The following is a 288,358-nucleotide window of genomic DNA, read 5'->3' as shown; positions in this document are numbered from 1 at the left end:
CATGGTACTGATGCACAAGAAGGTGGCAGGGGGATTGGAATTAGATGATCTTAAGGTCCTTTCCAACCCTAACTATTCTATGATTCTATGTACCTGTATGTGTTTGCTTTTCTGAAAAATTTCTAAAAAAAAGGAGTAACTACATGTCCTCAGGAAACATAGCTATTTCTTTCACTAACAATTGCAATGACGTTTCCAGCCTGCCTTATCCTATCTATACCAACAACTGATTTAAAGTTTCCATCCTAGTCCTGTAGTATATGGGCACCCACACTTTAATGCCCTGAAGTTCTTTTCTATTTTATGATACTTACAAAAGGATTTTTAATAGCAAAAGAATAAAAGAGTATTAAGAGTTGTTCAAAGTTATGGCTATGTTTAAAGAGTGCAATACTAATAGCATCTATTGAGAGTCACAACAGTTTACATAATAAATATATTCATTACTGCTGCGTTACATGAACCTCGGTAATGCTATTTGAAAAGCAGACTACAAGTGCATCTTGTACAAGTGGTTTGTGCATCTCTGGCTAGTGCAGAAGCAATAAGTTGTCATCATTATGGCAGGTACACAGTCTCAGGCTTCTGGGAATGGCCACTGGAAACAAGGCAAATCTCTGGAATAACAAGGAATCTAGACAATTCTTTTTCTTTTAATTTCTCTTTCCTTCAACCTAATTTATTCTAGTCTCATACTCTGAAGACACATGTGACTAGAATTCTATTCTGAAGTCTTCTATAACTTAATAAGCATTACATTTACTTTTGGAATCACTTAGAAATTTCCCACATAAAAATTTTGATTGTAAGATACAGACCAGTGAAGCTGGCTTTTCTTAGGTTTCTAGCATATTTCAAAATGAGATTTGGAATTCAGCTGCACTTTTGGAGCCTGAATCTGACCAACAACAGTCCCACTGGCTTAAACTGATTTCATTTCACTAACATGGCTTTACTTGTACTTGTGGCCATGACACAGCTGCTGTTTCTTATATATTACTTTGTACCTAGAAAGATTTTTTTTATCTTTCAGCCCACTTGTGCATTTCAGGCAGTATTCTCATGGAAATATAATGGTCAGCTTTAAAGTCTCTGGCAGTACGATTTCTACAAGATCATTCCAGGTTTTACAACCATGTCATTAACCCTTATTCAGTCTTCAGGCTTTTCTTCTTCAGGGGCCATTCAAGATTCACTAGCTGTCATCTGTCTTCAGATTCATAATAGCCATATTTCTCCCTCATGATTTTCACTTACCTTAGAAACCCTTTACTGGCATTTTCTGCTCATCTGTCATTGATATTGTTTGCCCTGCTTTGGAGCATTTTCTCTATGAGAGAGCAAAACTGTCAGCATCTTCCTTACTTAATCCCTAACTACTTTAAAACCAGCCTTTAAAACAGCCTTTTCTGACCCAACCAAATAACATAAACCATTGCTGATTTTCCCTCAGCTTCTCTGAGAAACCAAGTCAAGTAGCAGCTTCAGGTTCTCAGTTAGTTTGCTTGTGCTCTCATCAAATTCCATGACTGCAGCAGAGAGCTCATTTCTCTTTTGAACAGGAAAACTTGAGAGAGGAGGATCTGGTTGTAAGTTTGAAGAGAACTGGATAACTCAGTCCACAGTTCCCACGAACTGTGCCAGGACCAGCTGGTTTGGATGCTCTTGTGCTCACTTTGCCCATAGCTATTAGCTTCCAAAGCAGACTTGGCTGTGTCCAGATATATGCTGTGTCATCCCTGTGGCCCAGTAAAAGACGATTATTTTTGTATTCTTTTATTTGATTCAATTGCCTAAAATTGTGAAGGTTCTGCATTGTAGCCTGTAAAAATATTTGTGTAGGTTAACTGAATATTAAATGCCCCAGCTTTGAGGCAGGAGGGTGCACGTGAACACTGGACCAGATACAACATCATCTGAGGAAACCCTGGGCAGCAAGAGCCAAAGCTGCTGTGCACATGCCAAAGTATGTGCAGCACATTCAGCATCTTTGGAAGAACCCCCGAGCCTATGTAGTCAACTGTGCCCAGATTCCTATAGAGACTTTTAGCTGACTCACTTCAGAAGAGAACCCAGGGGGCAAATTAGACTGTGTAATGGCAAGTGAATAGGTCCTAGGAGCAAAACAAAGACAGATTTGACAGTGTAGAATAACACCCAACTTCGGATCTCCATAACCACACTATTAATAGTACTAACTGGAACACATATTGAACTCTAACACATAAGCCAAGAACCTAAACAAGCATAATAAAGAGATTGCATCCAACCTTTATGGTGAGTCAGGGTATAATATACTTCATATAATGCTTTAAATGTCATCAGGGGACTTTCGTCAGTCTAAGGGAAATGATTCACTCATTACAAAATAAAAGTCCAATCCAAACCTACATAAAGTTCCCATACAAACCTTTACAACTATAGGACTGAAACATATTTTGCAGTCCTATTGTGTTAAGGTGACTTTGTTATCACTGCAACTTATAGTCAATGAAAAAGTGAAATAATTGCTTTGGGTACTCAGTAGCTTCAAATCTAAAGCATTTCTGGCTTATTATTTATGAAGTTTTGCCATATGTAGGTAGAAACTACTTGCAAGAATAAAATGCTTACATCTCTAGTTTAAGGCAGTGGAATTATTTTTCTGGGTAAGGATACTGTTTGCTAGAACCAAAGGAGGAAACCTGATATTTTAGGTTTTTGACTCTATGAAGACCAATATTTTAAAGTAGGGATTATTTTTATGTCTGTTTTGTTTTTCAATTAGCCCCTTAACAAATTAGCTATATAGCCCAAAAGAAGGTATTTTCAAAGGGTACTTTCAGCTTTAAAGAATTGTCTTTGAGTACTTGAATTATACAAGAGTAACTTAACTACACATACAGTGACTCTGCAATCCCAGTCAGTTATGGTGTAAGAATACTCATGGCACAGTACTCCGATATACATTAGATATGTAGTTCCAGAGACCACATCTAAATTTTTAGCATTATCTTGCTTAGAAAAACCCAGCTGAAAGCTTGTTGCTGAAATATTACTACTTCAAGGACATTATCTATCTGGTATTGAAATAATAACATCTCCCCTTCAGAAACAGATAATAGCAAATCATCAAATAATGTGTTACGATTTACACATAAGGTGAAATTAAATATCTTTATAAAAATAGTGATTTCTTTCATAGCTTAGTGGTGTTCGTTTCCCATGTTTCTTAAGCATTATTAATATTACTTGATAGTAATGTGGTTTAAATATTAGATATCATTTGAATATTCACAGTACATCAGTATTCCTGTTATTTAAAGTCTTTAATAAATGACATGCTATTTGCTATAAATACCCTTTAAGAAGCAACGAGCTTGAGTTAACTTCAAATCTTTCTTAGCTTAATATCACTCTTATTTATTGGACACCACACTAACAGACAATAAATCCTCACAGTGGAAGCACTTATATCTGCAAATGAACAGCCTACCTCATAAGTCATGCAAACAACTCTTTTATTGTAGTTTCACCCCTAGCATTCATTGGATTTGACATATGAATAAGTTTTAAGTAGTTTTTAAGTCTGTTATTTGTTCATAGCTTTTAAAATTACAGTCAATTTCTTAACCAGTTCAAACAGTGTGTGTCAGTGAAAACACTCATGCGCATCAATGGATACTTGTGAATGCACAGCAAAATACAGCCATGGCAGGGTGTTTGAAACCAGTTTTTCTTTAAGGTCCCTTCCAATCCAAACTGCTCATGATTCTATGATCCTAAATACAGCTCAACAGAAAAACAATCCAAAAAACATCAGTTCTCTAACGAGGAGAATATGATGCACTGTGCTTTTAGTCACATTACCCAACCAACCAGTGACTAAGATAAATCAGCTGCGTGCCTCTTCTGAGGAACGACAAATGGAGCAGTTCTTTTCAAATCAATCTGTGGAACTGCCAACATCAATAGTGCTCCTGCTTTCATCTCTGGGTAAACAGGAGCTAACATTGTCCACTTTTTTCTGAACATAAAGTAAAAGGGACTTACAACACTGATACATGAGCTGTGATCTTCAGAAATGCTTGTGTTCAAAACTCACAGGAGCCAAAAACACTAGGCATCACTTGCCTACCACAGACAGAACAAATAAGTTTGAAGCTCTGCCTTGAATATCAGCTATATTGTTATGGTCTTACTACAAATGGGTCCTAAGACAGAGGGCTCTCTTCTCCATATTTCCAGATATAATACCTATGAACACAGATTCATACATAAGCCCACCACACTCAGATTTTTCTTGACTATTTTCAGCTACCATTTAGAATAGACATTCTGCATTGAAAGTCTTGGAGTTTCATTTTAAAGATTTTTGAGGTTTGATGACTTCAGCCTACAGTTTAGTGTAACAACAACTCTCTAAACTGAGAGAACAGGATGTTCTGACCACAGGTGTAACTTTTTAGTGACCCAGCACAACAAAATGAATATTCACTTTTAGCATAACCTGTTTAGTGTGTGCTACTAGAATGGAGCAGACATTTTTTACTCTGTACAATCATGGACAGAATTAGTTCAGAGCCTACAAAAGGCTAATATCTGGTAATATAACCAAACATAGGATTATCTTTTATGTTACAAAAAATGTTATCAATGGCTCAATTCTGATTCTAATTCTTTTTATTTGGTGTAAAGCCCATGAAAATCTAAGTTGACTAAGTACACATTCTGTAACTGCTGTATTTAAATTAATCTCCTCTAACTATTCTCTTATTTACACTAAAAAAAAGCATTTGCAACATCTCTGTTTTCTTTGGGAAAGATTTATGCTCTCTCACCTTGGAGTTTCACTGTATAATTTTGGATAAGATTTCCTTTTCAAAATGTGAACTTAAATGGTAAGAAAAGAAAGTAAATAGAATTTTAGCCGAATGAATTTTCCCACAATGATGATTTCCTCTACTGGATTTTCTTTAGCACATCCTATTATTATTATCTGCAAACCAGAAGCTTGTTCAGATGTGTTTTGATTTTGTCTCAGAATTGTCAACATAGCTGGAATAAATTTGGAGAGTAACTACAGGGGCAGTGTAATGCATTTTCAAAAGGTTTTGTAAACACCAGGTATCAGGAATAACTACCATAAGATTATGCGTTTAGTTCTTACACAGATTTTAGGTGAAAGAACATGGAAGTTTGCTTATTTTTCTAACTGAGATCATTTGCCTTGCAATATGTGATGCTCCTTGCATCAATTCCAGCCAAAGTAACTAACCTCAGTAGCCAGGTCTATTTGTGGCGTAGTTCCAGCTACCTGCTGGGGTGACTGAATTGGAAAGGATTGTCGAGAGATTAGAGTGTGCATGTACATCACAAACTTTCCATCTGACCTTGGACTGCACACAGAGATTGAGATTCTGCTTCTCAGAATTCTAAATCCTTGCATCTATTACTGTCCTAGCTAGTTTTAGCGGCACATAATTAATCTGAGCTAAGTGGTGTTTGTCTTTAACCTTCCTGTATTTCATTTTAGAAGCTGAGAATAACATTGTTACCAAATCTTACAGGTTGTTGTGAGGAGAGATATGAAAGATGATGACATGCTTGAATATCTGGATTGAGGAAAAGAATCTGAGACCAACAGGAAGACCATCAAAGTTTCAATCTCGAATGTTCGAAGATCTCTTACTACAGGGCATGTGGAGAAACTAAAAATATACAGTGTAAATTGCACATTTCTAACCATGTCAGGATTTCCAAGTATTAGGGAAAGAAAAATAGGGTGTCTTAATACCTTCCTTTCATTAACCCCTATTTCACAAGAACTTGTTTTCTCCTACAGTGTCACAGTAGAAGAAAATATGAAGGATAATAAGGCAGGAGGACTTAAACCACAGCAGGATGGGGCAGTGCTGTTGTGCCTGGAACATGGCAGCCAGCCCTATACTCAGGCTCCAGGCCCAAAGGTGCTGGTCTGCACCAAGGACAGCCTGCTACCCTGTGATGAAGTGACCTTCTATTTCAAGAAACATAATTCTTTGGGAGCAGAGGGCCTGTTCCTTTCTATATCCTACAAAGGAAGATGCTTTCTCCATATTCACATCAAGGCTTTCTCCTCCTCTATATGTGTAGCAGCAGAGATCAGGAAAGATAGTTGAATGTTTGATCAAAATCTTAATTAGAACATAAAGCCAAACTGATTTGCAGTTCTCAAATCTTTCTCTGCACTTCCTTCTTTGCAAATGATAATTGCTGAAGTGGCATTTCATAAGAGGATTCTGCCTGTGACATTCAGACATACTGGCATTTGAAAAAGACTAAAGATACACTAAGGCAACACAGCATCTCCCTGGAACAGTACAATCTGGTCATTTCATTATTTACCCTTGACTAGAAGCAGTGGAATAAAAATAACACTGATCTGAGGGGAAAAACTATTGTTTATGAAGATCCAATTGTCTCTTGAACTCCTTCCTGCCAAACGCTTAGGATGTATCAGTAATTCTATTAATTATGGGGTTTTAAGTCTGGGTATCATATGACAAAGCTGTTATGACAGAATAGGGAGGGTAACGAGAGACATGCAGTCCAACAGGTCATGGTAGTTTTTTATCATGTCTGAAAGAAAGATAGATGGACTATCTCAATAGGAATATGGTGACTGGGTGAACCAGGATCACAGATGCTTAAACCCAAGATCCTGTAAATATGTAAATAATGTACAGTTGAAAAGGTGTAATTTCTTTCTAAGGCTCTTTAAAATATTGTTTTCCAACAGATGGACATAGAGTATGATGAATTAATACTTCAACCTCCTAGAAATCCCATATTAAAATACTGATTCCACTAAGCGTACACCCATGATGTGGTAAAAATGAGTATAGCTCTATAAAACAGCTCCTTATGAAGATTAGAAAGGGGGGGAGGAAAACCAAACCAAGAAGCAAGGCAGTTAGACTTAGTAAAGCTATCCCCACTTAATTTCAATATAGAATTAAAATAAAAAAAAATACAGACAACAATCCATTTGCCTTTCTGTATCAGCCTCATTTTCAAAACCAATAAGAAAGTGAATTTAATCATATCTGACAATTAAAAGTTCAGATCATTTAAGGCAGTGGGATTAAGGAAAAACAAAAACAACACAAAACCAAAATAACAAACACCTACCATTGCATAGTACAAGGATCTGCAGTAGCTCTTACATTCTGTTCAAGTACATCCTGCTCAGCTATGCTAGATTTCAGAATCCAGTGCTGTCATTTTAAGAAGGAATGAAGTATATTCTTAGTCCTTACTATGCATCATCACTTTGTGTTAAAAAAAAAAGAGGGGGGTGAGGAGGGAGAAGGGCCCCCCTCCCCAGGAACCAGCAGAGAATTTAGAGCATAGATAGAAAGGGGGGTGCAGGGATGGGGAGAAGGATGCTTCCAACAGAATCTTTGAACTTTAGTGTGAATTGATCCTGTGATTTTTGAATCACATAAGAACATTAAAGTATCCTTTTTATTCACTTCAATGGACTTGGCTCAGACTCTTAGCCTTGTCAGATAATTAACGCTCTACAATGCAGCTAACAAAACTTTAGAAAGATATTAATATTTTCACCTTTACTCCTTTTTCTCAGTTGAAATAAAATCATATCACTATGTTGTTAAAACTTATAAATACAAACAAAGACACACATTATTTTGGATTATTTTTAAAGCAACCGTTTTGAAGCCAAATTTCTGTGGGTTGGTTCTTAGCACATTCTGAATAAAGTTAGATCCTCCCAAATTCAAAAGATTCCAGCTCAGCCAGGCAAAAATTGATTGCCTATCATTTTTAGCATCTTGTTTCTTGATACTGAAAAATAGGCAGGCAGCCTGCTAGGTAATTTGTATCTGAAAACTGGGTAAAATTTAGCCTGAAAAAATGTCTTTTTTTTTTTTTTTTACCATGGGAATTATTAGCAAGAGGTACTAACAAACTAGAAAACTGTTTTCTTAATTATACATTACTAAGAGCAACTTAATTGTAAAGCCGACAGAGGTTTTCCATTGGCTTTTAGTGAAAATATAAATCTAAACAACCAATTTGAAGCATTTACAGTATGTTATGATAGAATAAAATAGAAAACTTATATTTCCTGCTTTCCAGAGTTTTCAGATTTCTGTTGCATGCTCAACTAGCTTTTTATAGCTCGCTAGATGATACCGCATCCACTATTTTTTCCCTTGGCTCTTTTCTTGTGAAATATTGGAGAAGTCACAGTATTGTAATACTTAAAAAAATTTAACACTTACTATAACCTCATTCATTGTGCTTTAATTTAGTGCTAGTTCTGTACATTAGTGCAATTTAATACTGGAACCTTTTCCATCAGAGCGATAGATGTTAAATCATCAAGAGATGGGTTTTCCATTTTGATTTGTTTCTCCTTAACTCTTTAGTAGTTTGTCAGAAGCTATGTAGTGGGTCAAACCCAGTTGTGTGTTATCTGTATTCAGGGATATATGAATGCATCATTGAAACCATGTTGTACAAACAAACATATGAAATGAAATGAAATAACTATCCCTTGCTATGTCAGAACACACAAGGATGTTACACAGGGTCTAATTGAAATACTTGGGATTACAGAAGCATCAGAAACTTTTAAGTCTAGGAACTAACTCAATAAACCACTGCAAATATGGGTCATTTTTAGGTGATATGCAAGAATACTGAAGTACCATATAACATCTCTTTATCCATTAAAATGGATGGGTATGTAATAAAAAAAATAACATTAAATATGTCAGGGGTATGGCATTGTCAGAACATAGTACTTCAGCATAAGTTTTCATACAGGTGGAGTCTTGAACCTGGTTTTAGAAATGATAATAAGAAATTAGCCTAATTTTAAAATATCTGTTCTAGCAGCTCTGGAGAACTGAAAAAACAATTTCCACTGAAGGGATAAAATAGCAATGCATTTAAAGGCTACCAATCACTGAAATTGAAGACATCTACAGCTGCTCTTGACAATTTTAGCTAAATACTTGGCCAAATATGTCAGGGTTATGCTTATATCCTTTCAAGGAGATAATGTTCTGTAAATATTATGTCATTGGTGGCAGTTTCTGTTGATTTCAGGAGAGCTAATAAAACTGCCTAGCAGCCAGGGCTCAGCCTTCAAGATACTGCCTGTTAGAGTTTCCACATCTTATGTTTTTGCCTCTTTTCTTGGGTCTGCCCCAATAAAATATCCCACTGAGGTTCTATGTGATTTTGAATGTAAATTTTAAAAATTAGTATTATAATTCTTCTTTACATACAAGAATGCAACAACATTTGGAACAAAGCATAAGGTATTTTTTTGCAACCTTTTTCAGTTAGCTTTCATGTATGTGACATATTCATAAATTTTAACAGTAGAAATCAGGGTTTACAGAACAGAAAGAAAAAATACAGCCTATGACATGGCAAATATCAGAGATCCCAAGCTTACCTACTAAACAATAAGAAATTTACAATAGGCTGGCTAAATAGCAGAGGACATTCTAAAGGGCAGCAAATTGGACTAATGAAGTATTAGGACAGCGAAAAAGACATTTCAGATACAGGCATATCTAGGTCTGAAAAATTATTATGTATCTGCTGCTGGCTGAGTAGCAGATGAAGCAACACATGGAGAAACAGAAGCTAGACTTAATGATGAAAATTTCTATGGATGAAGCAACTAAGGTAAAATTATTAAAACAAATGCATGTTAGCATATTATTAACTACAAAACTAATTTGCAAATTATAAAATCCCACCAAAACAGCACTGCTTGATATTTAGCACTCAAAAGTCCAGGAAATCTCAACTTGCACTTTCTTTTTTCTCCTTTTTTCTTCTTTTCCCAGTTCAGAAAGATTATATAAACACAAGCATTTCTTACCTTCAGTACTAGTACTAAACCTTTCCACCCTGCATGTTTGTGTACATATAGAACACAGACGTATATGTACACAAATTCATTAAACACTTGTATAAAACGAATTAAATATAACCAAACATCTTGGAAAAACACAGAAACCAGAAAACAGACATTCCACTTTGAGAAACAAAACTACTAGAAAAGCTGAGGTCTCTTTTAACTGTTTTCAGAGTTAAGAAAACTGCTCTTGCAGTTTCTGTGTGTTTCTACCTCACTATTAAAACTTGGGCAGAGAAGCTCATTTAACCTGAAGACAGTTTAGAATCAATTTTGTTCTTTGCCAGCATCATGAATCACAGGCTATGTTGATTCAGCTCTGCTGGGTGTATTGGAGTATAAGCATAGACACTTGATGTACAGAAAAAACATAGATAATAATAAGGTCTCCAGATACTGGGATATCTCTACAGATGTCATTCAGAGATGTCTATGTTTTGACTTTCTGTGATTAATAATGGCACAATATTGTTAGTAGAACTAAGGAATTTTTTAGCATTTGTCTTTATATTCTTAATTGTAGCTGGACAGGAAAAAGAATGAACCAGGCGCGCTGGATCACTTGTAGACATCTCTGTTGCTCATTTCAGCTGTTTGCCAGTGCTAAAAGCTTCATGCTGGAGAATTTTATATAGTAGCATAATAAGTATTGTAGTGATTTATTATTTGTTTTCATAACAGAGACAAATATAATTATGCAAGTGAGATCATTCTTATGATGCAGAGCATAACTACAGTCCATTTTTACATTAATAGATTTACAAATCTATGTATATATTGCTGTGCCTCAGCACAAATGGTTTCAGCATGAAAACCCAATAGAGATAAAAATAAGTTTAAAAGTATGAATCTATGTATTTAAAATATACACACAGAGATATATATACACACATACAATATTTGCATGTACCATAGAAACAATACCCTTTAATCTAGGTATTTTAGATTGGCAATTGTGAAATGTGGGACTTGTTTTCTATGTGCTCGGTCTTGCAAAGAAAAATAACAGTTCATCCTAGTTGGTGGAAGAAAATTATTAGGTAAAGTGAAGCAGGCACATCATCTTTGGAGGTTATAGGAAATCCTAAATTCCTTTGATTTTTCTTCTTTCGAAGGACATGATTTTTGTAAGAACACACTTGTGTAAAACCTGCTGAACCTAACAATATTTTATTGTATCCCATTTTTTATTAGGGGTATTCACAAAATCATAGAACCATAGAATAGGATTTTGAGCAGCAGACGTCTTTTAGGAAGTTCAGTGATTATAGTTACAGACTTGTAGAACTAGTTACAGACTTTGCAGAACACAGAACAAATAAACTCTGCATTTTGTCATATTGAACATGGAATTTCTGCTACTTCTTTGTATGAGGGTTAAAGCTTTGGAGGGACTGCACGCTTCTGGAAGCTATAAACAATCTAATTGGTATTTTTCTGGAACTTACAATCTGTTTTGTATATAGTCATCATTAGTTTGAGAAAAAGCATTTTTCTTGGGTAGGAGGTTGATGTATGTTGATCAAGATTCCAAATAATTTAATTTATTTCCTGTCATACTTAGTTTTGTTTAAAGCCCAGATTTTACCAATGTATCAAAAGTAATTTCTTTAACTGAAACACTTGATTCAATAATTCATTAAATTAAGAACGTAAGTTGTTATGGAATCTTGTATAATAATCAGCTTCCATAAAATCAGCTAAAACATCTATTAACGCTTTAAAGAATTTTATGTTCTTAAACTTTTGAGAAACAATGAATTTTAGGTCAACTACTTTTCCCAGTATTTTACAGTTGTAATGATTACTCAATATGTTAGCATGGAAGAAAAAATGGTATCAGTAAAGTATGTTCCACTGGAGACTTAAACTGAAGTTTCTCTTCATGAAGGAGCAGGATAAGCAAAGCTTATACTAAAACTTTATCTCTAGATTTTAATTTCCTTAAATTATTTCTAAATATGGCGATTTTTCTAAAGCATAATTAATACACAAGGAGATAAAGATCTTAAAAAATGGTGATGGACTCCTACATGATTTTTTTTTCTTTTGAGAAGCTTTTTCCTCTACATAGAACCTACCAATTTTAATAAACTTATTATTCCAATTAATGCTCTTATCAAATATTGTTTAGAAATCACCTTGTAACATAGTTCAAAAACTGCAAAATTAGTAGAAACTGTTGAATCAAAAAGAACAAATAAACCTGCATTCTACAGTTTAAATAAACACATTTGAACAGCTTTGATTCAGGTTTAAAATTACACATTAATATAATTTTGCTAATAATTGTAGCTTTTCAACTGCTATATCTATAATTGATTTTCTTGGCATTCCAGTGGATGATTAACATGAGGAATATTGGCAATATGTCTATAAGAAATGTCAACAGAGGCAGCTTTAACAAAAGTCAAAAGCAAAGCTAATAAAACCTTATAAAAAAACAGCAACATTTCATATGCATATGATTCTGAGTGGAACTATGAGGAAAGGTCCAGACAAACACAACACACACAAAGAAAGGAAAAATACTACCTAAAAGAGTAGCAGAGAAGCACCACTTGCAATAGCTATGGGCAAAACAACCATATTGACACTACACTGCTTCTCTAGCATAAGTTTAAAGGAATTCATCAACAGAGCATGCTGGCAAAGCCTTCTGTGAAATAAGAGTTCCGTAGCAGCTCATTAGTTCAGTTGTTTTCTGCTGGATTACATAAAAGATTTCTAAAGAGCAATATCAGTAAGATAACACATTAGGAAAAGTGACAAAGTCAACCTCAGTGGAAACTTGGTCTTAGAAAGTGTCATCACAGGAAGTGTGCTAAAGGGTGAACTGGGACATAATGGGTGATGTTTCCTTGTTGTCTCCTATGATTTCTTCCTTTCTGATTTAACACCAATTTTGTGGTTTTTCTAAGTGCTGGTTTCGACCTTCGCTCACTAGACAACAGGTCTGAGGAGCGCAAAGGAGCCATTTCTTCTTGTCATTTGGTAGGAACAAAAGAAATAGCAAAAGATTTCATAAAGAAGGATTCATCTAAGACATTAGAAATTCTCTTTTAGTGGTACAGATGGTCTAAAGATCTCTCAGTGGGATTACCTGCAAGGCTGAACTTCCACCTGTTAATGGAGGCTATCATAGCAGCTTATGCAAGCATCTGTAAAAAATGGCACATCACAGTTAATGCCTGAAGGGAAGGGAAACAGGAAGTGAGACCTTTATGTGCTTGCCTTTGGTACAGAAACTGAATTGTGACTGAAGACACATATTCGGCTAAGCTTTGTGAGGAGTGGTGTGAGAGAAGGGAAGAAAATCCCTAAAGAATAATTAGTGCATGAGCTCTACTACAACATGCACAATATATACATACATTTGTAAAAGGACACAATTGTTAGTCCTAGGAACTAATCATGGCAGTCAGGTGAAGTTCCCAATGACTGGAAAGAGGGAAATATAACCCCATTTTCAAGAAGAGGAAAATGGATGACCCAGGGAATTACAGACCAGTCAGTCTCACCTCTGTGCCTGACAAAACCTTGGAGCAGATTCTCCTGGAAGGTATGCTAGGGCACATGAAAAACAACAAGGTGCTTGGTGACAGCCAGCAGGGCTTCACTAGGGGGAAATCCTGCCTGACCAATTTGGTGGCCTTCTATGAAGGGGCTACGGAACTCATGGAGAGGAGTAGAGCAGTTGGTGTCATCTACCTGGACTTGTGCAAAGTGTTCGACACTGTCCCACGCAACATCCTTGTCTCTAAATTGCAGAGACATCAATTTGATAGGTGGACCACTCGGTGGATAAATAACTGGCTGGATGGCCGCACGCAAAGAGTTGTGGTCAATGGTTCAATGTCCAGCTGGAGACCAGTAACGAGTGGTGTCCCTCAGGAATCAGTGTTGGGACCGGTCTTGTTCAACATCTTTGTCAGTGACATGGACAGTGGGATTGAGTGTGCCCTCAGCAAGTTTGCCAATGACACCAAGCTGTGTGGTTCGGTCAATACAGTGGAGGGAAGGAATGCCATCCAGAGGGACCTTGACACACTTGTGAGGTGGGCTGATGCCAACCTCATGAAGTTTAACCATGCCAATTGCAAGGTCCTATACCTGGGTGGGAGCAATCCCAGGCACAGCTACAGGTTGGACAAAAAGGAAACTCAGTGCAGCCCTGCAGAGAAGGACTTGGGGGTGTCGGTTGATGAGGAAATGAACATGAGCCAGCTTCAGTGTGCGCTTACAACCCAGAAAGCCAACTGTGTTCTGGCTGCATCAAAAGGAGCGTGACCAGCAGGTTGAAGGTGATCCTGTCCCTCTACTCTGCTCTTGTGAGGCCTCACTTGGAGTATTGTGTGCAGTTCTGGTGCCCTCAATATAAATAGGACATGGAACTGTTGGAACAAGTCCAGAGGAGGGCCACGAGGATAATCAGGGGCTGGAGCACCTCCCATATGAAGACAGGCTGAGAAAGTTGGAGCTGTTCAGCCTGGAGAAGAGAAGGCTGCGTGGAGACCTCATAGCAGCCTTCCAGTATCTGAAGGGGGCCTACAGGGATGCTCGTGAGGGTTCATTAGGGACCGTAGTGATAGGACAAGGGGTAATGGGTTGAAACTTAAACAGCTGAGGTTTAGATTGGATATAAGGAAGAAATTCTTTACTGTGAGGGTGGTGAGGCACTGGAATGTGTTGCCCAGAGAAGTTGTGAATGCTCCATCCCTGGCACTGTTCAAGGCCAGTTTGGATGAAGTCTTGGGTGATAGGGTTTAGTGTGAGGTCTCCCTGCCCATGGGACAGGGCAGGGACAATGCGCCTGCCCAGGGGGATTGGAAATGGATCATCTTGAGGTCCTTTCCAACCCTTAACTATTCTATGATTCTATGACTGCTGTGGTAAAGTCTCAAGAGATACATAGATATCAGGGTCACTTTTAAGTTACTTGTTATATCTTTAATTTCAGAAACCTGGCTAGAATGATTCACGAATGTCTTATGATTCTGAATATTTTCGTAGCATTGCCATGGCAACCTGATGTGATAGAAGCAGGGGATATAAAAGTCACAGATCTGACTAGAAGGATGTTGAGACTTATTTAAAGATGGGAAAAAATGGCAAAAATATAGAATATATAAAATACATAAAATACAAAATGTATACCTGGACTCTTAGATGTTGTGAGATAGCAGGAAAACTAGAACTTTCCATGTAGAAATTACACTCTTACTCTCTTCTCATGCTATTATTAAAATAAAATACTACATCACAAAAGTATCTCAAAAGGTAGAATATTTTGTGTCTTTATGACCTATCTCATTATAGAGTTGCAAAGGAAGCATGTTTTAGAAGTCATAGTGAGTACTGTATTTGTTGCGCTATCCCCACATGTGCACTGGAATACAGGAATGAAAGATTTTGGAGCACACTGATTTATAGATCAGCAACGACAGGCAGTGATCGAGAAGTTTCCACAGGAGAAAAGAGGTTTAGAGTGCTAGGTGACAGATATATCCTAACTCCTTGGTGTCACAGAAGGAAGAAGCCAAACAGGTACAAAACAACTACAGGTGTTATTTTGAAAATGGCAGCCTGTAATGCTACAGGGGTATGGCTAACTAGTTTGCTGCAGGCAAGATCCAGTCTAAATAAATAGAGACAAGACATGCATCTGTAATGCTGCAGCATCTAAAAGAGTTGGGGTAAAATGCAGATGCTCCCTCTATGGCCATGGCTTGCTTCGACCACTCCCAACATATCTAATGAGGAGGGTCATGGATGTTTAAGGAGTATTGAACCAATGTGCTCATATTAAATTGATTTCCACTGTAGGTGTAAACTTGGAGTCAGTGTAAACGTAAGATGCTGTAACTTGCACCCATCCATGCTAAGCATGGCAATTTTAATGAGCTATTGATTCATTGAACTCAGCCTGTTCTGGGATAATCCAATATTGCAGAATATATTCTAACAACATATTAGAGAAGATGTAAGCACTAGTTGGAACTATTTGCAATCCTTGGTATGGCAATACATCTAATATTTATGGGACATATTGTGTTTAATTAATAGCAATGGATATGAGTTTACCTATATGATCTTAAAACCAACCAAATATAAAGCATAAAAAGCACAAACCAAAACAAAACCCCTCCTATAAGTTTAACAGTGCTTGTTGCTTTGGAAACAAGACATCATTTTATAATTATACCTTTTGCAACTTTAAAACAATAGCAGCTTTGTAAAGGAAATGGCAATACAACTGTGCCAATTAAGACAGCCAAATAAACAGTAAAGCAGAGAGACCTTTTTAAACTTATACATGTATGAAAAAAAAACCCAAACAAAAACCAAAACCTAAAAGTGATGCTGACACAAATTCTTTACCACTGAAAGAAATACCATTGGGAATTTTATTAGAGCCTGACAGCTTCTGTAAAAAAAGGCCAACTACTTTGTTTTTTGTGATTTCTGAAACTGTCAGATTTTACTCACTGAAAGCACTGACTAGTTCACAGATAAAATGAACCTTACTCTTAGGTGTGCTTCCTTAAACTATAGCCTGTGAATAATGTGGTTATTATGAATTGTGGCAAGGCATTATAAGAGGGAAAAAGAAAGGTCTTTAGTGTTTCACAGTAAGTCCTGATCAAAATGTGATGAAGAATGTATGGTCCAAATTGAAAAAGCAACATTATTAAACACTTAGACTATAACCTAGACATTAAAATCCTCCTGTCCTGTTCAATAACTTGGTTACTGCCAGGAACCACATAATTCCATCAGCTATAAGTTCACTAGCTCTCTAGTAAGAAATTGTTTGCCTATTGCTGTAAAGAAATAACAAATGCGGAGGTCGGCATTCTCTAAACTGAAATTTTTATACCAGCCTTTAAAGTGCCATAAGGGAAGTGGTCTGTATAATGTCTGTTTAAAAAAAATTACTTATACACAATCAGCAAAAAAAATTATTTGTTAGTTCTTATATTTTCTAATAATTCTGGTTTTCTTTTTAGCCATTTGGAAGACAATTCCTGTTATTATTCTTACAAGGATAACAAATCACAACAGCAATTTAAACAAACAACTCCTCCTTGTTTTCCACAGAAGAATCCTCCTGTCTGCAGGTTTCCATTTCCCTAAAGATTACAAGGATAAAAGATTAATATACGTAATTCACTAGAACTTCAGTTGTGTGATTTTGTATTCTCCTTAGCTGAACTCCTAATTTGATAACAAATGAAATAAAGGATTGTGATGAATTTATGCTATATTTTTGGCTACTTAAATATTTGCATTTACATCTCAGCTGTTTTCCAGAGCACTAAGCCTCATGGCTGTGATAATGGACTGGAAAAGAAATATTTCATTTCTACATATGGATGATCTCCACCCATTTATGGAAGCTATGACACAGCAGTTTCAAGAGTCCTGCATCTCATTTTTTCTTCATATACTCGTTTCACAGTGAGTATATCTTCATTGCCTTTTTAAAGGGTAATCATTGAATGTTACTGATTTCAGTACCTCTTATTCATCATACAAAACATCTTGAGGGGAAAAAACAGATGTAAATAGGGCAAATAAATTATCTCTTGAAACCTTGCTTTCTCTGCCTGAGCACAGAGTCACATGTTTTTATTCCCTTTCTAACAATACTTTTATTAATAAAAAGAATCAAGAAAATGCTTACTAATAAAAAGAATCAAGTAAACTAGATCATGAAGTTAAGAATTAATGACATTAACATATAATTGCACTTGTTCTTTGAAAACATTTTAGAGTTATAGAGCAGAAAAGACTGAATTGTGCTTAAGTTTTTCACTTCACTGAGAGCTCATAAAAGTTTTAATAATGGGAATGTAGAAAACTCACATGAATATTTACCTACCTACACCTTTAGAAACACTTAAAAGACAACTTTGAAACTATATGTTTTTAATTAAAAGTCTATGATTTTATATGTAATGAGAGCAAATGAGAACATATTCTGGGGATATAGATAAAATGGAATACGTATCTAAACTAACATCTGGATGTTGCAAGTACAAAGTCTGAAGAATGAATTGCAAGAAAGCGATATAAACTAATAAGTTAAAAAAGGAAACTTTGAAGATTTTCATAGTGCTCAGTTATTTTTGATAGTTAAGGTCAAAACTGGAATACATGAACTGTAGCTGAAGTATTTGAGACATCAGAGTTCTGTTGACCAAATTTAAACACGTAACTTCATATGTCTTGAGTTCATCTCTTTTAATACTGCTGGAGTACAAAAAAAACCATCTTTTTATCCTATACTTTACAGTACGTACTGCATTAATATTTCTATCAATGAAATGATACCACACATAAAAATGGTTCTATGTTGATTTTTAATCAACTTCTGATAACCTGAATAAACTTTTCAATGGGAAGATATTTTAATACACTATATAGACAGCAAGGTCTTGCTGATAGCTCTCCTAATCTAGAAAAGTGAAATAACTAAGACTGAACAGTTGCTAATTTAAGACAGTATCTGGGCCAGTTGCACCATCTGGAAATTACCAATAAAATTTGGTAGAAAAGCAGAAAAGTTTTTTTCCTTTGGTAAACTTAGTCACTAGCAGCAGATTATGAGACATTCATATGCAGATAAGGAGAATTACAAGATACACCCAGATTTCAAACAGGGACTATCACTGCAATGTAAAGAAACAGCAGGGAAATAATTATAATATCACAATAGAATTGAGTTTTAGCAATCATCTGACCTAGAGGTTGCACAAATTATAGGAGGAGGATGTAAACCTCTGATCTGAAAGTTGTGGAGCTGAACTTGAACTAGGAATCTTCACAGAGTGCACAGAAGAAGCAGAATTTGAAAAAAAAGTGATATTTATGGCAAGTTATTAATTTATTCTTGCATCTGTTACTTTTCCATACTTTCACAAAAATTCAAATTTTGCTCAACAGTAATTAGTGCAGTTGAATGGATATTTAAAATTCTTTGGTAATTGTTATTTAATACTTTTTTATTTAGAATTCACTGTAGCAACTAGAGAAAAGGGAGCTATATGTTCGGTTCTGTTCTCTACTTAGGGGCACTAACATAATTAGATTTAAAATAGATTTTGTACTTTGAAAACGTTTTGTTACACATTTTACAGTTTCAGAAAATTATTTGGTGAATGAAGGTGAAAATTTGTTAAAAACTGATATTAAAAGAATTACTAAAGGATTTCTTTCTTAATTTACTCGGATTTTAAAGCAATTAGGTAAATTAACAACTACTATTATATGTAATTGCACCATAATGGAACTCAATAATATGGCATAACCAATAATCACATTCATGACTTTACAAAAGGGTCATTCAGCTGCTGTAAAATTCAGTACTATTAAAGTGCCACTGTTTTGTGTGCTTTAATAATGGAATACTAAAACTAAAGGAACATAATATGCAAAAAAAAAGAAAAAAATACAAAAAATATATTAATATTTTGTCAATTTTTTATTTCTTTTTAATTTAGCAGTATAGACAACACAGTAATTTTTGCAGTAAGAGGTAGTTCAAACACCCCCCCTCCCCTCAATATTTTCATTTATATCAATTGGACAAGATTCTTAAACAACTCCCAATAAGTATGTTTTTACTCATTTTTTTGCATTTTATTTTGATATATGCTGAAATGTAATAATCTGAGACTGCAAAAGCACTAGGGATGTATTCTATTACTGAATACAGCTGTCGAATTTACTTCTCAATACTGGTATTGATGCCAGATGGTTTCTGGTTTCAGATCACCATTAACAAAGAAGCCTTTACCTATCCTTCACTTTCCTCAGAATTATAAAATACTGATAAGTAATTTTAATAATTTGTCTTACTACTCAGCCCGTCTTAGGACTTCTTTCTTGCTCCTAAGGATTCATATTTGGTTTAGGATCTAAAGTTTCTCAGGGATGTCTCTTTAAACTTCACTATTTATAGAAAGTTGCCTAAGCTTTTTTGTTCTTCTCCTTTCTCTTGTATAATTACTTACTTTGGATGCAGATGCTGCAGAAAAACACGTGAGATTGAACACACCTATTAAAGGTGAATATTAAAGGCAGAATGTTTTCTTTAATGTCTTAATTGCTGTCTTCCAGCTACTTAATTTTGAATTTAAGCTGCCTCCAGTTAGCCAGTTGTGTAAGGAAGAGGCACCAAAAGTACTACTAATTAGATTTCAATTTATCTACTCCATCATTTTCTTTGATTTCCTTTGACTCAGATAAGATAGGCACTTTTAATTTTCAAATATACCTTATGACTTGGATCTGATAAGACCAATTATTCTATAGCTACTATGCCCTTCCATGCCCACCTAATTCTGTAGCATTTTTGTATCTGCTTACTTAGTTTCAGTTGTAAACCAACTTTTAGTTGGATCAGAGGACTAAGACAATCCAGGCAGGGAGACAAGACATTCCACTGCCTAGACAGCAAGAAACACAGTTCTGTTCTTTTTCCTGTGAGAAGAGTGGTAGTCAAAACAGGGAAGTAAAAGAATAGTAACAGTTTGGACCTCACAGCTCTCCTCCAGCTGCGCATCATAATGACAATAGAACTAGAAAGATGGTTCTGCTTCTGTATTAATCACCTAGCAGGTAGGTAAACTTGACTCTCCATTTCAATGATCAACCATTTAGAAATAAGTAATGCAGTGCCAAAATGTACTGAAGTGGTGGCATTACATAATGTTGACAAGCTTCTTATCTGCTGAAGACTTATCAGGGCAACTATGGAATTCCTTCAGGAGACAACTCCCTCATCTTTTTTCCAGATGGCTCTATATGTTCTCTAATATACCCTAGGGCTGCAGTGAATTAAATGCCAAAATATTATGCATAAGTTTGCTCAAGGAATTCCTCTTCTGTTCATCAGAGATGGTTAATTGACCAAGAAATTTCAGCTGTATATCAAAATTGCTCAGACTAAAAATACTTTAAGAATAATTTAACTAAAAATTTCCATAACAAAATAGTAATTTTTGGATTTTTTTTTCTTTTGGTTTACAAGGTTAGTCAACCTTTGGTTTGAAACAATCCTAAGTGCTTTAAAACTATAATCTGAGTTTACAAAAATTCTTCATTAAGATCATTAAAAGAACTCACAATGTACAGACTGATTTCTAAGAGATGTTTTTGGTAACAATCTATTTTTAATAAGCATGATATTATCATGTTATTACATAAACTTATGGGAGTCTTTGCTTTGGCAGCAGAAGGCTGTGATGAATCCCACTGAATTTATGGAAGCTTTCAAGATCACTCAGAGGAAGCAGGAAGTGCCTTAAAGATCTGCTTACTACTTTTGTATTTTTGGAGGGCATTATTTCATTTATCAGTTACCTTTACTGCCTTCAGAGCAGATACACTTACATACTATTGCATTTTCCTGTTCCCTCCTTCAAAAATCTCTTCTACTTTTGAACTGTTTGAACTGTAGCTAAGAGAAGCACCAACATATCCAGAACACTTCTTACATGTCATACTCTTGGAATTATGTTAAAGATTTCAGTTTTGCTGTAATTTAACTACCATTTATCTGGTTAAACACGTCACATCTAGAACATTTTCTAATATATCACAGCAGTCATCTTACTTTCTTATATGGCTCCATAAGGGAAGAGGGAGGAAAACACCTCTAGATGCAAGTGTAAGAAGCCAAAAGCAAATAAGTGTACATAGCCAGGAGCAGACATTGTTACAATGAGCTGCCTCTAGTAATGAAACTTTTCCAAACTTACTGTACTATGATATATTAATGAATTACTGCCTTCATGACCCTATTACACCACCTCCTTGAGGGTCACTGATGCTGTATCATTTTGATGTAGGTACTCAGCTTTAGCACAAGCCTTTCACTGTATCTCCTGCAGAACTGGCTGCTTAGTGTCAGTCTCAGACTTATCAGTATTACATAGCTCAAAGCAAAGTAGCTTTAACAGGTAGATCAAAGTAAAATGGCAGAACAGATTCTGGACAAGTACCCCAGTGCTTTCACTAAAGGGGTCCAGGAAATTTCCAGGCAGATGGAGGCAAATATACTTACCTTACAGCAATTCAATTTTCCTAATGAGGCTGCTGCAACAACATCTACACAGAGCAGCCCCGCTGGTTGCAATATCCCATTATCTATGATTAGAAACACACAAACACATTGCTCTTGGTCTGCAGACTCTCCTTCACTGTCATACAGCCTTCTAGGCTTACATAGTAAGAACAGCATATTGTCTCCAACATAACTACTGTAGTTTCATATTTTCTTTATTCCTCTTTACTCTTAAGTAAATAAATCCTGTACTGTAAGCTGAATTTTCCTTTTTAAAATCTAATTATATGAAAATTTTTAGAGAATATTGGCAAAGCTCTTTTCATAGAGTAGACTAAATCAATATTGTTCGTTCGTGCATTTTGATGAGGGGAATATTGCTACCATTAGTTGCACATGAACAGTTAGTGACTTAAATACGGGGGGAGGAGGGTTAGTGCATTGCTGTACATATATGTGACTAGGATTAGTGCATTGCTGTACATATATGTGACTGACAAGTTTGTTACTTCCTCCTCTTTAAAGTCTCAAGGAACCACTATTATTCCACCATAGCCTGTCATTCCCTCCAAGGCCCTCAGAAGAGCTCTGGGCATTTTTTATGAACCTGCCTTTAGCCTAGAATGAGAAGGATGAATATGAATTAAACACAGTATTTTCCTAAATTGCACTAAACACACTGTATCTGATGAATGGGTAGCAGACCTATCAGCTGGACATTTCACTGAAGTACTGTTATTAGATCCTCATAAAATAATTTTTATAGTAAATTAGCTCATTAGAGAGACATTCAGGAACCTTTTGTCAGTTTATTCCCATTTAATTTATTATTTATACTAGATTTATAAAATGTATAAACCATCTATAACCTGCATCTTTTATAATATATTGACATACTTTATAGCAAAATATTTAGGAGGTAAAATGCATTCTCTACATTATTCCTATGTATCAGTATTCCCCAACTTCATTAATCTCATTTTTTAACACTAATATAATGATAAAATAATACATAACTCTTCAGTTATAAGTATCTGGATGGATAGGTTTTTTTAAGCAAACTAGGTTTAGCCTAGGACTTCTAGGTTGCTACCAGAAGGTGGAGGGAGCACCGCTGTCCTTACATATGAACACACTGAATTCTCACTGTATGAGAATTTTCCAACCCCAGAAATCCCAAGCAGCTCAGGCTGATTACAGTTTGTTTGTTGTGCTTGACACTACAGGATAAATGAAAAGCTTTCTTGGAAGGATACCCATTCCCCCTGGCATAGCATTCATTTAATGATGTTCACAGTTATCTTTACAGCAAAGATACTGGCTTATTATGAGCTATCAGCGAGGATGTGGTGCCACATCTCTCGCAAGAAATTGCCAAAATTGATAGAGACTGCAATGAAAGCAAGCTGTGTAAATTAGCTGTGTAGGGAGTTGCATAAAAGTCACAGTGCATGTTAGGAATTAAGTTGGGGACACTCAGTCTGTTCTATATAGCACATATCAGTATGCAGTCACAGAGTAAAAAAAGAATATAGGGTTTTCACATAGATGTGTCCATGGCAACTATTTTCACTTGTCTCCAAAGATGTTTCCAGCACAAAGGACTCCACTCAGACAAAAATCATGCTTGGAAAGAAGACCAACCAAGAGCCTTTGTTCAACTTACATTCTGTTTTGACAGAGACATGGGACTTCTTTGTTTCACAAACCAATTACTAGTCCTTTTCATGGCAGAAGAAAATGAGGGGGAGTTTCCATATGCACAATGTATATAAAAAGAGTTTAAGATTATTGTAAAATCATATCACATTAGAATTGTAGCATTCTGTAACCATTTTCCACAGTGTTATGAGTTATGGGAGAATTACGAGAGATGGTTAAATATAATCTATGAACATCAAGAGCTGAAGTAATTAACAGGTACATTTTGGAACACTTAACTGGAGCACACACACAAAAATACCAGAGCACAAATGTGATGACTCAGAACCACACCAGTCTTTCCCTGTCTGACACAGCCCTAACATTACACCACTGTTGAAACAGGTCTCCCCAGAAGTGATAAGACATGGATCAAGAATGCAAGAATGCACACTCTGTAAAACTATGATCATTAGATTACAAGATAATTACATGTTTAATGACAGTATGAGGAATAAATCACACTGTTTACTTGTTCAATTAAGATGGTCACTGCACAGATTTGTTCTGTGGATCACAATATTAAAGGGAACTAAATATCTGTTTCTGAAACAGTACACCTGTAAGAAATTCCTACCATATCATGTACCATACCATGCAGTAACCATACCTTTCAGTCTTTAAAAAATAACCTTAATTTTTGCCCCAGTGTAGCAACTTTTCAGGACTCTTCTGAGTATTTGTTATCATGGAATGACCTGTCTCTTCTTCCATTTCAACACTGCTTCCATTGAAAAACAAGTATCACATTTTCCATTGAAGCTTGACATTATCTTTAATCTTTACTGCATGAATCTTTCATTATTTTTGTAAATTTACCAGAACATCTTTTGCCAGTTCTTACCTTTTTTTTTTCTCTAAGCTTTTTGACTTCTGAAGCTGATCGATCTGTCTCTCCATTCCCTACAGGCTCTCTGCATATTTGTAGTATCTTCTCTTGAGCAGCCATTCACCCAGTAGGTTTGAAACAATTTCCTGCAAGAAATTCAAAAGTTTGTAAAGTCAACTCTGGAAAGCTATACATTTTTAATTAATAACAAAAAAATTCAAAACCAACAGGCTTCATCGACACTGAAACTCTTGAGCTCTTCAGCACAGCTGAATTCTCTGACAAGCTCCCTTAATTTCTCAAAGCTTGCCCATTTGAAATAATTAAAAATGTAATTAATAACCCATTTGGTTTATGTTTCTATTAAACTTAAACTGAATTAAATCAGGGTCACTCATTTCCTATGATCAATTCTTAGTATCTCGTACTGTTCAGGCTGCAACATTATACGGCTTGGTTTTGGTTCAAGGGCTGGTCTTCTCTGTCAGTCTCTTCTGGCATAGTCAGATACTCATAGGCATACACCATACTAGTAATATTTTGTCTCTAAGGTATACAAAGGAAAATGAAGTGTCCCTCAGTGAAACAGCTGTGCTCAGAATCATATATATATATTTTTTTTTAGTAATGTTAAATCCATAACCAAAATCTAGTCCTGGGGCTTTATAATAGCAATATCTCAACAGAAAGCCTACAGCATGTCTCAGAATTTTATTATATAGTAAAATTGAGCTTGAGTTTACAGTTTTTCAGACACAGTCTACACTTTAGCATATTTCGTGTCAAAATGAGTGAAACGGTCTTGAATATTCTTGGTCACAAAATACAGCAAACAAAATATACCTGTGGAATTTCTTTTCTTGTTGTTGCTCTAGCTCATTTATAGTTAAATTGATCAAATGCATTCTGTCCTTGTAGGCCAGTGTTTGCCAGTTGTGATTTCTGAGTCATATTCTAGGGGGAAAATATTCAGCAGTAATCAGTAATTAACTGCCACCAAAGCAGAAACGTGGAACCTCCCATTCACTTGTTTAAGCAAACACTCATATTAAAGCAAAATTCTTTAATTTGAAATTCAGTGTAAGTAGATCACAATTCAATAAGCAAAATGAGAGAGAGAGAACAAAGATAACAATCTTTCTGCATATGTCAAGATATATACTTTTAAGGACAGCAAAACATGTAACCAGATATATCAGTGCTTCTGCAGCTTTGCTAGCAGCTAAGGATCTGTTCCATCTTCATTCATGAAACTGTCTCCAGCTACTAGTAGTAGTTTCCATGGGTCTTGGCAGGATCTTTTATTGTCACCAATGTGCTTTTGTACCAGTTACTCCAGGCAAAGGCATAGCAGATAACCAAGCAGTTAAGTGAATTATGAACTTTTGACATGTAAATTAACAGTCAAGGATTAATAAATACAAGAAAATAGTGAGGATTAATGAAGCTACACAACAGGAAAAATTCTTAGTTACAGAAAGATGGCACACTGCATCCAAAAATTTTAGAACAACAACTTTTCTTCCCCTGCAGAGAACATAGAATAACTTTCCATGGTACTAGAGTATTGTGCACGTCTGTCACTTAGAATCACAGTTCCTTTAAACTTACTATAAGTTTTTGAGAATCCAGTAGGAACATCAGCAAAAAAACTATATGTCCCTGAGCTACTTTTACTATATTTTATCTAGGAAATGAATAAAATTACTCTCCAAGTGAATCAAATACATTTTTCCTGTCATTCAGGGGAAACATGCAGACAAACTCACACACACTAACCTATTGTGTTTGGTACCCATGGACTAAAATAGTCTCTTGATATTTCAGAAAAACTTCCAAAGGTCTGGTGGAAATAAATTATCATCACTACTACACAGTTGCATAGCATTGCTTTGTACTTGTTCTCCAGCTCTTCCATACAATGTGCTAGGGCAAGTATTAGACTCTCTTATTTTCCTTGTTCATCAACTGAGTATTATTTCATATACTTACATGAAGATAAACACATCCTATGTCATGCTTATTGTCCTCTTCTTTCATGCTCTCCCTTATCCCAGATCAGGATCAGCAAACAGATTCACCAGGTAACTCACTCTGTTTCTGAAAGGAAACTACACTCCTGCAGCTGCAGGTGCAATTAGCTCTAATCTGTACTTCAAGATGGTGGGAGGAGCCTCTAAAGTGAGGAGCCAAAGTACTCAAGTCTCAAGCTTGGTTTAATACTTTAATGGGCAGTGATTCTTTGTGACTTTTAAGTTTAAACTCTAGGAAGTTTGAAAAATTAAGTAACAGCTCAGAATACAGGTGCTTAGTTAAGCATTCTCTTATTACACAGAATCAATACCTTATATACAACACATCAGTAGCAGACATATTGTATGTTTCCATACCATGTTGGTTTTACACAGGTTGAACATGAGAGGCTTGAACATTTTTCTAAACCTATTTAATGAAACCCATAAGGGGCTTTCAGATTTATTCAAACATTTACATTGCTTTGTACATTGTCTATTGACCTTTTATATGTTAAGTTTGTCATTTAGCACTCTCATCTTTTGTGAAAAAAGGTCTGTAGAGTTGGAGAAAAAGCACCAGAAGAATACCGAGGTTAAACCAAAATAAATAACCTTGCTGGGGCTTAGTATTTTCATGGTTGGGGAAAAAAAAGGAGAAGTGAAACATAATAATCCCCAAATATTACAACACCTACCATCAGCCTTGAAATCACAGGTTAAATTCACACAGAGCACACAAATCACACAAAGCAAAACCAAGGACTATTAACAACACTCTACAATATACAGCTCCAATATTGAACACAAAGTTGTGTCCTGTTTGTGTTTGAAAGGTTATAGGTGATTTTTCCTGGCTTCTTCTCAATGACTGAGGAAGTAGTTGATATGGGTAGAGGAAGTCACTGAGGCACAGAAATCTATTATTAGAAGTGACATGATGTTGTGGTTTAACCTCAGCAGGCAGCCAAGTACCACAGAGCTGCTAATTCACTTTCCCCACACTCCTGGTGGGATGAGGAGGAGAACCAGAAAAGGTAAAACCCATGGACTGAGATAAGAACAGTTTAATAATTGAAATAAAGTGAAATATAATACTAATAACAATAATAATGAAAAGATAAATAACCAAGAGAGATACAACTTAACAAAACCCCAAACAGTGATGCACAATACAATTGCTCACCCCACGCTGATCAATGCTCACCCAGTCTCTAAGAAGTGATTGGCTCCTTCCAGCTAACTCTCCCCAGTTTATATACTGAGCATGACATCATACAGTATGGAACATCCCCTTGGCCAGTTGGGGTCAGCTGTCATGGCTGTATCCCTTCCAACTTCATGGGCCCTTCAGCCTTCTTGCTGGCAGGGCATGAGAAGCTGAAAAGTCCTTGTATTAGTATAGGCACTACTTAGCAACAACTAAAAACATCAGTGTGGTATCCACATTATCTTCCTACTAAATTAAAAACACAGCACTGTACCAGCTACTAGGAACAAAATTACCTATCCCATTCAAAACCAGGACACATGTACATGGGTGTAGCTATTAGAAATCAGTTTACAAAACTTGCATGGCCCATATAAATCTCTGAATTTTTCTAAGCTTGTTACAAATTGCATTTTCACATATAAGAAAACAGAATTAGCCAACCTACATCCATTTAGCAGCTTGTCTACTGTTCATGAGTAGGAATTATTTCCTATTAATAGAATTAACTACTGTTCATTAGTCCTACCATTAGTGGAAAAAAAATCTTTCCTGAATCTCTGAGGCAATCACATGAGTTCTGAAATATGAGATCAGATTAGTATAATATAGTTTTAGCTTACAAAGCCATGAAATACCAGAAGTGGTTGAACTTAGTACAGAATATGATAAATTTTGTTAATCTTAAATTTTGAAAGTACTGTTAGAAGTTTGCTTTGTTCTAAATGGATAATCAGGAATCAGATGTGATAGAAACAGTAACTTTTGTTGCCTTTTCAAAACTCCTTTGGTACTTTTGAGAAGACCATTGTAAATCCCTGATTTAGTAAATACTCAACTTCAATCACATGGACAGTCTGATTTATCTTGAATGAGAATACACAAATGTTAAATGTACCAAGATGAGAAAGAATACAAAATCGTATTGGAAACCTTGAAACTTCTCAAGATAACACTTGTCCATGTGATAGAATTGCTAATGCAAGGCTTTCAGATGATTAATGAATATTAAAAGTATGTTTTATTTTCATCTAGTTCTCATTACTTTCATAATGAGAAATTTGCATATACATGCATTTGCGGGTACAATAATATGCTAGATTGCATGCCTTAAGGATAGATAAAAAGATTAAGGAAAAAATGAACTAAAGGAAATGGATAAACATGTCAGAGTGAGTGAAAGCACTAAAAAAAAAAAGACCAGTGGTAATATGAACAGTTATCTGTTTGTATGTCCAGGAACATAGTTGATTAAGACAGACAACAACTTAGTATATATTATTTGAAATGAGATTTAATTATTAAACACCACTTCACCCCCTGCAAGTCATTACTAAACAGCCTGTTGTGTAGCTTGTCTCCTCTGCCTTATTTAGGACTTAAGTTGTCTTTTTACACTGACTGTTTTTTATTGGATTGTCAGTATTATTCCGCTTTGCATACCCAAGCAGGGTCTTCTAAACCTATTTGCATTTAATTGTAAGAACACAAGTAAGTAAAGCTTAAATTTTTCTTAATTAAACTCCAAACAACAAATCATCATTAGTTAGACACCCTGCAGGGACAGAGATTAGAAGTACAGAGACAAACCTTAAAATCTGGTTTTGTGCCTGCAATGCAGTATTTACAGAACTATCAGAACAGTTCATGCATATGTTAAAGAGGCAAGAATATGTTAACAAATAATGTAGTAGTAAACACATTAAGCAGTTCCATGTTCACTTTCCCCAGGAAAAAAAAAAAGCCTTTCTGAAAGCAGCAGAAGCCACCAAAAGTTGTTATATTGCCTATGTTATGTTATATACATATATATTATATATTGCCAACATCACTAATGAGATCTGACCTTGAGTTCATCCTTCATTAAATCACAGATCATCAGCACAGTGTGGACTAATATAATGAAGAGAGAGGAATCATAGAATCATAGAATAGTTACAGTTGGAAAGGACCTTAAGATCATCTAGTTCCAGCCCCCTGCTATGGACAGGGACACCTCATACTAAACCATATCACCCAAGGCTTTATCCAACCTGGCCTTGAACACTGCCAGGGATGGAGCATTCACAACTTCCCTGGACAACCCATTCCAGCACCTCACCACCCTAACAGCAGAGAATTTCTTCCTTAGATCCAATCTAAACCTCCGCTGTTTAAGTTTTAACCCATTATCCCTTGTCCTGTCACTACAGTCCCTAAGGAATAGTCCCTCCCCAGCACCCCTATAGGCCCCCTTCAGATACTGGAAAGCTGCTATGAGGTCTCCACGCAGCCTTCTCTTCTCCAGGCTGAACAGCCCCAACTTTCTCAGCCTGTCTTCATATGGGAGGTGCTCCAGCCCCTGATCATCCTCGTGGCCTCCTCTGGACTTGTTCCAACAGTTCCATGCCCTTTTTATATTGAGGACACCAGAACTGCACACAATACTCCAAGTGAGTTCTCACAAGAACAGAGTAGAGGGGCAGGATCACCTCCTTCAACCTGCTGGTCACGCTTCTTTTGATGCACCCAGAATATGGTTGTTTTTCTGTGCTGTGGGCGCACACTGCTGGCTCATGTTCATTTTCTTATTGACCAACACTCCCAAGTCCTTCTCCGCAGGGCTGCTCTGAATCTCTTCTCTGCCCAACCTCTCAGCTCTGACTAGGATTGCTCTGCCCCAGGTGTAGGACCTTGCACTTGGCATGGTTAAAGTTCATGAGGTTGGCATCAGCCCACCTCACAAGCATATCAAGGTCCCTCTGGATGGCATTCTTTCCCTCCAGCATATTAACTGAACCACACAGTTTGGTGTCATCAGCAAACTTGCTGAGTGCACACTCAATCTCACTGTCCATGTTACTGACAAAACTGTTGAACAAGACCTTTCCCAACACTGATTCCTGAGGGACACCACTCGTTACTGGTCTCCAGCTGGGCATTGAGCCATTGACCACAACTCTTTGCATGCAGCCATCCAGCCAGTTCTTTATGCACTGAGTGGTCCACCTATCAAATTGATGTCTCTCCAATTTAGAGACAAGGATGTTGTGTGGGACAGTGTCAAACACTCTACACAAGTCCAGGTAGAGGACGTCAGCTGCTACACCCCTGTCCATGAGTTCCGTAGCCCCGTCAGACATACTCTGTAAGTACTCTATTTTTAAGTACTGCTTTGTTTTGCTAAAATGGTTAATCAAACTGAGGAGTACTTAACTTTTTTACTAATTTTAAGATACTGCAAGTTTATAACTTTTGACAGCTAGATGTCAAATGCCGTTCAAAGGCATCACAGCACCTCATGGGATTCTAAATTTAGGCTAGCTCTTCCCAACCTGTGTTCTTCTTTTAGTGCTTTAATTTGCAATCATTATTAAAAAAACCTATTATTGTCTTTCTATCACTAGTTATGAACTTTGTCTTACAAATATCTAATCAGCTAAGGATTTGTACTAAATCCCATTAATGATCTTAATTACTTTTGCAGTTAGGCATTTGAAAAATTGGACTATTTATTTGCAAAGATGAGGTGACTTTGAGCCAGAGCTGTTTTCCTCACCCTGTCCTAATATACAATGTCAACCTGAATGATGAATGCATATATTTATTAAGTTCCTAAACAATGCCACCTTTTGAAGGCCAAAAAACATATCAGAAGACAGGATTAGAACAAATTATTAAGAGATTAGTGGAAGCAATCTGTCATGCATAAATGCAAGTTCTCTATTTGTCAATAGACAGTGTCTTCAAAACAGGTTTTTGATCACAATATTATGCTTCTGACAAAGGCAAACACTGTGGGATATAGGAAAAGCAAAGTAATCAATTCACTCTATGTGGCACTCACAAGATTTCAGCTGCAGACTGTGTCCAATTTAAGCAGTAGGTAGACCAACTGGAGAAAATCCAACAAATGCAATGAGAATAATAAGTAACCTGCAAACATTAAACATAAGAATGGTTTGATGGAAACAGATTTGTTTAATCTAGGAAGAAGAGGTGCAGTATAAAATTTTATATACACAGCAATTACCTGAAAAAAAAGAGGAAAAATAAGCTGGATTTACTGTCAACATAAGAAAACACAAAAACCAAAGGTCTCTGGTTGGACGGGGAAGAAAACTGTGATTTTAAAGCACTGAAATAGGTGACCCAGGTAGGGTATGGAATCATTACTCCCAGCTAGCATGTCTGGGGTTTCAAAGTAAAACTAATGAGCAAAATTATATTTCTTCTTGGTATTCAGTGAAGTGAAAATAACGCTAAAAATGACACTGTTATAGTATGTTCTGACAGTAGAACATGATGCAAGTGTGTGTGTTTAGGTGTTTTTCCACTCAGAAATATAGGACAGAAGCTTCACAAGTTTTCCGCTGTGACTCCAGAGCACTGGAGTCTCTACCTAGCAGTTCTGAAGCAGAAACATTCATAACAAAGGAAAAGAGCACATAAATTTGTAGCCAGAAACCAAAGTATAAAAGATGTTTTATCAGTATTTATTATGAATAGATAGATATTAGCAGAACAGTCAAGCTGGACTGCAGTGACTAAATCATTATGTTTATGTAGTTTTCTACTTCTCTTTTTTATAGCCTTTATCCTGCTTGATGTCCATCAAGAGCCTTTGTATATAATGTAATAACCAATTATTTTTACAGATTCAGTATTATGATATAGCTAGAGAACATGAAAAAAAATCCCAAATGGCACTTAAAAAACCCTACACCTTTTTCTTACATCTAAAATTAAAGAGTCAAATACCTGATTAACTTCGGTTTTTCAAGAGAAATTTTGCAACAGTATCTTAATTATGCATTCATGAACTGCAGATTTTATTTCTGTCCTATAAGCCAACCCTTTACAGGTTGCTAGTTTTAATTTATATTGCTTTAAGACAAGGCTAGGTGATATTTGTTAAAGTGTATATATATATATTTATGTATATGTGTTAGGGTATATATACACACACAGAAAGCATATTTGCTTAAGCATCTATATACATTTTATACATACATTTAAGCTAAAGACATTATCATAGGATGAAGAATTAATTTTTCTAGCATTTGAACATGTCCTGCAAACATGAAGTATATGAAAGCAAAAGTTAGTTCCACATACTCAGCTCACTAGCTCAAGAAATGTCTTGACTCCCTCAGTAAAGATTTGATCTTTAAAGTTACTGAATCTTGCTCACCAAAGGGGGAGAATAGAGTGCCAGAAGAGTTAAGTTTGTCTCACCGAGTAGTTGGATCTACACTTATTAGCTACAAGGAAATGGATGATTACTGATGAAGGAGACTACAGGGAAATAGAATATTGGCATAATGGTGTCATATTAAATGTATCCCCCTAGCCAAAGGAGAGCAATATAGTAAGAACAGTTTAACAGATACCTGAGAAAACTGTTTGTCTGCAAAAGGTGGAGACAAGGTCATAAGACATATTAGCCATCTACCTAGTATGGAGCTGAATGCCTCAAGCAAAATTTGCTCAGCAGCCTTCCAGTCCCACCTGAAGGATTTTTGTTGCTGTTCTCCATTTCATTCAGTTCACAGTGCACTTACATTTTACACAGTTTCCTTTAAAACAGTCATCAGCCGGTTAGTTCTGACTCATGGCACAACCTTACAAGACTAAGATTTGGTTGTCTGACTTCTTTGCTCTCTGCTGGGAAATTATTGTACAAACTTAACGCTGAAGGTAACTTAGGAATGCTAGTGCTTGTACAGACCTGTTAACAACAAGAAGGAACAACAAACATGTCTTTATAGTAGATAGAAAAACTCACTGGAGAAAAGAATTATTATTACCTAAAGCTATAAACCCCAAACTTTTTACTGATGGATATCTGAAGGCAAGGGAGAGGAAGCAGTGAGAGGATTTAGATTTCTTTGCAGCACACTCCTCTTCCAACTTGCAAATGGAAGCAGAAAAGGCAAAGTTCCATTCTAAGGATCAGAAATGAATGCCTAATTGAAAAACTTACCCCAGATTAAACTGAACAAGGGCTCAGTAAGCTATACTGTTGTACTTTAAAATGTTTTAACAAAATGCAACTTAGAGAAAAGAAAATGCCCAAGTAAGGAAAAGAGGCTAATAGTAAATAATCAGCTTCCTTTTTCTCCAAGTGCAAAAATAGGAATGCTGCAGTTCTTTCCTTTTGCTAGGGTAACAAATAAAGCTTATAAAGTCTGAAGCTTTATGCTGGTTTTTAGTCAGACCACAAATAAGCCGCAGTTGACTTTCCAGTGCATATTGCCCACCAGCTCCTTTTCCAGATCTAAAGTGATCTCTCATCTTCAGCAGGAGTACCAGAGCATCCCACATCCCATATAAGGTTTTGTTGTTCAAGAAAGAATTGTTAAATAGAGTTAACTGATTTCAATTTTATAAAGAGGCATGTCATTTTTTAGTATCAGCTAAGGATTTCTTATTGATCAGGAATTTTTAGCTAGCTTTTACTTGAGTACCTGCTGAATTCTCCCTCCAAGATGCAGGAAATGGTATTTTATACCTTAGCTGATGGGAATATTATTTGATGTGATGTCTCAAATATTTTATCTTGTAAATGGCAGCAGTTTCTGTATACACATTGTGTCCTTATTTGTGTGCTTTCTACTAAGTACTACAAGATAATGAATACTGAAGAATCAAAGAGCATACGAAACAATTATTTAAAATAACATTCTTGCTCTCTTTCACTACTGAAATACAAAGACATTTGTCTATTTTTGGCCTCTTTGGCCTTCTGGGTAACAAGTTTTGCATTTCCTTGAGATGTAAATATAAATTATACTTGTCTGTTATACAATGAATTGACTAAATAATAATAAGACACTACAGGTCACTTACTTGTGAAATTGCCACAGGCAGTTGTCTGAAAAAATCACAGTCATTTTGGGATGTAAATAAAACAGAAAGGTATGAAAAAGAGAACTATGAATGGCTGGAAAGTCAAGCATCTTCCTATAAGAGTATGTGAATCGACAGACATTGCTTTATACATTATGATATTCCCATTATAGCTATTCAGGAAGGGTAGACTCTTATTTTCATGCCAAAGATGTAACTGTTAGAAACCTTAGATAATATGAGGGCATTGGTAGACATTCTCAGCACAGGCTTATATATTATTATAGGCTTTTTCTTCCAGACATTTTGTAGCCTTTTCATGCAACAAGGATAGTTTATTTTCCATTTATAAATGCAACTGCCTCCTTAATATTAGGTAGTAGGAAATAAAGGCATAGGCATAGAAATTAAGGCATAAGAAAGGCACAGGAAACAAAATGTACCATTTCAGGTCCAATCTATAAAAGGCTAGGACAGAAAAATGGTAAGTACATGATGTTTTCTATTTCACAGACTTACACCACTAAGATTGCTTGCATCAGTCAAAATGTTAAACACCATGTAAGAACATAGTCTGTTTCTCAAACAGGAAAAAAAGCAAACATAAGGAAATATATGTTCTTTCTACAACTGTAATGCAAGTCAGAGTGAGTGGCAAATACCTCTTGTTCACTTCCCAGATGTATGCTTAGCTCACTGGATTAGACTTCCTGATTGCACAGAGGACAAGACAATCCTTTTAAGAAAACATATTAAGAACATGCTTTTAGTAGGCACTGTTGCTCCTGAAAGAAAAAAAAGAACCAAACAAAACAAACCCTAAAAAAATTAAGGTTCACAAGCAGTTTCAGCCCACTGATAATCACCAGGCAATAAACATCATGTTCAAACATATGGAATCCTTAAGCACTTTCCAGTGAGTTGGGTAAAACCCTATTTGCTCAAGGTCACTGTTGTGATGGCATTTGTCATTCTTGACCTGTCACCAGTATAGGTCAAGTCAGTATAGAATAGTTTGGTACTTAGTTTTGGGCTTCTTTTAATCCATTATTATTCTGAACAGAAAAAAGAAACAACAACCCCTTTTCTGTGTTATCTAGAAAAAAATGAGCTCAGTAAGAAAAACAAAAATTAAGTTCACCTTTAAAATGCTTTTGGGTAATGGAAACTTTGATTCAAAGTGACAATTCTAATAATACTTTCCCATTTTATTTTGAGCTTTCTTCAGGCTGTGAAAAAACAAATTAAAAAGAACATAAAATTATTTGAGTGGATGGAAGATAAATCGTTAAATAAAAGGGCACAAAGCAGAGATTGCAACCCACAAACCAAGAAAAATTAGAAATTAATTATATTTTAGGTAAATTTAGTATTTAGTAACAGTACTTAAACCTGGTTAACTTTTTGTGTCATAGATTTTAAAGCTGTTGCTAACCACATTTATAGTTAAAATACTGTCATACACGAACAGACCGGCATTTTCAGAGACAAGGATCAAAGCAGATAGCATGCCAATAATTTTAAAGTTTGCCCAATTACCACATCATTTCCATGACATATTAAACAATATTTATATAATGCACATCAAATGAATAGAGTCAGAGGATTAAGCATGTTGAGAAAATAGTGTCTCATCTTGGTCTAGAAATTCGTCATAATGATAGCAAAAAGAATGTTACCTTTTACGTACTACAGATCAGACAGAGGTACTATCTTTCCTTGGAAAGTAAATTTGCACAGTAGCCATGAAGTCAAAAAACCACTGAGTTATTTTCTCTAAGGGGTAATTTCTTTAAGGAAACAACTGAGTAGGATAAGATTTTTGTCAAAAAAAAAAAAATAAAGAGAGAGCACTCTAACTTGACACCCTTTTATAATTCAAGTTGAATGCCCAAAGGAAAAAATAAAGAGATATTTCTCAAAGTATAGATGTATTTTCACAGAACAACGTGTGTTCAGTAAAAGTTAGAAATAAGTCCTAAAGGAGTAGGAAATTCATGGCTCTATTAGTCAAAGTGCTAGCTTTGTTGATTACTTTCAAACCTGATTTAAATGATTTATTATCCAATCTCCATATTTTATTATTTTGGCTTGCACATCTTTCAGTCACATTACTGACCATAATTCCCTGCAGTCATTCAAATAATAAAATAAGTCTGTTAGTTTGATTTCCTCCATAGATCATTTAATACTCATCACACCTGGATAACAGAAATTACTTATGTTGTAAAAGTGGAAGAAAGAAGCCTACAGCTCTGTTGAGAACAGAAATTTTTGGGTATTAACAGTGCCTTATTATATCTCTATTATGACAACTGACCCATTTGACTTCAGATCGTCTGTAGAAAATGAGCTTATGGCCCAACTAAAGAGCAAGAATTCTATATTGTATACATAAATTATAATACTAGCTGATCATAATGTGCTTTCTTTATGTAGGTCTGATTTCATGACAGTGACTTGATTAACATATGAATGGCAATGAAAAAGTATTCCATAAAGTTGAAAGAGTAGAATGAAATCCTACTTCCAAAGAATTTAATGATGCCAGGATATAATCCCTGTCTTTTGATTTTCTCAAGCAACCTCTTAAAAATATGTAAGATATTTAGGCCTGATGGAATGTTGGATCTGTTGTATGTACACAAAAGCCTATATAATACCTTGAAAAGATGTAGTTATGTTAAATTCAGACTATGAATCCATTTTATAAGAATGAAAATGTTTACTGATGAGAAAAGTTTTGTACTTAACATTCCTACTTAGACTTAATGATATATAGCAAGATAATAAAATGTATGGAAATAAAGGAGACAACAGTGGAGATATTGTGCAGGAAAAGATAATGTAAATCTAACAGTGGAAGGCTGAACCTTAAAGTAAGTTCAGAAAAAAAAACCCTGAAACAATAATATTTATTGGTGGACATCAATTTGAATATTGTAAATTTAAAATGTTCTTTAAATGCTGACTTTCTTCTTGGCGACTTTCTAATATTTGAACAAACATTAGTTGTGTTATTATTCACATAGCTGTAAAAAATAAGGTAAAACAAAGCACATCATCCAAGAATATAAGGATGCAGCTCTTGCATTAGTGGTCATAGATGTCTATTTCTGAAAAATAAGTTTCAGAAGTTCTTGTGTTTTCTCTTCATGGAGGGGATCCCACGTAAATACAAGAAATGTGCCTTTCATTTTCAATATAAAACATTTTTCTGGGCTATGACTTGGTTTTGATATGAAGTATTTTAGTAAATTAAGTTTCAGAATATACTTGTAATTATAGTTTTAAGCATGTATATATACATGTATATATATAAAACCCAACAAATTTAAGTATTTTCTCTTGCATGTCTGTAATAATAAAATCTGAGATTTGCCTTTTTAAATTCTTATATGCCTATCCTTTTAATTTGTGAATGAAGTTTACAAAGTAAGTTAGAGAAGTTATGTGTATACATTCATATTATGTATTTGCTAAACACATTTGTAATCAGTACCCTCTTGAGAACATAGTTTACATCTGGACTACTTCTCTATTACAATGATACATCATTATATTAGTAATTATGCCTCTTACCATAAAATGTGCTGACAAAGACAACCGGAAAGACTAGTATAGATTGAAATAGTGTCAACATGAACCATCATCAGCTGTATTTGAAATGCTGACAAAAAAAAAAAAAAATCAACAAAGCACAGCAAGCACATGGAAAAGCCAAGAATCCCTCTGTAATATCTTAACTACAAAATCATTCCTGATAACTAACGTGGTGTATAACTTAAAAGGGCCTTTAACTTTTTATTTGCCTATTGTTTGTTCTTAAAGATGGATATGGATAAAGATTCTAATAGTATGATCACTTTGAGTTAGCAACATTTATAAGGGTATCTTGACTACCACTGACCGTGAACTGAATCAGCATGCTGTGATTATATTCCAAAGCCTGTGGATTTTTTTGAGAATACTGACAATCCAGAGAGAGAGAAAAAAAAAGGAGTTAGGAGAGGCTGCCATCAAGCAGACAATTTTATCATATACTAAGAAAAAAATAGGATAAATCCCGGGGGTTCTCACTTCTGAGCTGTACTTCAAGTGAAAATTTTTCATTTCATACTAGCCAGAAATGCAGGTAGAGCACATGATCTTATCTTTTACTGTATGATTGAAATATTTGAAAGATATTCAAACACTAGGAGGATGAAAAGGAAGAGTAATAGCCTCATTTTTTTCTTCAGTATTATGTTCAGTATTTTGAGTACACACAACAACAGATTTCTGCAGAAAAAAAGGATCTATTTTACAGCTACGGAAATATTCCCTTCACCCAAGTGGATCCTTTCTTTTGTCATCTTCAGTGAAACAACCTGAGCTGCATGTAATTGTTGTAATTTATCTGGGAGTAAAGATACCTTTTCACTTCCATACATACACTTCCTGAAGCCTTTATTATAGCTCACTGTGTTTGCTTTAGAGAAACTACCTGGAAACAATGGAAAGCACTGATAAGGTATAAATCATACCAGATGACAAGAACGATTGGTGATGCAGAACTTTTTCATCCTCAGGTGCTTAGACAAGTGTATAAGTCAGTGGGAACACCTCACGGTAAGCTTTTGCATACACCATACATTTTCTAATTTATACAATGCTGTAAGCACTAAGAGTACTGAATATCTGAGATCTCAAAGAAATTAGGATTTAACACTATGTTTTTATGAGGTAATGTATTTAGCTTTGGCACTGTGTTGTAACTTGATATATGCATATAAATTGAGAGGCTAACAGTGTAAAAAGCCAAACACACCAACTTGGATATTGTTTTCAGATGCCAGCATTTCATCTACTGATATATAAAAGTGAACCACGGTTGCTAGGATTAAACTGTACACAAGCATATTCTCGGGTTGAGGGAGAAGAAAAGCCTTCAGAATCAAGCTGAGGAATTAAATTATTCCCCTCGCTTATTTGATCTATTTTTGAGAAAGTCATATAGAGGTGTAATGTAATCGTTGCTAACCCTGAGTAATTAAGGCAGAAACAACAGCAGGACCTGCATTCTGTCACTTCTAACTTGTCAGGACACTGTATTCTTTAATTTCAGATTTCATTTGAGAAATCTGTGTTCAACTGGATTAAGATTCAGTTGGACACACATATTTTGTCATTTATTATTTGGAAGGATACATCTCAATCAGAAATAACAATTTCTGTGGAGTCTCACAGTTTCTTAGTAAGAAAAGGCAGAAATCTTTGGCTCTCACTATACTATTTTGCCTCTCCCTGCAGTGACTCTGTTATACTGTAGCGCTTACCACAGCAGGCGTAGGTTTTAAAAGCCACACTACTAACCTGAAAAGTGAAGGACTCAGAAATTGGAATACGAGTTTTCTCATCAAGAATGTTGGACAATGCCATCATTTCTTAGAAAAAAAAAAGTGCAAGAACTAAACAAATTTACAATCTGTGGGTCATTTTTGTGAATTTACTACAATCATCAGTGATGAATTAAATAATATATGATGCATTAAATATTTATAAAAAATAGGAATTATGCTTTAAGTACCTGAATAACCAGGAAAATCCAGATTCCTGCATAGAACTTGAGAAATTTTGCTAGAAAAAAATCCTAGCGTGAGATCATACAGTTCCCAAGATCACTCCCTACAGTGCTGATCACTGTGGACTTTATTCATTAACCCTGCTGAATCAAAACACTCAGTTTATGCATCTCAGTTTAAAGGGGCATGATTTAAACCAATAGACATGGATGTCTGGATTCACTGATTTCTGTATGCAACTCTAAGGACAGAAAAAAATCATCTGTAAGAAATCACATCACTAGGTCCTAAGTATGTTTAATTGTTTACCAAAATGGATGAAAAAAAAAAACAAGTAAACAAACTCCTGTTAACATAGCACAGGATGTGATTTTACATAGAAAAAGATGGAGACTTTTTCTGTGGGAACAAAAATTTCAGACTCTTCATCCATGTGGTTAGGGAACAACTCATTAGTTGCTGAAAACTCATATAAATTTACAATTTGGAATTAGGACAGCAAAACTAACATCTCATTGTTAATTCTGAGGCCCGTAGAATAGGAGTATAAATAGATGAATGGTCATATGAAGAAATGCCATATTATGTGGTAAATGTAAACCCAAATGTTATGATTAATATTGCTGATCATTTCTAAGAGACATTTTGGTAAACATGACACAAAATGTGGTTTCTAAGTAAGAGTAATTTCAGTTTTAATCTTTAGTTCCATATGTAACATCCACTTTCACGGAGATTAATACCTGGGAAAACTAACAAATGCTGGGTTTGGTAGGTCTGATAGGAACCAGGAGTATTTATATGCAACTGTGAGAAGTACACACATATTACTTGAAACAGCTGCTTTCACTAACCTGATTTTTCCACTTTTATGTTCAAGTAGCCCTCACCCTAAAAACTGTTTCACCTTCCCCTAAATAGACCTCATCTTAGCTTAGTTATCCAAAATTTCCTGTTTTTTCTTTTGAAGTTATGGTCCAAGTACCTGAAACAAATTACTTTGAAAGCAAAGCCACAATTTGTTATGAACCTAGAAAAAAAATTAACTCTAAGTACCATTGTAACTGATTCACAAGAGAAGCTCTTCATGTTCAAGTATGCTCTTACTCTCCTCATAATCAACAAAGATAAGAAGGGGAAAATGGATGCTAATACTCAATAGTCAAAACAGGAAAAATGAAGCCTCAATGACTGAATCTTCTGGCTTTCTAGACAGACTGAATGGAAGGAGAGATGATGGCCATTAATTTTTCCTTTGTATAATAATAACATGCCTGAACTGGACCCCACTGCATAAAAGGCTGTTCGATGAACATTCCATTTGCCATGTCAAATTGGTGCAGCAATGGTGTCTTGCATGAAGCGTATTAGCAGCAACTGACAAACTTTCCCAGTTTCCCAGAGCAACTGCCCTTATCACCGGTGTAGTAAGACCTTTAAAACAAATTGGAAGTAACTCTTTATTTTGTACCTATTGGTAAATTACATGACATTTCTGCCAGAAAAAGCCTCACATACCAGCTGGAAATACTTCAGTTTAGTATAGCAAGTGCAACACTGAAGAGCTTTTATATATATGACTAATTCAGTTTAGCTTCATTGCAAATTAATGCATCGGGACAGCCAATAATAAAGCTATTAAAAGAATGAAATGGCTGTGGAATTGTCAAAATTTCTCCCTTAGCCTGCATTGAGGAAGACAATTTTAGCTACATGGGTCTCCAGTCAGTGGCAGAAACAGTCATACATTACATTCAAATGTGCATGAGGTTTTTGAGGAAAGGATTGGAGAAAAACTCTCACCCACTGAACAGCATTATGCACGCATATGAAATTTACTTTAGTTAACATGACAAAAGCGATAGAACTGCAATTAGACAAAGAAGGCCCCCTGTCAGGCAAAAGCCTGTCCAAACAGATGGGCTTTCCAATACACTTGAAGGTCAACAGATTATGAATTTGCCAAGCATGTCAGTAATCATGATACTTTACAGTCTTTTTCTGCTACAGCTACTGAATCTAACCTGTATATAAGTCTTTCTCTGCTACAGCTACTGGGTCTAACCTGTACATAACTCAGCAATTGAAAGACAAGGTCCATAAAGCAGCTATCTAACCAAACTAAAAGAGAAACTAGATCCTCTTATTTTTTCCACAACTGGAGAAGTTTATTAGGGAGATTTATTTTCACTGTGGATTTTGTCTGTAATCACAGAAAACCCAACCTAGAAACTACAGGGAGAATATATTCCTCAAAATTTCTTCTGTGGGACCTGCTTTGAAGTAAGGAAATTCATGAACAGAGTGCTGTGGAAGAAACACAACTCTATCCCAGCCAAAATCAGGACACAGAGGTAGTCCATCTTAATTATCAAAGGTTTTTTCTCTGTATTTGGCAATTACTTATTATTTGGTCAAATGGGTCTTAAGTGTATTTATAGTCCAGTACATAAGTGAAACTTAAAGGCATATACAAAATGCACTTCCACATGATATGGTTTAATGAATGCTTCAACTATATAGTCAAAGCAGGAAATTAATATTTAACATAATTTGGATAGAATGTTGGATTTGAAATTCTGAATCTCAGTGTTTGGTCAGATTGAATGGGGTCATTTAATGAGCTACATGTGGTCAATTTCACATGAAACAGTCTCATGAGAATAAATTCTCAAAGACACATCAAGGCTGTGAATATTTAACCCCAAATAACCCTGCCCTAATATTATTGTTTCAATAAACAAAGCAAAACACTATTTTCGTTGCACTAATACAAATCTCTCATAGCACTATTTAACAAATGACAGTACTCAAGTAAAGTTTTTACAGTGGATGTAAAGTTCTTCAGGACTAAACATACAAAGGATATAAAAAAATTCTGCTATTCTCCAAACTGTAGTTTTTGATAAACCCTCATTCTTCATGTACCCCTTTTTAATCTATATCTATCTTCAACTGAAGCTTCCTTGCTCCATTTGCTTTTTATTATCCCTGTCCCTTGGGTCTAAAAAGACTGCATTTAAACAAAAACTCCTACAGAACGCAATACTTAAATCTATTGTGTTCAGTGTTGTTTTCTTGTTACTTTTTCTATTCCTCTTGATTAATCTGTCTTTACTTTCAGCCCATTGTTCTCTCCTATCCTTATTCACATGTTCTTCCTTTGTTTTTCAAGGAAAAAAACCCTTCACTAAACCCCAGCCCAACCTCTCTGATAAATTACCATCATCTAAGACTCAAATGAAATTTGGGAGAAAATTCTAATTAACTGGGAGCACTCTCTCAGGGAAATCTCTTACCCTATTAATCAATCATCTCATCCTTTAAGTGTGGTTTGAAGAACATAAAAAGGGAGCTATTTCTATTTCTTAGCTGTCTGAAAGTGGGCTCTGCTTCATATCTATTTCTTCTCTCAATATCTTTCTGATTTTTTTTGTCACAGGGAAACTTTGGATATACCAAGCTTAACTGGGACACATTAAAGGATACACACACACATAACATACCAGTTGGAAAATATATAGGTAGTATTTAAACACTGATGATAGTATGACTCACTCAGTCTTCCCAGATATATACAATCCATGGTACCAAACATTCTCACTAGTAGACCTTATTTCCTGATTTCTTGCGCAAATCTCAAAGCTATAGTTTGTTTTGAGGAACTGAATGACTGTCATCAGCTTCCCTAATAGTACCTTATTCTGAGATTCAATTTACTGCACTAACCCACAGTAGTATTGCTGCTCTCTATTTCTTTGTAAACAAAAACTAAGGGGATTTATGTTTTAGAATAATGAAAGATGCATCTCTGCATACCCAGTATCATTTGAAGTCAGAATAAGGACTGATATTCTTTAAAAGAACCATCCCTTCTGCCAACTCAGTGAGAGTGTGCAGTGCAGCACAGGTTCTTTGTAAAATGAAAAGCCAGCTTTTTCATTTTAACAAAATGAATCAATTGTACAGAAAATGCTTTTGTACAGCAATAATCAGATATACTTTTTTTTACAAAAAATCTGAAGTATATAAAGACAAAATGAACTAGTTCTGACAGATGATAGATATTGTTAGTTTTCTTTTTTTTGTTTGTTTGTTTTTTTTTTAATGGAATCCGTAAACATAGTAAGAGAAATCCGTATTATATAGTGTATGTGGACTTCCAAACACTTCATACACTCTTTTGTCCTTTGAAGACAAAGGACAAAAAGACTTTGCCTTCCTTTATTTGCAAGAAAATGATTTTGTCTTGGAATAAAAATGAAGGTCATTTTGTTTAAGTGTTAAAGAAGAAAACAGTGGCAGAAATTAACTATAAGGTTGCACAATAGAGTTTAGTGGTAGTCTCAAAGGAAGGCATCCTGGACCTGCATTGCAAATCTGCATACGTGTGTATATATATATGTAGACACACACACAAACGCGCACACACACACACATATATGATCTGAAAATATGGTTGAACGTTGAAATGTCTGTGCTAAATGTTTCATAATGATCAAAAGCAAAACTTACTACAAAGAGCTTCAGAAAGATCTTACAAGGCAACACAATATGGCAATAGAATTGCAGCTGATAGTATGAATAAATATAAATTAATGCACAGAGGGAGAATAATCCCTAAGAATATATACATAGGCACAAGTTCTAAAATACAGCTAATGAAAATCCAAACCTAGGTACTGTGGGAAGATAAGCTCTTTCCTTAGCAGCAAGGAGAAGTTTAAAATATTAGAGAAATAAATGAAAGAACTGACCACAAAACAGAAAACATGTTTTCTAACTTTCAGTCAAATGAAAAAATACTATATAGCAAAAAGAAAAATAAAATTAGAGATCAGGCTGACAAGGAGCTGTGGAAAACTTACACAAGATGTTCTAGGAGACCATACAGCCAAACAGTAAATGAGTTGGAACTTACTCTGGTAGAAAAAAAAAAAACTGGTTAAAATCAATAGCAATAAAATGAATCAGTTCCACCATCAGATGCACCATATGGTCATACAAGCACCTGTGCCAAAACAGGTGATAAGGCAGCATGGGGACAGGGATTAAATGAATGAGGGAATACTGTGCTTGCACCTTTCAGGGGCAATGCTGGCTTTAAATGTTTGCCAAACACCAGACTAAGAGACTGCAACAATTCACCACAGAAAAAAAAGTCAAGTTTATATAAGAGTTATATAAAGATGGCATGACAAAAAATATTATAACTGAGCTCTAACTGTGCAAAAATCATGACTTCACAAATTTTTGCTTCACTTAATTCTTAAAAAACTGGTGGGTACTAATTTATAATTACCTGACAATCCCTTCTGTACAACACAAGTCATTCTTCAGGCATTATGTTAATTAAAATGTATTAATTAGGTTACTGAACTACTTATCAAATACAGAAAGTGTTTATATACATTTTCTTTCAGTCACACAGATGCTTTAAGGGAGATGAAATTACTTTCTTAATTTGATCACCTCAGTGACCAAGAGAGGAAAATGGTTTCAGGTTTTTTCTATTAAAATTTACTATTACTGGTAAATCTTTTGATCTACATCTTGCACTTCCACTTCTTTTCTCCCTTGCAAGATCATAGTAAGCAAAAACAGAAAAGGCAACTGTGAGAAATGAATGAAATAACAAACTGTAATGGACAAACTAAAATTTGTAATAGATACTATCAGCAAAATTCTTTCACATTCAAATGCTGACATCTTTCTTTTATCCTTCTTCTACACAGGTGTAGCTTACATTTAAAGTTCCATCCATAACCAATTCAGTAGAATACATAAAGGTGTTAAAACCTGAACATACTTGTGATGTCTACTAAAAGTCTGGAAAATACTGACTTGTTCTTTCTTTCATTTATCACAGTGCTTTGTTTAGTTACAGATGGTACTAGCAATGGGTCTTAGTATCATCCTCATCCTAGAACAGAGAAAAGACAGCATTTGAGTTTTTCAAAGGTCATTATGTCCCCAAAAACTTGAAGGAAAACAACATCTTCAAAGAAGAAACATATATTAGAAAGCAATTAATGATGAGCAATAGTTAAAAAACACTGATCCTCACAGAAGCTGACAATTAATGACAGTTCTAAATTTAGAACTGAGTCTTGAAAACCATTGTCTCTGTAATGTTCCAGGGACATTTTGCTCCTTGAGAGAAAATAAACTCATGGCCCATTTACAAGATAGCATATAACCTTGTGGCTCTCAAAGAACATAAAATAAACAACACCCGTTCTCCTTCAGGTTTTTATCTTTCTGACTTCATTAGAAAATTTGCCTCAAGTAAAAAAAGTTAATATCTGAGGTTTTTCAGTCTATGATGAATTATGTAACAGCTCAGGGAAACCCATATGGCAAAAGTTTCAGAGTTGAACCATAGTTAAATTTGAATCACCAGAGATCTCTTGAAATAAAATTAGTGAGAGAAAGACTATTAAGCATTTCAAAGGGCTATTTCTGTTTGGTATGATTCATGCTGGAAAACAACTAATTTTTTAATTAAATGAGGCCTAGCACAAAAGCAGATGACTTAGGCCACCATGCTGATGAAGGAAGGCTCCAGCTGGCTGATCTTGATGCACCTGTGTACCGCTATTAACATCTAAGCAGAAAAGGGAGAAGGTGAGCCTATGCATACTACATGTCACAGTCACAACAGACCCATTATACATTAAGGTTCTATTCTAAGGATTTTTCATGTAATTCCAGAGTGGCATAGTACAAACAAAGTTTTTGGGTTTAGACTTGTCTGGCAAGTCTTTAAAACCTGCTGTACTTGACGACCCAGAGGCAAGGATTGGCTAATATAGAAAAATGCCTGGATTAGCATTCAGAAGATCCAGTAGCAGAACAGTATGTGCAAAGCTATCACAAAAGAATTGGTTGACAGTAGGAACACTACTGTTTTTCTGGGATTCAGCAGACTTAAAACACATTATATCTTGATGGATCACCCCTTCACCTCTTACCCAGAGTCTCAGTCCAACATATAAAATTTTGGACATGGCTTACACTTGTGTAGACAGACCTGCATAGTTCTAGACAAAGAATGCAGCATGATGTTTGAATTTACTGTCTTGGTGCAGTGCCACACCTTTACCTATGCCAGAGTCAGTCCCTTGCACTGCAGATCTTAGTCCTAAACAAGATGCATACATGAGCTGAATAAACAAATCAAGAAAAAGCAATAGCAAAATGTTATAGGGTTGCTTTTTTGTTTCCTATGAAATCCTTAACAGAATGTTTCAAGCTTCAGTCTGTGTACAGTGAAAACAACTAAAGGAAATCAAAGTGTATTTTCTTTTCCAGGGTCACATTCAAAAAATCAGAAAAAATTAAAAAAAAAAATAAAGAAAAAAGGGGAAAAAAACCACAAACCCCAAAGGAGTCAGACTGTTACAGAGAAATCAGTGATAGAATCATGCTCATTTGTCACTTTATATGAACAATTTTCAGACAGTGCAAGTTATTATAAATGAACCATTTTTACTCTCCCTTGACCTGACCAGGGAATTTATTTTAATTTCTGTTGAAATGATAATTTGTATTAAAACATACAATCATTCTGTACACCACTTTAGCATCTCCACCTCCTACTTCATGTATCACACACCTACTCACACTGCCCCCTTCCTCTCAACCCCCCTCTTTTGAATGAAACACCCAGATCTTGAAATCTCTCTCAGAAATGCACACAAGAACATATTCCTTGGCAACATGACTCACTCCACTGTCTTAGCCTCATTAGTAAGCAAGGCAGATGCCCAGCTACCAATGCTGTCTGTAGCACATACACTTTTATATAACATCTCATTATTTATATATAAATGTATAAAGCCTTGTCTTGGGGATACAGCATCAAGTTTTGGCTGAACATTTAGTAAGATTCACTCATACTTACAAGCATCTTGTTTATTCTAGTTCACTTTGTGGTTTTCTTCTTTAAATTTTGTCATGAATTATGCTTACTTAGAAGAAAGTAAACCCCCTTTGGGAAATTTCCCCCTGAATGCATTGCATATTCCAAAATGTCAATGGCAGAATCTCTTATGGTGTGGCAGTTGACAGCCTGTATACTTTAATCAAGGCAGAAAGTTTTAATTATACTGCTAGAGGCATCCTATTAACATTTATTTTCTATAATAAGGACTCTACAAGAACTTAATAAAACAAAAATAGGTAGAGCCTGCAGTTCTTTGGAAAGAAAGAGGAGGGCACTCCTCCGTTTCTTTAAACAGGCAAATCTGAACATTATCACCATAAAACAACCATAGATTTGTTTAGATTGGAAAAGATCTTTAAGATCACTGACTCCAACCATTAACTCAGCACTGCCAGCTTTATGCCCAGCAAACAGTACACCCATCCAATCCATGAGCAGCCAATTCTATAACTCGTTTTCTTTTACAGCAAAGAAAAGAAAACCTTTTGTTTAAAACTGCTAATTATGCTTTTAGATACTCTAACTGTTCTAACAATAGCAGGACCTTTAAATAAAATTCTCCTCCCTACCTATTTCCCATTTTTGTGTCTTCTGGCATTTAGCACTGGGAGCAGGTAGCCCCATGCAGTTGAGTACTGTGCACCTGAACAAATACAGCTGTAAGAACAGCATGTGTCTTGCCCTATTTAAGCTCACCTTGAACAATGTCAAGGCAGGGGATTTTAGTTTGGGAAATGGAGCATCAAATACAAGGTCTCCTCAGATGTCTGCTTTGGGGAAGAAAGGCACCGTTACAAAATATCTGTTGGCCTTTGAAACAGATTAAACAAAAAAAGCATGAGGACTCTGCTGTCATCTTTTGAGAGAGATTTTCTCCCCATTTTATAAGAGTAGCAAAATGTCCACAGAAATTTATTTTAGATTTAAATGTTATACTATCATTGTCATTTAAGTCACAATTTCAGATACTGTTGAATAATGTTTTTTGATATTTCATTAAATATATGGAATTAATGATCTACTTTTGATGACCTGTACCTTCAGGCCTGAGTTAATAATTTGCTGTGGTTTTTATTTTTTATTCGAGGATGAGCTCATTAACTGCAGGGTTCCTGACTTCACTCCAAATCAGGTAGTTCTTTCTCTACAAATTCTCTTTAATCTTCTATTGGATACACTGTGTTTCTCTCCCTGGCCTGAAAATACTATTTATGTAGCATTACTGTTACAAGCATTCCCTTACTCTTTCTACGCCATAGGTGGCAGCACTGCCAGAGTGAGAAAAATAATCTATATGCCATCAGTAGTAGATGGGAAGTTACAGTCAGATGATAGATAGGACTATTAATATATGTTACTAGCAGAATAACACGCAGTTTGGCTGAAACTGCACTTAAATACAGCTCTATTCACAGCCTTCTTGTTTGACTGAGCAAATTAATACGGTTCATTTAAAATTGTATAATCACCCCCAAACAGGTAAGACACCACAGCTTGAAAAGGGACTTAAATGCCTGCCTAATAAATAAATTGCATGGAATTTAAACTCCCAGATGTAAAGGCATAACCTTGAAACTATGTCCTTGAATTATATAGACTCTAAGGAGCATGTAAACTGAAGAGGAAGTTCAGTATAGAATTTCTTTAGATAGAAAGATCTTAGCTATTCTAAATTGTAAGAAATAATTAAGTCCTGAAAGATTTAAGTGTCACGTACCTCACTGTAGATGGTAACATAAGCATCCCTCTGTCTACTCTTTGAAAGGTCTTTTGCCAGTAAGTTTTAAAGCATGCTGCAAATTCATCCCCTCTAAAAAAAAAATCTTTTTACTTCTTTAAAGTGGTTTTCAAACCTATGTATCTACCACCCAAAACAAAATGCACAGATGCAAAGACAGATAAGCTTTCAAGCTTCCTATGGAATCTGTGGTATTCTCCATATGAGAATTAAACAACTGCTTTTTGGGAGGTTAGGGAGTGAAGAAAGCTTGAGTTTTATTCTCTGGCCTATGAATTACAGCAGGCAATTGGAAAGATGGATTCCTAGGTTGACTTCCAGAATAAAACCACAAACATAACATATATCAGTTAGGCAGAAAACTGAGGGAAAAGGGATCTTTGTTTAAAAGTTGTCCATCTCTCTCCTGTTTCTGTTCGAATGTAACCAGCTCTCCAGCTTAGGCTGATTCCAGCAACAAGTACAGTACTGAGAGTGCAGTGACTGCTTATATAACAATGCATTTACAGCTGCTTCTATCTGGAACACAGGTGCCCCTTTGATATTTTTCTGGCTAGACAGACAGCATAATAATTTTCTGGAGAATCATCCACAGCCTTTTTATAAAGAGAATTGTACATCTTCACTAACACTAATTATAGTAATCATCTTCTTCCATAACAAGCCCAGGGCTTGCGCCAGAGCAACTAATTTTGCTTTTACTCCCGATTCCAAATTACTATTGCATTGTCCAACCTTCTCTCAATTAAAAGCAGTCTAAATGTTTAGTTGGACTTAGCAGATCAAGTAATAATATTTTCTTCAAGATACAGCTTGGTTTCTAGAAGTAGCTTGTTAAGCAACAATGGATTCAACTATGAAGCAGAATAAAGAATTACACTTGGAGGTGTTTCACAGGGGAGGAGGTGACACTTTGTAGTATCATGTTTACAAAAAAATAATTGGTTAAGTAGTACCTCAAAAATGTCAGTGATGAAATTTAAAGTGGCCCTTAATATTATCTCAGTTTTGATGGACAAAAAAGGAGGACTGAACAAGTTAGTCATGATGGTTTAATAAGGCATCAAAAATTGTAGTAATCTATTGGAAATTAATGCTCAATAGGCAAGTATGATAGCCAAAGAAATGAAACTGTAACAGTAAAGTGATGACAGATATATTTTGTAAAAATAATGAAATAATGACATTTTAAAACTTTCAACATTCAGAAAATTCTCAAAGCGAAGTTATGATTGACCTTACATTTAGCCATAACATTGAAAACTATAGTATATGTAGGAATATACAAAAAGTTGGATACTATTCAAAGAAATTAAAATAACAATAATATAAAATATAACATAATTATTATCTCAACTTCCTCATGCAATTTCCTGTCTTTTAAGAAGAAAGGTATTTAGTCTGTCCTGTATCATAACCAAAGTTATGTCAACTTAATTCTTTTCCATACTTTACCAATTAAAAATACCTTGTGATTTTAAAACTATTTGTACCTATGCAAATAAGACATTTTCAAGTAGTACTGAATTTATTGCCTCAGCATAGAATATGACAAAAGGCTGAATTCTCTGTAGGCTGCTTGTGCTACATTTCTCTGTTAACTGGGCTAGGAATTTGATTTTTCTGCTCAGCAATTCTTAGACACACAGTGTTGAACTGATCTGGCTTAACTCAGACATCTAAATGCTAAATGTGTAAAGCTTGAGTCAGTCACTCCCAATCCCTTCAATAACTGAAGAGCAGGCATCTTTAACTGTTAATAATCAGATCAGATAAACTGCATCTCTTTCCCTTCCCTCCCTCCCCCAACTCTTTACAAATAAAGGAATTATCCTTGAAAAATAAACGTGATTGCCTTAAAATTATTAAAATTTTCCATGTCACTATTTTACAGTGTTTTGTTCACAGTACAAGTTGAGAAAGTGCAATGAAAGAGATAGTTTGTTGCATGATAGTACAAGGTCTCCATATATTTTCTGTACTCTTCACTGCAAATGCCAAATGTCAAAAAGTTGAACTTACTAGCTTGTAATGGAACTTCAGTTGTCATTCTCTGTTTCTTCATAGCCTTAGTGTCCTTAGGTGTTCTTAAGAGATTAGGATAACCTTGAGAACAAAACAAAAAGCAGAAGTAATTTATTGCAAGCAGTACAACTGCAGAGGGTATTATGTTGATAAGGGAATAGCCCTGGAACATGACAAAAGCAAATAAAGCAGGCAGCAATGTACTGCATGTTTAAGAAGAACTTATATAATAGGTAAGTACTGAGGACACAATTTAATATCCAGCATGGTAGCTTTTGATATGTTTTATGAACATAAAAATCCCATTCTTGGAGATGAACTACTGCTTCTCAATCCTCCCTTCCCTCAATACAGACATACATACACATTTGTAAACATTATTAAGAAGAACAAGTAGAAACAAATGAAATATACTATTTTATATATTCTAAAGGGTGTATGTGTATAGGATCAATTTTAAGTAAGACAGCCAGCTCAAAGTATGCTTCAGTATATATATATCATAGTTTAATAATCATAGTTTAAAGAGACAATAACAGTTTAAAAGCGACAACATATTTTCAAGATAATTCTTCTAGTCATTAAAAAGGTAAGTATTAGAACAACACAAGTATAGGTTAGTAGCTTTAAAAACATTTAAAAAACAATTTCCTGCAAATTTTATGAAGTTATATAGTTAGAGGGGGAAAAGATAAACATGTGGTAGCTTAGAGTTTTGCTCCGGGAATGATTCTTTTCTTTTTTCAGGCCTTGAAAGCATTTCAGATCCTTCAAGACTGCAGCACAACATTTCTAGGTGTTCATGTAGCTAATGGACAAATGGATTCTAGTTCATTGAAAGTTAAGTAAGCAGGAATTAACAGTCATGAACTCTAGTAATTTTTTATCTTTTTACTCAAAGATCAGATCTCCTTTTGCCTCTGGCTGCCTGTTTCATTGAGGTATAATGGTCTCTGTCCTGTCAAATGTTTTGACAACCAGGGAAACAATATTCTCCAAAAAGACTTAGAGTTCCCACTGTTTTTCCTGTTACAAAAATCTTCAGATTGGCAAATAACTTCCACAGTGCACTTTTGTCTTGAAACTTTCTAAATCTAAAAGGTTATTAATTTTCCCTTGCTCATCAGGAGAGGTATGTCACTGAAGAACAAGTACATGTAAAGGTACCACATTATTTTGCCACTTCTTCAAGTGAGCTAACCAACAAATAAAAATTCAAAAGGTAGAACATACAGAAAAGTACATTTTAGATAGGTTATGAGTGAAGATGGAGAGTCATCAAAGCCAAATATGTGAAGAAATCTTATCAGAACTTAAATGTTTCACTCACATGATAAATATGTCACGGAAGAAACATGTATTTGAATTTCTACATCTGTCAGTGATGCTTCCACAGTGACATCTGAACATCTCACCCACGTTGGTTATCTGAAACTCATGACTCTATAAATGCAAATGCAGGAAGAGAATGGACATGAATGTTTTATAAAGAGAAACCAAGGAAACAAAAAATTATGGATCTTGTATTTGAACATACTGAAGACTAATTGCTCCAGAAGTTTGCTTGAGCTGATGAGATAAGTATTCTTCAAAAAAAGAAATCAGTTTTCCAGGACCTTGTACACAGGAAGTTATATCTCTTCTGTAGCTATCCCACATCTATTCTGAAGTCAGTCTAGTGTATCCCATATTATAAGCTGGTACTCTCAGATCCACAGTTAGGTTACGAACATTTCCCAGAAGATAAGAATGGAATCTTTGATCCTTGGAATAGCAAAATCTCTGCTCCAGGTGCCAAAGAGTTGGTTTCTACTTCCTGAGGAGTAAGAATTTCAAAACATTTTCATATCCCTGTCTCTATTACTCAAATTGTATTTTCTGATTTTTTTTTTGTATTAATGTTGCCTTTTGAAATTGAGTTCAGCCTTTACATCAGAGTAAAATCACTTTTTTAAACTTTCCACTATGTATAACAAATAGACTGTTCTCTCTTCAGATATTCATAGTATTTCTTTCTAATGAATCTAATGGAATTTTGTACAGTATATAAAGATATTGCTGTCTATGTTTCTCCCTTATTTATGAGGAAGTTTTCTTGCAATACATAAATCAACAGTTTAAAAACTTCATTGCTATAGAGTTGCTACAAGGCACTAATATACAAAGCATTCAGTGCATAAAGTATATAAGAAAAATTTACTGTTTTTCTCTCCTATTCCCTAATGCAATTCACTATGTAAATCTTTGCTGTATGGCTATTGATTTCCAAGTACAAGAAGATAGAATCTTTCTTTTCTCCTTTTTCTTAACACAAAAGCATTTTTATCCACCTTATGAGAGTTTTTGGCTGCAATCCACATACTAACTTGGACGTAGGGAAACTCTAGAAGCCTTTCATGTGGCTGGTTGAAGAGTAGAATATTCACTGAAACCAAATAAATTTAACACCCTCGTACTGCAGTTTCCCCTGTTTTGATACTGTTGGGCTTTTAGCTGTATTGCTGCTTGTTTTCACAGATTGTTTGCAGTGAGGGTGTATGTGCTGTTTTTGAGGCTTAAGGTATTGAGGGGAAGGGACATGGAGCCCTGGAAACCACTGCTGAAAACACAAAAACTTGAACTTATCTGTTTAATTCCTCTTTCTGCTGAGGTGAAAAGGCTGGCACTCTTTAAATTATTATTTTGGCAGGTGTGCAGTGTCTTAAACAATTTTCTTCATTCCAGTGAAACATATTTCTATACTCAAACCTCTGTGTAAGAAAGCTCATGTTGAACAAACTGTGGCTATTGGTATTTGTATTCCACACACAGTGAGAGCACCCACACTATCTACCTAGCTCATTACTGAATATTGCTTTAGAATGCCTTCAATATGAAAGGTATTATTATAGTATCAAATTCTATTCTAGTCTGCATTTCAAATTCTTGATTAAAACAGTATTTTGGGCTAACAGGTTCTCTATTAACATCTCACCTATATATTTTATCCTGAATAACTCTAAATAATTGGTTACAGCTAAGGAAGGTTAAGGCTACTTAGAATAATAGTCTGCCGCTACTGCTTCAAATAAGATGTTTATTACAACACTGGATTCGGTATTATATTATATTCAATCAACTACTGCCAGTGATAGAAGCACCTAAACTTCTGTGGTGAAGGAGGGCTATAATACTGGGGCTAGCATCAAACACTGGTATTGTAAGTATGCAATCTTTGAACATAAAAGAGAACAGTAGATTGAGAATCAATCTTTTCATTCATAGCAGAATGAAATAAATTACTGGTTACACTAAATAATACTTTGCAGTAAGTATTATACCTACTTACAGTTGCAAGAGTATGGATAGTATCAGGATCTCCTTTTTTACTTTTGGGAATTTAATCAGATGCACAGCCTTAACATACATGTCTCCATAAAGTCAATTACAAACATGTACCTAGAAGAAATTAAAACAAGATGTTTTGGACACAGAAAAATTAGGTTTGTTTGTGCATTATTTTGCTTGGTTTAACATCATTGACTAGCATTCTGTGGACTAGCAACAACTAAATACTCTCAAGGAAACAGTGTCAGAGTCTGCATTTGTTGAGTTCCCTTGTTAAAAACCAAACTTCAAGTCTAGAATCCCTGAAACCCTGAACACTTCTGTATCCCAACCCTAAAGATCAAGCTGGGCTTGCAAGCCTGGAAGACCAGGCTGCCGGGAGACCATCTGTGAGGAAGAGATGGGGGAACCCTCCCTGTTCCATTGCCCCAGGCTGTGGAGCTGGTTTTAGCTCAAGCCATCAGCAATGACCCCACTCACCCACCCAGCAGCAGTCCCTTGTGCCGCCCCCTGAAGAGCTTCTCTTTCTACCTCTGCTGCGCCGGGTTCTCCTCCCAAGGCATCAGAAGAGACAGGCTAACTCCCCCCAGGCTGTATGGGACATCACAAGGTCAGTGCCCTCTAATGGCGCCCGATCCATGGGCCATTTTCTGGCATAAAGTGCCTCCTACGTGCAAAAGGTGGCCCCAGTATCACAGGACAACACAAAGCCTTTTACTTCCAGGTGAAAGCAAATTGCTGGCACAGCCCCGGCTCTAGGATGCACCTCACAGAATTCCTTTCCTCTGCACACGTGTAGCTGTAAGAAAATATGAAAGGACAATTGTAGAGTGGTGTTTGATAGCTTCTAGTGAGTTGTGGCTCAAGAATTCCTTCAATCATAGAATCATAGAATAGTTAGGGTTGGAAAGGACCTTAAGATTGTCAAGTTCCAACCCCCCTGCCATGAGCAGGGACACCTCACCATATCATCCAAGACCCTGTCCAACCCAGCCTTGAACACTGCCAGGGATAGAGCACTCACAGCTTCATTGGGCAACCTGTGCCACAGCCTCACCACTCTCACATTAAAGAGCTTAAAGAGCCTAACCTAAACTTCCCCTGTTTAAATACCTCATTATATTTAAGATTGGATCTGCTTCATAAACAGAGAGGCCTACATCCTGAAAAGCAGAAGTATAAAAGCACTAAATTTGAAAGGTTTAATGCGCAATACAGTAGTGAGCATGCTGAAAGACACCTTCAGAAGTCATTTAAGAACCTAGGTCAGGCCTAGTTGAGATCAGGTTATGTTAATCCATTAAGCAACTTAAATATGCATGTAAACTGCTTTATCAAAGTACTTTCCTGACATACTTGCACACAGGAAAGTATCTTTCTACTACTCATATAGTCAATTTTCAAATCAAAGATTAATTCTAAAAATCAAATATGTGAATTTTAAAGGAGATTCCTTCTCCAGAACAGGTGTCCCAGGGAAAAATTAACGAAACCTGCAGGCAGATTTGCAGGGACAGCTGATAGACAAGAAATTGCAGCCCGAGGGATGGTCAATAGTGGGAAGATCATGGAATTGCAACTGCACAGGTAAATGTCAGATACCTCAGGAGCAGACCTAGAGAAAGAAAATCAGACATACATTTAGCCTTGTAACATCTTAGATCTTAGAAACTAGAAGTTAGAAATACATCAGAAACATTTTCATCTGCATCTGCAAAAAAAAATTACACTGATGCTTGAAAAACTGGTATAATTTATGGGAGTTCCTAATATTCTAAAATTAATCCTTACATATCTTGGATGATATTTACATTTTCAGGAGACTTTTTGAATTAATTACTCATTTTTATAAGTTCATAGCCTCTGGAGAACTGTGTAAATATTTTTTTGCTGCATATCTATGGCAAGGAGAACGGTTTGTTTCAGGGTTAACTGAGCAGTTTACAGAAAGTGGGAGAAAGAAACTGAGGCGCAAGATTTTTATTTAATAATAGCAAAAGTTATCCATGAAAGTCATAGCTTTCAGTGAAGTACAAACAATAAAACCAATTAGGATACAGCCAGAAAGGAAATTCTGATTTTAAAACAGTGCTGTCTATTCTGTCACTTGTTCCTTCCATGACAAATAAAAAGTTTGAAATCATGGTTTCCACCAGGATAGCCAAGTAACTCTAGGCTATAACGTTTCTTTTATCAATGTATAGAGCAAGATACTTTAAATGCTGAAGACAAAAAAAGCTTGCAAAAATTTTTACAAACTCAGCCTCAGTTCTGATGACCTTGCTCTAAGCACCTCACAGACTTTGAAATGGAGAACACAAGTTCAAAGGAACTATTAATAAGCTGAGTCTGTTGAGGTTCAAAGTTTAAAAATTTGTATCTTTCAATGCAAGATAAAACTTTGAAATTTACTTGGTTTTGCATTATGTTGCCACTCATTCACAGTAATGGATTTTCTAGCAGAGACCTTCACTACAGTGAATTGAATCAGAAGCAAGCAAAATATGTTCAAACCATAATTCAGACCAATCAAATCTACTTTATCTTTCATTTTCAAATGCTAAGATATTTTTCATCTCTCCCTAAGTACATCATAGCAGCTAAAATCCCAATGATTGCTCTTCCCCAAGCAGGCACCATATCCCTGAGTGCTGACCAATCTTGCACTGAGTTTTCACTAAGTCTTGGGTCTAACTTGGTCTGAGTTAAAATCCAGTGTAGTTGTGTACTGAAGGAAGCAAGACCAGCTGCTCATTGTGTATCCTACATATAAGATATACTCAAAGACAGATCAAAGGAATCAACGTTACTGAAGTAAGAAAGCAGGAGGAACTAAGAGTGAAATGTGGAGATAGAGGGGGATGTGCTGTGACCTGAAGCCAGCAGGAAAAGAAAAATGATACATCGCACATAAGCCTCCAAGGAAATTATAATCAAGTAGTAAGAAGAAAAGACAAATCGATGGGCTGACCAGACCACAGCCTGAACAATGAGTCTACGAAGGAGTCAATAAGCTGTAGAAAGAGAGCCTGTAAGTATGTAGGTGAAGAAAATGAAGCAAGATAAGCTGAGGTAGAGAATATATTAATCTAACATTGGAATAAGAAGGACGAAGCAGACAAGAAGATTGGCAAGGGCAAGCAGGAAAGTCTTTGGCTGTGAGAGGAAACTCTTTGGAGTCCTCACCTTAACTTAATGGAGAGCATAGGTAAGATTGCAGAAATAGAAGGACTGTATTTAATTCCTTAACAAAGCATCAATTTGAAACCTCAAATGAAAAAGACACATTCACAGCAGGAGATACAGAACACAGTAATCTTGGAGATAACTATGGGGATGTGCTACAACAGTCTGTCACAAATTTCCTGTTTGTCCACAGGATTATCCCTGTGTCAGTGGACCCTCAGAGCTAAGCCTACAGCTGATGAAATTACTTTGCTATGAAACTTACCTCCTAGATCACACTGAGGAACACACCTGGGTAACCTAGAATAGCCCTATGTGGCGTATCACAGCACGGACTCAAGTTGATGAAGAGACTCAAATCCAGCTTTATTACAATCAAGCCCTTTTTATGCCCTTGTTTGGTACTTTCCCAACCTGTGCAAGCATGCCATGTTCAATCTCATTGGCCCCAGTAAAAATCCCCAGGTAAATAATCCAATCACAATGCTGAGCACATGTTGTCCACACAGCAACAGCTCCACCCTGTCATCTCAGACCCTCTCACAACCCCCACATTGTCTGGCTCCAACTGAGACTCCTGCCACAACATCCTGGATCACCCACCCAAGGCTTGTTTTTTGGCCTTTCCTGTCTCCAATTTATCACCCCAGGGCTTGTTAAGCATTAACACCTGAGAGCTCATTCCCTAACTGTTTTTCATGCAGATCTTATCACCTTCACCCCCCACAACCCTACATTTTAGAATGCAGTCAAGAGTCAATTTTTTTGTGTCTGGCCTTGTGGTCTCCCATTCTTATATGCCTTTGTGACATCATTTTACATTTGTTAGCAGAGACAAGACTGAACCCCCTTGCACTGACAGGCAGCCCAATATCACATATCATAAGAGTAAATGGGATGGGTAAGATGCCTGCACTGAAACTAAGTCCAAGGTGATTCAAAACAATATGAATGCAAGAAATTGAGTAAGATCTATTTCAGGTTAAACGTTTACTTGTAATCATTCCTTCAAAACCAGATTGTATTATTTTTCTCACCTAATGAATGATCTCTAATCTCTTAAAACTTCAAAACCATTTGAAGTCTATCAAAGAGTGTTTCATCCTAATCTGTGTTAGTCTTGTGATCGATATATATGATGCAGGCATTAGGAACAAAACTATTATCAAGTACCAATATAAATTTTTTTTTTTTGAGTGAACTCTGAAAAGGGAACAGCTGACGACTACACTGTGCAAAAAGGAGCTAGGCAACAATTGTATTGCTACAGACTTCTGAGATTTCAGGATATTCCCACCATATATTGCAACAAACTAAAGCACTCCCAAAGCTTTTCATGACAAAGAGGGGTGAGGAGGAAAAAAGACCAAAGTTACATCTATACCTATTATTTGGATGCTCAGAATCAATCTTTTCCTGAATCAGAAGTTACCTTCAGGACAGGAAAAGGATCTTTGGGGGGGAAAAAAAAAGAAAGAAAAAGAAAGAACGTGTATTCTAGTAGAAATTTTCAGGTTTTATAAGTTTTTTTATGTGTCTTGATGAAAAAAAAATATAAGGAGAAAATTCCTACTCACCTCTAAGAGAAAAAATCCTTTATTAATTCTTTTGTTTCAGTTGCAAGCTTTGTCACTATAATTAAATGATTTGTTTCACAAGATAAAGTTTTTCTAGAAACTAGTATTGTATTTGCATTTCTATTAATTATTCTGTTTGCATTTTATCTTGAAAAACACAGTGCTTAAATTACAGACTTTACTATTTTGTACTGTTCATTTTGAAGGCATAAGATTTTCTCTGAACAGATATCTATGGAACTTTTACTAAGTAATTCAGATGTTTGGTTTTTAAACGAAACTCATTGATTCTCAATTCAATTTAGAATTCAGCATTTGCTCATTTCTCTGATTCAATGTTCAGAATTAATTTTTTTCTAACCATGAACTCAAAATTCACAGTTCTCAGGACCAAACACAAGTAATCCAGATGGCAAAATATGATGCATCTTAGTTACCTTTACATTAGAATAGCAAAAGATGTGAAAACAAATAAGTAAACACAGTTATGTAAATCTCTTAACATCTAGAGTTGCTAAACTTGCAAGAATCAATTGGATCAAAAGCATTAACCAGCATTTTAATGAGAGTAACTGTCATGGTTTAAAGTGGCATAGAATCAGTGACATCCTGATATTCATCCTTCTGCTGTAGAAGATGCCCTCTCCCTGCAAAGTGAGCACAGAATGTGTGCCCAGCCCTCAGCCTTTGAATTAAAACACACATTTATCTGTAACTTTAATTAAAAGTCCAGAAATTGTCTAGAAATGATTGAAACAAATAGAATTTTACTGACCGTGTCAAGATGCCAGTCACTTCTGACATAATGGGCAATAACAAAGCATGTGCAAACTTCTTTCTGTTTTTTTTTTTTTAAGTATTTGTCTGTGCTCATGAAAGATGAATACTTGACTCATTTAAAATAAGCTCGATTTTTAAAATCCTCATGTTATTTTATGAGCGGAGGTCAAAACATACACAATGTCTGTCTTGCACATTTCATTTCACAAAGCCATATTTACATCAAACTCTAAACAGGGAACAAAAGCTTAAGAGCTGCTATTGCAGCTCTCTGGGAGCATGGTACCAGACCAAACAGTTGGCTGCCCTGCTTGGAAGAATGCAACACACATCACTGTTACTAAGAGAAATCAAGAATGTAGTGGAAAAATGGAGAATAGATTTGTTAGCTCTGTGTATTGGAAAAACTGCAAAACTTTAAAGAGAACACACTCACATAATCCCTTTGTTGAAAGAAGGATATTGTCTCTCCGGGATTATTTCTTGATAGTTTCTTCATTTCATTTTATTTAGTACGTTAAAGCTTGGATCTCCCATATCAGCACTGAAAAGTTCTAGAAAATAAATTGAGGGCTTTACAGAGTTGTCTGAATCTGGTGACTTTCCTTGTTCTAAACTTTTCGAAACTGTGTTTGTTTTGAAGAGAAAGGCTTGGACAAGCTTGCATAAAAATAGTACCTGCTATTTATTCCCTGTGTGTTAAACATTAGATTACTCTGGTTTTAGTAATTAGTTCTTGAACTACTACCAAGTAAAAAATATGGCAGAGCATATGCCTCTAGTACTGTTAAAAAGCCTTTTATTTTCATGGCTTCATATTTTATTACATTTCAAAGAGCAGGTGAGAGAAGCCTGCACAATAATATCGTGGCAATGGTGTCTCTTAAGATACAAGTGTTTGTTTTGTTGGCTCATTATAACAGGAAAAGATAAAAAAAAATCTTTCCTAAATAAAATGAAGTCAGCTGAAGCAATCCATTTTTGTAACTAAAAATACCTCCCATCTCAATTCCACACAGTTTGATTTTTAAGAACTGATATTTATACTATTTTCTTTAGAAAATTCAGCATAATGGAAAATTGAGGCACATGAGAGAAGAGGAGGAGATATTTTCACTTTAATTCTGGCAATGTAAATTAAATATTTTTGGCATCATTGTTTACTATTTCCTGAGAAAAGTAAAGCAAACAAGATTTTTCTTTCTTTTTCAGTTTATGAAAATCTATGAAAAATTCTAAATGGTTATTAAGAAAGTTACTTAAACTAATTGAAATATTAGTGAGGTAAGATTGCCTAGATATAATAGCAGAGATAATGCTATTCAGGTAAGTTACTGGAATATTTATTCTTTTAGAATGTAAGCAGAACTTCAGATATTCAGATTATTACTTAATGTTGAGATATGAACATTGCTATATTCTCTTTCTAAACGTTTCTCTTTAGCCATTCAGATACTTACACATTACTCTTCATTTTAACAAAACCTTAATTTTGTTCCATTGATTTTCAGGAATTGTTGTCTTTTTTGAAAATACTGAGTTATTTGCTAAATATATGTGCAGAGTGCGCTCTCCACTATTCTAATAAAGATTAGAGTGAAACAGAGCTCCTGTGATTAAATTTGCTTGTAAGAGGATAAATCAGAAGCAATAATGGTCTGTTACAATTAAAAGGCAAGAATTAAATGACCACTTTATGACAAAACATTTCATAAACCCTGAAAAGTAATTTAATTGAGAAGTATGAAAAAAGGAAAGAGTAAAAAAGTACAGTTGTCTATGCCAATGGTTTCACGCAATTTTGAAGTCAATATATAAAAGCAACTACAAAAATGGACTTTCAAGCCAAGTCAAACATTCCAAGGGATGTGTTGTCATGGATTAACACAAATTGTATTAATTCCCATTGTCAAATATAAATTTAATGTCAATAATCAGCTAAGTCTTATGTTAATATGTGAACTCAATGCATGTGCCTCAAAACACTCCATAAAAAACAACCCCAAATCAAATCAGTTTAGCTTCATTCCAAATAATAAAAAGAGCAGATAAGACATCAGTTCTGTAAATTGGTGTAAACTGTCTGCAGGATATGAGATCACACTATCACACATTTGAAGATGTGGCCTTTGCTTATTTTCTTTAGGAAATATGCGTGATATACCTATTTATTATAAATAGCACATAGCTCTTGTGTTTTCTGCTTGGCAGAAACTATCTAGAGTTCCAGAACTAAGTCAGAGAAAACTCTTTGTGAGAAAGCAAAAAAAGCAAAAGAAGTAAGACAATTATAAAGATAAAGCCTTCACACTGAAGAAAGACCTTTCATAAATGCATGTATAATTAATTACTAGTTCTGTTATGGGCAGCATGACTGACAAAGTTTTCTCTCCTTAAAGCTAAGACATTCTAAGAGAGTAAAACTTTTGAATCTGTGATAAGCTGGTAGTGATGAAAGAGAGCAGGAGGGTAATTGGGAGTTCACAGGGCTGAGAGAAGTCATCCTGACTCTTCTGTGCAGGGGAATGTACTCTGATACTCTCCTCTCCAATTTTAGTCCTTTCACATAATCTTTTCTGTAGAGAAAAAAGAAAAAAAGGCTATGTTTGATTTGAAAAAGTTTTTGAATCCTTTTGGATCAGGTATAGTCACAGGCTCCTGAAAGAAAAGATTAATAATTGCTGAATTTATTTGGTCATGCTGTGTTTAACATAGCTTGGATATGGAAGACAAGTTCCACTCTGTATTTAATGCAGAGCTACTAGGCTTCAGAAAATAAATTCTGTTTATATATTGTCGACCAGGATTTATAAGTTATCTACCAGGGTAATTGCTCTGCTTTGCAACAATACCAAGTTATTGGTGTAATAAAATAGCTTGGTGTAAAATAAATCTCTCAATTCAAGGTCCAGTCATAAATAGCATAACTCGCAGTATAAATAAACTGGGCCTAATTTTCCCTCTCTCTAAATCATTTTTTCCTTTAGATTTAAATAGTGTCATTTTTCTCTATAATACATTCTAACTTCTTTGTGTTCACTTGAGTAATTTTTTCCTTTATTGTCAGTTTAAGTGAGATCTTAGTGCTCTACAGATCCTCCTGAGTCTCCAGGTGAAGATTATGATAACTGCCAAAAGCTCTTTCTGAGGTTTTAGTAGCAGCAATAATATCAGCAGCAAATCAAAGCTAATCCAGGAAATTCTTCTCAAGGATCTGTTCTCCCTGAAGATTTTGTGGAAAAGGTAGTATTTAGGGCAGTGTCTTCTTGTCTCATATATCATTTTAACTGGATATCTTAACTTTTGTTAAGTTTAGAAGTTGTTAGCTTAGTCAGATCGATTCAGCTGAATTCAATTTTGTTTAATTTAGCTTTATCTTATGGCCTCCATACAATGCATCTTGAAGTGCTTTAGATTTGAAGATAAGAAATGGGAATAAATCTAGTACAGTTACCCTCATACAAATAGAGAGATGATTTTTGAAGATTGACTAGAGCCTGAAGAATGGGAGTAGTAATTGAGCACAGCAGGAAACAAAAGCCAAAGATCTGAGAAAAGCTTTCAAAACATATATGTGGGAATTTATGTGCTAATACCTGTGCATTCTCCACTTGGAAATACACAACTGCCAGCGCTATTAACAACTCATAATTAACAATTCATATTGGTACTGAAAATTAAGTACTAGTTAGCAAAATTACATTGATGTGGCCATACATATGCTCCTTCAATCTAATGCACATTTCTGGATATTTTCTTTTCAATAGAGTTTAGAAGATAAAGCAGAAGGAGCAAGGACAAATAGCAATATTTTCTTCAAAATTGTGCCTTTTGTTGAACTAGCTTCCACAATTCACTATCCTATTGGTATCCAATTAATGTCATTTGGAAATTCTGTCAGAATTTTTGCGAAGAATGAAACTCAGTAAGGAAAAAAGAAAGAAAACCCAAGAACAATTCACCAGATGTGGAAGCAAAAATGATTTTTTTTTTCTTAGTGTCCAAAGATAAATACTAAAAATAACATAAGAAAATGAAACATTTTCTGGAAAAAAATCTGTGGAGAAAACATCCTTTGGAAATTGATTGGGTCATGAATGTTAAAGATAAAAAGAGCTAGGATTCTGAAACTGTGTGAACAGAGGCAAAGCTTATCCTCATTATTCTGAGAGAGATCAGAAAATCAGAGAGGAAGGATTCGGAATTTCTGTAATAGATATTGCAATCATTAAAGGTGATTTTACAAAGGATATGAATGTACATTGCCAATGTGACAGTCTCTAAAGCATAATTAATTCTCCTTGTGCAATTCATATTCAAGAAATTAGTTCAGAACCTTGTTAATACCTTCAAGTATTTTGTACCAGAAATCATTAATATTTCCTTTCTTGTAGTTCAGTACCCAGCAATAAAACAAAGCTGAGAAAGAGCCCCAGGATATGCCCATTTGTTTTGCAAAATGTAACTCTTCAGAAAGACGATTCTGAATCAAGTCCCAGCTCTATGCTTCTCTAAGACTTCATTTGCTTCATCTTAAAAATAAGAAGAAATACAGGATACAGCAAGAAGAGGTAACGCTTGTATAGGCGAAGAACGTGTTAATACTTTAAGAATACTGTTGTCTTCCTTTTCTATATTATTTACCAGATGTATCTCAATGCTTTCTGAATTTAACAGGTCTTTACAGTAACTTTGAAATGTGAGTTTATGTTAAACAAAAGTAAACCTCAATCCTCAGCCAATGAAAATTCATTATCTGTCAGCACTGAGTACCTCAAAACTAGATTATGTGTTTTTTCTGAGAGGGATGTATGTTATCCATACAAGATGAAAGAAATAGAAGCCCATGAAGAAAATGCTTTATTATTTGAAGACTTACTGCAAATAGTTATTCATGGGAATTGCCTTTGTTGCCCTATCTATTCTCATCACTTTATTTAAGGAAATGCACCCTAATTAAATGTGTTTCCAAAAGCTCTATAATTTTTTCCCATTTAAAAATATGAATAATAAATACAATAATAATAAGTGCTTGTTCTGGAAGATTCTGTATATTCGTTAATATTAGAGATGCTAAGTAACGTAAGTATGAAATGTAATGCAGGCAGCTCAGAGCCAGCATAAAGGATGAAATATAGGTAAATGTTCTAGAAAATATATTAAATAGTAACCAAAGCTAAAGTGCCCACCAATTCTTAGATACATTATGAACTAGATAGAAGATCACTTTGTAGAAAATTGCCAGTAAAGATACCAATAAAAAATGTCAATGTTAAATGGCTAAATCTGAAGTTAGGTTTATAATTTAAACTTCAGAAATACCATAATCTTTCTGAGAAAATATGCAGTAAAGCAGTTGCTGTTGCCAGCAGGTGTCTGTATTATTTCTTGGATCCTCAAGATAAAAGATTCATTCATAAATTATTGTTTGAACAATTCTTGAATGAATGTACTTTGAAGAGGATTAATTTGTCACAAAGAGAACATGTGGAATTAACAAGATAATACTATTTAAAGAGCATGACTTAATACTACTTGAAAGCATAGCCATCCCTCATATACATAGAATGCCATTTTTTACATTATAGATTCCATTTTGGGTGTAATAGAATCAAGATGATCAGGAAGTGACAAAACAGCTGTGATGCTAACTGCTCCTTGGGTATGGAAAGAACATTATTTTAAAATTAAGCTCTAACTTCCTGTGAAAGAAGAATTGAGCCAAAACATGTAGTGCAACAAAGGATTTGTTAGGAAAGCATGTCAAAATCTTTCTGAACAGATAATTGGTTCTAATTGTTAAAAGAAAAGGAACTGGGAAGTTATTTCACTTGAAGTGAAATGTAAGTGAAATTGGTGACAAGCTTTTACCTTTGGTGCATGGCTAAAAAAAGACCTTTTTTAATTGTCTTCCAACCTTACAAGAAAAACTGTGAGAAATGTTATATAAAGCATTTTTCTTCATCTTCCTTCCTGTTTTCACTGATCAGGAAATGTTTATGTTTTCTTTTTCAACACCTCTCAAGCACCTTTCTTTCATTTCAGTAATTCCTATCAGTCTCACTTCTTGCAGGTTCCACACATGTAAACTCCTTTTCCAGCCCTTACACACATACCTACTTGTTTCTCTTATCCCATCATTTAGTACTTTTCGGTATTCTCAGTATTTGTCTCAGCAGCAAATTCAGCAAAAACTTGACTGACTGTAGTAAATCACGTCAGATGGCATGGCAGGAGACAATGCAAAGAAAAAAAGAGAAAAATGGTCCTGTGCAACTTAGATTCATCTCTTTAGATTATCAAGCCATGAATTCTAAAGTATCATTTGTCTTATGTAATTTTTTAATAAATTCAGTGTTATTTTTGCTGTTATTTTGGTAAGACAACCTCAAATGGATTTTCATTGTATAGTTGTGTCTCTTCAATGAAGCAAACTGGGAATTTATCAAAAAAAACCCCACACAACTTGCTAAAAAAGGATCACTGATGTTAGAAAACTTAAACAGTAATTTGAAAGGAATGTTTTCTGCATTCACATCAATGAGCAATTTGGAACAATAGTGGCAGACCAACAGGAAAAAAAAATTGATGCTGATGCCTTAGCTTTTACATTAGATATTGTGTGAGTTTTATTTTAGACAAGATTCAGTCTGGCCCTCAGGACCACGTATCTCCACCAGTATATGGCTCAAAATGCTCTAAATCCACATTGTTGTTCTAAAATAAAAACTGATTTACTCACATCTTGGCAGTCTTACCACCACACCTTCCCCCTCCCTCAAAAAAGGTGCTGGTGGGGAAGGTGATCTTTTCCCTTTCCTCCTACTGAAATATTTACAGAATGATTAAATACTTATGCTTGTAAACCAAGCACCTGTGCAAATGTTTGTCTCATGACCTCCCCTGTGGTCCTGTAAACCCACGCAGCATTGTCATGGCAGAAGGCCTATAATAACGCCTGAAGAAACATTTGCAGAAATGGGCATAATTTTTTGGAGGTTAACATTTGTTGTACACACACAGTATGCACAAAGTAAATGTGAACAGATACATCTCTACAAAAAGCCAAGATGTTTATAGGTACTCCAAGAACAGAAGATTGTCATAGTTGTTTATCATGGTTAGCTTTAGAAACGATTCAAAAAGATTTCAGTGTGCCTGAGACAGAAGCAGCTAAAACTGACAAAACAGGATTTTTTTAAACTGTACTATTCAAGTGTCAAGATTACTGCATACCTTGCATATGTAAAGGATTTGTACATACCTATGACAGAGTGATGCTCTTCAGCTTCCAGGCTTTATGTAAACTTAGAAGAAAATAAGTAAACAAAAAGTATTTGTGTATTATGAATATAACACAATGGCGTGTTTCCCAAAAGATTCTAGGGGCTTTTGACAAGTCCACAGGAAACATGAAGAGTTGTTAGCTGCCCAGATATTTGGGTCTGAGAGCTGGCAAGTCTTGTTTCTGTTACAAAATATATGCAGAAATGGTGACATTTCAAATTTTCATCTTTTTCCCACCTCTACAGCTTAAAAGGACTGCTCATGAAGTGAAAATGGAGACGCTTTCTCCCAGCATAGTTTTCAAGGTATATTAAAAAAGCTATCCCCTGCCTACATCTTCATCTTATATAAATCAGGTTAGCTTACTGACTTCAGTGCAAATACAGTTTAGAGGAGTTCTCTCAAACATACCAGGAAGATCAGAAATCACAGCTGTAAATGCTCAGACAACTATCTTTTTTTTCTCACCTGAGATGATAACGTGAAGACTTTGGTAACTGACTGTGCTAAAATCTTATTTCTGTAGAAACTTCTTATTTTCTATCAATATAACCATATAACACATGTTACTGAATTAAAACCCTGTAACATTCTTAGCAATTTTTCTTTCTGTCTTCAGTGACAAATTCTATTTTTAAACCCTGAAATCTCTGAATGTGTTCATAACATTTTTTTTCTTTTTCAGATGCAATGAAAGAATGTCACAGATTATGTATGAGTTATATATTATTATGGCTATTATATATAGCCATATTATCCCACCGTAGCTTCAGCAAACAAGGTTTTTAACGTGTTAAGACATTATCAGTAGTTTCCTTAAAAGCAAAACTGTCTTAATGGTCTGGATGAAAGATGGTGTTTCCTTCTAGGGAGACATTGAAAAGTGGGCTGGTGGAATTGAGGCTTTTCTGAAATAAGGGCATTCAACAAACAATGTTACTACTATTCCAATATGAAATGAAAGAAGTGGATGGATCAACATGCACGGAGAAGTTGTTCGACACTTTGGCAAATGTGCAATTTGATACAGTTTCAACTACTCTGGCTGCCTGTACAGGCTGAACAAATCATAAAACCAAGTCCCATCCCTAGCAATAAACCATACCTGTGACTATAAAAATCCTCATCAATAGTCAACCACTCCTCTAACTAGCAAGAAAAACATTGAAACACACCAAAGAAATTCGCTGAAAAGCAAAAATAAGCATATTATTTTACTACTGAAGAAATAGGGTGAAATTAAAAAAAAAAAAAAACCACAAGAAAATGGTTAATGTTATGAATATGCAGAAAACCCATTAAATTATCTCCTCCTGTCCTGTCCCTCAAAGACAATCTTCTGGTCAATCACTGTCATTGCAAAACATTTCTGCAAATGTTTTTGCAGAAATCCAGAATTAGAAGATTTCAACTTAAAGGCTCCCTGGGAAGGGAATATCTGAATTTCTAAGTACAAAAGGTACAAATTTTATCTGGTTAAAACAGGGTGTTTAGAGTACTCAGAACAGTATTAAAAACCTTACACATAAAGACTTTCTATCTGGATGTTTTTTTCACTAACCCAAAATCTTGATGAGGACACACAGATATTTGCAGATAGCTGCTCTCTGCTAGAGGTCTCACTTATATTCAAAGTTGACCCCACAAGAAGATGTTGAAAATAATCAACTTGAAAATTACTTCAAAGTACATGTTCTAACACTGAAACATGACTATGGTCTGCCTCTTCCCAAACTTAAATGTAGTACAGCCTTTTAGAATGACTAGACAATCATCGCCACAGCAAAACTGAATTTACTGCTGGTTCTACAGTACTGATACGAAACCTCAGGATGTTTTTCCATAGCAGTTAAGTTTGATCTGTATCAGTACTGCCATAATTCTGTCTTGCTCTGGCTGTACATCCCTGATTCTTCCTGGATGCCAGCAGTCATAATTGATGAATTGCGAGCTGGAGAAATTCAGAAGATAAATGGCGGTGGGATATTTCCTAGCAATTTTAATTCTTATCTGGTACAATATACAGACAACACAAAGGGAAGGACTGCTTGCCCAGAGACAGGGATATATGGCAGAACTTCAGTAACACTGACTTACAGTCTTACAGAGCTGCACGCTTAGTCTGCACCCTTGCTCTTTAGAACCTTAAAACCACATGTATGCAATCAGCTAAAGAATCGGGTATAAAACAATATATGTAGCTCCTTATGACTGCTAGCCATAGAAGGAATCAAGCAATTTGGCATGGCAAAAAGTTTAGGGTTAGGTTTAACGTATCTCAGCAATCCTGTAATGTACCAGCAACGTATTTGATACCTCTAAAAACATATAGGAAAGCTACTGGACATGGTGTCAGAAGTGTTCAGCTGTCTCAGATTAAGTTGAAAGAGATATATGACAGAATAGTGCAGGAAAAAGTTGAGGATGCAATGGAATTGGGTTCATGGTCTAGAAAAGGGCTTTAACTCTCTGTAATTAATTACAGACATCTAAATCAGCTGACTACAGAGAAGAGGCACATGTTCCTGGCTTTGGTTATCACTGCGTTCTGGTACAATGTTTTGATTATTACAACAAAAATTAGGGAATTGCCAAGCTGGGCAGAGCACAGTCTATCTCAATATCCTCCTAAACACTGGCAGCAGATGGAAGGAGAAAAAAATCCCTCAACATAAAATATTAAACATTACATAGCAGGATCTTGGATAGCCAGAGCCTTAAGGTGGGTCTGCCCTGCATTTCTTCACAATAAATATGCTCCCTAATCTGAATTCCAGTCTCTGAAGGCAGGTTTTACTGTAACAACACGAACCAGAATAAAATAATTTTTCAAATAACCAAGTGTTGTGATGGGCTGGATGTGACTGACTTTGGGAGAACCAATCTGCCGTTTCCTGTGTCCTCATAGGACAACTACTTTCCTCTATACTTTAGTGGCTTTGAGAGTTGAACGAACCCTACCTGGTCTCTGCTGGTCCCTGGCAATGTCCCTCCCTCACCTTGGGTGGTTTGGTTGTGTATTTGCCCCCTTCTTGCTGCCAGAAACCCTGCAGCTACTTCCCTTGCAGCATCCTCTCCCAGTTTGCTTTGTAAAATGTCTTGAAAGCAGAGCATGTTCTGCTTCTCTAAAATAAAATGCCACCTCCACCTTCCCTCCTTACTAGAATAGATAAGCCATAATAAGACAACCAGGATATCCTGCACAGCATCATCTACTCTCCTCATTCTTACCCAGCTGAGTACTTTGCCTGTGTGCTGCACCATACTTGCTCCAGAAATGCTGCACAAGCTGATGGAACACATATTCTCCATCACAGTGTACGCAAAAGGCCTATAACCTGTTTTTGTTCTAATAGAAGATTCACCTGGAAGGAAATCTATTTTTTAAATTAGGGGTTAATGATGTGAGTAAAGTTTCATTAAAAGAAAAAAAAAAAAAACAAGAAAGAAAAAACCCCAAAGCAAAAATGAAAATATAAACTACTTTAAAGAAAATCTGTCAGCCTTTCACTACAGGATGCCATGTGAATCTCTGACATTTTACCACCGTATTTGATTCTGTGTTGATATGTTTACATTTGATGTTGCCAGGAGAAGGCAGTTTCCTTATTCTAAGCAAAAAGTAACTAAATCAATTTTCTTGTAGCATATCAAATGCAAAATTTACTATCCTTTAAGGGTAATGGACAAATGTGAAAAAGAGGGGTTAAAATGAACCCTTCTGCCCTTCTGCTTGGGATTTGTCCTCCAGCCAAGTGTCCATTTTTAATAGCTAGTTAAAGTCTTCCCACTGCTGCTTATGCCTGGGCCACCTGTTCCCATAATGCACTCAGATCAGCAGGTTTTGGCACTTACATTAGATAGTTCATAACAATACTAGTTCAACATTAGGCATTTAGGGTGGGCAGTCTGCACCATGTGACCTGAGTGCTATTCCATTTCCATGAAAAAAAAAAAAAAAGTTAGGAAAGAATGAAAAATATAGAATAAATCTGATTGTAGGACAAGTTGGTGGATGTGAAGGAGAAGGGACATGGAAGAAATGCCTGAAGTGTATTTGCAGCATAAATGTTTAAGGAAGGGAGAAAGGGATAGTGAGGTAGAAGGAATGCAGATCATAATTAGTGGAGCTGAAGTACTGTGAATGATGTTGAATGAAGAGAAGCAAGAGGCAACTTGTCCATTGATAGATAAGAATAGGAAGAGCAGGTGATAAATCATTTCATACAAAGAGGCAAAGGAGTAGTGTATAAAAGAACAGAGTCAAGGGGGAAGGAGAAGATAAAATGATAGATGGCTAGCAGATAGAATAGGCAATAAGCAGGTTAGATAAATAATTCTTGAGTGCAAGTTTTAAAAGCTCTCTGAATTATAAATTTTAAACCAACCTTCACATCTGGCCTTTGACGAAACTTTGTTATCCATAGGTATATATTTACAACTGGAAGAAAATATTCTGAAACACAGCCATTTATACTTAGATCATGAGAAAGCTGGAGCTTTCTTGTCTGTTTTCTTTAGCTTCCTCTCATTGCTCCAGACATTAGACTTTTTCTAACAGCTCATATTTCAGGCAGTAAGTTAGTATTGCCATTCCAGAAACTGAGAAGAAAGAGGAGCTCCTCTTCTTTATGGAAGGAAGAGCTTTTAATTCAGTCCAGTTGCAACAGCAGGCTTAGATCTCTATGACTTTTTCATGGAGAAAAGACTTTATTTCACCTAGTGCAATGGCACTATAGTGATCTTTGACATTCAGTCCACATGGGGACTATCCCACACTTAATATCACACTATGAATGAATCCCAACCTTTTAAATAAACAATACTAGATCTCAAATATTTCATCCATTAAATCTGAAAAGATTTTGATTGTATTTTCACAACTTGAAACTGAGTGTACAAACTGATTAGGTCTGTGTCCCCTCTGTATTTTCTAGTAAAGTGAAAGGCATGCTTGGATAGAGGTAGCTTTCTCTAAAAAGAACATGATACTAAGTTGAGAGATATGTCAGTTCTGGAACTTAAAGAGGGGTTGAGAGATGGGTTTAAAAGGCAATTCTTTGTATGAAATAGTTCAGAAAGGTAGAAAAAATAATCATGAAAAAGAATAAGGCTTTTTGTGAGACATCTTGTACGTACAGGGGCTGGTACAAATCCAGAGCCAATGAAGCCCAACTATCCCCTTGCTCATTTACTCCTGTGCATCTGCTTGGAGACTTATGAGCAAAAAGTAGGTCCCTTACACTGGGTATGAACAAAGCTGGCTCAGATCCATGAAGCTTAACAGATTCACAATATACTTAATGGTTTCTTCATATACTTTGAAAGCTTTTGTAGCTCAAATGTTTCATTATCTGTGGCAACCCGCAATCCAGAGGACTAGTAAGAGTTAAAAAAATAAGCTGTAAGAGTTATGAAAAAAAAATCTTTTTATCCTAGTCAAAGCAGAAATCTAAGTTTTCAGAAAAGATACAAGGGAACAAACACAACATGAACCTAAGTATTACAGTAATATACCTCTTACTTCAAATACACACCTTCCTTCAGGATTCTGCTTATGTAAATACAATCCCACTTTCTCTTTTAGATTTTGCCATGCATGTGAAGTGGATATAAAGAGACATTTCTGAATTTAAGACAAATTATTGAAATAAAATTAGATTTTCTTAATACCTAAAACTCACTGAAGTATGAGTCCTCTGTTTCTTTGTCATGCAGGACTGAGCCCTTCAGAAAAGCACCTTTGCAGTGACTTACCACTTAGCAAACATCAGTTACATTTCTGTTAAGAAAATACACTAAATTGCACTGCTTGTTAGGATGTTGGATCTGTCAATTTATATTTCCTTCTGGGAACAAGGATTAACCGAGTCAGTCTTCAGAGAGCTACATTCATTGTGTTATTGTCATTTCTTGATAAAGATAGAAGAACTATAATACTGTCATATTTGACTGTGGCCCAGCTGACATGCAGTCATTTGTTTGCCCCACCATAGAGGAGTTGGGACTTCTGACCCTCTGTTTCCCTTGGTTCATATCCCTCCACTAATACTGAACACGTACATATTTCCTACACTTTTTGACATCATCAAGCTGGCAACTGTCTCATCCAATTTACTGGAGCAAACCAAGGTGCTGGCATGGCTTTCTTGAATGGTAAATATCATCACTGAGTGTGTAACAGCTGAGAATGTTGCCTCTAGCATCTGCCCACATGCTGCAGGACTATCTGGCACATCCACAATCTGTCTGCTAGAAGGAACACAAAAATCCAACCCACAACACACACGCAAATACAGCTCTAACTGAAGTTAACTCTTTCTTTAACAAAGGCAGAAATATCACCATATACTCTTCAAAAAGTGAGGTTGACAATGATAAAATCACTTATGCTACCCACACTCTGCCTCCTCCAATGCTGCAAACATGATACAGTTACGGGGGAAGAAATTCTGTCAAATTTCATGTGGTTACTGTTGCTTGGGAAACCACTTCCTTGGTAACTACAATGCATTCTCAGCACGTCTCAGTATCAATTTCTCTTAGGCTCTGAGACACTCAAACCTGCAGTATGGTATGAAGAGAGAAGAACAAAAAATTAATAACAACAAAATGAACCTGAAGGAAAAAGGAGAGAATGAGCAAAAGATTTGATGTTGCTGTCATTTCAAGTAAGACTAAATGAAAAATAAAGTAATTGAAAATGTATCTAAAGTTATTTTTACCACTGTTTGGAGGAGAAATTGTTGATATATGTCAATAAGTGTGTTTTGAATCATAAGCATGAAGCTGGAGATAAATGTCTTTGTAGCTCTGGAGTACTGGCACTGAGTCTGGTACAGGAAGTTGTCTATCACTGGTATTTTCTCTTCTCAGCTCCAGTTTGTCAGGGTATTTGTTGCTGAATCCACACTATGCTTTAGAATTCGGCTTCAGAAAACATCTGTTAAAAATAACTCATCAGTATTTTAAAAATAATTTCTAAAGAAAATCATTATAAAAGGAAGAGATTATAAACCACAGAGTCCTTTCACAGATGGCTCCAGAAGGGCAGCTCTGAGAAGCTGTGACACCATGAGATACTGCTGCTAAGTCAGTGACAGTTTCATCCTCAGTAAAAGCACACTGATCTTCTCTTTCAGAAATATGTATTTGAGCTCTTTGCATAGGATACAAAACTTGGTTGATTCACTGTTTCATATCAAAAACCTTGCCTTCTGCTTACCTGGACCTCTGATTTCTCTCTAAAAGCAGGGCCATGCAGGCAGCTCAGTATAGTTTTTGTCATGGAACACATACAGGAAATACAATTTTTATAGCAAACAAATGGAAGGAGTGATCTAGTGGTAGATTCAGCTCTTTTTTTTTTCCCCCCCAGTTTTGCTTTTTCTAGGCCTTCTATCAGAATCATTAATGTGCCATTTCAGCAGCCCAAATCAGCTAATAAGGAGAAAGAGAAAAGGAAGTGCTGAGAAGTAGTGAAACATTGACTGTCCTGTGCACTATTCTTACAAGGCAAAGCAGATTCAACAGCCTGTAGAGTTTATAAACATGTGTGCAAAGGAGGTTTCCTATTACAGAGCTAGAAACTATTAGGATGGCAAACAAGAGGCCGAAGGATCTCTCTCCTGCTCCCACTTGTATTAACTAGCTTAGGACTGAGAGTACCCCTAAGCAAGCATGGAAAAATAAATAAGTATGCTACAGAAATAATTGAAAACACCCCTGTGATTTAATAATAATTAATAAAATAATTTAAATAACCCCTGTTCTCAATATAATGAACTATCCTTTCTCCACGTGTCTGTATAAACATACAGATACGTATCTGTTCAGAGAGACATACACACTCCTGCCTTTTCAAGTACACTAATAAGTCCTTTTGTTACTTTTTTGCAGACAAAATAATTAACTGGCTGAAGTTATTTTGTTCTCATAGGAGGAGCATCATCCAAAACCATTAATAGTGTCATTTTAACACTTTTAGTTCAAGCATGCCTTCCACCCACACTCCAAATGGTGGAGGATATATGCAAACCACATCTCTTCCAAGAATTCAGTAACTTACTGAGTCAATGGAAACATTGGTGCTAAACTGCAATAATATACTCACTCCTTCCCTGGTGCTGTTTCTGGGGTTAAACAGAGGAACAAATTAAGAAATCTGAAAATGGAAGACTAGACTTTAAAGATTGTCTCTGGGAATACTGCAGTTTGCATGGTATCTGCAATATAATACGGGAGAGAGCAGGAGGATTACTCCTATTCTGATTACTAGAAAAGAGATGATGGAAGATGCAAATATATCTGTGTAACTGTAATGGAAAAGGTAGTATGTCTTCCTGTGATGGCTACCTGTGTCAGCACTAATTTCTTATGAAGTAGTGTCTTAATTTAGAAAAATAAATAAGAATGTACAGAGCAGCTGAGCTGATAGTATATTGTGCTACTATTCCCAGGTGGTTGAAATACTTCTTCAGCATATGTTTATGGTACTTTGAGAATGAAAAATTGCAGTGGGAAATGCCAAGTCTTCCACGTTGCTGAGATAGCATTTAAAATGTTTTGGCAGTACTCCTTCCCCTCCCTGTGAAGTTTAATCACTCTATCCAAAAGAACTAGCTATTAGGATCAACATTATTCAAATACTGACGCCATGAAAGCCCTAGCATTGAATGTGAAGTTGTAGGTCTTTTGGTGAATAATTATTTTTATCAAATTATTCTTTGATGAAAATCATGAAGTTACATATATATATATATAAAAGGCAACCCAAAACAAAACCAAAACCACAAAGGAAATGGGAATAACTAAGGGTTTCTTTCTTTTTTGTAAGATGTTTTCAAGAGTTAAATTGAATATTCCAGAAATGCACATGTAATGGAGTCTTCATTCCTCTCCTGTCAGCACTAATGTAGGTTGAATTTAAATACTGCAGTCAGACTCCTTCTTTGGGTTGAATGAAAGAAAAATGCTTGAGTATATCAAGTTTATTTGTTAAAGTTTATCACTGTGATTTCATCCACAAATTTGTGTCTTGTGTAATAATGATATATTCTTGAGTACTATAATACTGTATGAATATATAATTTAATATATGGCATAGGCTTTCCTAAGCATTTAAAACCTCTCTGTCTAGAGTTTATTGAATATTTTACCACTGAAAATAAAAAAAATAAACTAAGGCCAGTATCAAACACATGTGAAAATAAGCATCCAGTGTCACAGCATATTAGACTTGCACCTTGCATGTGGCCTTTTTCAGTGAGCACCATGTAAACCAAATAAAATCTAAGGAGACTTTAGTATTTCACATTATCAGTTCTTAATTCACATAATAAAGACCTGTGGGTTACTACAAAATCAAGGTTCTGAGTGCTGCTGAGCCACTGTCGACAGAATGATTTTGGGGAGAGCAACTATTACAGCCTACTTTGTGGGTTGTGAAATGAAGTGACAGCAAATATATACTCATGTAATAATCATGCCTTGTACTGACTGGTACTTAAGTGATTGCATATGTCAGTTTGCAGTGATTTGAAAATCTATGTTTAGAGAAGTATTTAATCATACCTTCTGTTTGTAGTTTCTTATGTCGTTCAGTATGGTACTTAAATGAAAATGAAAAATTTGTGTCCTCCAGACTGCAAAAATTCAGAAAGGATGAACTGATTCAAGATTGTGTCTTTGAAGTCTCTGTACACTGACATTTAACTTTCCCTGTCTCCAAATATCAGCTAAATGGGAAACTGCCATTTTCATTTGGCCTGTGTTTTGATCTTCTCACAGTGCACACTGAGTAACATCTTACTTCAAGATAAGCCCACCTAGTCATGGTGGGACAACTTATGGGAAATGTTTTAGGGAAAGAAAAATTTGGAAAAATACGGAGGCTTGATCTAAAAAAAAATTAAAAAAAAAAATCACTTGTACTATCTTATAGGGTCAGATTCCCTTCCTGTTTCTTGCATATTGCTGCTTGATTCAAGCAAATCCATCCAGTTTTTTAGAAACCAGTGTCTGTATATTTAATTTCTCAGAAGATACAGTTATGTCTACAGTCCATGGAATTGAATTGAAATCATTATTCTTGCCTTCCAAACATGCATTTGCAAGCACATCAGCTTTTTTGTGTTTTTTCTTTTTAAATATATTTGCCATAAATCTGAGGAAGGAATTCTTTTGACATTGAATGAATAATAAACTACCATTTATCTTTTAATATGCTGCAAATCAAGATATTAATTTATCTTACCCCAGTGTGCAAAAGGCACTGCATTTCTTTGAGATGAGGCACAGTGTCATAAAACTCATTTCCAATACAGTTTCACTAACAGAATGTTGTCTTTCTATTGAAACATTCAGTGTCTCTCTGTGAAGCATTCCAAAGCATTCAGAGGAAGCTATATTGCTCTTCAATATTAGAATACACTGATAAATTTTCAAAAGAAATGTTTTTAATATATGAAGATCCTCTGAAGCATTTTTGCACAGAGATATATAATTAAGAAGAGTTATTCAGAACAAAACTACACTGAAATAGTGGGGACTTCTAGTCAGAGCAAGGATTTACATAGAACAGGGACAAATATCCATCTCTTTTGTACCTGTGATTGAAGTCCTAATTGCTGGGATATTGGTATTCTGTGCCATTTCTCATACTTCTTTAAATATTCATTAAATTAGTGAAGGGTGATTTGGAGCATTGCCCATGACGTAAACGAATCGGGAAGAACAACATCTTGAATCTCGGACTCCCAGCAGCTATTCCATTGTTGATCTCTCTGATGTTTTCACAAACTTAATTTGCATAGTCTCAATTTGTTTCAATGCAGAATAAAGAACAAATGTCAAACCCCTGAAATTTAAACAGAGTTTCTATTTTTCAGGCAACCTTCCCTACCACTTCTAAAGACTTTTCCTTTGGCCCAGAGGAGTCACATTGTGAGAGACAAGGCCCAGGCACAGCTCCATGGAGTACAGGTTTCCTCCAACTAGGATAAACAAGCAAGCAACTTGTCTAAACACTAGTTAAACTTTTCTCTGTAGATGCAGGGAGCTCAAACAAGATCAGCTCCAGGCAAGAAATGACTTGCAGATGAGCACAATGGGCCATCTGGGCCAAACCAAGACCCTGTATTTCCAAAAAAGCCTTCTAAACCCCAGCCAAGGAGCTAGAGATGTCGCCTTCAATGCATTAAGAATGGTAATGGAGAAAGTCTGGAGAATGTCACTGGCCAGGGGAAACAACTATTACAGTGGCAAAGCAGGGCTCTTCCCAGAAAAGTCCACAGAGTTTCAGCCCATGACCTCACCTCTTTTGACACTTACCCTTCACCACCACACCACAGCTGCTTCTCTCAAGTCTCTCCAGTAAAAGGAATTCTTGGATTGTCTCTACTCTGTCACCTTTTGATTTCCTTACATTTGCTTTCCTCTGAGAGTGTATATTTTCTCTCCCTCACTGGTAAGTTTAAGGCAGGGAAAGTGCAGTTGCTATCATTCTGCCCCTTTCTCTTACGGTTTTCATCCTCTCCTCCATTCGTTATCATAAACCCCATGCTTATTAGTACTAAGTAGAAGTAAGTAGTTACTCTTCTGTGTTAACTCAAGTGCAGCTGAACTGGTGGCACGTCTAGGATGCAGGTTTTCAAAAAAATAGTTGTAATAAATTAGCTGAAAGCATTTCATACAAAATTGTTTCTCCTTCAAGTCAAAATTGCCACCCCAGTTGGAACAGCACAGACTGGACTTAGCCATCTAGCTATTTCTGTCCTCTCTGTCTTAATTATCAGTATTTTCACATGCCCATAGTTTCTTCAGTGCTTATTTGTATCAACAGAATTTCATATGAATGGTGACTCACACCATCAAATATTATCAAATCACTTTCTAAAGCAAATACTTTAAAGCTAACACAAATAAAGCTGCTGCTAAATATTAAGTCTACCACTAGGTTATTTGCTTTATGTTTTCAGCTTCCTAAATATTAGCCCTATTAAGACTCTCATAACTGAAAGCTTTTATTATACTTCCGTCACACTTCTAACACATCCAAATACTTGATGTACAGCAGAGAGTCAGTGATCTTTTCTCTTGTACTTTAAAACTTCACTGGCATCATTAGCCCAGTGGGATAGACACATGAAAGAGAGTTATAATAGAGATCTATAAACTTGTGTGTGCTAGGGAAAAGCTTAAAAGCAACATTCATTGTTTGCTGTAATAAAATGGCTAGGGGCCAAATTCAAACCAAAAGGAGAAACAACTTCACACGAACTGAACTATAGGCATTATAGCTAATGCATGGCATAGATTCAGAAGTTTATATGGTTTCAAAAAGTACATATACTAATTTATGGAAGGAGAATCCTCTAGGTCTCTTAAGAAGAGAATACCATCTTTGATTGAAGGAACTCCTGAGCCACAACTCAAGAAGCTAGCAAATATCACTCTACAATTGCCCTTTTATATTTTCCCTGACATCTGCTCATGGCACCTACCAGAGGCAGAATAAAACACCCCTCCACTGAGACAGCTTTTGTTAACACCACACTTGTAGAGGGCAGAGATGTTGTTGCTGGCATAGCAGTGCCAGCTTGATAATAGCCTCCAATCACCTTTTGTGAAGCTGCTGAGTAGTCTGTTCCATTTATATGAGGTTAGAGTCAGGTCCCTGCAGCTGCTGCAGCTCCAGCTTTAGGTCAGTGCACTGTGCTGGCTCCTGTAGGGGTCATCTCCCTGTGCCCCAGGCTGCCTCTACTTCTAACCCTAGAAGATCAATTCGGGTGCCAAAACTTCACCTGTAGACTCAACCTCAGAGGATCCAGGGATAGGGAGACCATGGCAAATGGAGCCCTCAGATTGTATCAGTGCTTTTTAGGACTGAGGTTCACATGTAAGCCAGTAACACCCTGTTTTGTGTCCCCATTTTTTACCACCTACACAAGCTTCATTATCTAACTTCACCTTATGAATAGCTATGGTGATCAGATAGCACAATTCTATGCTGTTTCTTGTGTAACATTTTTTATCAAAACATTTACTGACATATGCAAAAAAGCCCTAAGCAAGCCAACTGAAACACAAATGAGAAAACAGGCTGTCATAGTATATCTGTATAGTAATACAAATAAACCTTTTCTTTCCATCCTAAAAATTGTAGGGCTTAAATTGAAAACTGGGAGTAGTACAGTCTGTACTGTCCTTAAAAAGTAACAACTATATGACATAATATTGCTGGACAAGGGACCTGAGAGGTACTTAAAGCAGCAGCTATTAAGATGCAGAACAGCATCTGACTGACAAAACAATGGATTCTTACATGCAGCTTTTGCCAAAAAAATGGCAAACCACATGGCAGTATGTTGCTTGTAAGAAAAAGGCTACCTTGAATTTTAAAACCAAAAAAAATCCCAGGAAACATACACTGCTTAAGGATCTGAATCGCACTTTTGCAGTAAGTAGGCTGTGGTTTCGTGTGATGGAACTAAATGCTTTTTCCTTAAATGTGGCTTACTGCTTCAAGTAATATGAATTCTTCTAGATACTTAATTTTCTTAACATTGAGCTTACATTCATTTTAGATTTCCACAAAGATGAGTAAAAAGATAGCCTGGTAAAAAAAGAAAAGTTTTTCCTTTTTATTATTCCTCCAATTACACCACAGTAATGTGACACTGTAAATATAGAACATACTCTGAATTTTGGGAAGTACTTGTATGAACAAGAACTTAATTATGATGCATACATTGCACTCAAAGTAAACGCAGTTCCACTGAATTTTCTATACTATTTTCAATGAAATGAAAAAAGGATAAATGAGGCAAAATGAACAACTTGCCTTTGGAGTAACAATCTGTGAACAGATTACATTCTCTTTTTTTAAGATTACTTTTTGACCCACATGTGTTATTTACACACTGCCATCATATGTCAAGAGAAACTTTTCCCTTTAGCTGCTGGCTGTAGTCTTGTTAATAGTGCCCAACATAGAGTTAGCCTCATTGTTGCAAGAGCACACTACAGACCTGCAGTCAGCTGATTGTCCCCACAGTCTCCCAGGGCCTCTTCTGAGAATCGGATGCTTTCTGATGGTAGAAAACTACTACTAACAGCAAAAGGATCTTGGTAAACCTGTTTCCATATTCTTATCCCCTTTTACAGTATTGATAGTTATGAAGGCTGAAAAAAACCCCTTTTTAGCATTCTTCTGGATTATTTTAAGTACCTCCTATATATCATCAGATCTGTAATCATCAGATCTAGCCAAGAAATGCCGGTACTTTTGAGTTGACAAGGCTCCTCATTAAATTGTTGAACTATTTTCCTACCCAGGAGTAGCCCAAACAAGGAAGCAAAATGGTACTACATTTCCAGTTGTCTTCATAGATCAGTAATTACATTAACCTTTTTCCATTCAAAAGCTGGTCTATGAAAACTCTGTTTCTTCATTAAAAATCAGCTTAAAACAAAAAAAGCAAACCAACCTTTTTCATTATTTATGAACCTTCAGGTTATGTATGAACTTTCCGGATGTCCAGCTGATCAAGAGGAGCTTATTAGCTTCCAGACTTCACACAGCCTGCAAAGAACGGTTCAAATTTTGAGTCCAACTTTTTGCCCCAAACTGTTGACATTTTCACTACCTTCATTTGAAATAGTGATATTTTTAATTTCCATTTCTCTGAGTCGCATCTGGGTATATCTTCTCAGTGCAACACTCTAAGGCCAAAAGAAAGTTGCAAACACTTGCACATAAATAGGGGTATTTTTATGCACAGAAAGACATGTTTAGCAAATTGCTTAAGGAAAGTATCTGTTCCAGAATTTAGTTTGGTATGTATTTAGTACCCCTTCAAATCTTCAGATGACCTAACTTTATTTAGACTTTCCATTTTGAAAATGTCCTTAAAGTGTTGCAAGTTTAATTGGGGTGCAGCTTTTTCTGTGCATTGTTGGTAACAGATGCACCTAACTTAAGTCTATTTAAAAAATAAGGGGATTGGACCCACGATTTTGTAAAAAGATCAGGATAACCATTCTGAGATTGAAATTTTAAATAAAGACATTGAGATAGTCAAGGTTCACCTCTGCACTCTTTTGAATGGCCAAAGAGAAGAAGCATTCAGAGAGTGAGGTTACTTCCCCTTGGGTTTCTTAAGTAACTCCCCAGTCCTCTTCTGTTCTAGAGAGAGGAATATTTTCTTAAGAAAGACTTCCAAGAAAGAAGGGGTAGGCACAGCCACAGCTTAATATTTACTATTGCAAAGACATTCACTATTACATAATTCCAGTCAAACATTCTGTTCATCATAACATGTGGTGCCAAGACATGTACAGGAAAAAGACATACTTTCATACCTCATCTATGCCTGTCGAAGAGTGGAATTTAAGCTTATGGTCCAGAAAAGTCCATTATCACTGTACATCCCTTCAGTACCACAGTTTTTGGGTCCAGTGGACACTGTGCTATTTTCTTAGGACAAAAACTATAATAGAGTGAAGCAGAATAGAGCAGAATGGAGCAAAATATTTCAGTTGGGAGGAACCTACAACGTTCATCTAGTCTGACTGCCTAGATCGTGTGAAATCACTTATGAACAAGGAGATGTTTCTTGCCTGAAAGGAACATAACTGCTGGTGACCATTTTTGACCATCTTAAGATGATTTAGGAAAAAAAAAAACAACCAACCAACCAAAAATCTTTTCAATATTTACTTGCTCTCTTCTTCCCCTAGGTTCACTTATAAATGTCTACTCAGTGGAATATATTATCCTCTATTTAACCATGACAGGAAACCAATTAATTAGTAGACTAACAGTCTTGCTATATATTTTTCTTATTATACACTAATGCTTTTTGGCAGGATTCCTGTGGATGTACTTCTTCATGGTGATTTATGGTATACAGTATCCTGGAGGCATTTCAAGCTTAAGCCTTTTCTCTTTCTCTCCCCTAAGAAGGAGAAGGAGAACTCAAATACAGAATCAGAGAGTTATGCTTTGTTTTTAAAATTTTGTTAAAAACAGGCTGGAATTTGAAAGATTCTTATTTGCATGTACAAGAAAAAAAACCAAACCCAAAGCTTTTAAAACTGTCTCATAGGACATTCTGAAACCAACAAGTGAACTGCCATTATCTATCTGTTAGTGTAAGCTGTGCTTCACAATCTTTACTTGCTGTGCCAAATGCTTAGGAACAGAAGAACCATAAGCTCCAGGAGCCAACCTGCCAGTGTTATCTGTTTATGTAGTCTGATAGATTTTACATGGGCTGGCAGACAAAATTGCCCTTTGCATGCTTTGTCTCTAGGGGAATTTGGAAGTATGTGCAAGATTTATAAAATAATTATAATCACACTATACACCAAGCACAAATAACAGAGTGTCCAAGGGCTTTTTCTGAGCAAGTTTAAACCGTGGACAAACAGAAAATAATGGGTAATACTTAAAAGAAAAAGCAACCAATTTATGCATCAAAGTTAAAGTGGGTCACACTGCAATGTAAAGCACATTTTTAGCAGATATAAATTTAGCAGCTCTCTGCAGCACTATGCATGACAGCAGTCTTGTGATATTTCAAGTACAGAACAGGTCCCTGGAGACAGCATGTAATTTACAATGGACTAACCATAATAAACTGCAGCAGTCAGAAAAGGAGCTGGTTCCAATGAAATAAGGTATGTTGGTCTATTTGTCTCAATAGGAATGTCCTGCTGAAGAACTACCTTATCTGAGATCAGATAGAAACAGGGAAGTTGGCTGGTTGGTAAAAAAATGGTATGCCAAAATGGAAGCTCTCCTTCCTTGCCTGAGAGCAAGAAATTAAAAGAAAGAAAACAAATACAAAGGATAGCAGCACACTTCCGCAGCTGACTAATAACTAGCAACCCTTTAAGTGCACAGCAAGTGCTTGGTTTTGTGCTAGTAATGGTTTATCGCAATGGGTGCAGTGAGAAAATCCAGTGATATCTGCAGGGCCATGAGCACTGCCTTCCTCAGCTTTGAAGCAAATTAATCACTTGGTGACTACAAAGACACTCCTTATTTTTGATATATCTGTTACTTCATTGTTTCACACTGCTTGCAGGCAGACTGTGGGTGTCTGTTTGCTCTGTTCATAGCTACCGAGGACTGATACCTAAAAACAAGCACAGAAATGTGAGGAATGATAAGCAGACTAAATATGTGTCTTTTCAAAACACAGGTGTATTTAGCATGTCCACCCAGTGCAGGGATCTATGCACTCTGCATTCAATGAAAAAATTAGGTTAATCCATTGCTATTTAAGGCCCGTAATCTTTAATTCTAAATCCTAAATTCTTACAGGCCTTTGACGACCTAAGAACCTATAAAGGACATTATTAGCTTGGATGTCTGAAGAGAAAGCATCATTTAACGTTCTCCCTTTCTGTCACATCTAAGTAACAGTAGTTGAGAGGCAAAGGGTCACAGTAAATCTTGTAGGACCTTTCTGTTGTAAACTGTTAGGAGGTGTCAGTGACCTAAGCACTGCTATGTCCTCAGCATGTGACTACGCAGTTTGCTGCCTTCACTGTGCCACAAAACACCCAACCATTCTGAGACAGAAGAGGGGCACCTGTCTCTCCAAGAGGAGGGAGGATGACACATGGAATGCAAACCTGAAACAAATCGCTGTCTGACAGTCGGCTTATTGTCTATGTGACAAATGTTTTTAGACATTCCAAAGCACCATCTAAATTCAAAATATGCAAAAGCTATGGTAATCTGAATTTAATTCCTTGAAGCAAAATGACATGAGTGCAACAAACAAAGTGCAAATCAATCAACTGTTTCATAGACATACATATTCATGGGTCCTACCTGTTACAGCAAGCAGAGTTGAGGAGGCCAAGTCTGCAGAGACATCACCATGCAGGAACCTCATATTCCCAGTTTCTCAGGTCAGTCTCAGAGCTATACCTTCAACACACCTCATGTGAGAATTGTAAGCTTTTAAATGACACATTAGCTAAATCAATCATAAATTGTTTATAACCAATCAAAATTTTAAAGGTATGATCATCAAAGCATGCAAGCTTTGAAAGCCTAAAAATCTGTCAATTCAATCCTAAGGTTTACTTGTCCTACAATCCTACTTCCTCCTCATGCCAAATCTAAGTATTTTAGAGGCAAGCTGACTGCTGGTGTGTTCAGTTTTATTTTTCCAGATACCTTGATGGAAAAAGCAAAAAACAAACAAATTTTCAACTCAACTCTCAATATTTGTCATGAAAAATAAAAAAATATTTTAGCTGAAAGGAAGAATGAAATATCCCAGAAAACCATTTCCACCAGGATATTAAAATAATAGCATATTTAAAAAAGTGTTAAATAATATCCTAACATGGTAACATCCCTTTTGCATTGTGGAAAATTTTGGGGTTTGAAAATTTTCTTAAAATAAATATTTTGCACAAATTTAAATCCAAATATATTGCAAGAATTTACAATCATATAAATTATCCAAGCAAATACCACTTTTTCATGAGTAAATACCCAAAATGCATATACTTTTTCCCATACATATTTTTGATAGAACGAATTTCATCTAATACTGAAAAGAACTGTTTTGTCCATGCAATCACAACTGAGCAGTTCAACTACCTATGGGGATATAAAAGAAAATAATTTCACGTTTTCAAAAAACAGAAAAGGATCTGGAAAGGTCAAATTTAATGACATGAAATCAAAATTAATCTATTACTGCATGCTTTATGAGCTACTGACAAAGACATATTTACCATGTGCTTTTGAGCTAGAAAAGTACTGTTCCACAGTTCTTGTCCTCTTCCAGAGATGGATCTCAAATAAGAAACTAGCAAGCAGCATTCTGTTTATCTTCTCTGTGAAAGAAGAATGGTACAGGGCATTACAATATGACTTTCTGTATTTTCAAATGTCCCTATCACTATTTCCTTAGAATCAAAAATCCACTTTAATTCTGGGACAAAAGAGCAAAGCCAACTCTGCTCCCAGTGCTGGACAGGTTTTGCATACAGTTCAATAATATGCATGAATCCTTGCAAAATCCAAGCAAAACATTTGCACTTAAAAGTCCAACAGATTTGTCTTGTTATCTCAGTCATTAAAGAACAAAAGTATTCCCTCCCTTCCTTCCCTGATTTAACCACTCAGGGTATGCACAGTAAAAGGAAGTGCTTGTTTTTCAAGGAGGTGCTTAACAACTTGTGAAATCATTTGGGCCTAAGGTTGCTTACCAGAGTAAAGGGAGTAGGATTTGGCATTTGTTTTCAAACATTGACAGATGTAAAATACACCCCTACGGAAGAACTACAGACATGCTGGACATCTTTTCCTTTCATGAACACCAGGAGGTATTACCTCATATGGTTCTTCCGTAAGAAAACTGCAATAGGAAAACCAGGTGATGGATGGCTAGGCTGCAGTTGAAAGACAGAGAAACACGCTATGCCAGAGAAGCAGCTTGTATTTACTTTAAAATCTTATAGCATGAGTGAGAAAACCTCCTTTACTTTTCATCTGCCTGACCTTTCCGGGCTTTTGTTTCTTCCTTTTGTAAATTTTAGTTTGGATTTCATAGAAAGGCCTCTTCTATTTTTTTTTCTCTCAGCCTTAATTAGTTTGAATGTCAAACCTGTTCAGTAATCACATTGCTTTGGGTAGGAATGAAGGCAAATAAATAATTCTTAACCTTTCTTAGAGAGATCTGGAAACCCTTTCAAAACCAATTAAGCCTTGTCTCATTCACTGGAATTAGCCAAGGTCTCCACGATAAGTTTCATACTAAGTTTTCAAACTCGTATAAAGGGGGCAGGGTGAGAAAGAATTTTTCACTACGTACAGTCTGAAAATCTTCTAATTTTAAAGTATGTTATGAGTTGGAGAAAAGAATATAAATTAGGCAATGCAGATTATGCTTTGTTGCAGCTTGGGAGGCTGGGAAGGCATGAGCTGGATTTCCCCATGCTGGTTTGGGTTTTTTCCTTTTTTCTTTCTCCTTTTCTTTTTCCCAGGGATTTCCCACCTGTCTGGCCCATATTGCTACTGCAGATATTTTCTGAATGGGGACTAATAACAACAATAATAAAAACGCCTCAATCTGACATAACATTAAATATAAAAGAACAGCAAAAAACAATCCAATTTCTCTGCATATCTTGAAGATAAATCTTGCTGTCCTGAAGTGTAGGTTTCGATCTGTTACCCACATTGCTTCTCCTGTCAATGTCCTCTCACCTGAAAATACAATTTCTTTACATGACATCAACATGGAAGGGGAAATATCATCCTCAATAATGGAACTGCACTTATTCTTCCTAGGCCAAATTAGCTTTTGTGCTATGGGTTTGTCACTGAACTTTTCCCTTTTTTGCTGCTGTCAAAGAGCATATGACAGGACTTAACTCACTATAAGCTGCATGACATTATACTCCTGTGCCTGTCCGAGGTCACTCTTTGCAGTATCGTCATAAACATCAGTGCCATAAAACAAAAAGTTTAAGATTAAAGACTGACATGATCAACCAGACCCTTCAGAAAAGGTGTATGGAAACATTAAGCATGAAGATCTCAAAGGCCACAGACTAGTTTCATGTGGGCTTATAACACATCAGTCTTTAGATATATCAACCAAGCTTAGAAATGTGAATATGTTGACTCTACGTATCCATAGATATAAGCATATATCTACTCAAATACCATTTGAAAACTAAATAGCACAGAAACAGAAAATGTGTGCAGTTTAAATGATTTAGATTTTAAACCATTTGTAAGGGAACATAAGTAAGCTTTGTTTCCTTGACTATATTCTTTGTAAAAAAGAGAAAGTTTAAAAAAATGGTCTCAGCTGGAAGCGTGCCCTTAGCCATTAAATGCCAAAATGAATGCAGGATGTCAGCTCTGACAATCTGTCAGAGGGGAAAAAAACACTTCTGTTCCAAGAATAAGATGTATTCAAAAGTTTTGGCTTGAAATTAAACACACACACAAACCTCCCTGGGCCTGTGTCTCAGTCAAGGCAAACCTATCTCCATTTACATAAGCAATTTACATCACCTGAATACCCAAACCCATTTCTGTACATAACCATATTTTTTTTTTATTTCCTGCTTTCCTAGACTCATATGAACATCACAGTAAATCAGTCACTCCAAATATCTTTCAAGAATAACAAGCATTACAAATTAATAATGTCATGCTGTTCATTAATTTTGATAACCAAAGAATTTGCATTAGTGAATGTACTTGCTATGTAGTTGTTAATGTTACAATTATTTTATATGCAGCAGTTACAATGTGTTAGAAGCCAGTTTCCATTCTTTCACAGCTGTTCAATATTTGACAGATGTGCAATTTCATTCTTAAGGACCATAGAATCATAGAATCAACTAGGTTGTAAAAGACCTTTAAGATCATCATGTCCAATCACTACCCAGGACTGCCAAGGCTACCACTAAACCATATCACTGAGGGCCTCATCTACACAGTTTTTAAACACTTTCCTTTAGTAAGTTGAGAACTGTGATGTTAGATAATTTCTAACATATTTTGTCAATTTTAGATTATCAAGATATATCCAATAGCACAATTTACCAACAAGAAACCAATATTAATGTTTCTTATTTGAAGTCAAGCAAATTGAATAGAGGAAAGGCCATGTTACACAAGTCATGAAGTAAGTGTTAAAACTCAGAATAGAATAAAGAGAATAAATTATTCAAATATTCTGCAGCACAAGTCTTATTTTTGTGCCAGTGGATTTGATATAACACCTATTAGGATGTGACAACATTCCATGTGTTTATAGATACATACAGACAAAAAGGTAGACAGACACTTTTTGATTTGGAAATGATACTCACCAATAAGTATAAATATTTTTAGACCCTAAAGTCACGAACCAGTCTTAAAGATGAAATACTTTGCATTCAAGCTTGTTATCATCTCTGAAAATAAGGGTCAACAGTACATCACATACTTGTAAGAAGGCAACTGTGCTGCCATTTTAGTCTTATTTCAGAACTTATATCTACTGTTCAGAAGCTTCAGATGAAGATGTGATATATTTTAAACAGTGAAGAGATGAAGTCATACTTGAGTCTGGAATATATCACCTCTCATGTTCTATGTCGCCTGATACAGAGCCAGCATCCTGCAATCAGCAGCTCCTCACCTCAGTACCAGCCATGAGACTCACAGATCTTCCTGTCTTCAGTCTCTGCTCTTTCTCTGAAGAACTAGTACTTCTTATCCACAGAAAAGAGAGGCAGAAAAGATCAGTCACTAAAGCAGTGCTGCTGAGGGGCTAGGAACATTGTGTAGCCAGGTGGATAACTTCAAAAGGAATTACCAACTGCTGTCTGCATTTCCAGACAAGAATGAGGATTTGGCAGTTTTAGCCTTTGGCAGTTTTAGTCTTTGGCAGCCTTTGGCCTGACAACCATTTGTTCTGTTTTCTGGTGCTCCATCTGCTCCCCCTGGTTGGATCAACCTAAAAATCAAGTTGTGGTAGAAACGATGGGTATGTACAGCTAAGACTACCAATAAAAACCCTGCAATATCCCCCACATAGTGATACTTGGGGTTTGGAAACACAGCTGTGAATTCCTTTTTAATAGAGCTTGGCTGGCATAGAACAACTAATAGATGTGTACTGTTCCCTCAGTACAGCAAACAAACAAGTCTATTCCTGAAGCCTCTTTAATGATCAAGACCTACTAGAAGCAAGATCTCTATTAGCGAACATTTTATATCTTGGGAGCACGGATAAGATCCAGTTTCTAGCCCCTGCTACTGCCAATAAAGTTTTGTACCATTCAGCAGATGGAATAGAGCAGTACAGATGCCTCTCATGACTGTGCTTGACTGCTCTTTCCTGCTTGTCAAATGTTTTTTATAATGCAACAGAACCCCCCCAAAAGAAAAAAACTGTTAAATCCACTATCCTGAAAGGGTCAATAATTTGGTCATCCAGGATTTCTCTTGTTAGGTGTTAAGCAGGAAGAGGAAAGTATGGAACTTGGGTATTCCATATCTTAAGCACGTATAGACAGACTTAAAACTGTTTAGACCTTTTTCAGTAAAAGGAAATACCATCCCACCATCACCAGCTACCATATTTCTATAAGCACGACACCAGCAACTTACCATCTGTAACACATTCCCAAGAGAAGGTGTTAGTGAACTTGTGGGATGTTTTGTGCTGTTCTCTCAGCATTTTTTTAGTGACTAGCACTGAGCATCTGACTGTACATTGTCTATATTCCCTAGACACTCAGGCCTCCCTGAGTGCTACATAGGCAAATTAACACTGAATTACAGCTCCCTCTTCGCATAATAAGCCTAGACTTGAGAGGCTTCAGTGCATGTTAAGCCTACACTTGAGATGCCTCAGTGCCCTGTGCTCAATACCAGTGCTTCCTGGTGTCCCTTTCTGTCCCATATTCATACTCACTTCAGATGAGAACTGCAATTTCTGCAGTTTTGAGAAAAGAGCCTGCCCAACATAACACAACTACATATACATCTTTTCGGTTTTCTTTATTTATATTTTTTTAGTTCAAGAATTACACACTAGCCAACATTATTATATATTTACATGCTGAAACTGGCTGCAATAATTTTAAATTCAAGAAAATATCTCTTATGTGCTACTCATTTACAATCATCATTTTACTACCTCATATATCCCAGAGGTTAGCAGTCCTTTTGAGAAAGACATGAAGATCTGATGCAATGATATCCACTAGTATTTTGCATTTTCTAGCCATTGGAAAATGTGCATTATGTGCATATAAGAAAGGCTACAAGGTCATTAGTAAGGCTGATGATTACTACATTATGAAGTAAATAGTACTAAGTAAAAAAAGATAAATCAGAACTGTGCAAAGACAGTACTAACAGAACCATTTAAACACCCATGCAAATAAAAACGTGATAGAAGTCAAATCATAGTCAGTTTGTTAGAATTAATCATGTTTCAAATGTTCTTTTTGTCTTCAACTGAAAGTAACAAGACAGACCATGAACAATACAGCCTGGTGAGTATCTGCCAAATGACAGTAACAGTGAAAACATACAAAATGCTATCAAATTGGAATAGATGACCTCATGTCTGAAAAACATTAAAAAAATACAACCCTTAGTATGAAAGTAGAGGTGAGATTTTTCATCAGTTAAGTTTCATTTTTTCGCAAAGCACTTACAAAGAAAATAATTTTATACTTATGAAATGTTAGTGTTGCATATTCCTGTAGAGATGATCTATTTCAATTTTATATTAATTTGTATTTAAGTTATTACTATCTTTACAAAGAATAGGGCAGTCTTTTTGATCAACATTCCATTTGCTTCTTAAAAATTTTGACAAAGTTCCTAGTGCATTTTATTAAGCTTTACCTTTGGTGTTAAGCAGTGACTTATTAGATTTCCCTTTTAAACAATTTCTGAAATGAAGATTCTTTGGCTTTGGGGGACTATGCTATCTAATGACAGTCATCAAACATCCTTTTTTTTGTAAAGAAAAATATAAGTCTACTATTAGATACCGTAAGAGATACAGATTTCAGAAACAGACGCAATATGCAGGCTTTCTGTAATGAAATCATCAGCAGCTGAATTCTCACTTACACTGGATTCCTTCACCTCTCCACTCACTGGAGCAACATAAAGGTGCCTTATTGTAAGTGAAAACCAGGCCCTGTTTGTATATGTTAATCTGAGTACTGAATGCCAAGTTACAACCTTCTGTTGCCCAAACATTTTAACCATACAAGAGATTCAACTGTGCTAGCAGTGGCTGCAGTGGTTACTTTACACTACAGTACTTTCTGTACTTTTTTATATCTGGAATCCAAATCTGTTTATGCAAAAGGGTGTTTAAATTACTCTGCTAGAGCACTGCAATTATTGTACTTAGTAAAAAAAAGTCACTAAACAATTACTGTATCTATTGACTGCTCATTTACAGCTTATTTAATTATTTACATAATTTTAGGACACATGAACCTAAACCATAAGTAGAATTAGCTTTTTGCCTTACCATAAAGTACAAATTAGAAGTTAAAAATGTTTAAGAAATCTGATAATATTTACACACGTTCAGCTTAAGTTATGATTGCTCACATTTGTATGTTCTATGTACACATAGCAAAATGTTATGATCACTACTGATGTATTGTACCCTGGCCATCCCACCCTAGATTATTTTCTAGAAATAGTTAATATTTTTGCCTTTTTTTTCTTGGTTCCTGCAGGATTTGTCGGTTTTGAAAACTTACTAGTGGACAATGTTATAAAAAGAGAGAGAAGAAATAGGCAAGCAATGTGAGGACTAGTCTAATTTCAGATGCTAGGAGGTACAGTACTATCATCATGTCAGACAGTGCAATGCTCCATACGAATTATAAGCATTGATTGACTGATATAGAAATACCCAGTTACCCTGTATAGTAAGTTGTTTTCTTTTTAAATACATTAATCCTTTTTTTTCTCAAAAATATATTCATACACTGCTTGATGGTAGAAACAAAACTATTATTGGCTTATTCCTTTAACACACCAACATATGAATGTGTGCGCAGATATATACTCAGTACGTGTATATATACACACATATGTCCATACAGACATCTAGGTACATGTCCATATGCACATATAGTTTGATTATGTTAAACATCTGTTCACTTATGTTTAGTACTGTGTTATAGTATAGAATTAGAACACAGTCTAATAATTATAGCAAAAATTAACTGAGGTTTAATTTTGATGCATATTTGTCTGAAATAAATTTTCCCCCAGGTGTAAGACCACCACTCCTTTTCTCCATGCATTGTGCTTTTGTACCTTACAGATTTTACGTCCTTTTTATCTGAATGTAAAAACTCTCTGAAGAGCTCTGAGGCATGCTGTTATCTAAGACTCTGGTTTCCTCCCCTGGGAATGAGAAAAGAAATGGTGACAATGTCATTGCTTGAGTCTTTCTTCCCAGTCATTAAACTGTGATAGGATAGAAACATAACATTCCTTATGCAAACACAGAAAAATGTTGCATGAGTTTTCAGTTCTGAAAATGTGTATCATAGTTACTAGCAGTCATGTACAGTATATATTTACAGATTGATCTCAAAGATTTCATTAAAACTGTGCCATGTTATAGTCATAATTTGCCCATGAATTTCACAAAGATGAAAAACACCTTAATTGCTGGCTATTATATCTAATAGAACAACAAAATGTGCAACTATAATTATGTTACAAGGTTTACCTAAATTATTAACTTTGATACTTTGCTTATTTAAACTAACAACAATTAACATGATTAAAAGACCTAGAGTATTCATTTTCGGTCAATTCTAAAGTAAAAGCAAATTTATTCTAATTCACCTGGAGGGTAGCACATATAGCAAACCCAGTATCTCCTGTATGTTGGCATAACTTCTCACTTTCACTCAAGTATCTTGGAAGAGGAGAAAGTGCTCACCTTGGGCTTGAGTTATACTTTTCCCTTGACAGTGCCTCGCCAGTCTTTCTCACCCCCATCTTTTTGTATCACAGTGTTAAGCCTTAGTACAAAATGATAGAATCCTTCTCTTTCACTAATTTTATACATCACATTAATAGCCAGAAGGGCATAGTAAAAGCAAAAAGTGCTCCTTCCCCACACATAATATATCTTTCCTAGTGACACCTGGGCAGAAACCAGACATTTTCTTTCACTCTCTGAATAGTGACATCAGAGAGTATTATGGCTTGTACTGTAACTTCAGATAAATGAATGTGCAGTTCTAGGATTCAGCCTCTGTGGTTTTTGTAATAGCTGATGCAGTAAACCAATGCAGAGATTTAACATATTCTCCATTAAGTTTTTATATTTGATGTCTATCATCCACAAACAGGCTGTGAGCTCCCTGTATTCACAACTACACTTCTGTGAAATAAAAAAGGAGTTGGCAGCAATTTGTGAAAAAACGTTTGTACAGAAGAATAAGAGTGTTTTTATTTGTGATAATAGTGCTTTTAAAGTACAGACTTTGAAGGGAAATATGGAATTTTGATGTGACTCCATTTCTTAAAAGTGGGAAAAAAATCCAACAAGATTCATACCTATCAGCTGAAATTTCAAATGTGTCTGCAAAGTTTATTGCATTATGCATGAAATGCTGTCAGAAATTAAGTATGTGAATAAAAAGCAACATTTTGACTTGAAGAGCCAATTGCATGATGAAAGCCTGTCTCTACGTGCCACAGAGTCTGAACCTGGAGGCAGTATGTGAACATACACACAACTCCCTGAAAGCAACAAGGTAGTGTGTATGCCTGGCAAATCCCATTGCAGGCTCAGGACTATTCTCTCCCATTTGAAGCAGAAATAAGCATAGTATATGCTCAAAATGAAGCAAAAAAATTGGCTTATTAGTTCCCAGAATTGGTTTCCTCCTATCACAGTCATTCACTGTCAAACAGGAAAAAAAACCCCACAGAAACTTGTAAAAAAATGTTACTTTTTTAAAGCAAGAAAAAAAACATAGAAAATATTTCATGAAAAATATTCTTAAGAACTATCTTAAAATATTGCCAAAGGAATACTTAAATGGGGAAAAAGTACCTGCCTGAAAATATCCTTTACTATTTGGAAGATACTTGAATTCTAGTTTCTTTCAGAGATTTGTAGAGAAATGAAGATGAGAGGTAGCATAGATACAACAGATGTGGCTTTTACATGATGAAATAATTTGTGTCAAACAATTCTGGGGATCTGACTTAAGAAAAAGTCATCAGAATTTTACTCTTTTTATACTTTTCTTATGATTTTTTTCCTTACAGAAAAAAGTTCCACAACAGAGTAAACGACAAACTCCCCTTTACCTGTAAAATTCTACTTTCTGTCTCCTATTTTGCCTATAAGAGTAAAGCTCTATGGAGTAAAAAAAAACTTCTCACTTTTATTTCAGAAAGTTTTCTAAAGTAAACCTGAAATTTGTTTGTTTTTCAGTGGAAATCACCCTAAAGCAGGACACATTCAAGATTGTAATTAAACTCTTGAAGTAATGGCTTTTTTTTTTTCCCATTTAAAACAGTGCATTAATGAAAACAAAATAAAAAGTGAAATGGTACTGCCTAATCCAGACTGAGAAAATACCCTGACAGCTTCTTGTACTGAAATATATATGCTTGGCTCTTTACTGTTGAAAGAGGTATGATACCTTTACTCAAACTGGACATAAGGTGTTAAGCATAACAACAGCAGCAAGCACAACACTGGAAAGATTGCAGACTTGCAAGAAATCACACAACTCCACGTATTTCAGACTAAGGTATGTACTATAACCAACAACATTCATTTGCACAGTACAGATATGTGTGTGTGCATGTATGCACACACACAGACTTTTACATACACGTAGCCTTCTCTCTCCTGGGTGCTGTATTTTATACTGCTTTCCAGCTCTCCTCACCCTAGAAAAGTAGGGCACAATTGCAGCCACCTAGAGAACTGATTTTGGCACTTTGGACTGATGATCTCCTTTCCCCAACACAGACCAGCAGCATATCTACCCGTTCAAACTTGACGCATTTTTACAACATTGCTACATTCCTCTACTCATCACAACTGCAGCTGTTGTGACTGTGAACATATGTTCTCTCTTTAAAAATCCTAACAAAACTAGTGCTTTTTGCTTAAACTTCTGTGCAAATACCCAACCCTAGTAATATTACCAGTCAAAGGCTTAGTTCTTTCAATAAATATCAGGAAATACCTGAATATGGTTGGGAAACCTCTGACCATCATCATCTTGGAAAGATGATAGGCACTACTTGTTTTCAAGTTTACACATTTAAAAGGTAAAGTGTATATGTTTCATAAGCATTATAACAACTTAGTACACTTTCTTAAGTGTAGATGCATGACTTGGATATGCAGTTTCCCAAGGAATGGTATGTACTTCTGTTGAAACTAGAACTTGTTTCTCAAATGCCGCTCTATAATTTTTACCTCTAAACTCAAATGGCCATAAAAAAAAAGAAGGAAGAAAAAGGAGTGAGGGACAATGAGACAGAAGTGATTGTCAAAATCCAATCTGCCTTCACACTCACAATGCACTTATATTTTGATAAGGGGATATGTCCATACTTCAACTTGACGTATTTAAGATTTAGCAGATAGAACCAAAACATTATAAAAACAGACCATAGAGTGGGCCAGCAACTAAGGTGTTTTAAAATAACTTTTTGTCCTGAATAGAATTTTTCTAAGTCCCACTTTTGGCTGTACAACCGATTTGAAGAGAAATCCAGTTCTTGCTTCCTGTGTGGCTTTGTTTCTTAGTTCACATAGTAAAGCCAATAGACAATATTGAAGAAGGAAAAAACAACAGGGAAGAATATGCGCGACCATCGATCTATGGCATTTACATCAGTCAAGTCAGGGATGGTAATTTTCAATTGAGATGCACGTCTTCGTAGCCTACTTTTCTTCTGTGCCACATGTCGCTCCAGGGCATTGCGACCAAAGCTGTGTCTGGGTAAGCCAGCTTTCCGGTACTGGATGCTTGAAGTGTCATACGCCAGCATAGTGCTTCTAGGGTCCCCAAGCCCCATCACCGCCTCGGAGGCAGCCATCTCATTTTTAATTTCAAGTGTGCTCAACAAAATATTTTCATGTGGATCCATCTGTAAAAAATAAAAAAGAAGCTTTAGCAAGAGAGAAAGGAAGCAAAATCAGCTGCAAACTGAAGCCATGCTGACGAGAGCTAGACCTAACATTACTAACTTATTGGATGTCAGTCTGTCTGAAAGACTTTAAGCATAGCTGTGACTATATTTATTGTTTATATTTATTTGTGAACCCAAGAAACAGAAAGGCCAGTACAGTATAATGGAATAAATAGTATTTCCCAGTGAGTAGGAGCAATACCTGGAAAAGAAGTATAATGCTCAGCTTGAAAGTGGGATTCTGTCACTGGATAGGAAATCCTGGGCAAATATTGAACTTTTGTTGGGTGTTAGAGGGAAATCAAATGGAAAAGGGTCTGCTCTGTTTTGGCTTTTCTTCTTTAAAATGAAAGCTTTTGCTCTGACAAAAACTTCAGGTATTCACAAGGTCTCTCTGCCTCTGTAAAATGAGGCTCTGAGCACTACATAAAAGAATGCAAATTTTCAGTCCCTATATCCCAAACAGGACTGCGAGTTACTTGGGGAAATGCACCAACTCAGCCGAACTATAGCTATGAGGAAATTCCCTTCCCCAGTGCTAATGAATTTCATAAATACAGTGCATGCTCTGGAAATCTGAACGCTGGAATAGCAGGGATCTGCAATTTCAAGCAAAGAAAATAACATACAGAGTGTAATCACATCAAATGTACATTGAACAGTTGTTTCAATGGGTAGTTTTAGCTATTGTATATTTTTAAAGGCAGTTCAGTGAGATAAAAGTATTAATATGAAGTTATAAGGAAGCCCTTCAGACAAACAAGAGGAATTCAAAGATGAGGAACTAATTTCTACTCTTAGGCAACCTGGAGTAGATCTGAAGTATGGTAGGAGAACTTCAAAATAATCCATTTCTAGAAAACAAAAGTAAGGTTATTTAGGAAATTGTAATTCTCCTCCCACTTTTGTCTAAGTATGTATTTTAAATTGTGTGATTACAGGGCAAAATTAAAGTACTTTAGAAAAATTAATAGCTAATGAGCAGCTAAATAAGTACACTGACTTGGTGATGGTAGCACAGATATACTCCAGGCCAAATAAGGGATGAAACTGTTCCAGAACTACTTTAAGAATAACTCAGCCACATAATTAATTTATCATGTACATAATACATACAGTGATTATTATTGAAAGTGCACAAACTGTGACTTTCGTGGATTTCCAAACAATGATATAGCATCAGTCTATTCTGTAATATCTAGAAGGCAGCAGCAGGTACTCTGTTGCACTACGCAATATAGCACTGTATTTGCCATTATTTTAAGAGAAAAACCCTTTCTAATATTTTGCATGGCACTATAAAAGAACTCGGTTGAATACAGTTTTTAGTAGCATCCACTGCACAGTATTATGAACAGGAAAGTCAGATACTTACAAAAGTTCTTTGAACCTACTGAAACACTGTCATTTGAGTGATTACATCTGTTCAAGTGATGCATAAAAACTAGCATTGCCCAGATGCCAGATTTCCCCCTTTCTTCTTTTTTCTCCACAATGTATGTGAGTTTGCACCCCTCTAGTTTCATTGTATTTTAGGTTTAGATTAAATTAAATGTCTCAATGTGAAGCAGCCCAAATCATCTATTTTTGCATGCTTTCCGTGAAAGCCATATGAAATCTTTGAATTTTCTATGATATTAGGGAAATCAGTCTTTTCTGAGAAGCATTTGAAAAATTGGAAAGTTGAGCTGGAACTCAAGAAAAAGTCCTTTAACTTTGTAGCATGATATTAAGCATGGTGAGGAAACACTGTGTTCTAGCCAGGAAGGACATCAAATAATTTCTCTTCTGCCTTAAACACAACTAAGGCAAAACCAGTATTTTGCTATTATAATTCACACCAAAGCAAACATGCAAAAGCTTTCAAATGCATCTATAAAAATTCTAAAGAGAACTTTTGAACATTTCCTTCTAGTAAGTGCAGTTATTTAGAAAGTTCTTATGTGTTTCTGGGGTAAGACAAAACTGGTTTTCAGTTTTGTTATACAATCTCAGACAAATTATAAGACTTTCAGTATCCTGGAAAGAAAAGCAATTACAGGCATTTGGCATTCATTCATTCCAAGAACATCTAAAAACAACAGGCGAAGTGTTTTACAAGAGGGGTGCAAAGCCATTTGGAAAGTACATTTTTCGTAGTTTCAAAAAACCTTAAGACAAGAATAGAAACTTCAGTTCCAATGACATCAGGGGAAGTTTGACATACCATCCACTAATGCAGTGGTTTTACCCCATAGCCCAGAGCCTGGGTTATTTTCACCTCAATGTTGTGCATTCTATGATACTATTTTGGGTAAGATTTTAGTGCCAACAAATTTGTTCACATCTTAAATCTTCTTAGGCTGAATCTACTTGGAGTATTTTATCCTTCTGATCTGCAATGATACTAGAAATTTTAGTGCTTTTTATACTGGCATACTTTCTATGTAATGCAAATACAAGAAAAGATATTTTAGTCTATTAGAGTTAGATCCAGGCATGTTTTAGTGACATGGTATTACTCCTCCATTTAACTTTTTGTTTTGATTCTTTTGTAATTTCTGTTCTCATTCTAGTATATTTCTTCACACAGGAAAATGCTACAGGTATCTGGTAATCTTGGCAGTAGTTAGTAAGATTAATGATGCTGGGCAAAAAACCCATTGAGAAATCTTCTAAACTGTCTTCTATGGCAAAGTGTTATCTTCTGCATATATCACACTAATAACAGAGTTGGAGCACACTATTTTTCAATATTCCAAGAATTCTTCAGAACAATGCAAAATATAGTAAAAATTAGTGATGGGCGAACCTTCAAGTGTTAGAACAGCCAGGTAAGCACCACAAAGTTCAGGTGCTTCTCAAGCACTAATGTAATCCTTTTGTACCTGGAATAGTGGATTAACCATAACAAGAACAGCATTTTCATGGTATTTTGAATTCCCAGTGTGGAGGACTCCCAAAGTTCCAATCCAGAAATACAAATGAATATGAAAAGAGAGAAAGAAAGAAACAACAACAAAAAAAAACCCAGAGAGAAATTAACTTGTCAACCTTTGACAAAAGGTTCCTTTTCAGATTAGGGAGAGCTGGGAGTGTTATTTCCACCAAGTAGGTTCGCCCAACTCTAAATAAAACATGCTTTTGTAACTAAATCAAGCCTGAGATAGAATGATAATGAATTACATTAATTGTACACAGCACCGCCCCATTCAAAAGGATCCCAAAGCGCTTTACAACTATTAGAAAGAAGAGCCACTTCCCAGTGAAGCACAATCACCTCTCAGGTGAAATGTGGTGACTGACAGTGCAGAATAGTACACTATATTTTAGTCAAGGAAATGGAGAATGCTGTAGCCAATTGAAACTATGGGGTGGGTGAGTGGTGGTGGTGAATGTTAGGTAAGCAAAACAGTTACAGAAATTGATATTTGGCCAGGTGCTTGGGGTTGAGATGAACACACTATTAAAAAAGTGCCATGGGATCTTTAATGACCATAAGTGGTCAGGACCTGAATTTTAAGCCTCTGAGGATAAAAACATTAGAAAACAATGAAAGATACCTTTGTTGAATACATTTCTGGACAATGATATGTGCCAATTATTCTTCTGTCCTGTAAGTTAATAAAATCAAGACCAGTTTCCTTAGAGATAAGGCAGCTATTATCTTTCATTTAAAATTAAAGCACTCTAGGATAATAATAGGACTACTAATTAAAAGATATAAGGACCTCTAAGCCAACAATTAGCCTAAGTATATTCTGGCTTCAGAGGTGCTATTACTGCCTTGTTCTGCTCCTCAAGGTAACATAACGTTGTGATGTAAATGTATTTTTTCCAACTGGTCACTTGACCAAGGAAGATATGATGATATGAAAACAATTGTTAAAATTATTCTGGGGGAAAAGTAAGTGTAAAAGTGATTTCAAAAGGAGGTGGAAGAAGGTTAAAAAGATCTCCTGGTGCTGAAGGATTGTTCAACCATAGAATTAGACTCTTTATGGTGAACAAGAGAGCTCAAACTCAATGGAGAAATTCCCAGGGACAAGAAAGGATGAGAGGATGAAGATGAAGAAAAAGCAGTAGCAAGTACCATGGAAATAAAAAGTGGAAGCAGAAGCGGAGGAGAAATGACAGAGTTCAATAACCATGCAAGAGGGTGGTGTTTTTTTTAAAATCAATCTTATAGGTGGATGGTAAAATATATGGTGGAAATGATATTCACTTCTAGGTCCAGGTCCACTGGAAGAAAAGCTGACTCTGGAGCCTTGAAAGGGGCCATGACCTTTTTGATGGCCTCAAACAAAGGAAACACAGAAGAAAGTGTAGAAATGTTACCATAATACATTCTTCCTGACACCTAGAAACTCCAAAATGATGGCTTTTTTTAGGAATTCCTCTTACACTAATACATTAGAAACGGTAAAATACAAAGAAATTATAGCTCACACACATACACACACATTACACATGTACATTAGAAATCCTCCAAGGATGACCAGATCTCTGAAACTATTAACATGGAGTAAACCAGCATCTTGGTGATTATGCTTTACTATTACACCCAAATAGCTTTATAGTAGGAGAAAAATTTATATTGATGGAAAGATACATTATTGATACTTTTCCCTCTTCATATACCATTCATTTTCACCTATAACCTTCAACTACAGGCAGGTACTGATGGCTCATACTATGTCAGAATGGCTCAGAAACCATGGATAAAAAAGACAGCAGGGCTGGAATTTCTGTTAGAAAAACCTTGTGAAATAAAAAAACAGTTGTAAATTCAAAACAAAGATCCTTTCGTCAAGTAGGGCTGCCATTAGCCAAAAGGAAAATATGGTGAGCTAATCCATAAGGGAGAACAGAAGTAGACAGTTTATTACAAAGAATAACACCTGAGCTTAGGTCTCATCATTTATAGGTCCTGTGAACAGAAATTCTTAAGAACTGAAGATGGAAACAGAGATTCCTCTCACAATGAAGACCAACATGACAAGCCTAGACATGTAATTTAATTTGTTAAGACATAAACACCTCTGTACCATTTATAGCATAATTTCCTGCCTCTTAGCAGCTGAGCTTTGTTTAGAAAACCAGCAACATCCCATTCCTGACTAATCACAGTAGCTACAGCAAGCTTAGGTAAAAGTACAAAGTGCATGTAATAGGGATCTGTCACCTTATCAGCAAGTTTGACTTATTGATTAGAAACCACTTATCTCCAGGGATTGCACTGACTACACAGGGTATTGTGTGGTAGGTAGACAGTGCTGTAAAAGGTGATGCTAAGTTCACTCTGGAAGAAAAAAGAATTAATAGTTTTCAAATGGCACCTGTCTAAAGCTATATAGACATTTTTGACATAATAACCAAGTCTGCTGAGATGAAGCTGTATGGACTCATAAAGCACAAGTGCCTAACACTTCAAAACATCCATACGTGAAACAATGCCCTTAAGAATATGTTTCCATTGTCTGTATAAAATTGAATTTATTGCCAGCATTGCAGTAACTGTTTATGAATCCATGTTAGCATGCATTGGCTTGGATTTCATTATACATCTAAGATTTGGGTCAGACTGTAAAATGTGCAGTTAAAGGACAGTAAAATTAGGTTGACTTATACAATTTGTACATGCCTAAATGAATGCCCAATTCTTATGCTACATCAGTAACACTTTGCTTTGAATACTGCTAGATAGGTTATTCCTGGGTCATTTGGGCTGTTCTGCTCACTAACATTGCTCAATCTTTACCTTCATGTAGGACAAGCACTCTCTGCAGCATGCACCATGTCTCTCCTGGGAATTAGAATGTTTCCACTGTTGGTGGGAGACAGATTTTGAGAAAAAAATATTCCTGAAATACTGGGAAAGAGTCTTTAAATATGTTCTAACACAACAGTTGGGGTGGTTGTTGAAAGTATTAACTTGATTTGGTCTAGGTAAGCTTACAGCCTAAAGAGCAAACAACACTAAAGGTAAAGCATTTTATTTAATATACCAAAAATAACCAAAAGTTACCAATACTCTAAAGATGGGCAAAAACTATGAAGGAGAGACTTGAAATCTGTATCCTCCTTCTTACCAGTTTGGGATACTATAATTCTGATTATGTAAACACTTCTGCTATGAATTTTGGATCACCTGAAGTCAATTTAATCTAAATTGCAAAAAGAAACCAAATGTGACCATTTTAGACACTATAAATAAAGCAGAGGTTGTAAACCAGTCATCTTCTACATTATAATAATATTTTTATCACTTAGTGCCACCCTAGTGTACACAACCTCGTGATCTCAAGATTCATGAGCACAACTCGGTTACATCTAGCACATGAAATTTAGAGTTACAAATTATTTTTTGCCTGGAAATTGGCTGACTCATGGCCATTCAATTAAACCTTGGCAAACTCACTAGAGCTTATCTGCTTTGGGAAATCAATTCACCAAATTCACTAGCCAGATGGCTTCTGGACTGCAGCTACATACATTTCTTCTACTTCACTGTATATGATTTGCCTTACTTCCCCACAATTTGAAATAATGATATAAACTGCATTAATGGAATTTTTTCTTGTAACCAAATGTGTATTTAATTCAGGGTCACAGGTGGATGCAGGTTTATTGATGCACTACAAAAGCAAAGGGGATAATATGCTTTAAAGAAACAGAGTGTACACACACTGGTCTTACATTAATTAAACATGGCATTCAAAGGAGCACAGCTGCAGAAAGAAAAATCTCACGCAATTGACTTGACCTTTATTCAGATGTCATGTGGACTCCCACTACAGATCGTGGAAATAAATCACCTTCTGACTGCTTCTGCAAAATGCTGCAGGCTAAAACTGGAACTTCCTCAAATTTCCCTCTTATTAAACCCCTGGTTTCAACAAAACCCAAAAAGGCTGGCCCAGTGCTCTATGAACTGCTGATTCTTTCATATGCTAGGTGTTCCTTGATAATGTATGAATGTAAATTTGGGAGAAAGGCTGAGCTTTTATAATCCATGCCTATTTTTATTACATGCCCTTCAGTAAACTTCTGTGTAAGGAAAACCTTCTGACCCTGAATCAAGAGAATCAGTCCTGTAGTGCAAACTAAAGGAAAACTCTCCTTGATGAATCCTTTCACTGAAATCTGGACAGTGGCAGTATTAGCTCCAGCAATACAGAGCAGTGAGGATCTGTGATTTTAGACTGAAATTTTAAAACCTTCATGTTTCCTTAGTGTTTTAATATCTTGTTCAATTTAGTAACTGATTCTGTGCATATAACCATTTTTAAATCCTTTTTTTTCCTATAAGTTTTTATGTCTTGTTTTAAACATTTTTTTACGTGCTTAGTCATGTTTTATACTAGAAGTACCCCTAATGCACAGGGTAAAAGATGCAGTTCTATGTAACAAATACTGCCTGGTTTTAGGTACCTTTGCAATAGTTCTTCCTCACTAGAGGTGCATTAAATGATTTCTTCAGATAAAAATGAGCAAATATTGCTGTGAACTGAAAAAGCCAGAGGCAAGCCAGCAGCAAATCAGAGGGGAAATAAAGGCATTAGCCAAGCCTAATCTAATGCTTCGGAGCGAGGTACATTATTTCAGGCCTGCAGACCTGTTAATGCACCTTTACACCTTAGTCTGAAAATTGAGGAGAGCAACCTTGTCTGTTTACAGCACAAAAACTATCATAGGTTGGCCTGCAGATACATATATCCATGGATTCACACTGGCTCAGGTGACCACACTCCATCTACTTTCACCCCTTTTTTGGAAAAGCAACATCTATGTTTATGATAGCGAAAAAAATGCACAGGCTCTTCTACAGCACATTCTTCTACTTATTCACTAATGGAGTGATGAAAGTAAGTCTGGAAGGTGCCATGGAAATGGCAGCTACCAAAGCAGTAACTGAGTTGGTCCTGTGCCATTTCTAAGTGTATTAGTGTAATGGATGGCACTGTTGACAAAATGAAACAGTATTCAGTCTTTGTGTTCAAAGAGCACATGTACATGAGCCAGTGAATCTGAAAATGTGCATCTGGAGAAGGAAGATGCTGTGGTAGCTCCATTTCCTTGCTGGATTATACAGTGGCCAGAAACTGTCCACCCTCAGCTGGCCCAGCTGTGTCAGCAACTGGCATAGTATTTAGGCACAGTCAAGTGTGAAATAGTGAATTGCATGGTCTTGTTTGTCTTAAAACTCTGACAATGCAGTGGAATTTTCCAAAACTGAAAGCTCTGAGAACAACTATTAAACTTTTCTGATTAAACTTGGTCAGACTTTTCCTTGGTCAAAAATTTGTAAGGAAAAGATGCAGCAGGAACAACTTGAAGGGGATGAAAGTTACCACATTAAGTGCAATTGAGGGCAGGTTAAGCTCCTACTTGTTCTTTCCTTGCCATCTCATCTCTGTTAGCAGCTGTGTGCTGACTTGGGTATAACAACGGTGGGTCTGGAAGGCAATGAAATGCAAGCTTGTATTTATTTAAAACTTCTTAGCTCTCTAAGCCCCACATTCATTCTTCACAAGAACATTTCTATTGTTATTCAAATCTGTTACTGTGCCATTTAATGTCATCATCATATTGAAGTTCCATGTTCTTTGCTTGGCACCCAAATTTCTCATGGAAAAACATTGTTAGTCTGACAATTTGATTTGTTTGTGACTTGACACTGTAATAGCAATGCATTGTAACTTTCAGGTGCGCTGTCTGAACACCTTACGTAATACTTAGACTACTCAGTAAAGAATTACCCAGTGTTTTAAAAATACACTCAGTATATTTAGAAAAAGTCTGTGTTCAGAAAAAAAAATCCTTATCTGAACACGCAGAGGTTAGCAATGTCAGTTCACATTTATTAAAAAAAAAGAAAAGACTGCATAAATCTGTATAGCCAGTTTTATGAAGTGTTGCATAATATGCTGACATTTTTTCCCTCTTTTCCAGAGGGAAATTGCTTTATTAATGCTCACAGTAACAACACCATGATTGCAAAATTAGAGAGCTTTATTTATGTGACTTACGTTACCATATACTCCAGGTATATAGGCTGTGCACTTACAATGTCTCTGTGCATTAAGCTAGGTTGGAAATATCCAGGCTTCAATTATTACTACAACTGTATGCATTCTAAAACTATATTCACCGATGCATTTACATTATGCAAAACATAATGCTACTTCTGTGAAGTGGTAAATCAAATCACTTCTGAAGAATATAACAAACACATTTTATATGAAAAATATTAATTTGCAACAATTAACTGTTCTAAACCTGGATGACCTAACTATAAAGAAAATAATTTAGAATTAATCTAAACACACCCAAATAACATCCATGTAAGAGTCAGAAAGTTAGGACTAGAACTGGAAGACAAGATGCAGCAAATCATTATATAGTAATGCCTCTATAAGGTCTGATATCTGTGTTGAAAAAACGCAAGTATCACACCCTGTTTCTAGCCAATATCCTGCTAAGGAAACCTTAGCGATGTCTCAGAAAAGACTGACAAGGTGCTCCATCAAAGGATGGATCTAGAGCTCTTCTTTTAACAAGAGCCTTGATATAGGAACTGATCAATACTTACAGTGATTATTATCTCTGTTACCTGACACACTTCCAGTCTGTGTTGCTTTGGAAGAGGATGGCATACAGCTGCTTTTCCATTACAATCACCCCTTGTCAAATGTACAAATGGCAAGATGCAAGAATTACTTCTTTACAGAGGAGGAATCAGGCTTTCATAAAGCCCAATACATTTACCATGGTCTTTAGAGTGACAGTTATATTTTCCATTAAATTAGCACATAACTGTAATGGAGGTTTTCTGATCTATCCAGAATAACAAATTCACAGATATCATTGATATTGTAAAGGATTTCCACCTTACTTACACCTCCAAAGAAGGCAATTAATATATGTAGTAGTCTGGATCAAATTAGTTAGACAAGCAACTGTGGGAAAAAACAGCCAAAGAATCCAAAAGATGTAACAGCAGCATAAGCAGCAGGGAGACTGGGAATTTAGTAATACAGGAAAATATTCAGAGAATTCAGAGCCTGAGAAGTAATCTGTCTGAAAATCTGGAACAACACAAAGACTAAAAGATACACCAGACACATCACAGCAATCAGCGTCAGCAAGCCCATCTAAGCCACAGTTCCAAGATGGAAACATCCAAGGTAAAATTACAAGATCCAACAATGTAAGAGAAAATGTAAAAATCAAACAAAAATATTCTGGCTACTGGATTCTGGACGAAACTTACAGGGAATAAATGAGTACTGAGAAAGCACCAAGAAGTTCCATATTTGAACTGTGGTAACAGAAATTAAGTATATTGAAATGGCTGGGTGTTTACCTCAGAAATTATTCGCAGTTGTACCAGCCTCTAGATTGAGATCCTGGTTAGGCTAATCATCTCCTTGAACACAAAGCCAGGCTTCATAAAGGAGAAAACTTGAAAGGTTATACCACAGTACCTTGTTTCTCTCCCCCTGCCCTCCTGTCTCCCAAGGAGAAACAGAAACCAAAATCACAATTAGAAGGAAAGAAGCTTCATAGAGGCTTCTAGACCAAATCTTTCCAGACCATTTTAATGTAATTACAGAATTAACAGATGAAAGCTATGCATTTCAGTAAACCCTTTGATACATTATCTTAAAACTATTGAGATGATATGTCCCAGATATATGTACAATTACTCACAGGAAGACAGTTAGCTGAATGATATGGTGAAGCCAGAGGTTAGAATTTGGCCCTATTTTTTAACATATCTGAAGAAGAACAGACAATATATTAGTGTCCTACGTGCAGGAAAAGATAGCATGAAATGTGCCTACAAATGATCAAAGGATGCTGACAACCATCAACATTCCTATTTAAAATAGAAAAGTTGACAGAATAAAACTGCATAACAATGGATTATATATACTACACATACAACAGTCCTAGTTCACCTATCTTTATCGATACGCTTGCAGTGCTATGCCATTTAGAACAGAAGAAATTCGAAGTCTTGAGACTATAAAGACAATAAAGGCATTTGAAGAAAAAGTGTAAGGTAAGAATAATAGGCTTGAAAAGAGAGGTGAATGCTATATCAAATACATGACTGATGTCTAGAGTGGGAAGAAAGCCAGTGATTTATCTGTAAACAACAATACATCTGTTTACAGAGAGAAGAGGCAAAAGATGCTGAGTTAGACTAAAGGAAAGAACTGCTGAACGCAGCCTGAAAAGCTTCAAGAGTGAAAGGATCATGCACACAGACATTTTAACCTGAAGTCACTGCAAAGAAAATTAAGCAACTTCAATTTAACAGGTCTGTGATAATGTATCTGCTGGTAACTGAGTCTGAAACTTCCTTGAGTTTTGTGTCCTTAAAATTCTCCATGATTTTATTACTTGTGTTTCAGAATTCAAGAAGCAAAACAGTCCAAATCCTTTCTCTTCCTTCCATTATTCCAAACAGAGCCAACAACCTTTGAAAATGAGGGAGTACATGAAGTTACAATCTTCTGTGATGATTCACAGCAGATATAAGGAACAAATTTTTTACTGTAAGAGTGGTGAAACGGTGGAACACATTGCCCAGAGAGGTGGTAGATGTCCCATCTCTGGAAACATTCAAGGTCAGGTTGGATGGGAATCTGAGTGACCTGAGCTAGTTGAAAATGTCCTTGCTTACTGCAGGGAGATTGGTCTAGATGACCTTAAAAATCCCTTCCAATCCAAACCATACTATGATTTCAAAAAAACCCCAAAACCAAACAAAAGCAAAATGACCATACTGTGCATATGATATATGAAACCTAAAGAAAGATTTGGCCACAGTTTCATCTGGAATAACTCAGGGGAAGTTCTGCAGTCAGTATGGTTGTGTTTGCTTAAATGGAAGAAACAGGACATTCTCCTCCTGCATCACCAGATCTCTAAGGGATTACAGTGCATTCAGCAGATACCACAGTCATAGAAGAACAGCTTCTGTTTGTTGTGCTTCTGTTCTGTTTTATAGACTCTTTAGTACCTTCTGAATAACACTGAGCAAAAATAGAGAGATTAATAATGTCTGTACCTGCCCTGAAATCTCTCAGCACCAGAGAAGTTGACAGCATAGAGTCTGTATTAATTTCTACTTCAATTTTGCAAGTAGCTGTGGATGCAAGGACTAACCAGCACTTCTCATCACCTTTTGTTCAAGAAGTTGTAAGAGGCTATTACGAAAAAAAAGGTTTTGGAATCTGAAGAAATCTATTACAGATTTGCTGACCTATAATGTATAAACAAAGATATTGCCCTATAAGCAGCAGTTCCAATAACTATTTATCCACCTTTTTTTACAATGTCTATGCAGAATGCAATAACAGAGCTGTACAGAAGTTTTCATCCTTATGTTTTGAGGTTTATTACTCATGTCATGAATCTTTTCTCACATGGCATTTGATTTCAATAAATTCATAAAATTCCATGTAGTGATATAAAAGGAATATAGTAATATCACAAAAAAACCCACTCATACTTCATAAAATTAATCCTTCAGTGTTAGATCTTAATTAGAGATGAAGTATTTGGTTGGTTCCATTTCTAAAGTACTTGGGGTTTTATGGAAACCTGCATCTGAACCAAATTCAGCATTTCAGGCCCATTTCTGGTTCTTGTCTGCTAAAATAATTATATAATATTTGTCCCCCTTTCACAGACAAAAGATTCAGGTCCATTAAATATGAATCTGTTTTCTTGCTGCTGGTCAAACAGTAAGAACAACTGTCAGCTCCCTGCCTCCTCCCCAGAGCAGTCTACGCACAGTAAGACAGGTTCTCTGATCCCCAACTGTTCTCTCATCCTCTCCTATTTGATTCTCTATTGTTTAAGGGATTACAAACCTGATTATTAGATCAGAGTCTATCTGGATATCAGAGCAGAACTGTCCTAGACTATGAACCATGCTGGCCTGGTATACAAACAAACAGCTCAGTATAAAAAATTCAAACTACGTAAACTTGTTCCAAGAACACTTTGGGTTAATCCTGTAGGCTGGTGAGTTTTTGCAACAGTTATTGGAATTATTTTACTCTGCTGACTGGATTGGATTAGTGCGCTAGTTAGTGCTTTCATATTCTAGTTCATGATTAGTGATTTGCCACTAGGCTTTGGCTATTCTGTTACATGGCTGAAAGAACTATTGTATGAATAAGTATATAGAAAATAAAAATGAAATGGTATACAAAAATTGTACCTCAGGTACTGGTGACACTGACACCTGTGGAACTTAAATTTCCAACAATGTTAGAGGAAAGACTTCAGGTAAATGCAGATCTAGTTTCATAAAACTACCTACAGAGTTTCTTAATAGCCTTGATTGTTTAAAGGAATACTGCCTAAACAAAATAAACTTTACAAATTAAATTAAAGCTTGCAGCATTTTTTACATTGCTGAAAAATCACCAACAGATAGAAAAAAATGTTACAGTGTCTTGATGAACTTTACAATGGTAAATGATGATCTATGGTACCAGAACATCAAAATTAATTTCATCATTATGCATTTGCCTTCATTCATTAAAACATGTTTCTCTCAAATTATAAAGAAAATAAATTAATGGATGAGTGAGATGTGAGCCATGGCAATATAATCCTTCATCTCAAAAGACTATAAATTATAACCTATAAAACTGTTTTATGCTATCAACATGTGATGGATTATTGCTGTTCCAGCAAAAATGGAACAAAATGTTTCTGTCTTCAGGCACACTGGGGTAATGTAGAAGTTCTGAAAAAACATGAGAAATTCCACTAGTAGAGCTGTATGAAACTTAGGTTTCCTCTTAACAAATAATTATTTGTAATCACTTAGTTTCTTTCTGATTTAGATTTTTTCTTTTAATTCTGAGTTATTTTGTTCCCATTGGAGTAATCACATTGAATTATAAATTCAAAAAGTTTCCATGCCAAAAATCCCAACAAAACAAACAAAATAAATTAACTTCATTTAACTCTCCAATTTTGCCTGTATGTGAAAGTTAATACATTCCACACTGAGTACATTTTAGCAGTCAGCCCAGATTCACCACTGTGTGCAACTCATCCAAGATGGTCAAAGTGAAAAATGACAAGTGCTTTATAAGTGCTCCATTGTCATTAAGCATAATGGATACTTTTTCCAAAAGTGTATTTCTTGGCAGATGTATTTTCTGTCTCAATTCCAATCCCCAGGGAACCATTTTTAGATTTAAAATTAAGTGCACAGCACATTGATGTTTTATTTCTGTCCTGGGTTCAGCAGTAACAGTCAGGTTTTTCTCCTTCTTAGTAGCTGGAGTAGTGCTGTGTTTTTGACTTTCAGCCTGGGAACAGCACTGGTAACACCGATGTTTTTAGTTACTGCTCATGCTCTGCCAGGGAGGGGAAGCCAGGAGGAAGCAGAGACAGGACACCTGACCCAAGCTAGCCAAAAAGGTATTCCATACGACAGCACGTCATGCCCAGGATGTAAACTCAGAGTTGCCTGGAAGGGCTACTTCACTGCTTGGTCAGGCTGGGTATTGACGGGTAGTGAGGTGTTGTACTCTCTTCCCTTGTTGTTTCCCTTATCATTATTATTACTGGTGGCAGCAGCAGTGGTTTGTGTTATACTTTAGTTACTGGACTGCTCTTATCTCAACCCATGGGAATTACATCCTTTTGATTCTCCTCCCCATCCCTCCAGGAGCCAGGGGGGAGGACGGGAGAGAGTGAGTGAGCAGCTGCGTGGTTCTGAGTTACTGACTGCACTTAAACCACTACAATTTCTGAGCAGTTTCTCATTTAGTCAATAGTATCCTGGGGCATTATACATTGAAAATACGCAAACTTTTCAAGCTTTAAACATTTCTGTAGCAAATATTTCTTATCCAGGTCATCTGAAAAATTTATGAAGTAGGTTAAATATAAGTTTTATTTCCAATGTTCCATACAGCTCTTACTAGAATATCAGCTATAGCCATCATTTTGGATTTGTTCCTCTGGAAACAGTTTAGACATATTAAACTCTACATCCTGACTGAAAAAAAACATCTCACAATAAAGTTTAACTGAATTCATGCTTTAGAAAAAAAATAATTCTGTTTTCCAGGCTAGAGGGCAGCATTCATTGCTGAGGTGGCTAAGTACACTGCTCAGCAGAGCTAAAACAAGATAATAATCCCACTCTATTCATTTTCTACAAGAAATCATATTTTAAAGCTCTGTCTGGCAGAAGTGAAAGGCTGCCTTCCTGGGGCAATGCTAAAAACACATCCCTGTTCCAGTTTACCTTATTGACATCCATCCGCAGCTTCTCATTGTTGGCACTGGCAGCTTTTTCTGCAGCTTTCTTTTGGCGCTGTGGTCCCCTGCCAAAGAAGATGTAGTTGACCAATGCATACTCCAGCAGAGCCATGAAAACGAAGACAAAACATCCCATAAGATACATGTCAATGGCTTTCACATATGGAATTTTGGGAAGAGTCTCTCGAAGATGGGTGTTAATTGTTGTCATTGTGAGCACAGTTGTGATTCCTGGGGGAAAAAAAAATGGACATGTCTATTGATTGAATGAATTTTAATTTTCTAGTACAATAGCTCATAATATTCAATTGCTTAAGCTGAAAAATGATTTTTTTTTCCTGCTAGATAAAAGCCCACCTCCATCCTCTGTGTTCCTTACCTTTGTCTTTAATATTTTGTACAGCAAAGAAAATTACACCTCTAAATAATTGTGTTCAATCAGACAAATGGTAGTTGGATTCTATGAGCATGTTTTAACCAACTGAACTCTAAGCTTTAATGAGTCTCTCTAATTACCAGCCTAGAGTCACTGTTATCTTGCTTTCCACCAGCATTTTTAGAATGTCTGCGGTCCTGAATGCTTATAGGCAAATCTACACAAGACTGGCAAAACTCTGTGTTCTATAAAGTTAAAATGTCAAATTCTCAATTTTATCCTTTAAAGTGATTCATTTATTTTATCTATACAAGACCTGTACTGGCAGGAATTGGTCTGATTTATACAAAACTTGGTAATAGATACTCATTTAGTTTTGTAACATGCTTGGATCTCCTGATGAGGACATAAACAAGCACACATGGGATTAGTGATGAGATATGAGTACTCCAGAGTTTAATTAGGGAAATGGTTTCCTTTTAGAATGTAAGGTAACAGTAAGGGAAAGAAAGCCCTCAACTTGAGGAGAAGTTAGCTATACAACCCTAGTAAAACTTTATTTAATTCATACGTGAGAGGAAAAGCAATTTATAACCCTTAACACAGTGCTGAATGTGTATTCTGGACTGCCATGGGCAAAAGCAAACTAAATGCATTCTCTTTGGAGAAAAAAACAAGCAGCAAACCAACAAAAACCATCGAGACAATTAGGCTAATTCTGGTTACAATGATTATACAGTTAGCTAATTCAGACATGAAATCACTTTAATTTTTATTTAAATTGTGATGATTTAAATCCTGATTCAAATAAGACAAAGCTTAACAAGCCAGACATAAAAAAATCTAAGATTTATTTTTCAAATCATGTACTATCCACTAAGCCAGAAGCAAGAAAAAGCATTCAGTTAATGCACACTGCATAACATGTGTAAAAATGCCTACCTAAAGCAACTCTTGCAGCTGAAGCATCATAATTAATCCAGAAGGAAACCCAGGACAGGATAGTGATCAGAATAGAAGGCATGTAGGTCTGCAGAATGAAGTAACCAATGTTTCTCTTAAGTTTAAAGCTCAGAGACAGCCTTGGGTAGGCACCTAAAAGAGAATATTTGGTACGGCCATAATTTACTTGTATAAAGCCTGAAAACATTTTTCTGTCATTTTGGTTTGATTGTTTCATGCAACATAAGAGTACACAGACAGTTGAAAACTCCAGGATAATCAGCTTCAGAATTTCTAGAAAGAACTGGGATTAAATAATCTTTTACTCTAAGTGTACAAGTATGCTTCAGATGTGTTTCTGCTGGTAACCATAATATTCAACAACAATCAGAATACATTTTGGAGCATCAAAGTGTACAAGTGTTTTTCAGTGCCAAACAGCAGTATGCCTACTTCAGTGTAACCCTTATTCCAACTTTCTCTCCAAGCAACACAACACTTTCCCTTTGTTGCTGAACACCAGAAATATTTTGGTGTATGAAACTCCTGTTGAAATGAGTACCTAAGGATGACTATCCAAGTCCCATTTCTGCTTGGTTTTCAAGAATTCAGGATCCTCCTATACTCCCTTCAAAGACTATTTTTATCTGTACCTAGAAAGTGAGTTTTGAAGATATTTTTTTTAAACACACCTAGCATCTTTCTCAAGGAGGCAGAGAACATCCCATAATAACAGCCCAACCCAACTCTTGTCTCCCTTGAATGATTTATCAAGTCACTGAAAAGTTCTACTTGTTCTTGTTTTGCTGGTTTTTATGGGCTTTTTTTATTATTATTTTGTGGGTTTTTATTTTGTTTTGATGAAATCCATCTTATTTTCTACTCCTCCTCAAAAAGCATCTTTTCAGCCTTCAGAAAGTCAGATGCTTGCTTGCCTAAGCTAAACTACAAAACCTGTCAAACAAAGATTTTAAAGGGTTTACAGTAAAGACAAATAATCAGTCTAATACATCCACAGCTTGGCAGATGCAACATCTAGAAATACTAAGAGATATGTTCCTAAATTTCCTACAGGCTGGGTCACTTCTTGTTGGGGTTAGGGCACTGAAGTGTATAAGAGGCTTAATTAGTTTTCATAGGAAAACAGAAAATACAGCTTACTTGACTGAACCTAACATGACAGACTACTGTATCCTCTTCATATGTTAATGGGTGATGCCTTACAGTATGAAAGCTGTAATAAAAACTGCTCCTTTCAAAATTCTCAGTTGCTGCCCTAATTTATTTCTGTTTCTAAGATATTTTTTTTCTCAGATCCTGAACTGCATGTTAATAATTAACTCATTTCTGAAAGTCTTCCCAGTCAATTCCCCTTTAGCTTCCCCTCCACAAACCTGTAGAGAAAACAACATTCTTGGTGATAAGCTTGTAGTCTACAATGGAGAACTGTGGCAGTTCAATCTTTGTCACTCCTGTGACTGCATTATCACCCCCACGCCAGTAAAATTCAATGTCATCTGTTGTATAGCCATCTATAAAAACAGGAACAAACAGTTAAGATATACATATCTTCTGAATTAATGAAATAACTTCCAATATATTCTTAAAAATAAATGAATTATAACATAATAGATAAAAGCATTCAGAGACAGCTAATTTGAAATATAATTTTGAATTGAAATACTTTAAAAAAATATTATACTAATATGTTAATAAGCAAACCTTTAAAAACAAACTAGGGCTACACACATCCCACGTATAGATAGCAACTGTAGATTTGGCTTAAGGTAACTTCTAATTCCAAGGCTGGATAAAACAGCATAGGTTTGCTGTAATTTCGAGCCCTAGGCTGAAACATCTGGTACCAGAAAGATGACCGGGTCACCGAGAGTTGCCTGAAAGAGATGCTTTTCTGTCTTGTGCATCATGATCAGCAAAGGAAAGAGGACAGTGAGAGTTATACAGGTAAGAGAAAAGTTCAATGTACAGTTATCTCATTATATTTACTTTATATGCTATGTAGTTTATACTCTGACTATGGATGCAAAGGACAAACTCTAGTTCAAACCCATTTAGACTTCCCTTGTAAACCCAGCATCATTCTTTTTCTGAAAATGGCTCGAATGCAATAAAAGCCAGCTACATTCAGTGAGGCCGGAAGGAACTGTAGCAGATGCAACAGCCATCACTCTGGATGGCAAAAAACACCCGCAAAAAAACACCCACAAAAACACCAACCAATCAAACAACCAAAAAAATCTTACCACCCACGAAAGAAAACAGAAAACAGCACATGTTCACACAGTCATAAAACATATGCATGAAATATGAATCTGGGTTTGCCAAATGGCAGTTTAGCCAACTTGCATGCTCTGGAGCTGGTATGCAGAACTGATCAATAGATATCAGAAAGAGATCCGTTTGAAAACCAGGGAATAAGATATTCATAAAGGTTTGTAGTAATTTAAAGGTTTTTGATGAAAACTGTAAGCAAAAAGAACAACTCAGAGGTGGAATAATGACTATGACTTTTTGGGAAATGGACATATCTATGACCTTGATTTCTCACCCACAGGCAAAGGACAAAATGATATATTAAAATGATTTTGGACAGCTCAAATAGCACTTGATTTCAAGAAATAATGCAGATTATGCATTTTGTGATAACCAAGAAACTATAAAGCCATTTCCATGCATCATTAGTTTTTGATAACTCAAATATAATCCAGGCATACAGCAGTGGCAGAAGACCGGCGAGTTTGAAGATACGAAGCCAATAATCTGCAAAAACACTGAAACAACCATCAAAATCTATCCAACATACAGCAAACGTTAAAGTATTTCAGTAGTTACGTTCTCACAGCATATTGACAGCAATTGCAGGTTTTTATATAATACTTTCATTCTGTTTTTCATGGAGCCAGCAGCAAAGCAAACGTAGTTTGAGGGCAGAAAATGGAAAAGTGATTTCAGGAATAAGAGCCATCTCATTCATACAGGACAGATTTTGAACAGCTTGTCAACATCACGAATTCAGAATGGAACCTGCTCTGCTTTCAAAGGTGCTGACATTGACTGCAAAACTGATGAGAGAAGAGATTTTTTAAATTTTTGTCAAATAAGTTATTCCTTAATCTTTCCATTTACTCCAAAGTTCATTAGTTCTGGCTGCTGACAACAACCAAAGAAATAAAGAAGCTTGTATCTTATAAATAAGGGAGAAAAAGTGGGATGTGGAACATAATATGCTTCTGACACATCCAGAACTCCTTAAGAAACAGAATTTAAATTGCATCAACAAAAAGCTTGCATCAGTGGTCACTGATGAGTTTCCCCTCATACCTTGTCTTGTTTGACCACGAGGAGAATCATCAAATGAATAATTGAACATAATCTGGAATAATCTGGAAGCACAATATTTAGCTTCCCTACTCTGTCTGGACAAAACAATCAAAAGAATTTCATAGATATTATGTGACTGGTTTAGAGCCTAGAACATGAGAAGTCTAAAAAGGAGCCATGGTATTTGTCATTAGGTCTATCCTCTGTAATCAAACAAACATTACCTGTGACTCCACCATCATACTAATGCTTCTTACACATTTTGTGATACAAAGTATGCTCAAATCTGCATTTTTCATCATCAGAACTCATCATCAGAAGTTGTTTCAGGAAGATCAACATGTGATTGAACTTTTCTTCTTGCTTCCTGCATCTATGCACCCCACATAGAATTGTTGCAGATGAAATATTCAGCACAAAATTGTTGCCTGTTGCCAAGAGATACTGTACGTAGAGATAAGAATAGCTTCAGCATAATGATTTCCAATAGCTATGCAAGGCATCCTTAGTTCAGCCAAGACTGTTGTTAGAACTGGTTTTGAATTTTCTATATAGTATCTGTAGAATTATTTTAAAAAGTCAAATTACAGACTCACTGGGAGACTGGAATTGTTTTGTTCTCACAAGGAAATAAGGTATTGTGCTGCTTAGTTACTATTTTCTAAGACTGACTAATTATATGAGAGACTCTCTCCCCATCCCTCATTTCTTCAATTAAACTTGCTCTATTTCCACCACATAAAAAGACAGCAAAGGGTACACAAAGGATGAGCACAATACTTTAAAAGTTTCCTTCCTTCAAAAATGACCTGAAATACTAAGGAATTATTGAACATTTCAAGAAATTAGGAATACTTGTACTTTGCCATATAATTGAGATTACCATAGTTTCTGAACTAAAAGACATGAGCTGTGAAACACAACTTGGAAAGCTTTGACAATGTGTCGCAACCTTCAATTTAGCTTTTTGATGTTCATAAATTCTTGTGGTATAATTTTATACCAAGTTTTGGCTCTGACATTGTGAATGTAACACTTGGGTAACTCTCCTCTTCTTCTGGGGTTGTGGTTGTGAATGTCTCATCCTGCACAGCCCCACCATGTATTTCTCCAGTGGATACCTGTAAAAGTTGTATTCCTGAAAATTACTTGCATGGAATGAAGGCATTCTGTCCTTTCTATAATGTATATTGGACATTACACTTATTCTTGTACCTTCTCCCAATGGAGAAGCAGTTATTTTGTCTGACAGGAAGGAAAATTACTGTTAGCACTGGGGCATTGGCTGTTGACAAGCTGATTCCACTCTCTGCAGGATGCTAGACTTTAAGTACCGCTAGATCTGCTTCATTTACTTTAAAAGGTAATTTTCCACGAAGATCAATGGTACATGGATGGAGGTCATTAATTGTGTTTATGGCAAGACAGACCCACTTCAGTAAGAGCTGAAGGGAACACATTTTTTTGGTATTTGTGTGAAGCACAAATCCTTCATTCAGTGCATGAAGTTCTTTCTTCACTTTTTCAAGTGCTATGTGGCATAAGCACATAGCTTACTCAGATCCTGCAGACCTGAAATTTATCAGGTTGTCATGATATCTTTGGACACAAGTCTATCTTCAGGAAAAAGGCAGACAGCTTACTTCAGCTTCCTTGTCTGTCACCAGTTTATATGTAAAGTCTCACTCCAGGCTTTCAGAGAGAAAAAACTAAAATAAGATCTGCAATAAAATAAAGAAATAAATTGGATGATTGGCAAGTATATGTTATGAAAAATATAGAATAACATCCTTGGTGAGTTTAGAAAGAATAATGTTACATACCTTGTCATGAGGGTTCACTTTTCCTTTGTGATACTGCCAAGTTTTAGTCCACCTCAAACCCTGCTTTCCAGCAGCAAATTCCAGATTCTAATACCATTTACTAAATTTGTGGGATTAATTTGTTTAATTAAACGAGGTAATTTGTTTGATTTTGAGGTAATTCAACTGTTAAACTTCATGACTCATAAGTAAATCTTTTATTTTCTTTAAGACAAAATAAATACTGAAATAAGTTACAGCAAGAAAAAAAGCCAATTTTTTATGTAAGAGAAAATATGTTTATGAAATGACTTTTTTTCTAATAACATCTAATAACATCTAACATAACATCTAATAACATCTGCTAGTAAAACCATCTAATCATACAAGTTCACAAAGAAGTACTCCATGTTCTAGCTGGCTCTGAAATGCTTCAATATTCTGCCTCTACCAGGAAGATGTGATCAAGCTCTTTCCTGTATTCTCACAACCTTAATATTAAGCAAATATGGACAACTACTTCCCAAAGAGACCTGAATTCCTCTGAAAATCTCACCCAAAAGTTCAGAGCAGTTTCCAAAATACACAAAGCTCTGGGAGGACTGTGCAGAATTCCCTGCTGCTGAAGGTACTTAGGCTGGGGAAATGCTAAGCTGAGATGTCGACACAGAATGACAAGACTTATTAGTAGATGTCAGCAGGAAGAATTTCAGAAAGTCTCATAAAGCTTTCATTACAAGTCTTCTCTCTCTGTCCAAGAAGGATAAATTATCCTATTCATTTCATAGCATGGAAAAGGAGAGCAAAGAATATCATAGTCATCTGCACATGAAGGCTATTGTGTACTGCTAAAGTACCCAAAGATAATTTGGTGTAAGTCTAATATCTGCAAAACACCTACCAGAAGAGAGAATAGGCCTATTCATGTTTATAGTGGATGCTTTACAGATATTAAAATTCAGTTATCTGTGCAAAACCTTAAATTTCATCTGCAGGTATTTGAGACTTATCCAACTGTACTTACAAGTTAAAATTATTTAAAGACAAACCAATTAAATATAGTACTAAGCAGTCTAGAAGAATAATCAGTGGCTCTTGACAAGAAAAAGGCAGAATTTACATCAGCTCAATAGTTCTAAGCTACCTGATCACATGCCAGTAACCTAGGATGAAAAGCATACTAAAACCAAAAATGCTGCAAGTCATTATTGTAAGAATCTGAGTTTAGCACAGAATACTGTCTGTTTGATTGAGACTGCAAAAGAACTGCTGTTTTACTACGTATTACATTTTATGTAGCACTGCTACTAGCACAGAGAATCTGATTGATTGCTTTTTCCTAAATCATTTATATATCATCAGCAGCACGATTTACTTCACATTCAGAAAGTTCAGTTTCTCACTTCTGTCATGCATCACACATCTGCAGTCAACCAAATCAATATACTGTCCTGGTAATATGGCACCAATCCTGAGAGAAGCAAAGCATTCTCGACTCCCATTAACATGGACAGGGCGTTTATCATTGCCTGTACTCCCAAGGAATGACAGATAAAGAAGTACTGTAGAAGAAAAACAAACAACTACCAGAACATAAAATAAAAACCTTTTCATACAGAAACTACAAGTCCACCTAAGTTTTTTCCAATCTATTTGAAAGAAGTCAAAATTTGGAAATTGTTTAATTACAACCAACCTAAAATGAAAGTTGCAGCATTACTGGCAGAGCAGGAGAGTATTTACATGTAACACAGTAATCAGAAACACCACAAAATGGAAAAAAGGAAAGCTAGCTTTCCTAAAAAAAAACTCAGGATTTATCAGCAGGATTCATTGTCTCACAATGCTTTTGTTTCTACATGACAGCTGGGCAATATTTTGGATTAATGGATACAAATACACACCTACAGCATACCCACTGTGTAGGAATTCAAGTGGTCCATATTACTAACACTATGGTAGCACCTGCAGACTACAGATAAGACATTTGTTAATTTGTGGGGAAAAAAAATTATGTAAACTGCAAACCAGTGAAAATAGGGCTAAAACACAGAGAGGATTCCGAGACCGTGCATTAACATCACTATGCTCTGAACCATCAGCAAATTGTCTAGCACGGCTGGAACAGCATTGAGCAATATATGCAAAAATCCAACATCACATCTGAGCCAAGGAGAACTACTTGAGCATTAATAAAGAGACAACAGGATCCTGCTGGGAACAGTCTTAATCCTATCTCCATCTGCTGAAGTTTTTTGGATAGAGTGTTCCTCTAGTTACATCTTCTATCAGCAATTCTGGACATTCAGCATGGAAGTACAGTGAAGCATAATTTGGCCATTTCAAGAATGTTTTCGCTCAGCAGGTCTGGAGGCTCAGTGAAAGCTGGCATTACACGATCCTTCTGCTCTCCTGAGGTATTTGTCTTTTGCTCACAATATGAACTACAAGAGAACTCAGCTTACAGCTGGTTCTGGAACTAAACACTATTATAAAGCAACTACTTACAAGAATGGCAGATACATTGTAGAAAGCAGCAGTTGCATTTACACATGGTACTTCAGGAAAAAAAGAAAACAACCCTAAACCAACACCACCACCCCACACTACCATCCCAAAAAAAGCCACAAAAAAAACACAACAAAAACCCTAGAAAAACAAACAAAAAACCCCAACCCCATGAAATAATTTTGCAATAAACAGAAATCTATAGACTTACAAGTAGGGAATGAACATGAAGCTACTTCCTCTGCTATTCTCTTTGCCTAGCCACTCACAATACAGTAGCTTCCCAAAATAAAATGGAGAGAACTGATAGATGATACCTATAGCAGACTGTTTTAATTAAGAATATACAAAATATTCTTTGCTGGCAGTCTTAAAACACGTTAATTTATTTAAAGGAAGGCCACAGACTAATTGAGGCACATGACACCTACAAGCCTCCTACCATGAGATGAATGCTAGAGACATACTAAATAAATGGTTAATCCTGTTTACACAACAGATAATGGAACACCTTTAGCAACAACATCTATGCATTTTGTTTGTTTTTAAACATAGAACCACCATTTTCTCATTTTCCAAGAATTCCTTCCACAGTTCCACATTTGCATTTGCACAGAGCAAACAGCGAAATTATTTATAAAAATCATAAGTAACATGCAAAGCATATTTTGAAATTCTGAAACCCTTCAGAAGACTCAGACTTGGTTCACTGCATCACTTCATTCTTCACCTCCACTTATTCAAAAACACAGCCAGAAAGAATAAGCTGGAATTGTTTCTTTGGATTTGCAGATATCTTCAAAGCCAAGGAGAATGTAAGTCACCATACACTGAAATCAATGGGGTGATACAAAGGGGAAAAGGAAAGTCAGAGTTTTTGTACTGCTGAACACATCTGGCATCTGAGAAGCTGGAAAAAACACATTGTACTTGTTTCTCCTCGTTCTCACACCCCCTGAATTCTGTCTTTCCTGCATAAAACATGAAAATTCTTTTTTACATTTCACTTCAAAGACTTTTTCCCCTAAGGCTCTAAAGATCTGGATACAAAAGCGGATGTACAATTTTCTGACTACAGTAAAACTCAATTGAATTTTAGACTAAATTGTAACATTCTCAAACAACAACCATGTTCAGGTTGTACAAATGGTTTCATACTGGAGAGGGTGGGGTGGGGAGAAGAATGGAAGCAGGAAATGTGACTCCATTAGTACTGTAGAACTGTAAACAGCAATTAAAAAAAAAGGTCATTTGATGAGAACTGAAATTACAAAATTGATTCCAGGGCTCAGAGGAGGCTCCTCATGGCAACAGCAGAACCAAGTTTAATTTTCATGTAGGCACTTCAGGCTGATTCTTGCTTATGGTAAGCCTGGTAGCTTACAGAATAAGTGGCCTGGCACAACCCATTAAAATGTCATTGCTGGGTTTTTTCTTTTCCTAATTATTTCAATGAAAATGATTTGTACTTTAAGGCACTTACTGCAAGATGCTTTCATAAGTAAATTTCCACTATTACAATAGGAAAAAAAAAGAGAGATCAAAAACATGGAGAACTGTATTGGTGCAATAATACTCAAAAACCTCCTGGCTCCTAGGACGTGGCAATATTTTGCAATCTTTCTGCTTCCCTAAGTTCAGTGACTCCCACCAGCATGATCTAAAAAGTTATTGTACCCAATACCATGAAGATCCTGCAAGTCTAAATATCCCTCACATAACAGAGGTGAGTATATGTACCAGTGTGGTGCCTGGTGATATGAAACTAATCAGCCCAAAGAGGGTGCCATGTCATCAGAACTGCACTATTTCTGAGACTTCAGCAACACCTGGGCACCACACTGTCCAATGCTAGTCTCTGCAGTGCTATACACTGGCACTGTGCAGAATTCACAAATCACATGCAAGAATGCTCTTCATCTTTTTCTTCTTATCTCCATCACTTACTTGTGTTTTTGCTGTTTACTGAAAGTACAGAGTGCTATGTTTACATACTAAGCATATTCCAGAACACACTAATGTATAATACATCTGGTCCAGTTCTATTTATTTAAATGTCTTAAGTTCGGGAGTTTGCATCCCTATTGAGATTACATGTCTGATTTCAGTAGGCAAACATTAGATAATCATGCACAGTATACAGTATCTAGAAACATCCTACCCTATAGTTTTGCCACAGCTTCTTATTACCTAACTGACTTTGTTTAGCAGAGGATCTCTTCTGAGGATAAGATTGACAATATGTCAGTTTTGAGCACTGATTATGTCTGGATCATGTTTGAAAGAGTTAGCGTAACATGGGTGACATTAAGAAAAAGTTACTGTAATGACTTCAGTCACTGTGAAGAAAACATGGGTGGTAACTGTTGCTGACACAAAGCATTTAAGATACTTATTTCTCATTTCCAATAATAATAAAATTATACAGAAAAAGAATCCCTTAATATATAAGTTTCAAAAAGCAGATTAGTATACAAATCTGCAGTAAAGTTTATAAATTCCCTATTAAACATATCATATAAAAAAGGAATTTCTGAACACATAGGTAGCAATATTAAACATGACACATATGACAAATGACTGCTACTGCTCAAACCAGGACAATATGTAAGAGACTTTTTTACTGGGGGATGGGGAAAGATCATAGTTTAATTTTCAATTAGAAATAGACAATTGTAGAATACTGGGAGGCTGAGCATTGAGAAGCCCGAGAAAATGATCAATTTTCTTGAAGCTCAATTTGATTACCAGCTATACAGAAGAACCAAGAAATTTACTTTCACTTCTCATAACAGTACACCTTCAAAGACGTAACAGGAAATTGCAATATATAAGCATAAGGATGAGATCAATCGTTGCCAAGGAAAGCAACATTTAGGCAGAAATAGCAAATTGCTATTTAAATGTGAATTGCAGCTGATGTAAATATGATAAAAACGAACGCATCAATTCTTAAGCGATCTATTTCAATGCCATTAAATCACAAAATGAACAGAGCTGAAGTGAAAATAACCATTTTGAAAAGACAAGTGCAATCAAGTATAAGCAGGCAGTGAAAATACAATGTATTTACTATATTGCAAGACTTAAGAAAATGTTACTGCATCATTCATAACTATTTTCTTTCACACTTAAGTCAATGAAACCAAGTCAAAGTTACATAAAAAGGATAAATATCTTTAATACCACACTTTGGCATTGAAAAATGCTTTGCAGAAAAATGTTTGTTTCTCCCAGCTGAATCTATTTAATTTTAATAAGAATATAAGTAGCTCTCCCAGGAAGCTAAACTGCACTATATGCATTGAAGGACTAACTCAAAATGCCTAGAGACTACTCAAGGCCTACTTGAACCTTCTATCATACCCAAAATACTCAAGTGTAAAAAGGATGATAAAAAAGCGCACATATTCAATACACAGGGATAAAATTTTCACTTGAACAAAATTAGTATATGAACCATCCATCTCTTAAATATTAATTAGATTCATACATAAAATCCATAAACAAACAGGTGGACAAGAGCTCTGTTTGTGATACTTCCAGCAGATTTGTGCAATCCCTAAGGGACTGAAAAATTAAGCATGTATATTATAGTAAAAAAAATAAAATAAAAAGAATCAACTTTATAGATCTTTATAGATAATCTAACTGAATAACTGAGTTGCATAATCTAACTGAACATAGCAAGGGCTACATCACCTGTGAGAAGTCAGTCAGAGCTGTTTCGAATGAGTGGAAGGAAGCCACAAACACCTGAGGCAGTAAATGCCATCATTTTGGTCTTACACTAATTTGAAGACCTGACAGTATCTTGAACCTAGTCAGCCTCTTTCAGCCTCTGCTCAGTCTTCACTCAGCACGTTTCTTGTGCCATGCTTGGGTGTATCTGAGCAAATTAATTTGGTAGTATCTAACACAGATTTTAGGAAATATGTGTCCTAATAAGGACATACCTGCAAAAAGGCTAAAAATTGAACAGATTTTGCATGAGTAGTCTCAGCAAGCAGAGTCACATATAAAATCTCTTATGTGTTTTCAAATGAGGATAAGTAATGATTCAATTTGAAAGTACTGTTATATTTTTGCATAGTATTAAAGATCCAACTTGGGATCAGAGAAAACAATTTTTTGTACTTTGATGCAAATATAAACTGAATTTCTCGACTGTATTCCAAAAAGATAGTTTTGAAGATTGATGGAAATCCCCTAACCCCCAATGTTTTGCATAAAACTGAAGACTGTTTCTGACGTTTGGAAACAATTGTTAGAAACTGTTTTCTGCTCTTGAGTAAGACATGTTTCCAGAAGCAGAATTTTCATAGTAAAACATACATATATATGTAATAAGTGGGTGTAAATAACAATTTTCTCCTCTCACCCTTTCTTACGGGTAAATATTGTAAACAAACATTTACATTTGCACCCTATCATCATTGCAACTTGTACTCATCCTCATGTCTTGAGCAGATCACTATACTATTACTTAATTTGGCTACATTACTGTTAATTTATGAAAGAGGAAAATTGGTGTCAAACACACTGCATATGGTCTGGAAATGATGATGATTGCACAAACAGATATCGAATACTGTTATCTATCAGGTAAATAAAACTTCTAATGTTCTTATTCACGACTTCATTGAATGACTGTATATGTTGGACTTTTGCCCTTTGATATGATTTAAGAGTTGGTGTTTTCAAAACTGGAATATAATCAAGAAAATGAATCAGTAAAGCATCATCTACATAAGCTCAATTGTTAATACCTTACAACACATTTGTTCTTACATATCCAAGTTTCCCACAACCCACTATCAGCCTACATTTTGAATGCTGATATACGTTAAAGAGAAAGGAAAGATGAGCCACATCCGCAACCTTAAAATTATTTATAAAACTGCATTAATATTCCACTGCTTAATTATTCCGTAGCTGTATTAATAATCCAAGGACACAAGGACAAAAATGTAATTGGTAGAAGAAAGCCCTGCTGTCTAGTGCCTGTTCCATTCGTCCAATTTAGAAAAATATTTATTCATTAAGATATCATAGCTTGCAACACAGTGTGAAGCAATGCTCTGCAATGTTATTCTGTCTTTACCTGCAGTATGAAGGACATCATAATACCTAAAACACTTCTAATTTTAAGATCTGGTTATGGAAGAATGAAAGAGGAGGAACATTGCTCTCTGTCCAACTGTCCAACACAAAATGCTAAAAACTGTTACTGATAAAAGCTAGACATCATTAGAATATTAGAAAACCATATGTTTTTACACATGTAGAATAAAGTTTGGTTTTGGACACTTAACTGATAATTTGCTTTTAGTAGTGGGTAAGTTATAATGAATACCCTTTATAAAGTCATCCATATGGATTTGGGAACTTTTTCTTAATAAAATTTCCTAGACCTCTGTCTTCTAAAAGCTTTTTCAAGGATAATCACATGCACCTTTGCTGTAGAGAACTATTTATACAGTACCATGTGAATGAAGTTTATAGGAATGTTAATTATAGACCCTGATATAATCAGAACTACATCAATATTTCCTAAAAATTGCAATAGACCTGTAACATTCCTAGATGTCCTTCAGACATCCTGGTTGGTGTCAGAAACCACATTGTTGCCTTCTCAAAATATTTTAGTGGGAGCTGTGTGCCTCAAGGTCTAGAGGACTTTCCTGTAGGAAACTGTGGTGTGGCACCTATATTAAAAAGGACAGCACAGGCTTGTTGGCAGTATCGCAACCACTTGCTTAGGATGCTGAAAGAGGCAAGAATAAATTTTTTTGACACCCAAGCCTCCAGGTTGTAAAAATGGTATACAAAGAAAAGTATTTGCTGGATAACAAGATGCTAATTTTTGTGGCTAGGTATGCACAAGGTAACAAGAAGTGGAAGCATTTTAACAGGAGATGGGACAAGGCCAAAGAAGGAGAAATAAATGTACTTCAGGATTTAACTGGCACAGAAGGCAGTAACCCAGAAGAGCCCACAAACTGCCATTAAGAGCTCCCATCTGTGAAACCCACGGCACAAAGCAATCTCATTTCACATTTTCTCACTAAAGAGCTGACTTACTCTAGTTCAGTTTAAAGTTTTGGCTTTTATGCACCATACACCCATGATAAATCCTGCTCTATAAGTAATATCCTGGTTTAAATGGCATCCTTTATTCTCCTCTGGTTTGCATAGGTGCTCCCAGGAACCATACAAAGAAGACTTCATCACCACATTTCTCATTTTAGAAGTTTTTAAGTTAATGAAATTGCCTATAACTTTTCTAACATTCACTTTCCTTCTGAATAACAAGTCCAAGCATTGCTTGAGGCTATGCTTATTTCCTGAAGTAGATGTGACATTGACAAGATAATGCCAACCCTTAAAGGAACTTTTCCCTGCAAGTAGATTTTAACACACTCTGAAGACTATTATTCTGTTTTCCTTTAGCTCTAGTATCATAACTGTGTCAATATGCAAATATGCATTACATAAGGTTGCCTCTTGGGCTCAAAAAGCAGGATATCTGCATGTAGATGTTCATTAAAAAGAATCAGTATAATATTTTAACATACATAAAAGAGAATCAGCCTCAAATAAAATAGTTAAAGCACTTTATCTTTCTGCTGAAAGCCCCATGTGGACTGCACCTCTCTCGTGCCTTTGAAATAAATACCCTTCTTCAAAAAAACTAAGAGAAAACCACATGAATAATACAAGAATGTATATTACACAATGCAGCAGTGGAAAATGCTATTATTAGTACTTCATAATCACTATATTTTTCTGACACAACTGCATGGCTTAATTCTTGAAGGAATTATGACTCAAATTCTGCTCCAAATTGCAAGAGAAAAAAAAAAATCAAGCAATATGACAACATTTTTACATGACCCTACAGAATTCCATACCTGTGCTTGTGTGTTCCCTATTTAAACTGCCTTTTTCCTTGTACATTCATGTTCCTAGTGTAGCCTTACAACCCAAGGCTTACTTGCATCACGTGCCAGTGTCTGCATTTGCATTTTTATTTTCTAACTTTGTGTTTCCTTTGGAAAGTGTTATCCTGTGCGTGTCTGTGGGATTCACAAATCAGAAAATTATTATTTGCAGGGAACACACTGCTTCTGTGTAGAAGCAAGAAGCTGAAAGTACAGTGAGCTCTGTTACCATAAACATGAAAATTGAATTCCTCCCCTGCTCTGTAGCATTCTCAGTCTCCAGGAGGCTGTGATGGCTCAGGAACACATCAGTGCTGCAAGTATCTGACAGCCACCTTGTCAACATGTTTTTAAGCTATTGTCCCTCTATCTGTGGTGCTCTCAACTTTGTGGAGTGTTTGAACTAATGTGGCAGTCAGTTCATGTCACACACATGCTGCAGGTTTTTTTAGGAAATATTTTATTACTACTATTGTATAAGGTAATTATTTGTCTAAAGCTTAGAATTGAAAGGCCTCTTATTGTGGCAAAGAATAAATGGCAATACATAAAACATATCATTGGAAAGCATTGAGTTGAAGATACTGATCTTTGTCATCAGAGTTTTACCGTGTCATTCTGTCATGAGCTAGTAGGAACACTGGAGAACTGGACTGTCCCAAGTGACTTTTAACAGCCACTTTGATTTGGAATATCTCACAGAGCTGCTAGATGCACAGAAAGGCTGCAAAACCAATGTTTTCCAGGGCACAAGGTCTGTGATTACATTCAACTTGTGTGTACAGGGGTGAAATAGTAAGAAATACTTTATTACCTTCCCTGGACCAAACACTCATAGAAACACAGACTGAGCCTGATTCTTGCTCTGTGAAGTTATTGGAAAGAATTACTGGGGGAAAAATATTGTTTCTGAGTCAAAGGGGAAGACACAGGACATTTTTCTTCAAGGAAACCGAAAACTATCCAGCAGGTCTGCAAAATCATGCAGCACTGTTGAAAAAGTTGGCAGTAAAGCTACACAAAAAACCACCCCAAACTAAAAGGGTTGAAGTGAAACAGCCCTTACTGGAGGATCACACAGACTAGACTCTTTGTTTTGATGGAACTGTTTAGCCATTAACAGTACAGTGCTATACTAATAAGTACCATAAATATAAATGCTTGTGAACATAAGGGAGAGGGGCCATCCCCAATCCCATTAAAAACCAACGCACCCATATTCCCGTGGTCATAAACATAGTAGATAACAGAAGCCCAGGAGCAGCATGGCAATGAGTAGCTCTTTGAGAGGATTCATCACTGAGCTTTAAGCTGTATGGTCAATCTCTGCACCTCCTCTGGCACACCCCAAATTCTCCCTCTGCTCTTACTGTACATATAGCTGGAGATCACTCATTAAAAAACCTTCCAACATCAGAACCACCACTGTAAAATAGATCAACATCTGTAGGACAAAGGGGTGAAAAGGGCCTAAGAACATTAAATGCTAAGTGGACAGTCATTAAACCATAACATTCCTTTCCAAGTTGTATTTTTCTTGATTGGTTGGATTGGTTCTGGATGAAAACATACACATAAAGGGCAGCCTAGCAGCCTAAGTAGAATAAATGAAATTAAAAAATATGGTACACTGATCAAACTATTGCCCTCTTCACTAACACAAATGTATTCATGACCCTGTTCATTATAACTATTTGCTACATCATTAGATAAAGGAAATAGCACTATATTAACATTTCTATAGGACCACCAGCATGCCTGGAATAAGACCAATACTTGAAGTTATGGAATTAATGTAATATCAACCATCTAAAGATCTTACTGGCAAACCAGCAAGCAATCCACTAAAAACCAGCAGAATACATGAGAGAAAAAAAAAACAAAAACAAAAACAAAAAAAGAAATATTTTTATTCCTCAAAGCATATGTAAAAATAAGCTAAATTTCTTTTTAAATACCCAGATTTTGAACAGTTTAACCACTCTAAATAGCAGTGTATGAAAACACGGTCTAATGCATAAAACTATAAACATACATCTACCAAAGGCATTCTCTACACACCTTGAACATCAAGTATACCAAGAAATATCCCATACAAATAACAATGAATTTCAAGAAAAAGAGGAAAACACCAAACCATCATATTTGTTGTATATGATAACAGCAAAATTCTTGAGGACTTACATGTGAACTGCATATTCAGGAATGACACCTTCCTTGAAAGAGAATTTCCACTTATTTTTTGGAGAATAATCTTTTAAATCTGTGCTGTTTTACCATGAGCAGACACATCAGAAGTTGTACTTCCATCATCTGTGTTCTGCAGTTACCATATGTCAATATTTCAGTAACTGGTAACTCAGAAACTGCAGTAAGAATTTTATTTCTGAGCAAAGATAACAATACAGTGGCAGCAGATGCTCAGCTGGTGTTGATTGTCAACAGAGTCATGAGGGTTTACATCTGTTGAGGATCTGCCAATAAGATATTTTTCAGCCAGGAAAGGTGATGGGAAAGAACATCAGGCTAGCATTGGGTACTTGTTATCAGTCTCACCATCACTGCAGCATTAGACATCATTAGAAACTCAATCATATGAAAAAAGACATTATCAAGAGAAAAACAATTCCAATTTAGAAAGACCAGAAGTATTTTAGCACTTAAATTACAGGAAGGAAAAAAATCAAATCAAATTTGGAAAGGAAAAAAAACCCAACCAAACCACAATAGAAGTATTGCAGCAAAGAAAAGCCTTTCATAAAAAGAAAAATTAATTAGAAGCAGAATAGGAAAAAAACCCAAATGAACCAATTTTGTTTTCAAGCTGTTGGCCTTAACATCAACTTTGGTAGACTATAAAGTGTTTATGACTTTATTGCTACTTAAATCTAGTTTGAGCATATCTTTAAGATATGTGCTAATCAACCCATAGTGTGTTATGAAGTGCTAACTTGTGATGGTTCAAAACACAGAAAAAAAAAGAGGTTTTTAGTAAGCATACTTCCAAAACACATCTGCCTCATGAGAACAATGCTTCAGCTTAGTTCATTTTACAGTCTGTTTTTATACTATTCTCTCTTTGTAAATCAGACTTCAGCACGGATGAGTTTGGGGTTTGGTTTTTTGAAGAAGGAAACATTTTGCACTTCTACCTGTACATTCCCTTGAGACAATTCTCCAACACAGATTTTAGCCAAATAAAATCTGAGAAGACTGGGGGAAAAGAGCAAGCTTTGTTTAATGAACATTTCATGGACTGTAGCTACCAGTATTAATAAATTTTAAATAACTTCACAAAAGATAAGGCACTGTATTAAGGCATGAGGAGTATGCCACCTACCAATTAGATGGAACCATTTAACAGCACAAACCAACTTCACAAAACAATTTATGGCATACAGTAAGGAATACAAAATCCAACTAAAATTTCAGGGGGAATTTAGCAGGGCAGAATTTAATTAGCAAAGATACAATTTTGCCAAGAGACTGTGGCTAACACCTGTTCTGAAGTGTAAAGTGACAAGGAATTGTAGTAACAAACATTTGGGTCATAATTTATGTTACATTTGCTAGACAGCTCCTCTAGTCACATGTAGATCCTTCTTTCCCTCAGACTGAGAGAATCACTGCTTTCTCAGCTACCAGTGCTGCCTACAGAAGTCTCTGACTTATTCCAAAATCCTAATCCAACACAAGCAATACTGCTGGAACAGTGAAATAGGCTTATTTTCATATTTCTGCACACAGTTTAAATCCAACTTATAAGCATCTTTTACCTACTCTCTGTAAGTAGCTAGTGATCCCTATAAGCTGTTATGAGTGGCCACAGGGATACAATGGTTGTGCTCGCACCACAAGGCAAGCGTGCAATGAAGTGGTGTGAAACACCTTGAGGTCTTGCTCTCTTTGGCAGAAAACAAGATCAAACAGGCAGGGAGGATGATCACTGAATGAGACTGGTTTTCATCACTAGAATGCCCATTTGTGTGGATGGTCAAAAGCACCTTCTCAGCCACATATGCAGAACCAAGAAGATTCAGTTTCATCGTACTTTTAAAGTTCATTTGATCTGAGATTTTCTTAAATCCCACTATTTCTGTCTTGCATGCTCAATGTAGGAATGAGAACATAGATTTACTTAAAGGTATTAGAAAACATCCCAAAATGCAGATCATTCATTTTTTTTAAGTGTACCCAACAGTAGAAATATTAACAATGAACTGAAACAAATCATGAACTGAATCTCAATTCTTCTGGCATTTTTTACTTGCTTAGGAGCAAGTTGGTATTTGCTTTGATACATATGCAAAACATCCATAAAAACATACCCTTTGTTCACAGTTCTAGAAGTGACATCTTGCAAAGACTAGTAAGAGCATTTTCTACATCTGGTAAGTTGCTACAGTTACCAATGTTGTGAATTAAAATTCAAATTCAATTCTACTATCTTAAATGATTGCAGTTAATGTTTTGTCTCTAGATTCGCTGGCAACTTCATTAGCATTAACAGCAAGTCACTAGACTACCTCACTGATGAAAAGATGAAGTCGCTGATTAAGCTATTCATTATTTCCATCAGCATTATACTTACGAGTTAAAATCCTATTCTATTAATGATGAAAGGAAAGGAACAGATACCAGAAAACCAGCATTAATGAACCCTACTGTTAGTAAATCCACATGTAGCTGCAGTGCAGGACAAATAAAGAATCAAGATTAAAGCTGTGAGCTTTGGTAATTACATAAATAATGAGAGAAAATAATTTTGAAAACCTCATTTAGAAATTCTGGCAATGTCTTTCTAAATAGAAATGCAAAGAGTGTTTAAAAATGTTCCTCTTTGCCTTGAGGCTGTCCTTTGAACAACAGAAATATGGAACACGATTTAACATTTTTAATTCAATATTGAAAATAAAACTTTTCATTATAAAATGTAGGTGTGTGCTCTGTATTTCTTACTATTATTTTTTATTGAAAGGAAAATAAAATCCTGTGATTTACAAAATTGTTAATTAAGTCTATATATTACCAATTTCCCAAATCAACTGTTACAACATGAGGCTTTAATATTAAATATATGTATGGATTGAAACATGAAAAAAACCACCAAAATTGAGAAATTATGTGACCAGTTCAGCTATGGTTGAACATGGCATTGACAGATTACTAAGACGTCTTTTGAAAAATGTAAAGGTAGAAATATTTAATACTAGATAACTTGCTTTTTAACTAAAACATTCTTGCTGCACAGAAGAGAACTGCTGAAATAGAAGGGGATGATCATACTGTATATCATGAGGAAGGGCAGAAGTAGTTAATCTCTCAACTGAAATGTACGAAGTCCCACATGTTCATTATGACAGTGAGAAAATTCAGTGAACATCTGTAGGAAAAAGTTCCATAATTATTCAGTGCAATGAGAAAACTTGAGGCACTTTATATTCTTCTAGCAAAGAAAATGATACTGAAGATATCAAACTTCCCTGCTTTGCCTTATATAAACTTCTGCAAAACGCATTGCGGTCTGATATTTTAATGAGAAAAGGTGGATACAGCATCAAAGTGGAGTAGGAATGACTAAAGAAAAGCCTGTGGCATGCTATGGCAAGATTTACCATGGTCGAGCCTATGGCAAATCTTTGTTCTACTGTCTGCAATATGACACTATTAACAATTTTCTTAACCATTTTCTTGGTGGCATAAATAGAGAGAAATAATGCAGTAGGTTTTCACAGAGGGGAGAAAGTACACAAACAACCAGGCAATCATCAAGGGAAATGTAACATATACAGCTTGGCTGGAATACAAGCCATCACTGGTATATATATTCCTGAGTGAAATATATATATATTTCCTGAGTGAATATATATATATATCCTGAGTATATATATTCCTGAGTGAAAACAAGAATGTTTTGGAAGTCCATCTCACAAAACCCATCAAAACAAAAGAATTTGCTACCTTTTCTGTAGTGAGTTTATTAAATATATACAGGTTTAATGAATCTGATTTATTCTGTAAACACATACGCTTTTGTAAAGTTGCTTTGGCAAGAAAGTCTCCAGGGCATGATGTGTGCTGTGTGAATGTTACTTATTTGTGCACCGTGGATTTTCTTTCCAAACCCACTTCTCACCTCCATCATTTGGTTACCCTAGCTCAGCTCTCAGTCAGCAAGTGACATTAATTAACCACTGTAAAATGGCTGTGAGCTGTTGATTAAAGAAATTACTCAATTCCTGTGGTGTGCACCTAGAATTACTTATAACCTGCATCTATAAAATTAGGCATTTTAATTCTTCCCACAATAGCACTGCTTTTAAATCTGCAGCATGTAGGCATCAACATTTTTAAGAGATTAAAATGTAACTTAAGATATCTTAGAGGGAGTTTCACTTTTAAAGGCTTAATTGCCAAGGAACTTCTGAAAAACAGGTGGTGTCTAAGATGGTATCTCAAAAGTTCTGCAGGGTATAGTCTGAGAAGCATAGTACTTCAGACAATACTTCCATCCTAAACCTTTTCAGTTCCTATCAATCACAGTAAAAGTGTATTTTCCATCTAAAATAAGCAAGCAATGAATGAAGATTGAGTGAAGCACTGCCAGGTTTTGAGTAAAGACAAGTATCTATCACTGGTACTCCTTATTCTGAAAAGCTTCTCTTTAGACTTATCTGCCATTTGTCTACTGCAGTTGCACTTTTGCAAGGTACAATTTTAAGTCCAAATTTGCTCCAAATCTGCCTGACAAAATACACAATAATGAATTACAGCATGAATTTGGATCTCCAATTTCCATTATTGCCTTGTCTCCCACAACACAAGATTTAAGTCTATGTTATGCTGATGATTGTTGTTAACCTTTTCACTGCGCTCTCACTCTGTAGCCACCTGGGTCACAAATGCTATGACAGTGAAACAAGACTAATTCTGCTACTGGTAAAAGGTATGAGAAAATCTAAGGTGTGCAATGCACCACTGTGTTACTGGGAGTTAATGTAACTAGGAACATGTATAGATGACATGGACGAAACATGTTTGTGGTGCTCAGGCTGGGACTCATTGTCACATGAAATCATTTATACATTTTGCTGTGTGAAGCATATCTACAAGTTAATATAGGTATAACCGGAGAGAAACATGAGATATAGAAATATATATATATATACACATATTATTAAGTGAAAAGTAATTTCAAGGGGAACAGTAAGAACGTGCTTACTCCAACTTTCATCTAAGTTTAATAAATATAAAATGAAAATTCCTGGAACATCCTCTCTCATCTGGTTCATCTTGCTTAGTTTAATTCATTATGTGTTTCTTGAATGCTTTTTGTCTTTGTTGTAGATGGCTGTTGTTGATGCTACCTGACAGTGAACTTTTTATGCTTTTAATTGAATGTAGCAACAACAGCAAAATGGTAAAACAATGTCAGCAACTCACTTGGGCTGGTAACAGTTTAAACAGCATATCAATGATTCTGTGGGAACAAAGCAGCTTCAGAGTAGCATTTTAAATCGCACACGGAGATTATTCACAGCTTGATTTAGACACAAGGCACTACTTTATATCTGAGCCTTTAAAGACAGTCATTCTACCTCTTCAGAACTAAAAACCAGATTTCTGTATTAGTGCACCTATCATTCCCCTAGTACTTTAAACAGGCAACTGATGCTAGAAGAAAAACTGCTACCTCATGTTACTTTATCAACATATATGTAGATATATATATGCTCTGCATATCTTTAACAGACTAATTTAAAGGATTTCTACTTCTATGTATAGTTCTTTCTCATGGAACATTTACAGATTCTTCTTGTTTTCTTAAAACATAAAATGAACACAGGAATACAATACAACAACAACAACAAACAAACCAACAAAACCCAACAATGACAGCAAAACCCACAAACAAAACCCCACAAATAACAACCACACACACAAAAAAAACCCAAACCAACCAAACACCAAAACTTAAAACCAACCAACCCAAACTAAACAAAGCCCCAACAAACAGCTCTCAAACCATTCCTACAAACCAGATGAAAGTTCTGGCTGGTTGCAAAGATGACAAAGTAATTGCAGTATCTGAACCAGCATGACCTTGTCGCTCAAATCTTGCTGAAAACTCTGATGTGAGAGTTCCCATTGAAATATTCCAGATCGTGATGTCTCCTTGATCTCTGCTACTATTAATAACATGGCCTCAGTTTTGTTTTTTGGTTTGGGGCTTTTTTATGGCTTTTTTCAAGTTCTACAAAGGAATGTCTGTTTCCTGTGACAAACATTTATTCTCATACTGGATACTCTACAATTTAAAAAGAAAAGACATAAAATTCTATGTCCCTGTTGAAGACTGATTTATCGTGACACAAAAGCAACATTTTTTTCTTCACTCCACTCACATTCAAAGTGTTTAGTTTTAGTCAATGCCAACTTCCTCTACAGTAAAAAATAAGATATACTATCTGAACCATTTCAGAGAGGGCTGCCTTGAGTGTTTCTGAAAATAACACTCTCTTAACTAGCTAAATTCAGAGTATTTCTCTGTTTTTTAAGGAGGGTGAGGGGGCAGAGAGAGGGTAAAGGGAAATAGAAGTATACAGCCAAAGAAGTGAAGGGGAACAAATTGGGAATTCATGCATATGTTACATAAATGCAATCAGGTGAAGTGCACTTTATCCTCTGTATTTCAAGATACCTGCTGTATTCTTCAGACCTTGTTCATATTAAAAATCTATTGACTACCTGAAATAATATACTTTCCTTGAAAATACAAAGATAAATAAAACAGAATTCCCCTCTTTTTAAGTGTTATATGTGAACACTGATAGGATATATAAATAAATGTATCAAAATTATAATCTGTTAACTGTTCAAGCAGGACAGCCAGCATATAGCTAGCAGTCTTCAGGGAGAGACAAATTAGATTAGTGTGCTCTTACATAATGACTAATGCTATCAATTTCTGCTCAGAATCTGTAAGAAAGGTAAGAAAAATCATTGAAAAATTAAGTGTAACAGACTATAGCATTATCTTATTACGTGGTTTGCACTAATGGGACCGATCTGCATATGGTATGCTTTCCCTTGGGGAATCATTAGATGCCTGAATCATGTAATGTTATGTGGGAAAAGAGAAAAGCTTTACAAAACCAGCTTTATATAAGGAGGTAATTAGATGTAACTGGCATAACGCTGATAGGAATTATTGCGGATATACTTAAAATACAACAGACTTCAGCAGCTGCTACACAGTAGTACAGTTCTCTATCAGAAGCTATGTTTCACTTCTACTTCTCTTACTATAATAAGATTCTTCCTAACATTCTATACAATATTATTCTAAATTACAACAACTTCAACTCTTACAGTGGGTTTGTTGGCAAAAGAAAATTAAGTAGGAAAAATAAAAAAGTATAGCACAGATAGATGTCACCACAGGTCACAGAAATTACCAAATTAATAGTAAATGTAGAATCAGAAATCTGTTTCCCAGTCTGGTGCTGTCCCATATGAGATGCTCACCATTACTGAGACACAACTCTCATGAGTTTTCTTTGAGAGGTGCAATATTTTGGCAACCTCGTAAGAAAATAAATTTAGTGACTTGATACATAAAAAATGTGTCTTCTCTCAAACCTTACAACACCACTCATTAAACGGAAACTTACATCAGGTACAGTCTCCAGGGGCTGGTGCTAGTGGGCACCACTTTGAAGTGGATTACTTACCTGGGATATTTCCTGCTCCTTTTTGTTGCAACAACTGCACTTACGTATCAATTAGCATTTAGTCACTAATTTAATCTTTAAGATATGAATTTGACCAAAGCAATACCACTCATACTAGTATGGCATGAGGTCACCAAACTGGCTTTTAATCCATGAATCACACAGGCGCAAAGGCTCTGCTCAAAACATAACGACAGCGCTGAGTGATGGGCTGTGTCTAAATAGCCTGGAAATTAAAAAATATTGAGGGGAAAGTGCATGCAATGTTAGGGACACTAAGCCTTGCTTCCAGTGTTATAGTATTAACATCTCTAACCTGGACAACCCATCATTTTGAAGATAGCTTTGTAATAAAGACATTTTCTCTGAGACAATCTAGAGATATAAATACTTGAAACATATAAAAGGGTTTTTTCCTGCAATACAAGAAGGTGACTGAAGAGGTACAGTCTTTCACTTCATGATTATAACTAACATGAAATCCTTCTCATTTTGAATAAACTACCATGATTCAATCCTCTTAGGATTCAAATATATTTATATAAAGACAGGTTCTCGTGGGCAAGCATCAGGACCCATGGTCAATTGTCCAGATTACAGAGTTTCTGTTCAGATATGAAACACACATTCCATAGACACAGAAAATGAGGATATGAGGAATTTTCCATTTTCACTAGCAGGATAAACAAGACAGAACATACAATTAGTGATGTTACTGCAAAAGCACAAAATTAGCATACCGAGAATTCTGGGGATATTATCAGTGCATTTTTTGGCTGCAGAAAGGTTTAGCATCCCTAACTTCAGATTCCTAATCTTGAAACTCAGACTAGACAACTAGACTTCATCTGCAGAAACTGGAAAGAATGAGTAACTTCCAGAAGAGTATTAATCTCCTCTTAATTGTGACATCCTGATTCCTGGGGCACATAACAACTTTCCCTTGCAATGAAGGGAGATCCAACAGTTTATTTAGCTAGACGCCTGACTTTTAGATCATTATCCTTAGGTGAGCTAAACCCTAAGTCAGACAACAGATGGTACTCTGAGGCTGTTTTGTTATTTTTCTCAGCACCTAGAAAATGACACTCTCCTGAATTGAAGGATGTAGTTGCTTTTAAAGCTGGTCTCATACTACAGAGAAAAAAATGACACAAAATATTATGCAGCTACAAACAAGTCATGAAGCAGTATGTTCAATTTTCCTGTGAAACCATGCCATTTCTATATCTACTGTAAACTGTGGACACTAATAGTCTCAAGAAATGTAAAGCATCATAGATATATGGGGTATGCTGTTGGCACATACCTGAACAATATTAAAAGGACTAATAGCCTCAAACAGCTCTCTTCTCCAAAGTGCATGAAGAATATAACATAGAGTTCTAAATCCAGCGGTAGATGCCTGTAGCTGAACTTTGTTACCTTAATTCACTGTGCTGTATAATTGCATTATGATACAGTCTGTAATAAGGCAATCATACGGCATTTTCCCCACAAACCTCCCTCCACCACACAAAGCAAGCCAACAGTGATGTATAAACATTGTCCTCCCAGTCACAGAAAATATTTCAACAGCTAAAAGCAATTATGTATATGGCTATCTTTTGCTGAAACCTTGTCCTTTCATATTACAGAATCTACAAAACTCAGCACTGATTTCTCTCCCACTATCATTAGTTAATTAAAAAAAAAATACTATATGAAAGAGGTATAAAATAAGATGCACACATCTTCCAGAGTAACTAGAAAATCACTCAGAACAAATGTGATCTGAACACATATGTATTAAAAGCTTCCATTCTTATTTAAAAGAACTATCCTTTTATAGCACTTTATCAGAGAGAATTTCCTCAGTCCTTTTGCAGACTATTTAAAATAATTATGAAAAGCAAAACCTAACTTTTAAAACCAGGCTGGAATATGCCCATTTAGCTTTAAGAGTGGCCAGAACAACAAGCGCTTGATGATTTGTGAAGAGCCCGGCCCTATCAGCTCCTCACCCTGACACCATCAAACTGATGACAACCCTCCTGCTCAGCCACTGGCACTTCCCCGGTGCTGGAGAGCATAGTGCAGTAAAATAGATCTCGGGCCTCCCCAGAGAGCATGAGATGGCCAGGATATGCCAGGATCCTCTGAATGCATCACACCTTGTCACCCAGGAGACCCGCGGGGAAAAGCCTCTTCACCATCACCTGCAGACACAGCCTTGCTGTAGCAGCAAGCACAGCAAAAGTCCTCTGCCACAATGTTTAGCACGAATTTACCTTCTGAGTAATGGGATTTCTGCTCTCCTGTGCCAGTGTTTGATTCACAGTGTAATTATAGCCCTTGACATAAACTACACTAACAAGTATCTTAACTGCATCATATATGGAATTTTAACAAAATCAGACACACTTTTATGTGGCATTACAGTGATACATCGTAGCTATCATATTACCAACCATATTGATAGAAGAAACAGCTGAATTTTAAAACCTTCCACAACACAGAAAAATATTTATGCTTTGGACCAATATGAATCCTAGAAACCCACTGTGACTCAAACATTTTTTGCCACGTAATAACATTCCTATAAAACCAAGCAGCAGAGTAATCAAACCCCTGGTTTATAAACTGCAGCACATGGAAATAATTTAGGATTTTTTTTCAGCATTACAGACAGAGCATTTTAAATTCCAGTTCCACTGGAAAAGACCTTCACTTGATTACTCCTGTATGAAATTCTTTCCCTGACAGCTGCCTCTGAACGAAGTTTCGTCTTCCCCTTCAGCAAATCAATTCCATGGTTTATATTGTATTTCTAACATGTCTCTTTGCTGGGCTACATGCACTAATGCCCAGAGCTGCAATCCACAGTAACAGAAGACAGCAGCAACACAGATTCCCATACAGCAGGCTGCCAGTCTCCAGCATGCTGCAACCTAGATGCATCATTTCTGTTTCCATAAATGTATAAAAAAGAACAATCTCAGTTCCTGCACTGAGATTGTTTTGGAGTAAAACCTGTCCTTTCCATTTTTCTGAAAAGACTGCAACTTTCATTATCCTAATAAATTAATAAGAAAAGACATCTCTGTTGTTGTTGCATAAACATCTCACAGACAGAGATATATCATTAGATTATATTTTAAGCTCCCATATGTCACTAAAATTCATGTTGTAACCACCTTGCAATGCAATCTTTATGACAGATTTCTGTGGATTAACCAGTTTCCAGTTTTCTCTGACATTTTGTTAAAACTTTAATACTCTAAGCACCACTGTTTGACATGCTTTCTGCCACTGCTTTTGTCAAGCAGTAGCATATGTTACAACACAGAAGCTGCTGCTCTTTGATTTACATCTTTCAGCAAGAAAAATATTTTGCACTGATACTACATTGTTTAAAAAGCACTAAGTTACATAATACTTTATATGCATGTGACTTCCCTTCCACATGTTTTGTAGCTTTTATCACGATCGTTTGGATAGAACATGCTAATAATATGGAACTCATTGACTGTTTAAATATGCCATCCCTATCTTTTGTTATCATAACAGGGATCTGCTAAGGTTAATCACAGGAAAGACAACTCCTTTTAACTAAGGTGCAGGACAGAGTACAACACATAGCAGAGAGGGATAAAATGGTGATGTCTGAAGACAGAAAATGGACAGCCACTTTCTGGGCATGGACCATAAATCACACATCTCATGTGCACTGTCAAGGAATGTCCCTGGCATGTCCACACTGAAGAATTTACATTATTGTGCCTTCTTGGTGAAGGTTTAAATTGCTTTCTTGAAAAATCTTAGGCTAAGAAAGATGCCTCCTAGATTTGAGGCAACAGATAATGAGAAACCGCATGGTATGAAAAGTCCAAAAGCAGATTTTAGTTTCATTCCTACATGTTCATCTAAAAAAATCCTGGAAATATTTTCTGCAATCTGGCACCTTTAAATGATACGGCATGACAACATGATGGACTCCCCTGCTGAGTCTATTTTGTGGAGAGAAGTGGAACCATAACATTACCATTTCTTCTTCACACCTTTGGGATATTAGGACCAGCTATAACTAATACCAGCTTTCCAAAACAAATGATGACTGGCAAGCAGTAGTATCAGAAAACATTAAAAGAACATAAAAGGAAAAAAAAAACCCAAACAGTAATTTCCAGAGAAAAAATACTGGAATCAAAACAGGCTTAACAGAAATATATTCATTCCTAAAGAGCAATCCAGAACCTTGCCAACTTTATAAATACCCAAAAGCCAGGAACACTGACAAACTGACACTGTTCAAAACCGAGCAATGCCATTGTAGTTCCAGAGGACATTAAACAACAGCCTTCCAACAAGTCCACAGTTCCTGGATTATATCATCATGTCTTCATGGGTTTTTTATTTCACTGCCATAAGCAATAGAAACAATGAATAAAACTCACATAGGCCTGAAGCCAGATAATGTCTGCAGGCAGTAATTTCTTCCTCAGAAAAAGAACCCAACCAACCAAAACTACTAGTATCCATTCTCTTGTAAGCTTTTTTCATAGTACAAAAATTACACTCACAAGGTAATTGAGACATGATACCTACTTCCCAGGGCTATTCTAGAGAAAGACAAGACATATTTGGAAAGTTGGAGCCTATAAAGCTCTGCAGCCTATAAAGCTCTTGCAGCTGCAAATACTGAAAGATGTCTTTTTTATGCATACGTAAATACTACCCACTATCAAGAGCAATACACTTATTTACTGATCCTTGCATGCATCTGAAGTGCTGTATGCCATCACACGCAGAAGGGACAGACAACCTTCTACTAGAATGTAAATCAAAACAATCTTTACTTTCTTGAGATCTGAAAAGGAAGAAGAGAGCAACGCTACAGGTCATACTCAGAGATATTTATTCTGGTCATATACTCTTACAGTGGTAGGAGGGAAATGCAAACATAGTCCCTGAGTAAGACATGTTGACTTCTTGAACCATTTGTCAAGCCTAACCTTCAGTTTTCAATCAACTGTTTATACAATGACAACTTCAAGCTGGTGTATCCATCTGTCATTCACGAAGAAACTATCTGCAAGGTTAGAGCAACAGTAGCTCCACAATTCCATCAAACAGGGGTTTTTGCTTTTCTTGAAAGCCCCACTGTGCTTGGGCTATAGCAGGTGAAAGAGCCATGCTCTACCCTGAATCTTACTATGGTTATCATTACCCTTTCCATGTCCACCATCTTCACTTTGACCTTTCACTACTGCCATTCAAGTTCATTATATCTGGTGCTATCCAACATCATAGCGAACAGATTATCCTCTTTGCCTTTACAGTACTTTTTATATATTTTTATGTATTTTTATATGTATTTATATTTTTTCTATAGAAGGCTTATCCCATCTCTCCCTTACATTCCTCTTTACCAGAACAATCCCTCCTCATTCTTCCTCTAAGTCATGTTTTCCAGGTCTTGGGTTAATTTCATTAATATCTCTTAGATATTCTCTAACCAACACAGATTTCCCTTGAGGTGCAATCCTTGGAAGGACATAGCCTGATCTCTGAGTACTTGCCACTACGGAATAGAACAGTTATTTTAGAAACAGACCTTGTTTTCAGCCTTACCACTCTCACAACGCACTGATAAGGAAATCAGTGTCACACTGAAATCCATGACACTTCTCTAGGGCTGGGGTTTTCTTTGATTCCCACAGCCCTCCCCTGGGCTGCCATTTACTTTGCTATTTCCCAGTTCTGAGGTGTAAAATGCGGAATTTATTTTTCAAACCATCCCTTTAGCTAGAGGAGAACCTTCAAAGCCTAACTCTAACCTTTCGAGCTACTCAAATATTTAGGCAAGTTTAATGACTTTCAGATCATTAAATGAAAACACTTCAGACTGACTTGATTCAAAATTCTTTCCTTCTAGTAAGCTCAATAACCATGTTCTTCATGTTATTTTCCATAGATGGTTTTCTTTAGTCTGCGTTTCCCACCCTTGTTTATAAGAATAACCTTCAATACAATGTCAGGAACCTTATTAATGTCAAAATATAGGACATGCACTGCCTGCAGCTAACGACTCTGCTGTTCAGAAATGGTCCAGGCACCACTGCATGGGATCCGCTCATGAAAAGCAGTGTTCAAATATTCGTATGGAGTAGGGGGGAGGAGGATATACACAGCTGTCCAACTTTGCAGACCAGAGATCAAAAAAAATAACTGAGCAAATAATTCTGTGGCTCATTTAAAACTGTTAACATTTCCAACTCTTACTGTGACTGCCTAGAGGTGAGTTTTCTCTGGAGACTGTGCCTGTAATGATGCCATGGGCTGGCAGCAGCCTTGAGGGCTCCTCGGCTGACAGCAGAGGGTGCAAAGTCTCACTGAGCTGCCAGCTTTGCAAATACTCTGGTGCATGTTTTACTTAAGAAGGTTTAGAATAAGGAGAGCAATCCCTTGTTGACAATTCCAACACAGGAACTCAGAAAACAAATAATCATAGGCTCAGCATGAAGCCATCAGTAGCAAGATAGATAATACTCCCCATAATGTGGCACAGACTGCATTAACTCTCAACATTTGCTTCAGTGCTACTGAGCAGGATTCACCGTTAAAGACAGTAAGGAAAAATCTAGAAATATTCTGAGTGGGGGTGCATTACTAATCCACTTAACAGATGCACAGAGGGAAGGACATGCATGCATTTACTCTGAGATAGGAAAATGGTAACAGAAAACACCAGGATAACCAAAAAATGCAAACAGTTTAGAATTGCTTTGATGTCCAAAAAGGTAACTTGCCAATCTTCTATAGTCAGACATCCTTCAGGAAAATGCCCAAGAAAAGGTTTCAGGTTCAGACAAGAGCATGGACATACTTCAGAGGGCATTTAACATGTCTGGAGTTATGACAGAGATCACAAGGAATTCAATAGGAAGATAATTAGCAGATAGTGTGCATTTCCATTTAACAGGGAAGATGGAAGAATTAAGACTGACCACGTAAAAAGAATAAGAATGAAACCTGAATTTCAAAAGCAAACCAGGAGGCAAAAAACCGATAAAACAACAAACAAAATCCAAACTAACCAAACAAAAAGAACCAAACAAAAAGCAGCTACAGTGGAGGCAAAACTTACGCAGGCCACTGAATCAGGGGAAGTCCATAATCTGCAGGGCGATCCTAAAAAGCATCTTCTATGTGTAAAGAGCACTGCAATGAAGCATTAAGTATATGACAAGAACTGATGAAGTGAAATCTCTACTTGTTGCAAATTAAGACAGAGTGCTGACACAGGGCTCTCCTCTTGTGTACACAACCTGCTTCATCAGCTTTTTTCCCCTTAAATATTCCAAAGGTGAAACAAGAAAACGTCAATTTTTAATTCAAGTTGAACACACAAATACCCACTACCCATGTTTAAATAATTTGGTTTAATATATAAATTCCCACCTTATAGGTGATTCTAACAACCTGAAAATTCACATCAACATCAAGTACGAATAACATTTGAACTGGCTGGGCTAGTTTTCAGGAAGATGCTATCTTTTCTTCATATTCAGAAAAGGGAATACAGTGCAAGGCATCATCTCCAACAACTACCTTTTCTTTCTTAAAATAGCCTCAAAGTTAAGGAACTTTTCCCCTTATTCTTTACTATCATCAGTTTTCAGAGAAGTCATACAGGGCATACAGATAGGTAAAAAATGGATGGGGAATGAATAACCCTGTCCTATAGATGAAATATTCAACCATTAACAAGATCTATGGAAGCACAATCATGCTTTCATAAAACAGCAGATCTATCCTTGCAAAACAAGAATTTCTGAGATATCTGATCAAACGCATCCCAAGGTCTTTTTGTAACAGCTTGAACAAATTAAAATGCAAAAAATATGTAACTGAGCTGCAGACACCCAGTAAATAACACCCAATAATTTCCTCATCAAAAATAAAGTTACAAATAGAAAAAAATGAAGTTATATTTAAACATGTTTGAATTGTTACATTTATTCTCAAAACCAGACAAGAGTTTTACAAATTAGTATTTTGTAGTTTTGTGTTTCTTAATTTTAATACAGTTTGTCAATTGTAGCTATGTTGATCAATCCAGAAATGTTTGTCAAGAAGGATTTCATGCTGTGTACATCAATGCACTGATGCCAAAGTTAGGCAACTACTCAGTGAAAGGAAACAGGTTCCCCTTGAAGACAATACAAAACACCAGAAACTGCCTGGTCCAAATGGTGATTCAGAGCAGACCAGCCTCACAACTTTGACATCTAACATAGCCACCAAGAAGAGACTGAATAGTTACTCTCTGAGCAGTAAAAGTCTCATTTAGCCTCTCTATTATACCAAGTAAAACTCAGGACACTGACGATATCTTCCTACTCTCATACAATAATCTGAAATGCAAATTATTAAAGGTTCTAGGTATCAGGACACAACAATAACAAGTTATGAGAGACCAACAACATTCAACTTGGAAGAGGTACACACACACTTTCAGACCACATGTTCCAGTAACAATGCCTTTAGATGAGAACACCTCTTCTCATACGAAAGTGTTTAAATGGGGACAGCTTATAGCCCACATTTATTGGGTCAGAGAGATAAGTCTCTACAACTATTTTTGTCATGAACTCTCCTGTCCATATTTGCCTAGGAAACTTCACTGGCATCAGCCATTCCCATCACAAGCAAAATCAAAACTTTGGAGTTCAACATTCACTGTAGGATGCACTGTAGAAAATAACACAGAATTACTGTTAGATAAATACTTTTTGCAGACAGCTGCAATGCAGTGGACAGATAGTGAGATAACCAAGGGGCTGAAAATAGTCCAGGTTAAAGTACACAGAGCTTCACATCAGCTCATCTGCCCTTCTTTGAGTCTGTAAGAACAGATGCACACTATCTGCTAATTATCTTCCTCTGTGCAACTGATTCTGATATTTTGCTCAGATATTTTTACTGCATACTTTGATATTTTTATCATGTTTGGAAAAACAATTTAGATAAGGAAAGATCTAACTAAAAGGCTTGCCTACTCATCATCCTCATAATTATTTAAGGCTTACATTTATCCTTCCTTTGGAAGCAGCTTGTAATCTATTCTGGATAACTTGCCAGGGAGGGTAGTGCTTGAGCTGATAGCTGAGCTCACTTCTTCAAAGGTCAGATACTCACAGAATAGCCAGTATCCATAAGCAAATTCAGGATTTTTGAGATATATTTGTCATAACAGAATGATAGGACCTTAATAACAGCCCTTAAAAGAAGGTATTATCTTCTTTTAACAGACTGAGGTAATTTTTGGCTGGTCAAGTGGCCTCATGTGTTAACTCATGAACATGTGGAACCAACAACGCTGTATTTTCAGTCCCATCTGGAGTCTCCCTAGTGAGCTTTATTCTACCTTCTGGCCAAAATACTTGCAACAATCATCCAAATCCCTGAAGGCAAAAACGGTTTTAAAAAACAAACAAACTCAAACACAAAAACACACAAACCAAGCAGCTGCTCCAGGTTGCCCAAATTCCTGTATTTAAAGAAAATGTGCTGCTTTAAAACCCATTATATTTTCCCAGTGAAAGCAAGTGATATCATAAAATTGTTTCTATATAACCCGAGATCCTTCTCATCTCCAGAGCAGCCATGTTAAGATCATAGTATTAATTCAAGATAATGCTTTTCTATTCCAAGAAGAAATAAAATTAAGGAAGCAGTCACAGGAGGTTAACTTGGTGAGAAAGGCTGACTTATGGTCAAGCAGGAAAGACAAGTGCACAAGTCATCAAATCTTACTACATGCAAGGCTAAGATCACTTCATGCTAAAGCACTAAACCAGATACTAACTCTGTTGTATGTTCTCAACCAGGTTTGTGAAAAGTACTACACTGGAGTTACTTAAGAGAAATATAGCTAACACCTGATGAGAACCTCGAGTACTGCTGTGCAATGAGACTATTTCCCTATTGTCATAAACATACTCTCAAATCAATGGATAATACTCAGATCAAATTACTATTTTTACCATGAAAAAATCATATCATAGAATGGTATATACCCACATTATGTGCCCACCTCTCCTCTGTTTTTTCTCAAGAAAGAACCTCTCTCTAGACATTTAATACCAGGCTGACCTGGATTTCATTATGCATACTGACCAAGAGATATTACAGCTGATTTCTTCGGCTTCCAAGACAAAATGCCAAATGAGTTTTATGTTTCAAAGGCTGTGTCTAACAGACAACTCTTCCTTCCAGGTATTTCACCTGCAGATTAATCTGTGACACAAACTTAGTTTTGCTGAATGCCAGTTGTAAAACCCCCTAAAATTAATGCTGCTGTTCCCATAAGTTCGTCTGTGGGAAAGATGCAAGTTAAATAACTATTCCTATTCTTCTGTGCTGACAAAACTACAATGTCTCAAGAATTTATATAGCTCATTTTTCCTTTAAAGGATAGTGCTATGGCAATGATTTAAGATATTAACATAAAGAGCATCTACATTTCCTTTCCTACAATAGCTCAGTTGCAGACACTACTTTATTAAGTTGTTAAAATATTTATATAATGCTAAAAATCTTTATGTCACTGTTGTTTATCCTGGTTCCAGCTTTGAACTTTGATTCAGTAGTCCAGAAGGCCAAAGCTCAAGTTTTAATCAGGCTAGAGTTGCCTGTAAAAGCAAGTCATTTTAACACACACTTTAAAATATGAGAACATGTTAAGTTGCCTGTTCATATGACCATTAAGACTACAAAAATCATACCTAAGTGATACTTGCATCAATACATTTATATATTTACAACTTGTTGTTCGGTAAAATTACAGTCATACCATTTGTAAGAAATATAATTACCTAATTGATCAAATATCTTTTTTGTTGTTTAAATTCCTTAAAGCCAAAAGCAAGTTGGCATCCAGACACAGAACAAAGTGTCCCTGAGTACAGTTTCAAGGCCAAATAAGAGCTAATACATATGTAAACATGTTAAAATAGGAGTTTACTGTTCAGTTGCAACCAAGATGTATCTTCAAGAAAAACAATAAATGACAAAGCCTGTACTCAGTACACAAATTGACAGGAACATGCACAGTACAAATGCTACTTACTTTTACATTGCACATGGCTTTCAAGATCCCCCATCCAAAATACAATTATTTTTATAACACCTAATATTTTTATATATAATTTTCTGAGTACTCTCATTTATAATTTCTTAATGTAAAAATAGAAAAAACATCTGCCAGGCATTACAATCTTGTAGTTATCTTTCAGCAGACTGTTTACCACATTTTACTGTGCTCAGAAGTTTTTACTCATAATGAAACACACAGATACAACAGTCAAAATTCCCATTTTATTTCTTGAAGAAAGCTAACATTTATAGCAAAGAACTTGTAATTTTGTAATGAAAGCAGATTTCCACATCCATACAATCAATACCACAGTATTTGCAGCAGCACATGAAGAATCATTGTAAAAGAAAGAGAGAAGGTATAACACATTATAACATATTATAGGGTAAAATACAAGTTTTGGACACAGTGAGGTACATGTTTGTCTGCCCTCATAGCAAAATTCAAACTCTACTTCTCTGATCCCATCTTCCCATAAATTAATAAAAATGGAGATAAGCAAAAGTTAGTTCTTCTTGGACAATAAGAGAACAACTTTTAATAGGAAAATAGGCTGGTTTCACAGGTAAATAAATCATGTCTTTATTTAATAAGATTGTGGGTCTTTCTGGTCTTGTAGAAAGTTGTTCTTGAAACCTGAAAGGGAAATGATACTCTGGTTAGTACATGTTTACAGCACCACCAACACAAAGTATGCTATAGCAACATAAGCAACTTACAGTATAAAGCATTGCACGTGCAGCACTTTGATGCTCATCTCCTCTCCTCCACATTCACGTGAGCTGTATGTGAAGAATGAGAAGTTCCTTGGCATGGATACCATCCCTAGGAAAGTAATTCTAACAGAACAGGAGTCACCACTGTAAATGTTTATATTATTCATTTTGGCTCTGCAAAGAAAAGAATATAAAGAGGGAACACAGGTAGAAAGAAAACACTCTTGCGTTCTTTGCCTTTTCTATAATTTCCCCAAAACAGGTAATAGGTTACAAAGCAATAAAAATCAAAATTCACAAGCAAAAGCAAAACTTACCACAATTTCAGTGTCACTCAGGTTGTCCGTGTAACATTTTGGAACAGATCAGTCTTCCAGAAGTAAGCTGTTGAAGAGACTGTTCCAGGCTGTGGCCACTTCCTTGAATAGCCCATGATGTACATAGATGAGCTCTCACACAGTAAAATGCAGATGTGTGCTCTGCTTTTATGAACATAGCTCTTGTAGCAGCCCACAATAAATCCTTGTCTTGAACAAAGCTGTGTCTGCTACTGAACACATACTCACTTATAATATATGTTGATTGTCAATTAACAGTTTCAAAAAATAAGGTAAACCCAGCGATTTTACCAGGAAACTGTTGCATGATGTTATGCAAAAAACATCAAATACTTCAGATAATCATCTTTCGCACGTCAGTAAAGTACTTGGATTCAGCACAGCACTCGATTCCATTCATGCTAATTGCAGATTACTACTGCTACAAGTTGCTATTTACAATATCACGTAGTCTTCTCTAGAGCACAGTACCTGTACACATAATGTCAAAGTGGAAAGCTGTGTTGTTAGATATATGCCTCAATGCTGACTTACATCAATTCCTTGGTTTTTCTGTTATGTTACCCTCTTATTAAATAAGATTGTTGCCTGGGCTGAGGTAACATTTTAAATCTTGGCTCAAGTAACACATCAACCATAAGACGAAACAAGCTTGTGTGATAGCAAATCAAGTGGTAGTTTGCTCTGTAGCTGAAGAGTAGAAATATGACATACTGCAAAATCTAAAGCTGTAACCTCAATGAATGCATTTCCAACATATTCCTGTATGGCTGACTAGTCATACCTGTGCTCCATACACAACAGTATAATAACAGTACAAACAGCATAATGTCCAAAGACAATGTATACATTTTGCAGTTACAAAGAGCTGCCTTTTTGATGTATGTAACAAGAAACTTGTTACTGAGCCAAACACAATAATGAAAATTCTTTGATCATTTTCCATATTTATGTATTTGAAACTTGTTCCTCACAGAAAGCCTAACGGATATTCTCAGTTCGTCATGAATTGAACATATCCAAAAGAAAAAAAGCTTAAAAACCAGAAGTGGGCTTAGCAATACATGTGAATGCTGAGATATTTCACCCTTTCATGAAAAATAAAGTAGTAATCATACATTATAATTTCTATCTTCAACTAAGATACAACTGCCACATATAAGGTTTTCTTAAGATAGATTGGAGTAAGTGCATTATTTACAAATAGCACTTTGTTATTCAGGCCATTTCACAAAATCTTGAATAAAAATTTGGTTAGCACTAAACTCTGCAATCAAGCAAGCTATGCGTAACAGGGAAGCAAAACATTGTATGTCAATAATGGGTTTGATGGTTAAAAAAGAGGAGGAGGGAGGGAAAGGATTATTCTCACATCCCACGCAACGTCAGGTATGTTAGCTGCTATGAACTCAATGCAAATAAACTTCATAATAGCCCATATAAGCTGTATCAGAACCTACAGCTGCCACAATGATAGAAAAACGCATGAAAAAATAGTGTGTCTCTAGGCCAGACTCAAGAAGCACTGCCATCTTAACAAAGTGATCAGAAAATTGCTGGTATTGCCACTTCAAACCATTGACTACTTATTACCAGGAATAACAGTCTCTGATGTAACGTGACCTCTGGTTGGCAGGAATACAATGCATGCCAGCATAGAGCATGTTTTTCCTACCCCTTTAGGAGTTCAGTATATTTTTAACCAATATTCTACAGCTAGTAATGATAAGGTCCAACACTTACAAGCACCACGCAACAACTGAAAAATCACAGGTGAGCAAGCTACAGCTCAACAAAAAGCAATTTCTTTTGTGCATAAACCAAAATAGGAGAACTTGGCAGAACAATGAATATTGCAGAAGAGTCAACATACACCTAAGATTCCACCTGAATTGCTTACTGACTGAATCAAAGCTTTAAACCATTTAAGCACAGCAAAATTATATAAAAAATAATAAAAATAGAAATAGATGTGCTCCAAGGAAAATAATAAACTATAATCTCAGATCACACACTACATAGACATAGATTTGTAACAGTATCAATGTCTTTTCCAAGAGCATTTATAAATATTCTTCCTCTTGAGGAAATCACCAGTTACAAGATGTTAGAAAAGAATAGTAGACCTACATAAAAGCATTTACCTAAAGTGTGAGAAGTTATACCAGAGGTCCTGTTATTCAGTTTCATTAAAAAAAAAAAGTGAATATTTAATTTATAAAATTCATACCTTTGGGAAACAGGACTGTTAAGTGCCAAACCGTGAGGTTCCCACACTTCCATGCAGTTTATTGCATGTAATATTAAGAGACTAACTCTTAGAAATATATTATTTTCTTTTGGAGGACATCTTCCTACAGCATCAGTGATGCCTTCATGGACATTTAGCTTTCCCCAAACCCTTAGCAAATTAATCAAGTGCTTTCTTATGTTCTCAATAATCCCTTGATAAAAGGCAGGGTTATGGGTAATAACGACAAATATACGGTACTGAAGACTGGATATAAAAGGCAAAATGCTTTACAAGTTTAAAAACTATTTGCATTTTGCCTGTGTATTTTTTAATTTTATATATTCTCCATATTCAGTTCTAGAATAATAAAAATGAGCTTCAAGGTATGAATTTCTCTGTGAAAAATCTACATTGCCTATATCATCTGGGGCTGATAAGCAGAGATTGGATATTAGTTTCTTGGGTTCCCTTTTAAATTTAACTCCCGGTTGCTTCAAAGCATTAAGAAGCTGTTGCAGAACTGCTGTATAATTCTTTGCTCATTTGTAAACTGTACATCACCTTGTTTGTGTTATGAGAACTTCCAAGGTGTAAGCTACTGCAAAGATGCACTGAGACATACCCACAGTAGAAAATACAGAATCACAGAATAGTTAGGGTTGGAAAGGACCTTAAGATCATTTAGTTCCAACCCTCCTGCCATGGGCAGGGACACCTCACACTAAACCATATCACCCAAGGCTCTGTCCAGCCTGGCCTTGAACACTGTCAGGGATGGAGGATTCACAACCTCCCTGGGCAACACATTCCAGTACCTCACCACCCTAACAGCAGAGAATTTCTTCCTTATATCCAATCTAAACTTCTCCTGTTTAAGTTTTAACCCGTTACCCCTTGTCCTGTCACTACAGTCCCTAATGAAGACACCATCCCCAGCATCCCTATAGCCCCTTTCAGATACTGGAAGGCTACTATGAGGTCTCCATGCAGCCTTCTCTTCTCCAGGTTGAACAGCCCCAACTTTCTCAGCCTATCTTCATATGGCAGGTGCTCCAGTCCCCTGATCATCCTCATGGCCCTTCTCTGGACTTGTTCCAACAGTTTCATATCCTTTTTATGTGGAAGATACCAGAACTGCACACAATACTCCAAGTGAGGTCTCATGAGAGCAGCGTAGAGGGGCAGGATCACTTCCTTCAACCTACTGGTCACGCTTCTTTTGATGCAGCCCAGGATACAGTTGGCTTTCTGGGCTGTGAGCAGATACCGAAGCCGGCTCATGTTCATTTTCTCATCAACCAACACCCCCAAGTCCTTCTCTGCAGGGCTACTCTGAATCTCTTCTCTGCCCAACCTGTAGCTGTGCCTGGGATTGCTCTGACCCAGGTGCAGGACCTTGCACTTGACATGGTTAAACTTCATGAGGTTGGCATCAGCCCACCTCACAAGCGTGTCAAGGTCCCTCTGGATGGCATTCCTTCCCTCCAGTGTACCAACCGAACCACACAGCTTGGTGTCATCGGCAAACTTGCTGAGGGCACACTCAATTCCATTGTCCATGTCACTGACAAACCTGTTGAACAAGACCGGTCCCAACATTGATTCCTGAGGGACACCACTCATTACTGGTCTCCAGCCGGACATTGAGTCGTTGACCACAGCTCTTTGCAGGCCAGTTCTTTACCCACCGAGTGGTCTACCTATCAAATTGATGTCTCTCCAATTTAGAGACAAGGATGTCGTGTGGGACAGTATCGAACGCTTTGCACAAGTCCAGGTAGATGACATCAACTGCTCTACCCCCGTCCATCAGTTCCATAGCCCCATCATAGAAGGCCACCAAATTGGTCAGGCAGGATTTCCCCTTAGTGAAGCCAAGCTGGCTGTCATGAAGCACCTTTATGTTTTTCATGTGCTTTAGCATGCCTTCCAGGAGAATTTGCTCCAAGATTTTACCAGGCACAGAGGTGAGACTGACTGGTCTGTAATTCCCCGGGTCATCCATTTTCCCCTTCTTGAAAATGGGGGTTATATTTCCCTTTTTCCAGTCGTCAGGAACTTCACCTGACTGCCATGATTTTTCAAATATGATGGCCAGTGGCTTTGCAACTTCATTTGCCAGCTTCTTCAGGACCCACGGATGGATTTCATCAGGTCCCATGGACTTGTGTATGTTCAGGTTCTCAAACCAGACCCTCTCCTACAGTGGGCCCAAGGTCTTCATTCTCACAGTCCCTGTGTCTGCCTTCCAAGACCTGGGTGGTGTGGTCAGAGCCTTTGACAGTGAAGACTGAGGCAAAGAAGTCATTCAGAACCTCAGCCTTCTCCAAATTCAGGATAGCCAGTTCTCCTGATAGCTTCCGGAGGGTGCCTACGTTGTCCCTAGTCTGTGTTTTATTTGCAGTGTAACTATAGAATCCCTTCCTGTTATCTTCAATATCCATAGCCAAATTTAATTCTAACTGGGGCTTAGCTTTCCTTCTTGCCTATCAGTAGGGCAATATACCTTGCATATTACTTGAAAGCCTGACACGAGCCCCTTATTGGGGTTATGTGTATGAAAACTTTACAAACACCAGTTTGCTTGTACACAACCCATTCTGATCATATGCACTGATGGTTAGTCTAAATTTTCCTCCCCTCTTCAGACTAGCAGAAGAATCATTTACTGTTGGGGTTTTTTTTAGCTTTTACTGAATCATCCTATCTACACACTTAAGAGAAGTCAAGGATTTCCTGTTCATTGCCAGTGTGCATTCTGTCACTGAAATTATACCTCTTCTCGACATACTTGAGATGAATTTACTAAGGACAAATAAAGAATGAAGTACCTGTCCCCAGAGCCACTAAAAAGCTGTGTGGGTACCAAGGTAGAGTTCATCACTGTTTGCTAAACAATCTATGTCTCTTCACCCCACAATGTGCTGTACAGGTTGAATTGACATAGAATCCACATTAAGACATCTGAACATATAGATGATGAACAAGGATGAAAAAAGGGGTACATTGGTAAGGTCAGCTTCTACCACTAGAGGAATATCCTCTCTGTACAAGGGTCACTATGCAAAAGAGCCTTAGCTGTTGGGACAAGAGGGACAGGACACATACTAAACCTGACAAAGTGAAACAAAAAATATGCTAAAAAACAATGAATCACTGTTAACCAGTGGCTCACAAGTCATGTATTTAGCTTTCCACTTACTGTGCAGTTGTTGGAAGTGACATGCTCCCATAGTATCCTCTGCTGAACACCCACTCCCAGGGGATTGGCAGAGTCTCTTTCTTGGCATCAGGCACATTCGCCTCTAACCCAGAAAAGCCTTGCCTTGTTGGCTCCTGGAGTTTTACCATTTGTCCCGTGTGACCTGATTATAGCTTTGATCAATGGCCAGAGCAGCCATCTGCGAAGTACTCATGGCTTTAGCAAAAGGCATCTTTGATTTCTTTTCATCGCCTCAAATGTGCTTGTAAAGTCACCTTGAGCACACAAAGACGACTTCTGCTTCTCTTGTTGATGAGCTCTCAGATGATCTGATTAGAAAGCATTTGATACTGGGCTGCACTGCTACTGGGAGGAATGATACACTTTTGCATCTGTTCTTTCCGTCTTTTTCTAGATTCTGTTATCTCATGGAATCTTTTTAACTTAGTGTGCTTTTGTGGCCTTTCCATCATGAAAAAAAAAAATCTAATGATTTCTGATGCAAACACCCCAGGCAGTTATAGAAATGATATGTTCTGAAAACAATTATTTCTCATTCATCAGCAGAGCAGTCGTTGCCCCATGTCTGTGCATGCTGTTCTGACTGCCCTTTTCCCCTGGACAGTACATGAGTGGCAAGCTCCCTGCTTGCTAAAGTTTCAGACAGCAGGGCTGTAACACTTTTTTTTTATGCCACATCTTTAATACACTATGGAAAACATTTTTGAGAATATGTTTCTAAGAAGAAACTCAGTGTGCTCTTGTTTGTTCCACAGCAATACAGAAAAGGAGGAGAAAAAAAACCCATCACTGCCATAAGGCAGTCAGTGTCTGAATTATACCTCAGTATAACACAAATATAACTATGCCAGACACATGATACAAGCTGGAACTGAAGTAACTGTTTTATCTTTATGCGGCATCATGTAATTGAAATGGACAAAAGTCCAAACCTACCAGATGAATCTTGGAGGATTACATTTTAAAATATTCGAAAGAACCACAATCACTTCTCTCTGCTATGCTAGAGGATATGCAGTATGATTTTTTATTTGTTTATAGGAGTTGGAAGTATTCTTCAAACTCCCTTGCTCTTCTTTGTGCCTTTGAGCTCCCCTGAGTCTCATGGCTGATTAGCTAAGACATTCCTTTCAATAGTTACAACTCCAGAGAGGCAGGAAACAGCAGTGGCAGAGGTAGGGAGCAGAAAGTAGAGGTATTTTACTGAGTAAAGTCAATATTTAGCTAAAAAGGAAATAGCTCTCTGTTGCCTGCAAGTTGGGAAACTAAGAAATAAATACATAGGAAAATTGATTTCCCTTCAGTATTATAACCCTGCTATTCAGTGTGTTGGGAAATAACAAAAGAAAAGGAGTAGAATAGCTCAGATTAGACCCCTTGGAAAAGATGGCCTACAGGTTATAGAAGCATCATAGCAAAACTGAACATTTAACACGTTTCTGCCCTTTAAGGGTGAGCAAAGCAAAAAATGATCACAGAGATGTAACTAGGTATACAAGAAAAAATTGGATTTCAGCACTCCAAAGCTGATACCCTTTGAACAAATGGGGAATAGTCATCTCCCACTTCCAGCATCTGATCTCACTAATACTACCTTAAACTGAAATAGGAAAAGGCAGCTTCTAGTATCTTAATAGATGATACCATCTCCCACATTTCATTTTTTATATTTTACATACAACTCTTTTCCATCATAATTTCTAATTTGCAAATTAAATAATCTAGATTTATGCAAACCTACATTAACAAAAACTTCAATAAACAGAATGACACATGGAAAAAGTAACCCAGGCAGCTAAGAAGGCAATCAACCCTGGCATCAGTAATGGGGGTAGGGGTACGTGGAAAGGCAGGAGTGAGCAGAGAAAGAAGGACATTTAAGACATTAACATGTATGGAGTTATGATAAAAATCTATCATGACTTAACTCAAAGTATCCAGTTAGACAATAACACTTCTTTTAAACAAAGTATACCTAACCTGGACTTTAGTAAAAACATTTGCTATAGGACAAGAACAGACAATTAGTAAAGACATATAAAAGGTGTGTAGGAAATTGTACTGCACTGAAAGAATAGATCATGCTCAATGCAGAGAATGATTACAAGCAAAGCTATTCTTCCTTGGCATTAATATTCTTTAGTATTTATGTGTTAATAGAATTTCTAATGAAACAAAATCTGCAGTCATTGTTAAGACAATGAATGATCAGAACAAATACAACAAGAACTGGATAACTGTGAGGAGTGTAGCAATATTAAGAACAGTGTTATAAAATACCAAGTCATGTGTTTTTATTACTATGCAAAAAAAAAAAAACACTCTACCAAAACTTAGAATCCACTGCTGGAAAATTAGTAAGAGAAATACCTTATTGTACTGTTCCAAGAAAGACTATCATCTCTGAAAGTTATGCAGTTGTGAAGAAAGGCAAAGGTGGCTCTTGAAAAAAGGCACAATGTAATAAAGATTTCACCTGGGACACTGTTTATGATACCAGTTATTCCTAGTGAAGAACTGACATTAGCTAATTCTGCATTTTTCTTAACACATTCTTGTATGGGGAAGCTAAAAGAGACCGGCATATTCATGTTCATGAAATTAAGTCTATGAGAAACTACAATCGCTTTCTTTGAATGTACTATGAGGGTCCCAGCAGAGCTGGGGAAGACAACAAACTAAAAAAAAATGAATTGTTGACACAAGCAGTAAGTATAATTTCATGTCTTCGTAGCCATGAAAACACTTGGGGTAGAACAATTTCGAATCACCACAAGAGAGCAGTGGTGAAGCAGACATCCAAACGGATCAGTAGGGCAAGAAACTAACCTACTTTTAGCATGCAGCTTAACCAGTTTAAAGAAGTGATTGTGACTGGAGTACCTGCATTGAACAACTCAAAGGCACTTTCAATCTCATTCACTCTGCCTATCTACCTGCCAGTATTTTTGTCTGAAGTGGTTTATATAGACAGACTCAGTTTTTTACCTGAAAAGAATGACATAAATGAAGAGCAATAATTTCCTAAAGCAGCATGAAAGTGTTTCAAAACAGTTCAAGTATTACTTCTACCTACATTCTTTAATAGCTTTTCCTACTGCAATGAAAGCCAGACTAACTAAATACAGTATCCTGATCTTAACCCATTTTACATTTGTGATGCTGCAGCAGAGCTAATAGAGCCAATAAAGGAGCTCTCCTGCAAGCATCCTGACCATTATGGTAAATTAAACTCCTACTCTTCTATCATACAATAAGTACTGTGCTCTTCATGCCAAGTGCAACAACAATTTCAAGAGCTCAATATCCTGTTTACCAGGATCATTTAATGAAAGAGAACTTGATGTGGCTTCAAACTTCTACTCCAAATCAGATCAAAGGGAAATGTCAACCCAGAGATCCCCACATTCTGAGTCTGAAGGAGAAAAAGTGTTCTCATTGAATAGCAGGGACATTATTTCATTTTCAGGTTTGCATAAGGACTGACCTGGGAGGTATTTCCTGGGAATATTTCCCAGACTGTGCCCTACAGGCATGACAGGTGGGGGATATCTAGTTTGTGAACCCCAAGAAGATTCAGGCATCTCAACAATGTAGAGACATGGCAAGACTTTGTTGACTGTTTAAACAATGCTGTAAATAGAAAAGATGATTCTCCAGCTTTCCATCTTTCACACAAAATTGGAAAACAGACAAATTTTCTTGCAACAACAACAGTTAAAAGACACCAGCATAGGAAGCCAACATTCTCAGTGAAATTCTCTGTAAACCCGAATACAGTTATGCCAATAGCTTTCTCCCATATTAAAATGAGCCAACTATACTGGTAAAAGACTGCAGGTAAGAAATTTAAATCAAATGCTACCAATAGAATTTCAAAAATTAGCTGTAGAAAAACAAGAAAAAAGAAACTAAAACAAACAAACAAAAAAGCCTTCACACAAACAGAAAAACATCGAACCAACAACCAGCCCAGATTTTATCAATTCTTCAAAGTGCTAAGTCCACATTTGCTGCTTGTGTATTTCTGCATATCAAAGGGGTGAACTTCAATGACAACGACTCAGTTTTCTTATTTTATGCATGCAAATTATTTCAAACAGCAGTGTCACAAGTTTAATTCAGGAAAGGATTTTATCATATCTTTAAATTACTCTAAAATGAAATGTGGACACAAACCTAAAGCATATTCATAAATGCTTTCTAGAATAGAAGCTAAGCCATACCAAGTTCTTATCAGCACAAGCTACTGTCATTTTGTACTTCAGTGCACACTGAAATCCTGCATAATCTTTTATAATACAGAAGTTCCTTTAAAAATACACATACTTTTGTGTTCTGGATCTTAAAACATGCCATTAATTTCCATTTTGCTTGCCACATTCAACTTAATAATACACCCTAGCTGAACTACTTATGGTTGTCCTGAAAAAGGAAATACATCTTGAAAGTGCTGATACAATCTTAATTAGAGCACCAAATAATGTATATTTAGCATACTGTCTTCAAAAAAGTCATCATGACTTGCTTTTTCTCAGATGTACTTAGATTCTCTGAAGTTTTTCAGTGAAAAGAGATTTGAAATTTTATTTCACAGGTTTTATCTCATAGAAAGTTGTACAGAGACAAAAGCTATTAAATCAGTCTATGTAACACTGTGTTGTGTGCACTGAGAGTTTAACTATAGCATAGGATCTAGAAAGAAAAAGAACTAAGCACAAACCACCTATTTCAAGAACAATTCTAACCTCTTACCATCATTTTTAAATGGAAACAAGCTGTCACACAGTTAAGAGGTAAAGAAGGATAAAGAACCAATAGTAATCCTTGTACTCCTCTCATGAACTTGAACAAGGTATTTAAATGAGACTTTTAAAGCTGCAAATTGTCCATCAAAATACAGAATAACTTTTGCTAATCCTTAGGCCACAAATTACTAATCCATCTGGAAAGCTATTTTGTTGCATGTGTTTACAAGGATCTAAAATGTCATCAGAAAGAACTGGGTTAGTAGCATGTTAAAAAAGGAAAAAAGTATGAGAGAAATAAAAACTCTGAAGCAGTTGACCACAGAATAAGTAGGATTTGCAGAAGTACTTACAGCTTTCAATCTCCAGTGTGCAGTTCTGCTCATCCAGCGGATATCTCCGTAGGTCCATCATACAAGCAGCTGTTGTTGTAATTCTAGGAAGGAAACAGAAGAGCTTGTTAATTTGTCTTGTTCCAATCTTTTCTTGATTACACACAGTTGATAGAAGAAAATATATTTCTATATAACTGACGTTCTTGTCTATTTTTGCTGAAATACTGTGTCTGCTGCTTACTTGTAACTAATGCCTTTCTAAGAAGGTTATGCCAGTCTGGTGGGTGAACAGAGAGCTTCTCCTTTACACACCATTACACAGTACTGCAAGCTTTAACAATCATCAACCACTTTATCCTAAAAAGTGAAGTGTGAATTAGGGCAGCAGTATTTCATTTTCTAGTGGAAGACTTCAAACCAAACAGGACAGGCTCAATGAAAGATAGTAGCGGAAATCTAAAGAGAAACAAAGACATATTCTGTGTCCTGGGTTAACACCTTAATCCCTTTGTGAAACTTAATTCTTTCTTCTGTTCAATAATGCTTTATCAGTAAAATACTATTTTATCTTTATGTTAAAACCCAAACATTTTCAGGACCACTTTAAAAAAAAACATTTAGAACCATATCTGTGTCTCAAGATTTCACCAAGCAAAGTAAAATTAGCATGTTGAGCATGTCTTTTAGATGTTGAAACACCTGTACCATCAATAAATCTTTTGCTGATAAATCTCACAGAATGCTATGCTGAATATGAACGGAAGCACAGTCCTCAGCAGCATTTTATTAACTGTGTTCCCATCACGTCACCTAAATGTGTAGTAAAAAACCCCAATTTCTAATCTCCTCCCAATCCCAAGCAACTCTGTAGTAACTTAGAAAAGCATGACAATTTGGAATCTACCAACAGTCAAACTAATATGCCCTGCGTATACTCCACACAGAGCCAGGTATGGATTTAGTGCACCAGCTGAGAGGTTCCTAGCCTTTCTTCTCTCCCTCTCTATCTGGCAAGAGCCCTTCCCCTACCCCTGCTAGAGCCTGGTGATTTGGGCTCCTCAGAGAAACAAGGATTTTCCCCTGTGTGTTATGTACAGCTGACTGGCCAGCTGCATGTGGAGAGCCTGCTTCCACACCAGTATTAAAATGAGGCCATAGCACCATATCCAACTGTACAAGCTTTCTTCAAGCTGAAAGTTTGACCAAATTATGATTTAGCTCATTTAGCTCAAATCGTAAATCCCAAGATGGAGCAGACAGAACTCCAAAACGGAACCCAAGCTGATAGATGGAGTGCCTACAGCACATGCAGACAATGCTTGGCCTGGCAGCATCAGCAGCTACATCTTTCCAGGATATTCAAGAGAGACTTGCTGACCAACAGTTCTCAAAATCCTGTTCCCCGGGTATGAGGGTCACTGGCCTTTCATAGTTGGTATTTAGACTGTCAGTAAGTGTTTGAAAAACTTCTTATACATTCTTCTATCTGATAAGATAGAGAACTCTTTCATTTGACAGACCTCACTCTTTCGCCTAAAATATCTTAAATAAGAGTTCATTAGTAGCAGAAAACTACAGTTGCATGAGAGAGGCTCAAAATTCTCTCAAAATTGACTCCAGCAATCCCTTCCACAAGACATTTAGGAAACACTGAAGTTACACAGTCTTCTCATTAGTATGCTTACTGCACTATCTAATAGTGCTTTACTGTCATTTCTAGAAAAAAAAATCCCTGTAAATATCTTTAAAGAAAACAATTAAGGGCAAGTTACTCCTATAAACACCAAGGAAGTCCTACCTCTTCCTGGTCAATCCAGACAAGATCCCTTAATTTCACATTTTGACCATTCATATATATTGGGCTGTCAGAGAAAAAGAGCTAAGTTTTGGTACTAAGTTCTTTCTTCAGTCAGTACATGGAAACCCATAAAATTGCTTTTGAAAACATATTGTTTTCAGTGTGAGTTCACTACAGATGCTTCAAAAGAAAACAGGGGAAAAGAATCCTTCAGCTCTCTCAATGAGTCTTCCAGCTTTTAACAAAACCTGTTGAGGAACATATGTTTGTTGATAGCAAATGCAAATGGAGCAAGCAGCAGAAGCATATATTGTTAAAAGAGAAAAAACAAAACCAAACAAAACCCAAAACAAAAATCTCTTGGCAGTCTATATACAGCGCCTTAAAATTTGGAGGAAATTCAAAGCAATTTCGCCCTATTCCAATATCAATGCGAGACTGATTATTTGGGGGAAAACATAAGGAAAGGCAGAGTGAGACCAGAAAAAAAAAATATAGTTTGTGTTTTTTGATTGGTTGTGTTTTTTGGTGGGGAGGTTTGTTGTTCTGCTTAATACCCTCATTATTTCCATATCTATGTGTATATTATAGTCATGAGTTTCAGAAGAATTTCAGTACTTCACAGATGAAAAGTCAGGAGCAGAGATCTAGAACCAAGGTTTAAGTGCATGAAGAACAATGGTAAACAATAACCTGGCTGACTCCTAAGTCTTCTAATACCTTTCTCTGCACTAAACATTCTTCCTACCAGCTTCCATCAGACTAGGGGGTTCAACACAGAGAAAAAGCCACTCCTGTGCTGTCATCCACAAAGTGTCTTTTGACACTGATGGTACAGTTGAGCATTCTCAATTCTGACATATCTTCAGTAGGATTTTTGGGTGCAGCAAACAACCCAAAAGGGGTCAAAGGCTGCAGCCAAACATCATAAAAACTTTGTAGGGAACATTATTAAGTCATTACAATACACAGTGCTTTACCTCATCAGAAAATAAGGGGGGCAAGAAAGAAAAAAAGTGGCACAATAATGAGAATGATTGGTAGAGCAGAGTTTTAATCAAGCCAAAACAGCAGTTTTGAATAATGCATTTAATTCAACTTGCTTATTCATTCTTATCCATAATGCAAATCCATTGTAATCCTTTCCTCTCTTTATACCTCCCTTGTTTTTATCCTGACTTTTTTCACACTTAGCATAAAGTAGCAAAAACTCTCATATCTTCAAAATTATTTCAATAACCAAGCTACCTTTTGGTTGTTTAAATTCTTAGTGATTCGCAATTCATGGTGAATATCTAAACCAAATTACTAATGCAGGAGCATGCAAGAATGACCAACCCAGACTATTTTAAAGTCAAGCCACATGACCTATACCTCTTCAGACAGAGAAAGAAACAGCAGCTCATTACAGCAGATAGGAATATTTGAAACACGCCAAAAGCCTCTTCCCCAGACCAGAGCTATTCCAATTTTCATTAAAGGATTAAAACTATTTGTATACAGCCTGGACTGGTGCATAAAATATGCCATCATATTTTGCATAATGTAACCTTCAGAACAAAAATGGGAGAAAAAAAGTGAAACCTTTTAAAAACCAGCAGTGCAACTCATCACATTGCAGTCATTAGGGATAACAGAATAACACTGCTCTCTGAGAAAGACTGTATGAAACGAAGCACAGCATAGAACTGTCTCATACACTAACCTTTCACCTGCTATTAAAGAAAGAAAAACCTTGTGGTATTTTATCTTGAGGCTCCTAACAATGCAAACTAGACTTTAGCTTCCTCTTTTATGATCTGTGTTTTGAATGTAGACTGATTAGGTAGCCTCTCCTCACCCCTCCACCAAAAAAAGGGCAAATCCTAACACACTGAACTGCCTAAAGTATTATGAACTAGACCTAAAGAAAACTTTTTCTGTCAAAGTAAACACAGCTACAGTGCAAAGAAACCTGCACCACAAATAACTTGAAGTGAATGTAAAGTTTGCTCTTGGTAATACAAAATAATTCAGATAAACCTTTCTTTCTGAGAAAGCTGAAAATCTGCCCTTGTCTCTAAACCTTTGACAAGGTTTTATGATTCAAATAAGAGTTGGAAACAGGCATTGCTCCTTTCACAGGCCAAAGTTGAAAGCCATAAAAATATTTTTTATAACACTTCGAAACTTGAAGTGATGCAGAAAATAATACCCTTAACAAATACTGTCCCAGCAGTGATAATAGTTGTGGTTTTTCAGTATTACACAGGGAACAGTTTTTCAAAATCCCATTGATTTTGCTATTCTGACAAGTTCAGGTGGGATTTGAAATTCAAAATAACAACTTAAACAATTCTGATATCACCAGTGAAAACAGCACTGAAAGACAGGAGAGCAATGCTAATGATAGGTGGAGATGGACAGAATCCATTTCTCTCTTGGAGTAAAAGTGGCTGTGCAAAGCTATGGGGAATAAGGAGCAACAGAAACCTATCTCTGCCCTGGAAGGAAGCAGCCCTGACCTGTAATTACAAGATTACAAACATAACAGAAATGATGAGCAAGAAGTTGACAATTTCAGATAGGTCCTCTGAATAGAGTGGTAGTGTGAGAACTATATAACACTCAACTCTAGCACTGACAGATTGGGATCCTATTGAGTCAGACAGAGCTGAAACCCAGGAAAATACAAAGAGCAACATTTACTTCAAATGTATACACATATATCCTGTCAAAAGCAGTGTGAGATTCTGCTTCAGATTTGTGTATCTGAAGGCAGAATATGACTCCCCATTAACAGTTTCTGGAGCAATGCAACGATACCATGCTCTATAACAGACTGCATCTCTATCACATACTTCATAAGAATCCTCTGCACACTCAGACTGGGAGTCACAAACTCCCTGAATTAGTTACTGAAACCATGTACTGCAGCTAAACCCACTCTCCACTTCTGCTTCTTGGACACAGTCCTACTGCGTGACTGTTGGAAATGTTGGTGGCAGCAATAGCCAGCAGAACCAATTTCAAATAAGTGGAAATCTGGGAGCAAAACTGTAGTGTGATAAATCTCTCTCCTGAACAATAATATTGGATTTAGACATATGTGTCAAGGTTGTTAGACATACTAACAGATCTACTTTAAATTAAAATAGATTTGTTATTAATAATAGAGTTCACAGAATCCTTTCTCCTGCTTAGTCACATAAAAGATAAACTTCCCTTGCATTACCTTGGATTAAGAGTCGTCTTTAAGCAAATCATGAACAATAGCAACATTTCTACATGTCCATCATTAAACGTGAACTTTCAGCTACTGAGTGCTATAATCCTCTAACTGTAAATTGCATATCGAGTTTCTCAGTGTGGTTTTATAGGAAAAAAATAACAATTGTTTTGTTGCTGTTCTGGTTTTGGATGAAGTAATATGGTCAGGCTACCCAGAATCTGTAACATGCTCTCTTCTAATACCACTTCTAAACATATCCTGAGTAGTCCCATCCTAAGTTCCAGTTTGGCTCATTTTTCTCACTCCAGCTGGGACTCAGTATTTAACAACATGCAGATATCTTTCCCTTGTTTCTGTTGTGTGCTATCCTTGAATAGATAGGTACCCTCTGAAAGCTCTAAGTGTATTGAAGCTAGAGGGCACAACCACAAAGCAACTCGAGGATAAGTATATGATGCTAAAGCATTTTCTAAATGCAATACGAAAGAGGGAAAGAAATTTCAACCTCATTAAATTTTGTTGTTGTTTATACTGCTGGTAAAAGAAACATGCAAGATTTCTAAGAAAAAACTAATGTATGTCTCCAATCTTTCTTAGGAAGAAGCTCTGTATTTCTCTGTTGAAAGATAGGCTGCTGGGCCATCTGCATGCCAGCTGGGAAGTAATGGAAAACTGAAGAATTCTGTTACTATTTCATGCTAAAGGAATTATGACTCAGAAGGAGAATTTTGCTATAGATTTCCATTTAATGATGCCATATTTTCTGCTATAACTTTCTGCATGTACCTCTCTAAATTGTTGTTGTAATTAGGTAGCTTTGCCTACTATCCTGTCACTCAGTTCAAAAACCCAGCCACAACACCATGTTCATAATTTAAATCCCTGGAAAAAGCACACCTCATTCCATGACAAAATCTTCCACTACAATAACCTCAGCTTTAGACTGAAATCATTCAAGCTATTCTCAGAAGTTATATGTGCTCCTCTAGAAGATAACAGCCATATACCACCAGCAGCAGCTGTGGCAGAAGAGCTCAGAGGAGCACTTCATAATTTTAATATTTTATTACTGGGAAATGTATCCTTGTCTTTCAGCATTCACTTCACTTCTCCTTTGCACAAGAAATAAAAATAGATAAATGGGAGAATGCTAAAACACTTCAGGGTACAGAACAATGAAACAATATGAGCACGATGGTCGAGTGACTCAGTCTATAGCAAACAACCTTGGAATAAAAAGCTAGTAACTACTACCACTCCTCCACTTATACAGAGTTCATAGTCCATCTGCTTTATAACCATCACTGGGAAACTGAAAGTTTTACTTATTCTGATTGTGAAAATTGTGTGCCTATTTCACTCAGATTATGTCAGCATTGAAATAAAAAGTGCATCATTTCAACTTCTTTTTCTTCAAAATTTATATTACTACCACCCAAGACATGTTGCATACTACAAATAAATCATATATTTTTATATATAACATCTTTAATGCTAAAGCCTCTTCAACAACAACAAAAAATTATCATTCATAAATTTCTCGAAGAAAATTGTATAACTTAATGCATTTCAGAACATATAAAACAACTTTCTCACAACCTTTTTTGCTGGGTGCGCTAGCAATTCAAGTTTATACATGACAGCATAAAAAGATTAGAAGTAACTGCATTCTCTTTATAAACAGCCATCTTAAAATTCCACTATTACATTCCATTTAATATAGTCTCTCTTAATACTATGGAAGAGAGCTAGAATTTCCCAACAAAACACATGGATTTTGTAGATTTAATCAGTTTTGTAGCTTTAATCAGTTCTCAGCACCTAAAATAACTGGTGCCTAGTTCTAGTAAATATGTTGGACTGTAAATGTACTCTACGTTAATATTTATTATTCCAGGATGATAAAGATATAATGTTTAATTAAATAATTGAAGATCTAAGGGAAAATAATTAATATCCTCTCCACAAAACATGCGCTGCCTCAGTGCACAAATAATACTGCTGCTAAAAAGTGGAAATAGAGAAGTACAGATTATCATAGGTAAAACAATATGAACTTTGCCTACAGGCTACCCTTTTATGCCTTAAGAGGCTAGCCAGCACTACCAACCTCTAGTGCAACCCTCATCTTTGGAAGAGCACTATCTTGGTTCTCTCAGAAGCCTGTGTCTGAATGTTAAATCATGGGTTTTAGAAAATAGTGTATTACTATTTTTTACCTAAAGGTGTGTTATCCTCCCCATCTCTGAAATGTCTCCAGTAGTTGACCTCCAACAACTGCTAGATACAGCTCTTCACAGAAACCACCTCCAAGGCAGACATCAGTGGTGTTTGCACAACATGCAGCTCCTTCACCTTCCTATGTTAGTGAAGAGCTTGTGCTCTGGATGATGAGCTCATGAAGAAACTATAGTCACTTCTTCCTTATGGTCTTAATCTATACTTTCTGTTACAGAGTCTGTCCCACAAAATCTTTTCATAAAATGCCACCAAGAATATTACCAATTACTTGCTATTCAGGAAGACATCCAAGTGGAAGGTATTTTCACCATTCTGGAGAAAGGACATTCTACCCAAGTTAAAAATTAATGTGAATGTCAAACCAATCTTCAGTAGAAAAGGCACATTCAGTTTTATGATTGCAGCTTATTTAGTAATTCTTACAGAAGTAAGATAAGAGCCCAAAGCTCCTATTCCTCTGACTTTTGTGAGCCAGAATAAAAAGGCTCATTTCCCACACGGAAATGTCAATAAAAATAATAAATTTAAGTGGATTTTTCATAAGCACAATTACTCTCAGATCTGAAAAGGCAGGAAAAAAAGTCAATAAAACCCTCTAGCACACACCTGAAATTTTTCAGTTTCTCTCAAGCACCTTTACAACAAAGCAGTAACACATAAAATTCTAACCCTGACAAAATTCTGAGACAAAAGTAAAATGAACTCTCCCTGTCCTAGAGCAGGAGACACAATTAAAAAGCAATAAATCAGGGAGAGAGTTAACAGTCAGGATAAAGGCAAACTGTATAAAGCAGAGTAGAATAACGGGCACACGTTATTACTTATTAATTCCATTACAATTAGAAATTTTCATCCACAAGGACTAGAATACAAGGAGAGTTGCATAGCTTATGTGACTGTATGCATTCCTCCTGATTAAACAGTCTATGTTACACCTTTCTACTTCTAGCAAGAAAAGCTCATTAACACATAATTTCTCTCCTTTCCACTCTCCTCTAACAGAACTTCACCACTGCTAGGAATTATGTATTTAATCATCTTCTCTTCATTTCTTCTTCTACCTTCTGTCTATAGAGAACCTGACATTCCCCAAAATACACCAGAAATGTTTTCAGTAGCATGTCAATGTGTCTGGTACAATCAACCATGGATGACTTGCTCATCATGAGAGCAATGGGTAAGGGTAAAAGTTCTCCTCTGAGCAGAACTGTAACTACATCACTGTGCGCTAGCACTGGCTCCTTTGAGTAAACACTTTTCCAGGCTATTCTAGTGCCCCTTTTACATAAACTTTATGTATAGCATTACTTTAGGCTGCCTCTATCTATGACCAAGTCTTAAACAAATTTAATCTTCTGCTTTTACTGATAACAAAGAGAATGCTCTCCCCATTCCTTCCTCCCTGCATTCATCTAAAAACCAAAGCGCCTTTCAGCAGATACTCAGATGCAGAAAACAAAACATGCTGAGTGATCCCCAAAAATAAGAGCCACAGATCCCCTCTGTCACAGTGGAGTTCATTCCAACCAGCTCGACCCACTACAGCACAGTTGCCTCACCTACTGCAGCTATGATATGCTTTCCATGCCTGAAGTACTCTTGCCTTTTGGATCTCCTTACCTCTGGTAACAGATACCTCTTTCATTCTGTACCTGAGAGAGCCCAGCCAGCATCAAACTGCTGTAAAAAAGATTATTTTTTTTTCTTTTAATTTCTGATGAGAGCTGAAAAGCACAGGCAGCAAAGCACATCAGAAAGGCCTTCATGTTGATGTAGCTGAAATCTGCTGTCCCCACCTTGCCTCTCTCCTCATGCTTCTTCTAAGTTTAACACAATTCAACAAGCAAACAAGAGAAAAAGGAACTGCCCTTTTTCATACTACTATTGAACAGTACAATAAACATAATAACCTTGTAATTGATTATTGTCATAAGATCAGAATCTTGTTTTGCAAATATACATTTTAGTTTCACTCTGGTATATTAGGGAACATTAAGAGACATATCCAAATACATAAATCCACTCTACGGACATCCTATCAAACATTACTGTAATATCAACTGCCAATGAAGAGAATGAAAACAACCGACACAGATGATCTTAAGGCTCCAAAGCATGTGAAGTACAGCCCTCAGATTTTACAGCTGCTTATGCTAACATATTAACACTAGGGCTAGATGAACACATTGGCACTAATGTATCATTTTACTTTTAATTTTGCTGAATTACCATTATTTGCACTTTAGTAGGTGGTAATGATTCATTCCCCCATGGCGATAAAGAGGGGGGGGAGGTATGGAGGGGTGAAGTCTATGTAATAGATGGAGAAGTCCATGACAGATTTTGCAGGGCTCAGACATGCAAATACCACTGCTACTGGTAAAACAAAAAGTAAAGGGATATTATATTTCAGTGGGGTTGAGATTATCCATACTGCCATTAACATATCTACAGTATCATAGAATAGTTAGGGTTGGAAAGGACCTTAAGATCATCTAGTTCCAACCCCCCTGCCATGGGCAGGGACACCTCACACTAAACCATATCACCCAAGGCTTCATACACTAATTGCTTGAGTACCCTCACCTTATCATAGTGACAAGCAACATGAATACATTCTCACACACACACATACATACATACATACATACATGTAACTATATGAATAAGTTATGCTCCTTAATCATCCTTCCTTGATACATCCTGTTACTGATTTGTAGGGTTTCTCCCTGCAGTTGTATTTTCCCTTTTTTGCAGACAAACTCTGTTTTCAATCCCCGACAAACAGACTAACATGAACTGGGTTTCAGTGCTTGAGAAATATTACATATCATCTAGTTTGTTATCCTTGAGGTTAAACAAAACTTTATAATCAATAATTCATGAACTGTACTTCACTACTGCAACACTTAAATCAATTTATAGATTTAACACAAGAAATAAAAGCTGACCGAAATATTAATGCCATGAGACCCTAATTAATACCTAGCAGTGATCTATATCGTTTCATTTCTAATAAATTTTTAACCATTATTTTTATCTAATTTAATTATATTCTTTGACTTACTAATTCCTATAAGTCATACATTAACAACAGATCTATAAGCTTTTTAGGTTTTAGTTTTTACAGCAAAAAAGCATTGTATGACTGGAAAAAAAGTAAAAAAAATATTAGACTGAATTATACTTTTTCTTTTCTTTGACAGCTCTGATGTCAGTACATTATATACAGTGCATGATAACTTATCATTGGCCAGCTCTCGAAACTGCGTTAACTCATGCACTGAAGAGTGAAGGCACTGCAGTACTGAGGGCCTGTTGCAAGATACTATAGTGGTACAATTCACATACATAACACATAGTAACCTGGAAGGTCTCACAAAACTAAAAGGGGCATTGTGAAATTACAGGTAAGTTCTTGAGGGAAGGATTTAACAGTTCTTTTTGCAGCAACTGTCATGTCCGTAGACTAGTTATTACTGAACAGGATCAAGTTTTCAATTTGTGAGTGAGAAAGTTCTTCCCTGGAACAGGGAAAAATTTAATGGGTCAAAAACACTCAAAGAAATTAGATACCAAAAAATACAGACACTCTACTCCCCCAAATGACGCATCTATAATAAAATATAGTTTTGACACTGATGTTAATCATGCACCACACAGCAAGTACTTCACACTAATCTATTTGTGCAAACACAGATCTCCATAGACCTGTAGATCCAAGTACCTTAATGCATTAAAAGCATCAACTACTGAAACCTCACAACTGTGCAGAGGGATAGGCTAGAAAAATTTTTAAGGCAGACTGAACTCTTTCAGTTCATTCTGAATGATTCAACAAATTGAAGGATTGAACAGTCAAAGTCTTTAGTCTGTGGCTAATCACAGCCTACTTCCAACTACTTCTCTTGCTTTTAACTTTTTGTAGGAACACTTCTCTTCACATACCATGATCTACCAAAAGAGGCTGACTCTGCACTGGTAAGTGGGTGGAAGGCAGTATTATGAAACAAGGACAAGCAATGAAGCTCCTGATTGGTTTTGAATTGCTTTGTTTTGCTTCAGTGATGTGTTTATTTCCAAATGATTTTTCTGGTTGTATTAAACAAATCACAGCATTTATTATTTTAAAAAGTATTTATGACATATAAGTTAATATTATTTAATATAAATTAATATTACTTTATATAAATTCATATTTACTTTTAGTTATCTAAGCAGAGGGGCACAAACAGGACATCAGATCCTGTACTGAGCAAGTAAGATGTAGCATCTGACAAAGATGGGTAATAAAAATACAGATAGTGAGTATGCAAATATGAAAAAAATATACTAGTATACATTTTTTCCATTCTAGAACAGTATTTTGAAATTATAGAAATCATTCACCTAAAATTACTACCATCTATTCCAGTTTTTGCTAGTCATGATTTGTGTTAAAGCACTTTCATAAAGTACAGAAGACACATTATGTAAAGCATCCCATATGCGTAGAGTAATAACCAACCCCTAGAGATATAAAGCTGCAGAACTTCAGCCTTGAAGGTCCAGTGTCAGTGGGGCTTCTCCACCCCAATTAACAGCCAGATCTGGGGCCATTTAAGCTGTCTCTAATAAATCACCAGTTTGCAGTAGCTATGTACTCCATCTGAACAACTATTCCCATATGAACAGTATTTAATTGAGGACAATTAATAATGATTTAGCAGATATTTTTAGGTCTAATTCATAGCACATATATTTCAAGAGGTTGATTCTTATTAATGTCAACTGATCTTAGGTAAGGCTCCTGCAGGGTAGGAGAAAAAGATACATACAGATGATTTTATATATAAAACACTACAATGGGGAGTTAGGAAACAAAGGATGCTTCTTACTCATATAAAAGCTTTAAGACAGATGTGACTTGAACAAAATTTGAACAGTTTACTCTGCACATTTTTTTCTTAAACAGTAATGTTTTCCCTACTCGGGCTTAATTGCAAGTAGACATCAGTGAAGAAAACATGGTTTGCAGCTATATCGGGTCATGCTCCTTTTTTCAGCTCCCCTGACAGACAGGTTCACTGACATGGTACCTAAGCCTGTAATTTAAGCCTGCAATTTATTTTTTTATTTTTTTACAATGAATAAATAAATTACTTTAAACTGTTGCCTATTACATTCCAGATGTCATGCCTGGCCTCAGTGCTCTTCTCATCCACTGTGTTAGGCTTATGCACTCAATCCTCCATTTCCTATCTGGTCCATTTTAGACAAATACATGTGTTGCTTTAATATATTGTAAAAGTAGCAGCAATATTATTTTAAGAATGGGAAGCTATGCTCTTTAACATTTCCCAATCAGTATCTACATTTCAGATCATTTCAACTTTAGTTCAGAATTTACTGGACGCATGAGAGAAGCATATAGGGCTTTTTTAATTTTAAAATGATTCAAACATCATGACTACAATTAATATGCACCTAAGTTAAGTCCAGCTACCCTACTGAAATCCAAACAATTTCTCAAAGGTTGTATCTCCTGTGACAAAGTTAGGATGTTCAGTTATGACCTTTCTCTTCCTCATCTTTATTTCAGAACATTGATAACTCTGTGCCAAACAGAAGCAGGAAAAACACCCCAGAAACTTTCTGACACACTCACTGCATCATACTAGCAGGAAGAACTGAAAGGTTGATGAGCTATGTGATTCTATATAAAAAGCAGAAACAAGAAATCTAAACAGAAAAGCTACATAGAGGCTGCTTTTTGTTATTTAGTTGGCCCTTTCCTGTTGCTGAAATGTGACCCTTGAAACTTCTCAGTGACCAGATTCCAAAGACTAGAACACTAATCCATACACTTTGGGGGAGGGGAGACATGTAAGTTTCCTCCTAGTTACCATTTTTTGCTCCAGAGTACAATTTTTAATAAATAAATAAATTCTCTTAAAACAAGCTTAGGCAATCTTACCAAGATCCCTTCTTCTCCATCAGTTCCTGTAGTCAGTTATTTGCATTTATGATCACTAAAGCTATCAGATTTGGAAGACTGTACTTTACTCTGACCTGCCTAACAGCCCAAAATGATTCAGTACACAGTGCTGCTATCAGAGTCTTAGGTCATACATTCTCTAAGACAATTAGAAGAGTTCAACTGACTCTAATCAGTTTAATCAGGTCTCTGCTTTCCATATACTTAAACAGACAGAGGGTATCACTTCCAACATTTTATATATTCAGAACTGGATATTGTATTGTGCACTTTCATAATGTAATTTAGAAAACACGTTCCCCATTGCTTTTCATATTACCTTGGCTATACATGAGACCTTCTTTTCTCCAAGAAATTAATTAGGACTAGTTCACATTTGAGGTGAATGAAGACTCAGCTGCAAAATATCAGTTCTACTTGAATACTTCAAATCTTCAAATATACACTTGATGAGAAAACAAGTGCTCCTCAGAGATGTCAGACCTATCCTGGAACTGTTCCCTGTGTTCAGGGATTCTTTAAGGTGATCATTTTGCTGTAGAAGGTGCATCTTTAGATTGTTGGGTTTTTTTAAATAATCTCTGAAATTACTCCCATATTTTACTCAAAAGTCTTTTATACACAAACAATAGGACAACACATGTTTAAACTCAGTAAATTAAATTCAGAGCATCTGGAAGTCATTTACTTGATTAAATGCACAGGTACTTTGAGGCTGCTGAAAACACTAGCATAAACCCACAAGGTGAAAGCATCACTACATAGCAGGTTGAGCTACATAACCATCCAAGAGGCACAACAGTGAGTTTGATGGCTGCTGTGTCCTCTTTTACACATCCTCACCTACTCCTAAGCCCAGGAATGGGAGCAGTGGCCACCCAGCCCCAGCCCTTTGGCAAAATGTGGATGACAGCTCACAAAATCAACCTGTTTAATAGGCTTCAGAAGAGAGAATTTCCAGCAGCAAAATGAATATTTCCTAGGAATCATATTTATAAAGAAGGAATTTCAATATTCAAGTTTGAGTTTGTCTCTTTATGTAAAATCTGCTGTTTATCAGAGGAATCTGATAAACAGCAAAGAGCGCTATCTTTTTAAAATGTTGTTTGTTATTTTTCACAGTATGAATGTCCACAAATCAACACTATTATCTGATAGGAAATAATGGTAAGAGGACATGATAATTTCCATTAACCACCTGGCAAGAATACCTTTTAATTCTCTTAATGTACAAGGATAATAAGAGTTTGCACCACTCCCTCCATGAGGTATAATACTTACGGGAAAGATGGTTGAAGAGCTTTTTAAAAATAGCAACTCAACAGAAAAGTCTTAGCAGGGATGTGGACTTCAAGTCAGCAGTGTCTGCAATATGGGGACATTAGGAGAGAAGGCTGTATAATGAAACAGCCACACTTTTGTGGGCAAGCAGGTTTCAACAAGTGGGAAATATGGAAAGGCACATGAAAATCCTCTGCCATGTCTTGAAGGGGTAAGATAGTTCTGTATGAGGCAGACTAAGCATTCTTTGCATTGCACAGTACTTATTCCAAAGTATCTAGTTAAGCGCTGCACAGAGAGAAATATCCATCTGTTTAGTTTTTTGTTTGGTTTGGTTGTTTTAATTGTCACAACATTTCAGTATTTCACATACAAACTTATTTTCAGATATTTCAAAGCATTGACCAAATTCATTACTACTGTCATGCATTACATATGTTCATGTAACCTAACACTAGAGCTAGTGACTCTGAAAAATCTCTTATCGGTGATAAAACTCATTTCTAACCACAGACCATACATTTATGTCAGCAGTTTAATAACTTTCTTAAGGTTAGATATTTCTCCATGCTGACAAATAAGAAGACTAATCATATGAACATCAGTAGTTCACTAAGGGAAGAGGCCATGAAGTCAGAAGGAGTCTGCTTGCATTGTAATTCACATTTCCTAGGAATACAGACATCGAGGTGATAACCAGCTTGCTCAAACCTGCTATATTTGTCAGAATTTTCAGCAGTCAACAATCTCAAATTGTACTGGATCTCAGCTTTTCATTTGCTCATTTTCTAGTCAACTGGTTCAATCATTACATCAGTGCCTTAGGAAGGTCTTACTAACTTGTCTCTTCTCATAACAGAAATAGCAGAGAGCCTCCTAAATTCAGAATACTACATACGATGCAAAACCTTTGCATCTTCTGTGTTAGGCAACAGAAACCATACACTGGCTGTAAGCCTAAAACACTGGGTGTAAGCCTAAAACTCTGCATGCAAGCCTAAAACTCTGCATGTAAGCCAAAAACTCTGTATGTACGAAAACCAAATTCTTTCCAGGTCCTTTCTATTCTTTTTAAGGTCACTTCTCTAATTACATTTCTGACCCTTTATCTCTCAGGAACCTTGACACCAAATCCACTCCTCTCTCAGCATCACCACTCTGTGACCGAAAGGCTCATTACTCCATTACCCCCTCCCTTGTTAGCAGCCTCAAGCAAGATGTATTTTAATCCCTATTGTCCTGGTTTGAGCGGTAGCAGTCATTTTTCTCCTTCTTGGTAGCTGGTGCAGTGCTGTGTTTTGACTTTCGGGCTGAGAACGGTTGCTGATAGCAAGTATGTTTTGAGTTACTGCTCAAATGTTTGGTTTTTCCAAGGCCTTTTTCTGAGCCTCATGCTCTGCCAGGGAGGAGGGGAGGCCGGGAGGAAGCAGAGACAGAACACCTGACCCAGGCTAGCCAAAGAGGTATTCCATACCATAGCACGTCATACCCAGGATGTAATCAGGAGAGACCCGGAAGGGCTGGAGCTCTGGGGGGATGGAGGAGGTATCGGTTGGTGCTCGGTCAGGCAGGGTGGGGTGAGTTATGAGTCAGTGGCTGGTGAGGTGTTGTATTCTCTTCACTTGTTATTGGCTTTATCATTATTATTTGTAGTAGTAGTGGCAGGAGTGATTTGTTTTGTGCCTTAGCTATTAAACTGTTCTTATCTCAACCCACGGGGGCTACATTGTTTGGATTCTCCTTCCTAACTCTCCGGGAGTTGGGGGAGCAAAGGGGGGGAGTGAGTAATGAGCTGTGCGGACTTGGTTTTAAACCATGACACCTATCTTGCCAAAGACAATATATATATAAAGAGATACCAAAGGCAGAACTCAAATTGACAGCAAAAAGATTATTTTCTGCAACCATAACTTTCAGAGAGTAATCCTTAACTTCTTTTGACTGTACCTGCAACACAGGCTCTTTCCCATACAAATGAAGAGCAAACCCAGCTGCACTAGTATTTGCAAATAAGGATCAGGAACCCAAAAGTGATACTTAAAAGTAAAAAGGCCTTTAAATTATGAGTAAACCAGTCAATTTTATGAAGAACAAACCCAGAAAACTGTTTGAACACAAAGCCAGCAATATTTTTATGTGAAAGAAGCAATAGTAGACAATCTGGTAGGTAAGATGGCCATGAGAGAGAGATGACATTGCAGAAGAAATGTAATTTTAAGGAATTTCTTCATTAGTTGTGCCCAAATTATGATTTTTCCTGTTGTTTCTTGCAAACCATAAGAATGAATCAATGCATGAGTAGGAAAGAAAAGCAATACAATTAAAAAAAAAGCAGTGAAAGTGTTTTCTTTCTATCTGCCACATACAAATCACACCTGTATTCTAGTAATTCAAAAGAATGTTTGCAGTGAAACTTAAATACCTGCAAATCTTAGCTTAAGTTTTGGCTAGGTTACACACTGAAAAAATCTGTGAATCATTTGAATACATAAGGAATGACTTGCAGTTACCCACATAAAACAGGCACTGCAAGTTTCACATGCTGTCAGTAGGAATGAAAATGAAAATTCAGGGTTCCTGGCTGTGATTTGCTTGAATGTTTCAGGCAAAGCTTGGCACAGGTGTGTTTAAAAGAAGAAAGCACACATCTAAATTCTGCCTCTTAGCAACAAGATGTAATCTTAGTATTTGATTTAAAAGGCAGGTGATGAATCACAAGTTTTCATAAATAAGGAGATGGCAATACACCCTCTCTGCATGGTGTAAATGTCATGAGAGGAGGAGATGGAAAGCGAACTATCACATAGCTAAGCCACTACCATCTGCACAATTAATATATGTTCTAAGCAACGAGGGAGTAGGAGGGAAAAGCATCATCACTTATGACTATGTAGTCATTAGCCAAGTTCCTAATCTTCATTAGACAAACAAATTAAAACTCACCATTTACTGAAACTGTCACAGTGGCTTCAAAACAATACTCAAAAAAGGTCTGACTGGAGTTGGATGAAAACGATGCATTTTTAAGCAGTAGTTAGTAAGCAGAAGCATGACATCAAGATAAGTGACAATCTAATGCTATCAATCTAAGGCAACCCTCCTCCCTCCCCCCAATCAGTTCAACCAATTTTTGCAATAAGGGGGAAAAGAAAATAGAGAACAATGCAAATTTTAGAGGAAAATGATGACTCAGGGGATAAAAAAAGCTCTGTAATTGAATGAAAAACTGATCAGAAAAAAGCACAATTGGCTTTCCAAAAGATTAGAGATTGTACAGACTTTACATTAGGAAATTGCTGAACAGAAAGCCTGGATGAGCACACAGTGATAAGGCGGGATAGCAGTGTCAGGCAAAGCCAGAAGGGGAGAGTGTAACTCATTTTCAAAGCAAACACAAGAAAGCAGGAGAACCTCATCAGTGCTAAGAATATATTCGATGAATTACAAATCAGGGATGGAGGGGACAGGACTGGGATGACGATGACACAGCCTCTGACACCACCATTCACAGATCTCAACGTACCTATATAGCTTATTTCCATGACTACTCAATATTGAATATAATACAAAAGTAATGCTTGAAATGGAGAAGAGGAAGAGAACTGGTTTTGCTAACACTGACCCTATTTGCCAACATTGAGATGCACTGATTTATCTAAATGGAAACTCTCTACTGATAACTAATAATCCATAAGGGGTATTTGTTACTTCTTTACCAGATATAAGTTACCACTATCTCCAATGTTCCTAGTTACAAAACGGCTTCACTAAAACTTTTTTAGTAGATAAATCCTCTGATGCAGAGTTGATGCCTTGCTCTTTTAACTGATATCCTACTTTCAGTACTGAGGACAAAAGATTATGTGTCACACTAGGCCTGAACTATCAATATCTTTTAAAAAGCACTTTGAACATTGTATTTTCCAGGGCTGGTAAGAACTACTGAACAACAAATAACTGAGTAAGACACTTCACTTGCTCATGCCTGTCGAAGCTAACGAACACAAATGAACCTGCATTTCCCGCTCATTTCTCTCAACTGAAACGGACTTTTAGAAGTCTGAAAGTATGAAAACACCTTATTTCCTTTAACAGATCTTTTTTTTTCTGCCATGGGCACAATATTTAGTTTGCCACATTCCCACCCCATTTTTCAGGGGTGAAAAAATCAGGAATATAGTAGTAATATCTTGAGATACTTGCTAAGGCTCAACAAACTCTCCAGGTTTATCAGCTCGGCCATCAGTAACATATCTAGCATAAGACAAAATGCAATATACAGATCCATTACCTAACAAAGCAAAACTAGAAGCCCTTTTTGTTACTTATTGCACTGACAAATGCAACATAAAAAAATAAATCTAAGTGAGAAAAACTGCTTTGTCAATACTCTTTTTTCTTTCATAAGCTTAAGTCATAATTACCTTTTCCTTCTTGAAGGCATTGCATCTACCAGTCATGTATTTTTCAACTGCCTTACATTGATCTGATATCTATTACTTCCTCTGAACAAATTGCTAAGATTCTGTAATAGGTATAATGATAACCAGACATAACACTTACTACTAGCTTTCATTCTTGATATTAAATAAATATTACTCTCCATGTCCTTTTTTTTGTGTTCAGTGCTATGGGGTAGTATTCCCACTGCTAACAATCTCAGGGCTTTTATTCAGTCTTACCATTATTTCTATGACCAGGACACAGCATATCTTCCTAGAAATCCCATAGGTCACAGATATAGATTGCATTGAAGATAAAGCTGTATTGAAATAAAATGAAAAGATGAAACTTAAAGATTAAATAAGGTGAAGCAGATAAGATGTTACCAGGCGAGACAGCTAAAATGGGAGTCTATCTTTTTCAGTACATGAAAAATACCTTCAGTACTTGTGGAAAAAAATATTAACACAGAAAAAAAAAAACCCAAAAGTGTAGCATAATAACACTACAGTATCAGATTCTGAGCTATCCCTGCACATAATGTTTTTAGACGTTTATTGAAATAGTGTTAATTGTTCTATATAACAAAGAATACCATGATATGTAAATGCATTATAAGCTTTGGAACTGTAAAGTTAAATCAAAGAAGGAGCAGAAAAAAAGATGATAACAGGAAGCCTGACATAAACAGCAAACTGCAGTTGCTGATGATTTACATGAGTGGGACCCCAGGTGCAACATTGGTGGGTATCTATAGAACTATCTATGCAGGAAAAACATTTCTTGCTGATCCTTGCATACCAAGATCTTTATATTCTTAAACAGGAGTTTAATCTCTTCTGGAACTTAGCCTGCCCTCATGCTTCTTCAGATTTCTGAGTTGCGTTTTTTTCTCTTTCTTATGTTAGCTAAATATTTTTAAAACATCATAACTCTGAATCCTGCAGGGTGTCTGGAAAAGACTTCAGGACTCCTCAGAACCAGGTTAAATTTTATCTATTTCTATTATGAAAGACATTTAACCGAAAACTAAGATCGCCTTCCTGGACACCAGCACCCAACATTTTATCAGCATCCTTCAATTTTAATGACATGCAAATAATTGCCCTGAAATGATACTGTGCCTTCTTTATGACATAAAAACATTTTGCATCAGAAGCTGAACACAGAAACCTATAAAAAAATAAGTATCTTGACTGTATCTACAGTATGTTTTCCTGCAAAAGGAAATACACTACTCAGTCTGGTTGGGGGGCAGGGTGTGTGTGTGTGTTTAACACAGCAATGCTCTTGCACAAATCTTTTTCAGATAAATATTTCAGCTCTTAAATGTATTTTCTTGAAGGCATACCAAAGTTATAAGAAAATGACTGCTGACATGTCTGTCTTATGGCTACTCTATTACCTCTTTAAAACTCCAGCAGCAACAAAAGTTACTGCTCCGTGCTGTACATGCCATTTATTCAGCCACACTAACACTATGAAACAATATTCAAAGGCATTTCAGGATAACCATAATGCAGCATTTCTACGTTAGAATTAAATGTGTTTTGGAGACCGGCTTGTTGTAGAAACAGCCCACAGACTTATGTTTAAAGACGTACAGTGCTTTATTTTCAGTTGTTAGCCAAGAATAAAATGTAGTCTGGGATGTAATTATGAAATAAGCTTCTAATGTGTATAATTAAAAGGAGAGAGGGATGAATATTCAGTATGCACCCCCTTGCCTTTGTCTTGTTTCCCATCTTGTGCACTGATCATCATCTCTGCTTTTTACATACAGAACCAAATGGAGCAAATATAAGCCATCTTCTAGGGAGAGAATGATGAGAACACAGATGATGATATCTCGCTGATAGGATAGAACTTATCAGCAAGGTCTAAAAATAATTTACCTCCTCCGCTGACCATATCCAAAAATGCTGTAGGCATCTGAGTTCAGGGGATTTCTAAGCTCTTTCTGAGTGGTTTCCATTGGCTGAAATTTTTAATATTTTGGTAAAAATATCTATGAAGTAGATTGTGAGAAGCCTCATGACCATGGTAAATTAATGTCTTGTTGCTCTCCCACATAAGCAGAATCACTTGGAACTTTGTTGCAGTGTTTCTTCCTATGCAGAATCAGCTATACTACCTTTGTTAAGGTACATGGCTGCTCTCAAACACACATCTTGCTTTTAGGTTATAAAAACCAAACCAAACAAAAAATTACTAACCAAAAACAAAAGCCAAACCCTATGCAAAGGCAAATGACTGTTAGCTAATTTTTGCTAACATTCCCACCAGTAACAACTGCCATAAAACTGGCAGGACAAATAAGTCACAAATGACAAGAAAGAGGACAGAAATTGTGCATGTCAATACTGTGATAAAGAGATTTTTTTTTCTACCTCCAACATTTCTAGTGTTTACCCAGAGACTTCCCAGTGGGGTTAGGATCAGGACTGATAGAAGTAACACTAAAGGAGGCTAGAAAATCTGTGGCACATGAGACAGAAGCCTGAGAAATAAACACTCTAACATTTGGTCCCAACCTCACTGCACCAGTTTCAGTTAATGCAGATGACACAGAGATTTCTTAGTGTTCCCCCAACAGCTACTCATCCTTTGTTTCTTTGCATTCTGAAGAGAACACACCATAACATTTTCAATATATACTAAATACATTTTTCATAAGCACTTTAAATTAGCAAAGTACTGGCATGCAACACCTTCTACAGTAAAACTAACTTTGTCTTGCAATGGTTGTTCAAGTCAATCACTATGTTTTCTAAGTGGAAGCAAATGTTAGCTTTAAAATCCCCAGTGCCTTTACAATCCTGCACAAGGCTTTGGGAAAAGTAGATATTTTTGCATAAAAAGTTCATGTGCTTTTATATTCCTTTCACTTTTCAAGATACATTATTGGAGCAAATATTTTTAAATGTCAGAGCTTTAAAATACAGTCTCAGGATAAACACTTGTCAGTAAATGACACATACTTACAAGCTTTAACTCTGTTTGGGCAACAGACATGAGAAGATGGAAGCCTTTGAGCAGTAGGAAACTACGATATAGTTGCCATTATGGGAACCTGGTGGGTTGACTCACAGAACTAGAGTGCTGAAATGGATGGCTATAAACTCTTCAGAATGTATAGGCAAGGCAGGAAAGGCAGTGGGGGAGCCCTGTACATCAGGGAGTGTTTTGATTATCTAGAGCTTAATGATAGTAATGATAGGGTTGAGTGTTTATGTGCAAGAATCAGGGAGACAGCCAAAAAGGCAGCTATCATGGTGTGAGTCTATTATAGACCACCCAACCAGGATGAAGAAGCAGGCAGATATTTTGTAAGCAGCTATGAATGCTCAGAATTGCTATCTCTTGCTCTCATAGGGGACATCAACCTGCCAGATATCTACTACAAATACAAAACAGCAGAGGAGAAACTGTCTATGAGGTCTCTGGAGCACATGGAAGAGAACTTCCTGAAGCAGCTGGTGAGTGACCCAGACATGGAGAGTGCCCCACTGGATCCGTTGCTTGTGAACAATGAACTAGTAGGTACTGAGATGGTTGGAGGCCACCTTGGGTACAGTAATGACAAAATACTAGTTTATGATTCTCAGAGAAGAGGGGGATCAGCAGAACTGCTACCTTAAAATTCCAGAGGACTGAGCCTGTTTAGGAGCCTGACTGAGAGTCCCTTGGGAGGCAGTTGTGAAGGGCAAAGCAGTGCAGGAAGAATGGACATTAACGAAGAAGGAAATCTTAAAGATGCAAGAGCAGGCCATGCCCATGTGATGAAAGACAAGCTGGCGGACCAGAAGCCTGACAGAGCTAAACAGAAAAATTGGCTGGAACTCTGGGGGAAAAAAGAAGAGTTTATGACCTTTGGAAGAACATGCAGGCAACTGAGGAGAGCTAAAAGGATGTAATGAGAAAACCAGAAGGGCCAGAAAAAGTGTGGTCAGTGGGACAAGGACAGTTATCACCCCCCTGTACTTGGCACAGGTAATGTTGCACCTTGAATACTGTGTTCAGTTTTGGGCCCCTCATTACAAGACAGACCCTAAGGTGCTGGAGCGGCTTCAAAGAGCAATGAAGCTGGTGAAAGGTCTAGGTAGCAAGTCTGATAAGGAGCTGCTGATGGAACTGAAGGTGTTTAGCCTGGAGGCTCAGGGGAAACCTTACAGCTCTCTATAGCTCCCTGAAAGGAAGTTGTAATGACACAGGAGTCAGTCTCCTCTCCCAAGTAACAAGCAATAGAACAAGAGAAAATGGCCTCGTATTGCACCAGGGGAGGTTTAGATTTGATTTTAGGAAAAATGTCTTCACCAAGAGGGTTGTCGAGCACTGGCTGCCCAGGGAAGAGTCACCATCCATGGAGGTCATTTAAAACATGCGTAGACATGGCATGGAGGGACATTGTTCAGTGGTGGCCTTGGCAGTGCTGGTTTAACAGTTGAACTCAATGATCTTAAAGGTCTTTTCCAACTCAGATGATTCTGTGATTCTATTTCACAGCATTTGTGAATTGACATCCAATATCAGCAATAGCCATCATGCAACAGAAATTGTAAATTTTTGAAGGAAGACATGTATATTCCATAGTCTGCATTTATTGAAATTAATTTTATTTTATAAAGAATGTCCTCAAGAATGATGTACCATATAAATATGGAGAAAACAATGATTTCTCAATTTAGAAACTAAGGAGGATAACGCAATTTGGTAACCCTCCCTGTGAAATGCACAGTGTGTATTCACAGTTCATATGTGAGAATAATTTGGAGACCTGAGCATTTGTTCTTTTCTGGAAGTCTCCCAGAAAAGAGAGTATTCACAGATTACATGCCATGGGAATCTATATGGTATTGATTACAGCCCTCAAAACTTCTTCTGCCACAGAGACACCAATTTCTGGAGGACTAGGCTCCAGATCATGTCACTGAAATAATCGCTGAGGTCCTTTTTGTTCACAAGGAACATGTCTGTCTGTAGTTCTTTCCTTCTGATTTGATCTCACAGTCTCCTCCTGGCCCTGAGACATTTTTCCCATCTGCTCATACAGATGGCACATTCATGTGAATTTCAAAGAGTAGTTTTCCAAACTTCTTCTGTTCCCTCACTCCTCAAATTGGATGATTCTTGAGTAGCAGAAGCAGGGAGTGTTCTAGGGATGCTTATTCAGACAGAAGAACTACAGAAAAAAAATATTGCTTTCTTACACAACTGATTTAGAAGAGAAAATGATGGCTGATGCAAAAATGCCTGCATTACAGCATAAACATCAGTGATAAGCATGGCTTAAAAGTACTTTTCTGCAGATGTTTACACACACCAATAGAGTCTGGAGAACTTATCAGGAGGAAAAAAAAACGAACAAAACCCTGGAATTTCTTGTAACTTCCCCTAATTTCTCTCCTAAACATGACTAAATATTGTTCCAATAAAAGGTTTCCTCAGCTGTTTTGCACACTGAGGGCCATAAGAAAATTAGATTTTCACAGGAATAAAGGATATGCAATAGACCCAGGAAATATGAGAAAAAATACTTTAAAAGTAAGACTTAGATTTTAGTTCAGGTGATTCTAATTTCTCAGAAACCATTTTACCATTTTTTTAGAGCTCAATAACGAAATATAACAAAACAATGAATGAACAAAAGAGCTATTTTTTTCCCAGAAATTCAATTCAAGAATAACGGATAACCCTTTGAAACAAAACAAAACACCACTAGAACTAGGTATTTAACTGGAATGAGAAATATGCCCAAGTACTTGCACCTTCAGTTAAAACACTTGCTAGGAAAAAAGAAAAAAAGCTCCTTCCATTTAATAAATAGTATTCTACAATGTCTTACAGTAATGTTCATAAAAGTAGAAAGTGACTGTGAGGTATTAACTCTAAAGACTGTCATAATATTTATTTTCCTTGCAAATGCAAGTTTCACTCATTAAGCTCTATGAGTCTGCCCCTGCTTATGACATCCATTTCAGATTTTACCAATTTTACACAAGAAATATGTGTGAGTAGAATTTTATGCGTATATACATGCACTGTATTTACATATTGAATATATATTATGTATTTAAGCATATGTGTGCATACACATATTTACCATCTATCTCAAGAGCTGAGTCCTGATCAGTGTTTTTTGGAGTTTAGACATGTCCTTTCTATGTGAAATTTCAATTGTCAGGATTACCAAATACTGGCTAAAACAATATGAGAAATGACATTACAGAGGGGAAATTGGATAGATCGCTGTAATTCTAAATAATGTTAATATTTAAATTTTAATTCAAGATTAAATGTTTGATGACCTCTAGTTGGTTTTAGAATATGCAATACCCCTGGAGCAACTTAAGCTGTTACATGGTTCTAAAGCTGATGGAGTTTTTCTTGCTAATATAGACTAAATGCCACAGTCTGTCTGTTAGGCAATAAAACCCAGATTTTTTTTTCACTTCATTGCAATGTAATAATCTTGGATAATAGGGCTTTTAATGGAAAGATTCTTGTGACTTAAAGCTTTTTCCCTTATTAAGCTTAATTGAATTAATTATTTACATACTAATGATTTAAAAGCCATTTCATATAAAATAAAAGGAAAAGACCCTCTTGAATACTTATCCCATACTTAAGATCTAATAAAGGAACTGAAGTAGAAAGATATCTTTGTTTTCTTTCAGATAAGGGAGGTATTTAAAATTCAACTACCCTCCCTCCTGCTGTGGATGGAGGTGTTCTGAAATTATACCATTCCAAATCCTATAGCAAAATGCATCTTTAATCTACAAGTCCTTAATGGAAAAAGATATTTATGACCATCAAGTGATCTCCTCTTTATTCCAAAAATTGCATCTTTCCTGAACTTAGCTCATTTTGTGCTATGTAGGAAAAGTCAAACAATGTGAGTCTAAGGAGAATGGAACAGATTTGTATCTATAAAACAGCTATCCCAAGGTGCTTATGAAGGCTGGCATTTTATAATTCTTCATAATAATGCTTGACACTTACGTAGTGTTTTATGGGATCAAAGCACTTCAGAAACTAATTAATTAATCTTCACAACACCCCTGTGAAAAGGCAGGTTTTAGCATTCCAATTTAATAAATGGAATAACTGAGGCAGAGGAGCGTATGATTTGTTTCATGTCACAAAGACAATACAGGTCTTCAGTTTGTGCATCATTTAAAATAAAAGGAGTTCTGTTTCTGTGCTGAGTTCCTGACTAAGAAAACAGAATCTGACAACTACTTTGCGTGACAGTTGATGATACTTTGTATAGATAAAACAAAAACTATTTTACTTAACCAACACACTGGGATTCAAGTTTCTTACCTTATTCTGGATCTATGTGCACTGTGCAAGACAAGAACTGGTATCTGACTTGCCCTATTTGGATTTCCAAACAATGAGACTGAATGAGGGGAATGCTTCCTTTTTAATGCAGATGATGCTTCGTACTCAAAAATTCTCCACAATTTTTCTCTGTTGTGTCCTCACAACAGCTACATGACTTCAACTCAAGGCAATGTTTTACTACATTCACATTTGTTTCTTCCTGTTTTCAAAAAGCTCCTGCTTTGAACACTTGAGCGCAATATTTAAAGGTTCTTATGTATGTGCATGTATACGCTAACAGTCTTGACAATTTGGACACAGGAATCCAATTCACCTGATTTCTTGTGAAAAACTAAACAACTGCGTGCCAGACTGTGAACTGACTTCCAGTATTGTTGGCAACTGAAAATTCAGGAATTGTACCTGTGACCATGAGCACTAACACAAAAAACTATCCAGTTACCATAATGGAAACACTTGTTCACAGTACAGAGTCTCATGCTCAAGCAAGTCTTAAATAAATCACTTTTTACTCACTCTTTTCAATGCTTATACATACCATTATTGTCAAATCAGGAAATTTAGTGTTATATATTTATCTAAAATAAAAAGAATTACAAGAAATGATATCCAAAATTAAGAAAATGTATATGTTTAACTGGGGCAACAGAAAGTTACTATATCATTACATTCCTTATTTTAGGATAAATGTCAATCTTTTAATTCCAGAAAACATTTTCAATCTGAAGTTCTGTGTTACTGCATGACACCTTGTCTTCTTGCTGGGCCCAAATGACTGGGGCAGAGACAGTAAAAGGGCCTTGTCTCTAAGGATCGTTAACATATTTTTCAAACAAGCATTTAACATGTAAATTTTTGGGCCTCAAATTTACATTACATTTTACTGATGATTTGATGTTCCTGGCATGACACTTTTAAACACCCTCATGAAGCTATGTCTGGTTTATAATAATGTTTCTTTTTCCAAATGGCAACAGTACTTCGAGATACTATTGAAAGAGGAAGCTGGTGCTCAAACTGAGAAACAAGAGTGACAGAACAGCATCTCACTGCAGGGCTTTCTTTTAAGTCACTCCAGAGTACCTCATTATAATGTTTCTTTCTTTTTCTTTCTGAGACTAGACAAGTTTGAATGAAGGGCTGCGCAGCCAAGAGCAGCAGCAAGGTGATGAAATCAGAAGCATCTGCCCCTGCAAAGTTACCATAGTCAAGAGCACAACGTCCAAAATAGCATCTTCCCCAGAAAAGAAGCCCAGGTCCTTCTTATCCTTTCCGAAATCCCCAAACTGAGAAAGATGCAAATGCTTAATTTCTGAAAAAAATTTTTGTTTAGCATGGAAGCACATTGAAAGTCTTTAAATAACTTCTGTCCACCATCCGGAAACATATTTTTGTCGCAAAAAGGCAGGATAGATCTCTCTTGCAGAGGAAGCTCAGGAATTACAAGGATATTTGAAATAGTCTGCATGGCCCAAAGTCATCATTTTAATTCCAGCTAGCACAAATGATTTTATGGTCCTGAAACTGAAAAATGAAAATGTACTTCCATATTATGCTTAAAAAAATAAGCCCTATTAAGCAGGCTGGGGGTGGTGTCAGAAACAGCAAAAAGTAGCAAAATAAAGATCAGATGATTTACTGAAGGATGTCTGATGTGAACAATTCACCTCTCAAACAGTATGTTCTAAGAGCTAAAGGCATTTAGAAAGGCAATTGCTTTGTAAACTGTCCATCAGATTTTGTAGATAATAAGCTGCAAATGAGAAGTTAAATTGCTGAACAAGTCTATTAATGCAACAAAAATGCCCAAGGCTATTTTAATAGAGCAAAGTGTGGGAGAAGCTATTTCACTTGCAACACTGAAAATTTTCAAGCAGCTGAAGCTGAGTGAGCAGGCAGCACAAGGCATAGCTGAGAACACTAAATCCAAGCATCCAGGACTGTTTTGAATTCACATGACACAATGTTGGTAGCAAGAAATAAAGACAGGATGAAGCAAGACCAATGTACACATAATTCACACATTTACAAGAGATTGCTAGATCATATCAGTCAAATAGGAATTATTGCTGGTTGGGTTAGAAACTTATAGCTTACAATATATTAAATAAATCTCAGCAACTAAAACTTTTCGGCTTTCAAGTGGGACAAGTCTTTCATTTCCAACAAAACTACTGTTTTACTTCTTCATGTTTTTCTTTTGGCTAAAAAGGATGGAAATGTCATCACTTCACAGGATGTGGACACTATCAGAACTTGTGTATGTTCTATTTTTCAGTGAAAAACACCCACAAGCTTCAGTTACAGAACACATAAAACCAGCCAGCTGAAGAGGTACAAAAGTATAGAGCACTCTTTGCCATGTAATCATCATTCCTCATTGTCTAACCCAGTGTTGCAGAGTTCACTTTTGAGGACTGCTAGAATAAGCGTACGCAAGAGGAAATATCTCTAAACCCAGCCTATTAAAGGTGCAAAACTACATCTAACATCTTCGTCTTCAGCCACTTATTCAATGATATTTAATCATAGCATTCTAAACTTATTTTTCTTCCTTACTCTGACACACAACACCCAGATGGTCTCTTCCAGCAAAGAGGTGCATTCCAACCCTGGAAAACTTCCAGTGCTTCCACAGACTGCAAAAATCAGAGAAGCGATTCTTCCCCAGAACGACACAGAATAAACCAGAAGACAGCTGAATTTTCTGTCTGCATTTCAGAACAGATTTGATGTCAAAAGTCAGGGATTTTTTTTTTATATGTATGTACATATCTACAAAAATAAATTTAAGAAACACCACATCTTATCTATCATAGCAACTATTTCTGCTGTGTGTATTATATAAACTAGATATTTCAGGATACAGAAATTTAGTTAAAGCAATGTCTTTTCCTGAGTTTTGGCTGCATATGTCATTCAAGCTTTGCTCAACCTACTGTACACTGATTATTATCCTAGATTTGAATCTTGATCCTCCAAGTTTACTTTTCTATATGCATTGTCACATCACTAATATCCTATTGCAAGTCATCTTACTCACCAACAGATAGCAATTTTCCCTGAAATGACTCTTTATTTAAGACTATATGTTGCAATTTTCTATCATTTTAGTGATTAAAATATATCATCTGTTGAATGTCCTGGTCTTGGCAGCAAAGAATTTTCTTGCCAGATGGGATATGAAAATAATATGAAATAAAACGTTTATTTTTAATTGGGAAAAAAAAAGTCAGTTGTATTTGTAAATACCATACCGCAACTGGAATACAGGAAAAAAAGGCATTTTCCCAAAACATAAATAGCTGGCAGCTATTCCTCAGAAATAAAAATCCCTCTAAACCTAAAAGTAACCAGTATGTCACATTCTCTGTAAGAAATTGGTTACAGTTCAGTTACACCCTTACCTTATGCCCTCTAGCAGTGAATAGGACAGGCTACAAGGACATCATAACTACCATATAGATGTCTATGTTCATTAGTACCTGTTTCTCTCTCTCTCCCTCCACTGACAGTATAAGGCAGGTGCTTACAAAATTGCCTCCCTGAAATTTACTTTCATAATGTTTAATCTAACCAGATCTGACACCATGTGCTGCATGGGTTCTGTTAAGAAAAACAAAAAAACAATGTTAAGGGATCACCGCTTCTTACATCCAACATAGAAATTGAACTACAGGGGCATAAAAAAATGAGACGGTTACATCTCTACATTATCATTTTGGTAATAAGATGATTTGGAGTTCAACGAATTTGATTACAGCAATCAAAGTAAATGAAACCAAATTAACAGTAACATACATATGTCTGAGTGTGCATGTGTATACATTTCTACATGTTTATAAATAGATGTTTGGGGAGGCAAAAGTAAAATTTTAAAATTGATTTAAAGGAATTTCAATGTAGTGGCATGCATTTCAAATCAGAATATGCCACTGCAAGTATAAGCTGAAGTAAATTAATGCAGCCATAATAGTAATGATTTTCAGAACAGTAATAGTACACAGGGGTTTTTTTAGATGATATGTGGAAATTAATACTAAGCGGGCATTAAAAATATCACTAGTCTGGACACTTTAAATCATATTAATTTTGAATTAATCTTAGATTAAATAGATAGTTAAAGCTTTTAAAAGCTATAAAACTGAAACCTGACCATTAGAATCACATCATTGATTGCTACATGGTCCCGCAAAGGCAAAAGCAGAATATGGCCAATCATACAATTCTGTTGTGTTACCCGCAAGTGTATTTGCCACATCCACACAAGTATTTGAGAGCCATTTTAGCCTGAAAGCCTTTCCAAGACCTACTTGACTGAGTCTAAGGAGGAGGAGAAGGAGGAGGAGGAGGAGGAGGAAGAGGAGGAGGAGGAGGAGGAGGGAGGGTTTTCTACACTGCATCACAAAAATTTGTCCATGGATCATTAACAAATCAGGGGTTTGAGGATAATTATCCAACTATGACAGACCAATACTAATATTGAGGTTTGTTTTTTGCCCTTGCCAATCCCCTTTTCAAACCTCCCTGGAAACAGGCTATAACCTGAGAAGGACAAGCAGAGAGAAATCTTAAAAACTGGAAAAGATAAAGGTAGAAATAGAAGTACTTCTTTTCAAAATCATAATAATATGGCTTTTCTAACAGTTCTTACCCAAACAGTGTAATATTTTGAGATATATATATATTACAAAAATACATGCACACAAATGCAGTCATGATTTTTCTAAAATAAACTTAAATATCCAAATAACTGAGACCAAAGAAAAATTCTTCATCCAGTCTCATTACCTATTGTGCCCCTAAATTTGCTGGGTTTTTTTGTTGTTGCTTTTGGCTTGTTTTGTTTTTTTAACCTATGTTACAAAAGCTAGAGAATAAAAAATGTTAACCATAAATTTCTTTCTTTCAGTGGAAGAACAAATAGCATTATGTTTCCTCCAACACTCAGAACAGAGTGTGTGAATTCATACAAAGTAGGAGAGCTGAACAGTGACCTATCTACTATATCCACTGTGAAGTACATCTCTAAGTGCAGCAAACAACCTCAAGGACCAACCGCCAATAAGTTATAGCACAGGGTACAATGATGAAAAGAAAGATTCTTATTGTTAAACCAGCATTACTAGATCCCAGTTTCCATGCAAGTAAGAATAACTGTTTTATTTCTAACAGCAGCTAATAACTTTAATCAGACAGTCCTGCCAGGGCTAGAGACTATTTATTCTTCAACTAGAAAACAAAATGGACTTCCTAAATATCCTGTAGTCAAAATGTAGACCTCTTCTTGCCATGGACTCACCTATTATGTTTCAAATCATGTTGCACAGCCTCTACACCAGAATACACTGCCTCTCCAAGAAAAAAGAGGTGTCCTTTCCTCTTTGGCTGTTCAAGTACCATAGTTGCAGCTGGACCCATGACAATTGCAGCCCCTAATCTTTTGTGACAGGTAGGGGGAATCCACTGTGACAGTTATCTTGCTACTGCCCTCAGCATACAAGTCGTTTCAGAACAACAAGGAAACACGCAGAATTCACATCCATCATGCATCTTGTGTGAGCTCACAGGGCAAAGAGAAATGTACCCAGCAGAGTCTTAAAAGGGATGTAAGAACTGATAATCACAAATACAAGGCTGTGAGGTATACTGGAACATTAGAAAGTTATTTTCTGATCTGAAACTACTGACCTAAGAAAAAAAATCTTCTATATAGCTTTATTTTGAGCTGTAAGTTCTGCAGTAGAAACAACATACAGAATTATTATAAAACCATTTTGGATACCATACAGTGCTAGCAAGTATTGAAAAAAATAACTCTAAGAAATAAAGGATCAAAGCCTTAATGTTTCATCTAATTAAATAATTAAGTAAAGCTAAAAAATAGACAAGATTTCACTTTATCACATCATAAAACATATTAAGACTGATTTGCTATATATGCTTAATGAAGCAATATCAACACCAATTCAGCTAATGGGAGTTGGTTTGTATTTCACTTTCACCATTTCAAGGAACCAAGTATCTGTTGGTTCATTGAACAGCAAACCAGACTGACTTGCTCCCAGCCACTGTGCTGAAACCTGAACTGCTCTCACCCCGAAAACATAACTGGACACAATACAAATAACCAGCAACAAAAGAGCAGAAACTAACTCAAAATGAACTCATTTAGTCAGATATGGTATAATGTTTCTCTGCAGTTCATAAGAGAATATTTGGCTTGGGCCACAGATCTAACAATGAAATCTGCTGTTTCAGTTTCTGGGAGAAAAAAAATAAATAAATAATTTTTCAATTTTTAATAAAATGCTCTACATGCTCTCAAGTTTCATAAAAACAGCCATGCTGCTGCCCGCAAATGCACTTAGGTACTTTGCTATTGTGGTCACACTTCAAGAAGGCATACTTTTGCTGTGTACCAGATGTAGCCAGTTAATGTTATTTCTGCTAGTAACTATAACAGCCCTTTATTTTTCTTCCTTTATTTTTTAAGTAGAAAAATAATCTGTCAGCTGTAAAAGGCAGTGTTATTCCTTAAACACAGAGGAAGCTGAGGAGCCATGGAAAGCCCAATTTTTTTTTCCACCAAGTGGAAAATATTCTACAATGAAGGATGAAATCAGCATCATGCACATTAGGAGAGTCACTCAAAACCAAAGTTTCTATCAAGTGAACATTTTCACACTTTTCACTCCCTTTTTCTGGCGGTGAATCACCATCTGCCACAGACTGCAAGAGTCCAGGTCTCATCCAGACAGGAGGCACTTGAAGGCTGTCTCCTGCATAGTGGTGAGAGCACTCGTCAACTCTCTTTCAGTCTCAGGGAGACTGGTTTCTACCTAAGAGCTAGAAGACACTGCCACTTTCTTTTACAGCTGGGTAGAAAATAACCATGTTAATAATGCATGTGTCTTGACATAGTAGTTACAGACAGACAATAGAAATTTCAACAGAAAATTAAAGAAATACATGAATAGAGGTTTTAAGAATAATATTCCCCAAAATTATTATTGCATATTTTTCTCAATATCAAAATATGAGGATATGAGGCATTCTACATTTAAATTCTGCAGCATTTTCTTTTTTTTTTTTAACCCAATATAGAATAATAGAATGCTTTCTCTCTATTTTGTTATCTGCTCACACCATTTTGTCAGTCATCTTTTGTCAGGAATTGTCAGGAATTGCCAGGAATATTTGCAAATCACTTTCTTGGAAATTATTGTTTTCTATAAGCATTGCTAAATAAAGAGCTTCCCAGTTCCCAAGATTTTCAGAGTGAAGTTGTTCTGCTGATTTCTCCAGTTGCTATTCTCCCTACAGTCATACATGATAATACCACCAGGCTGAAAAACTTTTTGAGTCATGCCTCATCTCAGTGAAAATCAGAAAACTGATTCATCTGTGTAGCATGCAAACCAATCTACTATTCAATCAAAAATATTTACAGAAATGTATCATTTAGGTAGACTGTCAATTCAGCTGTCATACATCTTCCCTTTTTACCTCTAATCCTCATTTTGTATTTATTTCAGTTCCTATGAGGAAACAGCTTTAAACCTGGCTTTTAATCCAGAATGAGTTTTTAAAATAGTATTTAGTCTTATCTGTCCTTAATACAAGTGTCTCAATTGCAGTAAAAATGGCAGTTTATCCACACAATTTACATAAAATAAGAATAAAAACCTTTGTCCATTCCTAGTATATTTAAATTAAAATTGCATCTGGAATATAGTAAATTATACAGAATACAGCAATAAAAAGAATAGCATCAAAAAAGGTAAAGAATATATTTTAATTTGAAGCTATGATATACTGACTAAAAATAAAAAGAGAGGAGTCAGAAATGATTCATACTGACCTGAGTCCATAAAGGACTGTCCCATCTGGATGCAATCGGATCATTCTGTTCTTCACCGTGACACCATGTACAAATGACTTCTTGTCGTTCAGAAAATAGGTATCAGGAACCCACAGCTGATCAGCTACTCTGTTGTCCAGAGTAAGGTTTAGAGGTATTACATTATACGACAGCCTCTTATCCCTCCACGCCTGCTGAAAGTACATTGTCAAGGTATAGTCCTGTGATTATAAAAACAAGAAAAAGTTTGCATTGAAACAGACAGCATACATATGCAAAAACAAAACAACACCAAACCACCAAATTATGCAAATGCACATTTATTTATTGCAACAGTTTTTAAAGGCAAACATTGGTGCTCAGAATTTCTATAAGTGGATTGATTTATTTATTTTTACAGTACTGAACATCTTGTGTATACTTAATAGGAGAAACGAGAACACAGAAAAGATGGGGTATTTACATTTTATGAATGACTTGGGAGCTCTTATTTCAGTATTTAAAAATAAAACAAGAAAAGAACTGTAGAGGCTTAGCACTTGGCAATTCCTGTAACACTGCAGAACCCTGGGAGTTCTAAGAAACGGAATATTCAAAGATCTGAATTTCATCTCATGATCTCCACTGTATTCACTAGAGGTCTGGATCAGGTCTTGTATCTCTGAAGTTGCAGTTACCACCCATACACTTCTCCAAATTAAAATCTCTTCAAAGTCTGTTAACTTTCCCTTGGGCACTGAAATCAATGGGAAGTCTCTGAGGTTCCTATGCAACAGACCCTTAGTATTCTACTTAATTTTACAGATGAAGTAACTCTGGTTACTTCAATGGAGCAATTCAGAGAGCACAATTAAGCATCTGGGTAAATATCTGCAGTATTATGGGACTTGCTTTGTCTAACATACAGTACTTTGGAGATATTTGACCTTGTAGTGTTTTAGAGCACAATATAATTATAAAAATTATGTTTTTTAAGACATGTTATGCAGAGGCAGAATATTATCCATTAGCCTATATTAGAAAAACATCCATAAATAATATACAAAGGAGTTGTATGTCTGATCACAGACCATTGGAGACTGTAAAACATTACTTAAGAAATACCAAAAGGAGGAATATTCTAAAACCTGTTTTTTTGTTTTGCTTGTTCTACAGTAGTCATGACCAGGCCCAAGCCTACTTTGATTTAGAACTCATATTTCACATGTATTTGATTAAATAGTGAGAACTGTTAGCTTACAAAAGACTGCTTTCAAGAGAAAGCCAACAAAAGTTGCTGTTATTATCAGCAACCCCAGGATTCAGCTATGTAAGAGTATAAAAGTCTGTATCTACACATCAGTCTGATGCACATGAAAACAAGAATTTCCACCTAACTTAGAACAAATATTAAACTATGGTGACTATATCCCACAAACCAATTTCTAGCACTGCATAACAAAGTGAAGTATGCAAGATACAAATATTTTAATGCCTAAATTACAATATTGGTTCTCAGTAGCTACTGGATATTTTAAAGGAGAGACCACTATTGAAACTGTTTTTATTACAGCTAGCAAAGAAATATTAATCTGTGTGCCTGAATACTTAAGAAGCACCTGCAATAACTGTATTTTACAAGCATTTTCATTTTAAGAAAATATATGGTAGAATGTCACAAACATTAACAAAACTGCATAATTACAAGTTACACCAAATAAGTTCTTCCAATTATTTTACTACCAAATATATTGACCTTGTAACTATGCTAATCTGACCAATTTTCATTATTTGAAATCTCTTTCCCTTCCCACCCCCTCACGATCAGGATGAGTCTGCTTTCAAGAATGTTCCACCTACAGCTGAAGAATTTTACTGTTATGCTTCATCACTGTTCTGATTCACAACCAGATACCAGGAAATGTTCAGTAATATATTGCCAGCAAGAAAATATATTAATCTTCATTATACTAATATATCACAACATAAAGTAGATGAGTTGTAGCAATTTCTCCCCTCTCCTTGGAATGTTGCTTTTTATTCCTATTCTAAGGAGTAAACTACATTTATTAGTATATTGCCTATATATAGAACATGCTTCCCTCTTTACACCTCAGTAAAAGCGGAAAAGAGAAGGAGGAAGAAAACTAAACATGCATGGTTCAGTGCATAAAAATGAATTACATAAAACTGTAAAATTGGAGCACTGGTATAGCTGAAAGAAAAGCCAAGCCACCCGGCTCGAGTTCAGAATCAAACACACTGTGTTCCAGAGACAGAGCTGGTGTTCCAACTCAAAATTATTTGTCATCTGTTGGCCCTAGTTTTTCAGATGTGATCAGAGTTTCTGATCATCAAAACAGGATGCCTTAAATAATGTTTTTATAAAACTCTCACAACCCTGACTGGTTTGGTTGATTTGGTTTCTGTGGGGTCTTTTTAATTATTATTAAAAATAAATGTGTTCCAAGCTACATATTTCACAGTATAAGTGAGTAGTCAGGAAAAAGGAAAACCTGTCACGTAGGTGCAATTCATTCCTTACAAAGGAGGGAAGCATCTGTTTTCAAAATCCAAAATGAAACAGTAATTCAAAAAGATGATGTGAAGGTACAAAGTGTCCCTGAAGGATCCCAAGACTCTTTATACTTTGAGATTAAGAATATTGTCATCTATCAGAAATATGACAGAAAAAGTCTGTTAAACTCAGATTAAATATGGAAATCCCTGTCTACTCTAAGGATAATTATCAAAACAGTCATGTAAACATCTTGTCAATAGCAAAACAAGCAAACAAAAGTAGATGATAGAATTGACTAGTAAAGGATGATTTTATTTTGTTAAGGCATTCACATCCTAACAAATCACAGGGCGGGACTGTTAGAAGCTTACTCTAAGTATGAAGATGAAACAGGAGTTAATTCATTTAAAAAGCCTAGCACAGGGCAGTAATTAATGAGTTGAAAGAAGTACCAAACCTCATGATGATTCTGTCATTGAATATCAATACTCATATATAAACTACAAAGGTACAGACTATTTACAATACAGATATAATAGACATATTGTACAAATAGAATTACAGGCGTTCATCAGTTACCCTGAGCACCTGAAGCTTGAAATGCTGTACAAAATTTTATCAGAATTGCCAAAGTTAAGCAAAACATAGAATATAAATAAATACTGTATTTTCTGTAAATACACAAATATTTTAATTTGTATACCTTTCATTATTGCATTGTTCACAAAGATTTTTTTTCCCCAAACGGAAATTGAAGCAACTGAAATAGATGGTTACTCCTATTCTGTCCTGATCAAACAGATCAAACTTAACTTTCCCTCATCAGTTAAAGTTCAGTTTCACAATTTTCTTACTTCACACGATGAACAGAAGAGCAGCAAATATTAGAGAAAGGTAATCTTAATGCAATTTTTCTTACGTGAATAAAAAAAGTAACAAACTGTTTCATTTGTATTAGCATATTTATGAGTAAGTTTTTTCCTGAACATTATGTTTGTGCAGTGGTTGTCTGAAAACACTTTTAGCTGATGAGACTATAAATACAGTGAGAGATTTCAACTTCAATTTTGTAGAGTTGTTAGAATTGTTACAGACAGCCAAGCTGTAAGTTAATGACCATCAACATAACAATCCAAGGGAAGATACTGTGCAGGAAGGCATCAGATCTGAAAACCCACACTTCTATAGACTTTAATCTCATTAACACTTTCAAATAAAAGCTTTTTTTAAGCCAAACAAGAAATAGTAGTTTGGGACTGTTGCTGGTTTAAAAAGATGAGAACACAAGTCTAAACTGACCCATGAGCCAATGACTGTGAGATGTGTATTGCTGGTCCTCTTTTTATGTTGGAAAAAGGATCAATGCAAAAAAGAAGAGAGATTTCATGAACTTCCAAAATGACAGTGGGAGTCTAATACAAAACCAGATGTAGAATTTTTCTAAGCATGAGGATAAGGTGCAATGTGAGAAAAAACAAGATTTAAAACATAACTTTTCTATGTTACACAAAACAGGGCTGATTTGACAGTGCAGATTAAAAATGTACACCAACATTTGTATTAAGGCATATAACACAGCTACTGAAACATTTTGGATATTAAAATCAGGAAACGATGGAGGAGATAAAAAAAAGTAGAACAAATATTCTGCATATTATAACAGATAGCAGCATGGAGCTGAAGAAGTTATTAGTTATTTACTCATCAGTAATGAATGGAGAACTCATTTGTGGTTTGGCTTAAATGTACTTCTCATAATTTTCATGGTTATTCCTAAATTGTAAAAATCCTTTACTAGGTTTCCCAGATTGACATTTTTAAAGCTAAATCATTTCCTTCTGAAAGCACTTGATAGTAAAGATTTTGACTGAATACTATATTTACTTACCATGTACATTTAAAAAGCTGTCTGTTGATAACATATTTAAAAGTGCCATTAAATAAATTATTAAATGCATACATCTAAACTGCAAAACCTATTCTGATATATTAAAAGCTATTATATACCTAAGAAGAAAGAAGCAAATGTTAACTTTGTGTCTGAGGAGTAGAATTATCACTGATGTGTGCAGTTTCTACAGTGGGAAGCACATACTTCACTACTCTGATGTTCTATATAACAATCCAAAACAAAGTATTTTGGGCTAAAGGAGTTTCAGTAGATTCATTTCAAAAGCCATGTCTTTCCCCGAGTGCTGACTGACAATCCTTTCAATCTTCATTTAATTTAAAACCAACCACTACAATGTTTGATTCATAATTACCTATCTCGCACATCAAGAAAGTTAACACAAGAAGTCTGCTCTGTTAATACTGGAGACACTAAAGTGACTTACATAAGAGTTGAATGAACTGTAGAAAGAATGGGGGATACCAAAGAAGCGTCAAAATAAATTCTGTCTTATGCTCTTTCAAAAAAGTATTTTTTACATTCTGAAAAACTTTACTTCAGGAAAAAAAAAAGAAAGAAAGAAATGGCAATGACACCAAGAGCCCTACATAGAGTCCAAGTTGAACTCTCTTGATCTATCAAGTTCTACTTCCTAGACTGGCTTCAAATCCATGAAACACCTCTAGCTAATTCTGTCTCCTAAATCTTACCAGGTAGTTTTTCTTGTCAGGAATTTTATGATCTGAAGTCTACAATATTTCCAAAAAGGAAAGGATCCTAACAAGCAAGCTTACCAACTATTCTGCAGCAGCTATCCCAGAATTACTCATCAGCAATTCTCAGTTCTCAGCTGAACAAATAATCAAAGAAGGGCTGTTTAACTCCCACAACAGTTCTTAGAAAAAGACAGTATTATTGAATCAAGCAAGACTTGTGCATGAAAGCCAAACAGCTGTCAGCAGAGCTTGACTCCTAGACATAAAGCCACTGATTATATGAAATCTGTAGTAAGACACTGTTCAACATTTCAGCGGCAGATCATGAATTTGTGTCTATCTGGTACTACTGACAGTAGCCAGTATTATTATTGTTTCTACACAGTGATTTATACATTGTACTGTGATGCAGCATCATTACATTTCATGCACTGAAATTAAAGCAGTTACGGCTTGATATGTTTCTTGCAATGTCAATTAGTTTAGCAAGCCACTGTGACACTTGGTTTTAATTTCTGACAAGTCACACAGCCTGAACCATGATATTGCACTTTTACTGAGCCAGCAATCTGTGTGTCATTCCAATCAAAGAGCATCTGCCATGTGTCTTTTAGCTCTCTCCGATTTGCTGTCTGTTGATAAGAGGAGGATTGATTAAAGTGAACTTGCACTGAAAACTGCAATCTAACTGCTGTTTGCTCAAGAGAGTCACGTATCTTGGTAGCTTCAGATTTTTCACTTGGGAAGAGATCTAGTCCTCTTTATGCAGCATTGCAGAATTCTCAGAGGAGCAAAGGAAATGCAAAAATGAATAAATGCAATTAATACTCACTTTCAAGACAAGTTATGGAAACTATTTTTCTGTCTCAAAATTATGTGCAGCATTATTTAGTCATGCATTCAAAATAGAAGAAAATATTTTAAGCTACAAAAATATCCAAAATAATTATATTTGATTTTCAAATTTTTCTTTACTTTTGTATCACAAGCCATTTGACAGAAGAGCAAAATAATTCTGAGTTCAAAGATCATTTCCTATGCAATTGTACAATCCCACCGATCTCCAGAAAGGTAAATACCTATAATAGAAATCCTATTGAAATTGCTTTGATTACTGGGCTTCCCATATTATAGGATAATTAATAGTATTGAAAGAGTTAAAGATATGATTGAAAATGCTAAAGAAGAGCAACAACAAAATTATAATTTCTTAAATAGAGTGGAAATAAACTTTTCATTAAGCAGAACTGAAGATTCAATTGGAAAATCTGATGAGAGTAGATGGTGGCCTAAGCTATTGTTTTACATACAAGACCCAAATGATTAAAAAAACCAGGAAGAGGCAATAGAAACTTACATATCTTACTGATACCTTTAATGAAGAAAAAAACCCAACCCAAACCAAAAAACATTCCAGGATAAGAATACAGTCATTGATAGTGAGATTAAATCTGACTGCAACTTGAGAACACTGGTCATGGTTTGGTGCAGAACATTTGGATGAGTCCTCTTTTTCAGGATGCTTTGTAATTTCCAGAGTTGCTAACACATAAATAAAGCCTAAAGAATATAGTTAGAAACTGAACAAATCACCAAGTTAATGCAGCTGCTCCTTATCACTGCAGTTAACTCCTGAACATCTTATGTATTTAATAATAAAATGAATAGATGTTCAGGTAAAGCACATTTATTTGTAATATTCTTTCAAGGAGAATACTTAAATGAATAAACATTCCCAGAGTTTATCTATTTTTAAACATGATCTTGCTCCCTTCAATTAAGATGTCACTTCATCAAGACAAGGAGAGTCCAATGACAAAAGTGCCATTAATATGGCTGTTGTTACGCTAGCTAGCTCTGTCTGCCTTTTCACATCTAAAAGAACGTAAAACAATCCCTAAATTCTCAGCTTCAGGCTTTGGTCCAGTAGAAACAGTTTGAGATGCACTCAGCATTTTACTACTAGAACCGGTTGTTTGTTGACATCCTTCACAGTTTGCTGCAGTCTGAGGCTGCTGATGAATTCAGCTGCCCATTATAAAACCTGTTTAGCCTTCATGAACAGTTACAGTTTTTCCCTTAAACATACAACCTGCTGGTATTTTGAGAAGTCCTGTCTCAACTCACTTAACCTTACACATCAGTGTTCATTTTCCCTGAACTATTAACAATTATGAACAATGTAAAATATTCCAGCCTCAAGAAGTGCTGTAAACAGATCATTTTCAACAGTAGATCAAAACTTTGAAATGTTACAATATTGGTAATTCCCTAGAGTTCAAACTAAACCACAGGCAAATTCCTGATTTATCTCACTAAGTAGTCACTTCTGCTGCTTCAGTTTTGCAAGAAATGGTAGTATGCTTTAGGGTGACACAGTGAACCTCTGAGCTGTCCAGAGCCATGAAGTAATGGGAACACTATAAATGCTTGCAAAGCCTATTGAAAGCATCAGTAGTAACACTCCTGTTGCTACACTATCAGTGACGACACGATCCTCCTTTCAGAAATACTAAAACAAGCCACAAAGTTATCTCAATGAAAAAAGTACAAATTTAATTTTATTATTAAAAAGAGAAAGCTGACAAAACTGATTGTCTGATCTTCAGACAGAATTTGTACACTTAGTGCTACTGAGGAACGCAATATTCTAACAAAGATATGTCCTTTTGGTGATCCCATTTAATTGTGCTGCCTGAGGATGCACTTCTTGAAAAAGAAAAATACTCTATGAATATTTTATTGGATCATTTTTATAGGCAAAGGAATTTACTTTGCTCTATTTAGTTTGTTTTACTAAGCAGATTATTTTGCTCGTATTTCCTTTCAGGTAAAAAGCTAGCTGTCTCCTCAGTTCAGCAATAGAGAAGTTTCCACAAGATAATTTCTACAACAGACACACTAAAGAAGGCATGCATATATATATTCTTCATTTTCCTAAATATGATCAAGTAATTTTTCTGTTCTGCTGTTCTGTTCTGGTATTACTGCTACCCTCTGTCAAATCTACATCATGTCCCTCTGTATCACAGAACAGCAAAACACTTCAAGTGACTTTCAGATGATTTTTTTGTTCTTCAAGATTTTTCTCCTATGAATTCTTTCACAGGTGAAAACACTATCAATTTTTGCTCTTCCTGTGATGTAGTATCTGTGAGCTAGAGATAAATAAAATCTTACTAACCTATGCTAAAATGCTCTTTTTGATTGAGACAGCCAAAACATCTCAGATTGCCTTACTAGAAGAGTTCTTAAAAAAAGATGGAGTAAATATGAATATTAATCAATACTAAGGCAATATTTTCATCAGTATCTGCATTATGCCATTACTAGACATCACTTCTATTTTAAAGACAAAATAATAAAGACAGAGACAAGAAGCTTAGACTAACACATTTTGTCAGATTTTAGGAGGCTTCAGAGTGAAATTACTGATCAAATTGGGCAGCCCTATAATTTTTTCAGAATTCAACTGAAATTGTAGGTAGTCAACAACCAAGAAAGCCCTATTATATTAGCATTGGAAGAGTGGACAAAATCAGAGTGCTTTTTAAACGCTGCCCTAAACAAAGTGTCTGACAATACAATACAGATAGCTTATTAATTCATTAAATGATTGCTTTCTTCAGTGCTTCTGGACACTGATCACTGCCATATTTTCTTGTTCTGACTTGGAGTATCCCTTAGCCAGAAACAGATTCAGTTATACAATTTTGTCAGAAGAGCTATGATTGTCTAACATTTGTAACCAGTTCTAAAAATAAACCACCAGGGACATATTTAATAATAAATTTAAACTTTTAAGGGAACTTTAAGGTCAGCTCACAAAGCAATGTTTTACACTCATTAAACAACAGTCTCACAGAGAATATTGATGTAAGAGAGACAGTGAGTAAGAGCAAGAAAGTGAATTTGAGGAAAAGTTTTCTACAAGAAAAAACCCAAACATTTTCTCCATGATATAGAGTTAATTTCAGAATTATAGAAACAAGACTATTCTTAACATTTCCTTTAATAACGTACCGTGCAACTGAACTAAACTTAAACTAGTTGATTTTGTTAGCTTATTATGGTCTCCAAGAACTGCTGATACTTCATAGAAATTTTCAGTAGAAAAACAGCCAGGCATGTGCATGATTATTCCTGATCTTATTTTTGCTCTATTTTTCTCCTAAATGAACTCAAGAGTTCTTCTTCCTCTGTCTCTATGTACACATTTTTTCACACAACGCTACTAGCCATGCTACATATCTATGCTGTTTTCTTGCTATTTTTTTTGTGTGGTTTTTTTAGTTGTAACTAAAAAAAGAAACAAAGTTTAGGTGGAAACCCCAAATACCTCACACTGTTTGTATAAATGCATCCACTTTGGAAACAAATAGGAATTATTCTAGGCAACTGTAATCTGCAGGTATTTTTAATGCCATTCTCAACTCCCATATGAAGCACCAGCAGCAACTCACTTCTGTGAAGTACTGTCACCACAGATCCTGCAACACCTCGTCTCTCTGCTCTACTGATCCCAAGTTCTCTAAAATAGTTCATTAATCTGTTAGGGACAAACCAATGCCTTGAAATAAGGAATGTACTCTGGATGGTGTAAATCTCCCACAGATAAATTCCTACAAGCATTTATATACCATGGTCTAATACACCAGAGCCTACATGCAGCACTTCAGACTAATGTGTTTTTTTTGCCTGCTTACATATAAATCTCACAGGAATAGACAAAATAATTTGATTTAGCTGCCTTCCTTGGCCAATAATCACTTGAATCCCATAATCTTACATATAGATTTCATGGGGTGTGAACAGTGAAGAGTGTGAGGATGAAAAAAAAGAGGCATCTTGTCATGTAGATCTTTTTCTGTATTTTAAACACTCTCCTCCCTGTAACCCAAGATGCGCCAGGCTGTTTCTCTCAGAAATGTCAGGCACTGCAGAGAACTGCCAGCACTGAAGTAAAAGGACAATTTTAAATAGTACATATAATTTCTTTCATAGTGATGACAAGCCTGTGGAAACTGATAGAAAGACCAATTAGCGTGACAGTCCAACAGTTCAGCAAAGAGAAAACAGTAGAGCATTTATAAGCGATGCAGACAAAAAAATAAATTTATATAATTATATCTGAGGAAGAAAAAAATAAGGGGCAGGGGGCTGCTATCAGTTGGAAAAAATATATCTTTAACAGTGATTGCACCTGCATTAATTATACCTTAAATTGGTCATGGTTCAGCAAAGTGAAAGCCTACTGGAATATCTCACAGGGAAGAATCTCCATTTAGAGTGCCTCTATTATGAAAGTATGTTTACCTTAGCAGGCACATAAGACTATAGGAAAGAACAACTGCAATGCCCACAACAACAGAATACCACTAGTTTTCCACAAACAATCTGCTTATTTTACTTACAAGAAATCAACAGGAGATTAATACTGGAAATATTTGCATGAACAATGCTGCATTAGTATTTTCATAAGATCATAGGAAACCTAGGCTAGAAGAAACATCAGGAGGTCTCTAGTCCAACCTTCTGCTTAAAGCATAAGCAGCTGTGAGGTGAGACCAAATTGCTCCAGGCTTTATGCAACCTGCTCTTGAAAAACTTGAATAATTGAGACATACTTTCTATATGGATTAGAACAACATTTTAATAACAATGAAATTGATGTTTACATTTAGAAAGAAACTCCCTATTCATCAAAAAGGAAAAATCAGGATTAACACCCTATATTTAGCAATGGTTGTAATTTCATTTCAGTTTGATTTAAAAGCACTATTGTCATATCAACATTAACCATTGTTGTGGTCAATGGGGCAGAATCTAGCTGGAGGTCTATGACTAGTGGAGTCCCTCAGGGGTCGGTGCTCGGACCAGTGCTGTTTAATATTTTCATCAATGACTTGGATGAGGGAACCGAGTGTACCCTCAGCAAGTTCGCTGATGACACTAAACTGGGAGGAGTGGCTGACACACCAGAAGGCTGTGTTGCCATTCAGTGAGACCTGGACAGGCTGGAGAGTTGGGCGGGGAGAAACTTGATGAAATTCAACAAGAGCAAGTGTAGAGTCTTGCATCTGGGGAAGAACAACCCCATGTACCAGTACAGGGTTGAGCTGCTGGAAAGGAGTGAAGGGGAAAGGGACCTGGGGGTGCTGGTGGACAGGAGGATGACCATCAGCCAGCAATGTGCCCTTGTGGCCAAGAAGGCAAATGGCATCCTAGAGTGCATTAGAAAGGGTGTGGTTAGTAGGGCAAGAGAGGTTCTCCCCCCCCTCTGCTCTGCCTTGGTGAGGCCACATCTGGAATATTGTGTACAGTTCTGGGCCCCTCAGTTCAAGAAGGACAGGGAATTGCTTGAAAGAGTCCAGCGCAGAGCCACAAAGATGATGAAGGGAGCGGAACACCTCCCTTATGAGGAGAGGCTAAGGGAGCTGGGTCTCTTTAGCTTGGAGGAGACTGAGGGGTGACCTCATCAGTGTTTACCAATATGTAAAGGGTGGGTGTCAGGATGATGGAGCTAGGCTTTCTTCAGTGATATCCAGTGGTAGGACAAGGGGCAATGGGTGTAAACTGGAGCATAGGAGGTTCCACGTTAACATCAGGAAGAACTTCTTTACTGTAAGAGTGACAGAGCACTGGAACAGGTTGCCCAGGGAGGTTGTGGAGTCTCCTGCATTGGAGATATTCAAAGCCCGCCTGGACAAGTTCCTGTGTGATGTACTCTAGGTTACCCTGCTCTTGCAGGGGGGTTGGACTAGATGATCTTTCGAGGTCCCTTCCAACCCTTGGGATTCTGTGATTCTGTGATCTTAGAACCATCGCATACTACTGCCTCTAAACATTTTTGTTTAGTATATTATTAGCCCATTTTTTTGTGCAATTTGCTCAATAATTCCCTCCACTCTTTTGTCTCACAACTGTCTGAGCCACTTTGAAATCAACAGAATTCACTTAGCATTGAGTTTTTGAATGCATAGACTGTTCAGTACTTCCTGTGCTCTTCAAATGTCACCAACAAACTTCACTTCCCATGAAGCTATTCCCTGTTCCTATACTGTAGATATATTTTGACAGCTTTTTTTTTTGTTCTCCCTCTCTCAAATTTAATGGCTTCCTACCTGTGCCAAAGAACTTGCTATGCAGTTAAATAATTCATTTCCATTTGCCACAACAGCTCATAGTTACTTTGTAAACAGCCCTGATTGTACTTTGTCAGACTGAAGCTCTCATTAAGACCTATTAATTTAATGTCATTACACCTGTAACTATCAATTCTCAGAAACATATTCTATACACAGGCATCCTTCATTACTGAGTGGATTTATTTGTATGTCTTTTAGTAGGTTAAAATGTCTCATCTTATTAGCCTTCAAAACTTGCCTCCTTTGTGGTTCACTATTTCTCCCAGAGCTGGAGTCAGGCTTGTACTCCAGTGACCAAACAGAAATAACTGCTTTGACAGCTGGAAACACAAAGAACAAGAGAGAAGCTTACCTTTTCCAAGACATGAAAGGTAAATGGTTAATGGAATGGCATGAAAAGAATTTCTTACTTGGTATTAATAGGAATCTAGTATATTTTAAAAGAATAAGCATACCATAAATCTCCACAAGAAATATCAACCTGCTTTTTGTGGAAATGGTAATAAAAGCATTAAAGGTTCCAGACTTTCATTCTTTCTCACGAATTCAGAGATAAGTGCAGCAGGAAATTATTCAGGAAAAATAGATCCCACTTCTAAGCAAGGAGCTTCATTATATTTGTGCTTTGAATGTATTTGATCTAGCAGACACTTCTGAAAACATGGATAGTTTTTAAGCAATTTTCAGATCTTACAGAGTGAACTTCAAACTTCCACAGCAGTTCCCTCCAACCACTCTTATGGAAGGCATTCATAGACCTTGTTGGGACTCTTCATTTTTATATTATTCCTTCTATGTGTGCATTCAAACCAGCAATCTGGATCCAATCTGTTCTGCCTACTTTGTATTTTATTCACATGATATTTATTGAATTTCTGTGTCTAGGAAATAATGAACTCTACCACTACTTCAAAAGTAACAGAGAACTGAGTTTTGATTTTTCTTCACCCCTGAAGGAACGCTAATCCAGAGTTTGCAAGAGCAGTAGTCTTCTTCCATGGATAATGGAAAGCAATGCACCTGCTTCCTGTTTGACAAACGGAATTGCAGTATCATTCTCACATCTTCATGTATTTGGAAAAAGTCAAAATTGACCAGTCAAGGTACGCTGTTATAAAGTCTCAAGACACATTCCACTTAATCCCTCCGTTTTCACATTAAGAACTGCATCAAAGCATTAATGTTTCATCTAATTAAATAGCTTTAAGTAAAACTAAAAAATAGACAAGATTTCACTTTATCACATCATAAAACATATTAAGACTGATTTGCTATATATGCTCAATGAAGCAATATCAACACCAATTCAGCAAAACGGAGTTGGTTTATATTTCACTTTCACCATTTCAAGGAACCAAGTATCCGTTGGTTCATTGAAGAACAAACTAATGGACTGACTTGCTCCCAGCCATAGTGCCAAAACCTGAACTGCTCTCACCCAGAAAACACAACTGGACACAATACAAATTGGCAGATATAATAACCAGCACAAGAGAGCAGAAATTGTAACTCAAAATGAATTTCATTTAGTCAGATATGGCAAAATGTTTCTCTACAGTTCACAAGAGAATATCTGGCCTGTGCTGCAGATCTAACAATGAAATCTGTTGTTTCAGTTTCTCCAAAAAAAAAAAAAAATAAAGAACTCTTTAAAAAATCTAAGAAATGTGTGGAAAACAAATTAATACAAGGATGAGAAAGAAACACTGAGATTGTAGGAGCAGGAACCTTCAAAACTTACACAAAACGTGTTTTCATTTCCCAGATTACTTAACCAAAGAGTTTCAAGCTGGAAATTTATGAAAAAGCCATTATGAACTTTCCTTCCCACAGTCAGTGAAATGTCAAACATATTTTGTTGTTTGCTTTTTGGTTTTGTTTTTTTTTTTCCCAGGGAAATGTTTGTATTTCCACAATAAAAAACCCTTCATCTTTAACTTATGTCTGCCTGTCATTTTCAAAATTTAAATACAGATAGGAGAAACTCATAATAGGCTTTTAGTCACTAATGCCCCTATGGATGTTCACTGTTCTCCCACCAAATAAACTGCCACTGCCCTGTAAAAATTGCAGTTCCATAATACATGTTGAATTTCATACAGTTATGTAGTTCTATCATACATGGGAAGTATAAACATTTGAATGCATATGCATTACCAGAAGTATCAATTTTGGAACAATTCAAGTACTCATATACATACACAAAAATTATGAAAAAGCTCTGGATGACTCCACTGAGATTGTCCTGACAATAATGACCCATCTCCTGGCAGCTTGTTTAGTCCTGATGAAATTGCAGAGCTGGATTTCTAAATTCATTTTGTACCATTGACATAAAGACCTTATTTAATGTTTTCTTCTTAACAGGTTCAAAAAGACTCTAGCTGAAGTGTTTTGTTTTTTTCTTCCAAATACTAAAATCTAAGCCATCACAGTAAGTACATGGCTGTAGCAGGTGTTAGATCAGCAAAATCTCAAGCAGCTCATATATTTCTAACCACCAACTCATGTGCTCTATACAGGATTTCTGCCTGAGCACACTACATATTAGTCTGCAAGCACAACACATTGATTCGAGATCTGCTAGTAAGTAGCTGGTTAATTCATGCATGAAATGCATTTATACAACAGTTCACTGGCTTGTTTTGTGACACATCTATTCTTTGAAAAGAACAGCATTGTTTCTCTCTCAAGAGTCACAATAATACTTTACAACATATTCTTATGTTGTTACAAAGTAGTTAAAATTTAAGACACTTTTAAAAGAACCTCTGAGGTGCATTGTCAACCGTGATACAGAATGATCAGATAGTTCTCTAAAAATTGATGATACAGAAGTTCTCTAAAAATTTCGAGAATAATTTTATTCTATTTGAAGAAGTGAAATCGTAAGTAATGCATTTGCCAGACTGTTTCACTAACATGCCAGTGATCTCATTCTCTTACCCATTTCCAACCTCTTCCCATTAAACAAATAAGAAAGCAAGAAAGGACAAAACCTTTAGCAGTACTTATACCCTATAAATGTGTTCCTACTGGGCTTTGCTTATCAACCCTCTACTCTTGAATTCTGATCATCATCTTTGCCAGAAAGTCACAATGAAAATGAGAAAGCACTCAAATTCATATTTGTAAGGAAACACAATAGAACCAGCATTTGATACCAGCATAACTGAAAAGTAGCCCTGTGTTCCATTATGGAGAGAGTATTTTAAAATACTATTTCCAGCTGATTCCTAAGTACCTATTAAAAAACTCAATACTTTCTTTGCTATGAAAGAATTACTAAAGAAAGGAATTAAAACTGAAAAGAAACAAAAAAGTAAATTTATGGGTAACAAACTATATGCACTATGCTATTATAGAGGAGATATTAGAAATACAATATCTTAGATTATTTAAACATAAGGTATAAACTTAGCTGAAAGTTGGATTGGCAAATGAGACTTGGCAAATATGAAGATTCTACATGAAGTTCTCTCTTTTTTATATTGCTTTCTTAGAATCATTGTATCTAAAATTATTACAATAAATAACATTTACAGTATATTAGTTAAAGACCTTTAAAAAGGCTTTATGCTAGTGAAAAGCACTGGTGTTCCCCAGAGCAATACTCCTTCTTTGCAAATGTCTAAAAAACAAAGTACATGAGATCAATTGATGTATCTCACATCATTGCCATGTACTAATTTTTTTTATTTACTTAAAATCTAAAATATATTATGAGAACACAACAAATGTTTTCAAGCACCATTTCAGAATCATAAACATGCAAGTATTTTCAAAATCCCATTCAACAGATCTTGCTATTTTAAATAGGCATTTATATTGATCCATTGCATGACTATCCCAGTATCTAAGTCAATCCTAATATGTCAAACATAAGTTTTCCAAAGAAAGAAACAGTAACTAATTTGAAACTGTACTTCAAAGTCACTTACATGCTCTTCTTGGAAATGTCTTTATTGATTTTACTTTAAGTGGATTATTTATTGTCACTGACTTCTTGCATACAATGTGGTTCAAAGTTTTGGTATCTAATTCTAATGCAAATTCTTCATTGTTTGCTTTTTGCTTCATTACTTGATATAATATTTCTTTACTACCTGTACTAAAGTTCTTCTTCTCTTTACTACAGTATATTATGACTGCTTGAATATACTGTAATTGCAGTGGTATCTCTACTGAAAACACTATGCCTGATAGCCCAGGAACAAGAGGCTGGTGTTTTAACTCATGGTCTTACCTACAGATCTGGTGATATCTGCGGGGAGGAGATAGCGGGGGAGGGTAGAGGGAGGGAGGGAGGAGGGAGAGTTCAGCAGGGGTGGAGGAAGAACAGGGAATGGTAGCAAGAATGTTTGTTCTTTCAAGGTCCCTTCCAACTTGAGCTGTTCTATGAACATTTTGAGACAAGTACACCCTAAAATTAATTGCTTAATTTCTTGTATTAGGCAACTTGTTATTAATGTCACTAAATATTGCAATTAAATACTCCTCTTAAATTATCTCCTCATCTCTGCAGTGTTCAAAAAGTCAAGCTAGACCTCAACTGGCTTACAGCATAACATGGTTGTCTGTAACAGTTCATATTAATGACTTAGAGTTATGCTGCATGCACTCTAAAAGCCCCTTACTAAGGAACTCGCTGAAATCTTAATTTAGTATCTGCTGTTTGAGCTATTCAGCAAGGAAAATTTAAAACTGCAGATGCTCTCAGAACCTTTAAGAGTTAAATACTCTTTATATGATATAGGGAGGAAATTACAGCAAAAGTTGCACAAACAGAAGGGAAATAAATGCTCAATACTTCAAAAAAGCGGTTCTCCTGAGGAAAACATGAAGTGCTTAAAACTAAGCATGTCTTTCAGTGCTTTCCAAGGATGCTTTGAGCACTTTACCAAAACAATACTGAGAAGGGCCTTAAAAAAAACAAAAAAAAAACCACCCAAAACAAAAAACACCACCATATCAGCAGGTAAATTCACAGGCAATAAATAGTTCACTTTTGCTATTTCATGAAGGACCAGAAATTTTAGGCACAAAACTTCACATAGGTCTGGTAAACCTGCACACAGTTAAATAAGGGCCCAACTTCAGTATAGACTGTGAAAAAACTTAATTCTATGGACCATGAAGGCAGACAGTCACAATTCAGAGCTTTCCTGGACTGGGAACTCAAATGAAATCTGTGTAATGACAGCTATTTATAAACGGATTCTTCTTAAGATTGTATTTGATTCTGAGATTCAATTTAGATTATTATTTCTCTAATCTGGGTGTAAGGAAAGCCTCCATGTACCCTTTCAATTTCTGGTAACTTTATTTCACTTGCATTTTATTTACATTGCTGTCATACTTTGTAAGAAAAACAACCATTAAGCATTTAAATAAACAATAAATCTTTTCCCCAGTATAAGTTTATTCTAAATCCTTACATGAGTGTCATGGTTTAAGCCCAAACAGCACAGCTCGTGCACTCACTCCCCCTCTTTCTCCCCCAACTCCCAGAGAGCTGGGGAGGAGAATCCAAAGAATGTAGCTCCCACGGGTTGAGATAAGAACAGTTTAATAACTAAGGTATAACACAAATCACTACTGCTACTACCAATAATAATAATAATAATGATAAAGGAAATAACAAGTGAAGAGAATACAACACCTCACCAACCAGCCAACCCATAACTCACCCCACCCTGCCCGACCGAGCACCGACTGCTACCTCCTCTAACCCCCGAGAGCCCTAGGCCTTCCAGGTAACTCTCTGTCACACCCTGGGCATGATGTGCTATGGTATGGAATACCTCTTTGGCTAGCCTGGGTCAGGTGTCCTGTCTCTCCTTCCTCCCGGCCTCCTCTCCTCCCTGGTAGAGCATAAGACTCAGAAAGTCCTTGGACAAACCAAACATTTGAGCAGTAACTAAAAACATACTTGCTATCAGCACCGTTCCCAGGTTGAAAATCAAAACACAGTGCTGCACCAGCTACCAAGAAGGAAAAAAAATGACTGCTACTGATGAACCCAGGACACATGAGTGATTCCTTAAGAAAAAAAAAACCAAAAACCACAAAACAAAACAAACACCAACAGAAAAAAACACACCACTGCCATAAACTTCTCTATATTATATATGCATAATTGTAAAGTAACTTTTTAGATTACTTAATCAGGAAAGTACAACTCTATACCATAGGCTGCGACTTCTATGATCACATCCCATCTCATTGGTTTAGTTCACTTTTCCCCTCCCCTTCTACCCCAACAAAGTTACAACAAAACAGACAGAAGTACTGAATTACTATGTATATTTCTTAAGTACACCATGATGCTTCAGTACCACAATGTATGGATTTTCATTGCTTTGGAACTTGGCAGTACACCAACTGCCAACTCAATGACTTAGGTCTAATCTGTTACTTAGAATGAATTTCTTAGAAGGTGCTCTATATATTGGTAGATTGTGCATCAACAGTAATTTTAAAATCAGGACATGACTCCTCTGTCATCATTTAGACATGATCCCTCTGCATGATAATAAAAATGCGAGTTCTTCCCCTCCAACACCTCAGGCAGATGTTTCAAACTAAGTGAAAGAACCTTAAGTCCACTACATTAAGAAATCTGCTGATAACTTCTAAATACCTTCTTAACCCTTATCCAGGTGTCATACTCTGGATTTTGTGAGAAAACATCTTTCTGCTCCTGTCAGTGTCAGATGTTTTGTCTGGTTGGTTGTCTTCCTGTTCAGGATTTTTTGGGTGCAGGAGAGAGAACTGGTATTTATGTTTTATTTTTTAACTCATTTTTCAATTGTGTTCAAGAACAGTGCAATCTCACAGGAACTTTCTAGTTAATCAAGAAACCTCAGTGTATTCATTACTTTGTGCTTATTTGTAGTACAATAACAACTTTTAATATCTTAGTTCAGTATAATTTGCCCTTCTGCTTAGAACAGAACAGACAACAAAGTGAACAGGCAAAATCAGGCAAAAGAGGATTCAGATTCCAACCAGGGGATAATTTCCACAATACCCATACATATTATCTATTATTAACACAAAACTCACACTTTTAAAAACTGGATGTTGAAATCTAATATTCCTGGCTACCAGCCATGCACAGAAAACAGACAGGCTAATGCTAAAGGAAACAAATTTTTATTCATTTACCTTCTGTGTGAAATGAACTGTGTAGTGAATTATTTAGAAGAGGAAAATTGTAATTGCATGTGTAATAAAGCCGAAAATTAAGGAGAAGCAGATGGAAGACTAAAAGTTCTTTTTGTAAGTGATAAGAGGATGATTCATAAGTATTTGACATTAGTTAAAATTACTTGTGGTACAAATCTTTATGGAAAAATGTTCTTAGGACAATGTGCCATCACACAACCAGCAAAGAGTTGTCTGAATCGCGACCCCTAATATAAAGAGAAAAGGAAATAAACTAAGAAAGAAGAAAAAGAGCAAAACTTGTTCACTTCTCCTGAACTTCTGTGACTTGTGTCTTAGCTTTCTACCTCAAGAATACAGGGTACTATCAGAAATGTCACAGAACACAAGAATTCAATTAATTTATAGTTTTAGGGCTATTTTACAGTGTCATAAAATGGTAATCCACTTTTTAAAATCAGTTCAACAGAATGTGGGAAAAGTGGAATGTAAGTTATGAAACCTGTGAAGTTAACTCACCTTGTTGTAAGCAACCTTGACAAAAGGTTTTTTAAGTCTCCATCTACTTCTAGAAAAAATGAAATAAAAACAATCTATCCAAATGTACATTGTTTCATCTGACTTGAAACATTAAGTGACCATTTCCATATACAGCTAAATATCTACTAATTTAAAATACAACAATTCTCATCATTTTCCTAATGTCATGTCACAAAAAATGTAGCTACCTTACAGATGATCCTTCAGTGGTTTTTTTTTGGTATATAAGCCCACACTTTCATTATGCACTCAAGGGTTCTCTCCATTCTAACATTAATATACACTATTTCCATGCAATGCGGAAGCCAGAACTGCTGCAGTAGAAATGGAAGGTGCAGAACAAGACTTAAGTGGCTTGGTGTAGTCTTTCAGCAGTAGACAATAGGTGACCTTCTATTTTACTGTTAACAGTAGTCATGCTTTAACCTAGGTCTTTTGACAGAACAGAGAACTTGAGTTTAACTCGTGCTAAGGTTGTTTGCTCACAAAAACACACATATAAACTATGTTAATCTGGAGGTAAACAACAACTTATAACTGGAGTTAGCATGGAAAGCACATCTTAACTCTTTATGGAATTTTTGATATAAAATAGCTAAGTGTTACTGTCTCTTCATAGTACATACTCTTCTAGGTCTCATTCTGAATCTCTCATAACCATATAGTACTATTCATATGAACTTATTAAATTTGACAATCATGTCACATATGGAAGAGTTCAATGAGAATTTGCGTAAATTAGTCCCTATCTTCTATTAACTATCAGTATTTTAAAAGGTCTGAAAAGGCAGCCTGCATATTGGGTATCCTCTTCCATACTGACCATTTAAGTTTATTATTGCTATTAACATAGGACAAATTTGCTCCTCAGTATTGTTTGGAGATGGAATATGAATGACAGTGTGATAATAGCTGCCATAATTTGGCTTCAAAATAACCAACCACTGAGTTGTATTTCATGTTAAAAACTAGAATGGAGAATCCCAAGAATAATCTTTAATTTTGTATTTATTTTCCTCAGTCCTATTATTGAAATTTTATGCCTTAACATGAAACTGTATTAACCATTACAAGTGATAATAGTGGTCTTATTTTGCTCAAAGAACTTTCTCATTTTATTCTCAAATTGAAGAAAATACACTGCCAAAAGAATCTTACTGCTTCCTGTTATCATACACTGTTAGATGAGGTAGGTTATTCCTAAGGACTGGACTTCACTCAGTCCTGCCATGCATAGACCTGTGTCAGATGACATTCAAAAATTCACATTGAGAAATAGTAATAGCAGAGAATTCTCTTGCTTCTTTGAAGATAAATATATTTGCATCCTTTTACACCAGACAGTGTTAACTGTAGAAAAATATACCTACTTAAATCCCCCAGTATTGGCAATATATTCACTGACACAAAAATTGAGCACTGAAAGAACTGATAGCTTCACACCTACAAAAAATGCTTGACAAAACCAGACTTGTTCTTAGATACTTTTTCTGTATCTTCATGCAATATTTTGGAACACTGATAAAATTTCTTTCATGTACATCTGGTCAGCCTCGGCACAGTAGACCTATTTTGGGGGGTTAATACAGCCTTTCAGCTTATATTCTCATACTATCTAAATGTACTGTTCTTTCTTCCCATAAAGGTAACTAGTGTTAACTCTCAAAACACTGAGAATTTTTCCATAGCCCACTGTCAGGGGCTATGGGTTAAATCTCATCTGGCATTTCAAAAGAAAAAGGTATGTTGACTTTAACTCTCTTGGATTTCTCCAATTCATTTATCTGTCTTCTCAACAGGTTTATACATTACAGGATTATTCTTACATATTTCTTAAATGTCCATTTGTTTAGTTGATAATATGGCCAGAGTTTTACTGCAAATATTTTAAGATATCTTACACAAAAGAACAAGCTCAATACAGATTTGCAAGACAGCAGCCAAATAGGCAGAGGGTTTAACTGATCAGAAGGGCTTTGATTCGGCCTTCTTCCACATTAGAGCAGCTACATTGACATGTCAGCTGCTGAAAAAAAATTATCCTTTTACCCTAGCTCTATGTTACATCCCAGAAGTACCGGGGAAACCCTCTAACTATAGCAATGCTATGGAAACCCCTGAAAAGTGCTCTTTTTTTCTGTGATGTCTGTATTACAGTATAATAAGACTTCAGTCTTTTTTTGTTTTATGCAAGCAATGGCATTTGGTATCAAAGTTAACAGTAACAGCATAGCCTAAATACCTAAATACCTGTTTCACAATAGGTAGACTCAAGGGCACAGTCAGTTGAAAGGAATGTAACATGAACTGCACATCTTCTCATACAGAGCCAGAAAGCCTTTTCAAATGTGTAAAAGAAACCTTTAGATACAAGTGTTTAACAACAAATTACTTGTCTGTAAAAGCATCCAAATTTTATGAGTTTCTGGTTCCGCAAGACAGCATTTTCCAAGAACTGTTCTAGATAAAGAATAACGTTATTATGTATTGAACACATTTAAGTGAAGCACCTATGTCAAATCTAAGTTGCTGAAATTGCCTTGAGACAAAGCAACTGTAACTGATAGCTTTTAATATCTAGGGAAATCAAAACACAGTTCATTTTTTCACCTAGAGGGATCCAAGTATATTAAGCAATTCCTCCACACACACTGATGTCCAAATATTCATATTCTACATATCCATTTTAAAGAGTTGTTTGCATTTTGGGGTTATTTTTTTCTTCGTTCAGTGATCATTTGTCTACATAATCTCTTGTTCCTTTTTCTTTCTTCCCATAAAATGGGATTTCTATGACTACATCTTACTCCAGCTGAATAGGTTATCCAAACACAGCTTATAATATCCCACAGCATCTATGTAAAATCACTATGAGAAAAATGAGAAAATGTCCAGACTACAACATAAAACAGAGTCTGCAGTCTAGCAATGCCCTGAAGCAACTTAATGGCAAGTTTCAAATTCCAGTTATAATACCTTGTTATGTCTTATAAAAAAACCCCATACATCATACATAAAATTCAGTAAAAGACCACTTTGAAAGCAACAGGTGCCATCATCATGTGGGAACAAGAAGTCCACATGCAGACACAACTAAGCTTTCAGAAATCACTTTGGTACCTCCTCCCTTTGGCAGACTGATTCCAGCCTTTCACATACAAACTTTAGTGGCTGCATTGCAGTTAACATCTCATGTTCTGCATCCCTGTTCCTTAAAGATGTAATTTTCTTATGCCAAGCAAAGTCATCTGCAACTAGCTAAGCATACCCCAAAACTGGACAAAATATGAAATTAACAGGATATTATCAGTATTAGTTTCACAAAAACAAACCACCTATTTGTAAATTCTGTGAAGGAAAATGCCAGCAGGACAAGAACAGGAGGCAAAGACAACAAATTGTGGCTTTTGAGAGTACAGGTCTGGAGCAACTAATTCCCAACCTTTTTTAACTTAGTGGGTTTATATTTATTTATTTATTTTAAATTCTAGTAGATGATATGGCAGTGACCACTTAGTTTGATGAACTATAGAGACAAATAGCCAAGAAAGTTGCTGTAGAAATGCAGAAATGTATGCTGGTACCATATAGCACATGGCAGAATCCAGGACTTTGTGCAGCAAGGAACACCACCTCCACCAAAAAAACATGGTTGTTACCAATGCTGAAGTAAAAAATACAACCAAAAACAACAACAACAAAATACCAACAGAACAACAACAAAAAATCATCCACACTAACAATAAAAGGCCAACAAACCCCAACAACCACATACCATAATCTGTCTTTGAAAGAAGTCAAAGGTGAGCTTGTGTGGTTTTCTAAGTTTTAAGATTATCTCCACCCCCACAAAAGCATCATCAAGAAAAGACTGCCTTCTTCATTTTGTTTTAAACATGAGAAAACCTTAACTGTTTCCTAGCAATAAAACACGTCAAGCACTGTCCCTGCTCACAATCCTATCTCGATAAAGAGAAGATGCAGATCAACAGAAATTAGCTGCATGAACTAACATACTCTACATTTACATTTTATTTTCAGTGCAGAAGGAAACACGCTTAGACAATTTCTTTCTGCAATACTGTGTTACTTAAGAGATAATGTCAATGAATTGTGTATTGTTAGAGGATAATGGCCTCCTGCTGCTATTAAATGCCAATGCACAGCTAAGCCATTTATTTGCAAAGCAAGGGAGATTAATTGCATGACAATATTCTACTATAAATGATATTTCTATTATACTGAATAGGATATGTTGATGACATCGTTTGATTTGAAACCTGATATTGAGACAGAGCAACAGCTGTTCAAACGTGTTGCTCTGAACTTTCAACATTTGAAATGACCCTCTACAGAACCCTGCAGCATTTGCAACCTTTAATCCAAGCATATAAACCTCACCAAAGTATTAAATAAGATCATATATATTTTTATGGCCATTTTATAGATATAGAAACTAAGACTTTCCCTACCTTACAGTGGAGCTTAGCAGAATATCCAGAAGCAGAAATGGAGAAATATTTACCCTAAGGGAGAGGAATGTTATTCTACTTGGGTTTGCAACCACTCACTACAACATAAAAACTTGGATGTGTTTTATACCAGCAGCATGAAGGGTTGGTGTCCTTTCAACCTTCAGAATGAGGTATGCTGTATGGCAAGAAAGAGGGCTTGGAGAGCATGTGGGCATCATATTTCAAAAATTTCAGGTATCTAAAGAAAGCAACTGATCTCTTCCATTGACTCATTGTTCATGCACCATTCCTGCACAGTAGGGACCTCAAAGCAGTAATAACTTAACTCTGAGATTTGTTCGAAGTCTCAGAAGCATGACTCAATCACTATTACAAAAATGTTTGTTTTCTGATTTACTGCACTGAGATGAAAAAGCAACATCCTGAAAGGGCCCTGCAATCCTCCTTCACCTGAAGGAAAAGCAGATGATTTAAGCAAGTTTTACGTATCCATGGACTGGTTGTATCTTCAGACAGGTTTTCCATTTTCTTTAGGTGGACGGAAATTTTGCAATGGCCTGTGGCAGTCTAATGTAAAAGAAAACAGAATTGGGATGGCAGGGCTTATTGTTGAGTGCCTTGTTGCCTTGACCATAGCTCTTACTAAGACCACACAAAAACAGTTGCTACTGTAGCCAAAGCACGGCCTCAGCAAACCACCGGCTTAGCAAATCACCATCCCAAACTCTGTAAGAAGCAAGGATGTTGTCTAACTCTTTGATAATGATGTCGAAGAAAAAAAAATGCTTACACAATATTTGAAGAAAGTGCAAAGACTTCAAATTAAAATGGAAACCCAGCAGGGAGTGCAAAGCCTTAGGGGCTAAAATCCTCAGCAATAGCAGTAGCAACTTGCAAAAATGACTGCTAGTGAAGAACTAGCTCAGTGTTATTGGCCAGTTTACGGCACACAAGTGAGGGTTAACAGCATCCTTTCTGAGACACATGATGGCTTGCACACAGGTGACGAAGCTGTGGCCAGGAGACTTTTCAGAGTTTCCAGTACCAGGAGATGAAAGCTGAAGAATCTGAAACTTTCTCTACATTAGTTCATAGTTTGGTGTTTCAGTGATGAATAAACACCTCTGGATTTAAGTACTACCTATTGGTTGGTTTCCTTCCTTTCTTCACAGCTGGTAAGCTGGTCTCCTAACACAAACTCGATAGAGTGGATAAGCACCACAACACAACGCAAACTCAACCATGATTAGTTTATGGAAACACATAACTGGAAAGGAATTTACTAATTAAAGTGAGGATTCCCCTGTGGTCCAGATGAATATAGTAAAAGATTAAACTTGCCTATAATTCAGACAGCAGGCACTTGAGAACAACAAAGGTGCAACAAAAGACCCGTTTCACATTGAAGCTACTAAAAATATCTTGCAATTTGGGAGCTTGAAACACATACATATCCACAGGAAAACATGTGTAACAATTACTGGAAGAAGAAACAAGACTCTTCTAATAATCATGTTTGTTTTAGCAACTGCTACAGCAGTTCTACGGTAAAACCTTTATGAAATCATTGATTTGTTTCCCCCCCTTCCCAATTTTTAATCTGGGAGCCCCCCCTCAATTTTTGTGCAGTCTCCTTTCCTCATTTGATGGTCCAGTGGTCATCCAGCAATTTGGGCAATAAACCTCAAATTCCTCTGCCTTCTCCAAACTTCTTTTGTAATCAGGAACAAACAAGTTACTTAAGACATTTGGTAAATAAAGATATATTTTCCTTCTGGGGGAAGTGTTCAAGTATATTAAAAGAAGACCTGGACATGCCAAAATTTACTACAATTTTCTAGAAATCTACAAATTCTTAAACTTATCTCAGCAGACACTAAGAAACCATTGATGCTCTGGAGGAAGACTCAAATTGCATGTGCTGCATATTTGTGTTTACACGTCTGAATAAAGGATTGTTATTTGTTTCCTCATACTCCCTGTGGCATAAGGTAATGTGGTAGCTAAAGTAAACATCACGAAGCAGATTTAAAAATTGATCTTACAGTTCATTTTACATTTTCCTAAAGGTCCTTTCATTAGTAGCACCCAAAGAGTGAAAGCATAATTTTCCTTATGTAAGGTAGAGTTAATTATCCCACATTAGAGCCCCAGTGACCAATCTATAAAACAGCCGGTAACATCTTTATTTAATTGCAAAACCATTGTCTAGCTACCTTTTTGGTTTCCAAGTGCTATGTGCAATTTTGGTCGGTAATTTTTGCCTGCATCCTAAAAAGCTGACCTGATTATCTACAGAAAAATGCTGCATTACTAATGTCAGAGCATAATAAATGCTAAGGAAGTGCAAAATCCTCTTTTCAGTTTTGTAAAATCCAAATGATCTCATAGAGAAATAAGAATTTTCACTTCTGCATTAAATTTTGCATATGGTGTGAACAAGAAACTTCTAAGTTCTTCAGTCATTAGTAATATTTGTTCATAATGGATTAGGATTATCTAACATCCTGGATGTTAGCTTCAAATTCTAAGAAAAACAAATAAACCCCAAAACAATCTCAAATCACACAGCCCTTCAATAAGTATAATAATTTTCTGAAGACATCACACTTGCAGTGAGATAGTTGTATACCTATAGTAAATCCCCAGTCTCATGACTAAACTAAAAAGAAATAATAATTTGTATACACAATAAAACCTTATCCAAATACAAGGCAAACAAGACTCTTAAAAAACCCTGTCTGGCCAACAACTTACATATATTGTTAATAATCTTCACATGCAAGACAAAAAAATTAATTAAAAAGTTATATTTTGAGGATATCTGCTCTTTTCAGTCCCTCAGTATTTAGCAGAAGCATGTTCTATATAACCACGAGTAACATGCTCATCTGAAGCCATAACAATTATTCGAATGTTTAATTTGAAAACTTCTGACGTAGCTTCTACAATGAAATCTGAAGAATATGTCTCTTTTTCCATTCCACATGACAAGGTATGTGGCAGCAATAACCCCAACACACCATTGTGCTCTTCAAATTAGAATTATATATAAAGAAATATGTTCAGGCAACATTTTATCATCATTTGATTTGCTGTCTAAAAAGGTATGTTGCTTTAAGCAAGATAATAACATAGCTTCCTTTAATTAAGGGGCACCATGATCCTACTGTAAACCAAAAACAACATACTTGGTACAGTACAGAGGCATCCACAGCATACATGCAATGGCATTGGTTTTTTCAAACATGCCTACTATCCAGATAGGTTCGGTGACATTAATATTTTTGACATTTGGATATTAAAGGAATAAACCAGAAGGAATTAAACAAACTAAGCAGGTGTATTATAGTCAAGTACAATAAAGAACTAAGAACAGGGAGGAAGAAAATTATGTTACTACTTGAACGACTGTAACTAAGGCAATGCTTACCAGAATTATTTTTCATACACACATTTTTTTCTGATGATAAGAGAGCACTGACATGAATAGAACTTGCTCATTTTTCCAAAAATGAAACACACCACCTTTTTTTTCATTTTTCTGTCTCACGCATTTTAAAAAGCCCAAAGCACTTATGATGAGAGCAACTTAATACTTATCATTGATGCAGAAATGTTTAAATGGTGTTACTGGTATATTACAGAAAGAAAACCCACAATATTAATAGCATGTTGTAGTCAATAAATGTACAAAGGCAGTATCAAGTGTTTAGTTTTAAAACATGGTGATATATATTAATAAGGTATTATCATAAACTCCAAATATATATATACTTGCGCCATGCCATAAACAAGAGGAAAAATAAGTCAGAGGACACTTAAAATGAAATAGGTGACCATATTTGTGTAGTCATAAATAGGCTCATTTAATTTTAACTCAACGCAAATGAACTTACAAGCCTGAAATAGAGCAGGATAATGAACTGGAAGAGACCCCTAACACAGAGAAGCTGCAGTACAACCAATTCCCTGCTAAAATTGTTCTGAAACCACAGCTATTTCCTTCTTCTATTTTGATAATTTCTAACCATTCTCCCAACTCCCATCATGATAGACATGTTTCTCAGAGTGCAGGAGACTGGATTCCTCCTGCTTCAGATTAGGTGTGAAATTAGTGCATAATATACACATGTTAATTTGGCCACTGAGAATGTATGCAGGTGAATAGAGAAGCTTTCTCCTATGTCCTCAGTAATTCATAAAATGTGAACATTATTTCTGTAACATCCTTAAAAGCTGTCTTTGAAAGTGAGCTACCTCTAGTGCAATGCATGAACAAACCCAATTTCCCAAGACAAGCAGACTCCAAAGTAGTTATAGAAAAACAGTGGTAAAAGGAATCTTTTACTTGTTTAGGTAATAATCTTTCAGTTAGTGTTTCCTTCTAACAGAAGCCTTGTGGGAAGATGTGAGTCTCTGAACATCATTCTTTTGCTCTTTCCAAAACCAGATGCTAATGCAGATACTGCCTTGAAGCTAAAGGGCTCGTTGATACCTAATTTTCACTCTAGTTAACATAACTGCAAATGTGCTCTGAGAAGTGTGCACCTTAGGACTAATTTAAAAAAAATAAAAAAAAAGAAACCCAAAACCTTTCAAGATGATGCTGAAGTAACTCCTGAGAACCAAACTTCTTTATCCTGAAGACAAAGATTACAGATTTAATTCCACATGAGAATGATGTGGCTAATGGGTGTTGATTTGACTTGACAGGACACTTGTCTTCCTCAATCTTTTTATGCCCTATGAAAAAGACCTCCCATAAGCCACCCCCTGGCATTTATTATATAAACTATTTTGCTTTAGAAACATACCTCAAAATGAAACAGATATTCCCAACTGCATATATTTCTACACTGAGCCTTCTCACGGATGCAGGTTAAAGTTATTACGAGTTCCTCACACAGTTGATTGAGTGAGGAAAGGAGGGTGATGCAGAAGGGAGGAATGTAAAAACATCTTTATTGCTACTGAGGTGAAAAATTGGTTTACTTTTATCTGAGGCTTTGAATTTGTAACTTTTGCTATTCAGTGCATCTTAATACCTCCAAAAGCATGGAAGACTCACACTGATTATTCTAAAATTTGTAACCTAAATGCCCCTCCACATAGGCAGGAGCTTAGTCTGTCTGAAGATTTGACATGAGAGAAGAAAGAATATTGCAGTGAGAAGTTGCATAAAAATGCATCTCTTTTTCAGCAATTACAAAAAGACCACACCTAACACTGCTAAACTACCCAGTGCTGGTCTAGGCAAAAAACTTACACACATGCAGAAAAAACTATTATGAAATATAAAACTTATAGACATTGTAAATGGAAAACAAATGGTAAATAAGCTCTTATAAATAGCCCATCAGATTTCACTCAAGTGACATCATTATAGTGCCAAATCTTTCAACACAAATTTGAGAGTTGGGTTCTTCCTCTACTACTGTTCTCTCCCTTCATGATAATTCTTGGTTCCTTCATCCCTTTTCCAAAAGACTCCATCAAATATCTATTTTCTCTTAGAATCATAGAATAGTTAGGATTGGAAAGGACCTTAAGATCATCCAGTTCCAACCCCCCTGCCATGGGCAGGGACACCTCACTCTAAACCATGTCACCCAAGGCTCTGTCCAGCCTGGCCTTGAACACCACCAGGGATGGAGTATTCACAACCTCCCTGGGCAACCCATTCCAGTACCTCACCACCCTAACTTCTTCAAGTTCTGTTCATATACAGTTCCAGTCATATCCACATAGCCACCGGAATCTTATAGCAAGGTGACTTGTTTTTGTTACCTTGTAATTTCTAGTAATCTAACACCTCTTTGCATTCCTGCTGCTGTTAGGAATGACTACATTTAAACGTATCTGTGTAGATTTAAACACCTTAATGTTATAAGTTAAATTGTGGTATATAATGATAGCTCTACAAATAAATCTGACTGTAATTAATTGCTTTATCCATATATTTATATGCTCATGCCTTTTCCTGAAGTCCACTTGCCTCAGATTCTTAGTCTGACAGCAATAACTGCATAAATGTTACTGCCTATGGTTAGCACCCAAAAGCTCTGGCAACAAATTAAATCCCCAATATGTTTGGCACTGGCCAAACACATAACAAAATAATGGTCTCTGCCCCCAAAAAACCCACTTGAAGATTGCACCTTTCAACTCTTCAGAGCTCCCAAATCTGCATCTTCACAGTGACTTTAATCTCAAACAACAGAAATATTCTCTTCACATAGAACTGCCTTTTTCCACTGAACAAAACCATCAGTTCCTTATGACTCCCCACATGCCACCTTTGTCCTCTGCTTTATGTTGTGATCATCAGTTAAGTACCTATCTGTACCTTCTAAAATAGGTCCCACTTCAGTCAAATTACTTCCTTAAACCAATAGGGCCACTTTGCAGCATTGGCCAGATGGCTTCCTACTTAAGGTAGTGCACCTGAATTAAAATGTAAAGTCATGCACAGTTTTGGAGTGCAAGAACTTCTCTGGAGATTATGTATGTTATACTGAGGTTTCCACAGTACAGAAACCAAATAAAGTTTCTTTTTGTTTAGAGTACTAATGGAAATTGTCTGCTGTCTGTCATCACATCACTGCACATTGCATCACCGTCAGCTATTCATTGCCCTAAACAACAAGCATGCCATTAATAACTGGTTACTAATTGTAGCTTGTTCTATTCCTTTTAGCTTTTTTTGTGTGGATTTTTTTCCTTATTTACTGTTATACAAAAATAAAATTAAAAAATATTTAAAAATCTTCAAGAGGCTTTTTTCTAATAATTTACAAATGCTTAAAGAATGAGTTGGGTTTTCTTTTTTTGTTAGGTGGAGAACAGCTCCACTGCTGACTTATTTCCTGCATTGTTTTCTACATATTAAAATATGTGCCATGAAATCTTTTCTACATCACAGTGAATCAACTGGCTAGAAAATATTCAAAGAAAGAAATGCATTCCTTAGCTCAGTGAAAATGCTGTGGATTACTTTAATGTGTTTGATGGGAATAAGGGAAACATACTGTATCTTGAAATTGGAATTTGATATAATTTACTTCTGAAAAGAAAACGCATACTCACATAAATAGAATTTTACATGAAGCTGCTTCTCAATATGAGGACAGCTATAGTGCACAGTTTTAAGGAAAACATTTTGTAGTTCCAATTTCTTACCCATGTTCCTGCACTAATTCTTTCCCTACCAGAGTATGACAGTAAAGGCCTACTTATGGTATGTTACATATGATTAAAGTGCCTTAATAAAACCCAAATTGGAATTACTTTAAAATCACAGCTATGTTTTCTATTTGGGGAATAAGGCTAAGATAATAGCAATTCTTTTTTTCAACATACTTATGAAAATCAGGTAAGATTCTACTGGATGCAACATTTTACCATATTCACTTCAATTTTTAAAAGTACTCTTAAGCAGCCTCCTGAAAGTAACTTGGCATTTGCCTAAACTGTACAACTGCAGAATATTAATATCAAAAGTCTGCCATGTTTGTCAAATTACTTTTACATGTCCATTATTACTTGGCTGGATTCCCTCATTCACTTCACTGTTTCTCTTTTTGTATAACCTAATACACTTACATATAAAGTACCTCATCTATGACACATACATCTAGACCACTCATCTAGATAACTCTGACTTGCCCGGTAGTCACATAAGAATAACCCCAGAATGCACTGGAGAAAAAGTCTATGAGTTATGGGTATAAACAATTTAAACATCTCATATTCAGAACTTTATAAAGATTTAAATAAAAACCTTCTTCTCTGGAGAAATATTCTTCAGACATCAAAAGCACATTGTCTTTTATAGCACGTGTGTCTCAAGACATTGCTCCCTTGTGACAAGGTTTGTTGCACCACAATTTCTGATGCACATTAATAATAAGATCAATAAAATTACCTTAGCCAAAGGATAATTTCCAGCATGTGGAAAGCTGCTGAAGCTAAAAACTATGTCCTCCCAGCAACTTGAAAGATAAATTAAATCACTGAACAACAACAAAAAAGTACTACTTTAAGATAATCCTGCAGAAGGCTCAACCACTAGCCTTAACTTGTACCATTTTTTAGCAACTGTCATTTGTTGACCTAAATACTTGGCTTGCACTCCAGATGTCCTCATATTCTTTGCTGATGGATTTTCTTTCTTACAGGCAGCATGAATGGGTACTCCATTAAAATTCTCAAAGCACTGAATAGGTACAGGAATAAACAAATGTTTTTCCCCTTCTTTCTTAATACTCATATCCTACAGTTTTATTTTGGGTTTTGTTCAGTAATAAAGGTTTGGGAAGTGTTAAGTTTAAAACCAAATTAAAAGAGCTTTTAAGAAAAATGGGTTAAGAGTACATGGAGAAACTGTTAACAAATAACTGTGTATTAGTAGTACTTAATACATCATCCCTTGTTTGGTGAATGCTGACTAGAGAACACTCACAGTAGCCTCTAATTTAAGTGCTACTGTGACTACTTTTTAGTTAACAAAACAAGTATTACCACACTGATTCCCTCTGTGCTACAAACAGACTAGAGCCAGGACAGAAGTTCACAATTAGATGTTTAAAGGTAACTAGACTACTCATTTGCCATTTAAACTGCACAGGATTGACAGCAGGAATATGGCTAAAAGCAGCCAGGGATCAGCTCTTGTATTCAAATGATTTTTTTCTTTTTCCTTTTTTTTTTTATTTTATTTTATTTTTTAAGCAAACTGAGAGGAACCCAGGACAGTGCTGAGATGCTCCAATACAATGCACTAAAATCACTCTTCACAGGTTATACTGTCAGCCCACAGAATGGCTTGATGTAATCTAGCCTTATTTCCTTCTATATGCCACTCACACTGACATCCTTTTGAATGAGATTTTATAAAAGTACAGGAAATAAACTAATAGCATTAACAGTGTATAATTAATAAAAACACTGTAAAACTTTATTTACATAGAATATATAGAAATGTGTGCATTAGAAGTGCCATAAAGGGAAAAGGCAGCATTTACCTAGAGCTGGTGCTTGATATTTTAGATTTGTTACTTCCAAGTATACAAAAGCTCTAGCTCAATTACTATTGTATGGATGTCACTAGAAAGTGAGGACTTTTTAAAGGCAGTCACTGCAGAAGTTATTTCAAATCTTTTAAAATAATCAAAATCTCAAAACACACATAGAGCTAAAGGTCTTACCTACTGTCTGAAGGCCATTACAGCTGTCTATTTGAATGAAAATCTTAAGTTTTAATCAAAAGGGGGCATATACAGCCAGACTGCACAGCCTCGAGAGAAAGCTGCTAAGTGCCAACAGAATCCCAAAGAGAAAGGCATTAACAGTCTCATGCTTTTCTAAGTCAAACCATCTCCATTGTAGCATTATTTACTGTAGAGAAAGGTTCATAAGGAAATATTTCCCACCACTATATATACTACAATTACCACCAGGAAAGTACTTGGGTTTAAAAAAAAACAAACAAAACCAAAGAAAAAAACCAAGAAAACAGCAAATTTAACAACAACAAAGCTTCCTCTCATTGCTTAATCGTAAATCGCAGTAAGTCCCCTGCTACTATTGCCACACCTTAATTCAGAAGACTATAGGTAAGACGGACCCAAAATCAAACAGAAAAAATACCACAGAAATATAAAGGAATGCAGAATAATAAATGCAATGCATGAAGGATGGAGCAAAGAGATCATACTGAGGATTTAGTATGACACTGTCAGGAAGATAGATTCCCGGGAGAATTGCAGCCCAGAGTTTTGGTTTGCAATGTAATGGCAGCATAACCTTTCCTAATAGAAAAGAGAAATCCTGAATAGCATACCTATAAAATCCTAGTGATGGCAATTCAGGGAATGCTGCTCTTAAATGGTTCCCTTCTGAGAATATCTTTGCATGTCTGAACAATAAGAAAGTTTTGAATGTGATTTATCATCACAAACACATGAATGCGACAAACCAAAGAAAGAAAAGAAAACAATATGAGCATAAAGGAAAACATTAGCAGCTATATGGAGAACATAAAATGCTGGTTATTTTATTTTGCTTGTGTCACTGTAAAAGACTATTTTCATGAAGACAATTACATTAAACTGACACTGCTGTTATGCTGGAACCACTGGCTTACCTGAATTCCACCTGTTTACTTTAAACCTTCCCTTGCATTGCTCTGGTTCACCTTTAAAGAAATCACTACACTTTTCCTATTATACAGTGCTTTAGGCTAAAGCAGAGGAAGTGAAAATCTCAGAGGAATGCGAATAATTACTACTCACTCAAACCCAGGCCTTAAAATAAACATTTTGAAAGTGCCTCCACAGTTGGGTGCCTATAAACAGGAGACAAGCACAATCAGCAGTCCCATGAAACCTCTATGCTGTAGCATATTGAGAGCTCTGTCTTTGCTTAGAAGGGTATTTCCTTACAAAGAATTATTTTCATTTTTGCCAAGTTATGCTCACTTCTAAAATAAATGACTAATATGACATTTTATTTTCTCTAGAGATATTAATGCAGATGGCTTAAGGAACCAGACTGCTGTTGAGTTATATTTAGAAAACATGAGGGAAAAAAGCTCAACATGGCAAATTCTTTCTGCTGGGGAAGGCTTCATTTGAACCAAAAGCAGTATCACAATTGTTCTCACCTTCATGAATAAAGATCTATGTAAATTCCAGCTGTGAATTAGAAACCAATATTTTTAGAATTAAAGTATTTGTTAATGTTAAATCCTGTAACTTTGGTGCTAAAGGAAGGGAAAACTGTCTCAAGTCAGTAATAATGGTATGCAACCACAAAATTGAAGTCTCATTTACAGTCTAGCCACTTGCAGAAAATGTTGTGTCAGAGGTATATAGAGGTGATACAGTGAACATCACCACTATTCCACACCACTTAAAAATATATATATAAATAGCATCTTGGGATGCAAAGTCTACTCTCACATAAGCTTACTACTATAGGTGATTAACACAGTTGTCTTCCTAAAAGTGTAACAAAGGTGGTCATTCCACCTTCCATAAAATAGGACTGGTAAGCTTGGTAGGATTGAGAGACCTTCCCGAAGGCTGTGTCCTTAAGAAATGGCAAGTTTTCATCATACCTTAATGAAAGATAAGCAACAACTGCCATATTAAAACAAACAAGAAAACAAAGAAACAAAAAGGCAACATACATTACAGTTAATGCCCATTCAGTTAAAGTGACTACTCAGCTTCAAGGAATCAAAAATTAAATCTAACACACACCAATAAAACACTGCCCACAACAGCAGCTCTAACTATCTTAGTTTTGTAAGTCATAGACTTAACTGTGCTCTAAGGTTACTGGAAAATAAGCGGGGGGTGTTTTTTTCTGGATTCCTTGTGGGGTGTGTTTGTTTGCTTGCTTTGAAATTCAGAAAGACGATGCAAGTGAGCTAAACCTGGGCTCCTCTCATGGCAGATGTTCCTAGGTGGATAGTTAGAACACTACTGTGGTTCTGGAAGCCCTTTCCTCACCAGTAAGCTTATATATGTATTTTTAAAAGAAACTTTTCAGACAACAGGGGAGATAAATCGTTGTTTACACTTTGAGACAAAAATTACACTTCACCTCCTTCAAGCACAAGATCTTTCTCTTTATTAGAACAGGGTCATTGAAAGGGCTGGTAGCTGCTACTGCAAAACAAACAGCAACTGCAGCACTGCGCTCCCCACAATATGAAACCTCTTATTACAACGTGTGAAGAAACTCATGATAGTGTCAAACAAAAATTAAAAGCTGAAGTCAACTTCTACATAAATGGAATCAAATCTTAATTCAAATTTAAACATTCTTTTTGTTCAGACAGTCATGGAAGATTTAATTTCCTTGGTCTCAAGACGACCTTAGCTCAATCAAAATCCCAACTGAGTTTCTCAGTAACCAACAAAATATGGAGGTGTTTTGGTGTCCAAAATAATAAAAATTTGCAAATTTAAAACTAGACTGATACTTGCCTAGAAATGTACAGGATAGATGAGATAGAGCATCTCTATCAGTTCTACTGATAAAATGTGATATAGTTAATACAAATAATGTTTCTCCCATTGCTATTCATATACTGCCAGTTATTTCCACATACTACTGGAAAGCATGTGGAATATTCCAAAATCAACAACTGTTTTCCTTTTCCTAGGAGAAAACTTGTTCAAGATTCAGTGGCCTCTCAAGGAGTAATTTTTTACCTTACAGTTCCAAGAGACTAAATGGTGAGAGTTCAGTAGTTTTGAAAATGTCTAGTTTTGGTGTAAAAGTTAATTTGCAAGAGTGCTTGCCTGCAATGGCAGCAGTAACTATTTCTGGTTTTAATAGGAACTTGCTATATCAGGACAGCACAAAGGCTGTAAATGACAAGAGTTGACTAAAACTTCCCATGCTACATAAATCATATCATAGCTTCACCCCACCACCACCCCCAGAGGAAGGTTGTTTTTCAATCTTCCCACTTAGCCTCCAGTATACCTGCCCACTGTTCCATTTAGCACACTATTTAAAGCACCAGTTATATCTAGTTTTTCAAATTAGTATACTGTTATATAGTCTAAATTTAATACTTTGCAGCAAGGTAAACTTTCTAAAAATAATACCAATTCATTTATGAAAAGAGTGTATGAAATCTGATGACTATAATCAAAGTACTACTTTAACAAATCCTTACCTAAGGAATTGTGAATTTTAAATGCATTAGTTACTTTATTTCATATTTGCTACTCATGAGTCAGCTTTGATCTGCTAAAATAACACAAAAGATATTCTTTTTCCCCCTCTCAGGATTTTTATTTCTGAGTTATAAACAAAATGCTTCTTTTGTTAGTATTTAAAAATGACATTAAGATGACACAGCAAAGTGGTGTGGGTGAGAATGTGTGGGAAGCTGATCAGAAGCACAACGAACTTCTTCAGAGAACAGCTGATGCCTCTAGGGAAATCTGGAAAAAATATTCTGCATAGAAACAATTCTGCCCATATATCACATTTTATCTTCCCCTCCTAAGGTTCTTTATCACTGAGAATGGTTGCTGGAAAACAGATTTTCTCTCGATGGCTGTCTAATCTGCCACTTACAAGTCAGGAAATAATCCTGTTTATGACGTTACCATTAGTTACAGTGGAAAACTCCTCCATCTCCCAACTCTGTCTGGTTTTGCAGATTGAAACCAGTATGACCGAAAGGACACTGTACAGCAAAACACAAGCTTAACTTCTAGCACATGCTTATGTCTTACAAATATGTGTCCTCAGCAAATGGAGATGTAAGGACAGAACATACGGAATTTCTTTTTCTGTCTTGGTAAGCACATAGGTTGCCATTATTGCTGCAGTCAGTGTCATGGTATAACAGCAGTGCCACCTAGATTAAGGCCATAGGTCAGACACACACTACAAATTCAACTTCGCATTTTTTGTTTAAATATGCTTACACTCGCTGAACCACTGATGCTCAACCATTTTACTGTATCAGCCAGAATCAACATAACAGACAACAGGGAACTGCATGGATGGGAACTGTTACACGTACATACATAGGGAAGAGAGTAAAGCAAGAACTGCAGAGTCAGGCCAAATTGATAGAAATCAATGAAAAATTAGCAGTAAGAACCAGAGGAAACAGTGCAGATACGATGAAGAGAGGTTTGCACCTTAGCTGATGTTCAATGAAAAGAAGCTCATGAATGCATTTCAACTTTCACACATTCATTTTTTTGTTTGCAGGTATTACCCAACATCGCTGTGGTCAAACTGCAAGTAGGAAATATGACAGGAAAATTGATGAAAGTCACAAGGGCTGACTTTATTCCAGGAGACTATCACTCCCTAGATTCATCCTATAATTAGTAATAAAAAAGGGCTGTTACCCAGATGTGGAATGACCTCCCAGACATGCTGGGCCCAACAATGTGGATCCAACTTAAACTAGACACTGGGAAAGGAACAAATTCTGTTATGGTTTACCATCCCACAGTAAAAGGATACACTACCATCACAAAACAGTCAAGAGGGGAGAACCTAACAACTAGAATATTGCACAAGGAGAAAAAACCTAAAGGCCACAGTTCTCAAGAAAATGTTATGTAATTCTTTATACAAAACAAGGGCACGCTGCAAGAGTGGCATATACCAATTACATTAAAATCTCAGATGCACCTTTCTAAGACAAATTTAAATAAGCTGCAGGTTATATAGCGGGCATTACAAACCAAATGAATGTTTGAAATTCAACACCATCTATATGTTTCATAGAATTGATATTACTGACATTTCCAGAGCAGATTGGTGATTCTGTTAACATAAGAAGGAAGCTGTAAGTGGCATATTTAAGATAGAAGTGTATATTTTTCCTCTTTAAAGACCCACAAGACCTGTATCAAGTAGGACTGCATTAAATCACAGAAATGCCGATTTACAAAACCCCATCCATAAGCTACCTTCAAATATCTTTCTTAGTTAAGCTTTCACTTACCTCTTACTTACAAAAGGAAGGTGAAGGGAAAATTCAAGTACATATTCTAGTTATACAGCACATAAAACAGCAGTAACAGCATGTGATTCCTCTTATTACAAAATGACATAGTATATATCCAAAGATAGCCATGCACACTGGCATTTTTTTCTAGATCTTCAAAATTAAGCAAGTTCCTCCAACCTACAAATATATACAGATATACATACAAAACTACTTTATCTCTTCTCTATTCTGAGTTTGGAAGATACATCAATATATCAACATTCAGAACAAATTTAACTAAAAGCTACTTGTTTTATTCATTCTCTATAAATTTCTCACTGCTTTTACTACAGCTGTCTTTCCTTGGCTCCAAAACTTTCAAGTATCAGTTCATCCATAATCCATTTATTAAAGAGAGATGACCACAGGACTGAAGAGACCCTATTTTTTCCATAGTACCTGATAGCACTGTTCCAGACTTTGCCCTGGATCCTAGAAGAAGTTACAGGAACCATCATTTAACTTTACCTTCCATTACAAGAGGTCAGACTGCCATGTTTTGTTATTTGTCTTGATTACTGTTCAGTTATTTGGAGTAAGTTCTAAAAGGAACAGAAAAATCTGAAGCTGGACAATTGCTTCCTTTCACTACCACCTCACTGGTTTCCAATTTCCTAGTGTGTGGCAGTCTGCATCCCAGGGTTGAAAACTTCAAAGCCAGCATGTTTCTTCTCTTCTGCCTCCCTACACACAGAGATGTGCCTGCTTAACTATTAACCCCTTTTCTGTCTTTTCCTTTGTATAAAGACATTGTTCTTGTATTTGTAATCCTTCTCACAGACCTTATGCATAGAACATTGCAAATTGCTGTTCAACACCCCCCTTAGGGTGATGAAAGTGAGAAACCTCCTCAAAAAAGGAAAGGTTATCTTAGTGTTAGCAGTAAAAGACCCACAAATCTAATAACCATGGACTTTATTTGGAGAAAAGAATAGAAAACGTCCTGATTATTACCAACTTCTGCAAAGTAGGTTCAGCTTTCGGCACAGAAGACAAACATATGTGATGAACTGCCCCGATACTAGCCTTCCACTCCTCCCCCAGGAGACACTGATCTTCAAAAATAATAGATGGAAAGCTGCATTTAAAACCACCCTCAACAATTCCCACCCACAGGCCCAGTGAGTAATAACAAAAATAAGCACAGCCTGCAAAGTGTCTTCTGCTACACTAAGAAACACTGACCCCAAGAATTACCAGTTCACAGTTTATTACCAGGGTAGTCAAGGATTGTTTAAGTCTGGCAGTTAAAAAAAAAAAAAAAAGAGAAAGTAAATCAGTCTTTGTCCAGCTAATTGGTCAACAGATCTTTATTGAAATACCAATTTAGCCCCTAAATCCTGCTTCTTGCAGAGCAAGAAGGCTGCCATCATAGATACGCCATCACAGATGGCACTCAACATTTGTCTCCTTGCTTCTTTCTTCATGAGGAGTATAATGGAAATACCCAACAAGAGAAATAGGGAGAATCAAAGGAGTTCATCAACATGGGACAGAAGGGGCTGCTTGATGGGTAACACAAAATTGAGTTGCTTCAATTTTTTTGGCTATTTCTCTTTTATATTCTGCTTCTGTGACATACTGATGAAAAAAAAAAAAGCAAAAGCCAAAAAAGGCACAAAAAACTGATTTGTTATAGTTTAAATAAAATATTTATAAATGACTCGGCAAAATATTTCAGTGAGCCATGAAGAAGATTCTTGACCTTCCACAATACTCTTGATAGTAGTTTAAACCTTCTGCCTTTCATACACATTGGGATCTTTTTCCATGTTTCTCTGTCGATGACTTCACACAAGTCAATCATCTTTTAAAGAACATTTTTCCACCATGTTTTAGTGCTTTTTTCTATAGTATTGTGTTTCTTCAAAAACCAAATGAAAACTGATCAATCATTTCTCCTTGCAAGCCAATTTGAGTAATATACTTCTCTCCCAGGCAGGACAAAACATTTCAAAACTAATGTTAAACTTGTGTTAGAATGGTGTTCTGCACACATCTGAATATGATACTATTAAAAACTTTCAAGGTTTGTGGTTATAGCTTTTGTTTATTCGTGGGTTAAACTGGTTTATATAATTTACTTACTTTCCTAAGTCTAGCAAATTGCCTGCTGTTAACTTCACAATTGTTATACTTCATTCTCTCTTCTCTCCAAGCTCAGATTTTACCACAGTGCTTCTTGTAAATATCTGATCATGACTTCACCTGGGATCCTATTCTGTTGGTAGAAATGATGTTGTGTTATTCTTACCAAATGGAAGTGATCCTAAATAAGCTTAAAACATGGGCTTCCAAAGCCATAACATGTAGATTGAAATATCTTCCATGGTTACTTCGGACACACTCTCACTTTATCACTTACTGTCTGTTCCTATATTCTAAGGTTTTGTAACTAAATATATCAAAATGGAGAATTTCAAATATAAATAGTCATTGTTTATACAGCATATCAAGCTCTTTGGAACGCTATGCACACATGTTTTTGCAAAGGAGGTATCAAATTCCAGTATCTATCAAAAATCTGTCTGGATGCTGAGTAACTCTATATTCAATTCCACTCAGATTTTAACATTATGTTCTAACTTCCTGTTATGAAATACAAGTTTCAAAAATATATTTCAAGAATATATTCTCAATTTATTATTGAAGAATACATAAGTAAATAAAAAATCTGGAAACAGATATCCCTAATATAATACAGATATATTGCACTAAAACCTGAAGATCAGTAGCAACTCAGAGGGTAGTCTCAATGAACATTCGCCTGTAACATAAGTAGATGAGAAGTAAGTAAGTAAAATGCTACAAGACTGCCTTCAACACACCACTTATTTACTGTAATTAACAGCAACAGTAGCAAAGTCTTTCTGTCCTCAATAGATCCAATCCCAGTGTCATTTATAAAAGACAAATTGCCAATGTTGCAAACACACCTCACCTCACAGACTGCCTCTCCTTAAAATGATTTTAAAAAGAAAACCTTACCTCTCCCATAAATATTAGTCTCAACACACCCAATGTTGGCCATGGAACACACCTCAGACAATCGCTTACTCTGACATGAGCATTAAAAACAACAAAACAGCAAAACCTCATGTCAGCATGTCTGCAAAAGGAATGACTGACACCAGAAACTCCAGCCACAAATACAAATCAACATAAAACCTACACAGTTCAAGGCAGGAAGCTTCTTTCTCGCAGAAAAAGATATACAACGTAAATATTAACTCCAACAAAAACAGTCACCCTTACAATTCTGATCTCAGTGAATTTGACCCATGGGACACTCATTTCAACTAGAACCACTCAGGTTTAAAAACACTTCATCATTTCATAAAAATAAGGAAGCATGAAGTGATGCTTTCAAATAACCACAGCACATGCATATCAAAAATTTTCTCACAAAAGTATTCTTGCAGAAGATGATTGGTAAAATCAGTAAGATCTCAAACATGCAACCACAATGTTCATGATATCTGTCCAATAACCACTAGAATCACTTGACTGTAGCAGAGATATATCCTGGAAAGCAAAGTGGTAGAGATCTCAAACACACACTGTAAGCAAGGCTGAAATTGTAAGGTATAGTGTACAGGTTAATATATGCAAATTGCTAAATTTATGTAGTCTTCCTTAATGTATGCACCACAGTATCTGGTAAACGTACTAGATAAAAACAACATTCATCCCTCAATAGTTTTAAAAAATAAAGTAAAAATCTGTTAAGCTCTAACCTGAAACAAAAGAAAAGAATCACTGTTAATAATGACATTACTGTCTCCCATTTCAGGCCACAATATAGGCTCTCTATTGCCAAAAAATATTACTCTGAGGCCATTTTTTACAATCTAATATAATCCTCTAATACAATTCCTCTCAGGTCCCCTTATTCAAGATTCTGCTTTTCTACCTTCTCAAATCAAGCTTTCCCTCCTTGACAACCTGCTTTTTAACAAGGCCTAAGGAAATAAAAAACAGCAAATAAATAAATGTGATCTTGCTATATGTCTACACAGAGAAAACTGTCTGCTGGGTTTTAATGGCTGTTGTTACTTAAGCCCAACTGTATTTTTTCTTATCTTAAATGTAATAAAAAAGGTAAGGAAATGTTAAGAACATATTTTTGAGGCACAAAAATTGGGGGGGGGGGGGGAAGAGGGAAATAAAAATTTAAGGTAAAAATTGAAGCCAGACAAAACCAATTCAATTTGGCTGTTCTGCTGATATGTTACAACACCATTCTCCTGATCTGCCCATCAGATATACAGAATTCTTTTTTCAATTTGTGAAAAACAGTCTGATTTCAAGCTTGAGTAAGCAGTCTGTCATTTATCATCAGAGCTATGAAGGAGCATCAACTTATGTATTAACAATGCATTCATAATAATCAATAAAAATCTATTTAATATTCAGTTCCCCATTGGCTAATGAAATGCAGATATTGGTTCATCCCTTTATTTTGCAATTAAGGCTACCAGACACAGTTCCTTCCCATTTAAGATATCATTCAAAATAAACAAATATAATGAAGTCACGTATTTATGATGCAGAACTCCTGCTGTGCATTTCTCACCCTTTCCTTTTCTCTCAAAACAGGATGAGACTTACCACCTTTCCAATGAAACCACAGTAGTTCTTCAAGAGTTACCTAAATCATCAATTTCAGCTCACAAGTATTTGCACTACTGAAAGTTTTGACTCATATTGGACCCAAACCTCAGTGTGGTTTCATAGAATCATAGAATGGTTAGGGTTGGAAAGGACCTTAAGATCATCTAGTTCCAACCCCCCTGCTATGGGCAGGGACACCTCACACTAAACCATATCACCCAAGACTTCATCCAGCCTGGCCTTGAACACTGCCAGGGATGGAACATTCACAACTTCCCTGGGCAACCCATTCCAGTGCCTCACCACCCTAACAGTAAAGAATTTCTTCCTTAGATCCAGTCTAAACCTCTGCTGTTTAAGTTTCAACCCATTACCCCTTGTCCTATCACTACAGTTCCTAATGAATAGTCCCTCTCCAGCATCCCTGTAGGCCACCTTCAGATACTGGAAGGCTGCTATGAGGTCTCCACGCAGCCTTCTCTTCTCCAGGCTGAACAGCCCCAACTTTCTCAGCCTGTCTTCATACGGGAGGTGCTCCAGTCCCCTGATCATCCTCATGGCCTCCTCTGGACTTGTTCCAACAGTTCCATTTCAATACATTATTTCTCATATTACATCCTGCAGTCCTGAATACTAAATTTCAAAATGGCATTGATAGACACAGGCTTCACACCAGCCCAAAACAAAGACAAGTTTCTTTTGACAGCAAATCTCTCCCTAAGCACAGAATTCTGAGAATCATTTTTCAAAAGCCAAACAGCAATTTTACTGAGTTACAAACAGCCACAAATACACAGGGATTCACTTCTAAGATGGTGACGCAAGAGGGGTGGTTGTATGCTGTTCACCAAGAAAGGCACAGCAAATATGGACAGAAAAGGAAAAACAAACCAACCTGAAGAGCTGTGTTATCTTACTACACAGAACCTGAAGAAAGTGGCAATATTAATCTTCACAGCTAAACAATTATTTTAGTTCCTACCACCTACAAAGATAAAAAGGTTGTGTATATTGCAGTCAATATATTATTTAACTATAATGATATGATATCCAATTAAAAAAAAACAAACAAGCATTTTCCAATTTAATTTCCAAACAGATACTGAAAGGAACAAATACAAACTATTTAAAATTACAAAAGAATAGTAGTTTTGCCTACCATGCTCCATCTGAAAATATTCTTTGGTATGAATTACTTAATGAGAAAACACATCTGCACATTTTTGTTTACAAAGACATTAACCTGAGATAATCTAACTTGCCTAAAATATGAGGTACTTCCTTACAAAAACAACTGCTTCCCCATAAAACCGATTAAACCAAAACCTTTCTGTAACTTTACTAAAGAATTGCTGCCTTCATGCATTTACAAAACTTATCTAGTCAACATATTATTGTGTCATACATGTCTATCTCCACGGTGTCAAATGCTACGAATCAAAAGCTCATACATCACTGCATTCTCAAAGAGTCAAAATTTAATTCTACACTTAAGACTCTGCATTACTATCTACTTTACCCAATGATTTTATGGTTCAGAACAAAAAGGTTCCTTTTTATTCATTTCACTGAAAGCAAAAAAGGACGCCAGAACGATATTGAAGTAAACTGATGTCTTCCATTTATCAACAGGCAAAGTTTGGCCCTAGCAGGAACCACACGAGCCTCCTAATGCTGCCTCACTGGTGCATTTAGTTATGGTACAGACACAAGACTAAGAATAAAAAGGTACGCTATTCCTATGATTGAACTCATCAGCTTTTAAATATCCTTATATCAAAGCTGTCAGCAAGTTCTTATGATTTTCTGGCCGATAAAAACTACAAAACACATCCATTCACTTCAAAAGACCACCTGCACAGCAACAATTTTGGCGACTACTATCCTGTCCCTATTCACATTTAGTGTCTGAGACATTATAGTAGGCATCTTGTATGGCATTTGAAGTCATCTAGGTACCTACAAATCTTCTGTGAAAACCAGGCAGAAATAGCCTCAGTAGAAAAATCAGCATCAGATTTACATATCTTAAGACTTCAAAACAAGTCTCGGGTGGGACTTGAGCTCACAAAAGCATTCTGTAAAGCCTATGCACAGAGGTGGGTACATTTAAGTGCATTTTTGAATGCAGTCAGTTAAATTGAATTATTATGGATTTCTCTGTAAGTGGTCACTTGTCTCACATAATAGCAGATTAATGAAATCTGTATTCATTTCTAGGCATTTACAGTAACAAGAATGATTATAGTTAAGAGTCTCCTGGCATTTCCATTACAAATCTATTTTTCGGGGACTTATACATTCAGGTATAATAATATATTTTGGACTGAAATTTGATAAAAAAGCTCTCAGCTATGCTTAACTCAGTAAATGATCCTACACCTTTGAAAGGCTTCCTTTAGAACTGAAAAAGAGAGTAATTTTGCAAGTTATTTTTCTATCTACTGAAGTTGTTAGCATTTTACTCTGAGCACCCTCAGGTGGCATATATTACCTTAGTGATGGAATTCTTAAAAACATCTCAGATCACAAGACATCCGTGAAAAAGAGCAACAGGACAGTATAATGGATTAAACAGCCACATACATTTTAGGAAAATTTCAGACTGATTAGAAGGTTTCTCTGATCATTTCCAGACTTATCTGATTAGTGAAACAATGATGCAATCAATTGTAAAACGATGCTTTTCATTTGTAAGTAACATGCGTGTTTGTTTAATCCTATTTCCTTCTTCCCTGTATATTATCTGAAAAGAATACATCACCTTGTAATAAGGAATAATCAGAGAGTTATCCTCCTACATTATTTAATTTAGAAACTCAGTCTACTGGGCCTTCAAACTAATTTTTATACTTCAATTTTATTACTCCTTCAGTGCACATCTTGTCAGACATGGATTCACATTGTTACTGTGACACCCTTGAGGGAGCACAACAGAGCCTACTGGGTCAGCATTCCTTGAGAGAGAAAAAATTTCCACAACATTCTACAACTTCTTTGGAACTGCAGTGTCTATTCACTCAAAACTACACTTCATAACAGAAACAAATGTGGATTACACAATGGACCATAATGACATCTGGACTACTAGGTAATAACTTCTGCAAATAGCACTTATTTACCCTTATGGACCATAAGGAATTAACAATATTTCACTACTTTCACAAAATGGATGCAATAAAGTATGCATTTTATTTATAAAATACCTTTTCAAAGGCGTACACAGAGAACAAAGAAGTTTGAATGCTAATTTTACTCAGTAAATTTTACTCTTCAGAGCAGAAAGAATCTCTGTTCTAAGTATTAAAAACACAATTTAAACTTCCATAAAAAAATAAATTCATTTACAACAGCAATTAGGACTAGATTTTCTAAATGGTTCTGCATCCATGACAGTGATTAGTTTTTCAAAATGCTTCAGTATCTTACTCAGATACTTAACTTTAGTAGGCAGTTCTCACCAAGAAAAAATGCCTTCTGATCCTTGAAAGCAATAGGAACTTGTGCCTACTTCACAGCCATATGCAATGGAAGAAATTAAATGAGAATCACTTCCAAAAAAAGATAAATCACAAAAAACCCAGTTCTCAGACACCCAAGTATAAGAAAAGTCTCTTAACTTTTCTGGAAGACTTTCTTCTCATCTCAAATGTGTTTAGCATCACCTTTACCTAACTCTACACTTTCTGTACATTTTTCTCCTAGGGTCATATTTAGAAAAACAACCAACCAGGTTTTTAACCAAAGCAAAACCACAACAACAACGAAAAACAACAAAACAAACAAACCCACAAAAAAACCCCACACCACCACCAAAAAACACCCATCAAAACCAAAAAACAAACAAAGCAACACACTACAGCAATTTGCACATTAGAGCCCTTCACCCTATGTCAATCCAAAACAACTTTTCAAGAGAACTGTCTGGGAAAACTTTTCTCTGGGAAAAGTTACATTCACAAGTTTCTGCCCTTTTGACTATTTAGTTTCCTAGTTCTTAAGATATGCAGTTCTATTCAGGATGAAGCTGTTCCAGGTGAGCAGGCAGAGAAGACAGGTTGTTCCTACCTAAGCCCATTCAGACTGTTTTTTTTTAAATCTCATGAAAAAATAGATAAAACTGATATGCTTAAATCATATCTAACAGTAGCAAGTCATGGCTACTCCTCCTACAGAGAAGAAAGTAAAGGATACATTGGCAGCCTTTCATAGGTTATTTCAGAACATGGAAGACCACTGCTCCTGGTCCTCTGCAAGCTGAATACTTCCACTCACAACCACGAGTGGCTAGTAAGCTATATAGAAAAAAAAGGTGCACCATAGGAAAGAGACATTCAAGAGCAGCAAGCAAGACACAACTGTGGAGGAAAAATCTGGGGTTTATCCCATTTTCACAGAATTGCTTAGTTAACAGAAATTCCTCTTTATTACAGAAGGAAAGCAAGAGGAAATGGTCCAGAGATCAGGCACTGGAACAAAGACTTTCCACTTCAAGCAGATGAATTTTCTAATATTCATTCATTAGGGTAATTTATTATATTTACTCCTGTCCAAAGTCAAACTTGCTGTATTTTTTTCCTTTTATTTTTTTGAGATTTATAGAGCTGAATTTGCCTTTCGGCACAATCACAGTGAACCAGTAGTTTGTCTATAAGAAAATCAGTGGACATACTCTGAACTGCTACTGTATCTGCTACAACAGCACATACTTGAAATGCAAAATGCATCTTGCTGAAGGGTTTCTTTTTTTTTCTTCACATAGTTAAATTCTTATTACCTCAAAACTAACAAATTAATCACTCCTGTCAGTATTTACAGAATAAAAATTAATAGGAGTTAACCTTGATAGAGATATTCAAAAAGCAGCTGAAAATAAATAGAAATCATCCCCTTGTTCTTTAAGTCTGGGAACATGGGAAAAGCTCATATTCTAAATGCTTTATCTGGCCTGCAGTAGCCTATGTTAAATATGACCTACAAAATCTATATTCAGTTGCATACATTTCAACTTCCTGAATGTTAATTGTCTTTTCATATTTAGAACAGAAATTTTAGTTTTGATTGGGAGGTAATTACATACTTACTTGTAAAACCCATACAGAAAAAGATATATGCAGTAGATGTGATTCCAAGGCTGGAGAATCTTTGCATTGATTAGCTAGTTTGAAAATACTTAGCCAGACAATTTGCATGCAAAGATCTTCCTAGGCAAAACCTATAAACAGAGAGCACTGCTTCTTCACAACCTGGTTTTCATCCAGTTAAGACTAACTGAATATGCCCACTATGTCACTATTCCTATAAGGCTTGTGTTATTTCAGCCATGATATATCTGTTGCAGACAGCACTGCTGTCAAGAAACATGAGCTGGGTGGGAATCTCTGTAGAAGCATAGTAAGAGGAGTAATTAACAACAAAGCATCAAGGCTGCTCCTGTCCTGTTTACTTTTTTGACAACCCACAGTGTGCCTGCAACTTTAATATTATGCACATTCATTTATTGTTCAATTACAGATTGGATCCACCCATAGTAGACATTTTTTCAGTATTAATAACTCTAGTCATTTGACTATTTCTGAAGTTAACTCTAAAGACAACCAAGATGATTTCTTCCATTACACAGTTACAGAAGGTACTTTTTCAGAAGTTACCTCATGGATGAACACCCTCCTTTGAAATGAAGGGACTAAATCTTTCTTACCTAATTCATGCAAGCACTCGAAGAGACCTACAGCATTAACCACTAAAAGTCTACAAGAAATCTGGATAACTTCTAGAAAAATGAAAGAATTATCACTATATAAGTCTGTGCTTCGACACTGTGGAACAGTAAAGATTGTACTATAAAACTTGCAGAGAACTGCACCAGATATGAGGACAAAAAAAGGAAGAAGGAATAATAAGGATTTATTCATGCTGCACTGACAGACTTTAGAGTCACTAAGAAGCAAAATATGACCATTGGAACAGCTTAAACTTGTAACAAGTTTGTAGAGCACAAGGTAAAAATCTTTCATTCTACTACATGGCTCATCTACAATGATTTTATGTGATTTTTCAATAGAGAAGTTATGAAATAAACCAGGCTATAGTAGGAGCTAACAGAGTACATTTCATGCTCATTCCCATGCTTTAGCACTGCCCATGAAACATATTAAACATAAGTATATCTTCTGTTCAATGGCAGGAGCCAAATTATTTAAATATTTATAGGGCAAGGGTTTCTAAAAACAAGGCAGCACTAATGATTAATTCAGCTACACAAACCACCTCCAAGGCAATCTCTAAAATCACTGACAACCATCCCCTGGTCTACTGAAACAAGCAATCACTTTGAAGCATCAGACTTTGAAGCATCTGGACCACCAAAGAAACAAGATTTTCTACTGATTTAAGTTTTGCAACACTGTAGCACACTGAAAGGGCAATCCAATTAACAAACTATTTGTATTGACCTTAAAAAGAAAAAAGAATTACATCAGGTTTCTAAATATATATAATATAGATACACATATTATAAATATGCATTATTGCTTCAGAACTAGCTTATAAAAGCAGCTGCAAACTCACTACATTCCTTCATGTATGTTCTAGATAAATAGTTTCACTTTGGTCCCCAAGAATAATCATGGTACTTGAATATGAGAGTTCCTATTTATTTTTTATGTACCTTACAGCTAAGAAAAGAAAATGCCGCAATTAGAGACATGTAGTAACAAGAATTGGAAATCCATACTAATGTAATACACGCCAGTTCAAAAGAAAAGGTCTTGTGATTTTATCCCAGCCAAAAACTGAAGGAACAGGTGATACAAGGATTGCAGTAAAAGAAGTTCTGACTTCTGAGATACGCATCACCTGCTCTGCATTCACAGGAGTATCTGTAGACACTTCAGGATGAGTCAGAAATGTATAAGAATGATAATTTGGCAAGAGCCAAATCCAAACTGTCTGCTGAGGAATGCAGTTTTGTGTGAAGAAACATATGCATCTACGAAACAGGGGAAATAATAAACCCAACAGTGTCTAGCAGCAAGAAATATTTAGGATTATCAAACCGGTAACTTTCTGATATTTCTAATATTTAATTTTCAATGTATTATTAGTCCAGTCCTCTACTTATTCTCTCTATGAATTGTGTACAGCTATATGTACAACTCAAATAGATTGACAGAAGAAAATCTTGTTGATAGAAACCATTTTCTACACCTTTTTCTGTACCAGTGTCTATAGGATCCTTTTCCCTGTTTTATGCTTTCCCCTACCCATAACTTTTTGGAAGAGTTTTCTGCTTTGGAACAGCTCCACCCTATTTCCTTACCACTTAACTCCCATTCCACAAGCCCTTCGCTTTACACACATAAGGATAATTGCTGCAACTTGAGAGGCAGCCACACAAGATTATGTTGTTCTCATAATCTAAACATGTCTGTTGAGCTTTGTTAATGCCCCCTACTGAAAATAGCTTAAGAAAACGTCAGAGATTTTAAGAAAACCAGTAGTGAGTCTCATCAAAAGCATCTGAAACTCAGAGAGGTCTATTAGCAAATTATAGCTGTGCCTGTACTTTTTTGGACTGAGAATATTCTGACCTGGGAGTATTATACAGTATTTTATGCAACTTTGGCATATCTCAAATATAGAAATGAAATATAATATTAAAATCTCTATATTTTTTTAGAGCTTTGAGGTTACTACATTCTGTTGTGTAAAACTTGGCACAGACTAACAAGTAAACCTTTCCCTGATAGATGATAACAGCTCCTCTGTTTCTCCAACTCCCACTTGATGGAAGGATTATGCACTCAATCAACCCTAATGGCTCCCACTAAGACAAACCAATCTATTGTATCTGTTTAACTCCATGTCCACATGCCAAAATCTGTAAAGCGATAAGCAAGCAAATACTTTAAATTAAATACACTGTTCAAATTCCTCTCTGTAGACCCCGAACTACCACAGTATGAATAGTTATATTTATTTAAACATGCAAAACTTTTACCTCAAAATGTGTATATTTCCTGGGTTTAAAAAAAAAAAACATTTTTCTCTCTTTTCAAGACATCCTGTGCTATAATCCCAGAATAGCCACAGACCAAGAAGGGGAAAAAGAGAAAATAAAAAAAATAGAATAAAAAGAGCAATGAAAAAGTGTTGACCTATTTAATAGGGAATAAGCCAAGATGCTGAAAGTCACCACATGACCAACATTATCCATAGAAATCCTCATGTCTTATCTAGATAGATCAAATGCACAACATGTTAAGCAGAATCTTCAGTGGTGTCTAGGGAAGCAAATGTACTTGTGTTTTTCTCAATGAACTTGTACCAATTTTTTAAAACAGAGGAAGGGAACTGATGGGAGGAAAGGGAGAAAATAAGAATGGAGAAGAGTCTAAGCTGCTGTGCTGTCCAGGGTTGTACTTCAGTAATTAAATAAGGAGATGACAATGTGGAAATGTGACAGCCCAGCTAGCAGTAGTTATCTAGAGGAGAAAAAATAAAATTAAAAAAAAAAAGGAAAAAAGTAACTATGAAACCCTCTGAAACTATCATTTTTTTTTTCAATGAATTATTTCCATAATAGTAAGTATTAAGGAAAAAATGCTAAGAATAAAATTCAAGTACAGTAAGAAACACCTGAAAATTATCTTAAGAACATTGCATTAGACTTGCTGCAATATAGCTAATCTTATGTAAGACCAAATTCATTAGCCCAAGAAAACCATTTCAGTAGCTTTCATGCCCCTCCATGTTTTGTTTTCCATTGTTATATGAATAAGGAAAACCTTAAGAAAATCTACAGTATCACTAGCACAAAGCATACAGTCAACACTACTGCAGGGCCTGGTCCAGAGAGGTAGGTGAAATTAGCCATAGTCATTATTGTACTGCATAACATTATTACTACATGGATATTTTTATTTTGCAAAATGCAAAAAAATAAGTCCAGTCATGACACTTGTCAGCAGCTACATGTGCCTAATGCTCTCACTTTTCTTAGAGCCATTCAGTATACCCCCCAGAGCTCAAAAGACTTATATTCAGAAGCACCAGTACTTAGAAATCATTTTTGAAAACTCAGATATATGATAGTTCAAGTTTCCAACTACAAAAGGTTAAACATCTTATAGCTTCAACTTATTTGGAAGGCAGCTGTAAAGCCTCTTACACTATGAGTTTGTCATGACATGAAGTACCTATCATCTCTTTAAGAATACAAAGTCAACAATAATATTATTGAGCATCCTAAACACACATTCATTTTCTATAACAGTAAATCTAAATTCTCCTGTTCAGCAAAGTAAAATGTTTATGATTTACTTCATGACACTGGAGACAGGCCTTCTGCTTGCAGAGCAGCAAAAAATGTATATGGCAGTTGGAATATGCCAAGGCTGGAAGAGAAATGCAAGGACGATAATATTCAAGTTTGTTAACACTGGAGTTAACAAAAACAATTGGAAGCCAACTAACTATGATTATTTAGCCTTCCTCTCAAGGCAAGATGTGATCTCACTAATGTTAATACATTATCCCAGGCAATGATTTGCCTTCATCTCAAGTCAGTGGTGTTTGCCATGACTACAGGCAAAGCAACAGCAAGCCCATGGCTCAGAAAAGTAGGTCCATAAACTCAAAACGTTCTTTCTGTGTCTCTTATTATCTCAGAAAGCTTCGCATCACCTAGTATTCCATGGCATTCCTCCTGGTTTCTACCCCAAATTCTGACGACTTTGCAAGTCAAAGTCAAGACCTTGCAAGTAGACAACAAAATACTTGATAGACACATTTCTTTCAGGCCTGTCAGGGTATGTTAGTACTTGTTAGGCTATACAGACCATTGTAAAATTAACTGTTACGTGTTACATTTTGCAGACAAGCAGATGGAGGAAAACTTGCTTTGAAATCTCTTCTGACACTAGAAGTTAAAAAAAAGCCAAATCTACAACAACAAAAAAAAAACCAACCAAAAAACCCCCACCAAAAACTATGTAAAATGAATGCCTGGTTTCCAGAAATAAGTAGCTTAAGAGTAAAATAAGGCCAGAGCTGAAACGCTTTAGGCAAATGCATGGGACAAAATTGCCTATACATTTCCTCCTCCCTCCCCCTGGAGTTCTGCAGATAGCCTGAAAAGACCTTTCACGCAAAGGTCGCATTTCATTATAGAAACACAATAAATTGACTACAGAACACTAAATATAATACACGTTTTTGGTTTTTTTAGTAAGTTTGTAAGTGTCAGATCACAGTATTTTGGTGCACTCTCACCTTTAATTGGAGACCAACATTCTAGAAATCATTAAAAGAAAAGACTCACAAGTATTTTCACAATCTTTTCACAAGAGAAGAAAACATTTGGCACCACCTTCCAGTTTCAAAGAGATGTGAGGATATAACACTGACCTAGTAGATGGCAGTTCCATCAATCCAGCAAGAAAACCCTCACCATTCCCACGCTGCTCATGGCTGTCTAATAAATAACCCAATACATCCTTATCTCTGCTACCCATAGCTCTTTTAATGAAAAGCAAGTGGTTTAAAATACAATGCCATCTTTTTTCCTTGCATTTAAAGCTCCTGAAGGTAGATAACTAAATTACAAGATTAGCAAAACAGTTTGGAAGCCCACTGTGGCCACCTGGAAATATTTTGCAAGTAATTTTGCTCAAGGTAAAATTATTCAGTATTTTCCTGGTATCTTGAAGAAGAAAAGTACCAAGCTTTCTCACCAAGACCTCCCAGTCTCACAATACAGTCACTAGTAATGCCACCCTCAAATGAGGCCAAAGGCTATACTTCACATTATGAGAAAACTCCTTTATTTCATACAGTTCATCCAGTTTGAGACCAGATGTTTGCCAACTCATTCAGTGCAACATGTGTGAGAACCCAAAGATGCTACTGAGGAATTAAACAAAATATTTTAGTAGTAACATAATATTAGTACAACCAATAACTTTTAAAATATTATATTCAAATGCTTCCTTGCAGCTTCAGCACTATCCTTATAACCATATTTGTATTTAAAAGATGCTTCCTTAGGTGTTCAAGAATAGAGTTTGCGTCAAGCAACAAGCTTCTATCACTAGTAACAAATATTTCACAAAACCACGTTTATTTTTATCACTTGCTGCTGCCATGTTTCAGTGTCTTTATTTTGTCCTTCTTGTTTAAAGCCTTAGAACACAAGGCCAAATTCTGTGTCCTTAAGCAAGAAAAAACTTCAAAACTTGATCCCAAACATCTCCAAGTAATAATAATAATAAAAAAGAGGAAATGTTAGAAAGTTTAGGGTAAGCCAGGAACAGCTTCTTCTACAGCATGGACATGAGACTTCTCCAATTCTCTCCACACTTCATTAGTCTCCCAGGTAACGAGAGTGAAACATAGAAAGCATTGAGTTATTACACTGTGAACAAGTTCAGCCTTTGAGCACAGCCAGTGCAAAACAGTTAAAAGAAACAAACATCTTGAATAACTAAAACTTCTTACATCATTAACTCTGTCACAACCATCCAAAATGTATTTAAGCTACAAAAAAAAACCCCAACTTTTTAATTTTTTTAATCGCAAGTTCATTGCTAAGACAAAACTGCAAATTCTTTTTTCAATATCACAACAGGAACCGAAACCAACAACGGCAGAAGCGGGGCTGCTGCCGCCGCCACCTCCTCTCCGTGTCCCCGCGGCCCCTCGGCGCGGCAGCGCTCCCTGCTAGCGGCGGGGCGCTGTGCAGGCGCGCGGCCGGCAGGGGGCGCCGTTGCTCGCGGCAAAGAGGGCCGAGCCTCGGGAGCGCCGCCGCAGGAGCCGGCCCCGCGGCTCCCACCGCTCCGGCCCCAGCTCCGGCGAGACGGAACCCGGACCCTTCCCCGGCCCGCTCGCCGCTGCTGGCCCCGCGGGAGGCGTCTGATCCAGCCCCGGGCACGAGGCCCCGCCGTGCCCCCGAACGCCAGCGGGCACCGCTCTGCCTTGGCAGGATCGGGGGAAGCGACAGCCGCCCCCTCAAGAGAGCCACCAGCCCCAGCCCTGAAGACTCACCATATTGACTTCCGAGACCATGTCTATGCTGGCGATGTCTATGTTCATGCCCACAGCCACCGGGGGACCTGTAAACCAACGACACGGTCCGCAATGTGATCTCCCGAGAACTTAACTCGTTCTTACCGGAGTTCACAGCGTCCAAACGAAACGGCGTTTGAACGAACCCACGAAGTCAGTAGGAAGGGAGAACGCTCCCCCACCACACACCCCCCGTCCGCCCCGCAGCAGGCACCCACCGAGCAGCGGCACCGGGAACGCGTCCCCCGCCAGCGGGGCCGGGCTTTATGTAACGCGCACACGTGCTGCCGGCGGCCGCCCGGGCCCACGGCGTTGGGACCCCCCCCATCAAACCCCGCAGCGTGGGGACATCCCCCCCCGTCGCCTCCCCCCTCCCGAACCCCGCCGTGGAGCGCGGCCCCGGCCTCCGAGGCTGCCACCCGGGTCCTCATCACCCCCAGCCTCGTTGGAGGGGGTAGCCCGGGGACGGCGACCAGCGAGCTCCAGAGGAGGGGGATGCTGCGGGAGGGGGGGGTGTCGGGCGGGGGTGTCAGGGGACACCCACAGCCAACACGTCCGAAATAAACAAAGTAGTTCGAAGTAGGAGCACGCAGTGGGTTAAATGACATTTTTGTATCAGTTAACAGCACATCTTGGACTCAAAAATAGTAACTGTGATCACAGGCACATTAGGCTGAGAGCAGCAAGCGCTGGGTAAACTTAAGAGATTTGCATCTCGATAAACCCAGTTAGCCAAGGGTTTAATTACAGGTTAATGAAGTATCAGCACACACACAAAATGAGGGACCGATTGCAAATATGCCAGAGATTTAAGTGATCGCATTAAGAGCATCCTGTGCTGAGAAAATTGAGTAACAACGGGCTTAACTTTGGATCAGCTTAAGAAAATGGCAACACACGCGCACCCCAAAGCAACAGCACCCACCACACGTTTTAAACCCCCACACGCCAAAGGTGCCCAGCCCGGAGATGTAATCGCTCCTATTCAAAATAAGGCAAATTACCTCCAAAATCTGGCCTCAAGCGAATGTCATAGCCCTTCAGTAGTCTATCCACGGTCTCTTTTACCAGTGACATATTACTAGGGTCATTGACACTACACAAAAAGAGAGATTAACATTTTATTATTTATTTCTTAGACCCAAGCTGCACATTCCTTTCAGGGGCAGCATACATGCAATTCAAAGTAAAGCAAAAGAGATACCTTCATCACTTACCTCTGTGCACACACCACGGCTATTATTAAAGGGAATGACCAAATCCCGAAGTAACCCTTTTTCCGGACTCTCAGCATCCCTTTAGTTTTTTATATGATTTAGGGTTTCAGTGAAGAGAAGAAGAGATCCAACTTATTCTGGCCAGTGCAGTAATTCTAATGTGAAGCGCATGCGCACGGCGTACCACAACATCAAAAGGAGCAGTGGTTGCTGCTGGAGATGGAGCAAATTTCCTTGCCAAGAAAAAAAAAAAAAAAAAAAGAAAAAATTAAAGGGGAAGAAGGAAATGCATTATTTAAAATAAAAATAATAATAAAAAAGTCATCCACAAGAGGCTCGAGTGTGGTTTTGTTGTCGTTTTTGTTGGAATACGATATAAATCGCAGCAAGAAGAGAAGTTTTAGGAGTTGCAGAGCACAGCGGCTTTGCAGCCTAGTTTAAAAGGGGGGTGAGGGGACGGACGTGGATGAGACAGAGGGGGAACAGGTTAAAAGGGGGATGCACAGCGAGCGCAAGGTGCCGGGGGCAGGTGGGGGCGAACGGAGGAAGCTCAACTTTGTGGTCCCTGGAAAGAGCCGCCCGAGGCGAGGCGAGGCGCGGGCGAAGGAGCCGGCGCTCGCAGCGCTGGCGGGCGGGGGGAGGAGGGGAGATGGGCGCCTACGGTATTTCTCACGGGGGAGAAGAAAAATGATGACGAATATTTTCTCGCACGAAGGGATGAGGCTGCTTCCTTCCTCACTGCGCTCACAGGGACAGAGGCACCGGGATCGGGGGGGTGGGGGGGTAAGGGGGCGCCGGTTCCCGTGGGGCGTTTGTTGGTGCCCGAGGGGCCCCGCTCCCCCCGGCCCAGCCCGGCGGCGCTTCTGCCACATATTGACCGGTGTTTAAGCAACGATGCAAGTTCCTCAGGTAGAGCTAAGCCACGGGGCTGGGGGAGGTGGGGGGCAGAAAAACACTCCCGTGGAAGGCAGTCACGCTCTTAGTGACCATCTAGACCCAGTGCCCACTTACCTTTGTGGGTAAAGCACCCACCCAGGCTTTTCAAAAGCAGCGTAGGATCCAATTAATGCCTCGGGGTAAGCCGGAGACGAGCGGAAAGCTGATTTGGGGATGCTTTGAGTGACATTTAAATCCTGAGCAGAGGAAAAAAAAAATAAAAAGACAAAAAGAAGAAAGAGAAGAAAAAACAAAACCCCGAAAAACAACAACCACCGGAGCTAAATTATTCCTCTCAAATCTGCTTTGTGCTCGTAGCTCCTTTTACACCTCCTCCTCCTCCCGCACATACCCACTCGGCCCCGCGGATCTGTGCTGCTTCGCGGAGCGGATCTGGGCGTGCACACGTCCTCGGCCGGCCCGGGCTGCGCGGGGAAGGGATTTGGAATACTTGGGGCGTCAATTAACAAAAGAAACACTCAACTAGCTGAGCGGGGGGGAATTCACAAACGTGGGGGGGAAGGGGAGGGACAAGGGTGAGGCTGTTGCACAGGGAGCAGGATGGGCTCGAGAGCTCGCTCTCTCCCTGACACTGCTCAGTCTTGCTCACAGGGGGCTGGGGAGCTCCAGAGCTCCCGGCTCTGCCCCACCGCCTGCGCTCCGCGGCCGGCGGAAGGAGCCGCCTCTTTCATTTGGGGCCAGAAGGTGAGCGGCCCCAGCCCTGGCTCCTGGCCGCTCTCTGACCCGGGAGCAGGAGGAGCAGTCGGGAGGGGCCCGGGCAGCCTGCACGGAAAGAAGCGGGGGCTGTTCCCCTGGAAGGGCTGAGGAGGAAGCGTGCAGGGAGGCTTTAGGACGAAGCCTCACCTGGGGGAGCGGAGCTGGGGGGACGCTGCCAGAGAGGCGGCAGGGCTGCTAAGATGATGAACAGCCAAACCGTAAAGCAGCCGGCAGCCCCGAAAAGCAGGCAGCCATTTAATACGGCCCGGCAGCACCTTGTCTGGAGCGCGGAAGAGCGGGGAAGCCCCACGCCGAGCACCGCAGCATCCACCTGCCGCTGCATCCACCGCTACCCAGGTGCCCCCCCCCCCGGCTCGCACCCCCGGCGGCGCGGCCGTCCGGCAAGGAGCCGCTCACCCCCTGCCCCGGCAGCGTGGCTAAACTGTGCTGCCCCTTCTACCCCAATGCTACCACCTCCAAACACCCCTCTCTGCCTTGGACACCAAGTAAGTATCTGCTTGGGGTTTGCTTCTAGAAGGACAAAAAATACATAAGGAGAAGGCTGGGGGAATTCACCATGACGTTTTCACCACCACCTCCCATTTGTAACAATTGGAATTACACAGCGGGAGAAAATACACTTTACCAGATGAAGCAGAAAAGATTTAGTGCCTATGGCAAACCTGAAATGTCTAATTTCTGTATTCAAAAGAAAAAAAAAGAAAAAAAACCCCACAAACCACCAAATCCCCCAAACAACTAAGTTAAAGAATGTTTAAGCATTAGTTAAAATTAAAACCCCACTCCCCCCCATTTTGCAGCTTTCTGTTCCACGGCTGATAGTACAGAGCCACTCTCCCTATCCACCAGTGGAGGTTTCTGTTCTCACACAGCTAGTCTGCCTCACTGACAAACCTCTTGAAATACAGCCCTGAAAGGAAGATGGTGGTTACTCTGTGCAGTGAATCATTTTACTTTAGATCTATGATAAAGACTCTTTTTCTTCTGCAGTCATATGATAAGAACAGGAGGTCTTAAGGTAAAACACTAATTCTTCAGTACGAAACTCACCTGCAAGTGTCAACTTGGGACTACATCTGACACTGCTGCTTTCCGAGCTCTTTCTGAGTCTCTGCTGTAAATTACCATTATATCACAGAAAAGTTTCCCTCACCGTGATTAACCAGGTATCAAGAAGAACCTGAGGCTGAAGGCTAGTAATGTTCAGTGCTGGACTGACAAGAGTTTTTGATTGACATATCAACATAATATCAGAAGCAGAAAACTACTCTCCTTCCGTGGGAATGTTAGAATAGTACACCCAAAGAATTCAAGTGGTGCAAGTACATGTAGCATTTGTTCTCAGATCTAGTATATGCACTAATAATGAGGGAACACTTGTTCTGGGCCCATAGTACCACTGTGCCATGTGTAGGCAAACCTACTCTAAGTCTGGCTACTTCAGCAAAAAGGAATGGAACATATCTCAAAGAAATTAAATACAGACAGATATTAAGGTGCATTAGGTGTGGAAAATTAATGTATATCTTTGGGTTTTGGAAGTGTGAAGGCTCTCCTGAGCCATGCTTGGGATGTTCTGCATAACTCTATTTTTGCTATCTGTAAATGCGCCGCTGTCTAAATCGGTACCAGTAACACTTCCTTGCCGCTATTCTCTGTGTGCCCAAAGAAATCTATGTGGCACAGACATCATTACTATATATTGACGTAGAGTACAAAGTCATACAAGACTGGTCCTTTTGCAAGTTGATTCATGCTTTTCTCTGCACTTTTGACAGTACCACTTTTTCTCTGACCGCAAGTTCTGGTCTATCTCCGTCATTCACAATTTCTCAACACTTTCAAAATCTCCCATTTATTTTGAGCAACTTGTCAAAAAAATTGTTCCTCTTTTTTTCTCACTTGTGTCTGTGTGTTTGATTGAAAAGGAGAGGCAATAACTGGTGTGAACACCAGCACTGGCAACTGCAGAACTGTTCATGTAACATGTTTAAGAATTGCTATCTAACATTTTGGGTGTCTTACAATGGGGGAACAACATGGTTCACAGCTGGATATGATACTTCTAGCTCCAAAAATATCTCAATTGGATTGCAAGTTCCATAATCTTGAAGAGAAGCCAGCAAAGATGATTGTATCTTAAATGCCAAATGCAGGTTATGCTTATTCTTAGCTTTCAAGTTTGAGGAGTGCAAATGAATCCGCCCTCCCCCAATATACTCTAAATTAAAGGCCCACAATCCTTGCTGACCAGCATGTAACACTATGCAAGAAATGGGCTATAAGCAGCATCATACTTAGCTTGTCTTGTCAATTCTTGACTGTAGCAGCTTGTTCCTGTCACCACAAACAGTATCTCAGGCAATGTACTGGGAACTGCTCTAAAGTGGTTTTCAAACTACTTGTTGTGAATGTATAGATATATACAAAATAAGCTTTCAGGTAGAGTAAGAATTTCAAGATAGTTTCTTGAGTGATCCAGTCACTCTGAGTCAATTGAGACAGAAGAGATGCTGATTTTTGCTAGCCAAGAACAGTAATCCTCTATCACATTCAACAATGGCAACGTCTTACTCAATGTTTTCTTTTACTGCACCTGGACAGGCTGGTATGAATCCAGTTCTATCACAGTGATGCTCCCTGAGGTTTTGATCATTTGGGTAAGAAGCACTAGTATCAGAAACACTCAGATGAGAGTCATTTCCATGTGACAGGTAAGATTTTATTCTCTAACTTACAGGAGAACGTTAGTAATAATTTATTTTGATACATGTCTTCTATTTCCAGCACCTATACAGCTAGAAATTGATGTGAAGTTAATCAAAATATAGTCAACTCTTGCAGACATTTCCTGTGCAAAGTATACTTTATCTTGGTTTTAGTTGTCATTTTAGGTCTTCAGATCTAGTATGTCACAGCCCATGCACCACACACCATCCCATTAGCGATAAGTCTGTCAGCATAAAGATCCCTTTTACATCACAAGCGGAAAAACTATTATTCATGCATGTGTACCTTGATTCTGCTTTTCATGGGCAATGGGATTTATGTTTGCATAGTGACAATCATAGAATCATAGAATAGTTAGGGTTGGAAAGGACCTTAAGATCATCTAGTTCCAACCCCCATCTGGAATTTAGATTCTTATTAGTTTCAACTATGGTATATCTAAAAAAATCCAGTGGTAAAATGCAAAAGTAATAGTCTATGACTGCCAATTTTACTGGTTTGGGCCCTTAAAAATATGAAATTATCAGTACTCTACAGAACTGAGTCTGATAAGTCAATTAGGAAACAAGTACCACTTGATATGGCACGAATTCCACTTAATTACAAGAGAAGAGCAAATAGGAGGGACAAGTAATAGTTTCTAATTGGTTTGTATCCTTATATAGGGCTTTACTTGCTGGAGCTCTTGTTTGTTCATTCTGTAACTCTGTGCATGACATCCCCACAGGGTTAAAGGCACTATAGATAAGAACTTGCTGTGGATCATGACCTAGCCTGTACTTCATAAGTTATAGACCTGCTATATAGCTTGGGATCAATGGATCTTAGATGTATGTTGAGGAAAGTCTTTGAATGTGAAATTGAATTACAGATTAAATCAAACTGGAAATAAAAGGTTGTATGAGACTTCCACAAGTGCTTTGATTGCAGACAATTGTTAGCAACTCAGTGCAGACTGGAGTGAAATACAAAATGTCTGAATTATGATGGAATGAGATCTACAGCCCTCTTATCAAATCATGAAAGCACCGCAAAAAGCCTATTTCCTTCAAAATGGTGGAATTAGTTTAACAGCTATATAGATAGCAATTTTTGAATTCCTCAATTTTAGCTACATTAGCACATAGATAGCTGGGAAATATCCACAGTATATGCATCCTTTGATAAGAAAGCTGAGCAGGGCAGGGCACAAGGAGTGACTGCATAGGGTAGGGATAGTAAAACACTTAAAAGACAGCACAAAATGTACACCAAGATTATATCACTCTGCATTTAAATCTCCTTCATGCTGTTTGTATAAAATTCAGCCCTGAAAGCAGATTGCAGAAAATTGTTATTAAATTAATGGAGTGGCATTTGTCTGCATCAATTGATTGCAGGATTTGGTCTTTCTTTCTAAGCTCTCTTGAACAGAGTTGGTTTCCTGAATTTTTTATACTGGGTAATACCTTCCAGAATACTGCTCTAAACAATATGTGAGGGTTCTAAAACTGTTAGGTTGGAAGCTTTTGATGAAAAATGAGAATTGTTTCCTTTTTAAAGCCATTTAGCTTCAAACAGTCTTGGGGCTGGTATAGCTATATGCAGGTTTTAAGACTAAAATTGAAATCTATGTAGTTTTAGCTGGATTTTGCTTAACTGGAAGGACCTCACTGCTTCAGAAAACCCCTCTTCATATTAAGCACCAACTTGACTGTGAGGGGACAACCAGAGGGGAAAAAGAGAAGTAGGAATAGAAACAGGAAAATTAAATAAATAAAAGGACATATGAACAAGCAGTGAAGGAGGAAAGAAGGAAGACTAGCAGAGGCAAGTGTTATGCTATGGTGCATGAGGTTTGAAGAGAAAATAGCTGTTTATTTAGTAGGGACTAAAATAAAGAAATAATAAATAAATAAATACTGCTCCTTTAAACTAACATGTGAAATATGAAACAGTCCTATCTTAGAAATCAAAGGCAGTTCCTACATCAGTTCTTTGTTCTGTAGACAAAGGGAGATTACTGAAAGGTAATTGTCGTGTGATAGCAACTATGAAAAGTGTTTTGATCCAGATAAAATATTTTGAGAGTTAAAATTTATTTTTCCTGTATATCAGGATACTTCATAGGATGTTTTGAATCTAATGCCAGTTGTAGCTGTAAAATATGTTTTCACATGAAAGCTATCTTAATAAAACAAAAGCCAAAGAAATCAACTGTAACAAGTGTATAACAGCCAAAGTATAATCAGTGGATTCTATTTTAATAATGCAAAGTATTTTACATGTTTAAGAGATACCACAGAGGTCCATTCTATAGTGCTGTGGAATGTCCCACAGAGCTGCAGTAAGCATAAATGTTTTGTAACACATTTTGCCCCCAGTTGATGCTTTCTAACCTTGTGCATACAGGCCAAAAAGTTTCACTGAATCAATACTTGCATTACATGTGATCTGCCCCTATTTACAGGTGCTGTAAGGTAGAAGTTTCACAGGCAAGTTTCTGCTCAGCAGCAATTACTAAATCTGAATGGAATAGTTTTTCCAGTTTGACTGTTTTTATAGAGCTGCATTACCCTCTACAGAAGGGATATTATTACTCAAAGGGTATGCATGGAAACTGAATTGAAGGCCAGTGAAGATGGCAAGGCATTTGCTCAGCAGATGCAAAAACACTGCTTCTGCTCATCACAGAAAGCACTTGAAGAACCAACTTCCACTTTATGGGTATTTATGCATCAAAACACATCTGAAGCAGTGCAAAATAGGTAAGATCAGATGAGTAAATGAACAGCAAAAGTGGAATTTGAAAACAAAAGATAACATTAACTTCATATGTTGCACTGTTGCACACCAGTCCTAGAGGAAATTACAATAATCCTGAGAAAGCAATTCAGAATGCCAGTACAGAGAAACAAACAAACAAACAAACCAAACCACTCAAACCAACAATAAAACTGTGGAATAATCCCTCTCCAAAAGCTATATACAGAACAGAACTTAGTAACAACTGTCAGTATTTATCACTTCACATCTAAAGATCTCTCTAAAATACCTCAACATTTCTGTCGATAGTTATCTTTCATTCTTTCCTCCCACCCTATTTTGTGATCATACTCTCTAATTTACAACAGCTATGGTCTAGAAGAGATTTCATTTATGCAAATAAGTAAGTTTCTACAATATTATTACACCAGTTGAACAGATGAGGTAATCAAAGTACACACTGGCTAAGCACTCAAGCCAATTCCTACTGACATTAATGGCAAAATCCTCATACAGCTGAGGAACAGCAACATCAAGGCCCACTGTACAAAGCACTAAATGGTAGAAAACAGGAATAGTGCCCAAGAGTCACGATTATCCATTAACTTCTTACCAATATGGTCTGTACCACATTCCCAGGGAACTCTAAAAAAACCCAAACAAAACCAAAAAACAAACAAAAAAGCACAACTTTGTAATTTTTACCTAATGAAGCATGAGATGGAAATTAAAACATCCCCAAGTTCTTATATTTTCTGAAGCTAGAGCTTCCAAAATGCAGGATGCATCTTAATTTAAGAGAGGTCTAAGTTTGTTATGGGCACACTTAGTTCTCAAGCAGTTGTAGGGGGAGCTCATAGAGGGGCTGAAGTGATAGTAAATTATCATTCTGAATTTGGTTTGGGTGACCTCTTCCTAATGCCTAGGGACATATCATGTTCATCTCTCATATGCCAACATAAGGTCACTTTAGCAACTAGTATTCTTGATCACTCTTCTAGACATAGACAGTTCAATGAGATCTTACATAGCAGTAAAACTGCTCGGCTTCTCAAGTGAAGATTTTGGGAAGGGCTTTAACCACGCTTACTTCAAGCATGATGACCAAGGGTGAGTGGGATATGCAAATCTGTTTTGAAAAGGGTGCTCAGGCAATCAGGGAGTGTCCGACCACGACTGACATCTCCTGAGTAAATTTGAGCTACCCATGCACTGGTCCACCCACATGCAAGGTTGGATCTGCTGCTACCCATGCACCTTGTCACCTATTGATTCAAGCACTACAATATTTTGAAGGTCACACCAATTTGTTGTCTTTTCACACCACACTGAATACACAATTTAGTATCAACGTGACGTGAAAAGTGTGTCATGTCTGCCCTCCCCACCCCAACACTACTGTCTTTTTTTTCCTCTCACTAGATGGGCACTGGACTGGTACATGAAACTTCTGGTTCTGTGCACCTCAGGGACAGCACTCATTCTAAGATCATAGTCATAGAACAGTTTGGGTTGGAAGGGACCTTCAAAGTTCATCTAATCCAACCCCCTGTAATGAGTAGGGACATCTTGAACCAGATTAAGTTGCCCAGAAGGTCTTTCTTGGACCAATTTATGGAGATTTTTAAGTACACTATGTTGTATATGTAGGTCATACATCAGAATCTAGGTAGGTCTACACCACTGCACAATCCAGGGTGTAGAATACTCTCACAGTTGAGAGTGTGTGCTTGTCTTCAGAGAGACTAGGACAATCTGTAATAAAGTCTGTTAGGACAATTATCATACCAGATTATAAAGGAGTTGGATGTCACATCACAATGTAAATCAGAAAGACAATTTTGAAGGTAATAAACAGTTGCATCTTGGAACAATTCATTCTGAAGGATACAAGAGAATAGGCTATTCTTGACTTTGCCTTAAGTAACTTTCTGAAATAATTCCTGTAAATAAATATGATTGAGCTGCTAAAGAAAAAGCATAATATAATTCAGTTTGACGTGCTTTGTGAGATCAAACTAAGTGGTAGCTTGCAACACTGAAATTCAGGAGACATATTCTTTTTAAATGAGTAGGCTACAGCAGTTTGAAAGACAATGAAATATAAAGAACAGAAAACTAAAATCCATAGGCAGCAGCTTGGACACCATCCTGTTAGACAATCAGGGCAGAGAGCTGAAGATTTATATACCAAAGCAATAAAATTTAACTGAAGTTATTTAAATTTGTAAGCCTTCACTTTTTCTGCATGGAATTCAAATTACGGCAGCAAGTAAGATTCCAAACAGTGGCTGGCTAAGGGGTTGTAATTCCAATATGATTTCAAAAAATAGGAGCAAAATATGGTAAACTTCAGAAGCTTAACAGAATCCATGTGGGACATCAGAACCCCCAGAGATCTTGCAGTGAGACAGTCTTTTTAACTTGGTTCTTTAGAAATAGTGACTATGAGATACCTATATATAGAAGTAGAAAGCAGATTTTGAGACATTCCCAAAAGTAGCAATATCAAAAAAGCTAAGAGCAGTGGATGAAGGAAGAGAAGGAATCAAATTGTTATAAGAATTACATTACTCGATCCAAGAGTTTTAAAAGAACTGACAAGTGTGCTAACACACTTTTCAGACTATCTATGAAACTCAGAGTTGATACCATCATGATGTGTACACACCAAACCAGGTTTTGTAAGGATTTTATTTCTCTAACTTCTCAGAGTTCTTTGGAAAACTGGTAGAAAATATCTGTATAACTCCTCAGAGTAAGAATGTTCTTTCAGGTTAAGTGTGAACTGAGACATATGTATTATTATATGGATTCTAATTAAGGACCCTTAGGTGTAACATTGTAGTAAAATCTCATACCATGTTTAGTAAGATGAATAAAAAATAACACATATTACCAATTCAAACTATCTCCATCTGTCAGAAGAAGCACTTGTGAAAGACTTTCTCAAGAATAAACAGCTAGTCAAAAGTAGAAAGGGGAATACCTATTGCACTCTTTCCTGCTATTAAATCTGGAATGCAAGCCATATGCAATCATAGGATAAAACTTCCAAATTAGCTACATCATGTGGTTTCACACCTTTCTTTTCAATTCTGTTGTTGACTCTTAAAGTGGATAGACTACTATTATAAGTTCAAAATACAATACATACAATAAAACCACTGCTTTGGGTCATTCATGTCTAGATGCAGTATATAGAGTGCTCACGCTGCTTTTAGTTCCTGCTTGGTTTGGAGTCATTCCATGGCTTACTTTCCTCATGATGTATAATTCAGGACAGATTTCCACTGAATAATAGACAAACTGAAATGTTTAGTGGGCTACAAAAAGGTCTGTTACACCTACCCCATCAAAGCCCTATTTAATCCTTCAGGAAAGACTGTAGTGCATTGCCTCTGAACTTGTATCTTTCAAAAAACACATCTACACTAGCACATCTTTGAGGGGGCTTCCTGTGGAACTATATTTAGCCTAGGTATCAGGAGCTCGGCTATAGCAGCATGAAACTCAGCATGCACTAATTAGTCAAGCTTCTCAGAAAGCACTTGCAGGCCACACCGAGCTCTGTGATGCTGCAGCTTATTGCTGGTATTGAAAATACATACTAGCCTAAAAAGTTAGCTTAGTCTTGTAACTGCAGTATAGGGGACCCTGCAAAAAGGTGCATTTTGCCATGACTGCAGGTGTCAATGTGCTTGAAAACAAGACATCAAGCATTTGAGGATGAATACAGGGTATACACATATACTATGTTACATTATGTCTTCATTATATCTATATGCATATATGGAAAACATATTCTGTACACTCCCGGGTTGGCTTCAGCTCCAAGTTGTATGTTATGCATAAACCAACTGAATAGTGAGGTTTTTTTTAAACAAAAGCATGTTATTGAATTCACTTAGAGGAGAACAGCAGTTACTGTATACTGACTGTTCTAGGGTGTTATTTTTTGTAAACAAGAAAAAAAATAAGTATAGCAAAAATATTTCATCATTAGGAAATAGTCTCTTTTACTCAGTTAATACATATTGAAGAGAGTCTTATATGAATGTGCTCTACTCAGTGAAGTACTGCAGGAAGATAGGAAGAGATCTCCCAGGGTGCAGCACACCCTGCTTTCTCAACCATATGCCTTCTAAATATGTTCCTCTGTGTCACTAAACTGACAAGACAACTTGCTGATTCTCGGCAAATTGATTCTGATACATTAAAAACATGTAATTACTAAAGAATAGACTTTGCTCATAAAAAAAAAAACAACCAAAAACAAGAAACCAAAACCCAAAGAAAAACCTAGAAGAAACCAGTGAATTCTGGAAACAGATACATACTTTCAAAATTGGGGTGCTGTCTTTTACTTACTGGAGTAATTCCATTCAATGTCACATTCTTTTCCAAGCTGTGGCCTCAACAATGTGTGAAAGCCAAAGCCTAAAGACCTCAAGAGATACTCCATGATGCATGAAGTATATTAACAGTATTTATTTGGATGAGGTACTACAGGTAAGAGTTACAAATTTAAAGAAGGCATGACATAGATTCAGGGAAATCATAAACTGTTTTGAGGTAAACCTAAATGCGGATTGAAAAATAGTGATTTTTACACTTTTGTTATGTATAAGGCTGTATAATGTATAAGGCTGCATAAAGAAGCCTGAAGAGTTCAAATAATTAATAAGTTACTACTACGTCAAAATTTTAAATAATATACTAAAATTGACATTTACAATGTAAATCTTTAATGCTGTTCTATAAAGTGCAACAAATTGGGTAGGAAGCTTTTTTCCTAAAAAGAGACTTTTAGTGCTCTCCAAATAGCCACAGAATAAGGAACTGTTAATTATGAGGAGATGGGAGGTAGAGAATATGGGAAGAAATATTATTTATATAAAAGTATATTAACATATTTTAAGGGGTATGTGATTGTTATTAAAAATAATAAAGATGAACTGACTTGAAGGAAGGTTATAAAGGTAAAGTAGAAATAAATTATGTCTACAGGTGATAACAGATTAGAAATTCAAGAGTTGAAACATTAGCAATTACTGTTAGAAACTGTTTGATAACTGAAGAGGAATCAGTTGATTGGAAACAGGTGATTTGTTTCAGTACTTTGAACAGCTTTCTTAAAATTTAAAATAGACACGCATCTGCAAGTTCTGCATATCTTTAGTGTGAGCTTTAGAAGCACAAGTTTGTGTGTTGCCTATTTGCTTCCTAAACTTAAAGTGAGTAGGAACACTTTTCTCAATAACTTGGGGAAACTGAGTTTCTAAGTTTACTGCCCCTGGGTCTTCTAAGAACTGCTTGGATCTGAGAAAAAAATGTTCTAGTGCTTAATATTGCTATGTTCAGTGATAGGTCCCAAAATATCTTGTTCTGTTTTATCTGAACTTTTGCAGTCAGTGACATCCTAATTACTAACTGTCCTGATAATGTGCTCGTAAAACCAGTTCTGTGAATTGGCAAGTTTCATTGAGTCTAATGGGCAGAGATAAAGGAAAAATACAAAAAAAAAGAAGTGTGTACTTGGAAATGGGCACACTCATATGACAGCATATTATATGGTATAATAAGTATTGTTTTTCAATATGAAATACCTATTTTTTAATACAGAACCTTTTTACAACTGTATGTTTCAAAACACAAGCAGAAAAGTTGGCCTGAGTTCAGCAGTAGCAGTCATTTTTTCTTCTTCTTGGTAGCTGGTGCAGAGCTCTGTTTTGACTTTCGGGCTGGAAACAGTGCTGATAGCACTGATGTTTTTAGTTACTGCTCAAATGTTTGGTTTGTCCAAGGACTTTCTGAGCCTCATGGTCTGCCAGGGAGGAGGGGAGGCCAGGAGGAAGCAGAGACAGGACACCTGACCCAAACTAGCCAAAGAGGTATTCCATGCCCAGGATGTAACCGAGAGTTACCCGGAGGGGCTAGTTTTTGTTTACTCTGTCCTGGGTGCTAGCACAGCAAATACAGGCTCTAAGTAAGTTACAGCATTCTGAAATTGTGAGATCAAGAGGAACAACTCTGAGAGCCAGTAAATCAGCATTGTGATGAGTGACTATAAATGTGGTCATATCTGTTGTTATCTCAACCCCTTGTGCCCCACATTGGGCGCAAAAAATAACTGTCGTGGTTTAAATGAAGCTGCACAGCTCATGCACTTACTCCCCTGCCTTGCTCCCCCATCTCCCAGAGAGTTGGGGAGGAGAATCCAAAGAATGTAGCTCCCACGGGTTGAGATAAGAACAGTTTAATAATTAGGATATAACACAAATCACTACTGTTACCACTAACAATAATAATTATGATAAAGGAAATAACAAGTGAAAAGAATACAACATCTCACTAGCCACTGACCCATAACTCACCCCACCCTGCCCAACCGAGCACCGACCGATACCGCCTTCAACCCCCCCAGAGCACTAGCACCTCCCAGTAACTCTTGGTTACATCCTGGGCATGACGTGCTGTGGTATGGAATACCTCTTTGGCTAGCTTGGGTCAGGTGTTCTGTCTCTGCTTCCTCCCGGCCTCCCTGGCAGAGCATGAGGCTCATAAAAGGCCTTGGACAAATCAAACATTTGAGCAGTAACTCAAAACATACTTGCTATCAGCACTGTTCCCAGCCCGAAAGTCAAAACACAGCACTGCACCAGCTACCAAGAAGGAGAAAAATGACTGCTACTGCTAAACCCAGGACAAAAGTCCATCCACAAATAGGACAGATAAATCAGGGAACTAGTGAATATTCACTAGGTAGATACAATTTGTTTCCACGGTGCTCAACAGAAGCCGTTAAAATCTATCATACAATGTAGAAAAGATGGGATCTGTGTTAAGAAGATTTTTAACATTTAAAAGCCTCAGTATAAATCTTTTTGCAAAGTAAAGAAAAACTTAAGGCATTGCATGTTATGGTAAAGGGACTTGAAGGAAAATTTCAGCTAAAACTTGTCAGTCATAATATCATAGCTCTTAAAAATCCAACCATGTTATAAATCACAAATAAATGGAGCTGTCTCATTGTATATTCATAACACCTCACAAAATATGCAACACATTTTATCTTGACTTAAATTCTAAACAAACAAGACTTTTGTTGTTCTAAAATATGTATAATAACAAAATGTGCAGTGACCACTGATAGCATTCAACAATACACAGTGTGATGCTGGGGAGTTGTTTGGGTTTTTTTCCTTCCCCATCTTTAATCAGTTGCTTTCTGTTCCTCAGAACAATATGCATTTTGACATTTGATTCTGAGGCTTTCACTGTACGTATACAAATAATTCTGATGAATATTATACTCCTTTCAGTAAGCCTCCACCTATACCTAGGGTCTTAAGACACATCACTTACTATTTTTGCCCTATATATTCACTGATATACCGAGATCACATTTGTATGCTATTAGCATTGTTGTATAACTTAGAATCATAGAATAGTTAGGGTTGGAAAGGACTTCAAGATCATCTAGCTCCAACCCCCCTGCCATGGGCAGGGACACCTCACACTCAACCATGTCATCCAAGTCTCTGTCCAACCTGGCCTTGAACACCACCAGGGATGGAGCATTCCCAATGTCCTTGGGCAACCCATTCCAGTGTCTCACCACCCTCACAATAAAGAACTTCTTCCTTATATCTAAACTTCCCCTGCTCACGTTTGAACCCGTTACCCCTTGTTCAATCACTACTGTCCCTAATGAATAGTCCCTCCCCAGCATCCCTGTAGGCCCCCTTCAGATACTGGAAGGCTGCTATGAGGTCTCCACGCAGCCTTCTCTTCTCCAGGCTGAACAGCCCCAACTTCCTCAGCCTGTCTTCATATGGGAGGTGCTCCAGTCCCCTGATCATCCTTGTGACCCTCCTCTGGACTTGTTCCAACAGTTTCATGTTCTTTTTATGTTAAGGACACCAGAACTGTACAAAATACTCCAAGTGAAGTCTCACGAGAGCAGAGAAGAGGGGCAGGATCACCTCCTTAAACTTGCTTTCTTTGCCATCAGTGGGTCTCTGGCCTTAAGACTGGTCCTTTCTTCAATACTCAAAATTTCCTAAGTAAGAAAAACTCAAACTTTCTTTAAAAGTTTTCACCATTAACAGTAGACAACAATTTAAAAGACTTCCCATTATACTGTTCAAAGATACTGGCATTTAGAGATATTTTTAGATTAAAAATTTGTTTTATTTTATGCAAGCTACTTGCACACTCTAAATTACATTCCAGCTAGTCCATGACACCACTAACAGTTTGCATCTAATTTTTTCTTCCTCAAAATTTTGCTCATTTTTATGTATGCAGATCTCTTTTTGGCTATTCAGATTTAAAGATCCTTTTGAGACCATTTTGAAAATGCAGCCACTAATGAGAAGGATGATTAAGAGGCCTAGTAGTTTGCTATTAGCATATGGAAAAAAGAAACAGTTTCCATCTGCATACCTATTTTTATCTCTCTCTTTCTTCTCCTGCCCTTAAAGTAGAACTATAACATTAGGTAATCTGCCTTGTTAGGGCAATGCAAAAGCAATACGAAGTGTGAAGTCTCAAATGATTGCTAAGTGAGCCCAGTCAGAGAAGTAATGGGTCATCTGTCCGTTATCATCTTTGTGCCCTAGTCTGTTGCAGAATGAGCCTTACAGTTGCATTAACTGACACCTCTGAATTCAAATTAGGGTGTTTTTTTTATCAGTTTCTATGAGGATATTTCAACACTTCACATTAAGAAAGATGGATAGAAAGATGTCATATATCAACAACAAGTATATTAACTGATAAGAGTTATATGTTAAGAATCTCTTCCATGTTCATATGTGTAACTTTAGCTTTGATCCTATCACAAATAAAATGTGTGACTATTACTTGTTTATATTCAATGCAGTACATCAGGCTTAATCTCCAGCATCCAAGGTTAAATCTACTGTCAGTTTTTTATGAAGCACGAGACAAAAAAATAAGAAAACAAACCTGTCTTCCATTGGAACTATGTATGTATTTGTAACGACAAAGGCTACTCACTGCTTTGGAGAATTAACAGGTTTCAAGAGTAGAGAAGAACTGAAATTTCAAATAGGGTTGACGTTGGCTTCAACTTACAGAAGGCATTCATTATTCTTCAATACAGTAGCAAAAGTACAACTATTCCCACATTGAAACTACAGGCATCCCACAAAACCCAAACTTCTACTAATTTCTGAACTACTTGATCTGAATTTTTTGTCTTTAGGTTCACTCCAGCAAAAAATCACTGTGTCAAATCTAGATGGTCAAGTTACCTTTTGTTTTAGAAAACCCCTGTATTAGCCAGACCAGATAGAAGATGGGATAAGCAAACAGGAGAGCTTTTGGCAGAAGTCTATTTGTTGTTTTGGTTTTTTTTAACTTACAAAGGGTGGAAATAATTCGAATCTGAACAACTGGTCACTGCCTGCCCCCATTTTTTGTCTTGCCTCCTTTCTAAAAAGGTAGAAAGGGACATGATATGATGCAGAATCTGCAGATGGAATTTTTAAGTGAGCTCTAGGAATATGCATCAATGGATTGAGGGAAGCTCCTGAATTCCCTCACTCTGTACTGCTTGACTAATCCTAAATCAGTCAGAGACATCCTCAAACTGACCCTCAAAACCCAGCATGAGACCAATTTCAGTCAGACTAGCCATAAGAACTTACAGAAGCTGGAATTGTGTGGCCTTCCTATAAAACCATGCCTGCTCATTAAGCTAAGCTATGAGTTTCAGATAAAAATATCTAATTACATTTCTTAAGCACAAATAGTTCTCTGAATTTTAAGCCACTGTAGATTATTACTACTCTGAGTATAACTTTGGAAAGAAAAAGGGGAGGAGGGGAAGGCAAGTACCCTTTTCCATTCTATTAGCAAGATTCTGCAAGATTAAAACTTCAATAGGTTTTAATAATATATTCAAGAAGTATTTACACAATTTGAATCAAATGTTCTGCTGAACATTAATCTAGCAATTAAGTGTGTGTGTTTTCAGGGAAATAAAAAGCTACAAAACAGCAACCACCAAAAAATAAACCCCCCACACAAAGGCCTGACCAATCATGCTTGCCTGGGAGTGGGAGCAATAGTAACTAGACAAAACAGTTCCAAACAAAATGCTAATTCTAGAAAGTCTAGAGGGCTGGATTTTTCTTATATCACAAATATAATATGCTGCCTGGAACAATATATATAACACAAATACAATAAAATGAAAGCAGGCTTCAGAGTGGCATACTTGTCAGAAATATAAGAAACAAGTAGAAAGCAGCTACAGAACTATTTCAGTAGCTGAAATATAGTTCAGTAAATAAATTTGCCTAATTTCAGGTAAGATAAAATCATGCTTTGTCTCAGAATCTTCATGACACAGAATAGTATTTCCAATTTTATTCACCTATTTCCTCTGGAAAAAATACTGCCAAATGGAGCCAGTCACCATATATTTGCATTCTAGCAATGCCTATCACGAAGTTGGGGCTACAGGAAGCAACCCTGTCCTTTCTTACATAAATCCAGTCAGGCAAAGATTGTGTTTCATTGAATTGGATCTATAAGCAGCCTGAACACAAACAAAACATGGATAGATATTCATTGGTTTTAAGGTGTTTTTTTGTTTTGGATTGTGTTTTTGTCGTTACAGCTGCTCTATATCTACCAGTTCATCACAGTGATGTTTCGTAGGATGCAAATATGAACCGATACAAGTATGATCAGACTGAGAATTTTACAGCTGACAATAATGGGGAGATGACAACTGAAGGTAGGCATAACCTGCAAGTTAGCACTATTCCTAAGTCAGCTCATTCTTCCAAACTGGTGATATGATACAGGAAACAATTTCCCAGTCTATATATTCAGAATACCATCTAAAGCATTTTTTCATTCTCACTGCTTCACACAAAAGCCACACAAAAGCTTGTTGCAACAAGCAGCACTTAATACTCCATGGAATAATTTGGTGCACAAGCATGTTGTTCAAGAGCTGTATGGCACTGAAGGTTTTTGTCTGGGGGGTATGTGTTTCAGTGAATCCCAAATCTCTGGTGCTTAACCTTCACATGTAAAACTTTGAGGTATGAATAAGGTACTGAAACAAAGGAAAAGTGGGTTTAACTATATTTAGGCATATAATTGTTTTTAAGAAAATAATTTTCTGCTGTCCAAATCCCACTGATAGCAAAATGAGTTAAAAGCATAAATACATTTATAAACCGACCCCTAGTAAGTTTCCACAGAATATAGACCAGACAGTTCTACTAGGGTATGCCCAATCCTATCTGCAATGGGAGCACAGTTAGTAGCAACACTAAATCTTAGAAACAGAGAACAGCAGGAATAGAAAGAAAAGCTGAAGCAAGAGAGCAAGAACCAGTGAAGAGGGAGGTCTAGAGGCTGTCCAGGGGAGAAGAAACAGAATGAATGGAACAGCTTGATAGAAGCAAAGCAAGCAGCAACAGCTCCTGCCATGATGTGCTATGCTAAGATTTCCTCTCGAACTACAGGTACAGAATTTGACTTGAAACATTTAAATATCCATCAGAGAAAGTGCTAAGCAACATTCCACACCCTTGAGATACAACTAGAGAATTGTTCACAAGCATTAGGATTTCATCAAGTTAAAAATTTAGAAAACAAAGGATATAAAGGTAATACTGCAAAAATGAGTAAAGTTAAGTACTTGTTCAGTTTGCTAAATTTAACATATAGAAATGTATTTTTCAAGGCAGAACTTAAGGTAGAATGGAAGGAGTGAGGGAGAAAAGTGCAAGTAGCATTTTTATAGCTCTTAAAACTGAAGGAAACTGTTGAATGGTTGGTGTGAAGCAAATGATATTGATTTGTATAACATTGAATAAAGTTTCCATGAGAAAGAAAGACTGAATGGAGCAGCATGAATCTTTATATACAAAGAGGCTAACTTTCTGAGGACTAGAAAACCATCAATAAAATATTACGTAATATGACAGCAACTGAGATATTAAGATATCAAATATAAATAAAGAACAAGTGAAAGAATGCTTCATTTATTTTTATGTCCATTATAAAGAATGGCTAACGTGAAAGGTAATTTGAAAGTTCTCATTGATGAGAAACACACACATCTAATTGGTGTTATTGATGCCTATGCTTATTAGAATTGAAATAACTGATTATAATCCATTTAAATTAGTATGCAGACGGAAGCTCATCTCTTGTTTTAGAGTACCAAGAACCTCAAAATCATAGAACCATAGAAAGTTTTGGGTTGGAAAGGACCTTAAGATCATCTAACTCCAACCCCTCTGCCATGGGCAGGGATGCCTCACACTAGAGCATGTTGCCCAAAGCTCTGTCCAACCTGACCTTGAACACTGCCAGAGACAGAGCATTTACCACTTCTTTGGGTAACTTGTTCCAGTGCCTCACCACCTTCACAGTTAGAACTTCTTTCTTATAACTAACCTGAACCTGAAAGGAAATCATAGTTATAAAACCATATTTCATGCTCTGTCAAGGCCAAGAAGGCTCATTCCTGTAGCAGCCTATGGAACAGGAAAAGCCATTTCCCCAACACACATCTGGAAGGTATGGGCTCAATAGTGCATTAGAGAACTTTGTTCTCAGTCTCATGCAGAGTAATAAATTGTTACTAAATTCTCAAAACACATAAAACATTGCAACTGATGATATTCTTGACTTCAGTGATCTAGAGACCGATCATGCTGGCCAGTTTCATTCAGCATGGGCAAACATGCAGCACTCCAGTGCTTAAGAAGGGTCTCTTTCCCACAAAATAAGAAATCTATTTGTTGGCAAGAAAAACTTAGAAAAATAAGATTGAGAAAGCAAAGTCTTCTAAAGACCAGAATATTAAATATTCCAAATTTATATTAACACTAGAAAGAAACAACTCCATTTCAGTGATGAAGTGAAGGAAAGTAGAAATTGGATTACTAGAAGAAGGAAATGTTAACATAAATTAAAAGTTATGAAGCATGGAAAATTGATCAGATAAAGTAGAGATACTGTCTTTTGTCCAGTAAAACCAAAGATATTTAAGCATATTCTTATTTTTCAGCTATTTTAGGATTAGTGGTACAAAAAACTATAATAAGTTCTATTTTTCATGTTTTGATAAGAAATGTAGCCAATTCAATCATTCTGTCTTCATTTTAATTTAGGATCCTCTTCCAGACAGTTTAATTGCTAAGGTTAAGTCAATTCTGTCATTTTTAATTTGGAAAAAAAATTGGATGTTTTTTTCGTTCTAGGTGTGATCACCTTTAGCATGCTGTTCTAAATAATTTATTGTACTTTCAGAAAAAGTAGAAACTCCATTGTTTCTACTCTACTTTTTCTAGAGGGAGAAAACAACTGTAGTATACATACAATATGCATTTCATAATATATATACAACAAATATATATAAAAATATATATAAAAATTATATAATTCATAGTATAATAATTAGAGGTACAATAAAAACCAAGAATAATGCTTTGTTTGGGGAACAAATGAACCACAAAACAGGATAAGTTATTGCAGAGGAAAATAAAGTGCTTTGTTGACAAGGAAGGATGCTAAGGAAAGCTTACCAAAGATAAACATTATAAAAATCAGAAAACTTAGAAGACAAACAAACAATAAAATAAAAGGACCAAAAAAAAACAAACCAAAAAAACCCAAACCACAAACTAACAAGAATCCCCCATGAGCACCAAAGGAGAAGAGGCAGGGGAAATCTCTTGTCTGCTAGTGTTAATTTTCTAACAAATCATGGAATATTGGAGATACTCCAGAAGATTAGAAGAGAGGCAATGTTGTGCCCATACTAAAAATGACAAGAGGGATCAATCAGGTAACCGCAGGCCAGATGCCCAACTTCAGATCTTGGCAAAAATAACAGAAAGCTGCTGCAACAGTCTGACAAATTAAAGTGTAGGACAATACTTAATTCCCAGCTACATAATTTTAGTAACAACTGGTATGGACAACATGCTGGATTTTATTATTTCAAAAGATTACAAATCTGATTGATGAAGATAACTGTTGACATGCAATAAACTTAATTTTTTCAGGGCATCAGAAATTAGTACAGTTCAGTATTGTACTCCATCCATACAGGAAAAAAAGAAAGGATCTGACTGCTCTGGAGGGTTAGTTCTTGAATTCCTGGGTTTTCTACTTTAAAATAATGGGTGATAGAGCTGTAGTGGAGCTGAGAGATGAGAACAGCCTTGCACATACCTGTATCTGGCTGTCTATGCTTAACATCTGACCTTCCAACAGGTGAGCAAACTTGCAAGAAACAAGACGGGAGTTTGCTTCATATCCCTTTTTCACAAAATAAATAATTTTTACAAATGCATAGAAAGCTATTTGAACAGAATATTTCCCATTCAGAGATTTGCTCAGAATATTTTTGACCAAATTGCAACAGGAAGTCTTCTGCAGGCATCACTGAAAACTCCAAAAGGGGAACTCTGCATTCAGCCCCTATATATGCATTACAAAAAGTAGAAATATTTTTGCCCTATCCTGTCCAGAGTAAAATAGGGCAAATTATCTGCAGGATAAAGAAATTCAGTGTCTGTCTAGCTGCTTGTCTTGAAATAGACTGAGAGGCAGCTTGCTCATTTTAAGTATTTACTCACAATAAGCAAGGCTTTAAGTACAGAAGAATTCTTTAACTGGACAAAAAGTAATGGAAACCAGGAGCTAAAAGCTACAGTTAAATCAACAGCAGCAAACAAACAAACAAACAAAAAACCCGAAACAACCAAAAGCCACCAAACAACAACAACAAAAAGAGTTATCATGGAGATGGTTGCTAGCATTGGATAAATTCAGGTTGGAAGAGACTTCAGTGGTTCTTTTGCCCAATCTCCTACTAAAAGCAGTGTCAGCTTTGATGTCAGGGACATTCTCTCAGAGCAATATCCATTCAGGTCTTGAAAAGTTACAAATATGAAGACCTCAAAGTCTCCTTGGGCAACCTGTTCCATTGCTATTAATTACTATCAGAGTCGAACATAAAGGCAAAGTTGTGCTTTAGCGACACATTGTTTTCCTGCATTACCAAGTGTCTACAATTATGAAAAAAAGTATTGGAGTCATTCAGGAGTAAAAATGAAACAGTTCCTAAGAAAGTACCAGCTGAAAAATAAAGATGGTATATATATCTTTAAATGATACAGTAATTTTACTTTACGCTCATTCTTTCCTCCTAATACAATCATATAAGCATCCTAAAGTAATGTGGGACATAAACTCTTTGGATTGTGACAAACTCTTCACTAAGACCAGATATTTAACTTTTTGGCAGACAGCAATGGTCAAGTAACATTAGATACTGAAGACAACACTGCAGTATAGGGAAACTATATTATCACCTGTGACTTTCTGAAGAATTTCTTCAGACAATGTTTTTAGCTTTATGCCATACAATTTTCCTTTTCAAAAGTTCCTAAGACAATTTGACATAAAGACACCTTAGTCATCAGGGAATTTTTGATTGAAAACAAAAAAAATGTGTTCCTACATTGTGGAAAAAAATATAAGCAAAACAGAATTAAGAATACTGAATGCACCACTCTGTAGCCTATCAGTATTCATGAAGTTAGTGATGTGAACAGCAAAGGCTAGTAAATAATTTTAATGTAAATTCTTAAGTCAGAAAAAAAAGGACGCATATAAGCAGCTCAAATGATGTAAAATGCTCTTAATTCCTCTTACAATATAAAATATAAGGTTGTATTTTGTAACAGTAAAGTTAGTACAAAAATCTGTTCAGTTTTCAGTATGGGGTTTGGGGATTTTATTTTGTTTAGTGTTTTGTGTTTTTTTTAACCCTCCCTCTCAGTTCCAGAAGCATGTGCCACAGCAGATATTGCCAGGAAAACAAAGTAAAAATCAAGGAATCTCTCTAGACAGGAAATAGAGTTAAAAGCATCAGGGAAGGGGAACCCAAAAGGCACTACAGCTTTAAAAACAGTGCAATTTTTAATCCATTACTCATTCCAGTCAAGCTTTCAAGGCATTACAGATGTACCATTTCACATGGCTTACTTCAAAATAAAAGAATCTTAAACTGTGAATCATTTAGAGCTACTTATTTCATGCAGCCTATAAGATGTCTGCCACTTGTAACTGCCCACGACTTTAAAGATCAATGGAGAATGCAGCCAATCAACTGTCTCCCCACGATAGTTTCCAAGGTAACCGACAAGGATACCCACACGGGCTGCACGCAGTGGGAAAAACTGCACAAAAACCGCTGCCGCATTTCCACTCTTTTCAATACTTTGGATTTTGCATTATAAAATGCTACAAACCCTAACTCAGTATTGACAAAACCAGTTGCAAAGAAACAAAGCAGTATTAAAAGACAGTGATGAAGCACTTCAGTCTTCAGTGGCTCAGAAGAGCTACGGAGCCTTCTTGAAGCCACAGTATGGCCTCCTCCCTTTTCTGGTGAACCATGGGAAACAAGAGCAGCAACTTACCATGATTAGGACACCTTCTCTGGTTTGTCCTGTGCATACTTCATTAAATTGGTACTTGTTTGTTGGTGTTGCCATGAAGCAGTATAAGACACTGATTTTTACATAGATTTATGTTAGAACTTTGTCAGCTGAAAAAAAACTCAACCCCAAAGAAAGAAGGTCAATAAAACTTCAGTGTGAAAGAGGAGTTATCAAATTACCCATTAAAAAAGCTCTCCCTCACCTCCCTTTTCTCATTGGATTGTCATTCAAAACTAAATATACAGGGGAAGAAATGTTGGGATTTCCCACCACAACCACATCGTGCTGACACCAGAATTTCAGGTACTAGTTTCTTTCTCCTAAAATATCTCTGACAATCATGATCTTAGCAAAATGAATCTTCAAGAGACAAACTGAGCTTCTATTACTGAATGGCTCAAAATTGGGATGGAGCAATACACAGGTTCTGAAACATTTTTCAAGTTATTATTAAGAATAAGGTGCTTAGACCTGATAATGGGCTCTGATACAGGAAGGTTCTCCTGAGAGGCATCTTGAGACAGCTTTCCCAATTTTGAAGTGCTCCTGATCAGAGGTTGTTAATGAAGTTTCTTAGTACACAGCCATACAAAAGCTAGACATCACATTCCTCAGAATCTAATATGATCCCAAGGCTTGGGTTTTCTTGTGAATTCATCAAAAACTGTCTTTGATCTTCAGAAAAGAGGAATGCTTTCTGCATCAGGAAAAAGCTGCTTTGTCTGAGAGGCTGCCTTCAAAAAACCAACCAACCCACACACCCCCCACTGACTCCAGTCACTGGAACTACTTCTCTCTGCCCTCCAGTTACAATATCTTACAAGGCAATTCCTTGGTGGTTAGAAAGAAATATTTCATGCTCATGAAGGCAAATCCTTCATAGGCATTTAATTATCTTCTATTTTATAAAGTGCTGGATGACACAAGCTGTTTGAGAATGCTTACGAAACTGACTCTTCAAGCTCACAGATTGATCTGAGTGGTTCAAAATGTACTAAAGACTCAAATGATTTTTTAATGATTTTAGTCAAACCATTTAGATTATTAAATTTAATAACTGCAGTAGTAGATAAATAATTTTAAAAGCAATAATACTTTTCAATTATTAAAAAAGCAATGCTAGCACTCTTTAGGATAACCAAATATATAAGCATTAAAGTAGATCAGAAATTGGCAATCAAGTTTTAATTTTAATTACATGTACTTCATATTAAATCTTGCTGTAAGATAAAATGGTTTCAGGGCATAACCCTAAGTCATTTATCTTCTACAACTCCTGTGACAGATCATAGTCAACTTCCTACATATTTTAATGAACAGCTCTGTAAATAAAATGAAGGCCAAAGTTTTAAAGCAAGATGCGGGCAGTGAGACTGCAATGATCTTTGTTTGCACACGCACACAGGATAACTACATGCTTAGCCATCTGTCTGCAGAAATACCAGCTTTTATTCTTAGACTCATAAAATACAGTTGTGAAATTGTACTCTCAAACTTTATAGAATACAATAAAAAATAAGATTTATTTTTATAGTCCTCATACTATATAGTAATAAACAATAAAAACATTTCTTGGAAATAAAAAAATACAATTCTTCTAGCTTGCGCATTTGCTTTGCATTTTCCCATCTATTCAGTTGCATATGGGGGGGCAGGGGTAAGAATGTGTTTATTAAGAATTTGTATGAGAACAGATTGACCCAAATGTCTGTTACCAAAATAGATTATATTAGCAAGAATGGAGCGTGTTGCTTCCATGCAATCAGCAACAGCCTTATGAAAATGTCAACTCATATATATACATCCTGAAGCAGGATAAATCAAATTCTTTTTCAAGTCTGTAAAATAAATACATTAGAAATACCTTGTTTTTTACTATAAGCACAGAATACAACCCTCCTAGAAATGCTATTCTTGTAATCAGCTTCTTTCAACACTGAGTTTTATTTATCACTCTTGGTATACTACCAAAATAAACCAAGCAGTTTCAGGCAGTCCTCTCAAGTCATTACCATTAACATTAGCAGGTAGACAGTTGCTACGATCAACAGCATCCTCTGATAGACTAGTCTAGAGTTCTTTACATCTGGGCAAATCACCACTGAGCATTAGAATACAGCAGCTCATTCTTGTAGATTTAAGGTAATATACAGTTGTGCTATAGATTACAAAGGGTAGGACAAGTCTTTTGCTCTGAAAATCACTGCAGTGCTTATATCTCATCTTGCATATGAGGAGCCCCTGGGTACCAAAGACACCAAAGCTTTCAAGTCTACGAAGACATTAAACCTGAAACATGTTGCAATCTGCTCTTGCTGTATTCCACCTTGTTTTTTTTTAACCATTCGTCATTTACGTTTTCATTTAAATGCATCTCTATAAGTCCTATTTTAGTCTCAGTAAGTTACAGCTATTTCACTCTTATACATAGTCTAATGATTAGCTAACAAAAGAGCAGAGAAGCTGTAAGATCTGGGTAAGATAAAGAGTTCAGCATCATCTTTATAAATAATGATCTCCAGAATGTTTCATAGAGCTACAGAATGAGTTTGTAAACCTCTAAATAGTTACTCAATTCATGTCAGAAAAATATAGCAGAAGAAGAAACAAAACAAATAGAGAGGTCCTCATCTGGCCTTAAGCATCCAATAGCAACTTATACAGTTAATAAGGTCACTCACCATCTCTGTATATATCAACTGTAAACTGTAAACAATTTACAACTCTATTTATGTTAGCATGACCTGTATATTGTTATTTATTCTAATAAAATGTTTTTTGCAAGTCAACTACTTAATCAACTTTTGTTTTATATATTTGTACACAAAAATAATGCTACTGGCTCACTTATGACTAGTACATGCTGTTGCTTTATATGTTCACCCTTCATACCTTTCACCTAATTTAGCTACATCACTTGTCTGATATTTCTTTAATTGCCTTACTAGATTATCCCAAAAACTACGAGGAAGCATGCAAATAGTTACCAGGCATACTAACCTGTAAATTTATATGCTACCTTTTCATTAATAAACTTGGAAACAGCATTTCCTTACTAGGATGCAAGTACCAATAGGCCAGAGATAGTGTTGCATTCTAGAGGAGTTTGTATCTTCTGACACATTTAATGATTAATAATAAAAAACCTCTTTAGCCTGAGAACTCAGCATTCAAGTATGAATATGCTTTTGTGGGTTATGGGCTTTTGGTTCTTATATGATTTGATTCATTATAAGAATATGCACTTAAAAAAGAATAAATAACACTGGCTTGAGACCATACTAACATTCTCCCCAATCTTACCATTCAGTCATATCTATCTTTTTTAGAGTGGAGATTTATATTTGTGAGGAAGCCATGCATATTTTGTGCACAGATTTAACATATTAGATGATGTGTTTGGAACCCTCTTCCATGCATTGTCAGATAATATTGAGAAATACAAATAGTAATGTCAATTGAGACTAGAAAAGCACTGTCCATTCTACCCTTCTGGGTTCTGGCACGGCATCATAACAGATGCATCATAACAGGTTGTATAGGAAGAAATGCTTGCCATTATGTTGGTTATATGAATCATCTGCTAAATAAACCATCAAAGGATCTGGATACTTGTCACAGAATTGAAGCCTCCATCAGAACTGGGGGCTTTATTCATTCTTAGTCTATATTACAGTGTAAGGTTAAAAAAACAGAAAAGCTTAGTATTTAGAGATATATTAAAACAGGAAAAAAACCCCAACAACAAAAGGAAAAGCAAAACCACCCCCCCCCAAAAAAAACTCTCAACAACCAAAACCCAACACCAAGCACTATAATTTATGTCTCCTATTGTGTAAGAATTTGTTACTTAGAAAATAAACAAAATTCTGTTTGTCACTTTGATTTATGATTTGTTAATTTTACAAAATACTAGAATTGGTATTCAGCCAGAAATCTTTAATAGTTTAAGCTCTGAATGAGAGGGAAAATAAATGAGAAAAAGCAAAGCTGGTAAATGTACTGCAGTTGTGGTCACATTTCTTACAAAATGAATTATGTTAGTAGAAAGTAATACATGCAGATGTTTCCAACAGGTCACACTGACTAAATGTCACAAACATTTTTAATATCCCTATTGAACAACTGTCTTGAAAGACTTGTGATTCTCTTCCAGTAGTGGAAAAGAGAAGTCTGCTCATACCTTCAACAGATTTCAGCTGTACAACTGCCTTTGGGCCAGATATTTAAAGTGCCTAAAGATGTAGAAGATATGTACGTGATTTACAGAACTAGGTGAAATTCAGTGGAAAGTAGATACTACTGCCTAAATGCTTTTAAATAATTCTGTTAAACATCTGACTGTATCGTCAAACACCTAAATAGATCTTCCCCTAGTAAACCCATCTCTTGGGCTTCAGGATTGCTGGACAATGTGCCTAGTTGTTAAGGCTATTTTCTTCTCTTGGGCCAAAGTACTTCTTATTATTCAATGAGAATAAATGGTTGACTGACATCTAAGAGATAGGTGATATTTAAATTTAATTTTCACATCTGAATACCCTTAAACACTTAGAAATGTGTATTAATTAAAATATTTTTGAAATGTGAAAGCACTCAAAATATTGCCATTAGTCTTCAGGATACCTGAAGACACCACAGCTTTCTAGTTTTAACAGTGAAAGACTCCTGTGGTCAAGGCAGCCTATCTTACATACAAAATATTTTAATCAGTTTTAGTTCCTTTCATGTAGTAGTGTTATGTATGCAATTTGGAGGGCAAACCCATAAATTAGCAAAACCTGCATATTTATTCACATTGATAAATAAGTTTATGTAAAATATTTACTTAAATTCCCACTTCACTATGCTTTAACTCAGGGACTTCAGCTCAACAAAGTTGTTTTGTCTGGGAACAAAGCACAGATCTTTAAGCTTGTTTGCAGTTAAAGGAAACGGCTACTTTGGGAACTGACTTCCATAGATATATTAAGGATTGATCCATATTCTCAAAAGGGAAACGTTTCAATGGGCTTCAAATCAGGCCACGGACTACTGAACTTTCTAACAACCTTAGTTCCTGGAAAATTGTTTTTATCACTGTGCTAATAAGTTTGCAAATGAGTTCCTCTCCTACACTCAGTTGGAGATGAGAACATTGTGAAAAGGAGGAATTTTTCTATAAGTCTAAACAATTAATATTTTAATATGAATTATTCACAATGGATTATGGAAATGCTTCTTTTATTTGGAGGCTAAATTGGTAGTCTGAAAATATACGGCATTTGAAAAAAAAAAATAAGAAAGAATACCTTCCACTATCAATCTGGATTTTTTCTCTCTTCCCCTTAAGAATTTGGGATTAAACTCTCTATACAACAGCAAGCAATAAGGATTTACCTCACCACCTTCTGCACTAATTCTGAAGGATAAATGAGAATCAGATCACATATCAGATCTGACATTTCTTAATTATTAAGCAGAATTACAGTCTTTTATTCAGAATTTGTGGTGCCAATTACCCTTTCTAAAATACAAAATCCAAAACCTCAGAAACCTTCCCTAAAACCTTTCCCCAGCTTCCTGCTTTCTCTTGTAAAAGTCATATCAAAGAGTTCATTACTTTACAAATATTTTATGATAGTTTAAATGCTTGCTTGCAGCCACAGAAAAGCCTCAGACACATTTTAGTTTTCACCTATTGTCAGAAAAATTCTAGAGAACTGGACTTGTGTACATCACCCTCAGAGCTGTTTGCTGCAGCATCTTCACATGAAAACATGAGTTTTTGAAGATACTGAGTCAAGCTAGAACACTTTTCTGAAAGTGATTGGATGTTCTCTAAACACCCCAAACCATTTCAGCTTTTACTTTGGACATTTCAAAGCAGAAGCCAATTTGATAATTCTGGTGACTATATTACTGAGTTACAAAATAAAAGCAATGCTAATACCCAATGATTGCTTTTTCACCCTAATGAGTTCTCTTGTAGGTTGGATAGTGACTGTTTTTAGGAATGAGGAAGAGATTTCTTAGAGGAGTTTGCTTATGTTGCAAAGCCTGCTGAATTCTAAGTCTTCTCACATAATGGAGATGTTCTTTAAATAAGGAATAGTTAATCCAAGTTTTCAAGTCTCCTCTTGCCCCATTTACACAGTTTTAGGAGTTAAAATCGCTCTCATTTCCCTCAAAAAAAAGATTTCAGTACCTAAACTGTATTTTCTGACAAATCCAACAAATTTGTCACCTGTAAGAAACAAAAAAACTCCCTAAGCCTGAGATACTGAACCTAAGAAAAATCAGTTAATTGAATACATACAAGTGTCTTCACCAGTATTGAAGATAAATGTACCAATGTGCTGAGAGAAACAACTGTCTTTAGAGGGACTGAATTATTCATTGTGCATAGGTGTAACTGTACACAACTGTGGAAGACATACTAAAAAAGTAACATGCTTTACTTTTAACTCACCTGCAGCCTTCCTTTAGTTTTAGTTATATTTTTGTGCATTAAGATCTATTCCAAAATACCTGATTTTCTTACTCAGTTATCACTGGCATTATCCAGGAAAGGTAGTTATTTTATGCCCTAATGCGAATAACTGAAAGATTAGGGGAAAACAAAAGAAAACAAACAACCAACCAACCAAAAAAGAAAAACCCAAACAAAAAACCCAAATCAACACAACCCCCCCTTCCCCCCCAAAGAAAAACAAAAAAACAAATACCATCACCTCCTTTATATCCCAATTATTTAGGTAGAGTTGTACTGAAAAAGACAAGGTAGTTCCTAAACTGATTCCAAGTTAAATCATTACCATGTTCTATCTCTGCTGTAGATCAGCTAATGATTTTACTGAACTGCATTTAAGCTCCATGTTTAATGTTTCATTAAATTGGATGATTTATTTGTGCTATGATCCTGGAAAAAAAGGAAAAAAAAAAAAGACCTATTTCTTATTGGAAAAATTAGAGATGGTAATAAGATTTAGAAGAAGTGCAAAAAAAAAATCAGAAAAGCTTACTAAAACATTTTTATTAGATTATTTAAATGTTGCAAGGTAATCACATAAATGAGACTTTGCTTGCTGAATGACATTGCAGGATTCTAGGTATTACACAAAGATAGTTTCAGGTTTAAATGGGGCAAGTTTTGCAGGCAAAAAGAAAATTGCCCACACCTGTAGTACACACTGAATAGCTCCCAGAAATATAGAACAGGTTTTTATTAGGATTCTGGCTTGAGACTTCTGCATGAAGATAAGTATCTGCTAAAAATAAGATCACTTTCCCCAGTGTACACAACTCAGCTATGTACTTAAATGCGGCTGTTGATTGACCCAGTCAGAAGTTCAAGCTGTCAACAATTTCAAGTAGGACTTTCAACATAACATGCATAAATTACACTCTACAAACCCCAAAATCAGTCTATAAAAATGCCTTGGAGAACAGGAGTACTATGCAGGTGTTATTCTTTCATAACTTGCTGATTTGCATAGGGGTCAGATCTCAAGAGGATTATCATAAGTTTTGTAAAAAATATATAACAGATCATAACTAGATTCCAAAACACAGATCATGCTTTGCCTTAGTGAAGGGATGAGCTGTCCTTCATGAATGATTTCCTGAACAAAACACACAGTTCTAGAGAAAAGCTGTCATAATTCAATCATATTTCTCAGCTGTTGACTACCAGTTACTTTGTATTATGCCACAAATATTTGCATTTGGAATACTGATTGGCCATTTTAGTACTTTGTTGTCTTCTATATTTGCATGAATGAGAATCTGTAACATCATATAGAAAGAAATCATTTGTCATACCTTAAGTCATTGTCCTTTCAAAGAAAAGCCTCATTTTAATGCTCCTGCTTAGTCAGTAGATATGCAACTCAAATGTTAAGGCATGGGTACTGTTTCCTTAGGAAAAGGTATCCATAACTTCAGTAAGCAAAATCTACAGACTTTGTAGCACTTCCATATGTAGCCATATTTTAGTATTTGACTAAGGGCAGCTGAGGTAAGTTCTAATATTTGGTATGAGTTCTTGAAATACAGTAGGATTCTAGACTCAACTTTTATGCATATGGAAATTTTTGGCTTTGAAACCAAGGCTTTATTGCCGACTACGTCAATAATAAACATATCTACATCAAGACAATCTGCATTTCAGATCATTATATAACATCCATCTTACTTGATTGTTCAAATAAAAATAAACTGCAAAATTCAGCACAAGGCAATGCGAGACCAATATAATGTTCTTCACATCACAACCATCTCTATATCATTGTTACTGACTTCAGATCAAAATCAACGTATTTGAATGAATGTGCATCAAAACTTCAGTTTGATCATAGTTCAGACAGAAGAAAATTCGTTCAGATAAAAGTAAAAATAAGCTGGGAAGTTCAAACAAGAGTTGAGCCAGATCACCAGTTGGATTCACATGTGGTTGAATGAACATCAGATAAAAATATTTAAGGAAAAGTTGGCAAAGAGTAAAGGCTGTGCATAAAGCTATTTTTCTTGAATAGTGCTCTACATGTAGCCAAATTAGGCTTCCAGTGTACCACAAAACAAACTTCAGGACTAGCAGTTGCCCTTCTAGAAATTTCTAGTGCCTCTGGAACACACGGTTAGCCATTGTCATACAGAACAGTCATATAAATCTGAACTGGTCCAGCGAATTAAAGATGTCAAACCCTACTTTTTTCTTTTTCCTTACAAGAAGGGAATTCAGCATATTGTGGATAAAGAAAAGAGAGAACATGATCAAAATTTCCACAGCTGTGGAAATATATAATGGCCATAAAAAGTAAAGTAACTTTGTAAGGGTATGGAAAATAAACCACATTTACTGTGGCAATTTTTAAGCACTAATGCCTCTACTTTTAGAGAGTTTACCAGTGGAATCCCACAAGATCAGGTACTGTGGTCATAACCAAACTGTTAAACTTTAGAGACTGCTACTGCAAGAAACTAAATATTTTTTTGAGAGCTTTAGGGAATGCATATTACTACTAATACAATTAAATAGTGCTATTAACCAAACCCAAGTTAATAAAAATCAATCATGCCTTAATACTCACAATCAATATATTTCATTTCTATTGCTACTTTCCAAAACCTTATTGTGCCTATGAATTATAGGGCAGAGGAAGCTGAAAATAGGATTGCTAACAATAGCTTCAAAAAAAAAAATCTGATCCTCATAAATATTATAATTGGTTATTGCAGTCATTTAATGTCATGTATAGCATGAAAATTTAGCTGAGTGCTAAACTAGTCTTAAAGTCTAGGTAACCGCACATGTCATTGCAGGCCATGGTGTAATGTAGCCTCCTCCCAGCAGATGGAGATAGGAAGACAAATGAAATTTGTGGATAGCAACCAACTTCTGTTCGGCTTTTGTTAAACTTCAGTTGTTTTATTAGGTATCTGCATTTGTCAAAACCATTGCAAAACCTTGTTAGATCGGTGTTTTCTTTTATTAATGTTGTTTCTAAGAATGCTGTCTCTCCCTCAGGTGTTCAGAGTACATTCAGTAGGAATACTCTTGAAAATGCATTGTGATAGAGCACTGTGGGTGAAGGGAGGCTTGTTGCTACTCATTATTACACCCTTTCCCTTTCTTTCCCATTTTCATCTACATTTTCACATTGTCTGTTATACTCTGTGATGCAGACTATTATTATTTCCTGTTTTTCATAAGCAGTGCCGAGTGCTGATTAAGTAGTTATATCGCTTTCTGGCTTTTCAGCTAACTTGTGCAGACTGTCAGCAGCAATATGCATGAAGTAGGTTGGAGGAGGGGGGCAGGAAGGTTAAGTTTCAAACACAGTAAGTTTCACTGATGGCAGGACTAGCTTTCAATGCAGTGCAGGAAAACTAGTCAAAATCACAACTTTCCTCCCACTTCTGGATAGGTTTTATGTTACACATTGAAAAGATTTGGATTTCTTTACTTCTGGTAAACTGTATTAATGCACTAATACAAAACATGAAGAAAACAGAGGAGATGCAAACTGCAAGAATGGAAATTTCAGCTAGACAAACAGGAATGAAAATTCACAAGCAGACAGGTCAAACATTGGAACAACCTAGCCAGAAAAGCCGTGAAACAAACATTAAAAACTGAGGTGGATTTGACCTTAAGCAAATTGATTTGATTTTGGAATGGGATCCAAACTTTGAGAAGCAAGCTAGAACAGATGACCTTCAAAGGTACCTTCCAGCTTAAATTATTTTATGGTTTTATGAAAGTATATTTCTGCTTTTCTTACTTCAGATATACCATATGAAAAAGTATTTATATCATGCTTTTAACAAAAGGAAAAAGTAACTCTGTATTTTTAGGACATAATAGGAAATAATCAGAACAAAGAGAACTGAAGTCTGAAGATATTTTACTTGAGAAGAAATGCTAGTCAAACTAATATTTTTGGCTGTTGAGAAAATGCTACTTGTCAGACAAAGATAACTGGAATTATTTGGTAGTCTTTGGTTGCTGAAACTGACAGACATTCAACAGTACTCCCACAGAAACAATTCTTGACTGAAATTTAGCTGTAAAATCTGCCGTTGACTTATAAAATCACATTATTGAGGAAAGCTGGCAATTCCCATGAAGTATTTGATGAATAATATCCAAAGCTTCAGTAGATAAATGTTACCCTGTCAATAAAGGCTGTCCTGCAGTAGCACAACAACATTGAATTGTACTAGGCATTGTAGAAGCTAAGATTATCAGCAGACCTCTGCAAGCTAATTAATCTAAATTGGTAAGGCAGACACATAAGAGAAAGAAAGGATAAGGAAGGCAGTACCATCATGACCTAGGAAAAAGCAAAGGTTTTTTGCAATGGATTTTGACATTTAAATATACGCTGGACAGGAAAACCCAGAAACATGGACATTCTCTGCAAAACTTCCACTTACTGCAGCTTTCCAAGAGGGCTTTTCTGATCTGTGGATAATGGCCACTCTCACTAGAGCTGCTGTTGGAAGGACAAAGGTTTAGATCTTGCTCCTCTATTTAGCAAACAGTGTGATTGCTGGGACCTGGGTCACAAACGCTTCAAAAGCTTACAGATATTCCCCATAGAAGGAAGCTAGAAGTTCTCTGTGGCCAAGGTAAAACTTAAGTGTTCCAACATATTATTTATTTTGACAAATATATTTTAAAATGAAATTTTATTATCAGAGTTTTTTCATCAGGCTATTACTATAATTTGTCCATCGTAAGTGTGGACTTTTATGGTAAGCTGCACACACAAATTTTACTTAGACCTGAGCCTTTATGAGACTACCCCCATCTTCTTGTTTGCTATAGCCTTCTCACAAGGCAAGATTTATATATGCTAATTCTCCCTCACGTACTAGTATTCTTGCTTTTATGTGAGCTCAAACATATGCTTGTAGGTTCACACTCAAAAGCATTCTAATTGGAATAGTACATGCAAGTAAGGGCACTACTAATGAATTTCAGATTTTGGGGTAGCTGAGGCTTCACAGATGTAAAATGATAATGAGTCTGCAGAGAAACATGACATTTACTTGGCATATAAAGGTGGACAGAACTCATAGGACACAATGAAAGCTGGCAAAAGTTAACAGCGTCAGTTAATCAAAAATTACTGCTATAGTATTTTTTCAAACACTATTTTTAAAACAAAGGCTACCTGGAATGAAAGAGCTTGGTGACAGAGAACTCTATTCACTTAAACTTTGAGTAGCAATTATACAAAAACTAAGCACTGTAATATGCTGTACAGATAGTGGAATTGACTCCTCTGATGAAAATTTATTGCGCAGAGGCAGTTCTTTCTCCAACCTAGCTTCCATACGTAGCATATAACAAACACAGTATTACAGTTTCATCAATTCACAAATTATACACAACAGTTTTCATCCACTGATCATCAGTTTCATCCTTCTATCTCAAGGCAATTCAAAGGGAATCAATATCCCTCTCCACATATAATCAAGCACTCAGACTTTAGAAGGCTGAATTTATGTCAGGACCTTAAGGCCACTAAGAGCCAACACACTGATTAAAAGGAGAGGAATAACATCTCTATCTTATTATCTACAACTGTAATGCTTGCATAAAGAAATCATATTTAAGATATAATTAGAAATACCAATACTGTCAGAAAGAAAAGGCTGACATGTCTAAATGGAAATAATGTGCTTACAAAATAATATAAGCATTAAGCAAGACTGTTTCAAAATG

The 288,358-nt window shown here is 36.4% G+C and overlaps 1 protein-coding gene across 4 annotated transcripts; it reads right to left on the bottom strand.

The window, feature by feature from the left end:
* Positions 1-97,216: 97,216 nt before the first annotated feature.
* On the bottom strand, positions 97,217-253,535 carry GABRB2 (gamma-aminobutyric acid type A receptor subunit beta2). 4 transcript variants are annotated; one of them, XM_005144970.4, is made up of 11 exons: positions 253,481-253,535; positions 252,470-252,702; positions 252,257-252,348; positions 251,232-251,299; positions 195,585-195,805; positions 161,435-161,517; positions 115,745-115,882; positions 114,351-114,503; positions 113,019-113,263; positions 101,281-101,331; positions 97,290-97,696 (listed from the first exon to the last, which is right to left on the bottom strand). In XM_005144970.4, the coding sequence occupies exons 2-11, from the start codon at positions 252,544-252,546 to the stop codon at positions 97,349-97,351; spliced, it is 1,476 nt and encodes a 491-aa protein (XP_005145027.1). In that variant the 5' UTR covers positions 252,547-252,702; positions 253,481-253,535; the 3' UTR covers positions 97,290-97,348. The 4 variants fall into 4 exon arrangements, with proteins under 4 accessions (XP_033922748.1, XP_005145027.1, XP_033922749.1 ...); XM_034066857.1 differs by lacking the exons at positions 101,281-101,331; positions 253,481-253,535 and having other exon boundaries at positions 97,217-97,696; positions 252,470-252,626; XM_034066858.1 differs by lacking the exons at positions 101,281-101,331; positions 253,481-253,535 and having other exon boundaries at positions 97,349-97,696; positions 113,001-113,263; positions 252,470-252,546.
* Between the last annotated feature and the right edge of the window lie 34,823 nt (positions 253,536-288,358).

This window comes from Melopsittacus undulatus, chromosome 10 (assembly GCF_012275295.1).
Source record: "Melopsittacus undulatus isolate bMelUnd1 chromosome 10, bMelUnd1.mat.Z, whole genome shotgun sequence".
In the NCBI taxonomy this organism is placed as follows: Eukaryota; Metazoa; Chordata; class Aves; order Psittaciformes; family Psittaculidae; genus Melopsittacus; species Melopsittacus undulatus.
Note: the sequence above shows the minus strand (reverse complement) of the source record. Positions and strands in the feature narration are given on the sequence as shown.

Coding starts and splice junctions, on each gene's coding strand:
- GABRB2 (XM_005144970.4), bottom strand. CDS start 252,546: ATGCTGAGAGTCCGGAAAAAGGGTTACTTCGGGATTTGGTCATTCCCT. Junction 113,264..114,350: donor AGCTGCAAGAGTTGCTTTAG/GTAGGCATTTTT, acceptor TTTTTCCCCCAG/GAATCACAACTGTGCTCACA. Junction 97,697..101,280: donor CAGAAATGTATTCAACAAAG/GTATCTTTCATT, acceptor TATTTTTTACAG/ATGGATCCACATGAAAATAT.